The 227,717-nt window shown below is 52.7% G+C and overlaps 83 protein-coding genes across 83 annotated transcripts; 42 read left to right on the forward strand and 41 right to left on the reverse strand.

Moving 5' to 3' along the window:
* Window positions 1-3,591: 3,591 nt before the first annotated feature.
* Window positions 3,592-4,625, reverse strand: JN550_000742 (uncharacterized protein; the record flags this gene model as incomplete). The annotated part of the gene is made up of 4 exons (XM_049319270.1): window positions 3,592-3,844; window positions 3,899-4,180; window positions 4,256-4,468; window positions 4,525-4,625. The coding sequence occupies 4 exons, from the start codon at window positions 4,623-4,625 to the stop codon at window positions 3,592-3,594; spliced, it is 849 nt and encodes a 282-aa protein (XP_049176648.1).
* A 5,776-nt stretch (window positions 4,626-10,401) lies between these two features.
* Window positions 10,402-11,649, forward strand: JN550_000743 (uncharacterized protein; the record flags this gene model as incomplete). Its single annotated transcript, XM_049319281.1, has 4 exons — window positions 10,402-10,424; window positions 10,487-10,624; window positions 10,677-10,774; window positions 10,832-11,649. The coding sequence occupies 4 exons, from the start codon at window positions 10,402-10,404 to the stop codon at window positions 11,647-11,649; spliced, it is 1,077 nt and encodes a 358-aa protein (XP_049176649.1).
* A 485-nt stretch (window positions 11,650-12,134) lies between these two features.
* On the forward strand, window positions 12,135-13,602 carry JN550_000744 (uncharacterized protein; the record flags this gene model as incomplete). Its single annotated transcript, XM_049319292.1, has 3 exons — window positions 12,135-12,285; window positions 12,375-12,619; window positions 12,685-13,602. The coding sequence occupies 3 exons, from the start codon at window positions 12,135-12,137 to the stop codon at window positions 13,600-13,602; spliced, it is 1,314 nt and encodes a 437-aa protein (XP_049176650.1).
* A 21-nt stretch (window positions 13,603-13,623) lies between these two features.
* Window positions 13,624-14,080, reverse strand: JN550_000745 (uncharacterized protein; the record flags this gene model as incomplete). Its single annotated transcript, XM_049319303.1, has 2 exons — window positions 13,624-13,717; window positions 13,770-14,080. The coding sequence occupies 2 exons, from the start codon at window positions 14,078-14,080 to the stop codon at window positions 13,624-13,626; spliced, it is 405 nt and encodes a 134-aa protein (XP_049176651.1).
* A 1,397-nt stretch (window positions 14,081-15,477) lies between these two features.
* JN550_000746 (uncharacterized protein) lies at window positions 15,478-16,961 on the forward strand (the record flags this gene model as incomplete). The annotated part of the gene is made up of 2 exons (XM_049319315.1): window positions 15,478-15,815; window positions 15,869-16,961. The coding sequence occupies 2 exons, from the start codon at window positions 15,478-15,480 to the stop codon at window positions 16,959-16,961; spliced, it is 1,431 nt and encodes a 476-aa protein (XP_049176652.1).
* Window positions 16,962-25,059: 8,098 nt separating this feature from the next.
* JN550_000747 (uncharacterized protein) lies at window positions 25,060-26,366 on the reverse strand (the record flags this gene model as incomplete). The annotated part of the gene is made up of 4 exons (XM_049319326.1): window positions 25,060-25,418; window positions 25,660-25,825; window positions 25,885-26,103; window positions 26,169-26,366. The coding sequence occupies 4 exons, from the start codon at window positions 26,364-26,366 to the stop codon at window positions 25,060-25,062; spliced, it is 942 nt and encodes a 313-aa protein (XP_049176653.1).
* Window positions 26,367-27,571: 1,205 nt separating this feature from the next.
* JN550_000748 (uncharacterized protein) lies at window positions 27,572-30,297 on the forward strand (the record flags this gene model as incomplete). Its single annotated transcript, XM_049319337.1, has 3 exons — window positions 27,572-28,465; window positions 28,779-30,113; window positions 30,169-30,297. 3 exons carry the CDS (start codon window positions 27,572-27,574, stop codon window positions 30,295-30,297), a joined length of 2,358 nt encoding a protein of 785 aa, XP_049176654.1.
* Window positions 30,298-31,552: 1,255 nt separating this feature from the next.
* Window positions 31,553-32,342, forward strand: JN550_000749 (uncharacterized protein; the record flags this gene model as incomplete). The annotated part of the gene is made up of 2 exons (XM_049319348.1): window positions 31,553-31,903; window positions 32,091-32,342. 2 exons carry the CDS (start codon window positions 31,553-31,555, stop codon window positions 32,340-32,342), a joined length of 603 nt encoding a protein of 200 aa, XP_049176655.1.
* Window positions 32,343-33,017: 675 nt separating this feature from the next.
* On the reverse strand, window positions 33,018-34,064 carry JN550_000750 (uncharacterized protein; the record flags this gene model as incomplete). Its single annotated transcript, XM_049319358.1, has 1 exon — window positions 33,018-34,064. One exon carries the CDS (start codon window positions 34,062-34,064, stop codon window positions 33,018-33,020), a length of 1,047 nt encoding a protein of 348 aa, XP_049176656.1.
* Window positions 34,065-35,305: 1,241 nt separating this feature from the next.
* Window positions 35,306-37,991, reverse strand: JN550_000751 (uncharacterized protein; the record flags this gene model as incomplete). Its single annotated transcript, XM_049319369.1, has 4 exons — window positions 35,306-35,878; window positions 35,931-36,362; window positions 36,416-36,574; window positions 36,624-37,991. 4 exons carry the CDS (start codon window positions 37,989-37,991, stop codon window positions 35,306-35,308), a joined length of 2,532 nt encoding a protein of 843 aa, XP_049176657.1.
* Window positions 37,992-38,786: 795 nt separating this feature from the next.
* JN550_000752 (uncharacterized protein) lies at window positions 38,787-39,693 on the reverse strand (the record flags this gene model as incomplete). Its single annotated transcript, XM_049319380.1, has 2 exons — window positions 38,787-39,525; window positions 39,635-39,693. 2 exons carry the CDS (start codon window positions 39,691-39,693, stop codon window positions 38,787-38,789), a joined length of 798 nt encoding a protein of 265 aa, XP_049176658.1.
* A 474-nt stretch (window positions 39,694-40,167) lies between these two features.
* JN550_000753 (uncharacterized protein) lies at window positions 40,168-41,545 on the reverse strand (the record flags this gene model as incomplete). The annotated part of the gene is made up of 3 exons (XM_049319391.1): window positions 40,168-40,625; window positions 40,679-41,243; window positions 41,309-41,545. The coding sequence occupies 3 exons, from the start codon at window positions 41,543-41,545 to the stop codon at window positions 40,168-40,170; spliced, it is 1,260 nt and encodes a 419-aa protein (XP_049176659.1).
* An 860-nt stretch (window positions 41,546-42,405) lies between these two features.
* Window positions 42,406-44,463, forward strand: JN550_000754 (uncharacterized protein; the record flags this gene model as incomplete). Its single annotated transcript, XM_049319402.1, has 3 exons — window positions 42,406-42,480; window positions 42,540-43,151; window positions 43,207-44,463. The coding sequence occupies 3 exons, from the start codon at window positions 42,406-42,408 to the stop codon at window positions 44,461-44,463; spliced, it is 1,944 nt and encodes a 647-aa protein (XP_049176660.1).
* Window positions 44,464-45,167: 704 nt separating this feature from the next.
* Window positions 45,168-46,430, forward strand: JN550_000755 (uncharacterized protein; the record flags this gene model as incomplete). The annotated part of the gene is made up of 1 exon (XM_049319413.1): window positions 45,168-46,430. The coding sequence occupies one exon, from the start codon at window positions 45,168-45,170 to the stop codon at window positions 46,428-46,430; it is 1,263 nt and encodes a 420-aa protein (XP_049176661.1).
* An 826-nt stretch (window positions 46,431-47,256) lies between these two features.
* Window positions 47,257-50,333, forward strand: JN550_000756 (uncharacterized protein; the record flags this gene model as incomplete). The annotated part of the gene is made up of 2 exons (XM_049319425.1): window positions 47,257-47,782; window positions 47,842-50,333. The coding sequence occupies 2 exons, from the start codon at window positions 47,257-47,259 to the stop codon at window positions 50,331-50,333; spliced, it is 3,018 nt and encodes a 1,005-aa protein (XP_049176662.1).
* Window positions 50,334-50,890: 557 nt separating this feature from the next.
* On the reverse strand, window positions 50,891-52,468 carry JN550_000757 (uncharacterized protein; the record flags this gene model as incomplete). The annotated part of the gene is made up of 2 exons (XM_049319436.1): window positions 50,891-52,092; window positions 52,216-52,468. 2 exons carry the CDS (start codon window positions 52,466-52,468, stop codon window positions 50,891-50,893), a joined length of 1,455 nt encoding a protein of 484 aa, XP_049176663.1.
* Window positions 52,469-53,476: 1,008 nt separating this feature from the next.
* JN550_000758 (uncharacterized protein) lies at window positions 53,477-59,832 on the reverse strand (the record flags this gene model as incomplete). The annotated part of the gene is made up of 2 exons (XM_049319447.1): window positions 53,477-54,591; window positions 54,645-59,832. 2 exons carry the CDS (start codon window positions 59,830-59,832, stop codon window positions 53,477-53,479), a joined length of 6,303 nt encoding a protein of 2,100 aa, XP_049176664.1.
* A 2,903-nt stretch (window positions 59,833-62,735) lies between these two features.
* JN550_000759 (uncharacterized protein) lies at window positions 62,736-68,442 on the forward strand (the record flags this gene model as incomplete). Its single annotated transcript, XM_049319458.1, has 3 exons — window positions 62,736-63,255; window positions 63,314-68,277; window positions 68,332-68,442. The coding sequence occupies 3 exons, from the start codon at window positions 62,736-62,738 to the stop codon at window positions 68,440-68,442; spliced, it is 5,595 nt and encodes a 1,864-aa protein (XP_049176665.1).
* A 1,302-nt stretch (window positions 68,443-69,744) lies between these two features.
* Window positions 69,745-71,412, forward strand: JN550_000760 (uncharacterized protein; the record flags this gene model as incomplete). Its single annotated transcript, XM_049319469.1, has 3 exons — window positions 69,745-70,043; window positions 70,101-70,763; window positions 70,824-71,412. 3 exons carry the CDS (start codon window positions 69,745-69,747, stop codon window positions 71,410-71,412), a joined length of 1,551 nt encoding a protein of 516 aa, XP_049176666.1.
* A 402-nt stretch (window positions 71,413-71,814) lies between these two features.
* On the reverse strand, window positions 71,815-73,740 carry JN550_000761 (uncharacterized protein; the record flags this gene model as incomplete). Its single annotated transcript, XM_049319480.1, has 1 exon — window positions 71,815-73,740. One exon carries the CDS (start codon window positions 73,738-73,740, stop codon window positions 71,815-71,817), a length of 1,926 nt encoding a protein of 641 aa, XP_049176667.1.
* Window positions 73,741-73,858: 118 nt separating this feature from the next.
* On the reverse strand, window positions 73,859-74,560 carry JN550_000762 (uncharacterized protein; the record flags this gene model as incomplete). Its single annotated transcript, XM_049319491.1, has 1 exon — window positions 73,859-74,560. One exon carries the CDS (start codon window positions 74,558-74,560, stop codon window positions 73,859-73,861), a length of 702 nt encoding a protein of 233 aa, XP_049176668.1.
* Window positions 74,561-75,770: 1,210 nt separating this feature from the next.
* JN550_000763 (uncharacterized protein) lies at window positions 75,771-76,514 on the forward strand (the record flags this gene model as incomplete). The annotated part of the gene is made up of 2 exons (XM_049319502.1): window positions 75,771-75,950; window positions 76,017-76,514. 2 exons carry the CDS (start codon window positions 75,771-75,773, stop codon window positions 76,512-76,514), a joined length of 678 nt encoding a protein of 225 aa, XP_049176669.1.
* A 630-nt stretch (window positions 76,515-77,144) lies between these two features.
* On the forward strand, window positions 77,145-78,905 carry JN550_000764 (uncharacterized protein; the record flags this gene model as incomplete). Its single annotated transcript, XM_049319513.1, has 1 exon — window positions 77,145-78,905. The coding sequence occupies one exon, from the start codon at window positions 77,145-77,147 to the stop codon at window positions 78,903-78,905; it is 1,761 nt and encodes a 586-aa protein (XP_049176670.1).
* Window positions 78,906-79,214: 309 nt separating this feature from the next.
* Window positions 79,215-79,550, forward strand: JN550_000765 (uncharacterized protein; the record flags this gene model as incomplete). Its single annotated transcript, XM_049319524.1, has 1 exon — window positions 79,215-79,550. One exon carries the CDS (start codon window positions 79,215-79,217, stop codon window positions 79,548-79,550), a length of 336 nt encoding a protein of 111 aa, XP_049176671.1.
* A 701-nt stretch (window positions 79,551-80,251) lies between these two features.
* JN550_000766 (uncharacterized protein) lies at window positions 80,252-82,736 on the reverse strand (the record flags this gene model as incomplete). The annotated part of the gene is made up of 3 exons (XM_049319536.1): window positions 80,252-82,271; window positions 82,335-82,601; window positions 82,720-82,736. 3 exons carry the CDS (start codon window positions 82,734-82,736, stop codon window positions 80,252-80,254), a joined length of 2,304 nt encoding a protein of 767 aa, XP_049176672.1.
* A 1,072-nt stretch (window positions 82,737-83,808) lies between these two features.
* JN550_000767 (uncharacterized protein) lies at window positions 83,809-85,040 on the forward strand (the record flags this gene model as incomplete). Its single annotated transcript, XM_049319547.1, has 2 exons — window positions 83,809-84,341; window positions 84,404-85,040. The coding sequence occupies 2 exons, from the start codon at window positions 83,809-83,811 to the stop codon at window positions 85,038-85,040; spliced, it is 1,170 nt and encodes a 389-aa protein (XP_049176673.1).
* A 766-nt stretch (window positions 85,041-85,806) lies between these two features.
* JN550_000768 (uncharacterized protein) lies at window positions 85,807-88,224 on the forward strand (the record flags this gene model as incomplete). Its single annotated transcript, XM_049319558.1, has 4 exons — window positions 85,807-86,613; window positions 86,673-86,921; window positions 86,977-87,976; window positions 88,037-88,224. The coding sequence occupies 4 exons, from the start codon at window positions 85,807-85,809 to the stop codon at window positions 88,222-88,224; spliced, it is 2,244 nt and encodes a 747-aa protein (XP_049176674.1).
* Window positions 88,225-89,189: 965 nt separating this feature from the next.
* JN550_000769 (uncharacterized protein) lies at window positions 89,190-90,808 on the forward strand (the record flags this gene model as incomplete). The annotated part of the gene is made up of 3 exons (XM_049319569.1): window positions 89,190-89,643; window positions 89,720-90,233; window positions 90,325-90,808. The coding sequence occupies 3 exons, from the start codon at window positions 89,190-89,192 to the stop codon at window positions 90,806-90,808; spliced, it is 1,452 nt and encodes a 483-aa protein (XP_049176675.1).
* A 239-nt stretch (window positions 90,809-91,047) lies between these two features.
* On the forward strand, window positions 91,048-91,643 carry JN550_000770 (uncharacterized protein; the record flags this gene model as incomplete). The annotated part of the gene is made up of 2 exons (XM_049319580.1): window positions 91,048-91,149; window positions 91,212-91,643. 2 exons carry the CDS (start codon window positions 91,048-91,050, stop codon window positions 91,641-91,643), a joined length of 534 nt encoding a protein of 177 aa, XP_049176676.1.
* A 2,330-nt stretch (window positions 91,644-93,973) lies between these two features.
* Window positions 93,974-95,113, reverse strand: JN550_000771 (uncharacterized protein; the record flags this gene model as incomplete). Its single annotated transcript, XM_049319591.1, has 2 exons — window positions 93,974-94,659; window positions 94,768-95,113. 2 exons carry the CDS (start codon window positions 95,111-95,113, stop codon window positions 93,974-93,976), a joined length of 1,032 nt encoding a protein of 343 aa, XP_049176677.1.
* Window positions 95,114-96,522: 1,409 nt separating this feature from the next.
* JN550_000772 (uncharacterized protein) lies at window positions 96,523-97,802 on the reverse strand (the record flags this gene model as incomplete). The annotated part of the gene is made up of 4 exons (XM_049319602.1): window positions 96,523-96,935; window positions 96,987-97,282; window positions 97,334-97,552; window positions 97,729-97,802. 4 exons carry the CDS (start codon window positions 97,800-97,802, stop codon window positions 96,523-96,525), a joined length of 1,002 nt encoding a protein of 333 aa, XP_049176678.1.
* Window positions 97,803-99,473: 1,671 nt separating this feature from the next.
* Window positions 99,474-100,896, forward strand: JN550_000773 (uncharacterized protein; the record flags this gene model as incomplete). Its single annotated transcript, XM_049319613.1, has 2 exons — window positions 99,474-99,705; window positions 99,761-100,896. 2 exons carry the CDS (start codon window positions 99,474-99,476, stop codon window positions 100,894-100,896), a joined length of 1,368 nt encoding a protein of 455 aa, XP_049176679.1.
* A 649-nt stretch (window positions 100,897-101,545) lies between these two features.
* Window positions 101,546-102,264, reverse strand: JN550_000774 (uncharacterized protein; the record flags this gene model as incomplete). The annotated part of the gene is made up of 2 exons (XM_049319624.1): window positions 101,546-101,910; window positions 102,075-102,264. The coding sequence occupies 2 exons, from the start codon at window positions 102,262-102,264 to the stop codon at window positions 101,546-101,548; spliced, it is 555 nt and encodes a 184-aa protein (XP_049176680.1).
* Window positions 102,265-103,274: 1,010 nt separating this feature from the next.
* On the forward strand, window positions 103,275-104,111 carry JN550_000775 (uncharacterized protein; the record flags this gene model as incomplete). Its single annotated transcript, XM_049319635.1, has 1 exon — window positions 103,275-104,111. One exon carries the CDS (start codon window positions 103,275-103,277, stop codon window positions 104,109-104,111), a length of 837 nt encoding a protein of 278 aa, XP_049176681.1.
* Window positions 104,112-104,440: 329 nt separating this feature from the next.
* On the forward strand, window positions 104,441-105,019 carry JN550_000776 (uncharacterized protein; the record flags this gene model as incomplete). Its single annotated transcript, XM_049319647.1, has 1 exon — window positions 104,441-105,019. The coding sequence occupies one exon, from the start codon at window positions 104,441-104,443 to the stop codon at window positions 105,017-105,019; it is 579 nt and encodes a 192-aa protein (XP_049176682.1).
* A 111-nt stretch (window positions 105,020-105,130) lies between these two features.
* JN550_000777 (uncharacterized protein) lies at window positions 105,131-106,649 on the reverse strand (the record flags this gene model as incomplete). The annotated part of the gene is made up of 5 exons (XM_049319658.1): window positions 105,131-105,292; window positions 105,439-105,564; window positions 105,642-106,332; window positions 106,385-106,407; window positions 106,491-106,649. The coding sequence occupies 5 exons, from the start codon at window positions 106,647-106,649 to the stop codon at window positions 105,131-105,133; spliced, it is 1,161 nt and encodes a 386-aa protein (XP_049176683.1).
* A 1,038-nt stretch (window positions 106,650-107,687) lies between these two features.
* On the reverse strand, window positions 107,688-109,937 carry JN550_000778 (uncharacterized protein; the record flags this gene model as incomplete). Its single annotated transcript, XM_049319669.1, has 3 exons — window positions 107,688-108,190; window positions 108,343-109,445; window positions 109,495-109,937. The coding sequence occupies 3 exons, from the start codon at window positions 109,935-109,937 to the stop codon at window positions 107,688-107,690; spliced, it is 2,049 nt and encodes a 682-aa protein (XP_049176684.1).
* A 1,055-nt stretch (window positions 109,938-110,992) lies between these two features.
* On the forward strand, window positions 110,993-112,744 carry JN550_000779 (uncharacterized protein; the record flags this gene model as incomplete). Its single annotated transcript, XM_049319679.1, has 2 exons — window positions 110,993-111,822; window positions 111,886-112,744. 2 exons carry the CDS (start codon window positions 110,993-110,995, stop codon window positions 112,742-112,744), a joined length of 1,689 nt encoding a protein of 562 aa, XP_049176685.1.
* Window positions 112,745-113,009: 265 nt separating this feature from the next.
* Window positions 113,010-113,928, reverse strand: JN550_000780 (uncharacterized protein; the record flags this gene model as incomplete). The annotated part of the gene is made up of 2 exons (XM_049319690.1): window positions 113,010-113,735; window positions 113,794-113,928. 2 exons carry the CDS (start codon window positions 113,926-113,928, stop codon window positions 113,010-113,012), a joined length of 861 nt encoding a protein of 286 aa, XP_049176686.1.
* A 378-nt stretch (window positions 113,929-114,306) lies between these two features.
* Window positions 114,307-115,023, forward strand: JN550_000781 (uncharacterized protein; the record flags this gene model as incomplete). The annotated part of the gene is made up of 1 exon (XM_049319700.1): window positions 114,307-115,023. One exon carries the CDS (start codon window positions 114,307-114,309, stop codon window positions 115,021-115,023), a length of 717 nt encoding a protein of 238 aa, XP_049176687.1.
* A 414-nt stretch (window positions 115,024-115,437) lies between these two features.
* Window positions 115,438-116,112, reverse strand: JN550_000782 (uncharacterized protein; the record flags this gene model as incomplete). The annotated part of the gene is made up of 2 exons (XM_049319711.1): window positions 115,438-115,857; window positions 115,915-116,112. The coding sequence occupies 2 exons, from the start codon at window positions 116,110-116,112 to the stop codon at window positions 115,438-115,440; spliced, it is 618 nt and encodes a 205-aa protein (XP_049176688.1).
* Window positions 116,113-118,137: 2,025 nt separating this feature from the next.
* Window positions 118,138-119,582, forward strand: JN550_000783 (uncharacterized protein; the record flags this gene model as incomplete). Its single annotated transcript, XM_049319722.1, has 2 exons — window positions 118,138-118,140; window positions 118,191-119,582. The coding sequence occupies 2 exons, from the start codon at window positions 118,138-118,140 to the stop codon at window positions 119,580-119,582; spliced, it is 1,395 nt and encodes a 464-aa protein (XP_049176689.1).
* A 535-nt stretch (window positions 119,583-120,117) lies between these two features.
* JN550_000784 (uncharacterized protein) lies at window positions 120,118-121,029 on the reverse strand (the record flags this gene model as incomplete). The annotated part of the gene is made up of 3 exons (XM_049319733.1): window positions 120,118-120,781; window positions 120,826-120,866; window positions 120,928-121,029. The coding sequence occupies 3 exons, from the start codon at window positions 121,027-121,029 to the stop codon at window positions 120,118-120,120; spliced, it is 807 nt and encodes a 268-aa protein (XP_049176690.1).
* A 1,781-nt stretch (window positions 121,030-122,810) lies between these two features.
* On the forward strand, window positions 122,811-123,232 carry JN550_000785 (uncharacterized protein; the record flags this gene model as incomplete). Its single annotated transcript, XM_049319744.1, has 3 exons — window positions 122,811-122,909; window positions 122,973-123,055; window positions 123,130-123,232. 3 exons carry the CDS (start codon window positions 122,811-122,813, stop codon window positions 123,230-123,232), a joined length of 285 nt encoding a protein of 94 aa, XP_049176691.1.
* A 2,063-nt stretch (window positions 123,233-125,295) lies between these two features.
* On the forward strand, window positions 125,296-127,094 carry JN550_000786 (uncharacterized protein; the record flags this gene model as incomplete). The annotated part of the gene is made up of 5 exons (XM_049319756.1): window positions 125,296-125,446; window positions 125,499-125,575; window positions 125,637-125,902; window positions 125,956-126,864; window positions 126,953-127,094. The coding sequence occupies 5 exons, from the start codon at window positions 125,296-125,298 to the stop codon at window positions 127,092-127,094; spliced, it is 1,545 nt and encodes a 514-aa protein (XP_049176692.1).
* A 253-nt stretch (window positions 127,095-127,347) lies between these two features.
* Window positions 127,348-128,952, reverse strand: JN550_000787 (uncharacterized protein; the record flags this gene model as incomplete). Its single annotated transcript, XM_049319767.1, has 5 exons — window positions 127,348-127,381; window positions 127,433-127,661; window positions 127,734-128,128; window positions 128,186-128,216; window positions 128,334-128,952. 5 exons carry the CDS (start codon window positions 128,950-128,952, stop codon window positions 127,348-127,350), a joined length of 1,308 nt encoding a protein of 435 aa, XP_049176693.1.
* Window positions 128,953-129,371: 419 nt separating this feature from the next.
* JN550_000788 (uncharacterized protein) lies at window positions 129,372-130,436 on the reverse strand (the record flags this gene model as incomplete). Its single annotated transcript, XM_049319778.1, has 2 exons — window positions 129,372-130,019; window positions 130,083-130,436. 2 exons carry the CDS (start codon window positions 130,434-130,436, stop codon window positions 129,372-129,374), a joined length of 1,002 nt encoding a protein of 333 aa, XP_049176694.1.
* A 2,811-nt stretch (window positions 130,437-133,247) lies between these two features.
* JN550_000789 (uncharacterized protein) lies at window positions 133,248-134,109 on the forward strand (the record flags this gene model as incomplete). The annotated part of the gene is made up of 2 exons (XM_049319789.1): window positions 133,248-133,668; window positions 133,724-134,109. 2 exons carry the CDS (start codon window positions 133,248-133,250, stop codon window positions 134,107-134,109), a joined length of 807 nt encoding a protein of 268 aa, XP_049176695.1.
* A 1,911-nt stretch (window positions 134,110-136,020) lies between these two features.
* JN550_000790 (uncharacterized protein) lies at window positions 136,021-136,498 on the forward strand (the record flags this gene model as incomplete). Its single annotated transcript, XM_049319800.1, has 3 exons — window positions 136,021-136,039; window positions 136,089-136,160; window positions 136,296-136,498. 3 exons carry the CDS (start codon window positions 136,021-136,023, stop codon window positions 136,496-136,498), a joined length of 294 nt encoding a protein of 97 aa, XP_049176696.1.
* A 2,026-nt stretch (window positions 136,499-138,524) lies between these two features.
* JN550_000791 (uncharacterized protein) lies at window positions 138,525-140,680 on the forward strand (the record flags this gene model as incomplete). The annotated part of the gene is made up of 4 exons (XM_049319811.1): window positions 138,525-138,546; window positions 138,642-138,788; window positions 138,866-140,415; window positions 140,474-140,680. 4 exons carry the CDS (start codon window positions 138,525-138,527, stop codon window positions 140,678-140,680), a joined length of 1,926 nt encoding a protein of 641 aa, XP_049176697.1.
* An 836-nt stretch (window positions 140,681-141,516) lies between these two features.
* JN550_000792 (uncharacterized protein) lies at window positions 141,517-143,414 on the reverse strand (the record flags this gene model as incomplete). Its single annotated transcript, XM_049319822.1, has 6 exons — window positions 141,517-141,585; window positions 141,659-141,778; window positions 141,843-142,504; window positions 142,566-142,982; window positions 143,035-143,175; window positions 143,255-143,414. 6 exons carry the CDS (start codon window positions 143,412-143,414, stop codon window positions 141,517-141,519), a joined length of 1,569 nt encoding a protein of 522 aa, XP_049176698.1.
* Window positions 143,415-144,056: 642 nt separating this feature from the next.
* JN550_000793 (uncharacterized protein) lies at window positions 144,057-145,734 on the forward strand (the record flags this gene model as incomplete). Its single annotated transcript, XM_049319833.1, has 2 exons — window positions 144,057-145,456; window positions 145,509-145,734. 2 exons carry the CDS (start codon window positions 144,057-144,059, stop codon window positions 145,732-145,734), a joined length of 1,626 nt encoding a protein of 541 aa, XP_049176699.1.
* A 625-nt stretch (window positions 145,735-146,359) lies between these two features.
* JN550_000794 (uncharacterized protein) lies at window positions 146,360-148,041 on the forward strand (the record flags this gene model as incomplete). The annotated part of the gene is made up of 3 exons (XM_049319844.1): window positions 146,360-147,455; window positions 147,507-147,851; window positions 147,902-148,041. The coding sequence occupies 3 exons, from the start codon at window positions 146,360-146,362 to the stop codon at window positions 148,039-148,041; spliced, it is 1,581 nt and encodes a 526-aa protein (XP_049176700.1).
* Window positions 148,042-148,451: 410 nt separating this feature from the next.
* Window positions 148,452-149,216, reverse strand: JN550_000795 (uncharacterized protein; the record flags this gene model as incomplete). Its single annotated transcript, XM_049319855.1, has 2 exons — window positions 148,452-149,088; window positions 149,140-149,216. 2 exons carry the CDS (start codon window positions 149,214-149,216, stop codon window positions 148,452-148,454), a joined length of 714 nt encoding a protein of 237 aa, XP_049176701.1.
* A 748-nt stretch (window positions 149,217-149,964) lies between these two features.
* On the forward strand, window positions 149,965-151,042 carry JN550_000796 (uncharacterized protein; the record flags this gene model as incomplete). Its single annotated transcript, XM_049319868.1, has 2 exons — window positions 149,965-150,452; window positions 150,523-151,042. The coding sequence occupies 2 exons, from the start codon at window positions 149,965-149,967 to the stop codon at window positions 151,040-151,042; spliced, it is 1,008 nt and encodes a 335-aa protein (XP_049176702.1).
* A 468-nt stretch (window positions 151,043-151,510) lies between these two features.
* JN550_000797 (uncharacterized protein) lies at window positions 151,511-154,051 on the reverse strand (the record flags this gene model as incomplete). Its single annotated transcript, XM_049319879.1, has 1 exon — window positions 151,511-154,051. The coding sequence occupies one exon, from the start codon at window positions 154,049-154,051 to the stop codon at window positions 151,511-151,513; it is 2,541 nt and encodes an 846-aa protein (XP_049176703.1).
* A 1,571-nt stretch (window positions 154,052-155,622) lies between these two features.
* Window positions 155,623-156,804, reverse strand: JN550_000798 (uncharacterized protein; the record flags this gene model as incomplete). Its single annotated transcript, XM_049319890.1, has 1 exon — window positions 155,623-156,804. One exon carries the CDS (start codon window positions 156,802-156,804, stop codon window positions 155,623-155,625), a length of 1,182 nt encoding a protein of 393 aa, XP_049176704.1.
* Window positions 156,805-161,377: 4,573 nt separating this feature from the next.
* On the reverse strand, window positions 161,378-162,758 carry JN550_000799 (uncharacterized protein; the record flags this gene model as incomplete). The annotated part of the gene is made up of 3 exons (XM_049319901.1): window positions 161,378-161,526; window positions 161,578-162,509; window positions 162,562-162,758. 3 exons carry the CDS (start codon window positions 162,756-162,758, stop codon window positions 161,378-161,380), a joined length of 1,278 nt encoding a protein of 425 aa, XP_049176705.1.
* Window positions 162,759-163,198: 440 nt separating this feature from the next.
* JN550_000800 (uncharacterized protein) lies at window positions 163,199-163,714 on the forward strand (the record flags this gene model as incomplete). The annotated part of the gene is made up of 1 exon (XM_049319912.1): window positions 163,199-163,714. The coding sequence occupies one exon, from the start codon at window positions 163,199-163,201 to the stop codon at window positions 163,712-163,714; it is 516 nt and encodes a 171-aa protein (XP_049176706.1).
* Window positions 163,715-163,893: 179 nt separating this feature from the next.
* Window positions 163,894-165,549, reverse strand: JN550_000801 (uncharacterized protein; the record flags this gene model as incomplete). The annotated part of the gene is made up of 2 exons (XM_049319923.1): window positions 163,894-164,593; window positions 164,651-165,549. The coding sequence occupies 2 exons, from the start codon at window positions 165,547-165,549 to the stop codon at window positions 163,894-163,896; spliced, it is 1,599 nt and encodes a 532-aa protein (XP_049176707.1).
* A 1,794-nt stretch (window positions 165,550-167,343) lies between these two features.
* On the forward strand, window positions 167,344-169,323 carry JN550_000802 (uncharacterized protein; the record flags this gene model as incomplete). Its single annotated transcript, XM_049319934.1, has 4 exons — window positions 167,344-167,878; window positions 167,965-168,087; window positions 168,147-168,408; window positions 168,468-169,323. 4 exons carry the CDS (start codon window positions 167,344-167,346, stop codon window positions 169,321-169,323), a joined length of 1,776 nt encoding a protein of 591 aa, XP_049176708.1.
* A 1,648-nt stretch (window positions 169,324-170,971) lies between these two features.
* On the forward strand, window positions 170,972-172,756 carry JN550_000803 (uncharacterized protein; the record flags this gene model as incomplete). The annotated part of the gene is made up of 1 exon (XM_049319945.1): window positions 170,972-172,756. The coding sequence occupies one exon, from the start codon at window positions 170,972-170,974 to the stop codon at window positions 172,754-172,756; it is 1,785 nt and encodes a 594-aa protein (XP_049176709.1).
* Window positions 172,757-173,280: 524 nt separating this feature from the next.
* JN550_000804 (uncharacterized protein) lies at window positions 173,281-174,113 on the reverse strand (the record flags this gene model as incomplete). The annotated part of the gene is made up of 2 exons (XM_049319956.1): window positions 173,281-173,568; window positions 173,634-174,113. 2 exons carry the CDS (start codon window positions 174,111-174,113, stop codon window positions 173,281-173,283), a joined length of 768 nt encoding a protein of 255 aa, XP_049176710.1.
* Window positions 174,114-177,727: 3,614 nt separating this feature from the next.
* Window positions 177,728-181,954, forward strand: JN550_000805 (uncharacterized protein; the record flags this gene model as incomplete). The annotated part of the gene is made up of 7 exons (XM_049319966.1): window positions 177,728-179,661; window positions 179,710-179,900; window positions 179,946-180,023; window positions 180,484-180,890; window positions 180,940-181,438; window positions 181,493-181,563; window positions 181,619-181,954. The coding sequence occupies 7 exons, from the start codon at window positions 177,728-177,730 to the stop codon at window positions 181,952-181,954; spliced, it is 3,516 nt and encodes a 1,171-aa protein (XP_049176711.1).
* Window positions 181,955-183,254: 1,300 nt separating this feature from the next.
* On the forward strand, window positions 183,255-187,703 carry JN550_000806 (uncharacterized protein; the record flags this gene model as incomplete). The annotated part of the gene is made up of 9 exons (XM_049319978.1): window positions 183,255-185,359; window positions 185,407-185,597; window positions 185,645-185,722; window positions 185,782-185,867; window positions 185,919-185,971; window positions 186,022-186,126; window positions 186,177-186,642; window positions 186,695-187,288; window positions 187,344-187,703. The coding sequence occupies 9 exons, from the start codon at window positions 183,255-183,257 to the stop codon at window positions 187,701-187,703; spliced, it is 4,038 nt and encodes a 1,345-aa protein (XP_049176712.1).
* Window positions 187,704-188,702: 999 nt separating this feature from the next.
* Window positions 188,703-190,377, reverse strand: JN550_000807 (uncharacterized protein; the record flags this gene model as incomplete). The annotated part of the gene is made up of 2 exons (XM_049319989.1): window positions 188,703-189,825; window positions 189,881-190,377. 2 exons carry the CDS (start codon window positions 190,375-190,377, stop codon window positions 188,703-188,705), a joined length of 1,620 nt encoding a protein of 539 aa, XP_049176713.1.
* A 384-nt stretch (window positions 190,378-190,761) lies between these two features.
* On the reverse strand, window positions 190,762-191,340 carry JN550_000808 (uncharacterized protein; the record flags this gene model as incomplete). The annotated part of the gene is made up of 1 exon (XM_049320000.1): window positions 190,762-191,340. One exon carries the CDS (start codon window positions 191,338-191,340, stop codon window positions 190,762-190,764), a length of 579 nt encoding a protein of 192 aa, XP_049176714.1.
* A 659-nt stretch (window positions 191,341-191,999) lies between these two features.
* On the forward strand, window positions 192,000-192,809 carry JN550_000809 (uncharacterized protein; the record flags this gene model as incomplete). Its single annotated transcript, XM_049320011.1, has 1 exon — window positions 192,000-192,809. The coding sequence occupies one exon, from the start codon at window positions 192,000-192,002 to the stop codon at window positions 192,807-192,809; it is 810 nt and encodes a 269-aa protein (XP_049176715.1).
* Window positions 192,810-193,209: 400 nt separating this feature from the next.
* Window positions 193,210-194,761, reverse strand: JN550_000810 (uncharacterized protein; the record flags this gene model as incomplete). The annotated part of the gene is made up of 4 exons (XM_049320022.1): window positions 193,210-193,536; window positions 193,600-193,657; window positions 193,706-193,877; window positions 193,936-194,761. The coding sequence occupies 4 exons, from the start codon at window positions 194,759-194,761 to the stop codon at window positions 193,210-193,212; spliced, it is 1,383 nt and encodes a 460-aa protein (XP_049176716.1).
* A 1,006-nt stretch (window positions 194,762-195,767) lies between these two features.
* JN550_000811 (uncharacterized protein) lies at window positions 195,768-196,775 on the reverse strand (the record flags this gene model as incomplete). The annotated part of the gene is made up of 1 exon (XM_049320033.1): window positions 195,768-196,775. The coding sequence occupies one exon, from the start codon at window positions 196,773-196,775 to the stop codon at window positions 195,768-195,770; it is 1,008 nt and encodes a 335-aa protein (XP_049176717.1).
* An 848-nt stretch (window positions 196,776-197,623) lies between these two features.
* JN550_000812 (uncharacterized protein) lies at window positions 197,624-200,127 on the reverse strand (the record flags this gene model as incomplete). Its single annotated transcript, XM_049320044.1, has 4 exons — window positions 197,624-197,716; window positions 197,773-199,862; window positions 199,920-200,006; window positions 200,103-200,127. The coding sequence occupies 4 exons, from the start codon at window positions 200,125-200,127 to the stop codon at window positions 197,624-197,626; spliced, it is 2,295 nt and encodes a 764-aa protein (XP_049176718.1).
* A 683-nt stretch (window positions 200,128-200,810) lies between these two features.
* Window positions 200,811-201,518, forward strand: JN550_000813 (uncharacterized protein; the record flags this gene model as incomplete). The annotated part of the gene is made up of 1 exon (XM_049320055.1): window positions 200,811-201,518. One exon carries the CDS (start codon window positions 200,811-200,813, stop codon window positions 201,516-201,518), a length of 708 nt encoding a protein of 235 aa, XP_049176719.1.
* A 246-nt stretch (window positions 201,519-201,764) lies between these two features.
* JN550_000814 (uncharacterized protein) lies at window positions 201,765-203,132 on the reverse strand (the record flags this gene model as incomplete). The annotated part of the gene is made up of 4 exons (XM_049320066.1): window positions 201,765-202,508; window positions 202,588-202,651; window positions 202,726-202,872; window positions 202,933-203,132. 4 exons carry the CDS (start codon window positions 203,130-203,132, stop codon window positions 201,765-201,767), a joined length of 1,155 nt encoding a protein of 384 aa, XP_049176720.1.
* Window positions 203,133-204,044: 912 nt separating this feature from the next.
* On the forward strand, window positions 204,045-204,632 carry JN550_000815 (uncharacterized protein; the record flags this gene model as incomplete). Its single annotated transcript, XM_049320077.1, has 2 exons — window positions 204,045-204,338; window positions 204,399-204,632. The coding sequence occupies 2 exons, from the start codon at window positions 204,045-204,047 to the stop codon at window positions 204,630-204,632; spliced, it is 528 nt and encodes a 175-aa protein (XP_049176721.1).
* A 1,901-nt stretch (window positions 204,633-206,533) lies between these two features.
* On the forward strand, window positions 206,534-207,004 carry JN550_000816 (uncharacterized protein; the record flags this gene model as incomplete). Its single annotated transcript, XM_049320089.1, has 2 exons — window positions 206,534-206,714; window positions 206,793-207,004. 2 exons carry the CDS (start codon window positions 206,534-206,536, stop codon window positions 207,002-207,004), a joined length of 393 nt encoding a protein of 130 aa, XP_049176722.1.
* A 920-nt stretch (window positions 207,005-207,924) lies between these two features.
* Window positions 207,925-208,875, reverse strand: JN550_000817 (uncharacterized protein; the record flags this gene model as incomplete). The annotated part of the gene is made up of 1 exon (XM_049320100.1): window positions 207,925-208,875. One exon carries the CDS (start codon window positions 208,873-208,875, stop codon window positions 207,925-207,927), a length of 951 nt encoding a protein of 316 aa, XP_049176723.1.
* Window positions 208,876-210,082: 1,207 nt separating this feature from the next.
* JN550_000818 (uncharacterized protein) lies at window positions 210,083-210,883 on the forward strand (the record flags this gene model as incomplete). Its single annotated transcript, XM_049320111.1, has 1 exon — window positions 210,083-210,883. One exon carries the CDS (start codon window positions 210,083-210,085, stop codon window positions 210,881-210,883), a length of 801 nt encoding a protein of 266 aa, XP_049176724.1.
* A 649-nt stretch (window positions 210,884-211,532) lies between these two features.
* Window positions 211,533-213,159, reverse strand: JN550_000819 (uncharacterized protein; the record flags this gene model as incomplete). The annotated part of the gene is made up of 3 exons (XM_049320122.1): window positions 211,533-211,970; window positions 212,030-213,070; window positions 213,121-213,159. The coding sequence occupies 3 exons, from the start codon at window positions 213,157-213,159 to the stop codon at window positions 211,533-211,535; spliced, it is 1,518 nt and encodes a 505-aa protein (XP_049176725.1).
* A 561-nt stretch (window positions 213,160-213,720) lies between these two features.
* Window positions 213,721-215,830, forward strand: JN550_000820 (uncharacterized protein; the record flags this gene model as incomplete). Its single annotated transcript, XM_049320133.1, has 4 exons — window positions 213,721-214,061; window positions 214,114-214,591; window positions 214,646-215,366; window positions 215,412-215,830. The coding sequence occupies 4 exons, from the start codon at window positions 213,721-213,723 to the stop codon at window positions 215,828-215,830; spliced, it is 1,959 nt and encodes a 652-aa protein (XP_049176726.1).
* Window positions 215,831-216,167: 337 nt separating this feature from the next.
* On the reverse strand, window positions 216,168-217,324 carry JN550_000821 (uncharacterized protein; the record flags this gene model as incomplete). Its single annotated transcript, XM_049320144.1, has 3 exons — window positions 216,168-216,842; window positions 216,910-216,975; window positions 217,031-217,324. 3 exons carry the CDS (start codon window positions 217,322-217,324, stop codon window positions 216,168-216,170), a joined length of 1,035 nt encoding a protein of 344 aa, XP_049176727.1.
* Window positions 217,325-218,837: 1,513 nt separating this feature from the next.
* Window positions 218,838-220,543, reverse strand: JN550_000822 (uncharacterized protein; the record flags this gene model as incomplete). Its single annotated transcript, XM_049320155.1, has 2 exons — window positions 218,838-218,887; window positions 218,956-220,543. The coding sequence occupies 2 exons, from the start codon at window positions 220,541-220,543 to the stop codon at window positions 218,838-218,840; spliced, it is 1,638 nt and encodes a 545-aa protein (XP_049176728.1).
* Window positions 220,544-221,955: 1,412 nt separating this feature from the next.
* On the reverse strand, window positions 221,956-223,100 carry JN550_000823 (uncharacterized protein; the record flags this gene model as incomplete). Its single annotated transcript, XM_049320166.1, has 2 exons — window positions 221,956-222,711; window positions 222,765-223,100. The coding sequence occupies 2 exons, from the start codon at window positions 223,098-223,100 to the stop codon at window positions 221,956-221,958; spliced, it is 1,092 nt and encodes a 363-aa protein (XP_049176729.1).
* Window positions 223,101-224,305: 1,205 nt separating this feature from the next.
* On the reverse strand, window positions 224,306-224,836 carry JN550_000824 (uncharacterized protein; the record flags this gene model as incomplete). The annotated part of the gene is made up of 2 exons (XM_049320177.1): window positions 224,306-224,478; window positions 224,548-224,836. 2 exons carry the CDS (start codon window positions 224,834-224,836, stop codon window positions 224,306-224,308), a joined length of 462 nt encoding a protein of 153 aa, XP_049176730.1.
* Between the last annotated feature and the right edge of the window lie 2,881 nt (window positions 224,837-227,717).

Below are 227,717 nucleotides of genomic sequence, written 5' to 3' on the forward strand. Positions count from 1 at the left end.
CCCCCCCCCCTCTACCTAGAGTTATTTATGCTGTGCTATCGAACTGGACAATCAGAGAAATTGAAGTGCAATGGCGTCATATTTACGTAGCTAGGTGTGATCCAGTCGCAGGAATAGAGCAGACGGTCCACTGGGAATAAATCAATGACTTGCAACTATCATTCCAGCCACTTCACTTCAGGTTTATCGTTTACGGTTTTGTGACTTGATCTTGAACGGGGAAAGGTGCAGCGACGTCTTCAGAGACTCAACGGCATACGCCACACAAGTTTATGAGTCCAATATATTAGTGGCACATGCCTTGAGGCTCCCATAGGAAAGCTCGGAACGTATTGTTACATTACTAATAAGCGAGACGGTGGAGGTTCGGCCACCAGGCCAGTAGTCTGCCATCTTTGCGATGATCAAGCGTAGTTAGCACTCACGATCGGCTGGGCCCGGCATTGCAGTCTACTGCAACGAATCGGCCTAACTAATGAATGGCCTCTAGTCGCTGGCGTCGTCTAACGCCATCCGACTGGACGGGATCACATGTCAGATCCGCTTGAAGCGCTGATGCGGGTTGCCATTACTAGTGGTTCGTCGGAGCAGGTAGAGATGAGTCCAAATAGGACGGCTAGGGGAGCGGTCAAGACAACGCCTGCGTCAGATCCTAGCTGCATTGTTCACTCACTGAGGCAATAAAGGTGATAAATTGTTAATAAAACCAACTTTATGCACTCTCACGTCGCCCCAGACAGCACAACTTCTGGGAAGGCAAGACAACCCAGGGCATCCCAGTAAAGCCAACGAAGCTGCCGGATGAGGCAGAACCATGGAAGTCCATTGGCTGCTGTACCTAGGGTTCAGATGGGGTCCCCAGACTAAGTCCGTACAGTGCGACGATGCTGACACTACCCAGCACTATACCTCCTTAGTTCAGCTCAGTCAGCTATTGACTGCCTATTTCGAAAAGCCATTCAGCCGAAATAGTAAATAGTTGCATCAGTAGAGCCTATTCCAGCCTCGCAACACCATGCTTGAGCCCGGTTTGGTGATAGACGCAGGGAGGATGAGGGGGCGGCCCACATGTCGGCGAGATGGTGCAGCACGGTTGCCAGCCAACTAGTTCATGGGAATCTAATTTGTCCCATGGGATTTTTGGGTGGTGCTGTAAGTCGACACGGACGACTTGCCGCAAGGAGCAGGATCTTCTCGAACGCAGAACACTAAAATAGACTGCCGCGCTATCTGGCCCAGCTGGCTCAGCTGGACCATGCTAACTTATAAACTAGTGTGTGTACGTGTACTAAGTATCACCGCTCAACCATGCCGCCGGAACCGAGTGGGCCGCGCGACAAGATTGCACACGATCCGTTGGACGGGTGGCTTCACATTCCGAGGATTTGGTCGAGTGGGAACCAGAGCGTCGGTAACGTGCCATCGCGAGCGGCGAGTCGTGCCTGTTGCAGTCGGGTAGAGTTGAATGTTGAGTTTGGGGGATCCGCTGGTTTGAGCTTGACTTGAGGCATTATACCTTTTGTCGAGAGCAATTGACACAAGCACAAAGCGTATACTCCTTTTTGAGAGACCAATCGTCTAAGTGCGCTCTGATTCAGGGTTCCAAGACTGCCGCTCCCGCACTGACTCTTGCTTGATAGGCATGATCTCCCACGAAACGCCGTTATCATTGACTGACCAATGTTCAGTCCGGGCCGGATGGCCTCACAGTAGCGGCGTCGATCCTGATCTGCTTGATCTTCAATGAACTGCCGTAAGCCCCCACACACGTGATTATCGTTGCGACACCAGGGACCCTGAAGCCAGAGTTCCTGGTTGTGCTTTGACAGCTGTGTGCTACTTGCGTCTACCTGCCTCGACAGCCTGGCTCTCGAAGACAAACAACGGCGCCGTTGCCGAGGAAGAGCACAATTTACTACATCAATGCGTCCCAAGTTACTTCCCTCCCATTTGTTCAATAAGCTCTCAAGCATGACGCTTGGAATGTTGATCGCACTCCTCTTCGACGTACCGCCTGCGGTAGCTATATGGCGGTTTAAAGCGGCGCTTTATACCACTAGACAACCACAAGATAGCACTACAGCGGGATCGAAATGGCAGAACACAATGGTGATTACTACCAAGTAGTTGGGATGACCGACCTTGCGAACGCGCTTATAGTTTCTCATCATCGTATGCTCTGGGCCATGTTATAATGAGTCCCCATCAACCTATTTTCCCCCCGCGCCAGCGCTGCCCAATCACCGCACACGGATCTGCTTGCACCGTGCCTGGTGATTGTGCCAATCGGCACGCGCTCTCAGTATGCAAGCGGCTGACTCCACGGCCATGTCCTCAGAGACCAACGGCAGTTTGGAGACCAGGGAACCTGGATACTAGGAGGAACCGTCTTACCGGGCTGACAGGCTCTCTCCCACGGATCTGGTTGAGCAGAAAAGCTTGAAACCCTATAGGTGGGGGAGGGGGAGCACCGCGAATCTGACAGATCAGCCGGTTCCCAAGCCGCAGCATCGCGCCTGCAATGTGATTGTGTTACAGGCAAGATGCACCGCTACTGGCGGGGTCACGCCTAAGGGAGTGAGAAGCGAGGGATCCCGTGATAGGTCGCCAAAGCGTCACCACATATTTTCGGCGCCGACCGCTGTTGGAAGCGGCCGGGAGGGAGTTTTGGACCGCTTGCAGCAGCGGCGGGGGGTTCTAGATCAATATCTTGTTTGTCTTTTATGAAGAAGGGCTGTTGTTATTGGACCCAACTTCGTAGGTAGGGGCTATATTGGGCTTATGTCATGCGCGAATCTCACAGGACATGAGACATGATTGAACCAAACATTCGGAACGCCGGATATGAGGAGGGACTTTTGGCTCTCCAGAGGTTTCGGGGATTTTCTCACTAGTCTAATCGGCGCCGATCGTCGTGTCGTAGTCAACCAAGCGCTTGGGTCGGGGGTACATATCGAATCCGGCGGTCAGCACAGGGGCTGGGGGAGACGGCCGCCCTGTCATGCGGGCAGGTCTCAATCGGCTATGTGCTTTTTGACGTGGCGTACACGTTCCACGGTCTGTGGTGCGCAGATAACCAGTCAGCCGTGAGGATACAGTACTTTGTATGCAAGCTGCGTGCGGCGTGGCGCGATTCTGCCGCAACGCAACATGATGAAATTTGAAGGATGTGACGGAAGATGTACAGTCAGCCGACTAAAAAGAGGCTGCATCGTCGAAAGCTGATGCGCTCAGCTCCGCATATCGGCTTCGAGCTACCCAGCTTCGCCAATTGGCCCGACAGGATCGTGAGTGTATGCCGCGTCAACGTCCCGTATCGCCAATGTGCGGCCTGCTTAGGCTCAGAGAATGGTTTAGACAAAGATGCCATTGATCGTATCGAACGTCTTAGCCTCATAGCATGATCTATGGAACCAAACATGAACTCCTGCACAGCTTCGTAATGTCCAACGCGTGGGGGTATTGAAATGCGTATGCTAAAGGGACGCCAGATACAGGTCAGGATAGAATATAGCCTCCAATGCTCCAATGCTCCCAAAACACCTAACGCTATCATGCAGCCGCTGTTCTACTCCTCAAATGACTATGTTCTCAGCTCAACTCGAGCTGTTCAAACCGGCTTGAAATACCCCTTAGTAGCTCGGCGTCGGGTTCGGGCTGCACTTTCACGCGTGGCACTCGGGGGCAGCTTGCACACTTCTCGTGAGAGCATTGAGCGCACTCGGTCCCGTCCTCTGAGTTCGGAGGGAATTTTTCGTTGCATTCGTGACACGCGTGGAAGGACGACGATTTGGGGCCCGGTTCGTCCCCAGGATACCCGTAAGGGTACTTCTTCTTCTTGTTACTGTAACCACAAAATAAGCTTGCCTGTTCGTTCAATGTTTGGGGATAGACTCACGGTGACTTGGGACAATCGTCACATCGTGTATGGCCACAGGTGCCACAGATGCGATTATTCGGTGTAAACAGAGTAGCGCATTTGTGACAATTCCTCCGGACCCTCATGCGCGGAGGCTTGTGGACCAAAGCTTGCCCACCAGTCTTACTTGGGCGTGTGACGACGATCGGCTCTGCGAGACCGTAATGCGGGATGATGGGAGCGAATTCTTGGTGCTGCTGGGCTGCCGCCTCTCGCTTTTCCCGGTTGGCCTTCTTCTGAGACTCGGTCCGTTTGGGTGGGCTGCGTCCACATTTTGAGCAGTACATGTGATTGCAGTTGGAGCATTGGTTTCGAGTGCCGAAAGGGGTTTGACACCGGTGGCAGTCCCTGTGGATGCGTATGCGGACGGGCTTCTCTATCCGGTAAACTTCGCCTTCCGCCGAATGCCAGTCACCGGGCTCGATCTCCACCCCGTAGTTGGTGCCCAGTTTCCTGGCTCGTTCTTCATGAATCTGTGTCCTGGGAATCCGAGCCGCCCCGGGATATTGGGGTTCTGTCTTCGCTGGTGATTCCGAGGGAGACTCGATGCTTGGGCCATGTCAGTACGAACCGTGTCCAGCGCAATCCTGGTAAAAGTCGCTTACCTCGTAGCCATGATCTCTCCCCGTGTTGACCTGGAGCGCTGCGGCGTCGGGTTCCGTTTTGAGGAGGATTCACCGGCCGGTTTCTTCAAGATTGTCTTCATGCGTGAGAACAGTCCTTTCTTGTCTTTCCTCTCCTTCCTTTCCACATCACTGGATCGTCTCCCCACAGATGAGCTCATGCTGGTAGGCCTCCGGGCAACTTTACAGCTAAGACGGCCTAAGGGTTCGTGTTTGGTTCAGAAGTTGGTTCCCCCAAGCTGCGTATATCCGGATATTGGGGGCCGGTGGTTGGCCGAGTAGCCCTGTGTCCCCTCCCAGCGATGGCTATCCCAAATCGCACGCCGACCAATGCGAACGACCTCGTCCAAATAGCGAAAATTTGCTGTCCCGCAAGTCCAGAGAGTGCTGTGCGACAATATGCGCGGGATTCACAAGCCCAAAAGTCAATTCGCGACTTGGGTACTTTTCCAGCGCCACCGACGGGTTCCCGCTAAGCCAAGACACGGCGGGAGCTTCTTTTCAGGAGCTGTGGCAGCCGGAGCAAGGCCTCCTGGCCGTCTGGTGCGGACGCAGAGGTATGATGTAGATTAGAGTCTAGAGGTCCCAAGAATATGTTCCCTTGAGAGCACGACAACAAGAAACAGGAGGGGGAAAGTAAAGAACCGGCCAGCTGGGTGGGTGGACGGGGTGATGCAGTAGTATGTATCTAACTAAAGCTTGCGGCATCAAGACTCCCCTTCCACACACAGATTGACTGCCGCTTGAGGTCGCCTAGGTTACTTTGGGAAGCCCTTCCCTGCGACCCCCATGTCCCATGTTCTCCCAATGGCTCAGAAGGCAGGACGGCCAGGGCCCCGGCGACGGGTGGACGGGTGACGGGACCTTGACGACCTTGCCAACTTGCAGCCCCCCCAGCAAAAGTACCTTTGGTGGCTACTCTGGCTGTACGTACTGTCGCTGTAGAGGTGGCCGCTAGCGCAGCGCACACAGTGCTGCGAGTCAGTCGCCAGCGGGTCGTCCTAATCAGCCAGTCCGCCTTCAAATGCAACGGGGCGCTCTGGGGGCCGCGCTGCTGGGAACCAGAGTCTGGGGAGGCGGGCTGCGGAGTTGCGGTGTCTTGGGGGCGTCGAGTCAGGTCCCAACCCGACGGCACTGCGTATGACTGACTGACTGTCCTGTGTGTGGATGACAGTCATTGCGCAAGGCCATGCCCATGCGGGCCCCGTCCAACCGCCGCGCTCGTCGCGGCGGAAGCTGTCGCGAAGCGATGAAGCACTCTGCCCTGCGTTGCTGATGATGAGTGACTGGGTGCTTCGTTGTCCACAGGTTGCTTGGGTCCCAGGTCCTCTCAAACCATGGCTGCATCCAGATGCAGGAGAATTAATCAAGCTGGGCACTGTGCTCTTGACGCGCGATGACCCATGAATGGTACGATGCGGGCGGGTGAAATCCTGGCATTCGTCTGTCGTCCCCTGGTCGTGTCGCGACCAAATGGGAAGCGTCACCCGAGTTCTTTATCCCACTGATATCCAGCGAGCGCGAACCGTGGGGTCGGGACGGGGTTGATTGAGACTCCGGGCAAGATGGTGTCTTGCACCACCCTGTGTACGCATTCCTGACCACCTCTTCCGCCATTGCAAGCTTTATACTACAGCTGTCGCCTCTCAAAATAGACCGTGACCGACTATGATGAGGAATTCACTAAGAAGAATCAAACTCTGGCAGGGCCCGACGAGGTTGCCCCGTCGTCACCGACGTAATCGCGCCATGTCCAAGGTGCATGGCTGGGCAAGTTTGTGGCATGATACCGACTGGATGGTACGCTCATGAAACAACACATTACATCCACAAAAGCACCAAACAATTTCCGCTGGCAGTTGAGGTACTGCATCTTGGTAACTTCTCATTTAATATCGTCTAGACCAATCTTCTCAGTCGTCCGGATATTGCAGACTCCATCTGATGCCACTACCTGCGTCTACTATGTTACGCGCCAGGTACCGAGATAGCGCCCTTCGACGATGACACAAGCAAGTGCACTTACATTTACCGGGATACCGCAACTTCGCTTGCGTGCCGACCTAGGCCACCCGGGGGACTGGAGTCTAGAGCAAGGTATATTGGAAGCTGCATGCAGGAGAATATTGATGTCGTGGCTAGTACAGTACTGTAGAAGTCATGAGACGACACCTTGTTTTGGCTGGCTGTGAGCCACTTTTCCTCCCCCAAGTCTGGCCTTCCGTCTCTCTCTACCCGTCTCTCAGCCCACGACTATTCGCCAGCGAGCTCGGATGGGGTAAAACTCTTGTGGGCGGCGCATTACTTCTAGTTCCGGGCGGCAACGTTCTGTTGTTTCCCACTCACTATCGCAGTCCATCTATGCACTACGGGGATCAATACTCCTCTGGACAGATCGTTGATCACCAATGGCTTAAGGTTATGGGGTTTGCTCTTCGTGCCAGGCAAGGTTGTTCGGTGTCTGCCATTGTGCCCACAATTGATGTAACATTTGCTCCTTTCCCTTAAAAATGTCCCGTAGCGGCAGGCCAGGGACGCACGGTGACTCCGTGACTCTGGAATTACGGCGGGGGAATAACGGCCCCCTGCCAGGGAAACATGAGAGCCGAGACCACGAGGCGAGGGACGCAGGAACTCTGGCAAATGCAACAAGAGGCGGGAAAGTCCTCGTTTCCTGTTCGGCATATCTCGAGCTCACTTCTGCAGCAAAAGTTCTGAGGAATAACTTCCACGGCTACCCGACAGGCTGGGTCGTCGGAAAGCCACTTCAGCTGGGCTCCCGAATAGCTGGAACGCCTGATCCCTGCGAGTCAGCCTAGGCCCGTTGGTAAAGAAGATTAGCCGCCAATTGGCTGGGCGCAATTGGCGGTAGAGCCTTATTTTCTTTTTCTTCCAGAACTTCCTCGACCATGTTATGCAGCTAGGTACAAACCGCCCAATCGAAAGTTAGAAGCCTGAGAGATGGTTAAAAAGAAAGCAGTGCGCCTATAGGAAGACAGGCTTTTGCTTCTTTTCACGGGCCGGAAATTTATACGCGCGAGACGAAGTGTGATTCAGCCCACATGGCCCGGTAAACCCTACTGAGGCAAGCGTCGATTTCAGCTGCCCAAACGTTTGGATTGTCCCAGTCGAGTTGACTTCCACAGAAACTCACCGCTCCCGTGCTACCACACATAGTATGCACGTCCGAAGGGCACCTCGGAAGCAGCGCCGGGCTTGGTTTGTGATTGGAGTTCGACTCCTCTTGCTGATGCCGCTTCCCAACAAGGGAACGCGGGATGTGTATGCTGCAGGACTGTGGGGTGACAGTTTGGGTTCCAGAGCTCTTGGTAGGACAAGGTGCGGTTGCATGGAAGCGACATGACTTTCCCTTACCTTCATTGTGTCCATCGGTGCCAATCTGATCATGACGATAACTGGGTGGTCGAGCCACGACAGGGACTATGGACTGCAGGGCCAGCCGTCATGGGGCTCTGGCATGGTTCACTTATCGCAGAGACAGTTCTTTGCAAGTTCTAGAAATGCCCGGAACAAGGTTCGGCCAGCGCGGCTGCAAATCCAACTTCTTTGGGAGCAATTTGCGAAGCGATTTCCACGCGATCACACGGCATTTCTTTAGTGTGAGATCTTCCCGCTACCGCATGATCACGCAGTCTGATGGCTTGAGACCTCCTTCACTTTAAGCCACCCAATCATTGTTCAATCCGCTTTGCCGAACAGAGCTGGAGTGCCCATATTCTTCACGCTGGGGTACTCGACCTAGCGGCTCGAGGAGGATTCTCAGATCAGCGGGGAGCCTGCTCCATGGACCAGTTCACCAGCTCCGCTATTGGACCCGATACGATGGACAGTCGGTTTAAGCTATCTGCAAGGTGCCAAGAGACCGGCAGAGCGTTTGGTTGTGTTTCAACCATTTGGTTGGGAGCATTGCTGACAGTCCGACATGATAGACCTACTGTAGGCATCGATGTATAGCAGGAGGTTGGTCAGCACCTTCATTAGGCCATGACAACCGAAGAACCGGGCTAAGCCATCTGGCCATTATTGCAGTAGAATGATTTGACGTGCTTTTGGCAGCTGGAATCCTTGGGGCAGCGTAATTCCACTGTAGAAGTAGTTCTAGTGTTGAATCCATCCGACCGGTTTCGTGGGCGCAGCTCCTCGTTTGTCGACCTTATCGCTACCTTATTGCACCGCTAAATTCCCTGGACGGTGCCCAGAAACTTCGAGCTCCAGTACAATCATTCAACTTTGCACAAGTATTGATCGACGATAGTCCTCAAGGGCAAGGACTCTGGTGACGTGGCCTGAGAAAGGCAAATATCATCACATCATGATGAACAGGGATCGTGTCCTATCATTCCTCAGTTCAGTCCCAACAATGGCCGCATATCTGCAGTGTTGCTTGGCTATCAAGACAATGCAATGAAACCCACACTGATCCAGATGAGGGTGGTATCCCACAGTTATATGCTTAACCGAACTACGGTTGCCTTCCGTGTCTGAAAGCATCCAGATCGGTGCGCCTGCGTTTCAATCACTAATCAAAGGTTCTCTTGTAGAGCCCCGGTGGTTTCGGTTCTCTTGAACCACCGTTGGCACGTTACATGGTCGCATTGCAATCCTCTGGGTATTGAGGATCATCGTTGGCCTCCATGCCATGGATTTCACTCATGCGCCGCAAGCCGACATGGCACCGGTCCATTCGTCCCAGGAACGTAGACCCCTTGCCATTTCAACGACCAGAAATTGTCTACATCGGCATTTGCCACGCCACAAGGCATTGGATACACCAAGTGACTCAATCTCTTTCCGTGAGCGTGGATAAGTCTAAGCACCAGCCTCACGAAGGAGGGAGTGAAACACGCATGAAAGTCTCCCAGCACCGCTCATTATACTAGCTAGTATAGTAAAGTAACATCATCATAATACGTGGCAAATCCTGCCTCAAGTGATCATAAGACCAGAAATTGAAGGTTTATTATCGCAAAATGCTGAAATCCTAAAGATTGACTACGTAAGACTCGCTCACCTCACAAGCGCGTTTACCATCTCAAGCCTGGAGCGCTGAGCTCCTAGCCTTCTGGTTTCCCCATCACTTTAGGGCTGTAAATTTATAGTAACCCAAATCATCATTTAGACATCTTTCTCGACATCAGATAACAATATTTGATCCACAAGCGTTGCTTGTGCGCTGCATCAACTGCTATATCGGTCTCCATACAGTTTCCCGGACTTCCATTCCAGAAAGCCATATTTTGAGGAAGAGAGGAGAATTGTAGGTCTTTGGACTGAACTTTTAGCAGTCATTCTGGCTTCCGATCATGGCTCTAGCTTCGGCTAGGTTGACACTTGACATAGCCATTTGCAGTTCCGACGATCCCCCGCAGCGTCTCTTTGAGTATGCAACTCAGAGGATCCAACGAAATAACCTCAGTCCAAGAGATGACTGGAAAGAGACAATAAAAGGCAATTGGAAAGGGAAGAGCCGAGAAACCAAGACCGATGCCTGTTCCAACTCCGCCTCTGCCTTGCGCTGCGTTTAGTCGTTGGAAGTAGCGCGTTTCCGTCATTAGTCCCCACGGGGCGTTCCGCCCCGTTATAGCGTCAATAAACGGCTGAAGCCAGTCAGGCCATAATGACTCAACATCTCGTGCATTGCCTCCCAAACTGGATGTCTCCTTCGCTACCCGGGCGTCAGGGCTGAAACTCCTGACCGGGACCCAAGGCAGCTTTCTCGGCCAAGGCAACGACGCTTCAAGTCAAAAAGGTTATCGCGCCAAGATCAAACCCAACAAGGCATTACCACCAACACATCAAAGAAAGCACTCACTCGAAGGAAAGAAGTATTTCATCACCATGCCAAACATAGTCGTAATAGGGTGAGGAACCATCTCGGCGGCTGTCGGTTTTGCACATGATGATCTAGCTAATCGCGGTGCAGTGCTGGTGTGTCTGGGCTGACCTCTGCCTACCTGCTATCCAAAGACAAGGCGAACAAGGTTACAATCCTTGCAAAGCATATGCCTGGAGACTATGACATTGAGTATGCGTCTCCATTTGCCGGTGCCAACGTCGTGCCGTAAGCCTTGGCCCCTCAGCGTCTCCTGTGATAATGTGCTGATGTGCTGTAGGATGGCGTCAAAAGCGAACAGCCGCTGGGAAACACGGACATGGCCGGAGCTGAAAAGGCTCGCGGTCGAGGTCCCAGAAGCCGGTATTCATGAGATGAGTATGTTTCACACACAACCACGGGTGCGGTAGCAGGATCCATGCTTACCCCTTACAGAATCGCGAGTCTACCGTCGCAAGAAAGACCTCCAAGCTCTCAGAGAGCAGAAGCACGCCATAGACGGGCTTTTTCTTGAGAACCCCTGGTACAAGTCCCTCTTCGACGACTTCAGAGAGCTCTCGCGGGACGAGCTTCCCGAAGACGTGGCGTCGGGGTGTGAGTTTGGCTCAGTATGTATCAATACTGCGATATATCTGGCATGGCTCGTGGGCCAGTGCCTAGCTAACGGCGTAGTGCTCAAACGCGGTGTCGTGAAGCATGTATCAGAAGCCGCTAGCTGGAGCCACACGGGGAAGAAGGCGGATGTCGTTATCAACGCCACTGGGCTCATGGCCAGCAAGCTTGGCGGTGTCATGGATCAGAAGATGGTTCCGGTACGTGGCCAGCTGGTCGTCGTTAGGAACGAAATTCCCTACATGACGACCAGGTCAGGCACTGATGATGGAGAGGACGAACTGGTCTACACGATGATGCGAGCCGCGGGCGGTGGCACGATCTTGGGGGGCACCTATCAGAAGGGCCAATGGGAGAGCCAGCCCGACCCCAACGTGGCAATGCGAATCATGAAGAGGGCCGTGGCGGAGATGCCGGAGCTGACGCACGGCAAGGGAGTTGAAGGACTCGACATCATTCGGCACGCTGTAGGACTGCGTCCCTGGAGAGAAGGCGGAGTCAGGATCGAAAAGGAGAATATGGATGGCACGTGGGTTGTTCACAATTACGGCCACGCTGGCTGGGGCTACCAGGGAAGTTTCGGTTGTGCTGAAAGGGTCGTCGAGTTGGTCCACGAGATCCAGGCTCGTGCAAAGCTATAGTTCTTCGCAGTAGATGTAGGTGGAAGCTTACTCCATGACTCTAGACTACCACTTGCAGACCGACTTGCTACGGATCTGTATGTTTATGTGACTGGTCTTGGTCTCAGGTCTATGTGCCGTGCGTTTCTGTGCGGATCTGGACTCTTCGTGAGATTATTTTTGCCGGACATGGAGTAATTTCCAACTATTGACAGAGAAACAGTATAAGAAGTACAAGAATGAGGGAGAACGATTAGACACACGGCTTTCTCATTCATCACCAATCGACTACATACATAGGTACATAGGTGCGCTTCGTCAACCCAGCTGGCGGCAGCTGTGGTAGCTCCCCGGCCTGTCTTCCTCCAGGGGGGTTTAGCAGCGGGACCGTAATGCCTACCCAAGGCGCTAATGAACGTCCCCAAGCACCCAGAGCTTAAGCTTCCATCTGCCAAACGACGAGGACCTTGTCGCGACTGCGCGCGTCCACCCGCTAGAGAGGCACGATGGCAGACACCCAACCAGGTCTTCTTTCCCAGGCAATCGGCTTCGTATCCGACGTCGTGAACCGCCGACATGCGCTGTCCAAGCTTGTCCCCTTCGCCCTTTTCGGCATCGACGCCGTCCTTTGTGTCTTGATCATATGGAAGGTCCCATGTAAGCAAACAGTCGCACGCCAGCCGTCGCCCTGTGGCCCCGTGGCGCTGGATCGCTGGATCGCTGGACTGACTAAAGGATTATCACAGACACCGAGATCGACTGGAAGGCGTACATGGAGCAGATCTCGCAATATGTCGCCGGCGAACGAGACTATACCCTGATCAAAGGCGGCACCGGCCCCTTGGTGTACCCGGCATCGCATGTATACACCTACGCCGCCCTGTACTACCTCACCGATCGAGGAACGGATATCCTTCGGGCGCAGCAGATCTTTGCGCTGCTCTACCTGCTTGCGCTCGGGGTTGTGATGCTGTGCTACTGGCGAGCAAAGGTACGGACGCCCGAGAACCCCAAGCAACACGGCATGTCGTGAACACCCTCATGCTAACGAGCCAGGTCCCCCTGTACGTCTTCCCACTCCTGATCGCATCGAAAAGGCTCCACAGCATCTTTGTGCTCCGTTGTTTCAATGATTGCTTCGCCGCCTTGTTCCTCTGGATCACCATTCTCTGCTTCCAGCGCCGGTTCTGGACCGTCGGCGTTCTAGCCTACTCATGGGGCCTCGGCACCAAAATGTCGCTGCTACTTGTTCTGCCGGCAGTAGGTGTGATTCTATTCCTGGGCAGGGGTGTCACGGGTAGTATCACGCTGGCAACGATCATGCTGCAACATCAGATTGCGACTGCGAACCCGTTTCTCTTGCAGAATCCTATGGGGTACCTGTCCCGGGCTTTCGAGCTATCCAGACAGTTCCTCTTCAAGTGGACGGTCAACTGGCGTTTTGTTGGGGAAGAGACGTTCCTGAGTCGTCCCTTTGCACTAGGGTTGCTTGCGCTGCATGCCGCCGTTCTTTCCGCCTTTCTCGTCAAGAAATGGCTGAAGGCTTCGCCCAGGCCCATCTCCGCCATCATAATGCCCATCCTCAAGTTCACAACCCCTTTTACCCCGGCAGAAGAAGTGGCAGCGTCGTCAAGCGTCACCACCACATACGTCATGACCACCATCCTCTCGGCCAATGTGATTGGTCTGTTGTTTGCTCGCTCTCTCCATTACCAATTCTATGCCTACGTTGCATGGTCCACTCCCTACCTCCTATGGCGCAGTGGAGTCCACCCTATCATCCAGTATGGACTTTGGGCATTTCAAGAATGGGCGTGGAATGTCTTTCCCAGCACACCGATGAGCTCCGCTGTCGTAGTTGGCGTGCTCGCCGTCACTGTAGGCTTGTCCTGGATTGCGGCTGACAAGGAACCTGCACCTCAACCTACGGCTCCTGCTACGCAACGGGCACCTGAAGCAAAGAAGAAGGCGTGAGATCATTTCCCGTTGGACGAATCACTCTTCGTCCTCCGAGTCTGAGGGTGGCATCTTGCCCACGTTTGACTCGTCGTCATCATCATCGTCAGTGACTCTCACAAACTCCTTGGGCCTGAAAAGAGCTGTTAGTCCTGGGTTTCGGGCATCTCGATCGCATGGCTTACCAGTACTTCTGTTTTCGCCATTCTCTCTCATCGCGCACAACATTGACAATCTCCCCTTCGACTCTGCCCTTTACCTCTTTGATAGGGTACAGGTCGATCAGGGCATAACCGCCACGCTTGATCCAGATGGTGTTGCGGAATCTCTCTGCGAGCTCAACAATGACTGCGCGTTTGTCTGGCAAGGAGCAGCTATACAGGTTGTTGCCCTCGGCTTTGACCACGCGGGCAAGGGACTGGGACTCGTTCAACTCGTCAGGTGGGGTCATTGAGGATTCAGCCGCCGCAAGGACGTTGCGCTTCGGACGGCCCATCTTGGAAATACTAGTCACCGAAATCGATTGCACGTGCGGGAAACCAAAGTTCTCGTACACCTGGCAGCTAGCCTCTGAAGATGATGAATTGATGAAATTTAGACTGGTCGCGGAATTTTCGCACGAGAAGTTTCGCCGTGGTTATCCCGGTTCCTGCCCGAGATGTTGTCTGAGCAGCAGATTTGGAGAGGTAAATCGAGGAATAAATATTGGTTTGCAACCGCTTTTGTGCTTCTCGAGAAACAGAGGCTAGCCGTTCTGCAGTCTTGTGCCCGAGCCCAAAATGTGATCTCATCTCGTTTTGCGTTGGGCGAAGGCTCTGATACCCTATCAAGCTGCACTGTACCAGTCCGACATGATGTTGTAAAGTCTGACCAACACTGACGCAAGATTGATGAGCAATTATCTTTTATCTGCTGGTATATTGTTTTGACTGTTCTCAATTGTTGGTTTTTACATGGAATTATAAAATAATTAATAAAAAAAGGGAAAAAAAGAAAAAGACCGTAAAACCATGCACTGAACGCTTTTATTGCCTGGCTCCAAGCACTTGTGGCTCATAAGGCGTACACCGTTGGAATCCCAAAACGCTGACACGGAGGCAAGGCTTCAAAGCTGAGGAGATAGTCTACAACAGTACGGTCGACGACTGATACCCAAATTGGGTGGTATAGCTTATTGGTTGCACTAGCCCCATTTTCCGGGGTAGGTTGTGAGGTTAGACCGCTCCTGATACGTGGTGGCATTCATGAGACTAAACCTCGAGTGCTTACTTGCTCAATGGCCAACCATCTCGAAGGAAGGTTGATCTTCGGCCATGGCTACTCTGCGGAGTTGCTGTTGTTGGTTTAGCTGAGGTTCGCTCTGATAATCTCGCCACCTGCGCTCCCAGTAATTGATGCTTAGAGTCATGGCTTCTGAGTGTATCCGCGCCCAACCCTTACCTCGACTTGCGCTATAGTTCCCGGATATCGGAACTTGAAACTGCAGCCAACTTGTATGTCGAGCCTATGCAGCAGGCGGAGTCTCCGCCCGGCTGGCACTGGATGGACTACCCCCTCACCCGTCGCACTCAAATGTCTCAACTGCTCCGTCACCGAGGTGGGGAAGCGTCATTGTGTAGACAGCCCCAGATTGTTAATGCCAATTGGTAGACCGCCTATGTTAGCTGCTCAAGGATTACAAATTCTCCTCCGGTTCTCGATGTCATAGCATCGTGAACCGTGCTTGCCTGTCTGTCACACATGGCCTTTCTCTCGCTGTTTCTCGTAAGTCGAGGCGAGCTCCCGAAGTCCCTGCCCTATTGCTAGATCATGCGCATCTAGCTATTTATAAGCTCTGCTCTCTATTTCCAACCTTTTCTTAACGGGTCGCTCGTGACATTAAAACCGATCAAGATGGAAGCTGTCATGCTCAACTCTCTGGTGCGGGTAGAATCCCACCATAGTAAACTCCCGAATCCGCCTGAGCGAGTTGTTTCTCGTAACTATCCTGCCGTTCCCCAAGATGATCCCATCGAGCTTGCAGGCCTCTCCCGTCTCCCGGGCCGGGCCACCCCTGACCTCGAGATGAGCCGGCCTACCACCCCAGCCGCAGATGGGGACGCCGTTGAGGTCCTACCGAGCATATTCAGCCCTCAGAAAAACAAGTTTCGACTTGCCGCCTGCTGCTGTATGAACTTCCTGGGTGGCCTCAACGATTCTGCCGCCGGCGCTCTAATTCCCTATATGGAAACGTAAGCAACCTCCGTCGCGCAACGGATCGACCAGTAGAGCTTATGAAGCACAGGCATTACGACATCGGCTACGGCGTCGTCTCTCTCATCTTTGTCGGCGTTGCTCTGGGCTTCATCACGGCAGCACCGTGCATTGCCGGCCTGGAAGCTCGTCTGGGAAGAGCCAGATTGTTCGGACTGAGTATGCTGTTGTTCATCGCTGGGTACATACCCATCGTGTGCACGGCACCTATTCCTGTAGTCGTCATCTCCTTCTTCCTGGTCGGGTTCGGATTCGCCATCACTGTTGCCGTTGCCAATGTTTTCCTTGCCAATCTCAAGGAAGCGGCAACAGCGTTAGGGGCGGTCCATGGATCCTACGGCATCGGTGGCACCATCGGGCCGCTGATTGCGACGAGCATGGCCTCCACGGGCCATATCGTCTGGAGTCGGTACTACCTCATCACTATGGGAATCGCTGTCTTCAATCTGTTCTTTGCTACCTGGTCCTTCTGGAATTACGAGCAGGAGTCTCACAGCGAGGCGGCGCCTGTGGACAATGGTCAACCTAGAACACGGCAACGAAAAGCCATGCTCTCAACGTTCAGAAACCGAGTCGTACTTATTGGCGCTGTCTTCATATTTGCCTACCAAGGCGCAGAAGTATCCATCTCCGGCTGGGTTATTTCTTTCTTGATCAGTGCGAGAAATGGCGACCCATCTCAGGTCGGATATGTTACTTCAGGTTTCTGGGCTGGCATTACCCTAGGCCGGTTCTTTCTTTCCCCCCTCGGGTCAAAGATTGGAGAGAAACGATTCGTCTATGGAGTCGTGGTAGGATCCGGGATATTCGAGCTCCTCGTCTGGCTAGTGCCAAATATCGTCGGAAACGCAGTCGCGGTAGCCATCATTGGTCTCTTGCTAGGTCCAGTTTGGCCAGCGGCAGCAGTTGTATTTACGAGGAATCTGCCGAGGAAGGACCAATCCAGCGGCCTGGCGCTCATCAGTGCGTTTGGAAGCTCGGGAGGTGCAGTTGCTCCTTTTACAACAGGTATCCTCGCCCAGGTAGTGGGTACTTTTGTCCTACATCCCATCGTCATTGGCCTTTGTGCACTCATGGTCCTGTGCTGGTATTGTATCCCTACGCCTAGGAAGAGAACCGAGTAAAGTTTGTCCTGGACCGCAGTTCTTTATTTGCATCTGAAAAGGATCTCTTGGTATTACGCAATAGGTTTTCTGTTTGAGATGATATCCACACGGACCTGTTCATGGTGCAATGGGTTTATATCTGGTATCCGGTGCCAAGGTTATAACCAGGGGCTGTCGAAGTGACAATGGCTACTTAGGGGTATAGATGAACATCATAGATCCAGGGTTCGATAAACCTACCACTCATGTCAGATATCGGGGTTAATCGCCGATGATAAACTGGCTCGTTCCTAAACCCGTTGCCGCGTTAGAGTCAGCATAGTCAGCACTTGTTTAATGATACTCCTCTTGCTATGCCAGTCTGTAACACATAAATAGAATGAACCTTTTGAACAATTATCGATTTCATGAGTCAAATATGCTGGACAGGCTTTTCTGGTTATCCATTGCTGCTTTACTGAAGCTTGCGATCGTCGATTCAATGGCAGTCGATCCTGTCAAGCTCCATCCCTCGTCCTCCTGAATTATTGCTAGAGACAGCGAGTCCACTGTTCGGATTATTTCCGCTTCCAGGTGCGATTCATGTTGCAATATTCTGCACTGTGAAACTTAGCTATTTCCTCAGAATCAATGATATTATCGTGGCCAAGAGCTTAGTAGGCTGACCAATCGCTTAGTAGGTTGACCATTAACTATTCTGTAGAGCCGGGCTTGGCGACTTATAGACAGCCTTTGTCAGGAAACAGACGTTCTGGTGAACCTTCTGATTCAGGTGGGTAGCTACCTCGGGGTGCTGTAACTGTTTCCAGGGGAGTACTTCGATAGTCTATGTGTACCCGTTCAGCAATGTCTGAGTTCACGCTATAAGGCGCCCAGTAGGGATATCGACAGATGAAGATATGGCTCTAAACGTTGTATTTAGCAACACTCACAGCAAGCCTCGGCTCGTGAGTAAACATGAAGCTCGAAGCACCAATCGGCTCCAAGGGCTCTCGTAATAAGGTTTTGCATAAGGTTTCTACCTCCCTGGATCTCCCTCGCCGAAGATGGTCTAAGTACATGGCTTATCAAGCCTCGATGACGCATGGGATATGCCGATTTATAATATGGACTTCCCCGGACCGCCCTACTGGGCTGCATTTCTCAGCCCAGCTCAAGCTGCCCCAACAGCCCTCTTCCGAATCTACCATAGTAATGAGACCGAGTCAGTGGTACCCGATGTTGGGTAAACGAAGTCCCTGCATATCCAGGTGCTCGAAGGTTGAGGATCGGTAAGGCATAAACCTGGAGGGTTGCTATACTGCATGACAATCATTGAATATGATATCTAAACAGGCAGGCTCTCTTACTGGTACATTATGTGGCTCCACAGGCCGAGAGATATTCGGTGCAATTGAGAGCGATACCTTGAGAAACCGATTCGAATCATGAATTACAGTGAGGTAGCAGGGAGAGAGAAGCCCCGAAAGTCATGACTTCGGTCTCAGATGCCCTTCACACTTCCAAAAGCTGTAAGGCACGACGATACGGCAGGCTGGGAGAATCAATAGTGCTACTATTCAAGAGTGCTACTCTTGGAAAGGGTAAGGTCTAAGCTATCTTGAACATGAAGAATACAGGGGTCTCGAAGGGTCTACCGGATGACAACCTATGGCTGGCTTTCGGGACTGTGACAACAAGTCGGGAGGACCGCCCTGGAGCTCCCCGGGGTTGCCGTTGCATGTGGCTGTATATCGGGGCAATGATGCGGCGAGTTGCGTATGAATTCGGCCCCAGTTGCTGGGCTTGGGAGCGGATCTTGCTTCCGTAAGGCTGACGACAAAGGACCGTGGTAAACGCCCCCTTTGAAATCCGGGGTCGCGCAGGGAGAACCGCTGATGGTTGCCGGTTACTAGCACATCTTGCATCCACGTTGAACTCTACTTCAGCTAAGATGTGCATGGCCATTTTAAGCTGAACACCCTCTGGGATGGAGTGAAAGCAAGAGTCTTACGCGAAGGGTAGACTATCCTCAATGGTGACGGCTCGGTAAACTCTATAAACACACTTACGCCCGTTATCCCCCCAAAAAGAGTTCTTACTCTTATAGCCACTCTTTTTACCAGGTTTGCTATGAATTACCAGTAGCTAACGAATCTCCTCTCAACATCGTCTCAGAGGCTGAGACTCCTGCCTCGTTCCGAGGTATCAGTTCGAGGTGTCGTTCCGAGGCCACACTTACACCCTTCCAAAGTTCGACAACATCACAATTGTCGAACATGGCCGAGAACGTCTAGAACGTTGAGAACAGAGCTAGACCGGTATAATGCTTACCAGCTGGCTGAATGATTATCAGTCGTCATGCACTAGACGCATATATCACAGGAACACAAGCACCTTGTTGGAAAAAGGGTGATCCATTGACGGTTGCACAACGTATGTTACCGCTCCTTCGCAGCGTGGTCCCGAGAACATTGCGAGACATGACTTCACCTTCACTTTTGTGGCAAGGCATCGGATACAGGTCGGCCTCGGTCGCAGATCATTGGTTGCACCAACCGGCTATAAGACCCGTTACCACTGAAGTCTTGGGTCCTATATCATTTTGGTGAAGGGAAGCTGCAGTGACCGGTCCGGTCCACTGGATATTTTACCGCCGCCCGAAACACCACAGCACGTGTATCGGCCGAGAAGTCATTTCCGAATTTGGATCCGAATCTCCCTCCCGCGCCCCTTTTCCATTCGGGGACGCGGGCCAATGTTCCTTTTCACACAGATAAGTCAAAGTCGATCTAGTCCCCGTGAAGTGGCCATGATTGGTCTCATATATGAGCACGGTTCTTTTGCTATAGCGGTAGGATACTAGGGATCTACGGTCGTTAGCGTTGGCCAGGACTTGCGACGAAGCAGTCTAGCAAGTGATGATGCACCACGCCGTCTCGGTTGGCCCTGTGATCAGTTTGACGATTCTCGGGAATTTACCACACGCGAGTGAGACTCCCTGGCGTTCCCGGAAGCTCCATAGCCACGTGGGAAGTTTTGCTAGAGCCGCTCGAGACCGTTGCCGGCCCCGTTTTCGATGGTGATGTACATTGTGCTGATAGGACGATTACAGTTGGCTGGGATGCCATGCTCAGCTTGAGTCAGTCTTAGATTATCGCGCCGCCGGAACGGTCTTAGTGTCTGATCTTCAGTGATCAAAGTTCCTCGCAGCCCTGGTATTGGGTACTGAGCTGAAAGCAATGGCGGTGAGTCGTTGATTGGAGCTCGAGATGCGGTACGTACAATCTGACAACCGGACTTTGGCATGCGAATCGAGAGTTCATTGGCCTGCCTTAAGAGAGCACATAGCTCACTAAGCTGATCTGTGGGTGATAACCGCCTTATTACCGCGACCCTACTGCGTAACCTTGGTTAGTGAATGCTGCATCATTATCTGCAAGGCCCTCTGGGACATATGGGTGTTATCTATTGCCCGTACGAAGCTGTGGGTTGATCGCCTGGTTACTTTATTATGTCCGACATCATGGTCCGACTGTAGGGCTCAATCAAACCCTCAGACTTCACGGCAAATTTCCACGGTCTACCTGCTTGGGGGGCTGGGTAGCCACATGGCCTAGCCCCATGTCCTAGCATATTGCGATGTTGATCTTGGTTGGTCTTTGCAACGTGGCCAACAGGGATCACGCTCCGTTGGGCCGTTTTTGTCGTTCGTGACAGAGCCAACATGCGTCCAGCTCTAATTTACCACCAAATCATCGACTTGCGCGCGTAGTTTTAGCTTCCAACGGCATCTCGGTCGCGACCTAATATGATCCGAGCAACATGTCGTCGTATAGGATGAAACCAGTTACCCGGACTGCGCCCACGCAGAACAGCCGATTATTTAATTTATCAAGCTAACCGCCAAGTGTCTGGGCCCACTGGGCTGATACCTGACGCAGCGACCGATGTCTTTGGTACAGGTTAGAATTGCGCATTGAACGCGCTAAGTTAAGGCGTATTCGGGGCCAAAGTATTCAGTACTGCATACCAATATCGTGAGTATGCCCGAAACCCTGCACCTCAATTGTGGCGGGCGTCCTGAGCGGAAAGAAACAGCCAGGTGGACATCGTTTCATTCTAGAAGACTTCCTGTTTGGTCAGAGACCGAAATCTCTTACATCTGACCAGGAAGCCCTGGATTGAAAAGTCCCCATCCGCGACTCTTGGTGAGTCGGCAGCACGAGCTAGTCCGTGATCCTCGCTTGGATGCACGGTTTCAGAAGGCCCCGGCGGCCCTTCTAGAAGGCGAGCAGAACCAGAAGAAAGATAGGGGGAAACCGGGAGTGATCAGCGTCGCGCGATGACAGGCTTGTAATTTCTCGGTGTGGCTACGCGTGGCGGTCACGAGATGAATACTCCGTACAGAAGCTCGCAAAAAAGGGTCGGAAGCATCAGTCGTACGACAACTGTGGGACGTGGCCAAGTGGCTTACGGTATATAGAAATTCCCAAGGGATCCACCCACATGTGGCAGATTCTTCAACCAGTGAACAGAGATTGCTCAACCACTAATTACTAGTGATTGTGCTGGACTGCTAGGTACAGTAGTGTGCACACGTGAGAGATCGCCCAGCCTCTTGCGGCTGGTGAACTCCCCAATGTTACCCGATGCTTATGCTTTTGACACTGCGGAGAATGCATGGCAGGACAAGTGGTACTGTATCTAGACATTCAACCAGAGACGATCGCCAAACTCTAATCGTTGTTCTGCCGTTTTGGTCTCTAGCATGTATGATCTCTCTGACGAATCTTATACGCTTACGACGCACACTCTGTGATGGACTTGATAACCAGCACGCACCCAAGCTTGTTGGCAAAGTCAATTTGATTTGGTGAGCATCGGGTGCCAGGTTACCATAACCGCACTCCTTGCATCGACCTGTCAAGCGGCGCTGAGGGGTCAGTGGGACAAAATTTCCAAACACCTGGGTTAAACGGTTTTTGTTCTCTGTGGGTATCCGCTGCACAGCCGGTAAATGTCTCTGGCGAATTTTATTTGCGTGGCTGAAACCTCAGAAGATACAATATGGTTGTTAACTTTCGGTAGACCCATGGTCTTCCTTGCCAGGGGGTGCGTGAGTTCGTGACATCTTGTGATAAGCTACATGCGGGAAGGTGTCTCTCTCACGAGAGGAGCGGTGATGCTGCTCATGGCGCAATGTCTTTGTACCGTGTACTCCGTCGAGAGCCCGCTCATTGGTGTTGCGCCAGGAAGACGCTGCTGCCGATCCCTCGAAAAAAAATAGCCCGTAACTGGGGATGTGGCTTACTTCCCACGTGGCAGCCTTGGGACATGGATTAGTTCGCTGCCAAAATCCTTTCGCTATTTCCTAGGCAACCCACCAAAAATCGCACGACTTCTGAGGTTTCTAGTCGACTTACTCCTAGTATCATGCTAGTGTGACACGGTCTGCCGTACTATAAGTAGCCAATGCCGGCGGAACTGAATGAATGGGTCTAATGATGCGAGCCGACCGCCCGCCTGGTATTCCGATCCCGCGAGCTCCGAGTCAATCAGAGCTGGTGCGGTAAGGTGCAGATAGTAGGCAGCCTAAGCCGAGTAAAGCCTGTATGCTGTTGATCACTTATAGCTGAATGCATGGCGACCTCATAAAGAACCCCGAACTGGGTATTCAGGAAGACCGAACAAGCCTAGGGTATGCATCACTCGCTGCCGGAATAGAGCTTGGGTTCAGATCTGACTTTCGAGGCGCCCGGATCGGCAACAAGTGACAAACTTGGGTGATTTAGTCTGGTACCCACGCCTACTTGCAGAGTACCATGCTACGCTGATGACACCGCTTGCTAGGGACGTTGGAATTTTAGGTGGTTGGCAATTGACCAAGGAGAAGCTGACAGACAGACAGGCAGCTGCACTGCAGCCTGAACAACAAGACCTAGATGAGCCACGCCGCGTCACGCCTAGATATTGTTGTTTTACATAACCCACAGTAATGCCGGATCGTGCGAGATACTCTTTGACAATGGTCCCACGCTCTGCATATACATATGCGGCGCTGCAGACTAGGTGTCTAAAGACCTACGCAAGTAGACACGGTGTGTAAGTGACTAGTCCTCATCTTGTCTGGTAACCCGGCGACTAGAAACCATTGGGCATGTATTGTATGACTGTCTGAGAAGGCGAACACTGATGGCTCGCTTTGCTTTGCGGATGCCGTGTAAAGCATCAAGTTGCCAAGCCTACATGAAGACCCCGAGGTGCATCTGTAAGCATTCTCGGCGAAACACCCTGGATCTTACCACTGTAAGTATACATCTCCCGCTATTGATGCCACCTTGCATTGAAGGACCGGAAGGGTTCCGGGCGATACCTGTTGTTTGGTTACGTGGCAAGCACGGCAGACGAACGAAGACAGCTTTACACGTGTTGACAATCATGCGTTTAAGCCACCCAATGAATTGGCTGTGGTGATTGAGGTGAAACCGGCGCTGAAGCCAGACAGTTTGCATTTGGGGCTGAGATGAAAAGGAAGGCGGCGAGATGAGCAAGTTTCTTTCTGCATGTGAGATGCTGGGATCGTATCATAATGGAGATGCCCAGAAGAACCAGCCGGCCACGAGGAGACCCTGTCAGTTTCACTCAAATCCCGAAAAAGGGTCCGCCCGCCCGCCCGCCAGCCAGGACTGCCGCCGGGTCAGCGATCAGGAACCATGGCATGATATGTATCAGAAGGCATTGCCATCAGACTATCGGTGAACGATATTGAGCCAGCGTGTTCCTCTAAGCGACAAGTGCTTGCCATCTTTTTGGAAAGAAATCATCTGTACTTGTGTCAAGTTGAATATCTACTTCATTGGTCGGCTCTCGATCAGAGCTGCCCAGGTCCCCATCTGGAAAGTGGCCAAAGTTGACGTCGCTGGTAATTACGTACGTATCAGCGTATGATCCCGTCCACGAAACGTTAGGCGTCAAGAGAGTAGAGATCGCGAATCGTGACGCATTAGACAAAGCTCCCATCTTTCGGTTATCTGAGACATGGATGCAAGTACTCCATCGTAGTCCAGCCGTCCTGTTTGCTTTTTGCTGCGCCCCAATGCCTCTCGACGCTTTTGATACTCGAGCATTTCCAGAAGCGCTAGAAGCACTCGAAAGCCGCCGGAAGAGCCCCCCATAAAAATAAGCCGCCCCACCGTGCGGATAGCTTGAAACTGGGGAAGTTGGCGACGCTGACGCCGGCTTTAGGTGCCGTTGTCTTTTGAGTCAATTGCTCGCCGCGGAATTGGTTCGGGTTTCCCTGGGCGCAGTACGGCGCTTCTGGACAGGCATGACATAGTCCTTTGATCGAAGTATAGACACGGAACGATTTCCGTGAGAGGCTAGCAATAGTCCACGATACCATCTCGACCGCCTTTGACACACAGACTGTTCAAGTGCGGCCTAGGGGTTGACCTTTGGCCATGTGGCTTGAGGAGGCGTCACCGATCTTCAGCATAGTCGCTAGATTTAGAAAGGCCTACGAGCAGATGGAATTGTTGCCTCGGCGGTGGCAACGCTTCCTGCATCCGATTTTCCATCACATCAACATGTGGAGTGTGCACATACAACCCTCCCAAACAGGAACCCTTGAATTCGGCATTTGCAGTGCACCTACATCGATGTCGACAATGGCATGTTCTCCTGATATCTACTACAGTACGTAGCAACAGGGCCACTGATACCAACCGCGATGGAGCCGCATCAAAGGCCGTTCTCACCCGCTGTTGGTGCCGCGGCCGGGCGTGGTCAGGTTCATATCCCGCCTCCGAGGTGGGATCAGCAGTACTATGTAACTGAGAGACCATTCCCACGATTGGCCGTCAGCAAACCTTGCCTGGCACCGTTCGCATGGCACTTGCGCATGGGCGAGTTCTTACTGGGCCACACGTCTGCTCGCGGCAATACTAAATGCAGCAAACCCCAGCATGCTCAACCCATCATGCTGTGTCACAGCACCAGTATGCTGCTGCAGGCACATACCATAGTACAAGTTAGTTTCCTGTAGTTGCTGCGCTGCGGTGCCTCTCCGATAAAGAGCCCAGTCCCGCGCGCATCCGGACGCAGGCGGTGACGCGCACTCTTTCGCAATGATCTACTACCAGCCCCATGGCCAGTGATTGATCCCATCTTCACTCACTGACGTCTGCCGCTCAGCATGGGGCAGAGGCCAGACAGGGTCGGGAATAATGAGCCAATGCAATTTCGTCAGACGGGCAGCTGCGGCGTCGCCGTGAAGGGGAAGCCGGCTGGAGCCCTTTGCTTGTGCTAAACGAAAATGGTGGTGGACCTGGGCGAAAGGCCCCGTCGACAGACCCATGAGATGTGGACCCGAGGCCTGTGGATGCGGCGGACAACTAGTTGAGCCGGAGGCAGAGGGCCATGCCAGAAAGAGCCTGGGTTCTGTGGGAATGATCCCTGAAGCCACGCGCAGATCTGACGGCCTGGCGAATCGTGCTGACGGCGTGTGAGCATGGCAGTGGACATGGCATGACTAAAGGCTGAGGACCGCAGCGGCCGACCCATGCCTACGGTTACATCCAAGTGGGCGCCTTCGCCCTCTAGCACCATCGGTAGCAATGCATGGGAGCATGGGAAGCAGGGCTGGCTTTGCGCGAAGCGAATTCGATCCCTAGTTCGTAGGAGGGTGTCCCAACATCCATGTGGTCGCCATCCATCGTTGTTGCACCGTACTTACAGTGCAGAACTCCTATCGGCGCTTCGTGAGCCGTGTCCCCGTCCCGCACTGGGGCCATGTTCTCAGCCATTCTTGCTACCGAACTGCTGTGCAGTAGTTCCGTACGGTGCACAATGATCGCTCTCCTCAAGATGGCGGCTGACACATCATTCTGGCCGTCTGATAACTGACGAACAAACAGCGTTTGCTCCGACGGTCTTGCCTGTCCCGTCTGTTGCCGGCGACAGCGCAGTTGGCCTCTGATCCGGTCGGCGCGGAGAACGACAGACGTCCAAGCCAGTCCGCTATAGGAGGTTTCACGAATGTGGCATACATGTTTACGGGTTTCACAGCTGCCATGTAGTCCAAGTCTAGCTCCTGTGTGCCAGTGACACCGAGATGAGGTGCTGGAGGTGAGCACATGGGTACGCAGCTCTCGGGAGTCTGGACATCGGCCATTGGGCCCTGCGTGTTGGATAACATAAGCCTGTGTGAGATGACCCTGCACCCGCGTTACTATAAATTCTTACCCCCAATCGCACCATCGTCAATCGATTCAGCGCGGAGGTGACGGTCACGGCGACGAGCTTGGCTCCATATGTAGGCATTCCGCTGGGCCATCCGCCAACTGTCGGGTGAGATAGTTCGTCATGGAAGCCGAGAGGCGAACAGTGGAGGGGCGAAGACGGCTTTCTCGAGAACGGCAGAGGCTCGTCGCGATGAGCCATATATAGTTAGTTATGTAACTACCAGCCATGTCTCGAATGTGCGGGTGAGTTAACTGATGTTGGCTACGACCGCCCACTAGTGCTGCTGTTGATTAGTGATACTGTACGATCGCCTTGGGAGTGGAATGTCGGTCTTCCGTGGCGCGCACACATTCCTGGTGGCAGGCAGTTGGAACCTCGGGCAACCTTTGAACAAGCAGCAGCACTGGACAGGAGGCCGTTCCGTTGCCAGCCGGATCATGGCTTGTTAGGCATGTCTGTCCAGTGCGATGTATGGACCACAGTGCGACTGGTCAGGCAGTACCTTCAGTTGCTTTTCGGCCACCGTAAATTGCTCAGAGATTGGATCGATGGGAACGAGCATGGAGCACCGCGTGGATGAGTTATTAGCGTTGCATGCAGATTTTCTCCTCCCCAAGACACATGGCACTTTCACACACCACCCAACGTCTGCCGCACCACAACCGTCCGTCCCATATGTAATCCCCGTCGCATGTGTACTATGTAGAGGTCCTCCGAAAGCAGCCATGCACGGAAGAACGTGGCCTTGCCCTCCACGCCGACGCCCATGTATGTATATATGTATATGTGCATGTGTGTGTACGCCAGTGAGGTATTTGGTTTCTGTAACCGCCCGTGCGGCGCATTGCGCGTGTCTCTCGGCCTTTTTGCGTTTTACCAACGAACGAGTCTCTCGCGGCAGGCAGTTTGTTCGGCTGCAACCCAAGGGGGAGAGGGGGACGTGCTTGTCCTGCGTCCATCATCCCAAGGCCAGGTAACTAGCTAGACGCAGCCCGGGGCCTGTCTCTAGATGGATACCCTCCTCACCCCCCTCCCCACTGGAACACCATACCACAGTGGTACCCTGACCCCCCAAGACGGCATGGGCTGGTGCTCCCCCTGCAACCCTGTAGGCTTGTACATGGTGTCGCGCTGAGTACCGAGTACATGATCGCGTAATGCCTCCTGGCCGCCCAGGGGCCCCCCCGGCTTATAAGCCTGACTTCGATTCACTCCTCCTTCCTAACCACATGGCGACCCGCACCCATCAAATGTCCAGGACCCAGGCCCCAAAAAAAGCGACCCCCTCTTTTTTTTCTGCTTCCTTGCCGCAAGCCCTTTTCCTCTTTGAAAGTCCCTATTTGAATCAGGACTATGGGCCTGGGCTGGTTTGAACTGACAAATTCCTACTGAAACCCAGTTAGATGGCTGCTCAGCAAAACCAGCCGACGCCGACTCCGACTAGCACCAACACCAGCACCAGCACCAGCACCAGCACCAGCACCAGAACCAGTTCCAGAACCAGCACCAGCGCCAATACCAGCACCGCATTGTCCAACGCAAACAACGTGGGCTCGACGAGGAATAAAGCCGCGCCGTCCTCTCCTGGCCGACTAGGACCAGCTCCCGCCCAGCAGCAGCAGCAACAGCAGCCGCCCGTCAAAGCGACGCCTCCGCCTGCTGCCACCACTTTAACTACTGGTACTGCTACTCCTAATAATACTACCACCACTACCACCACCACCACTGGCGCGGCCAACAGAGGCTCTGGAATCATTGAAGCTTCCCCCGACGGGCCCATTGCTTCCCTGAACAACTTTCGTCAACACCACGCCACTGCATCCACCAGCAGCACCATCTCGTCGTCGCTGTCGTCGACCCGTTCCCAGAAGTCCGGAGGTTTATTTGCATTTGCCCGCTCCTTTTCCAACTCGTCGTCGTCGGCCTCGTCTTCGGCCTTTGCAGAGCCCACCGTCCGCCCCCGCAACTCGTCGACCGCCCTCGGACTCGGCCGCCAGAACCGCCTGTCCATTGCGCTAGATTCACCGTCCAGTGCTGGTGAATTGTCTCCCCGCTTTCGCCTTTCTCCCACCAACACCAGCTCGTCCGCGGCCACGACTCCAACCCTCCTCAGCCCTCACCTTGACCCAAAGCGATCCAGCCAGTCCTCGCTCCTGGGCGATCCCATCACCAGCCCCTACAGCGAGACAAACCCAAACACTCAACCGCCCATCCGCCTCCCTGTTGCGCACAACAAGATGCATCAGACGTCGTCGAGGTTGCTCCGTATGACGGACGACGACCGTCCGTTCACAAGGGTAAGTGCTTTTCTTTCCTACCTCGGGATCCCCTCTTTGCTTTTTTTTTTGTCTTTTCTATATGGGTCACGTAGGGTCACCTCATAGCAAGTGAGCAACTGTGATAGAGAGAGGGAAAAAGACAAAACACAAAAATTTCCCTGCCTGTCGTCACCGACGTCCACATCATGCTCTGCGGTTGACGGGTGCTTGTGTGGATGGTGGTGGTGGTGGTGGTGGTCTTCTCGTCTCCTACGTGATGACGTCCCTTCCTCCCCCCGTGTCTCGCTTTTCGGGAGACATCTGTTGCTCACAGTATCTTTCTTCTCTCTAGGACTTCAAGGACTTGTTTTCGACTCTCATCGTCAGTTTGCTGCCGCTTTCCGCACATCGCGTTCGCTTGACCAGAGTGGAACACACATTTCTGTCGGAAGATGCAATCAACAACCTTGGCTCGCTCAAGTTTTCGCAGTCCAACCGCATGCCGGACCCCAAGGACCCTTCCCGTATTGTAACAACCACTACGACTACCACTTTCTCCATGGCCAAGGATATGGCGAGGTCAATATGTCAGCGGTTTGTAGAAGCACGATTCATCGAGTCTGCCGATGGCAAGCTGCAGCAGGTTTACACCATGAAGGGCTCGGTCTGGCAACTAACATCCAAGGGTGTCGCTATTCTGGATCAGTTCTGCTCGCGCAATGGAATCCAACAGAGACAGATTGGTGATTTGGTGGCGACGGGTGTCAGCCAATTGGTCACTCTTGAGCGAGATGCCCAGTCGGATAAGATTGTTATGGACAGAGGAACGATGGAGGTGATTTTCAGAAGATTCTGCGGTCACAACGGCCTCAACCTGAAGTCCAGCGTCAGCACCGCAGACTCCGACTCTTTAAGTGACTACCGCGACGGCATGACGGGTGTCAAGATGGCAGTGGAGCGTAAGATCACGGGCAAGACGTACAAGGAGACTTTCACGGGCAAGGCTTGTTCCGACTGGTTGATGGACTGCGCCTCGACTGTAGACCGCCGAGAGACCTACGAGATGGCTTCCCTGTTTGTCGAATACGGACTGATGGAGTCGGTACAACAAGACCGAGGCTACATAGCCTCCTCTCCGTCTGCCGCTCTTTTCCAACCTACCAAGAACTCGATCTACCAGATGACGACTCGGGGCAGAGAGGTTTTCAACGGCGCCGGTGGCCGAGGCCGCACCTCGGAGAGCGAGAGCACCGTGTCATCTCGACCCGGTATCGCCCGAGACTCGAATACTCAACGATTAGACAAGATCCTTAACGATGCTGCCCTGAGGCTGCTGTTCCGCGAGAACTTGCGCGAGACTCACTGCGAAGAGAATCTTTCCTTCTACCTGGACGTGGATGAGTTCGTGCGAAGCTGCCGACAGGCTATCCGCTCCGCCCAGAAGAACCCGAATGCCACGTCGATGGACGGGATCAAGGAAATCATGGCTCAAGCCTACGGCATCTACAACGCCTTCCTCGCCCCCGGTTCTCCCTGCGAGCTGAACATTGATCATCAGCTCCGCAACAACCTGGCGACACGTATGACAAAGGCCGTCGGCCAGGATGTCGCCATGATCGACACGTTGCACGAAGTCACGGCACTTTTCGAGGATGCCCAGAACGCCGTTTTCAAGTTGATGGCCAGCGTAAGTGGTCGAAGACCGTTGATCCCTATGAAGTCGAAACTAACTGATCAAACAGGACTCGGTGCCGAAATTCCTGCGCAACCCTAAATACGAGAACACGCTGAAGAACTACGACTTTGACACGATTACACAGCCTGGTGGTCGCATCCCCGAGCGAAGCCAGAGCCGGTCCAACCGCAAGTGAAGATCTTGACCTTGGCACGGTGCAGCAGCATACTGCATTCAACGTATTCAGCTTGGTTCTTCGACTTTGAAATCGGTTGATTTAGCTATACCCCCAGACAGCCCGCCTGTCGGTCAATCAGCCGTTATTTGTGCATACGACATTGTTCTCTTGAGCGTGTTCATCTTCGATCAACTTAATACAATCTTTCCACGTTTTCGTTTTTGCACCACAGCCAAGAATTTCCCGGCTGCCTGGACATGGTGGCGTTGGAAGGATGATAAACCAGCATAGAAGTCACCACCCTGTCGGCGATTCGAATTGCAGAATTATCGATCGGCATGGGTGGAATATTTTCCTTTTAGTCTTATCGACGGAGTATTGTCGAGGGTTGGAGCCGGCATGTGTTTACCGACTGGACGGTTCACCGCTCTGCGATGGGGGAGGCCAACATATTGCCGGCACTGGATGAGCGGACTCGCAGGACGTGCCTCGTCGGAGCCGCTCCGTGTCCCACGCATTGGCTATCTGGGGACGTCGATCAACAAGCAATTATGAGAGATCTCGAGGCTGGAACATTTCGGCGACATTGTCAAGAAGCAGCTGTGTTAAGAATGGCCGGCTGTGGCATGAGCCAGCTCTTGCCGATCTTGGAGGAGGCATCATCAAGGAATGGCTACGGTAATTCCGGCACTGTATATACGATCTGCTTGGGTGACGGCTCCCGCCATCCGCCGTAACTTCGGAATGGAAAACAAAAACTTGCTCCAGAACTCTTGCTCGTGTTCGATTGGCCATGGTGAACGTAGGGATGCAGTTGAAGCGTGACTGTCTTGGATAGGTGAGACCCTCGGTGCACGATGTATGTTGGCCTGGAATGAATATGTCACCAGGACCAGCCCCCTTTCATTCCCAAAATAAAGCAAGCTATTCTCTCTGTGCCTGGGTTTGTTTGGTAAGCCTGGCTTTTATCGCGACATTCATTGGACCTGGAACGTTATTTGCTGTCTAATTGCAGATTCTTTCAAGTTAAGCACTTCCAAACATCCTCGATCCTCACCCGCACACCCGAATCTTTAAGAAGTACTGCTCGTCTCGAGTTGTAAATCTTCACTCCAATATATCCTCTCGGTGTTGTGTGGCTCCAGCTGTCTATTCGTCTCTCTTCCTGTCGCTCCTTACTTGACTTTAGTCACTCGTTATTATACCTGCTATTACAACCACTTCAGCGGGACCACCAAGGGAGAGCCCTCTGCAAGCTATTAACACAAACAAGATGCAGCCCAAGTCTCTTCTCTTCGGCTTCATTGCCGCTGCTTCAGCCCAATCTTCCTCCACGAGCATGGATATGGGGTCTGTTACCGTAATCGCGAGTCTGGCCACCACCTCGACCCTGTCCCCAATTCCGCCAGTCACCATCGCCCCCGTGAGTATCAGCACCAACCCAGCCGTCACCGCCAATGTCTCTTACACCTACTACAACACCACGGTCACTACCAAAGTCGTTGTCGCGGAGCTGACTACCATCTGTGCGACTGCTACCACTTATACCTTCAACGACTGCACGTACCCGGCCACCAAGGGCCAGACCATCACTGTGACCAATTGCCCGTGCACCATTACCAAGGTACGTTGCAGTTTCTGTCCGCTTATGAGCCATGTATCAACCCCCCAAGCCGCGAGGAACCTTATGGGCGCTCTGCAGTCTCACCCCTCCCTCGCCAGCAGCCCCATCGGCACCACAAGGCCAAATCGGCGTATGAAGGGAGAGCGGATGGCTCGGAGGAGAGTTTGGCTGACCTGATGGCAACCAGACATTCCCAACGCTGACCTCGTCGATCTGCCCTGGCTCGACCGGCCCAGCGGCACCCCCGACCAACAACAACGCTCCCGTCCCGCCGCCGCCCGTCAACGCCGACAGCGGCAGCTCCGGCACCACCTACAACAAGCCCATGACGCCCACCGCCTCCCCGACCGGCCCGGTCCAGGTCAACAGCGCCTCGGGCAACGCCGCGGCCGGCATGCTTGCCGCCATGGTCTTTGGGCTCATGGGACTCGCGTTCTAAGACCCTCCATGCCGCCCGCTGCCCTGGGCTTCAGTGGGACAGGGTGGGAAGACAACTGTGGGAGAATGTGCCCAGAACGATGCCGAGTCGACCCGCATATGCCATGAGGTTCTCACATACGAGGGGATATTGGGACATTATTGTTCGTCCGGGCCATTTTTTGATGATGCCTTCTAGCACAGACGAAGAAAAGGAGAAAATCACGAAGACAGACACGCGATTGCCAATGTATGACATGAACTACTAGGTTTCATTTTAATGACGGGGGACCCCAAGGTGGGCAACAAACGGGTATAGAATGGTTACGTATTTCTGGACTGGGGACAGGGAGATTTGTTTGATTCAAGTTCATAATGCTTTCTGATTTGGTTTGGATTCGTCCCCTATAGTAATTTGCAACTGTAACGATGAGCGGTGATCGTATGTCTTGAGATTGACAGCTCGTTATGCATTGTGATTCGCCCTGACCTCAGATACATCCCCCCTTTTCTCTGGGCATAGTTGAAATTAAAGTTAAATAAAAGAAAGACTGCAGAATCCCAATGAGCCACCCCCTTCTTCAATCGTGTTAGTCCATGTAACCTTACGCCTATGGTATGTTGTACCTCCATTTGTCGACGCCCAAACTCCGCTCCCGATGCATCCGGCAGTTCAACCCGCCATTGGGACTCCGCCCTATTGCAACTCCGCCACATGCGTCTCGCTCCCTCTCAATTCTGCAACGGGGCCACTGGGGCCCTGGCCCTGCTTCTCGTTCGGCCAGCCGCCTTGGCCGCCGTGTTGCCCGTTCCCGAGCTGACCCAGGGGCGGCAGCTGCGGACACTGGCTATAGTGTTTATGAGGATCATGCACGTATGGCTGATGTGCACCCCAGCCTCCGGTCAGTCCGTGGGGTTGCTGATACTGCCCGGACAACTGCCGCGTATGCACCGAATCATTCTCCAGCCCCGTCTCGCTCGCCGCCGCTCTCTGGTGTCCGTAGAAACCCTGCACTCGGCCGTGGCTCGGCCGCTGCTGGTGGTACGCCGTTCCTGGCTGGCCCTGCGGCGTGCTCGCGCCCGAGCTGCCGTAATACGAGGTCCTGCGCTCATCGTGCGTCGAGCTCGACCTCGCGCCACTCCCGGAGTGCGTGCTGGTCGTCCCCCCGCGGTACGCGCTCCCGGGACTGAGGCCTGCGCCCGGGCCCAGCGACGGCGCCGCGGCGCTGCTGGCCGTCTTGACCCGGCTCGCCAGGTGCTCCACCAGCACACCGTGGGCCTTGAGGATGGTCTTCTTGACGAAGCCGGCCATGAGGAAGTTGCAGCGGACCTCGACGTCCTCGCGGATGTACAGGCCCTGGCTGGGGGCGCCGAGGCCGAGCTCGACGGGCTGCTTGGGCTCGCCGGGCAGCGTGCCGCCCAGGCTCCAGCGCTCGCGGATGTGCGTGCCCATGGGCGCGTAGCAGTGCGTCTGCAGGCCGTCGGGCCGGTCCTGGAAGGCGGCCGTGTACGTCAGGTCGCTCTTGACGCCCGGCATGTAGCTGATCTTGTCCGTCATGCTCCACCAGGTGCAGGCCGCCTCCTCGGGCGGCGCGTGCGCCGGCGGCGGGATGGGATGCCGCTCGATGACCAGCGGGTTCAGGTCGATCATCTCGGCGTGGTTGTGCAGGAAGTCCAGCACGCCCTGCCGCGTGACGCCCGGGGGCAGCGGCGAGATGGTGGTGAATGTGGTGCGCTTGGACATGGCTGGCCTGTCTGTCTATCTTGTATATAAACGTGTGTATATTTTGTATGTAGCTTGGCCCACCCCGGTACCGCAAACCGGTACTACGAAGGGGGGGTTTGCGAGTTGAAGTGAAAGCGAAGATGCAGATGTGATCGTTGGGAATTTCAACCAGTCCAAGAAAAATTGCGGCAAGCCGGCAACGCTGTAGAATGAACAACAAGGCAAAACCTTGGCCGACCAGTGTGCGCGCTGGTGAAGAACGCCGGCGCCGTCTACGAAAGTCAGATAGCTGGGGACCAGTAAGCAGCCACACCCCGTCCTGCGTGTCTGCCGTCTCGAGCCAAGAGGAGGATCGTGGACTTTCGCGCTGGGTGCGCAGTTGATGGTAGCTATCCCAACGCGGCGGATAGTGTCAGAAAAGGGCCCCAGTAAAAATTGCCAGGTCCGGAAAATGAGGGCGTTGTTGAGATGTCGGGACGAGGTGAAACGGGTGATCGACCGGGGCCGAGCAGAGCTTAAGACGTGGGCTTGCAGGTGACGTCTGCGCGCCCAAGGTACACAATACTATGGTAACTAGGCTGCATCTACGTAGCTCGATCGCCGGGTGGAGCGGTGAAGGGCGTCAATCGCAGCCTATTGACAGTGGACGGCGCTACGTTCCCAAGGGCTCGTGGGGAACAAGGCGCGCTCGCTATGCGACTTGGGGTCGCACTCGGCATCATCGTGTTGTGTGTGTTATAATATACCGAAAGGCCGCTCAGGGACACAGGAGGTGAATTGTTGAGCACCCCCTGTCGCCCTGTGATGCAATCAGCTTGCGCCTGGCCAGGGGTTCGCAGCCCAATACAGCAGCATGCATCTCCTGTACGCGGATGCGTTTCTTCCCCAGGTGGCCGGCTGCATGCCCCTAGAAAAGCCTCGGCGTCCGGCGGCGCGTGGCTGTGAGCAATGTGGTTGCTAAGCATTTAGCGTCGAGTTCGAAAATAGTAACACAAGTGCCGATTGGCACTGATGGGACGTGGCAGCACCGGCATAAAACCGTTGTGTCGCCGCACGCAAATAACATCGACCTGGAGGAGCGGCTGCAGAAACGGTCTCGGATGACTTGATATCCGTGCCATTGCCGGCCTCTTGACCTGGATTGTATATTTAGTTGCGGTTCATTCCCGCCTCGCTGTAGTCCATATCTGCATAGCCGCACGCCCTAGCTATATTCATCATCCCCTAGCTCAGTGGTGCGTTCCATCCGGACCTCGAGGTTATATCTGGGTGCACCATTTCACGAGGAAGCCCGGCAACTCTACGGCAGCTGGGATCTCTTCCAGCGAAACATCCAGTTTCCACATCTTGCCCTCTAACCCACCATGAATAGCGTTACTCCTTCCGCCAATACCAGCTGGTATCAAGATCCCGAGAGACACGAGCCTCTCCCAGGCCATGATAGCCACAGCTCGACCCCAGACTCTTCCTCCAGCACCCAGCGCCACCATGCCGGAGCTGGCTGATTGAAGCCTCTGCTTGCCCATCTGGGAACTGTACTCGTCGTAAGCCATCGCAAAATTGACCGTATCAGTATGCGCGACAATATCGAGGCGGGCAGCAGCGATCAGCAGTGCCAAGTCTAGATCTGACAGGGCTGCCAAGAGATGAAGTTTGGAGTCCGGGGCATCAAGACCGGGCAAGGCTGGTGAGGATGAGATCTTCAGCCGGGGCGACGTGGCTGATAGTGCCGACAGAGGTAAGATGAATGTAGTGAGAAGACCAGCGACAGACTTCGTCGTGTAGAAGTGGTACTCCAGGTGGTCCTGGAAAGATGGCGCTTTATAGAGGGCCTACCCAGGGGTCAGCATAGGCGCAGAAAGGAGAACATAGACCGTGGCTTACCTCTACTTGTTGGTCCCAGTATGCGCGGAACTCGTCCAGGCCATCCAGACTTAAGTCGAATCCCTCTGTCTCCAAGTCCTCCTCATCCACTAGTAATCCCTGTTTGCAAATATCCCAATAAGCCAAGAGACTTTTGGGTAACGATAAGTGCACATAGCGATGACTGAATCGGCTCTTCACTCTCTTCTCCAGGCTTTCCACAACGTCCACCCGGGTAGTAAGGCCAAGCACGGCAATGGGTGCTTTTCGGGCCTGGGCAATGTCGAAAAGATTATATAGCAGGGTTTGACGAGCGTGTGTAGCAAACAGGTCGAACTCGTCTATCACAAAGACAACCGATTTTGAAGTCACGCCGTCATCGGCACCAGTGATTTCTGAAGGGTGGGAGAGCAGAGCCAGTAACGAAGCAAGAGTGTCGGCATAGTTGCTCGTCTGCAGGGAAGTGAGCAACCCGTGTTTCTGTGGAGTCGTTCCGAACGGCTTACCTTGTTCATGTCATCTTCGACCTCCATCTCTTTACCCAATTGCCGCCAGATCTCCTTGAGGGCAAGCTTATCGTCCGTGTGGATGAAGCCGTTGAGCCTGACAACGTGGAAGGAGTCGTGGTTCTCGGCAACTAGATCTCGAACAATACTTTCAACAAGCTATGTTCGATCAGTACTGGAAATCATGATTGCTGTTCAGATGGCTTACCAAGGTCTTGCCGCAACCTCTAGCTCCTATCACCATCATCGAATTTCCTTCACCAGCTAGCACGGTCTGTTCCACCAGCTGATAGGCCTTCTCATACGCCTCTTCTTGCCCCTTTAACTTGATACGCCGGTTGCCTGAACAGCGATCGATGAGAACGCGTTGCATCGTCTGTAGGTGCTGCTCAAAATTGGGAATATCAGGTAATTCTGCCGACTCTGACACCTGGTGTACTGCTGAGGAGCCGTTGGTCCCTGAGATCACGTCCTCTTGCAGGCAGTCCTTGCAAAACCAGTCGTCGTCGGGGATCACTGGGACATTGTAACACTTCTGATGTACAGCCTTGTCGCAGTTTTCGCAAAAAATTATTTCGTTTGGAGCCTCGGAGTCAGGTTTGCCGCATATCGCGCAAACTTCATCGTCTTCGCTTTCCTCGTCATCTTCACCCTCGGAGGCTTGAATCTCGGGCTCCCCACCCTTGGTAGGGGCGTCGGTCTGATTCAAGCGCCCACCTTTGGACTTTGATTTGACAGGTAGATCATCGAAGAACACTTCGGCTGCCGGCTTGTTGTCCTCGCTATTGAAAGCGACGCTTTTGCGAGGCCGCCCGCGTTTCTTGTGCCGAGGCGTCAAAATACCCTTTGGTGTTGGCGGTGGCTGTTTTGAGGTCGTGGTCTTTTGGCCCGATCTTGCACCTGGCCCAGCAAGTTGTTTTACCGCGGGTCGTCGGCCACGAGTTCTGGACGGAGTTCCTTGAGGAACCTCCTCCTCCGCTTCCTCCTCCTGCTCTGCTGTATCGTTGTCAGGGGCATGTCCACCTCGTGGCCTCCCCGTGCTCTTTCTTGCCGTGCCAGGCCCTTTCACTGGCCCATTGGCCTGTCTCGTGCTGCGCGATGCCTTATCCTGGGTGTTAGACTGCTCAGCTATTTCCGAGGGGATCTCGTGCTCGTCCCCAGAGCTAGGTACATCGTAGACATCGTTCTTCCGGGCTTGTCGTGGTGACTTTGCCGGCTTTTTCGGTTTTGTAATCGAAACTGCAGGCCGAGAGCCCTTCTGAAGAGTTGGCGCACCTCGTCCCTCGTCACTGGAACTGGGGATATCATCATATGCCGACGGGGTCTTCCCATTCTGCCGCTTCGCTTTGGCGGCGCCCTGGGCACTGGCCTTTCGCCCGAACCCGAACACGTTCCCTATGGCTGAAGTAAAGGCGGAAAAGCCGTTTGGGGGAGCGGGAGACGAGGTGGCGTCACCGTCCAGCCGTCGTTTCTTTGCTGAAGACGTCGTGGTAACATTCGGCTCTGGTGCAGTCGAATCCTGGTCAGACTGTGGTCGCGCCCGCTTTCGGCGGCCGAGGCCGGTTTCGGGTGCCATTGAAGAGACTCTTGGAAGCTCCGTGTTTGGAGTAGAAGACTATGCAGTTCTCGATGCCATGGTGAGCTTGATTGTGGTGGTTGTGCAGTCGTGCGAGACCGTGTTCTCCTGTAAAAGTCGAGGTTGCAGGTCGAAATAATTGGCTGGCTCGCAGTGGCCCCGAAACACCCCTGGCAGTCTGCTGTAGCAAGCGCGACGCGACTTTGGGGCAATTAACGCGGGGCGGTGGGTCTAGTACCTAAAGGAAAGGTATAATGTAGCGATGCCCTAGTCTTCACTTCTAGACATACTGTTTACTTTCAGTTACTTGCCTGCACACTGAACTTTGTGGAAGATCGCGATGTGCACCCATAGGCTGTTGGTCTTCTCGAAACCTGGAAAAAACTTGCTTGTCACCGTGAGAGTAGGTCATGCTGGTTCGAAAGACAGAATCAACCGCTTGGACGCCATATCAGCATTATCTTTGCGCTTTCTCTCACTGGGGAGACAACAACGATGGCCAGACCAATCATTGGAAAGCATTGGCTGCGCACTCACTCAACGGCAACTCGCCTGAAATGATAAGCAGCTGGCGTGACTCTCCAACATTATAAGTTTTAGGCCACTAACACAAACGAAATCATAGCTGTATCAAACCGTATACCTTCCTCATTCGCATAACAACCGTAAAGCCATCTTACTTTTTCACCTTGCCGAATCAGCCCGCTTTAATTATGCTTTACATATATTGATTGAAAACTTGGGGGTGGATGGATGATGACTGTCGAATTAACAAAAACCTCATTGCTTTGTCCTCTATTCGGTACCTTCATCCAATGGTGTCCACCGTCCAGCTTCCACGTCGTCCCTGATCCGTCTCCGCACGTCGGGGTCTACGGCGAACATGGGGGCCTTCTCCATCCAGGCCTCTTCCTCCGGCGTGTCGACGCGCCCCAGGAAGCCGTTCCGATATGGATAGCGCCCGAACCGGTCCAGCGGCGGCCGATGCACATCCAGCAGACAGGCGATCCAGAACGCGCCCTCGGCCGCGCCGCAGGGGCTGCTGGGCCCCTTCTCGGTCAACATCCTCGGGAACCCGTGGAGATCCCAGCGCTTCTCGGGCTGGTCGCGGTGCGGGTCCCGGGTCTCCAGGGTCTGCTCCACGAGCCGGCGCGTCTCCTCGGTGAAGGCGCCGGCCTCGTCCGGCGTCGCCTCGTGGTGGACGAGGGGCGCGCCGAACCACAGGCGCACGAAGATGAAGTAGTCGAGCGAGACCGAGTCCCTCCACCGGGCCCAGGCGGCCGGGTTCAGATGGGGCGGCAGCGCCTGCAGCTGCCTGGCGAACCGGAGGGCGATGTCGCCGAAGTAGTCGAAGGTCCAGCGGTTGTGGATGCCCTCCAGGAGGTCTCGCGGCGCCTGGTCCAACACGAGCTGGAGACCCAGGGCCTGGGACGGGAAGTCCGGATCCTCGGGCGGCGGCAGGAATTCCATCATGTCGGGCACCTGATCCAGCCCGTACTGGCTGAGCGCCTTCAGCACTGGCCACGCCTTTTCCCTGATGCCCCGTGATTCAGGATCTTGCGACTCTTGACTTCCACCAAACAAGACGATCGAGATTGCGTTGCCAAAGTCGAGAGATTCTGTTTTTTTTGAATGGAATCGACCGGTCTACCATGAACTTGAATAGCTCTGGTGTGAGGTGCTGCTTCAGGTCTCCGGCCATGGTAAATGCCGCGCATAGACTCTTAACGTACTGGGAGACACGAGGAGTTCGTCTTTCCCAACTACTCGAAATGGTGTTCGAACATGTTGATGGTGTGGTGACCGGTTGATTTGCCTGCTTACCTAGGTACATACGTCGAGCAGGGGAGCGGGGAGCCGCCGGCTCTATACCCCACTGGTGTTTCTGCTTACACCACAGATGTGGCTACCTGTTGGGCACAGATTATACCCAGGGCGTTTTCGTAAACATTGATAGTCGAGTTTCATGCGCCGTCCATGTCATTAACAGATATGTGTTAGAGGTACCAAGCCACCCCTTTGGCAGAGCTGTGAAGACTTTTGCTCACGTCGAAATTTCGTCACAATTCTATTCTACAGCTGTGCTACACCCAAACAAGATGGTTGTATAACGGCACTTTTTGCGCACAAACTCCAATGCGTAGACCCATCCAAGCTAAGGTAGTTGTACACTAATCTATACAGCAAATGCGTTCTCTGGGCTGGCAAAGAACTTCTTCGACTCGGCGCATCTCTCACTCTTGCATCCCGGGCATCTCAATCCCATTTGGTAGGAGCACGCAACACCACTCTGCAAATGTGACTTGGCCAGGTTTGCGAGTCCCTTGATGAAAATGGGGTTGCCGTTCAAACTCTCGACACGCTTGACCGTGTCGGCATGGCCGGATTCTCCAATGACTTCCCTGTCAAGCTCATAGAGAGTCTCGATGTGGTCTGACGTGAATGCAATGGGGATGAGGACGAGGTCCTTCTGACCCTTGGCAATGTAGTCCTCTACGGATGTCGAGGTCTGAGGCCCGAGCCAAGCCTTGGGGCCGACCTGGGATTGCCAGCATAATCTGTAGGGATTGGAGAAGCCGAGGCGTTGCATGACAGCGTATACGGTCGCCGCAACTTCGGCTGGGTAAGGGTCACCTGTGACACTGTTAGCTTGACTGGCAGTTTGCTCACGGAAAGGCGCAGCTTACCTCTATTCACGACATCCATGGGTAAGCTGTGGGCGGAGAACAGCAGGACGGCCTTGCTGCGTCGTTCCTCGGGGTACTCGAGAAGCTTCTGCTCGATGTTGGTCGCGAAGGCCTCGACAAGGCCCGGATGTACCGGCCATCTATCAATGACGCTCCACTGTATCGCGCCTGGGCCGGCTTTGCCTTCTAATCTTTGGCGCCACTTCCACAGCTCATTCAGACTGCTTCCCGTGGTGGAGCACGAGTACTGGGGGTATTGTGTGAATGCGACGGCCCTTCCTCCTTTACCGTTGCCGAAGCCATCGGCCAGAAGTCGGTTGTACATCTCCTCCGTCAGGGGGTTGGCATAACGGAAGGCGACATAGGGCTTGTGAGGGGCGGTCTCCGGGGAGATCTCGTCGAGGATCTTGCACATCTCTTCGTTCTGTAGTTCTGACCATTTCCGGATGGGAGACCCGCCTCCGATGGCGGCATACTGCTTCTGAATCTTGGGGGTTCTTCGTTGCGAGATGAATGGGCCTAGGTAGTTTTGCAATCGGCCAAGGGGTATCAGGTCGCCATCGGCCTGGAATAGTATCAGCTCATTGCAACTTTGGGAGCGTGCGGCAGTGTGTGGTGGGCGCTGCGTACAAACAGGCGGCTGAGGAAGTCTCCCACTTCGTCAGTAGTGGAGGGTCCGCCCATGTTCAGGAAGACCATGGCCGTCGGGCCCTTGGAGCCAGCGGCATTCTGGGTGACGGGCGGCACGGGCGTCGCGAAGCTTCGGGTCTGCAGTGCTGCGACCTTGGTTAGGTGCGAGGCCGAAGCAGCCGTGCACGATGCGCCGGCTCTCTGGGAGAGACGGCCGACAGAGTGCCGGAGCGACATTCTGGTCTGGAGGATACGAGGGCACCAGAATTCGAAGGGGCGAAGCGATCCGAGGTTGAGTAAAGAGCGAATTGAACCGTGGGTTCCGGATGCGCAAACGTGGACTTGTCGCGGTGTGGCCCAAGACAAGAAAGGGTAGACTGGTGGTCATCAATGATGGGTGCATTCAACAGAGCTCCAACTTGCCGATGGCCGCGCCCGTACCGATCCCCGAAAACTTGGGGCAGATCGGCCTCCCTAAGGTACATGGATAGGTAGTAGGTGGCCCAAGTCCCTCCTGTGGCAGGCGCGGCGATAGCCAATCATGTTCGAGCGTTTGTCAGAGGCTCAGTCTGATTCCCTCCATTCCATTGTCCGGAGCCTCTGTGCGGCAACGCAGAACGAGTCTGCATAGCTCAAATCCATGTTCTCCAAGCACATGCCTAGGTCGCTGTTGTCAGGCTTTCATATCCATTACCGTAAAAACAATCGCTGCAGCAACTCGGAGTCAGAAAGTTGAAACCGACAGTCCGCCTGCAAGGTTGTCTTGGTGCTAAACCAGGCACCGCCTTAGTAAGGACATAGCTTGAGCTAATAACTTAACTGCTGAAGCCAATAAAGCCAGGTGCTAGAAGCCAGCTCCGTCACCTGACTTCGCGTTTCGTGGTCCAGGGCATAGCTTCAGCTCGCCGCGGTTGCCTGGCGTTCCACCCTGGCATCTGATCCCACTCCAGCGTCGAGGCATTGGCGTCCCCAGGTCCGCCTGCTCAATTGCGTTTACAAAACCTCCTGGCGTCCCCCCAAACGTCTTTGTTTGCATCTCATGTGTTCTGCTACAATACCAGAAACACCAGCTTTCTAGAGACCGCATGAACGGCAGCATGGCTGAGCGCAACGATCACTACAAACGGGAGGAGGATGAGGAGGAAGAGGAAGAAGAGGAGCTTGATGAGAACGTGAGTCCAATTTCTTCCCTCGGCCTCTCCCATAATCGCCGCCGCTCACAGTCTCCTAGTATTACAAGGCGCAGAAGGATGCCCTGTTGTTCGCAATCAATGTCAGCCCATCAATGCTGAAGGACCCACCTCCGTCCGAGGACAAGAAGGCCATCAAGGACAATGCCGTGATAGCAGCCCTCAAGTCGGCCCACCAGGTCATGCAGCAGCGCATTATATCCAACGCAAAGGACATGATGGGCATCATCCTGTTTGGCACGGAGAAGACAAAGTATGTCGACTTTGACGGCAAACCTAGCAACCTGTCGTATCCCCATTGCTATGTCTACACCCCACTCGACGTACCTGCTGCCGAGGATGTAAAGCAGCTCAGGAGCTTTGTCCATGATGGAGATGATGAGGACCAGCTTCTCGTCCCATCACCCGACGGCGTGGATATCAAGGACCTCCTTTTCTGCGCAAACCAGATCTTTACCCAGAAAGCCCCCAATTTTGGGTCCCGAAGACTGTTCATCATCACCGACAACGACGACCCGCACCCGGGCGACAAGAGCGCCTCCGAGTCCGCTCGTACGCGAGCACAGGACTTGTACGATCTGGGCGTCAACATTGAGGTTTTCCCCATCACCCACGGCGAGGACAGCAAGTTCGACCTTACCAAATTCTACGATGTAGGTATATCAAGGTCACGCTATCATCTGTCCGCTGCTTACCTGAGGAATGCAGAATATTGTCTATCCAGACCCTACATCAGAGGCGCTGGACTCCGAGAGATTCAACACGTCAAAGTCGGGTGATCTCAATTCCCTAATAAAGAACATCACCTCTAAGCAGACCCCTAAAAGAGCCTACTTCTCTAACATGACATTCGAGCTGGGCCCCGGGCTCAACATCTCTGTCAAAGGGTATAATATTATTCAGAAGCAGTCACCCGCCAGAAGCTGCTATATCTGGCTTGATGGCGAGACAGCCCAGATGGCTGTCAGCGAGACAACCCGCATGGCTGAAGACACCACGAGAACCGTGTCGACAGGCGAGGTGAAGAAAGCCTACAAATTCGGGGGCGAATATGTCTACTTCAGCCCCGAGGAACAGAAGGAGGTGAAGCAGTTTGGCAGCTCTACCATACGGATTATTGGATTCAAGGATCGGTCCCTGCTGAAGTTTTGGATGTCTATGAAGAAGTCCGTCTTCATTTACCCCAGCGAAGAGGGCTATATCGGCTCAACACGTGTCTTTTCGGCTCTGTGGAAGAAACTTTTGAAGTCTGGCAAAATAGGTATCGCGTGGCATGTGTCAAGAACGAACGCCAACCCCGTTTTGGTTGCCGTCATACCTTCGCGGGCCCAGGATGACGAGGACTCTGGAACACCGTTCTTGCCTGCAGGACTGTGGCTCTATCCGATACCCTTCGCCGATGACGTCCGCCCGCCTCCGGGTGTCAAGGCTGTCCGCACAACCGATGAGCTGACCAACCAGATGAACAAAATTGTTCGCGTTCTGCAGCTCCCCAATGCTGCGTATGATCCTACAAAATATCCAAATCCGTCTTTGCAATGGCACTACAGGATCCTACAGGCCCTAGCGCTTGAGGAGGAGGTGCCAGATGAACCTGATGACAAGACAAAGCCAAAGACTAAGGCTATACACAAGCGTGTCGGAGGGCACATTGAGGATTGGTCAAACCTTGCAGACCAAGAACTCACAAAGTACGAGGAACAGCAGGGCATCAAACGCGAATTGGAACATGATGACGAACCTCGACCCGCAAAGAAAGCCAAGAAGACGATCAAGGCAGAAAACGGAGATGGTGGTTCGGTCATGAACGATGCCGCCTTGAAGAAGAAATTCAACTCTGGTGAACTGACCAAGCTGAAGGTTGTGGACCTCAAAGACATTCTTGCTGCGCATGGCCTTGATACGAAGGGCAAAAAGGCGGATCTCGTGGAGAGGTTAGAACAGTGGGTAGAGGACAACTTGTAACGATCGCTCCGAAGTCGTAAAAAGCAAAGGTGTATATTCCCGGGGCTAGGCGTCATGGACCTGTGTTTCCTGGACTGGAGTGTTGGTCGCATGGACTGGCCTTCTTCCCGATCTGAGCTAACTGATTCATGTGGGCAATCATGTTCTCAATGACTTTGTCTTGTCGATTGAGCTGGGGTTTTGCTCCTTGAGGGCTTCGCCGTGATCTGGGCACTCTGCTAAACTGAAGACCTAGCTTTTGAGTTCGCTGTTTGACAGCACGGGTCTCTTCAATCTCACTGTAACGCCTGAACCTGCGACCAGGGCAGCGAGTAACGTTGTGCGGCAACCCAATCAAGATCCGACAATGACCATTTGTTCCCTCACATTGTGCTTAGTACACAAGCAACCTTGGCGACCATGGATATACAAAGGCAGCGAAGCAAGACGACCAAACCGCTTTGTCCTTCCGCATAAATATTGTCCTGACCCCTGCCACTGCTGCATGTTCAGGACTCCGGAGCTCAGTATTTTGTGCCAGCATGTTGGAGACGTAAACGCACTATACATCGATTCTGGGCAATCTTCCATTCATATCTATACTATACTATACCATAACGTGTGAATCATCAGCAGGATCCGGCGCTCGGCTGGCTCGAGTCCTGGGCTTCGTTCTTTGAGCACGAACATACCAGCTCAACACTCACAGAACGGTAAGACCGACTATGCCGCATCCAACAAACCCACCGGACCCAACTCCAAAGCATTTTATCTACTTCCCATGCGGCCACCGGCTGATCCATGTCCCGGAATCCTCTAATCACACGACCGCCAAGCTCAAGAAAGGCACAACATGGACTAAGAACCCCGATGGAACACTCACCGGTAAATCAGCCCACCTATTCTGCCCGAATTGCAGCTCCTCCCTCAGCACCAAGGTCAACAGCCCCCCGTCATACACGCTGTCCTGCGGACATGCCGAGACCCACGACGACTGCCTACAGGTGTGGTGGGCGCTACAGGACGCTGGACTCGTAGCACCAACACAGTCTTACACCATGCGCAACACAGCATGCAGGGGCTGCGAGACGGATGCGAATCGCGTCGTGACTCCGCGGCTATTGGACTGGCTAAAGAAGGGGGACGAGTTTCACGATGGGCGAGATGCCAAGCAGGGTGGCCCGCAGCCCGTCTTCGCAGTCGAGCTCCCTGAGCTAGCACGCGTGCTCGTCTACGCGCAGCAGACCCGGGCCACGCAGCGCGAGATCTGGCCGCAACACCGCCGCTTCTGGGCCCAGGTCTGCACCCGGCACGTGGCACCCTCAATTCTCCTGCGCTTCCTGCCCATAGTCGCCCGCTTCTGGGGCATGGACACCATGCTGGACCTCGGAATGGCGGCCGGGTACGAGTACTACGGCAGCCTGCGGCGGCTGGTGGAGCCGGACACGGCCACGCGGTCCGCCGTGGCCGGGGCCGACGACGTGCTGCACCGCGTGCACCTCATCGAGACCCTGTGGGCCAAGCTGGATGGGGTGCTGCAGGACATGGAGATGCGGGCGGAGCCGTACAAGGGCGAGCGGGAGCGGAAGGGGCCCGCCCGCGCCGTCGCCGTCGCCCGCCGCTTCAATGCCCTATTCCTGGTCGACATCGACCTGCCGCGCCGCGACCCGGGCCCCATGCTCGAGGCCGGGCGCGCGCTCGAGAGCGCCGTGTGCCAGTCGTGGCACAGCCCGGCGGCGCGCGTCAACGCTGCCGAGGCCGAGCTCATCAAGGGCTGCACGCGGCTCGATCGGGCCATACGCGAGATCGAGCGCTGGGCCAAGACGGACGTCCCCTTCGGCGGGACCGACCTCGAGGCCGTCGTCCACTGCCTGGGCCGCGCGAGGGAGGAGGCCCTGCGCCTCTGGATCGGGAACACGGGCATCATCCTCGGGATGGTGGCCAAGTTCAAGACGGGGCAGAGGAAAGGGGCATCAGCGCAGAGTTGACTAGTCAGGGATGATCAATATAGAGCAGATGTTTATGGTACTTGTCCTGGTTTATTTTTATCTCTTCGTAGGTCTTCAGGCGTGATCGCATATTGACCGTGCAACAGCGTAGTGGCGTATCAGGCGATCGTTAGAACTCAACACAAAGAGCCTTACTGTGGAAAAGTAGAACTGTGAGGTGACCGAGTGCATATTTGGATCTCGTAACCCCTGTCAAACACCCGTGCGGGATTTGTCTGGGCGAGAGTCACTCCGGAAAACTTATGCTGTCATGAACCGGTGTTGCTGTTGCCACGATGGTGAGATAATGAGGGGAAATGGCCTCAATTACCGACGCAATCGAGGAAAATTCGGCATGGGTAGTATTACACCTGCAGAGCCTTGGTTCAAGAAGCTGTAGAAAACTAACCATAAGGGAGTCGGGTCTGATTTTGGCGCACACGTTATGTAGGTATCTTTATACAGTTACAAGGCGAGCCACAACGCGGCCAATCAACAATTGATATTGCTTTGGATCAATGAACACCACCCACCTGGAGTGACTAAGGTGCACACCCTGCAACTAACCCCGCAGTGCGCTAGACCTACCTAAGGCAACCTGGAATTAACAGTCCCAACTAATTACCTGTCTAAGTTCCACCCACCAGACAAGGGCCCAAAGGTAAGCTTCACTCACTGGTGACCATCAGGCGCGCGTTCGCAACCAATTTGCCTCCTCATCGCGGTGCGCGCGGTCTCGCCCACGCACGACGCCTGGATCTCGGCGACAGCAGGGCACCACGCGACATGGTGTCGCGGCGCATGGGCTTGATTGAAGCTGCCGACCATGGATGCGTTTCTGGGTGGGCTAGGCCTCGGCAGCCTGGGAGGCGACGCGCCGAGGACTGGTAATGGCTGCAACTCGATCGACGACCTGCAGCGCCAACTGCACAGCGCCTTCACGTCCAAGCGAGGCGACACTCGTGCCGAGCACATCTCTGCAACCTTCGAACTGCGCCAGAATGCGGTCCTGTACATCCAGGAGGAGCGCGAGAGCGCCGGCCCCGACGGCTTAGAGCCCTTGCAGGAACTCGCGACGCGGACCGTCAATGCCTCCGAGGCACTGCTCGACCAGCCGCAAGACAACCCAGCTCTGCAGAAGGCGGTGGCAAAACACATAGCGGGCGCTGTGGGAGTGGTTGATGAGAGCACCTGGAACGTACGGCAGGTCTCCAGGGCGACACAGGGTTGGACATTCACATATCTGTGCCGGCACTCATTACAGGCTTGGAATCGCCAGAATACCAAAACCCCAGCTCGCCTGCCCATCGGAATTTCCAGTGGCAATGATGGCCTGGATCCCGTGAATCTCTGTAGGTTCGCCCCCAGAGCTTAGGTCGCAGCCAATATCAAAATTGACATGAATGTCCAGCACGTCCGGCGTTTGATTGCCGCGGTACGCTCACCATTGCCTTCTCCAAGAACAGCAGAGCAATCGTGGTCAAGTATGAGCACACGCCGTTGCACAAGACCGTTTCGGATCTCATGGACCGTCTGGCCCCAACCCTTCCACCGCCTCCTGCGCCCAATCCCAACAATGGCAATGCCAACCGATCTACCAAGGCAAAGCGACCGCCGGTAGCAGAAGGCGAGGAGAGTGCTCGCAAGAAACGGAAGAGGAAGAAGGGCAAGGAAGGCGAAGATGGGACTGCGGACGACCCAGCGCAGCTTGCAGCCCCGGATCTCGTAGCTAGTGGCGTCCATGCGACTTCGATTCTCAACATACCGCCTGTTGAAGCAGCGAGACGAAGAGAGGTCGCTATCAACCTCCTGAGTGGCAGGAACATTGACCCTGTCACGCTGTCTGTCGACCAGTTCAGCATTTTTGCCAACCAAGCGCCGCATCTCCAGGAGCTATCGCTCGATATGCTGGCCAAATATGGAGCTGAACGCCTAAGGATTGTTCACCCCGATGAGAAGGACCAGCCATCAGCCTCCTCAACCCCTCAGCAGCAAAACACCCCCGCCGAAGCTGGAGAGGCGGCAACAGCGGTATCCACACCGACCACAGACACCCCCTCGAAGAAGAGGAGGCCGCGAAAAAGCAACCTGGAAACCCCTGCCTCGCAGTCTGGTGTGGAAGATGTCGTTCAAGCGGCGCCTGCGTCACTAGAGCTTGAGACAGGCACTGCCACGCAAGCTGCGGCAGCCTCAAGACAGAGGAAAACTCGAGGAGCGTGTAACACATGCCGACAGAATAAGCGCAAATGTACCAAGGAGCATCCGCAATGCTCAGTTTGCGCCGAAGCTGGCGATGCCTGCGTGTATCTCCCCCCGAAGCCTCGCAGGAAATCCGAGAAGTCGGCCGAAATTGTTGAAGCGGAGCCATCAGACATCCAGGAGGAGGAAGAGACGGTGCCAAGTGATCAAGCTCAATCTGCTCCTCAGGGTACACCCCAAGCCACACAAGTAACGACGATGGATGTTGACAATGATGAATTCATACCTGACCCAAACATCTTGTCGGGTCCCATGGATCACTCGATTCATCAGCAGCCAGCACCAACTTATTACCAACCTGAGGCTTCTACTGTAACATTTCCACAACCATCGCCTTCTCACACGACTACTCCGCAGCAAACTCCTGGCTTAACCTATTCTAAGGGCATCCAGCAACCTCAGCCGTCTCCTGATATCACATATACCAACACACCTGCTGTTGCGAGCCCGCCCAAAAGACAGGCGACACCCAGGAATCAAACCAGACGTAGCCTCCCCAGTGCGCAAAGTTCACAGGCCCAGGGACCTAGTGTATCCAGTGCAGCTCAGTCCCAGATAGCACAGACCTGGAGTAATATGCCCAATTCACCAGCGATCCCCCCGGCCAATGGCACAAACACACCAGCCTACTCTCAGCAGCAGGCGGCCAAGCGACCAAGATCTCGAAAATCGAGAAGTGAATCTATTGCGCCTGTGTTTGATGGCGTTCAGGCTGCTGCTGTCTTGTCGCAAACACATATTCCGGTGCCACAGCCTATTCAATCACCGGCTGTGAATAGGTCACCCCATCAGAACCCGGCCTCCACGGCAAATGCGCGTGCCAAGTCGAGGCAGGGACAGAGACCACAAACACATGCCCCTGTAACCCAGACGCCTGTTCCTCCACCCCAAATTCCGACGTCTCGTAACATTTCCACGAATCCGCCAAACAATGCGTCTTCGGCCCCGCCGTACGATCCGTTTGGCCGTTATAACACGGCTGGTAATGATCAGTATTCGCAAAGTGGAAGTGGTCAGTCATCTCGGATTGCTTATGATCCCCATTCATACCAGCAACCGGCGGCAAGTTCGTCTGATGCATACACAGCGCCGTCGTACGACTACTCACGCAGTAGCTCGACAAACCCCCTGAGTCAAGCGCTCCATGATACGTCGAGCTTCAGCAATGTCGGTACTAGCAATACGGCTCAGTGGACATCTTCGCAGGCTCGACAAACCCAATCACATACTGCGTCCAATAGGTCTACCACTCCTTATAATGCGCCGACAAACAACCAGACTTCGCCATCTCATTCGTATGGCACCCGCTCTGCCCAGCGCCAGACTGCAACACCAACTCCAAGTTACAACCAGTCTCATCAATCGCACCAACAGCACCAGCCGTCTCATTCATACAACTCATTCCCAGGGCAGCAGGGCACAAATCCGCAACAGAACCAAGCCTGGTACGGCTTCTCGGCCGATACTAGTTCCAACAACGCGAGCTACAGCAGCAATACCCGGAACACTGGCTACGGCAATGCGCAGCCATCTTCGAACAATGCCGACTACAACCAGACCCAGCGGCCCAATGCCCCCGGCTATCATGGGTATGGTGTGGGAGATGACCTCTACGAGATCCTCCGGTCAGGCAGCTCCCATTAGTCTCCTCAATTCGCACAAATGGAGCTCTCGAGCGACTTCCGCGCTGGTTGGAGGCGAAACTCAGGTGGTTGAACCATCGCATTGACCAACTCGTGAATGGACTTATACAGAAATTGAGGGCCAAATCTATGTCATCTCAAGGGGTGGAGATTTCCACAGGAGTTAAGGGGTTGGCAAGATGTGCTTAAAGCACGGAGTTTGCTTTGCTAGGTTACGATTGATACCATTGCACAGTGCTAGAGAACGGATCAAGCAGGGTCCCGGGTGTAATTATACCCAACCACAGTCCTGTTAATAAGACCATGGGCTGTGAGATCAATAAAGAGACCAATGAACACAAACAGGTGAATGCCAGCTTCAGTTTACTCGGTATCACTGCACGTGCCAGTCACTTCTGTTCCGAAAGGGTTTGGTTCATCTGGCTTAAGGCCTCCTCATTCTAAGTCTAGGATGCGTCTAGGACAGGCGTCCGTTAAGGTCTACCGGTATAACAAGTGGATCTTCCGCGTGGTCTCCCTTCTATCCTCAGAGCCATCTCAACTTCTCGTCTCGGTAAATCAAACCCGCGTATGCACCAGCCGTCCCTTGACCCAGACGCGCTTCGTATTCCGGTCGTCCCCGTTAAACACCCACTTGGCGACCTTCTCCTCCCACGTCTCCCAGCCGAAGACGTCCACGTTGCCATCATCCTCGCCGCCGTCTTCCAGCCCCTCATTCTCCTTGATGCCCGCCGACTCCTCCTCGACCAGTCCCAGGCCGATCAGCTGGGCGTCGAACTCCATGCCCACCTCGAAGGCGCCGACGCGGCGCTCCAGCCCGACGACCTCGGCGCCCCCGCGCGTCGCCAGGTACAGCACCTCCTCGACGCTGAGCTTGGCGCGCTCGCGGTCGGCGTCGGACACGCCGGGCTGCTGGTGCGGCATGGCGAGGTGGCGGCTGACGAGCAGGGCGAGGCGGGCGGCCTCGAGGACGCTGGGGCTGTAGCCGCCCGAGACGTCGGTGCCGAGCCCGACGCCGACGCCGCGGTCCAGCAGCCAGCGCACGCGCGCCTCGCCGCTGGTGATGGCGCTGTTGGAGCAGGGGCAGTGGCTGACCTTGCTGCCGCGGCGCGCCAGCAGGCCCGCCTCGGCCTCGCTCAGGTGCACCGCGTGCGCCAGGATGGTGCGCGGCGTCAGCAGGCCGAACCCGTCGTACACGGCCGCGTAGCCGTCGGCCTCGGGGAACAGGCTCGCCACCAGCTCTATTTCACGCACGTTCTCGCTCAGGTGCGTCTGCACTGGCAGGCCCGTCTCGGCGGCCAGGGCGCCGAGCTGGCGCAGGCTGTCGCGCGTGCAGCTGGGCGCGAAGCGCGGCGTCAGCACGGGCGAGACGAGGGCGTAGTCCGGGTCGATGGCGCGGATGTGGGCGATGCTCTCGCGCGTCAGGGCCAGCGAGGCGTCGGCGCTCTCGTCGACGTAGTCGGCCGGCGCCATGTCCGGGTTGTCCATGCAGACGCGGCCGACGAAGGCGCGCTGGCCCAGGGCGAGGCACAGGTCCGCGAGCAGGTTGGTCGCCGGCACGTCGATGGTGGCGTAGTAGGCGGCGGTGGTGGTGCCGTGGGAGAGCGTCTTGCGCACACAGCGCCCATAGACGCGGCGGGCCTTGGTGAGGTCCTTCAGCGACGCCTCCATGGGGAAGGTGTAAGTGTTGAGCCAGTCGAGCAGGGTCGACTTGCCAAAGATGCCGGCATTTGGGTACTGAGGCGCATGGATATGTGTGTCTGCCAAGCCTTGTCAGCCCATTCTGCTCTTGAGTGTACTTTCATATATTATGTCTTGTATGCGGACGAAGGTCAATCTCCAGCGCTGTGGCCGCAAGACGCGATCCAGGGGCTGCTCCTCACCTATGAAGCCGGGGAAGAAAAACTGTCCCTCCTTGGTCGAGTGTACGTCGACGTTGCTCGCATCCCAGCCCAGCTTCGAGTACAGCGTATCCAAGTTTTTCTCAACATCGTGCTCTGCTTCAACAGCAACAATTTTGCCGGACTTGTCCACACAAACGGCTGTATTATGTAGATACTCCAGCTCGTCCAGCTTCTTGCTGTGAATGAAGGAGCCCAAGAAGACCTGATTCCTCTCGTTCTTTGGTGGCGCCATGACCGCGCTATGTCGTCTTTCCAGCGATCCGCTTCTGAAGACCTGGCGTGGACCTGATAAAAAGGGGCTTGCCAAACGTCAAGACCGCTTCAGCCAGTGTAGAGCCGTCCTTCTGGCACAACCGTCGCTTTGATTCAAGGACGAGCCCGCAGACGCGCCCGTTGCTCAAAGACGTTTAAATCGCAGATGAAGAAGGAATGCTACGACTATCTGCCGCCAGTTCCGCTGTACTGAGTCGCAGCTTCAACCCCTTAGTTGGCTTCGCACCTCGGGCTTTTTGGCCCAGCTTCGCGGAGCCGATCTGGTCTCACTTATAAAGAATGTTCCACAGCGATCTCATACACCAGAAAAAAGCCTCGCTTCTCACGTTACCGTATCATCCAAGATCTCAGACATGCGTGGGGGTTGCACAGCAGCAACGTGTTTGCGGTTTAAATATCTCGGAGCAGGGCGAGTGGCGGGCGGACGTCCAATTGACACGCTCGCATGTGTACCTGCAGCTAAGAGCCCCGGCTTGCGGCTTGGGGCGGCGGCAGACCCGCACCAGCGAAGCGGTGGCCGCCGGAGCCCGCAGCATCTGGGCATCTAGACATCTGAGCTACCCGGCAGGCGGACACATCTAGTCACATAATTCAGCGCGTCCGAGTTGCCATCTGTCTATTGGTGTCTTGCACGTCCGTGATGACAAGTCTTGGCGCTCGATCGACTTTGCACATTCGGGTTGAAACAAGAGAATGCGGCGCCCAGTGAAAATTATCTCGTCATAGCTACGACCAATGTCTGCACTGCATGCTGAGGAACACTTCTTCTATGAGGGATATCAAATGTCTAATTCTTGCGAATGATCTCCGCCTGACCTTCGCTTCTCTAAGTGACTAAAATAGAAATTACGTGCATAACTCGTCCTAGAAACCTCCATAAACCTTGACTCGAAGCAATACTATACACACGAACTGTCTGCCTCATTACAAGCATACAAATGGATATCTTATCTAGTCTACCCCCACTCTAGTGCTGGCCGTTAACCTGCACCTCATCATGCCCGTTGACTCCATTAACGCCATTGGGCTGGGCATCGTCCTGGTACGACTCCCAGTTTTGAAGGATCGCCTTGATGTTGGGCGAGTTGGTCAGAGCATACACGTTCTCAAAGTACTCCTTGGTAAGCTCGAATGGCCGGGCTGTGACGTTCGGAATGTACTTTCCAATAAGCTTGGCAGGGTCGATACTGGTCTGCTTGATCTGGGTGTTGAGGAAGCTTCGGAAGGGCTTGACTCCAGAGCGCAAGAAGGTCGAGTGGAAGGGCACGTCAATGCCACGCAGCGGGATCGTTGCGAAGCCACGCTGAAGCTCCAGAGGCTTGGGCTTAGCATCAGTCTGCTGAGCACAACCCTTGATGATGTCAACCAGGTGCTTCTTGACGTCCTCAGCGCTGAGCTCGTTCTTCAATTGAACAATATCGACCTTCTGAGCCTTCAGGAAGTTGGTGACGCTGGTGAGGGTGTCAAGTGCGCGAAGGTCGCCGGCACACACGTACTGCATGTTGGCGATGTTGTAGTTGACAATCTCCAATAGCCAGCCGGTTTCCTCAGCAATGTTGCCCACGACGAACCGCAGAGCCTCCTCATTGAAGGTCTTGGAGATACGGCTGGGGTTGACAGCGCACATCGAGTAGTTCGAGCGTCCATCAGCATCACGCTCGACAGCGACTTGCATGGTCAAACCACGGTAGAAGACGACCGAGACAAGAGACTCGATAGGCATAACGTCGGCCAAGGCTGCCAGGGCAGAGTACTCTCCCAGCGAGTGACCAGCGAAAGTGCTGTCACGGGGAACGAGACCCTTCGCCCGCATATCCTCGAAGCTGGCCTTCTCCATCAAGGTCAGAGCGGGCTGGGTGAACTGAGTTGCGGACAGGAGACCCTGAGGCGATCGGTAGGTATACGAAGTGGTCTTCTCAGTGATGCCCTTGAAGATCTTCTCGGACTTAGTAGATCCGTCCTGGGCGACCGTCTCAAACTTCATGTCCATGTACTTTTGACGAATAGCCTTGCCCTTAGGACCACCGAAGTAAACAGTGAGCTCCTTGGGGTTGTTTCGCACAATATCAGTGATGGAAAAGCCTGAATAGGTTAGCAATTATCACAGTAAAAGTAGGAGATAGCGAGGTGCATACCATAGTTGTCAAGCAGGTACTTGTCGGCTCTGTCCCACACCTCCTTGGCGACGGGACTGCTGTCGTACAGATCCATACCCATACCCTGTTCCTGCGAACCCTGGCCGGTGAAGACATAGGCTGTGACAGGCTGCTCAATTTCGGCCTCACCAAGGAGTACCTTCTCCTCAGTTTCCTTGTTGCTGGCCTCAACCTTGATGATCTTGCGACCACCGATCATGGCAGTGTGCTGGAGCTTGACTTGGATGTCATCATTGGGCAGGACCATACCAGTCAGAGAAGCGTGGAAGCTACGGACACGACCGACATTGTTTTCGGCGGCCCAGGTCTCCACGAGACTTCGCACGGCGGCACTGGAGTACATGCCGTGAGTGATAGTGCCAGGCAGGTTGGCGTAGCTAGAGAACACTCTAGAAACGTGGATGGGGTTGTAGTCGCCTGAGACCTTGGCATAAGTCTCGTTGGAGGCAGGTGCCTTGAGCTGGAGAGGCGTCTTGCCACTGAGAGGGATAGGGTTCTCAAAAATGACAGGCTGCTCAATGGAGGATCCATGGCGTTCAAGGTAATCAACCACAGGGTTGCCGTGAGAATCGCCAGCCACGTACTCAACGCTGGCAACCTGATCAATCTGCTTGGTAGGTCGCTCCAGCAAGACTTGACCTCTGGTCTCGACGCTGCTGAAGACGTTCTTGTTCTTGAACTTGATAAGACTTTGGAGCCTGAACACCAAAGTCTTACCAACAAGATCCTCATCGCCCTCAAGCACGAACCATTCCTTCGACTTCAGAACAGCGACGTCCTTAGCGGTGGCAAGGTGCACCTGCATGGGGGTCTCAACCTTGCGCTGGAAGGTGTTTTCGAAGTCGGTGTAGACACCCCGGTACAAAAACTGGGAAGTAACCTCCATGACGGGCTTGCCGTCCCTGGTAATAGTACCGCAGACCTCAACCATCTTGCCAGAATCCTGGTTAATAACGGCGTTGATCTGTGCAGTTGTCTCGACTTGGTCGCCCTTCTTCAGTGGCTCTTCACCAGGGATCATGCGGAAACCGTTGGAAAGATGGACAAGCTTGAGAAGATCTCCATCAATCTTGCGAGGGAAGATAGGCTTGGTGATAGCCTTCCATCCAACTACGATGGCGAAGTCCATAGGCGCATAAACAGTCTTGCCGGGACGGTCGACGAAAGCCTCCCCAGTGTTGCCGACAGCATGGACAAAGTCGTTGATATCTTCGGCGGTGATGGTAGCTCTGCCTCCGTCGAACTTACCAGTGACAGGGGCATCAAGGTCAAGCTTCTCATCGCCGAACCACGCTCGCCAGTAAAACTCCTTGATACGATCGTTGCGGTCGTCCATGACCTCACGGATCGGTGCGTATCCAGCCTCAGGGTGGTATGTGAAACGCAGCGGCAGTGATACAGGCTTGTTAAGCGCCGTAGTGTCTTTGATCATGTTCACGACGATCTCCTTCTTGGCATCCAAAGTGATCTCAATGACGTCGACGTAGTGGTTGTGTCTTGGCTGCTCTTTCACAATGATCGAGGTCTTGGTAGGATCGTTGGGGTACTGGATCTCAACGAAAAGGCCACGGACAGGTGCGAAGATTCTTCTCATCGGATTGGTCTGGTACTTCTGGCCCTGGACTAGAACCTCTGACATGAAGAGAGCATATCGCCAGGATCGGTTCGGACCGGCCAACAAGGACAGCCATGCATCAATGGATGGCAACGCCACCGCTGGCGATGAAGACAGCCGGTACGTGTTCTTGTGATCATCGTATGACACAGTTAGGCCCTCGATATCGAGAGGAATCTCGGTGTCAACGAGCTTGCCACCGAAATACTCGATGGAAGGGATGGTTTCTGGCTTGCCCTGGTAGACATCCTTCAGCAGGCTTGAAATGTGACCCTTGTGGATGCCATCGAGGATGTCCTTGATAGGCTCGTCCACCTTGGTAGAGTACTTGGCGGCCATGGGACCCTGAAGAATGCAAGTTCTGCCGACATCTTGGCCAATGACGGCGTCGAGGTCCTCAGACTGCCACAGAGAGTCTTTCTTGAAGAAGAATTCAAAGTTGTCATCAAGGGCGGGGACGAAAGTCGTCGGTTTCTGGCCACGTCGTTGGCAGAGCATCAAGAAATGCTGGACATCCTGAGCATTGATGATTTGCGACTCAGCCTCTGGGTAACGAGCAAGGATCTTGTCAACAGCGGCAAAGGGCTCCTTAAGGTCCGAGTAGCTCTGGAGCATCGAAGGCTGATCGGCGGATGTGGTGAAACGGCTCTCCACACGGTGGATGAAATCACCGGTCAACTTCATGTACGATGGGTCGATCCATCGAGACTGGTGCTTGACATAGAGGAGCTCCACTAGTCTTCGGACGACTTCGGCGTAGGTCATGTCCTCAAGATCACAAGTCTCGCCAGCGGAGTTTCGGCCGAACCAGACTTTCTGGAAGTCGTCGTTGAGCTTCTTGATAATATAATCACGGTTCTTCTTGAGCTCTGCGACACGCTTCTCCTTGGGTAGAGAGAAGATCTTCTGATCCATCTCAGCCCAGAAGAGGACACCTCTGGTGGCCAGCTTGTGGATTGGCTCGCCCATCTCCGAGCGGACAGTAATCACACCTCCGGCTGCTCCCTTGTACGTCTTCTCCCATTGGTTGTCCTCCAAGCCTTCGGCATCCACGATTGCTTGCTTGGCGTTCTTGCTGGTATGCGCCTCCTTGGCAACCATCATGCGGCTACCGAACAAGCAGCCATCGTAGGGCATGGGCGGGTAACCGTAGTCTTTCGACCACTCACCAGTGAGGTATGGGTATGTGTCCTCAGAGCTGCCAAAACCACTTCCGGCAACCAAGATAATGTTGTCGTATCGACGGATACGGCCGTACATCTGGAGGATAGGCTGGTGGAAATCCTCGAACGAGTGATGACCGCCGCCTCGTCCACCGGTCCACTGCAGAATGATAGGGAAGGTTGGGTTTGCTTTGGCAATGTTGATAACTGCTTGGATAGCTTCCATGGAACCGGGCTTGAATGCAATGTGCTTCAAACCGAGAGTGTCGATGTACTCTTGGGCAACCTCCAGAGAGGGGACACCAGCGCCAATTGCCAGGCCCTCGATTGGGATACCCTCGGCACGAAGTCTGCCAATCAAGGGAATTTGCCATCCCATTGCACGAGGGTTGACATAGATCAGGTTGACGGTGATACCGCGTCCAGCGGGAATTGCCTTCTCGATCTTGGTCAAGGCTTCAGTCATGGTCTTGGCGTTGTAGTAACCGCCACCAGCCAGTTCAATGTGGTAGCCAGCATTCATGGTCGCAGCTACAAAGTCCCAAGGGACCGTGCAAGGAGTCATGCCGGCAACCATGACGGGTGGTATACCTAGCAGCCTGCTCATCTTGGTGTCGACGTAGGTCTCACCCTTGGAGGTTTTTACGAGCCTGGGGCCGTACTCCTTGACCCAGTCATTGGCGTATACAATCGCATGCTCCTCATCACGATCGAAAAGCTCAGGCTTGTAACCAACCTCCTGAATGGTTCCGTTGAGCGTGCCAGCCAAAATGACGCGCACACCGGTACCCTCCTTGTTACGGCTAGTTAGGATACCTAGACCGGAGATACCGCCCGGGCCGAAGTCCAGGATGTGTGTCGCTTGAGAGAAAATGGTTGCCTTCTCCCAGTTGACGGGGTCTCTGGTAATCATGCGGATCAAAGACGGCACGATGTCGCCCTTAACCTCGTCTCTAAGGTCCTTTCCAGAACATGTGTTAAATACGGCAATGCCGAGAGACTTGGCGTCGATCTTGATGTCCTTCAAATCCTCATCAATGAGCTTGGTAGCCTCGGTGAGGTACTGGCTGTGGAAGGGCGCGGTGATGGGCAGGAATCGGTTGACGAAGCGGACCTTGCGCTCGGTGTGGGGGATACGAGTTTGATCGAGACCGGTCGGTGCCTTGACTTTTCGGAGCTGCAAGTTGAGACCGTACAGCGAGATTGGCGGGCCAGTCACAACCATGTTGCGGGGGCTGTTTATCAGAGAAATCGAAATGTGGCGGTCTTCGGGAAGATACTGGTTGGTAGCATCAATGTGCTTCTGCACCTCGCTCTGGGGCAGGTCGCGGATGCTAAGCATAGGCGTCGGCTCACCCTCGCCATTGTCAATCGAGTCCTGCAGGACCTTGGGGGTCAGAGATGTCCTTGGGAACACCTGTTGACTGCGGGCACCAATCCAGAACAAGATGGTCAAGGCATCCTTGGCGCTCTTCTCAAAGGACTCCCAATCGCTCGCAGCGGCTGTGGCAGCAGCAACGACGATGCCTTGAGAGTGACCAGTCGCGCCGGAGAGGCGGTCCCGCAGGATGCCAGGGTGAAGCCCAAGTCCCTTGGCAAGGACCTGGTAGTGGCAGAGCTGGACCAAACCGATAAGAGGCAGACTGACAGGAGACGAGATCAAGTAGTCAGCATCCGGGGTCGAATCTGCGTTGTGAAGCCAGGTCATCACATCTAGGCCCTTAGCGTAGAGCTTCTCAGCTCGGGGGTCCAGGGACAAGGTCTGAAGCAGCTCGGCGGACGAGGCGACGAGTTCGCCCACGAACGAGGGGTAAGTCTCGTACACCTCTCTGAGCTCGTCAAAGTACTCGACAATGTTGCCTTGTCCACCGAAAATATTGAAAATCTTGGCGCTGCCCTCGTCGGCGGCTCGGAATAAAGCCGAATCGTGTGGTCTGATGGCGCGGTTTGCTGTTGAGCGTGCTGCATAGTAGCAACGCACTACAACAATCTGCTTCTCAATGATACCGGGGAGGGTCTTTGCCACAGCGTGGACGTCGTTGCCCCGGAGGAACATGCGCTCGAACTCATTGAGGACGAGCTTCAACACCTCTTCGTATGAGCCCTGCGAGTCGTCCTCGCCCTCTTCGACTTCGTGGGCCACAAAGCCCATGTATCTTGCAACCAGCTCAGGTATCGACGAGGGTTCGTCATCCTGGGCTAATTCGTCTGTAGCTGCTGGCAGACCAGCTGTGAAACGGCCCTTGAGCTCGGAGGCGTGGTAGTGGAGGCCCGTGGGCACCAGAAACGAGGTCTCTAGCGATCCATGGGAGAGGGTGAGCGGCCGGAGGGAGGAGGAGGTTCTAGGGGTAGAGACGCCCGTCTGCGGGCCAGTTCCCGTGCCGTACATGACGGTGATGTCTCCGTAGACTCAGCGAAGAGCTGGAGGCTGATGTGTGTGAGTGTGTGTGTGAGTGTGCGTGTAGATGTGTGTGGGCAAGGCGGCTGCGCTTGCACGGCTTGCACGGAGAGAGAGAACTGGAGAGAGGGCAGGAAAATGGGCAAGAGGAGGAATCGGAAGCGTCTGGAAGGGGGTTCGACGGGATGTAAAAACTGCACTTCAGGACCCCTAAGTCAGACGTCTGAGTTGCGCAGCAAATTGGCAGGAGCTCTCGCACTGCGCTTGCGTTCCTCAACGTGACTTTTACCCGGGCAAACGCATCCAGTGCCTGCAGGCAAGCAGGAGCTAGCTAGCTCGCCAAAATTTTTAGTCGTCTTGTTGGGGGATTTCTCTGCATGCACCAACGCGCGATCCACGACAGGGGTTATCCGCTGCAAGTACAGGTACTCTCTTCCCACCCCACGCTGCGGCCTCTTGGGCGGCGAGCGAGTGATTCCGCGAGTAATGCCTGCCTGGCCGCCGCGAAACGCACGGCGAAAGCAGAAACGGCGACAACTTGGTTGGTCTATCAATGCCCGGCCGAGCCATAAATGGGATCATACAAAGCGATAACGTCTTTTAGCTCCAACTCTCCCCGGCGTCTGGGCGACATATCTTGAGCCATGCTTCCAGACGACCACCAGACTATTCCAGAGGAGAGTGCTGCTTACCACGCGTGTCGAATACGTAGGTGCAGCCTTGAACCGTCTTGACGTTGGGTATTGCTCTTTAATCCATATTCCATTGGATCTGGGCTCGGAAATTTCTAGCGCATCTGGCGAAGACCCTGAGAAGCGGCACTTCTCTGTATCTTCCTACACCTGGGACCCAGAGCAAGTCAGGGGCTTGATAAGACGTGCGGATACGCTCCCTCAACCTTGCGGACCAGGCCAGAGAGCATTGCCACAACGTGCAATGCAGTGGTCACTATGCCCGTGGTGAGTATCCGTCGAGTATGCAACATAAACACCGACATCTGATTGAAAAAAAAAAGTATGTCATATGAAGTGAGCCATCTTGCCCGTGTCATCATACGCCTTCTGCGACTCTGTGAGAAAAGGTCGCGATATCTATTGCGCCAAGACCCCATGCTTCTTGTCTGCACTTCTCGTTGTAAACGATGAAGTTCCTCCCGAGCAGTGAGCGGCTTCATCGCGATGCCCGATGCACATTCGCAGCATATATTTTTACCCTAAGCAGAGCCATCATGCCTGATGATGTCTTTGCATTGGCAAGAAACCGCAGGGCCGGACAAGCGTGGAGTGAGGATCCTCCTGCCATCTGAGACCTGGAGGCCAACCGTGTGCACTGTCAAAGCTTGCCACAGCACCTACTGTCTCGAGACGAACACTCCTTGGAACTTAATCGATATCGAACCGTCGTCAGCCTCGAGTGACAGAATGCAGAATGTCTGTGGCGCTCATGGGGTCGGGAAGTTGTCGCGCCAGGAGGCACACACACACACACACACACACACCGCAACGCAACGCAGCCGCGAGAGGCATTTTTCCATTGCTCGCTGGAATCCAGCACCCAGCTCAAGTAACGGTACTTCAGCCTACCTACCCACTAACGGGTCAGCGGAAGGGACCCGCAGGGTTGGCCCAAGAAATTGGGGGATGGGGCAGCTTCTGCACAGAAACAGCTTCGGGCAGATTATTTTAGACATCCGTGCGCCGGTCGGCTTGGGGGCAGAACACAGACGAGCAGCTGCAGCCGTGACGCAATCAGGCTGGTCTGTTTGTATGTATGTCCATAGCAACCACGGCGGCTGATAAGATAAGTGCCGCCGAGCATTGTCTCACAAGTTGGCAAAGTCAATGGCGAGAAAGGTTATGAAGCTCTCGCCGCCACCTGCAGGACACAACCTAGAAATCCTTCAGCCTCTGGACGGCGGGCCTGGGAACGCTTTTACGAGCGAGGCCCCGAGGCTGATCCATCCCAACTGGCATGAGGCCGCGTCGAGGCGGATTCCACGCGTGAGATGAGATTGTGTGGGGAAGGGGTCCTCGAGGGCGCCATGCCGCAAGCGGCCTAGGCCGCGAATATGGTTGAGGAGTTTCTCGCACGACGTCGAGAGCCGGTGCCACCCATGGTGGCCCACGGTGGCTCATGGTGGGGGGGATTGGCAGGGAGTGGCAGCATGGCCCCATGGCGCGCAGGGCATGCTTGGGGCCTGCCAGCGTCCCTGACAGGCTAGAGCGCGCCTGGGCGGCCTGGTGGCCTGCAAGACCCGGGCTAGGGTGGCTGCAAGAACCTGCATGATGGCCTGGGTGGGTGCGAGACAAGCAGCGAGTGTTAACGAGCCTCGAGCCGGCCAATTTTCTTGCGGTTCAACATTTGGGAACTGAAAATCTTCCATAGCTGCGTCGAATCCCAGGTCCAAGGTCCAACTCCGTGGAAGCTGCATTCATCTCAAGCCAAACCTTCCTGAGGTCTGCCTTTGATCCATCTGTCAACAGTGAGGTGCTCTGGGGAAGGCATCGCTCTGTCTGTAATGTGAGTAGCAAGATGCAAGATACAAGAGACTCCCCCCCTACCCAGTCCTACCGCTCTGCCCTTCCACCCGTTCCGTCCCTGTCCTCTCCCCATACCACTTCCCCTTGCTACCTACCTACCACCGATTGCTCGGGCGTAAGCTGGCCATTGAGCTCTGGGCTAATCCTTCCGCCTATAGAATTTTTTTTCTTCGTTCACGGCGGTCACGACGAGACATCATTTCGACCTCCACGAGATCTGTCGCCCAGTCGTTTTTGTCCCACTAGAGAAGATACCCCCGTGGAGCGATTCACAAAGAGCATTCGCTCTCCCGTACGAAATCCTCGCCCTTTTCCTCCACCCTCCACAATCACTGCCTCGATCGTACGCCCACCATGCGTCCTGAAGTCGAGCAAGAGCTTGCCCACACTCTCCTCGTGGAGCTGCTCGCATACCAGTTCGCCTCCCCCGTGAGATGGATTGAAACACAAGATGTCTTCCTCGCCGAGAAGACGGCCGAGCGGATCGTGGAAATCGGTCCCGCAGACACACTGGGTGTGATGGCAAAGCGCACCCTGGCCTCCAAGTACGAAGCTTACGACGCCGCAAAATCCGTACAGCGCCAGATTCTTTGCTACAACAAGGACGCAAAAGAGATCTACTACGATGTAGATCCAGTCGAAGAAGAGCCAGAGCCTGCAGCTGCACCCGCTGAGAGCTCGAGCTCAGCTCCCGCCGCTGCTGCCGCGCCTGCTGCTGCTGCTGCTCCCGCGGCGCCCAGTGCTGGACCCGCTGCAGCAGTACCAGATGCGCCAGTTCAAGCTATGGACATCGTGAGGGCGTTGATTGCACAGAAGCTGAAGAAGCCTTTCCTGGAAATCCCCCTCAGCAAAGCCATCAAAGATTTGGTCGGAGGTGAGTAGACCTGCAGTCGGCTACAAAACTCGATCCTGGGAGCTAAACTATCAAATAGGCAAATCTACTCTCCAGAATGAGATTCTCGGTGACCTAGGAAAAGAGTTCGGCTCAACTCCTGAGAAGCCCGAGGACACGCCACTTGACGAGCTTGGTGCTGTCATGCAAGCCACATTCAACGGCCAGCTCGGAAAGCAGTCACAGGCCTTGATTGCGCGTTTGGTGTCTTCAAAGATGCCTGGTGGCTTCAACATCACAGCAGCCCGCAAATACCTCGAGACGAGGTGGGGTCTTGGTCCTGGCCGCCAGGATGGAGCACTTCTGCTGGCCATTACCATGGAACCACCTGCCAGACTGGGAGCTGAGAACGACGCCAAGGCCTTCCTTGATGACGTTTCCCAGAAGTATGCCACCAACGCCGGTATCAGCTTGTCCACTGCTGCAGCCGCTGGCCCAGCTGCTGGTGGCGGTGGTGGTATGATGATGGACCCTGCTGCCATTGATGCTCTGACCAAGGACCAACGTGCACTGTTCAAGCAGCAACTGGAGCTGCTCGCCAGATATCTCAAGATGGATCTTCGTGCTGGTGACAAGGCCGCCCAAGCTTCTCAGAAGTCACAAAACATCCTCCAAGCCCAACTGGACCTCTGGGCAGCCGAGCACGGCGACTTCTATGCCTCTGGCATTGAACCTGTTTTCAGCCCACTGAAGGCCCGAACATACGACTCGTCCTGGAATTGGGCACGACAAGACGCGCTCAGTATGTACTACGATGTCATTTTCGGAAGACTCCAGGTCGTCGATCGTGAGATTGTCAGCCAATGTATTCGAATCATGACCAAGTCGAACCCTCTGCTCCTGGAATTCATGCAGTACCACATTGACAACTGCCCGACCGAGCGGGGTGAGACATACAAGTTGGCAAAGGAGCTTGGTATGCAGTTGATCGAGAACTGCAAAGAAGTTCTCAACGTCGCACCAGCCTACAAGGACGTCGCCGTGCCCACTGGCCCTCACACTACCGTCGACAACCAGGGCAACATCAAGTACGAGGAAGCTCCCAGACAGAGCTGCCGTAAGCTTGAGCACTATGTCAAGCAAATGGCCGAGGGTGGTAAGATCACTGAGTATGGTAACCGTACCAAGGTGAACAACGATCTTGCCCGCCTCGTGAAGCTGATCCGGGCTCAACAAACCATGCCCAAGACTGCTCAGGCTGAGCTCAAGAACATCTCCCAGGGCGTCCGCCAGTCCTTGGCTATGAATGAGAACTCGATTCTTCCCAAGGAGAACGGCAAGTCCGGGTTGGTCAAGAAGAGTGCCTTGAAGTCGGGTTCTGTACCAGCCAAGCAAGGAAAGACCGAGGCCATGCCATTCTTGCACCTGAAGAGCTACGATGAACTTACCGGTTGGGCTTACGACAAGAAGCTCTCCAAGGTCTACCTTGACTGTTTGGAGGAGGCTGCTAGAGATGGTATCACCTACGAGGGCAAGTACGTACTGATGACTGGTGCTGGCGCTGGCTCGATCGGAGCCGAGGTCCTCCAGGGCCTGATCAGCGGTGGTGCCAAGGTCTTGGTTACGACCAGCCGTTTCTCTCGTGAGGTCACCGAGTACTACCAGGCAATGTATGCCAAGTACGGCGCCCGTGGGTCCCAGCTTGTGGTTGTTCCTTTCAACCAAGGTAGCAAGCAGGATGTCGAGGCTCTCGTCGACTACATCTACGATGCCAAGAAGGGTCTCGGCTGGGATCTCGACTATATTGTCCCCTTCGCCGCCATTTCTGAGCAAGGTCGCCAGATCGACGGCATTGACTCCAAGTCGGAGCTGGCCCATCGTATCATGTTGACCAACCTGCTCCGTCTTCTCGGCTGCGTGAAGACTCAGAAGTTCGAGCGTGGCTTCGAGACTCGTCCCGCCCAGGTCGTACTACCCCTTTCACCAAACCATGGTACTTTCGGTAGCGACGGTCTATACTCAGAGTCTAAGCTTGGTCTTGAGACCCTCTTCAACCGCTGGCGATCGGAGGACTGGGGCAACTACCTCACCATTTGCGGTGCCGTCATCGGATGGACTCGTGGTACTGGCCTCATGTCTGGAAACAACATCGTCGCCGAGAGCGTTGAGCAAGAAGGTGCTCGCACCTTCTCCCAGCAGGAGATGGCTTTCAACTTGCTTGGACTTATGTCGCCGGACATCGTCGATCTTTGCCAGAGCCAGCCCGTCTTTGCTGATCTCAACGGTGGTCTTCAGTTCATCAAGAAGCTCAACAAGTTGATGGGCAAGGAACGTGCGAACATCACCAACACCAGTGAGGTTCGTCGTGCTGTGACCAAGGAGACTGCGATCGAGAACAAGGTCGTCAACGGCGAGGAAACTGAGTCTCTGTACAAGAGGAAGCTGATCGAACCCCGTGCAAACATCAAGTTCGATTTCCCCACTCTCCCCAGCTGGAAACAAGAAATTGAGCCTCTTAACGACAACTTGAAGGGCATGGTAGACCTCGAGAAGGTGGTTGTTATCACTGGTTTCGCCGAGGTTGGCCCATGGGGTAACTCTCGAACCCGTTGGGAGATGGAGGCGCACGGTGAATTCTCGCTGGAAGGCTGCGTTGAGATGGCCTGGATCATGGGCCTTATCAAGAACCACAACGGACCCATTAAGGGACAGCCCTACTCCGGCTGGGTCGATGCCAAGTCTGGCGAGCCTGTCGACGACAAGGACATCAAGGCTAAGTATGAGAAGCACATTCTTGAACACTCTGGTATTCGCCTGATTGAGCCCGAGTTGTTCGATGGGTACGATCCCAACAACAAGCAACTGCTACACGAGGTTGTCATCGAGGAAGACCTCGAGCCTTTCGAGACCTCCAAGGAGACTGCCGAGGAATTCAAGCGTGAGCATGGTGACAAGGCTGAGATCTTCGAGATCCCTGACAGTGGCGAATACACCGTGCGCATGAGGAAGGGTGCATCGCTCTGGATCCCCAAGGCCCTCAGATTTGACCGTCTCGTTGCGGGTCAGATTCCTACCGGTTGGGGTGCCAAGAAATACGGTGTTCCTGAGGATATCATTTCCCAGGTTGATCCGGTCACCCTGTTCGTGTTGGTGTCTGTTGCTGAAGCCCTCCTTTCTTCTGGTATCACCGACCCTTACGAGTTTTACAAGTACGTTCACGTCTCGGAGGTCGGTAACTGTATCGGTTCCGGTATGGGTGGTGCAGGTGCTCTCCGTGGCATGCACCGTGATCGATTCTTGGACAAGCCGGTTCAGAACGATATCCTTCAAGAGTCTTTCATCAACACCATGGCTGCTTGGGTGAACATGCTGCTCCTCTCCTCTTCTGGCCCCATCAAGACGCCAGTCGGTGCTTGCGCCACAGCTGTTGAGTCGGTTGATATCGGTTACGAGACCATCATGGAGGGCAAGGCCCGTGTCTGCCTTGTCGGAGGTTTTGATGACTTCGGAGAGGAAGGCTCTTACGAGTTCGCCAACATGAAGGCCACTAGCAACGCAGTTGACGAGTTTGCCCACGGTCGCACACCCAAGGAGATGTCGCGACCCACCACCACCACTCGTAACGGTTTCATGGAGTCCCAGGGTTCTGGTATCCAGATCATCATGACAGCCAAGCTTGCCCTTGACATGGGTGTTCCCATCTACGGTATCCTGGCCCTCACTACCACGGCCAGTGACAAGATCGGCCGCTCGGTCCCTGCACCTGGCCAGGGTGTCTTGACCACTGCTCGTGAGACCCCTAGCAAGTTCCCCTCGCCGCTCCTCGACATGAAGTACCGCCGCCGCCAGATTGAGCTTCGCAAGAAGCAGATCAGGAACTGGAAGGAATCCGAGTTGGAGTACCTGTATGAGGAGATTAACGCCATGAAGGCCCAGGGCCAAGGCTTCGACGAGAAGGAATACACCCAGGACCGTGTGGCCCACGTCGAGAAGGAAGCCGAACGTCAAGAGAAGGAGGCTCTCCGAAGCTTCGGCAACAACTTCTGGAAGCAAGACACCTCGATCGCCCCTCTGCGTGGTGCCTTGGCCACATGGGGCCTCACCATTGACGACCTTGGCGTTGCCTCATTCCACGGTACATCCACGAAGGCCAACGACAAGAACGAATCATCCGTCATCTGCCAGCAACTGCGTCACCTCGGCCGCACGAAGGGTAATGCCGTTCTGGGTATCTTCCAGAAATACCTCACTGGCCACCCCAAGGGTGCTGCTGGTGCCTGGATGTTGAACGGCTGCCTGCAAGTCCTCAACACCGGTTTGGTCCCAGGCAACCGGAATGCAGACAACGTCGACTCGATCATGGAGCAATTCGACCTCATCGTCTACCCCAGCCGCAGCATCCAAACCGATGGTGTCAAGGCTTTCTCTGTCACCTCGTTCGGTTTCGGACAGAAGGGCGCTCAAGCTATTGGTATTCACCCGAAGTACCTGTACGCCACCCTTGATGAGGATACCTTCAACGCATACGCCGCGAAGGTCGCTTCCCGCCAGAAGAAGTCGTACCGCTACTTCCATAACGGTCTGATCAACAACGCCTTGTTCCAGGCCAAGCCCAGCTCGCCTTACACCGACGAGCAGCTGAGCTCAGTCTTGCTGAACCCGGAAGCCCGTGTATGTGAGGACAAGAAGTCAGCTGGTCTCACTTACCCTGCCGATTTCGCCAAGCGGGCTGCTGCCTCTCAAGCAGCTAAGGCCAAGAGCACCAAGGAGACAATCGAGGCTCTCGCACGCAGTCTGGAGACCACCAAGAACCACAAGGTCGGCGTCGACGTGGAGGACATTGCCGCCATCAACATCGAAAACGACAATTTCGTCGAGCGCAACTTTACCGAGCGTGAGATCACATACTGTCGTAAGATGCCCAGCCCTCAGAGCTCGTTTGCTGGTCGCTGGAGTGCGAAGGAAGCCGTCTTCAAGAGTCTCGGTGTTAAGAGCAGAGGCGGAGGTGCTGCGCTGAAGGACATCGAGGTCCTTCCTGATGAGCACGGTGCCCCAATTGTAACAGTAAGAAACCAAGCCGTCCTTTCTAGCATATCACTCTTTGCTAACGACATCTAGCTTCACGGTGACGCTGCCGATGCCGCAAAGCAGGCTGGTGTCAAGGAGATCAGTGTATCCATCTCACACTCAGAGGCGCAGTCGATCGCCATCGCTGTGTCGAGGTTCTAAACACCGCCAATGCATGTTTCCTGTATATAATAATGTTCAACAAGGGTGTCTTCCAGCGTGGATTCTATCCTGGTTCCGCTTCGGGTGTCTGATGCATTTCTAGCAAGATTTTGATAAATAGAGGGCGGTGGGAGCTGGTTCATTAGAGTTAGGACTGAAGATAGTTTACGGGCAAATGAGACAAGTGAGATAGTCACTTCTAGAACTGACGGCAAGCTGCCATTACCATTACATAGGGTGGCGCTGCCGCAATTCAGATTGTACGTCCCAAAGAAAATTCAATGAAGTCTCAGATGAGTGCATGGCTTTTATTAGAGAAAAAAAATTACCACACCAGATCTCCCTCGGTATGACTTTGAGCATGTGAAAGGGCAAGAAGACCCACTACCCGCTCGTATGACCCCTTTCGGCCATGGCTCCGCAGCCAGACCATGCTTGCAACGCCGACAAGCTTCGAATGGGGAATCATTTAAGCATAATTTGTGTGAATGGGATCGTCCCAGGACTTTTCGGCACGAACTGGTGGGTAGGTTCCCGAGCTTGAGATGCCGGTTGACGGTAACCCCTGCCCTCTTTTGATCTAGTAAAGATCGGACATATGCAGGTTGGGGTGCTGGCTTGACTTGATCGACGCCCAAGTAAACCTTACCCCGGGTCTCTCACTTGCCGCGTACCCAATCGACTGGGCCAGTAAGAGAAGTCATTTACTCAAGCCATTGCGCGAGTTAGGATGGGCCGTTTCGGAAGACCATTAGGCACCCAAGCTTCAATCTTCATCATCGGTAATTGGTAGTATATACTGTTATCAGAATGGGGGTGCGTATTGCACGAAATTTTGCTACGAAAGGGCATTCGAGGTATTCAACGTAGGAATCAACCTCAATAGTCAATTATCTCGGTCCTTCATCTGAAGAACCTTTGACAATGCCAACGCATAGTATGTCAGAGCCATAGTTCTCGGGTTGCATGGCCTCGATTCTCAAGGCTCACAAGGCACGTTGGTGTCCGTTTCACCGCCAAATCGTTGGTTCTAAGGCATGAGGCATCGGCGGCGTGCGACACATTGATGTCAAATGCTTTTCTCTTCTCACGGCACGATAGCCGAGATGTTGGGCGAGCCAAGACTTAACGGCTCACACGGCTCCACTACTACAGGGTAACTACAGGTTGACAATGACTGAAGGATCGAAGCATGGCTTGGCACATGGGCAAACAGGAGCACATAAACAACCCTCTCTGCAATTATTGAGCCCGGAAGTCATATCGATAGCTGTGAGCACATCAGGACCCGCGCCTCGGAAAATGGCAGGCGGAATAGTAACAACAGTGTTTAGTCCTAATCCAACATGCGTGGCCTCGTCCAACATCTGGCTTTCGACTGCGACTTGCATCACCTTGCCATACTCGAAGTCGCAAGAAGGCCCATGTACGTACACTTTACAGGGCGAGAGGCGGAAGACTTCGGCGACAGACGAGAATTGCTTCGCAACCTATCCATCTACAGTCGCATACAGTGATTGCCCAGAGAGCTATACGGTTGCCTCCGTCCAGACATACCGTAGTCAATTTTACAACGAAGTGTGGTCCTATTGCTGCCCAGAGTGAGTTGCTAGTCCATCCCAACGCATATGAATATGCGCTAACCACTACTGTCAAAGAGCATACTCTTACGAATGGGACTTCGATGCTATCACTACGCAATTCAACGATGAAAAGATCTCTGTGACATTGCGCGACCAGCCAGGGTGTAAAGCAACTTCAGTCGAGGTTCTTCGATCGCAGGTCGTGACCGTCACGGTTGCGACAGAGCCAGAGATTACCGTTGCCACCACGGACTGGGCAGAGGATGGGGTTCTCTTCGCCGAGGCGGTGACGATCAGGGGAATGGTATATTCAACACCGACGCAATCAACATGCTGGGGCAACAACTGCCCGCTTAGCTATGAACCCTCTCCGACCTTCCCCAGTACTATCACACCGACGCCTACTGTGCAGTTTACTGCACCAGCTGGGTGCCTGGATCCCGGCAATCTGTGGGTTGTGACGACGAGTTGCTACATAACATCGCCCCAGGTATACGGGCCCGCATCTACTCCGGATTGGCTGCAGTGCACTATAACCAACTTTGGAGCGCCCGCATGGTCGTCTGATTCGTGCTACCTGCCGGGATATCCGGCGCCCCAGACTGACGGCTCGTATTATGGAGGGTGTCCCGCCGGCTACACTGGAGTTGTCACCAATTCCGGTCCGGGATATAATTCGTACAGGCATAACGTCGGATACTTCGACATATCATACTACTCGACCACGTGCTGTCCTACGTAAGTCCTTCTCCGTACTTAAATAGAGCGCATGCTTCGACCTACTAATATGCGGACCAGGGAGTATGGTTTTGTCACAGCCCCATCGGATGCCGGTCGGACGATAACCACGACGCGCGACGGCAGGGCGTACGGGGTTTTCGTGTATCCCATGCCCGGCTGCTACGCGACTTCCGTCAAGGCGCTCTCCGGCAAGGAGCTGTCGATGCGGACAACGTCGAACAACATGGCCTGGGACAAGCGCCAGGAAGGCGGTGCGGAATTCCCCACGACCGCGACGTGGGACTACGAGCACGGGACGCTGTACGCGAGAATGGCGCAGGCTGGCTACACCGTCTTCATGGGCACGCACACGTGCTACGAGTCGTGCTCGACTTGGCTGACTTACTACTATCCCGACGGGACCGGCGGGCCCACACCCTCGACTGCGGTGACAACGACGACCGAGTCTGATCAGCAGAGTTCAAACACGGGCGCGCCAGACACTTCTGGCAGAGGTGAAGGGGGCAGTGGTTCACCAAGTCCCTCGGATACTTCGCCTACCGCAGACACCGGAAGCTCAGCCGCATCATCGAATGCTCGGCCAGGCTGGAAGCATCACGTTGCGATGTTGTTCATGGCAGCTATGCTTATAGCGATCTTGCATTGATTTCATTAGCGTGATAAGATACAATCATGGACCAATGAGACACGATGTCATGTTTCGAGAGCTTTCACGCAGCTTGACTATTCTCACGATCGACATAGCACAGTCTGAGTGGGATCCCAACATTCAAGCTTATGCTGCTGTCTTTTTAAATTGTAGTGAAACTCACAAAGTACAGTTTCGATATGCATTAATGGCTCATTCAAACTGCTTTTGTGCAATTGTATTCCTTTAGCAATAATCGGTGCTGATTCTGAATGAAGCTACCCATATATGATGTCTTAGACTCAGCAAACATCTGGGTTTCCCTTACTTTCCCTTATTTTCCCTGAGCCTCTCCGACTGTCATCCATATAGAAGACGTAGCCCATCACACAGCTCTCGCATACAGATTCTAACAGGTCATTATTGTAGTTCCCAAATTGCATCGAGTACAGCTCCTACTCTTCGAATAACATTGCTACCACCTAATTGCTGCCCGAATGTTCGTATTCTTTCATCCTGTGGCATGTTTATGAAACTCGCAATCCCGGAGTACTGGCCATTCCCATTGTCATGCGAATGTTGGGCTTTCAAAGTTGCTAGTATGATCTGTGCAGCAAAAGCGTTCAGACCAGCGCGACGCAATAGCATTTCAGCCGTTGTTTCATCTGCCATGACGGCGCCATTGACTTTGCTCTCTTCGGTGTAGTACTTGACGATAAAGTGGGCAAGCCACTGTGACAGTGTATCCTTACCCCCGCCAACGTAGTAGAGCTGCGTTTCGGTATTCAAACCAGCAACAAATCCTGACAACTCGGAGAATGCTGCCTGCTCTGCTGCGTTCATCACCCGTGCTGATTCGTCTAATCGGTTTGCCTCGGACACCAGTACGATCAACCGCTCATATCGCAGAGAGATTTTCTCAATCCTATGTCGGATCGCTGCTTTGCCCTTGTGCCCCGGAAGTGGCTGTTGGATGGCTTGGATCAAGGTTGTGGTCAAGATGCCAGTCGACGGCGAAACTATGATGTCTGCTTCTGCAGCGAGAGGCGAGACGATGGGCGATCTTAAGACAGAGTTGCGATCCCAACCAACCATATTCCACCGTTCAAAATCTCGCTCGACCATACTCAGACCAGGTAATAATTTCTCAATCTGGTCGACGACACCGCGGTCAAGATTCAGTGCTGTGATGATGGTCGCATATTGTTTTCCGTATTTGAGAACTGGTAAAGGGGCACTCTTCGCGGTTTCTAGAGGCGATACAGAAGGGTTTTGCTTCTCCCTAGGGTCTTTTGGTCTCGATGGCGCGTTTGCTACATGCCCAGGCTGCTCGAACCTCCGTGTGGCGCTATTACTTGAAAAGAAGGAACTTGTCTCATTCTTTCGTTTCCTATAATTACGAAGCCCCACAAAATTTGAAAGCAGGGTAGACGACACTTGAGGGTCGTCGACTCCTACCAATAAAGGCTTCGAGTTGTCTATGATTGGCCTAGTCTTAGTAGTCTCGACGAGATCTACAGGTGATAAAGGCGAAGATAGTTGTGGATCGTCTGAAACGGTTTCAAGCATGTCGAGCTTGCGTTTCCTCACAAGTGAGTGAATGACATGGTTTGAGTCGATGTGGATTTGGCATGTCTCCAGCTCCTCATCATCAGTACCTTCTAGAATCGACAAGCCTGGCTTCTTCCATACGTAACACTCACTGGTTGGGACACTTTGGGGCTCGGGATAATGGAGAGACAATTGAGGCTCGTTGTCATAGTCGATAGCCTCTGTAAGCGAGATGTGTCCAAGCTTTGAAGGGAAAGGATTCCACCACATCTGCCGGTCCTCTAGAGGATTTCTGTGCCATTCTGGCACACTTATACTGTCGCACTCCGCGTGGATAAATCGAAAATGGCTTTGAGAATCGTTGTCATTCTGATCCCACGTAAGTTCAGGTAGATTGAAGTCCATCACGGGCACCGAGACTCGAGCGATTGTTGCTGTTGGCTCTATACGTTCCTGCTCAATTGCCCTGTTTGTGTCTACGGCAGTTTGCTGCATGAAACTAGCAAGATCATCGCTGAACAACGCATCGATATTGTCCTGAGAAACAGGTTCCGCGCTGACTTCGTCTTGGAAATGACAGGTTTCCATTGCTGTCCGTTGTAGGTCTAGCGTTGGGCTAGATGATGGGGTCCCTACAAACTCCAACGGCATCAAAGGTTCCTCAACTCGTCGCTGGTCTGGCTTTGACAATGGAGTTTCAAACAGTGTCAAGTCCACTATCGGAGACAGTTCGGGCGTTTTGAAGTGCGGCGATGAACAGCCGTCTGAAAGTAAAGCGGCGTGAGCCTCATTCATGTCGGCTTCAAGTAGTGTGCTGGGGTCAGAGGATAACGGAACTTGACAGATGTCTGGCTGTGGGACGAATAAATCAAGTGTTTTCATCGGTGTGAGCGGAGGAGTCAGTCTCTCTACCTTATGCCCCTGTCGATGTTGCGTTAGTAGACAGACCCGCGTAACATTCAGAAGGATAGCAACATGCCCTCTGCGCTGCAATCTCGTCCAGGATCACTGCATTGGTCTCGGTATCCGTCCATGAACTCTGTATGGTCGACCTCAAACATTCCAGTGTTTCTTTGGAAATCGAAATTCGGTCCTTGCTGATAACTGCCAGCAAGTCTTCGCGATACAGATATGCAAATGTAGGGAATTCCAAGGATTCATCTTGAGACGAATCAAGGGGCTCCGCAGGCACGGCACCATCGGGAACCCACGCTTTCTGCGTTGTTTGGATTTGGTTTTCAAGTTTTCTGCAATCGAATTCGTGGTCCGTCCGCAACAGGGGTGGTTCTAGCTTCGGAGGACACCTTGATGGGGTGCTGGGTCTGCCTTGAAGATTAGATTCCTCAGCAACTCTGCCCATAGTCTGGTTGAGCAGCTGTGCTGCTGTCTTCGTCAAGGTGGGACGTTCATTGAAGTAGACAACAGGTATATTCAAAGGGTGTAAAGAGTCGTCGTCTGCCGAGAAATCATAGCTGTCGTGACTCGGTAACGTCAACAAGGATAACGGGTCGATCTCGAAGTCGGAAGACAGTCCGTTCCCCCGTGCATACTCGTGAGCTGGAAGCTCGCGATATCCCTGACAAGGGACAGGGACGCTTTTCTCCGTCTCAACCATGATGCATCTGTTACTGATGTCGATCGTAAACGTTGCTCGCTTAACATGCCGAAGAGCCCGAACTAGAATGCGAGGCTCGCGCCAGCTTCCCCCGGATCAGCGACATTGTGAGACAACGGCATTTCAGATTCTACTATTCTTCACCCAAAGGAGATTGGGTGCCTGGGGGTTTTTGCCCATACAGACGAATGCACAGACCTCACGTTAAAATCCCATCCTCTCGTGGTTGACTTGCGCTTTCCAGTCTCATCTGCAGCGCCCTTTCCATCATTCCACACCTGCGTGCGTAGTCGATAATGTGCATCGTGGTTTCCGAAACCAAGGGAAGTTGTAGCAATCCGGTATCATGCTTGAGCAATGCCCGCGCATCCCTCTGCTTCTGGCTGCTCTGAACAAGAAAGTGGCTACAGGCATTGCACCTGAGTGTCACTCTTCAGGGCAATAGACTACGATTGGACTCTGCAAGAGGCCTCAGTGCAAGGGTGCCGACTCTGTAGTTATCCAACTCCTGCGTGCCGTCTGCAAGCTACGCTCAATAAGTGTGTCATCTGGGCTATGGCCATGTCGGCAGAGGACAGCATCCGTCCTCGGTCACCTTAAGCCAAAGCTCAAAAGCATCCTTGGCCTGAGGGAGCTAATGCGCGGGATAGCATACTGTCTGCGCCAATCACAGCACGCGTGGAAGCGACATCGTTCATGGGTCTTTTCAGCTTATGTACCAGCCGGCCGCGTTTAGCGTAACCAGCTTGCAGATCTTGACCCTCACCGCAACCCTGGCTTTCTCTAAGGCTGAGGACTTGACAGGGATTGCACTAGGAGGTGGTGGCTCGCGAGATTGCGTGACTCTGTATTAAGTGCTTTTGGAGGGTGCTGGTGCCTGCAAGACCGATGTCGCGGTGTTGGGCTGAAAGGTCGCCAAGGCCAGCTGCTTTTTTAGCATACATCACGAAGGCGCAGCAAGCCATATGCGCACTAGATTGTCGTTGACCATATGTAAGTCGGTCGAATTTGGTGGCTTTTAGTTTACATTCCTACGCGTGATTGACTGACTGCTAGTTGCATTTAAAGTCAGGCTGCTGCATTCCTTTTTGCTAGTTCTGATCTCCCGAATCCTCTGCCTTCTCCATCCCTCGCCCACTCCTGGTTCTGGGAAAAGTTTCATTATCGCCTGTCACTAAGAGCAAGAAGACTGTAACTCTCATTGTCAATCATGGCTGCGAGTGGACTCATGGCCGTTGGGCCTGCGCCAACACCCAAATGGCTCATCTTTATTAAGGGTGCCATCATAATTCTCTCCGTGATCGTCCTTGCGTTGGCTGCATACGCCTTGTCACTTTACGGCCGCTATACGTATTACTCTGGTGGTGCGCCTGGATATTTGATTTTCTTGGTTAGTCCTTGCTGCAAGCTCCTTACCCCATGATCACAGCACAGTCTTTTTTTAACGATTCAACAGGTCATCAAGACTTGGATCATCTACGGCCTCGACATTGCCTTCCAACTCAGGGTCCAACACTTGTATTACCGCATCGGGTTTCTGATTGCCTACATCCTGAGCATTATATTCTGGCTCTCCGGTTGGGCTTGGGCTGCTTCGTGGGCTTCTGTTGCCTCAGCTTATTCCTTTGGGTACAACGACACCTTTGGCGGTGTGATGGGTGGTTGCGCTGGCCTGGGTGCCATCATATGGATTCTCGCCATTGTCAACCTGGTGTTCTTTATCCTTGCTTCTGTTCGTGAGACCTCTTCAACGGGTAACGTTGAGCTTGGCCATGCTCAGAAGCAGGATCAACAGCCCTACACTGGTCAGCCTGCGCAGCCTCAACAACAACAGTATGCCGGCCAACCTCAGCAGCCATATGCCGCTCAGCCTGGACAGCCTCAACAACAGCAACCGGCCTACGGCCAACCTCAGCAGCAAGGTTACCCACAACAGAACTATGCCACACAGTAAAGCTAATGTCTTTTCATGTAATTGAAGCCATACACAACTAGTTTTTGATCTTGCGATGCGAGTCGACGAAGGAGACAAAGTCGTTGGTGCTGAAATTGAGCAAGGACGACGACGGTTGGTCTATGGAGACTCCTCAGAAAGCACGTAGGTGGAGGTTAGAAAATAATAAATTGCGGCTTGGATAATCTGAGCCTTCGTTGTAATTGAAGCCATGATGACCACAACTTGGTATTTCGGGATACATATCATCTGGCATGAATACGCAGCTGCAGTAGATGTGCCATGAGAAACTTGAAAAAGGTACTTGCGTATAATCTGGAATCCCATACTCATAGTTTCGTGCTTACGTTATGATAAACTAGCAATTGCCGGAGTGAACATAGCGGGCGGGTGGTGTCTGTCGGAGTAATCGACGAGCGCTAACGGAGAACGGGGAGTGCTCGGTGGGCAGCATTGCTGGGTAGCATCGGCGTAGTTCGGTGTAACGTCCAAGGACCTATAGAAAGGGATGGTCACGATGATTGCCGAATTAGTTCGTACATCTTTAAGACCAACCCCTCATCGTACACGTTCACTTCATCTTGAAGCTCTTCACACTCAAATCTTTCTCTCACAATAAACCCATAAATCATGTTAGTCTCGTCGCCGTCCAACGGCACCATCAAGCTCGCAGACTATGTCTTTGCTCGACTACACCAATTAGGGGTACGGTCCGTGTTTGGTGTTCCGGGAGACTATAACCTGAAGCTACTCGACTTTGTCGAGCCTTCAGGTCTTCACTGGGTGGGCAACTGCAACGAGTTGAACGCAGCGTATGCCGCAGATGCATACGCTAGACTCCACGGGATTAGCGCTCTCGTGACCACCTTCGGTGTTGGAGAGCTGTCCGCCGTAAACGGCATCGCGGGGGCATTCGCAGAGAAAGCACCCATTGTACACATTGTTGGGACGCCGTCGCGGACCATTCAGGAGAACCGGGTGTTTATGCACCATGCGTTCCCGGATGCCGACTACCGGCGGTTTGCCGAGATGCACTCGCACGTCACGGCGGCGCAGACCAACTTGACGGATCCTCGTCTGGCACCGAACCAGGTCGATTGGATCATAGAGCAAGCGTTGCTGCATCAGCGGCCGGTTTATCTCGAGATACCGGACGATATGGTGAACACGTTGGTTTCGTCTTCCAACTTGCATGATAGGCCCTCACTCCAGCTGCCGGATCCCCCCGAAATTGAGGCAGAAGCCAGCGGCGTCCAATGCCTTCTCGACAGAGTATACTCGGCCAAACGCCCGCTGATTCTTGTCGACGGGGAGAGCAGGTCGCTCGGCATCCTGGAAGAGATCGATCAACTGATAAAGGCAACGCAATGGCCCACCTGGACGACGGTATTCGGAAAGGGCCTTGTCAATGAGGAGCTGCCAAACGTCTACGGAGTTGATGCAGGCAAGTTTGGCGCCGATGAGGCATTTGCATACCACCAGTCAGCAGACCTCATACTCCACCTGGGGCCGCACCTTAGCGATACCAACACCAACATCTTTACTACTATCCCACCCAAGACCATTGCGATAGTATTATCGCAAAACACCCTAACTGCCGGAGCAAATATTTACCGGGACATATTACCTGCTCGCTTCTTACAGAGACTACTTAAAGAGCTAAAGTCAGATCGTCTCGTCAAAGTGGATGGGCCTCCAAACACCATCCAGGCGCAACCGGAAGTGGTCGACAGCGACCCCTTGGTTCAGAAGCATTTCTACAGCATAATCAACCCGATCTTACGCAAAGGCGATGTTGTTCTCGCAGAGACGGGGACAGCCTCTTATGGTGGCAGGACGATGAAGCTACCACCCGGTTCGCGGTTCTTCACCGCAGTGACATGGCTGTCGATTGGATACATGCTGCCAGCAACCCTGGGGGCGGCCCTCGCCCAGCGAGATATGCTGAAAACCAGCTTGGAAAAGGGGGCCCAAGAAGCCAACCAGAAACGCCGTGCGATTCTGTTCATGGGAGACGGAAGTCTCCAGATGACGGCACAAGAGCTCAGCATCATCATCCAGGAGAAGCTGAACGTGACCATTTTCGTCATCAACAACAACGGCTACACCATCGAGCGGGTCATCCACGGCCGCAAGCAAGCGTACAACGGCATCGCCAAGTGGGACCATGCCTTTGCGCTCCGGCTATTCGGCATGGACGAGGAGACCGCGAGCAAGAGCTTCTTCCGGGCCAAGACGTGGGGGGAGCTCAAAACTGTGTTGGCTTCGCCGGACCTGAAAGAGGGCGAAGGCGTTAAGGTTGTCGAGGTGTTCATGGGCCAGGAGGACTGCACGGGCCCATTGCTAGATCTTCTCCAGCGTCAGGTCGCCCAGGAAGGAACTGCGCCATGAAATACCCTGCCCATTATAGCTTCCTCTGAATAGACTTTGAATATGCGTTTTCTGAGAGCTGCCGGTGTAAATTTTGAACTGCCTTGAGAAACCAATCTGCTCCTGACGATTCTTGGCTAGTTTTTGTTGAACTATATCTACCTCTGAGAAGGTTTCGAACACATTCGAGAAGGAAAAGGCTTCGAAAGCCAGATGACTTGGACCGAATTCCTCTGTAGAGTGCTTATCGATTTGGTCAACTGGATAGGAACAACATTTTCTCAAGTCTCAACATAAATTCTGTATACGAAATCGGGATCGACGGCAACGATGAACTTCGCCCAGACGAAAGCCAAGCTGATTGACATGGTGCAGTGCTTCCTGGATATCGCCGCAACCCTCCTCATCTTTCTATGGATACCACTAGGCTTACTCAACGCACGCACCCTGTGCAGGACTCTGGTCACGGAGAAGTGCAGTTTCAAATGGGAAAGGCGGGTGCTCATCTTCCTTCTGTTCACCCTCGCCGGACCCCTGGGCCTCCTCGCCTGGACTTTCATGGAGGCCTACCAGATATGGAGGTCGTACCAGAACCGCGTTGCTACCCGCAGAGCGGTGGCCCAGCCGCCGCCTTCGTACAAGGACGCGTTGCTGGCGGGAGCTTGATCGACTTTGGAACAACTTCGGTATCCAGCACTGTGCGCGCGTCGTATTGTGTCAGAAAGACGGACATCATCACGTTTGCGTTCTCAACTACGACGCGATCATCGTTGTCGCGGGTTGGCGCGAAGGCGTGTCCCTGGAAACGTTGCGGGATATGGGTTTAAACTCTTTTCTTTCTGAATCCTAGGCTGCATCCTGTGCGGCCATATCGTATACGCCAGTTTGTGGGATGGTTGGTAGAAGAGGATACTGGGGCACCGTACTTGGGCTGTAGTTGTATAGGAAGGACCACAAGAGTTCTCCTGCTCTCAATAATTATCGAATATGACACATTCTTCAACCATCGTGGATACATTTTCACAGCGCATTTTCTATGCAGGCGGTGGTGTCGAAGTTGAAAGACATCAGATGTGGAGAGTGCGTCCTCGGAACGAAGCAAATAACTTTTCTCTATTTCGCCGAATGAGAGTTGATATCATCGCTGAACCCATGCAATGGTCTTTCATTACCATGTGCCATGTATGCCCTTTACCTTGTCGCTCCTATGCCATGCATGCGTTTTCAATTGAGTGGTATCTACAACACAAAGGTTTCAATAAATTTCCTGTACGCCACCTTCTGCGGGATTGGATCAAGGATGCCGTCGTGGAATGTTGATACATCATCAAAGACTTCGGTTATACATCGCTGGTGACTATACGTGGCTATCGTTCAGTGACAGTCCACCGCCTCTTCTGCGAGCTGAAATCTCTTAGACGCTCGGCCTCATCAGGTGGTCGAGGGGTACCCCAAAGGCCAGACCCAGACGAGAAGCTCGGAATCGCATCCACATCGAAGCTATCGTGCTCTTCACTGTGCACTCGGGAAAGCTGTCCGTCTTTCTCCTCTGACACCTCCGCAACAGTCTCAGGCGGCTTCTGGGACTGCTGTTCGTGGCCGAAGTCTAGTGTCATGGGCAAGTCCGGGTCTCCAACTGGATCCTGGGCCTGTTGCTTCGGGGTCCATAGGCTGGCCGAGTTCTTCCGAGCTGAGGTACCGAAGCTGGTCACTCCACTGCCAACGGTGATCCCCCCTTTCACACCTCCGCTCGAGATGAGCGACGGAGATCTCAATGTCGAGGCAGTACCGCCCGAACTTCGTCTGAGACTACCCAAAGAGGCGTTCACTGAGTTGCTGCGATGGTCCCTAGGTTGACCGTAGTGAGCACCAAAATTGATGTCCTTAAGAGCCGAACTGAAGTGACCTGAGGCTCGGCCCCTCGTGTGGCTGCTCACGCTGGACGATCTACTAACCGACGCGGAGCCCCCGGACAGGTGTTCGGTATTGGCGAACATTGCAAGCTCGTAGAGCTCCGGAACTGTTGGCTTTATCCTAGTGAGTGCATCTTCTAGAGACGACACAGCCCGTTCACCTATAGCACTGTCGCCATGTTTCGAGATGGGCCGTCGTCTTGCCACCGTCAAGGATGCCATGGGCACATCTGCGAGCACCGGCTGATTTGTGATGCCACCAACCAGAGCATTACAACCGGCACCGTGAGAGACGAGGATGACAACATTCTCGATCTCGGTGTCGTCATGGACAGCATCTTCTCTAGCACCATCTGCACCATCTGCGCCATTCTCTGCACCTTTGGACGTTGTAGGCAGTTTAGTGACCATTTGCCCGGGATGATCAGCGGTCGAATACCACTCGATCAGCCGTGTCAACCCTTTTCGGAAACGTTGGTGCATGGCGGCCCATTCTTCAGGCAAAACGCCCCCATCGCCCCAGAACAATGGGTCGCGCGTTGAATCCCACTGATAGTCAATGTCGACGCACGCATCTCGTGCGTGTGCGACATAACCAATTGGAATCGGCTCAGAAGGCGAAATTGCGTACGCCGGAACCGGAGCAGTGTATCCTATAGGTAAGGCCGGTTCAGAGAGAGACATATTTCGAACTCCCTTGTTGTCTGACCCTGTGTTGACCGTGTTCCCAAGAAGAGATTCGCCTATCTTGGGAAGGCTGTCCAAGGCAGAACTCTGGGTCTGAGTCGGCGAACTCCAAAGCTGACTAGGCGTGCTGAGTGTGTTTCGAGCGGGGGAGTGGGAGTGGGAGTGGGAGTAGCTGATATGCATCTCCTTCCGAAAAAGTTCGGCCTTTGCTGTCGCGAGCATGAGGGCTGATTCTGGAGGTGGAGTAATGTGTTCGAAGTAATCGGGGGAGGCCCATTCTCCCAGGAAGGCGTCAAGGCGCAGTATGCTCTTCTGGATATAGCTGGAATCTTGCGGAGTGGTTATAGCAGGCACATCTGTCGTAATCGTCGGCCGGGTCGGTGTCGGGGCCGGGTTCGAGAACGAAGAGACCTGGCTCACCCGTGCGGTTTGCGTTCGAGAGACATGGCTGCCGTTTGGGATACTTGAAGGCGAAGGGTTGGAGGCCAGACCGGCGCTTATTGCCACAGACGTCTGTATGCAGCGGAGGAATGGCGAGCTATGCAGTATCACATTGTAACGGCGCTTTTTCCTGGGCGGCGACCCTTCGTGATGGGGTCCGTCAGCAGCAGCAGCGGCGACTGCACGGGCGGCTTCATCCTGCTCCTCTCTCTCCTGCAGGATGGAAGCGATGCGAGCACCCAGGCCTTTGCACTGTAGCCATCCACCGTAGGTCAAGGGAGGGTCGTAAGGTGTCGGGGAGGTAAGATGCCATTGCTTGTCGGCGGCGTCAAGGCGGTTACCATGCCTATTGCACGTTAGCTGGGGTCCTGTTGGACGAGCGAGGACTGACGCTACTGCGGGGACGTACCGCACGACGAATACATAAGCCGGAGGCTTGCCCATGGTTCTCACGGACGGGTTTCCCGATGCTGCAAAGTCTTCTGAGGTCTTGTTCACGGCAAACCACGGTGCGGGCTGGCCAGAACTCTTTGTAGGCCACCGAGGACCATTCCTCGAGGGAACAAGGGTAGGTCCCGGGGGCGACCTCGGGCCCTTAAAATGAGATGGCACGCGGTCAGGTTTGTTCCGGTCTCGTGACGGCTGAGCCGAAGCTTTCTCATTTCCACCCCATGGTCTAGAGCGGGCAAAAGTCTTCAAACGCTGAGAGAGAAGAAAGAGTCACACGTGGGAGCAGAAATATGCTTCAGTGTGGAGCCAGCGATCACCGTTTGCACATTGAAACAAGCACGCACGAACTATCACCGAGCATGTCGGAGGCGGGGCAGCGTTGCACTGGCAGGGAGAGCTCGCCGCGCCCATGATTGAATCATGCTGCACTAGGGCGTCATACCTTTTCCTGCCCTTGCAAACCGCGCCCCAGGGGCCCGGCTAGAGGAAGACCCTGGAAAAGACCCTTTGGCTCCGTGAATCGTCATGGATAGCTTGCCTCGACCTTGGGCCACCGGTCAAAGGAGAGAGACATTTTACGCGTCCTTCTGCGTCCGCGCCCGCAAAGCATGTGACGGCTTTTTCTGCTTAAGTAAGCAACCACAAATGCAAAGACTCTTTCTTCCTTTCTACTACTTTGGCTACTTCCTGCTCGACGAAGCACGTCGTGGCCACCAACAAGTCTCCGTCTCCGTCTCCGAGGAGGCAGAAGACAAACCTACAGGTAGGTCCTCAAGACAGAACAGAACGGAACGCCATTAGCAACAGGCTGCTACTTCTAGGCGGGAATGTGCCCGAGCCGACAGTCGCGTCGACAAGAGCAACACGGCGGGATTCTGATCAGCCCACATTTTAACCACTTCATCTGATAAACTCTCGCACACGCATGCAGTAGACCCGTAGCAAAAATTGACTCGAGTTAGAGGTACTGGCAAGGTCTGGGAGTATCTGCTTGCCATCGCAGTTTGCCCAATATGCCTAGGTAACTCCCTATAGCAACCGGCAGAGAACAATTAGATATATGAGCCGGGCAGAGCCTCGATAATACTATGGACGGATATTGCAGACCGGCACATCTGATAAAAGCTCAGCTGAATGCGACAGTAGCTCCAGCACCGTAGGTTGCCTACCGATGCAGAGTAGTGGGGGAGGGGTTCTGGAAGAGGGTCTTTCGGCGCTAGAGACAAAGAAGCTAAGCCGGCGTCGGTGAGCCGCACTGACCGAGCATCCCAGCAACCTGGCCCTTGGACGCCTGTCGCGAAAGGGAGTCCCGACGGGAGAGTCCCTGACAAATCATCCACGGGCGCAGTTGAGTGAGCAATTCCAGGGGCGTCATCGCTTCTCCGTCCTCTCTCCCCAAATGACTTTTGAGACCCGAACAACCGAACGCTAAGATGAAGCTGTCGGGTATGTTCCAATTGCCAGTGCTGCTGGCCGCGAGCCTGCTGGCCACCGTCTCCGCAGAGCATACCAACAACTGGGCCGTCCTGGTCGGGACGTCGCGGTTCTGGTTCAACTATCGCCATCTCTCCAATGTCCTCTCCATGTACCGCACCGTCAAGCGCCTGGGCATCCCCGACTCCCAGATCATTCTGATGCTGCCCGACGACATGGCCTGCAACCCGCGCAACGCATTCCCCGGCACCGTCTATAGTAATGCGGACCGGGCCGTCGACTTATACGGCGACAACATCGAGGTCGACTACCGGGGCTACGAGGTCACCGTCGAGAACTTCATCCGCCTGCTGACCGACCGGGTGGGAGATGAAATGCCCAGGAGCAAGCGGCTGTTAACGGACGACCGAAGCAATATCTTTGTCTACATGACGGGCCATGGCGGCAACGAGTTTCTCAAGTTCCAAGATGCCGAGGAGCTTGGAGCATTTGATCTGGCTGATGCCTTTGAGGAGATGTGGGAGAAGAGGAGGTGCGTATATCATGCGATGTCTGCAACCCACTTTCCAGTGCTAATCGAGCTATCTACCGCAGGTACCACGAGATCCTCTTCATGATTGACACGTGTCAAGCCAACACCATGTATACCAAGATCTACTCTCCGAACATTATTGCGACGGGATCGTCCGAGCTTGACCAGTCTTCTTACTCACACCACGCCGACAACGATGTCGGCGTAGCCGTTATCGATCGCTACACTTACTACAACCTGGAGTTCCTCGAATCCGAAGTCAAGGACTTGAGCAGCAAGAAGACGGTGGGAGAGCTGTTCGACAGCTATAGCTATGAGAAGATTCATTCCCACGCAGGCGTGCGATATGATCTTTTCCGCGGTGGAGCTGATGCAGCCCGCAGCCGGTTGCTGACGGACTTCTTCGGCAACGTCCAGAATGTCGAGGTTGACGGAGCAAAGAACGCCACCGTTGATGACGAGATGCTGGCGCTTAGTAGGACGATTGCACAGCTCAAGCAGATTGCGGAAGAGGAGGAGGCCGCCTCCAAGAACGCCAGCGAGGGGCCCAAGCCCGAGAGCAAATCATATAAAAACCTCCCATCGGCGAAGCCTCTGAACGACGACAACTGGTGGGTGAAGAAGCTGGTTGGTGTTACTGCTTTGGCTGGATGTACGGGCTTGTGGGCTCTCAGCTCGTACCTGGAGTCTTCAGCGTGAAGTCTGCTGTAATTATAGAAAATTAATTGACGAAGATATGAATTAGCGCAATGTGTCGGCGATATGCCACCCACAGAGGTTATATCCGAAGGAACTGTTTTACCCTTATGCCCCGTCTACAAAGCATTCTATTCCAACTCGCCATGGCGAACCATATGCATCATGTCTAGACTACACTCCAAGCCCGAGCTGAGGGAGCTGGCCTTGGCATCCATCACTGGGACCGAAATTCCAATCATGCGCTCAGGAAAGTACTAAACAGTCTTAAGCTCAAATTCAGACAGGATTTGTATGCATTTGCTTTGAACGTGGTGAGCGAGACACTGATGCCATTATGAAGCATGGATTGAGGCGGCAGCTGCCGCGGGCTGCCGCCAACTGTTCGCTGCTTCGCGCACTTCGTTTGCCAATTGTGAATCCAGTCGTCGATGGTTCGTTCACATTTCCCTGAGAGGACTGATGGACTATTTTTGAGTGGTGGTTGGTTCAAGAACCTCGAGATCTTTTAAGATGAATACTAACGTGCGTGCAGCGGAGTTCATCGGGTAAATGCGACAACTTAGTGGAATCCCAGGCTGTGCATTTCTACGACCAAAGAGATTGTCTATGCTGCAATGGCGATGCCGAAATAGCATCGATGATACCGCTATGAGGAGCCGCTTCAAAGAAGAATTTTCTCATCCCACTTCCCGTGAACGAGGGATATCTTGACCGGTGTACAATACTGCGCATCGTATTGTTCAAAGCTTAGGTGATCATCGTCGAGATGGCGTCTGAAGATGGAGGGGGCATTTTGCCGCTGGAGACTCTGAGCCTCCGCGCAGTCCCTCTGACGACCCATAACATTGCTTGGTCCCCCGACGCCGAACTCGCAATCGCGTCCGACGACTGTGTCTATCTTTACCTGCCCGAGTTTCCCTCAAAGGGGACATCGGCGACGCCAAACTCACTCGCGGATCTGGACACCCGGCGGCAATATCATGAGATTGGACTTCGTTTCCCGGTTGTCGAGCTGCGGAGACCCGTGCTCAATCGACCATTGTTCGATGAAGTCAAACAAGAATTCCCAGACTTCGAACCCGACTTTGGATCCGGACAGAGCGTGGTGGCCAATGTTGGGAACTCCCTGAACCATGTGGTCGCCATCGAATGGTCCCCTGGTGGGCTAGGGAGGATGAAGAGATCCGTCCTAGGCGTACTTACCGGCAGTGGCGCTCTGACCATCTACTGCGAGGGAATATCCAGCGTTGTAGGTGGTGTGAAAATCAAGGGTCGAAATATTCGGACGATTGGATCTTGGGTCGCCCCTTGGAGCGTCGGAGGCAACATGCTACTTCCACGGGCCAAGGGCCACGATTCTCCATACTCGAGGGAGTATGTGACTTCCTTCTCATGGGCGAGAGACCTCGATAGAAACGGTTCATTGCTGGCTTATATGAATGATGAGGACGAGATCGCCATCCTGGTCGTGCAATCGAAACATGCATCTTCGGGCGAAGACAACGATTCAGGCAAATGGAGAGTAGAAGAAGTAGCCAGGTTCAGTGGAGAAGGGCCCCATGGCAAAGGCGATGTAGGTACCACCCGATCCACCCGAGCCATTTGATATTTTAAGTCGCTTACATCCTTCAGCCATCGGATCCAGACTACTCGCCAACTGGCTCTTCCTTCGCTTTGAAATGGAGTCCCTGGCTGCAGCGTCCTGGCTCTCGAACTGCGATTCTTTCGTATGTCACCAGGAATCACGTCGGATTCCGGCAGGTTACTATCAAAGGAGGCTGGTACGATATGAAAACACCGGAGATAGAAGTACAGCCTGTAGATTGCACGGGTATCTGCTTGCATCTTGCCCCGGATGCATTCGTTGTCTGGGAAGACTTGGTAATTTTACAATGATCCTTATGGAGACGTGATAGCCAAGACTAATATTGAGTAGATATGGACGAAGGGTTCATCCAAAGAGTGCCGAGGCATCATCGCTACCCCCTTCGCAGTCGAGTCCTTCAACGTTGGATTTGATACCACTGCCGCACCTGAGACTACTGCAAAACACTCGACACTTGACTGCAATAGCACCTATCCGCCACAAGAGATGGCTGATCAGAACTTTAACCCGATCACTGGTCTGGTTATTCACCCACCTGATATCTCGAAGACCACAGACAGTCCCTACTTCTCACTTACCCGCTTATCTGCCACACCCACCAACACGGATTGGTATCAGACGAATCTTCCTCTGCCTCCAAACCCCGAGGATACTTCTGCAAAGCCCCAGCTGATCTTCCAGATATCGGAAATTCTTGAAGCCACGCAGCCCTTTTCGTTAGCATATCGCCATCACAACCAGGGCGGCTCAGCAGCGTCCGGATCCGATGCTGAAGGGAGTGAAGACGAAGAGAACGAAGAAGAAGAAGAAGACCCAGAAGATGAAGATGACGAAGATTTCGACTATGATTCCGAGGAAGAAGGAGAGGAGGGTAATGCCACACTTGTTCAGGAGCTGAATGATCCATTGGATGGAATGGAAAAGGTTCACGTGAATCGCATCCGCATTTGGGGCATGTCCTCAACCCCGGGAGGGGGAGTCACTGCTATATTCATCACAGTCAATAATGCTATCAAACCCGAGCGCCACACATTTGCCGGCTTGAGATGTAAGGTTCTCTTTGGCCGAAGCACAAACATCGTCGACGAGGCGTTCCTCTCTACCCGGAAGCTGTCAACCGAAGCTCGCGCTTTCGAATGGATGTATGGCGGTGGCCCGCGTGTGCCTGGCGTTGCTCAGCCGAACGAGGTGCCCGCTGAGGCCAGCTCAAAACACCAGAAGCTAAGGGACACGCTGCGGCCTGTCGCCGAAAAGCAGGTTTGCGTATTTTGCGGTGCGGCGCTGACAGTTCTCGGCAACGTTTCGAAATGTACAAAGGGTCACGTATTCGGTGAGCAAGACGGTTCACACATCCCAGTAAAATTACACGGTAACTAATCACACACAACAGAGAATTGTGCTGCAAGCGGTCTGCCCATACTGGCTCCAGGGGTTTCAAACACCTGCGGTATTTGTGGCTCCAAGTGTCTCAAGCCGGACGATCTTGTAGCCATGGCTGGTGACACTGCTGCATCTGCAGCAAGACAGATTTCGAGTGAGCTGTGCGGAGGGTGTGGAGGCAAGTTCTTGAGCCAATAGGTGGCAGGTTGGGGCTGAGTTGTAATGATGATAGCCGCTCAGGAGTTGCACATACTTCAGAAAAAGAATGAAGTCAATTAGAAAGATTTACTCTGCCTCGTGCAATATATTGTCAGATTTTGACTGTAACAAGTCTACTGTCAACTGAAGCAGCAATAGAAAGGCAGACTTAGCTATACTGGGACTACGTTGTTGCCCTCCGGAATAGAAGGGAAGGAATATGCAAAATTCAAACCCAACTTCGTTCTATAGTGAAAATACAGCCTCCTCCCAGCAACGCATGTACTTCCTTAAAGCCTCAGAACTCAATGGCTGGCCCTACAGCAGCTGGCGTCATGCAATGCTCGCAGTTCTAGTGGTATCCTGGAGAAGTCCTCCACATGCTGCGAATGAAGTTATCATCGTGGAAGTCGACCAGCACGGCCGCAGGGTTGTCAAGCTCAGCGGCGGGTAACTGACGCACTACTAGGCAGTACCATTCAGTCGAAGCAACGAATTCTGTAGACTCAGCACCAAAGTCTCCATTGCGAAGTGGAATCGGGGTATTTGTTGGCTCTCAAGATATTAAGCGTTCATTTTGGGTGATCCCAGTGTAGCCAATCGGCGTATGCTAAAGCGGCTGGGAATCGTCTCCACGCCTGCGCCGCAGGCTCGCAGTTTGTGTTCTCATGTCGCGGACAGTGCTATGGAAATGAAAATATGAGATGTTCGCCGACATGCATGCATCCTCCCCCTTACATGTGTCAAGGAAATTATTCATGGAAGCCAACCACCCCCATGCTTTGTCTTCCAGCCTTCCAGTCCAATCTCATCCACCGCATTCGACATCACCACCACCTACTGTCGCACTCCTATGCCATAGAGGTAGAGCTCCGACATAAGACGGCTAGGGATTTCCGGCAGCGTTGTGCTCTGTGCCATCACTAGGACAATATCTTCTTGTTCAACCCACAATCGCGGCAATCATGGACGTGAACGACGTTATTGAGACTTTGAAGCTAGCCTTTCCAAATGCGCAGTTGGTACTTCCCAACACTACTGCGTTCACCGCTCTCAACACATCGTATCTTTCCAGCGCACAGGCCGACCTTCAGCCAAGAGCGATCTTCTTACCCAGAGATAGGGATGATGTCGTCAAGTTTATACGCGTCGTCAAGCCCTATGCACTGCAGGGCGGCGTGAACTTGGCTGTGCGAGGAGCGGGTCAGCAGCCTGCGCTTGGATGCAACAACGTAGACAATGGCATCACTGTCGACTTGCGCAACCTGACCGGTATCCATCTCAAAGATGATGATGCAATTGTTTCAATCGGGGCAGGTGAGCGCTGGGGCGAGGTCTATTCTAAACTTCAGGAGAAAGGACTCGCCGTCACCGGTAGTCGCTCCAGTATGGGTGGCATTGGCGGGCTCTGTCTCTCTGGTAAGGATTCACAATATGCCTTCTTCCCCTTTACTTGTCAAATGCCGTGCCAGGTCCCTTGATTAAGCCTTATTAGGTGGCCTCTCCTTCTTCTCCACTCGAGAAGGGTTTATCACGGATAACGTAACAAATTTCGAGGTTGTGTTAGCATCTGGAGAAGTTATCAACGCTAATGCAAAGGAGAACACGGATCTGTTTGGCTCTCTCCGCGGTGGAGGGAATAACTTCGCTATCGTTACCAGGTACGACATGAGGACGTTTAAGCAGGGCAAGTTCTGGGGCGGTACCGTCTTCTACTTTCCCAACAGTTTCCCAAGCCAGGTGGAAGCCTATGTCAAGGAGCTCAAAGATTCGGAAGCGACCGACGAGACACACATCATGATTGGTGCCGGTTATAGTGCCGCATTCGCTCAGATCAGCGAAGTTATGTGTATGAACCAAGTGTATTATACCAAGGAAGTTGAAAACCCGCCAATCCTTGACCCTTACATTAGCATGCAGCCTCAGCTCGATCAGATGAGATCAGTTCGTATGCTGGATCTTGTGGACGCAGCAAAAGAACAGGCCGGCCATGGATCCTCGACCTCTAGGTGAGACAGTCGCGAATCTTATGCTATGCCCTGTATTATTTCTTCTTTCGCTTTTAAGCCTTGGGGACTAACTCATCAATTCTTCACATAGAATTTCTTACATCAACACTACCGTCAAGGCCGACGTTCACACATTGATGGCAGCATATGAAACCTATGTGAATGCACTCGGACCTCTTAAAGTCATCGAAGGCCTCACCACATCGTTCACACTCCAAGCCTATCCCAAGTCTCTCCTAGACAAGACAGCGTCTGCAGGCGGAAACTCGTTGGGGATCGATCCATTGGACGGACCACTCATGTCGATCTTGATATTGTCCTTCTGGCAGAACAAAGAAGACGACGAAAAGATACATTCGACATTCAAGGGTGTTATCGAAGCTGTTGACCAGGATGCAGCGGCGAGGGGGACAGCAGTCCCGTACAAGTACATGAATTACGCCGCGCCTTTCCAGAACCCTATTGATACATATGGCGAGGGGAATAAGGCCAAGCTACAGGAAACCAGTACGAAGTATGATCCTGAGGGTCTATTCCAGAAATGTGTTTTAGGAGGCTGGAAATTGTTCGACTGAAAGTGGACATAAGCTTGTTGAGTAGAAATGGCCTAATCTTCTTCACATTTAGAACTATGGCTTTAGCTTGGATAATCTACTCAGATCGATCTTCCCAAGTATTTTCCAACCAGTCCCATCGATGAGCGGGGTGTAGGGCAATCTAGTAGCAGTAGCCCAACTTTGGCTAAGCAAGATAAGCCACTATCTCGAAGTAGTCACCATCGGGGGAGGGGGGTCTCAGTGACCTGATGCTCTTCATGCCCCAGCTTACTGAGAAGCATCTCGAAGCCCAGGATCACGCCCAAGATATTAACGTAGGATTCAGTAAGCCTTCGGTTATGGGGGCCGGTCTACAAATGGTATGTTCCCATCGCCAGGTCCAATGCGTCCTTGCATTTACATCTCTGACACTCACCTTCAGCCCATCGTCGCAACCCAGAACTCTATCACACCAGCTGAAATTGCTTCGGCTATGTCATTCCTTGTTACCTTGCAATTACTTGGGCCTGCAATATTCCTGACACTGTTCAACATTGTCTTCGTTGAGGGGCTGACATCGCAACTTGCTGTATATGCGCCAGATGTCGATGCTTCTTCGGTCATCGCTTTAGGTGCTACTCGTTCCCGCCAGGTAGTACCTAGCGAAGACCTGCGCAGTGTTCTAGTCGCGTATTCCAACAGTTTAGACAACGTCTTTGCATTTGTTGCTGCTGCCGGGGCCATGGCCTTTGTCACTGCATTGGGTATTGGCTGGAAAGATATTCGCAGACAGAAAGATTCTGGGGCAGACCATCCCCCAGTTGGTGAAATTAAGGAGGATGAAGAGGCAAAACAAGTGTCCAAAGCCTTTTAACAGAACTGTCCACTGAGCACGTTAGTACTAAAACAAAAGCTGCCACCCTATTTGCTCGGCAAAGCTCTGTAAAGCAAAGACAAAAAACCAAATCAATATGGCTGGTTGCTATGAAACTCTGAAGCACATGAGTGGGCTTGTTTATCCATTGGGTTTGGGTATCGGTACAATCTTATCCTGATAGTTTCTGGAATACGTTCCTCCACATCGATTGTAAAGCTGTCCTCGAGTCGTATCTGCACTCCAGCATATGACTATAGCGAATCATTCTAGAGGGTACTTCAATGATGTTTACACCTAAGAAGCATTCTTCATGTAGCACATGTGAGCAATGCCTCTTGTCCGCTGTGCTTCGGTCTGTGGGAGCATGGTGAGCTCGGGCTAGTGAGACGTGGTATAGAATTGTGGCTGAGAAATTGTGGCTGTACTTTTTCGCGCTTTATTTATTTAATTTCCCTCTTTTCCGTAGAATTTAATACACCATCGCACTTTTTGCCTTCAATTTACGACTATTCGGTTTGGCGACCGTCGATTTATACGTCTATTTTAACCACTCGAACAATGTACGTTCGATTCATCGACACTGACGAGGAGAACTGCGTTGGCTGAGGTTGTGTTACTTGGGGAATATGGCCCAGGAGCACCACTCCAGTTCAATGGTGACGAAAGCGATGTCCAGAAATAGAGCTAGATCTAAATTGAGTTTTATGGGACCTTTGAGGCCGGATACTGCGCTGTCATGGTCGGTAGTCTTCACTAATAAGTTAATTTAAGAGCAAGAAAGAAACCTAGTGTGATCTCGACAACGGGGAGCGGTATGGATGGCTAGCATGGTACTTGCTTTTACTCACTTCTTCTCGAGGAAAGAGAAGAGGACAGAAGAACGGGGAGCAAGCAAGCGGCAGGCCAAGGAAGACGTCGGTAAGAGAATGACTGGAGACTGCTCCAGCCCATAGCGTCCTTCGTAGACATTGTAAAACTTTGCGAGTGCGGCAAGCCGTATTAACTCATTGGCGCATACTTTGTTTCTTGATGTAGAAAACATACGATTTCGCAAACTTTGGTAGTAACTGATTTCACAGTTCTACTGTTCCATAACATACCGTGCCGCCTGGAACCAGCACGGGCCGATTTGAAGCAGATTTGCTCCGCGGGGGTACTAAAACCTTTTTACAAGGGTGTGAACATACGAGGTTGTTGCCCCGGGCTCAGCCGCAATCCTTCCGCCCTGATGATGAGCATGTAGCGGTATACTTAGCACTGTGGTTCTAGACTGGTGGCCTATAGTCATCCGCACACAGCCATGGGGTCGAAGACTTGCTGCAGAACACCCTTGCAAAGGAACAGCTTTGCAAAGCATGTCAGCCAGGGCGTTTGGGAACAACTGCTTGATAGGGTTTATCGCGCCATCACGCACGCCCCAGTCAGCTAAAAGTCTCACACATACAAACCACAGAACAGTAGCGCTTTGTTTCAAGCTTCGCCGTTACGCGCCACCTATATCTCCATCTAACAACATCTACAAGACGGAGTTTGGCGGAGGCGTAGCTGGGAGATGGGCGGCTGTGCCGTGTCCTGCCAACGTTGATTATATCAACAAAAGCAAAAGCTCGCTGCACTTCATAACAGCTTCACCGCAGCACCGGGACTGGACTTTGTACAACCAGTTCCGAACAGAGACTGTTTTGCTGGAACCAGAGCCTTGAGGTTTTGTGTGTGCGAGTTCAAGGTCTAAGACAAAATTAACTATAAAGAATACTATTCAGCAAGTGACCTGGCTCAGCCGTCTTAGTCGTTTCACCGTGAACCGCCGGGTTCTTTCCCAAGTTCAAAGGTATTCTCTCGACACCTACACTGTACGCTACATAAATTGAGTAGTCCATGGCGATATGACAACACCACGCTGCACGAGACCAGATAGCGTGGTGTTGCTGTAAAGACCACGCAGCAAGGCACACATTACGAAGCTTGGGTGTGCAAAAGAAATGGTTTCTTTTCATAGTGCGGCCAATCTCTTGCGAGCCAAGAAAAGATATGTAACTCCATAACTATGCATACTCCTTTCAAATAATATCAAACGGCCCCCCACCTCTTCCTTCTATAAACCGGCTTTGCTTGCCAGCTCTATTCTCCAACCACGGCCTCTAACTTGATATGAGCGCCTCTATCGGTGTTTGTTCAGCTTTTCCACGCGACCTGTTGCTAAGCAGGTGGCAATAAAGCATCTATTGCTCTGCCCGGTGGACGCGGAGCCAGGCTCGGTGAAACACCAGCCCCTGGGGTTCAAACCACTGGACTTCCATGTCCGAATTGTTTCATCTCGTATTCCTTCAACCGAACACCTTGTTCATGGCCTGGTGGGCCAACTCGACACCGAGGAAGGTGGCGGCGTTGGCGGGCACGGCTCTCGCCAGCGCCGGACCGAAGCCGGGGAAGAAAGCCTTGAACCCTCCGCGGCCGTACAGCTCCCTGATGACGCCTCCAATGCTGGGGTTGCCCTCGGCGGTCTGCAGACGGCTCTTGACGGTGTCGACGGGGAACACGGGGATCCACATGGCGACACCGGCGGCACCGCCGGCGGCCGTGACGGCCAGCAGGCTCAGGTCGCCCTGGGGCTTGCCAGTCTTGTGGTCGACGGGCGTCAGGCGGCGCTTGATATACTCGTAGGCGGCGAAGTAGGCGGCGGAGCCGGGCCCGTCGCGGGCCAGGGTGGCGGCGGACCCGCGGAAGACGGAGCGCACGCCGCCTTCGCGGTACAGCTGGCGCACGACGTCCATGCCGCCCTTGTACTTGGGCTCCTCGCCGGGCTTGAGGCGCTGGCCCTGGACCTGCAGGATGACCTTGACGCGCTCGAACGGCGCCGTGATGGCCGTCATGGGGATGGCGCTGAAGAAGCCGGCGGCCGAGGTCTGGGCGATGGACAGCTGCGGCGCGCCGGTGGCCGGGTTCACGGCGACGGTCGAGGCCGAGCTGACGATCTGCTTGCCGAGGTCGTAGCCCCAGAAGGACACGGCGACTGTGTGTCGGAGATCCACGTCAGCATTTTGGACGCGGTCTTGGGGGCGCTAGGCGCGCGCATGAAATGGCGCAGGAGCAATGTCCCGGGGGAAGGAAGAGCACTTACACATGGGTGTGACACCAACCAAGGGCGCACTAACACCGGCGTACAGGCCTCTCCGCAGGCCATCGCGGGCGATGCTCTGGCGCACGCAGTCGATGGCGCTCTTGTAGACGCCGGACTCGGCCGTCTGCAGGCGGACCTTGACGAGGTCGAAGGGGTGGCCGACGATGACGGCGCAGATGCCACCAAAGCCGCCGGCCGCGAAGGATCGCAGCTGCGAGAGGCCGCTGCTGGCCGCCGCCTTGGCCTCGGCCTTGAGCTCGGCCTTGAGCTCCTCCTTGGACTCGGGCACGTGCGGCAGCTTGTCGGCCAGCTTGCCGGAGAGCGACTTCGGGTCCGATGTTGCCATGTTCGTTTCTGTGAGGTCGCTGTCGGAAGGCGGAGGGTTGGGGTTGGAGCGCAGCGAGGGCGAATTGGGCAAATGGAGGGAGGTGTAGCTCCTCTGAGCTGGCGGTAGACAAGATGGCTGGCCCTCTTGCTAAGTATGTCTCGACTATCGGTCGGCTTGTGATCGTGACCCGCTTTCGTGTCGGCCCCCGTGCAATTAATTGTATTATCGATTGCAGATTACGGGGCGCGCGCACTCCCTCTCTCCCTCTCCAGTTGGATAGCCCTGTCTGAGACTTGTCGCAACGGGAGTTTCTGATTTTATGAACGGCGATGGACAGCGTGCGCCTCGTCCGTTTGCTTTCCCGTCTGTCAGAAGCGGAAGTCCGAAAAGAGCACAGAATAAAATGTTTCCTGTGTTACTGATAAGCTCTTCAGAATTGCGGTGCGGCCACGGTTTTGGGGCCCGTTCGCTGGCGGAGCGCGCGACGTCAGTGCCTCGGCTTTTGGATTGCGACTCGCGGGTGGGTACCAAAGTACTTGTCGGCCGCAAGTCAGTGGGAAACTTAGTTGCTGGTTATGTCTTGCCACCTGTTCTGGCTCGGCGTCGCATCTAGCAAAGTCGAGTCTGCGGTAAGAAGTGACCAGTGCAAAGAAATCTCTATGCGACAAAATGATTGAAAAATGCGTGAAAATTCTAGCGGGAGAAAATGCCCCGGGTTAATGTGTTCATTGGCGGTCGGTACGTGTGTACCGCTGCCTCGGTCCAGGTACCTTCGGCTCAATGGCAATGGAATGGAGGGGTCCCCGTGGGGGAGTTCCATTACTAGCAGCGCACGGAGAATGGAGAACGGAGTGCGGTCCCAGCGCCGTCTACAGTACCACGTCAGATCGCCAGTGTGCCATGGCCTTTCGACATTGTGCCAATGACATCGAAGCACCAAGCAGTTGGTAACCAAATTCGCAAAGGTAGTTACCAGTCCTGCCGTGTCCCAGACGTCAAAGTATAATGTACCCCTGCTGCGGCGGCCCGGCCAATGACGACAATTTCGCCTACGACCCCAACTGCCATGCCGGGTGGATGGAAGTCGAGAACGGATCAAGCGGCGGTGAAATGACGATTATCTCGCATCGCCAAGCATCACTCGGATCTGCGAAATGGCAGCAAGATATCCATGAGCTATCACCATCCCCCAATGCTCGGCTCACGCATATGTACTCTCTGGGAAATAGGCATGTACAACATATCGTCATCTAGGGTATCATTCCTGTCACGTCACACCACACCACGCCTCTACTCTTTGCATAGCACTATACGAGGGAGTCCCAACGAGTGTGTTGATCCGTTCTCGCCAGCTTTCCAATGCTGGGCAGCCTTGTCCAATCACATTATCTGCTCAACGCGTCCACGCGCCCTCCCCAACTTCTCCCCTAATACAAAGCTGGGCTCCTTGGCGTCGGTGGCGCGCCCCTGCCCATGCCGCACCAGCATGAGTCCCCTTCTCGCTCCATCTGGATCGTAATGTCGATGCCTTTCTCAGCCAGGTAGTTCCTGACCCTGTCCTGGACGTCTTCCATGTCGGCGCCGCGGATAGCAGCCACGTGGATAACCCCTATCAGGTTGGCCCGCGCGTCCTCGCCCGTTCGATCATCAGCCCAGAACTTGGGTACCGCGTAGGATGCCACGCCGCGTACACCATTGATGCCTGTGAGGATGTTCCTGAGGTTGTATTCGGTGTCGTCGGGGTTGGTCAGGAGGAGACGGTGAGCTGATGACTTGACCAGAGGTATAGCCGTGAGCGCGATGAGATACGCAATCAAGAATGATGCCAATGGATCCCATCCTGACCAGGGGAAGATATACGTCAGTACGGTGGAGATAATAACGGACGCACTCCCCAGTGTGTCCGCCAAGACGTGTAGGTAGATTCCATGCAGGTTCTCGTTGTCACCATGGTGATGGTGATGGTGGTGCCCCCCTGCGCCGTGGTCATGACCACCGTGCGAGTGGTCGTGCGAGTGTCCTCCATGGCTATGCCCGTGATGGCTGTGCGTGCCGAAGGCGAACAATCCAAGTAGGTTGACAATCAGGCCCAAGGTGCTGACCACAAAGAGATCCAGCAGTCGCTTCGTCTCGCGGCCCTCCAACAGCCGTTCAAAGCCCTCAAACATGATCTCAACACTGATCAGACTGCGAAATAGTTAGCGTAGTTCTGACTCGGGATCCGTCTTAGAGACGTACATCAAGAATATCCCGTTGGCGAAGCCACTCAGTGTTTCAATCTTCCCAAAACCATAGGGAAACTTATCAGTCTTTGACCATTTACTCATGACGGCAGCGAAGAGCCCGACCGCCAATGCCACGCAGTCGAAGAACATGTGAATGGAGTCGGAAAGTAGCCCCAATGAGTCGGTCACGTAGCCGTAGAAGGCCTGGACGGCCATGAAGGAAAAGTTCAGCCTAGATTGCGTTAACAAAGACGCGAATCCTAGATCAAATATCTAAACCTACACCATGAAGTAGAAAATGCGCCGCGAGTCTTTCTCAGTCATTACAGAGTGTATTAAGGGCCAGCGTGACGTGTAGGGGAGAAGCAGTGCTGTCATCTTCGAGTATTGGCCGGATTGATTGTGCACATGCCCATGGCCATGATGATCGTGTCCATGATCGTGGTGCTCATGACCGTGGTGATCATGGCCGTGGTGGTCATGATGGTCGTGACTATGGTGATCGTGGTCGTGCTGGTGGGCGCCTCCGTCGTGTTTGTGGTCCGACTCGTGGTGGTGGTTGAAATAGGTGTCCGGCGAATGTTGGACAGGAGTCATAGGCGACATATCCTCGACAGGACTCAGCGTATCGCTCTCCTTCCTCGACAGGGGGGAGGGGCGGTTCTCTCTCCGCTGGACCTGTAGGTAGGTGTTCGTTCTGTAGTTTGAAATGTTTGCTTTTACGTGCTCGTGCTCTGGCGCTTCATGGTTGTAGCCGTGGCTGTGGCCGTGATCATGTTGCCCTAGGCTTTGGCTGTGGGAATGGGCGCTGCCAGATCGTCTCGAGGTATGCGGGAGCGAGTTTGAGTGCGCATGATGGTGGTGATGGTGGCTATGTGGCACTGGAGGGGTCGGCAGAGCGTACGAGGAGGCCATTTCTGCTTGATGGCAGGCACAGTAGGCTCGTCGGGGGCTGGGAGCTTCGTGAAGCTACTCCAATGCCCAGATCGTTCGCAAGGGCAAGATCCAGGGGGCTCTCGTCAAAACATGTGTCTTGGGTGAGCACAAGCTGTGGCCGGGTAGGGCGCCGCGTGGCAGTTGCACACGAGAAAAGAGTCGCACGAAACTGGAAGCCGTGAGACGTTGCTCTGCCTCTGCTCTTGTCTCTAGTTCTGCTTGCTTGACTCGCGGGCGCGTGGGCTTGAGTTGGTACCGCAAGAGCAAAGGGGGCGGCCCTTTCGGTGTGGGACAGAGCTAGCGGTGACGGGTAGACGATTTCCTCTTAGCCACTGTAGCGGCGGACGCCGGCCTGATCGATGAGACACCAGGAGCAAGAGCAAGAGCAAGAGCAGGAGCAAGGGCGCAGGCTAAGATGCGGATGGGCGCGGAGGCAGATCGTTCAAGAGGAGATGGGACGGAGAGGCGACGAGCGGTTCATTGTTGTCGTCGCTCTCGCCCATTTCGGCCATGTCTCTCCGCCTGGTTAATCTGCAGGCCGCGCTAAAGACGGGCCCTGGGGCCCTTGGCTGCTTGGGGCCTTGACCGGCCCCCCAGGCCCCCTGGCCACTGACCTCAGCGGGGGAATGCACGTTGCCAGCACCTGATTCGGCCTTGTCGTTGCAGACTAGTGGGCCGCCAATGCTGCAGGTCCCAGAACCCAAAAGGCGACCAGGGGCCAACCTCGATAATCTCAGCTAATGCCGCCCGCTGGATGCCGGCCGCGCAGTAACAGCACTAATCCGAGCCCGAAATCCCATCCCAGAACCCGATCAGCGTTGCCCCAGCCTAGTTTCTGATAGCTGGGAAGTGACATCCATCCTCCAACCACGTCGCCGTCCGGTCTCGAGTGCCTTCGTGAGAGAAGGCCGTGAACTCAACTCTGACGCAACATCAGACTGAAGCTCGTCCTCTCTACGCTCCAGAGCTCGCTGGGCGCATGAATTGAGGCCTTTTCCATGACCTTCGCTTATCGCCAATGTCCGAGCTAGCAGTGGATGCCACGTCGACGTGAATTCTGGTCGCCTTCCACTTTCGGCTTGAACGCCCCAAGACATTGATCGCCGAGGCTGGCCTAGTCGAGGTATACACCCCCAGCGCATCAGAAACACTGAGCTGTGCCCTAGCTCAGCTTTCTGGATCGCAAGTGTTCCCGCGCATCAGTTGGCACACCCTCCATGGCCCTTTTCACGGTTCTGCTCTCGGCTGTGGGGGCGGCCCTTCTCACCGGCATCATCGGTCTGGCCATGCTCCTACCGACGCGCTATGTGAAGCACTCACCCGCCTCGCCAGGCTCGGTCAGGGTACAGGTCCTGGTGCTTGGCGACATTGGCCGGAGCCCGCGTATGCAGTACCATGCATTGAGTATTGCCAAACATGGAGGAGCCGTAGATTTGATTGGCTATTACGGTACCTTCCTTCACTCAGCCTCCCCAATTTCGGTATACTAAATGATATACTCTAGAATCGCCGCCACATCCTGACCTGCTCAACAACAGCAGGGTCAAGATCCACCCACTGTCACCACCTCCCGCAGCTCTGCGGTCCAAGTCCCTCCCATTTCTCTTGGCTGGGCCCTTGAAGGTTCTCTGGCAGATCTGGACTCTCATCTGGGTGCTCGGCTATGACACGCAACCGGCAAGATGGATCCTCGTACAGAACCCACCTTCTATCCCAACTCTAGCCCTTGCGCTACTGATTTCAGTTTTGCGCAATACTCATCTAATGATCGACTGGCACAACTACGGCTGGACGATCCTGGCAGGCACGCGAGGCTCTGGCCATCCTTTTGTCAAAATTTCCAAAGCGTACGAGTCAATTCTGGGCCGGCTCGCCCCTACTGCCAACATTACCGTCACCCATGCGATGGCCAGACAGCTCAAAGAAGCACCGTACAGCATCAAAACACCCATCCTCACCCTGCATGACCGACCCGCAGCCATCTTCCAACCACTGAAAGGACCCGGAGACCGGAAGGCTTTTTTGGAACGACTTCCCGAGACTCGAGATTTCGCCAACAACATCCTTGCTGGGGAAACCAAACTCATCGTAAGCAGCACAAGCTGGACGCCCGACGAGGACTTTTCACTGCTGCTAGACGCCTTAGTCGATTATGCCAAGGACGCACCCTGCCCGATCGTTGCTATTATCACAGGCAAGGGCCCCCAGAAGGCCCATTACCAATCGAGAATTCGGGACTTGACTGAGGCCGGAAAGCTTCCCAATATAAGAATCTTGACCGCCTGGCTGACAATGGAGGACTATGCCACGCTCCTGAGCTGCGCAGACCTTGGCGTCTGTTTGCACATGTCTAGTTCAGGCGTCGATTTGCCGATGAAAGTGGTCGACATGTTCGGTTCAGGCCTGCCCGTGGCTGCGTATTCCGGATACCAAAGTTTCAGCGAGCTGGTCAAAGAGGGCCACAATGGCTGTGGTTTCGAAACAGCTGGCGAGCTTGCCGCTGTACTGATGCGACTATTCCAGGACAGCGGCGAGGATGAACTGCGATTTTTGCGCCAGGGTGCACAGAAAGAAGGCAGTCTACGATGGGATGAGGAGTGGGATCGCACTCTTGCTCGAGTATTCGGCGTCATTGAGTGAAGCCACACAATGTTTGACCCTGAACGCTAGGGACGAAGAAGCACCCAAGCGTCCTTGATACGGCCAAAGAGTTCGATCAATTTGAACGCCGTTCATTGAAGGAAAAATACCCTGTATCGTCCATGGCATGGCCACAAGCTGAGCAAGGACTTCAACGAGCGAGAATCATTGTCTCGTGACTGAGGTATCAGAGCGACCAATGTAGCTCCTACTACCCGTCACAGAGGGCCATCCCACTCGCAAAATCGTGTAGTGTGGAATAGCCCCTCCAAAACAAGGCAAGGAACATTTACGCAATGTAGGTGCAGTACAACATAAGCCATAGACTAAGCCATAAGGTGAAGTTTCAAATTGATCAGTGGAACCTATACTCCCTAGATGATGGTTTCCGAAAACGCCTGCAAAGTCAAGAGCTATAAAACAATGCAAGTGCTATATATGTACCCAAATGAGACTGAATCTCCGCTCAAGGTACGTCGTTCCACCTGCAGGCTCGATCTGGTACCAGGAAGGCCGAACCGTGACAGCGCCAAGTAATCGAATCCAGCTTCGAACCATTATGTCAGTGGAGGTAGAGAAACCTTGCCGTATTGGTGTGAGCTGCCTACTCGGGGGCCATCTTGTACCGCGCTTCGCGAGCCGCCCACGCCTAATCCTCGCCGAGGCTCTCGCGGACACACTTGCGCACGCGGCGGCGGAACTCCTTGCTCTCGCCGGCGCGGTCCTGGCGCAGCAGCTTGGCGGCGTCGAGGTTGGCAGGGCTCTCGTCATTGGGCTCGCTGAACAGGCTGATGACGGACAGCAGGATGGTCTCGGGGGTCTGGACGGGCGACCAGCGCTCCGCCGCCGTCTCGTACCCGTACTTGTCGTCCTCGGGCGGGTGCAGGATGCTAATGCACAGCTCGCCCGACGCGTAGATGTTGGGGTGGAACGGCACCGGCGCCTGGAACACCAGCTTCGGCGGCAGGTGCGGGTACTCGGGCGGGAACGTCAGGTGTGCCCGGAAGTAGGCGCCTGTTTTGCGAGATGGCCGGGGCCAATGGTCAGCTCAAGTCCTTGGCCGGTTTCCACGTAGTGTAATAGTCAGGCCGGCTGGTGGACTCGGGTTGCGTGGGTTGGGAGTGAGGGGGGTAGTTGGTAGAAGGTCGGCAGGGTGTAAGGGAGGAGGGGCAACATACCACCATAGTACTTGCAGTCGTCGTTGATCATGAGCACCACCTCCCAGACAAAGACGTTGTTCTCGTTCAGCAGACCGACCGAGATGCCCGGCAGGTCCTTGGCCGTGCTCATCTCCTTCAGCTGCCGCTGGAGCAGCCGCGCGGCGCCGGAGGTCTGGGCGGATGACGTCGGTTTCGGGTTGGAGGACATGGTGGTGATCTCGGGCTTTGCTCGTGAGATTCTATCCGGGGTGGAAGTTGCGGTCTCGGTGTGTCCTGTGACTCCTCCGTACGTGGCAGCGTGTGCTGTATGTCACCACATTTGGGAGCGGCAGGTCGTCGAAGTCGGGATGTCGAAAGACGGGATCGAGCTTCGAGGTGGAGGTTTGGCTGCCCAGGTGTAGCTTCACCTGCGGTTGCTGAACGCCGTCGAGGTGATGGCGGGGCTTGGCGGGGTATCAATCGCCAAGCCAGCGATGATTACAGGGGTGTGCACTGTAGTGTAACTAAACTGGCGAAGCACTTGGCCAGAACCCTGACTGCGCAGCTTATCCAGACAACGTTTGCAAGGGCGCTGTTGGAATATGAGAAGCTACTGGGTCTTCTAAACTCGCAGTCTCTCCCTGCTTCTTTGTCGCCCTTGGTCGAAGGAACTGAATCATACCATTCACATCTGGGCCTTGGTTTGAAGTCGATCAAACCTCGAGTTCGTGGCCTTATTTGGGAGTATAGCAGCTGGCTTCCAGATGCCGAAGCCGTACGTCCATGAACGTAGGTGACTCGCCAGAGCCCAGGTTGCTTTGGCATTGACGACCGCCCACATAGACATGGGTAAATGGTGACTGCGGCATTATAATAGTGGCTTAGCACATTTGCGACATGCTACAAGCCCCTGTTCTCCACCACAACTGAGGCAACCTGATGTTCCCCGTCTTGCCTCGTAACACATATTATATCGAACCATTCTACGAGCCCAGAAAGGATCATCACATTCTGAGTTCTTGTCATTTTCTTGAAAGAAGGCCGAGTCGTGAGTCTCTAGGCGCCCTGTAGGCTGATCGACCCAACCAGTCCTCATTTCATAGAAAAATCCGCCAAGCCCGCCAGTTCTAATAACACCCTGTCTGTCGTATTCCAGCTTGTGTGGCCTCCCCTTGCGCAAGCGCAACGCTCTTCTGCAACAGGCTACGATATCTCCACGATAGCGCAACTTCAGTTGTGATGGCATTGACATTATTCACCGTCTTTCCAGAACTGCCTCTCGAGCTCCGCAGAGAGATATGGCGCCGTACTCTGCCTGAGAGGGTTCCAACATTATACCCGTACTGGAACAGCTCTTGGGACGTCCGATACTTGAAAGAATCAGATGCTGGGTACCAACCCGACGTTGTTGGGCAGGACCTGATCATGGAATTTAACATCCGTGATCTCAGAGCGGCTCACGTCGAATTGCCGTCAGTCTACGTCAATCGAGAGGCTCGCGAGGTTGCTCTCGCTTGGGCCCGACAGCACGGCATTCGAATACAGAGCTACGGATATACGGGCCTACCTTTTTTCAGGCAGCCCTTTCAAGCTTCGTACGACGCGTTGTATGTTTCTGCAGATCAATGGCATGAATTCAAAGACGGGCCACGAGAACTTCTCTCTTATCCAGATATAGAGGACAGGGAAACTCAGGTCACCAATGCATCAGTGCGCCACATTGCTGTGCCAGAATCTTTACTTCACGCCGCCGATGTAGCAGGGCTCCTTGAAGATCTCGAGTTTTACCCAAACTTCAGTACTCTGTTTGTTATTCTAAATTCAGAACCGGATTTCGAGCCTACAGATGGCAATCTCCGAATGCAGCCGCAGTGGAAGCTTGAACAAACACGAGGAGGTTTCACTTGGGATCAAAGTCTTTGCGCTTTTACGCAGGAGCATGTTAAATGCATGGATCATCCACTTGAAGTGTCACTTGAAGGAATAAGACTGGCTTGTCGAGCACTCGCGATGGCCCTCATCAAATGCCCTCGCAGTTTCAAGATAAAGCCCGCTTTTGCAGTCAAGCATTTGTAAAAGGACCTTCGACAATGCTAATAAATAGTCTGCCTTGTACCGAACCCCAGTATAATGATGAACTTCACGTTGAAGCCTTTACGGAATCAGTCTCTTTCTGGGATTAACAGACCTTGTGCCCATATAAGCCGTCTTTGTCTACGGCGTACGATAAAGAAACATCCGCTTGAGAGACCTACTACGGTGGGAGTGGTCAAAGCACCCGGGTCACACCTATATAATAGTATAAATTCCCACTCTCACAAGTCTTTTCAGGTAATGGTTTTTGAAACTACTTCGACTTAGACACAAGAACAATTTTGCCCCATACACACATTTAATCCTCCACAATGCCACCCAAGCGCCGCAACGAAGATAACACCAGTGGACCTCCTCCAAAACGACACCGGTCGGGAAATGGCTCGGCTAGCAAATTAGGAAATTACAATGCTTCCGTCAAACGAGGAGATGCGAGCACCACCAAGAGCGGCATAGCCAAAAATGGTGACGACCTGGTCGCACAAGCCCGCACGTTTCGGGACACCGTTCAGACATTGAAGGAGCAAGGTGTCATTGAGTTCTCTTTCAAGTTCCGCAAGACAAAGAATGCCAAGGGCAAGGCCAAGCAAGAAAAAGCCGCAGAGAGCAAGGTTGTGAAGGAGAAGGAGCCGAAGGGACCCTACACGGGGCCGCCGAGAGATATGAATGTATTAAGCAACCTCAAGACAGGCCAGATGACAGCAGAGGAGCAGCAAATCTTCCGCAAACATCTCGACGGCCAGATGGAAGAGTATCATTCTTCTGCCCTACCGAACGAAGAGAAGACGGCTGCCAAGAAAGAAGGTCAAGATGGGGTGGATGAGGAAAAGGCGACAAATGTTACCCCTGAGAATGGAGAACAAGGTGACAATGCCACAAAACAGGCATAAGTAGATGCTATAGATATAGTGTGTGAGATAAAAAGGATGTTTCTTTGGCAGTTAAAATGAAACTATAGTTCAAAAATTAAGAGTCACACAGTGTACCTGGTAGTCGCTGGTCTATGCCATCTCGATCAAAGCTGACCCATCTGCCTTGAGCTGTCCCCAACCAATACGCTTATTGACTCCATCCCAAGCAGTGTAGTACTGTTTCAGCAGCGGAGATCCCACCAACCACGCACCGAAGTTGGAGAGAGGATTGTTGAACAACGCTTGGCAGATCTATCACAATTGATGGTCCGTGATTAGCGCGGTACATTAACAATACTCGGACAAACTCATTGATCCACAATACCAGTGAAAGTTAAAGAAACTACCAAATTCCAAGGCACGCTAATTTCAAATGGGAATATGAAACATATACTTACACCAGGCTGCCCAGGGTACTCTCCCAGGTTGAATGACGATTTCGGAATTGTCAACTTCAAAGCAGAGCCCGATGGTCCAAGGACAAAAGTCAGGTCTGGTGCAACTTGGTCAAGGACATCGCATTCCTATAGAGATCAAATGTTAGCATATCTTGGAACTTAATGCAATAACGTCAATCGCACAAGCCTCCGAAAGTACTTACAGCACCCCATGCTCCAGCCGAATCGATCTGGGTGATCTTGGACGATATCTGGGCATACAGTGCCTTGGCAACGGCATAGCTCGGGGTCTGCATGAATGCAGTACCGGTGTCGAGGATAGCTGAACCCTTGGCGGAAGTGCCCGTGAAGGCCTTGCCGTTAATCAGGATCGACGATTGGGCCAGCGTGAAGCCACCCCCGGAGAAGGCGGTGTAGTTGAGCTTTCCGACAAATTTCGTGTCGTCAATGCCACCCAGTGTCAGCTCTCCACCGTTGATGTCGCCGGGTGGCGTGTAGAAGGAGAAGACGGGTGCGTCCAGCTGTCCATCCGCGTACAGATTCCAATACCAAGCCTTTTCAGAACCGCTGCTGGGAGGGCCCATGCCCATTATACCGTCGATAGGCATGACATCAAGGGCAGCTGCGTACTTGTCGCAAAGAAGGAATTGCTGACTTGCAACGCTGAGGTCACCCAGTGCGACCTTGTCATGCACAACCAATCCACTGGCACCCTCTGGCACCGTGAAGGGTATGGAGTCCGCGCCTGTGGAGAACAAGGCTTGTCGGCGCGTGCCAGGCTTGTTTGAGAATGACTTAGACTTGGACGAGTCGAACAATTTCTTGTCCCCACATGTCGTGCAAGTACTTCTTGGTAGGAGTAAGTCGCCGGAACCAGTGTCCCAGAGGACGGTTCTATAAACCGGTCAATAAGAGTCGAGAGATGTGTGGATTCCACTGCACATACAGTTCCTGGGGCGGGGTGCCGACCTTCGGTAAATATTAGCGAGTGTCCTCCAGGTGAAAAATGAGGCAGTCCTTGCTGAAAGCCCAAAAAGGATCATCAGACTTACCGAGATTGTGCTGTACCACTGGTTATCTGTACGATTAAACCAGTCCGTAACGGGCACATTGGCTCCCGAAGCTCGGGGTTTCAACGGAATCTTCACAACGCCGGCCGAGACAGATGCGGCTGTAGCCGCAAGGGCGACGAGAGACAAAGCCTGCACCATAATCCTTCCGGATTCCGAATGGGACAACCCGGCCTGTGCTTGCCGTACGGTACCGATGGGTCAATCGGAGAACTTGCGTGAACTCTGAGCTTGGCCCTCTTGGCAGTGACAGCACAGCGTCTCCTTATACTTCGGGCGATCGAATGCTGGATCCCATCTCGATGAGCAAACGTCTGTACTTACATGTCGATATCAAAGGAAGGTGGCATCTGCCCCTCGTCCTGTCCGTTGACTGCTCTTTGGGGAAAGAAAGTCGTCAAGCGCTTAGAGTCAACTAGGGCAAGCGGCACAATACACTGAGCATAGCAGCCGAAGTGGTGCACACAGATTCGTTTTGAAATCGCTTACTCAAAGATGCCTCGCAATGTGAGTAGTACCGAACCCCTTCCCTGTTTGGAAATCCGGCATTCTGCCTGTTTCGGTGCATAGCCCCGCATGGTCAGGATGGTCAGTGAGGTGGCCCGGACGACCGTATTGAGCAGGTCAGTCTTTGGCTCCACGCGAAAATGTGGATGGTGCCCCTGTGCGGATCTCAAGATGCATATAGCCCGTAAAATAAGCTTTCTTAGTCTCAGAACCTAAAGGCTGCGTTAAATTCGGAAGCGGCATAGCTGAGTCATTCGGTTGGAGAAGAGTCGGCTTTTCAGTGCGTCATAATATGGACCGTCACGCCAGCCCACCCAACATTGTTTACCAGATTCTTATAAGAATCGAATGATGGGGGCAGTCAAATCGTTGACACGACGTGAAAAGCGAGAGAGAATCCACTCTGGGAACGGCTTGGTTGCCTAGAGGATAACAAGAACCTACTATTTTTGTGAGCTCTTCATTAGTTCTGGGGTGCTTCGTCCTATCATCTTGCTAACTGCTGCGATTATCTTGCAAAGAACGAATTGTGCCGTGAACACATTCTATGTCCCCAGTAATAGAGGCTCTATGAGGACAGTAATCTTAATCTAAGGACTCGATCGACTCTACCACCATAGAGAAGGCAGGCTTTCCGCGGGCCAGGCTGCTATCCTCTTCGTACCGCATCAATTAGTCGTCACTTTTGGGTTCTAATAAGTCAATAATGAGCTCGGGCTCATCCAGAAATGCCAGAGCATCCGCTCTGTTCCTCCTTCGTCTGTGTCGCAAATTTGTAGTCTCCCGAGGCTCAAGATCCTCACGGTCTGTGTCTGCGTCGCTGTCTCTCTCTGTGAAAGTCCGCTTGCTTATACCCACAGACGCCATACGCCGTGCTCTGGCTTGGCTTCGCTTGACCCATTCCTCACTGATCCTCTCAGCGTCTGCCTCGTTGCCCTCGTCTTCTGAGCTCCAATCCGAGAGGAATGTTGTAACGTCCAACGCAGACATCGTCTGCATCGTTTTTGGGTACAAATTGACGCTGCAGCTTTTCTGAGAAGCGTGTGACTCCGGATATTCAAAAGCGTAAGGTTTCAGCACATTCGGGTCATCAGATGCATAATCATCGCTATTGCATTCTTCTATAATGAAGCCGCTCCAAGTATCAGAGTCGTGAGACGAATCTTCTTTCCGACCTATATCGTCTTTTTGTAGTCAGTCTTTGATCAGGTGCAGACAGAATAGTAAACAACTGCTGTTCTTAGATGCGCACTTGAGTTGCATCTTGAGACAGCCATGATATTCTTGATGACCGCTGCAGTGCTACAGCTTGGAATTTTGAACTTACCGAGGGATTCTGGAGAGTCAAAACTCCCCTCTGAGCGGTGGGAGGATGGCCTTCCTCGTTTCTTGTTGTTATTTCTCGAGTCTATTGCACCCCACCAGAAAAGGGTTTCATATTCAACAGGTGGTGAAGGCGGGTCCTCAAGATACTGGACGTGGTTTGAGAGGAAGAGGCCCTTATCGCCTGCAGCATTGCATCCAGTCCACCAGCTATCACTTGTCATCTCTAGTATTGTCACTGGTTCGCCCTCACGAAGCACTATTTCACCAATTTCTTCTGGTGCATAACTTTGGATAGCTGTTGCATGCAATGTAGTGGGAATGTGTAGAGTTGAGGCACGTGCAGTAGGAATGTTACTTTGCGCCTCCTGGGACCCATCCAGGCTTTCTTCACGAGTGGAAGGCGTAAAATATGACGCATCTTGGGTGGCCAGGGAAACTGTATGCCTACGTCTCTCCAAGCCGGCTCGCATGAGATTCTGGACAGCGGACCGGCGAGTGCGGGCGGCAAAGTTCTTGCTACCCTCGTACTTGGCAGTCGGCTTGGTGCGCAGCTCGTCCATGGGGGGTGGCCCCCGGGGCTGTCGAACCGGATGCTGGCCAACACGCATTGTAAATGCGGTTTCAGCGGTGCCCTCGTCAAGAATTTCTGCTGCAGTGGGCTCTGAAATCCTTGAGCTGTTTCGCTTACTGCGCGTTGAGAGACTGCCGCGAGAATCATCGTCTTGATCGTAGGTCTTTGGCAGAGAAAATTTGGCAAATCTCTCTAAGTGGTTGGCTAAATGGGTTTCGAGCCCTTTGGCGAACGGAGGTTCTTGGAAGCATATAGGACAATACGGCCGTTCGTCGACGGAACCGACGAAAGACAAATTGACGAGACTGTCCATCTGCTTCTCCGTCAGTGAACCTATATGATCATCTAGAAGATGAGACTTCAGAGCGGGAGCAGTCGGGAACTGCAGAGAGTGCTCAAAACAGCGCCATGATTGTCGATGGAACGATGTTTCATGATCGACCCAAGCCGTTCTGCTAGGAAATAAGCAGTTGGACTCAGGGCAGTTTTCGTAGGTGCAGATGTAGGGCTGCAAATCGTGCAACAAGTGGGTTCTGACTCAACGTTAGCGGGATCCCGGACTGCCAGTTGTCGTTGAGTTACCTCCACGCGTTTCGTCTGCTATACTTTTGCTCACACAAGACAGAACAATACGGGCAGACGAAGTCACCAAGCATCGACACAGCGGGTGGGCCTGGAAGATCGACGTAGTGTCCATCTGAATCAAATGCAGTAGATGCCGCCGTAATAACAGTCCCTCTCTCCGTTTGATCTTCTATGGGCTCGTGATATGCAGTAGCTTCTGTATGTGAAAGCAATGCCGTAGGTTCTTTGACTTCCTCGATAACCAGTGTATTGACTCTGCTCTCTTTGCCTGCTAGCTGGGTCTTTCGAGACCTAGGTGGTGGTGCCACCTGGGGGCGAACATCGTTATCGTGAGGTTGATCTTGAATAGGCGCGACATGGCTAAGCTTGCTAGCATGCCGTGCCCAGTATTTGAATTGGCGTCTACGCCGAGTTATTGCAAAGGCAAGGCGCTGCTCCATGTGGTCTTTAGTATCGGGGGACTGACATCTATGCGCTCGAAGAAACATAAGTAACTCTTTGACATGTCTTCGATCAAAGATGGCGTATTGGTCAAAAAGATCGACACCTGTATCCGAATCCAGCTCGCGATGTAGGAATGGACGAAGAGACCCAGGTCGCGAATGGGGATTTCTAATTTTGAAACCAAGTTTGTACAAGTCGCGAAGGATAGCCTCCGTTCTTGATAATCGCATCGCGATTTCTCCTAGCGGCGGTTCTTCTCCTTCATCCTCTGAAGTGTCCGTTGCATCCGCTTCGCTCAAGTCTGATGAATCCGATTGGTCTTCAAAAGGGTGTCTTGTTCCAACAATCACAGCTGTCGACTCGACGATATGCGTCAAAAGTTGACCTAGCAGCTGAACTATGTTCTCATGAATTGTTTTTGAGTCCCTCAGCCGGTAATCTAAAGAGGCTGGTCCCCGGTGGAGACATCCAAGATTGCTGCACCACACTCGGAGTCGTCCTCGTAAAGCCTCGACTTTAGATGCTGCCAATGGCTCAAGCTCGAACTTGTCGCTCACTTTGATGTGACAATGCAGCTGCTCGACTGCGGAAAGGCAATCTTCCGCGATAGGACGTATTTGCGCCATAGTCATTACATTTTATGGCTCGGGCCAGAGAGAAGAAGAAATATAATTGGTGTTATGGAAGCACCAGCAGTCGAGTCATTAGTGGCACTATGATGTAGCTTTATGGGTGACAACCATGAGGCGGAAATGGTGTCTTCCGTGTCTGCCTTGCGAAAGAGACTGGCCTTACTTGTTGCAGGCCGCGCAGACTAGATTTGGTCAACCCCGCGCTTGATCCGGGGCTATTGGGCGTATGGCTGCATAGCTGCATCCTCTTCCTGCAAATCAAGTTGCGTTGTGGTGCGCCCACTGCATGTATTTGAAGCACGACATGGGTCTCAGCCTCACCGGCTGAGTGCCTCATAACCAGCACCAGTCCAGTGTTCCCTCCCCAACTGATAGAAACCGCCGAGAAACTGAGCAACTCATGACTGGTGACAGCTACGATGTCGGGGTTCGAGATTGCTGGCGTGGTCCTAGGAGCTATACCGCTGGTCATCTCTGCACTGGAGCATTACGAGTCGACTCTTGATCGACTAAAGGCCTTCAAGCATTACGGGGACCGGCTGGAGGTAACCAGAACTGAGTTGTTAATGGAACGGACGTGGTACGAGATGAGTCTCCGTATAGTACTTACAGACGTTGTCAGCGTGTCAGTACTTGAGGAAATGATGGCCTCACCCGCTAGCCCGCACTGGCAGAGTCCCAATCTCAAGGCGGACTTGATAACCAAACTTGGTGCAGCATACAGTATTTATATGGTGCTCGTGCAGAAGATCGAACAACAAACGAAGCAATTGGAGGAGGCACTGAAACTTGACCAGCAAAAATCAGTTTTTCAAATCAGAAGCCGTGTAAAATACACACTCAAGAGGAGCACTGTGAAGCTGTTGCTTGCGGGCCTTGCGGATTGCAATCAGCGATTGGAGAGATTCATCGGCCAGGTGGAGAGAGTCAATCAATCCGACAGTAGCCTCTCTATTAAAAAGTTGAAGCCGACGATGGAGGTCTCACTCCGAGAAATACAGGAGCATGCTGAGCAACTGCATCGCGTGCTATCAAGAGCGTGGGTCAGGTGCGCGCATCGAGCACACAGTACCAACTTGTTACTTGAGCACCGCATGCTTCGTCATCGCAAAGCCCGTCAAAGGAAGCTTCGTCGAGATCAAGACGAAACGACGAGATTCACAGTGTGTTTTGATGATCCACAAGTTGGCACTTGGCGAGCTGCTCAAGTCAAGGTTTTGGCAAAACCTCAACCTTCATCCCAAGAATTGTAAGCACACACTACCTCGCTCTAAATAATCAATGCACTCCTAGGACTAAGAACGAGAATTAGGGACAACGGCAAGGTCAGATTTAGCTTGCCGCCACCATCTGATGGATCTGTGATAAGAGGCTTGACTCTTGAACAGTCTCTCGCAGACCTTCAAATCGTCGAAGACCTCTGTCAAATGCTGCATACTGTCGCCGACGGCAAATGGGGCTACGAACTCTGCCTTGACTTACACGGAAAGCTTCTCAAGTATCATCGAACAGCTGAAGAATCAATAAAGCCCGCTGGGACCCAGGTCAGCCTCCACGAGCTACTCTCATCCTCGGCTGCACCGAAGCGACGATATTGGTCTGAAGAGGATCGGCGCATTCTTGCGGTTACGCTCGCTTCCTCTTATCTTCAGCTGCATCAAACGCCATGGATCGGTGAGCTGTGGAGCGATAACGATATCATATTCACAGAAATACAAGGCAAACATGATCACATAGATGTGCGGCACCCGTTCATTACAAAGACGCACTACACGACAGCGCCGGAGCCTGAGTCTCAGGCTTCCACGATCTACACTGTGGCACAACCAACGCATGATCCTCGGCTTAGAGATAACATTAATCTATTGGCTTTAGCTAAGTTGCTACTGACCATTCGACTGAATAGCTGCATTGACGACTTGTTGCAAGAGGACGATCTCGGGCCAGCTGCAAAACCAAACGAGGCAACGGATATACGGATTCTGCAACGGTGGATGATAGAGGAACAAGGAAACCTTTCTTTCCAATTGAAAGATGCAGTATCATACTGTATGAAGACATTCGCGGTTCCAGGTGCTGATCTAAGAAGCCCAGACGCGAGGCAGGAGGTACTGGAAAATGTAGTTGCGCCTCTAGTAGAAGAGCTCTTTGTTTGGCAGGAAGGCCTCTGATTATCGCCACCATGCAGTTCAATGTCGACCGCGATTACATGTTCAGACTTGCTTGTCATCACCGCTTTCGCCTGAGGTTTCACATAGTGACAACTCCAGGATGCGAACTTCGCCTAGTTGAAAAGTCACGTGTATAGCTCGAGACTTGGATGGCGTGCAACATTCATGGTATCAAAGGTCTGTCTTCAAATCTAGAAGTAACTGAAGTCCTCGACGATTCTCAGGTGGCCCAAGGTGCTGGCAGTGCAAGACTACGCGCTCAAACTCATTGCTTTCCGTAGTGTTGGGCCCACAGCTGATCCCAAGTCTGCTTGTTAACAGCGAATTCTCTCGCATAGTCCCTCTCCAGTTCATGAGCTCTCTTGCCAAGAAGCACCATGCTGTGCAAAGGTGCGCCCAGAGCCTCATCGCTGTCGCATAACTCCTTCAGAGTACCAGCAACGAACTTCTCGCTTCTGCCACCCACCCGCGCAGCACCAATAGCCAGACTATCTGGGCCATACACACCTTCTTTCTTCTCCTCCTCGATCTCAAGCATCTGCTGCGCGCACTGACTGACGGTCATGAAGCGTGGCGGCTCGTAAATGAGTCTCCCCCGTGCCATGTTCTCCAGGCTCTGCTCCTTGACTTTAATATCCAGTAACACCAGAGTGTGAAGTCCGATATCACGGTTCTCCTTGATGCGGTCATAGAAGCTGGCCGGCCGCCAGTTTTCCGTGAAGAAAACCATGCTGACTGTCTGGCCAAAATTATACAGCTGAAGACCCGTCGCGCCGATGCCAGACATGATAGAGGCATTGGGAATAGTGCTAACAGGAATTCCGAGCTCGCGCGCACGCAGGATCAGATCAGTGTGGGTTGTTGCGCCAAAGGGGTCGCCCACGACACAGAAAGCAACGTCAACGTTGGCTGCGTCCCGGAGGATCTCGTCGCTGTTGGACTCGACCATCTCACGGTCCGCGACTATTATCGAGCGACCATAGTAGGATTCCTACCGCAGACATTAGCGCCAGAGCTCCAAGAAAACAAGGGACGGTGCTGAATTGTACCAGGACGCTCTGGTCCACGAGCAAAATGCTTGTGTATGCCTCCAAGTAGACGCGCGAGGCTTTCTTCACAACCTCAAGACCTTTGACTGTGATGTCGGTCTCATCTGACAGGCCGAGGCCCACGAGGTACAGCATCGTAGCAAAATTGAGCACTTCGGAGCGAGCGCGGCGTCGCGATGCGTAGAAATGCGCCTGAGTCTTTACAAATTTTGGAGGGGCAGTGACTCGGCCGGCAAGGATGTTGGAGGGGTAGCTGGCTCATAGAGGGGTACTCAAGGTGAGGCGGCTTTTCCAGCAAATACAGGGGTACTGATCTATCGCCCCGTTTTCAAGTAGGCTCTGTCGGCTTATCGATAAAGCCCCAGCACATCGGATCCACGCGTGCTTCTGGAGAGCGCGACTCGACACTCAACTTCGACGTTGAAGCAGTGATTGCCCGTAGCCCGTCGTCGCACCATCGACCCGCAGCACAGCTCCAAAACATATGATACCAGGCCCCTGACATTACTCACGATGGCGTCCAAGAAAGGGTCCGCCTACGGCGACGGCAAGGCGTCCGACACGTCCTTTCGGAAGGACTGGGACCTGGACGAATACGCAGCGAAAGCCAAGGAGCGCGAAGCCGCCGAGAAAGAGGAGTCCAAGGCACGATATGAAGCCAAGATCGCGGGGAAGAAATACTATAAGCCGGCGACGGGCGACGAAGTCATGACATCGGCACGGTCGCGCGTCACCGACTTCTCGGCGCAGGTGGGCAAGATGCAGCTGGTGCCGGGCGGCTCAGGCGTGGGCAAGCGCGGCAAGGGCGCCGGCTTCTACTGCGAGGCCTGCGACCTCACATTCAAGGACAATCACCAGTGGCTCGAGCACATCAACTCGATACAGCATCTCCACGCCATCGGGGAGACAGGCGAGGTGCGGCAGGCGAGCGCCGCCGACGTGCACGAGCGCATCGAGAGGCTCTGGCAGATGAAGCAGGAGCAGAAGTTGGCCGCCACGACGAGTCTCAAGGACCGGATCGCGATACAAGAGGAGGAAGACGAGAAAGAGCGCGAGGCCAAGCGCCTCAAGCGGCGAGGAATTGCCGAGAAAAGACGCTTGGAGCTGGAGAAGTCCAAAGACGTCAAGATGGAGTACGGAGAGGACGTAAGGATCGAGGGCGAGCACGATGAAGATGACATGATGGCCATGATGGGGTTCGCAGGTGGCTTTGGATCGTCGAAGAAGTAACAGCGCCAATAGCAATGGAACGGATCAGTGGATTGGCATGACAGCTTTCACAGAGAAGGATTCATCGATTACCACTTGGGTATGTACATGCTGGTTTCTCCAAGAGATACTCGTGTTAATGTTGTCTAATGGCCAATCTTCTCACAGGCGACACGTACCAGACGACATACACACATGATTTTGGTAGCCCTCACCTGAAAACGACTTCAGTGTTCGCTGGTCGCTGCAATGGCAATGTTGACGAATGACCTGGAGTCTCAATTTCTGGCCCAGGTGATATTGACTGGTCATAACTTCATTATGTCAGAATCTAGGGATTATAATGTACACGGCAGGGAATCACGCTTCCGAGCCCTGGTCCCCGGGTAGGGATCTGGTCTAAATGCGTCACCCTCTCGAAATTCTACACGAGGCTCAGTGCTTTCCACGCCACTGCTGAACTTCGGAAGAGGTGATTTCGCGCAGCTTGTTCACATATGCGGCCTCGCCGGTCACCGTTCCCTTGGCAATCTCTGCAACGCGGCCAATAATCGTCTTGTCTGTGATGGCGTAGGTCGCAGTATCCATCTTGATACGAATGACTCCGATTCTGGGGTCATTCTCAGACCCGTCGTGGGTTCCATCTCCCAAGTCACCGAGCCATGCCTTCAAGCTGGGGCTGTAGTGCTTCTTGACAACGCTACGGTCTGTCTCGATGCTGGTTGTGCCTGCAATGGAAGCCCACTGGCCGGAGCTGTCCAGGAAAGAAATGTTGGCGTGCGGATCACTCTTGATCTCGTCCGTCTTGTTGGACTCTGTGTTGGTGAAGAAGAGCAGATCGGTACCACCATGCTCCTGCGAGGGGTTAGGTCAGCATACATACGAATGTTCTGGTGGCCATGAGCTTCATACCTTGGCTGCCACTGCCATACATCTGGACACCAGCTTTCCTGAGCTGTCGTCTCTGGTGGTCATCATGCCGAATTTGCATGAGTTTGTGAACTTGTCCAAAGCCTGGAACTTCTCCTCGACGGCAGGCTCGTCCTTGTTGGCGGCCTTGTAGGGGTCGGCGGGCTTGGAGCCGGTATCTGTGTTGCTGAAGGACGACATGATTTTTGAAGCGGCACTGAAGTGTCGAGTGGAGAGTGGAAGGTTTAGCTTGGGGAATGGTCTCGTCGCAAGTAGTCTGATGATGCGCGGAGTGTGATGGGTTTTGAATAGTGACAATCTCAGGCAAGAGTGAGTGCGAGGGGCTTGAAGCATCTTAAGTAGGACCAGGTAATCCCGATGTACGATCGTCACTCTTTTTTTCGCGTAAACAAATCACCACTGCTATGGGCACACGGCAAGGGCCCCTCAATTTACCCCTCGATCAGTGTTTCCCGCTGGGCGGCGTAGTACATCAGATTTCATCATAGACATTACAATGGAGTTTCACTGCATCGATATCATGACGTCAAAGTCTCTAGCGCGCGCTCACCCCCGATCTTGCCAACGGCCCAAGACATTTGGCCCGCAGGGAGGCGTCATAGTATATACAGAGAAATGTCCTATGCCGTGGCTATTCATTGGAGACAATCCTAGACCGCGTGGGTTGTCATATCTCTCAGTGCAGACATGTCAACTGCCTCTCAAGTCTCTCTGTGACTATCATAAATCTACGTACATACCTTTACAAGGGTCCAGGGTATTCAATAGGTTGCGACGTAGAAGCAACCTCCACCTGCAAACTCAAATATGAGAACAAATAACACAAGCCGGAAATACTTGAAGGAACTGCAATGATATCCTCTCAGGATCAGAAGTTGAAGAGTTATCACAATCACAGCTGAATGTTGCATGCTAGATGGTCTTTCAAGCCAAAGTCAAACTAGCGCGAATCCTCGAAAACCTGGGCTTGTCGTGTGTACTCCGAAGAATCGCGCCTGGAGCGAGGTCCAGAGCTGTCCACCTCCGAAGGCAATTGGTGTGTCAAATTGAATACCGGGGCTAGGATATCGACCCTTCAATATCCTCTCAGGTGCAGTTGGTTGGTTGGTAACGGGGGTGTACAGCACGAGCGGAGTGTACAGGGACTTTTGCGGCTAGGGACGGTACTTTGGTCTGACACCTATTCCCGCCGCAAAGTTACTAAGGATCACGGGGATGAGCACTATGAAAAGGCGATCTGTTGGTTATCTTGGGGATGCACTATCTTGATCATGTTGCATAGCCTGATAGGTTGATAGAGAGTCCTGGCGCAACTATCTGAGTACATGCCGGGGGTCATGTTTGTGATGCAAGCGTTTGCACTTGCCCGGTTGCCCAGTCGCCGGGAGTGCCTGGCCGCTTTGCCGCCTTCCACGGTCGCGTTTGACTTCCGACCATTGGATCCGCCAAGTGCCGCCATGCAGTGACTGAACGCATATTGAGAACTGATCTCCGACGAAACTGATTCCAACCCGCGTGGCAGAGCAGTCAGTGCTTTTGTCCAGCTTCTCATGAGAAGTGACCTGTAATTTCCCTGCGTTGTCATCCAGCAGTCGAATTCCAACCTCGTGTGCAGCCCAGAGACGGAGCGCTCCCACTGCACACTGCACGGGCCGGCGTTGGGGGCAGCAACGGGTCGACTTGCGACATTTCCACGCATCCCCAAAAAGCAAGTCTTCGATATCGGCGTTGGCGAGCGTCCACATCACCTGACCGCGCAATCGTCCCTTCCTGCTCTTTGTCCACCCAACGGGTTCCTGGCGTTTGCTGGTTGCCGGAATTGGAAAGTCTGTTGAGAGAGCCTCGTGGTCAGGTATCCTGCTGTAGGCATCCTCCCGAGGTCCCGATTGTCGCGTTTTCCACTCGCAGGTAGTTGCCTTCAGCTGCTGCGCTGCTGAGCGGTCGGCCTCGAGCCTCGAAGCCATCACAGCACACACCGGGTCAACAGTCACCTCAACTTCCACCATTCACCTTCAGGTACCGCAATCTTGCCCACATCGCCGCGACGGATACCACTCGACTTGTTCGATCATCGGTCTTTTGACTTTGGTAGTGTTCTGCACGCTGCCGGGTTTCCTGTCAAGGCACTCCCGCGTCAACCCTGGTCTTCCTATAACAGTCACCATTTCACCAAAGCATGACCAGCACTTAGCGATCGCGTTCATCATGGTAAGTCATAGGCATATCAACTTGTATCTCATCACTGACCATGTTGCCAGAATGATCCTGCTGCTTGGGAATGCCGTGATCATGCCGATCTGGCTGAAGAGTGGTACAACCACCCTCTTCGCACCAGGAATCGCGTGCTTGAGGACGAGAATCTCATGCTGAAGCGTCTCTTGAGAGAGCAAGGCATCGGCTGGCCTGGTTATCGTGGCTATTCAAAGCTAATACCGTCGAGCAGCAGCCCGCGCAACCCCGCGCTGCCCGGCCTGCCCGTCGAAATCATCCTCAAGGTCCTCTCCTACGCCATGACCAGCAGTTATCCCATCATTGACCCCCTTTGCAAATCGAAGAAGGAGAACCGCACGGCCATCGAGAACGGCAGGAGCAACCAAATTGCGATTCATTTCCTCGCTACTTGTAAGGCTTATCACACGGAGGGAACCAAGCACCTGTGGTCCAATAACAGATTCACATTCACGACCGTGCAGGCAGTGAAGATGTTCTCGGAGGTGGATTTGCGATATCGACAGTTGGTCCGAGAGGCCAACTTCCGCATCATCGCCAAGTTCTACGACGATGACAATCGCGTTCACAAGCTGTCCCGGGATCACCATCCCATGATGACCAAGCCCATCAGACTTCGCGTATCCAAGCGAGCCAGGGAGCCCACCCTCGCGCGTCGAGGGTTCCGTTCCTACGCCTGGTTCCAACTGGTTGACTTCTTGGAGGCTCTGCTACCGCCCCATGATCCCAATCATGACCTCAGCCAGCCGCGAACAAGGCTGTTGCCCAGCCTGGAGAACCTCCGCATTGATCTCGTCAACTTTGCGGAGGATATGTTCCAGTTTCCTCCTGCGCAGCTCCATGATATCGCCTCCCATCATCTGGGATGCTCCTTGAACCAGTTGATCGTCACAGGTCTGCCTCGCGACGACACAGGCTACCGCACCGGCAGCGAGCTCTCCGGACTTCTGAAGGACGATGGTCTTGTGATTGACCATGCTCCCACCTTTGTTGCGCTCCCGAGAAGCGGTCTTCGTGCTTTGTCTGGCAATCACTTCCACAGCAAAGTCATTAGAAGCATGCGCCCTCTTCGAGGCATCAAGCATCACCATCACGACGATCATCCTGGCTACTTTGATGAATTCCCCCCTGCTCCCTCCGATGCTGGGACTCCACCTTACTCAGAGTTTCACTCCTGCCGCACAATCTGGAAGAGAATCCCGAAACACATCGATCGTCCCCACGACTGCAACTGGGTCCTATTCGACCGTGTCAGCGGCTTGCGCTGGGATGACATTGAGGACGAGGCTACCATGTTTGATTGTTTTGATGAAGATGATGACGAGTTCGGTGGATACATGGTGTGTGAGAACTGTGGACAACAGCACCCTGGCGCCATCCCTCCGGAGGACCTCATGGACGAGCTCTACGATGATTATTGATTCCACGATGATGACGAAAAATGGTTCGCGTTGCAGCGTTTGTGAGGCCACGTTTGCTTTAGGGCTGAGGATTTGTGGCATTTACAGTGATTCAGGCGTTTGAGGGTAATACCAATCGGGACATGACGGATAAACAGAGGAAACAGACCAGGGCCTTCTCGCGAGGAGTATAGGTCTCTAGCAGAGAACTGGGCGATGTACGAAGCGTGTCGCTTTACTGTACATAGGTTTCGCCTGTATGTCTCATACTTTGTCGCCCGATATAGTGCAACACAAACATGAAGAAGTAGCCCAATACTGAATTGTTTTTTTGGACTTGATAGCATTCCATTGTTATCCCATTGACAACGACGCCGCAGGCCATGTATGCCAGCTGACCAGCAAAACGCCGTCAACCAAGCACCCAAGGTTTCGAGGACTGCCAGCAGGGGCAAGAAAGTAACTGCAAAGAGCATGTTCCAAAGACACATGCCTCCAAAACCTTACCTTTCACCGATCAGAGTTGACCTAGCATTTCCTATCATATCCTGTCCCTTCAACACTTATCCAAGCAGGCCGGGTTGTTCACAGCGTTCCCGTTGCTGTTCAGATATGACTTCAATGCACTTGTTTTGCATGCGCATTTGACAGCCTGAACGAAAGTCTCGGCATTGATCTTGGCCCCATCCCAGTTCGTGTGCGTGTTATCATTGGGGAAGTACGTCTTTGCCTTGGTGGCCCCCATGGCCTGCCATCGCGCAACGCTGTACCGCGTGTGGTCGATGTACTCGACGGCCGTCTGGGCCGCTACCTGCTTCGCGTAGTCGGCAAAGGGCCAGCTGCTCTGCAGCGTCGACCCGCTCCAGTAGTTGCGGTTGACCATGCCGCTGACCAGCGGCGTCGCGCCCTTGGCCCGCACGTCGGCAATCATCTTGCGCAGGTACCATCCGAACGAGTACACCGTTTCCTTGCTGCCGCTGGATGTGGTCACCACGACCGAGTTGTTGGCGATCCCCGGCAGCGTGGCCCGGTCGTCCTTGTCCGTCGTCGGATCTCCATCGTCGTTGTGGCCCATCTCGATCAGCACAAAGTCTCCTGCAGCCGTCGAGGAGAGAAGGGATGACCATAAGCCCTCATTGATGAAAGAACGCGTTGACCGGCCGTTTCGCGCCAGGTTCGAGACAGGGGTTGTCACGTACTGGGAGATATAGTATCCCCACCTGCAAGTCACTTGGTGTTAATAAATAATTAGGGAAAGGCTGACCCGGGCTTTTCAACATGCCCTTGAAGTGCTGACGTGCTAGCCTGTGAAGTATTAGTGCCCTGTGTCTACTATCCCTGAGGGAGAGTCTTTAGCGTTACACACATAGTTGGCGGTTGTGCTGTCCGAGCAAATGAGCAGTTTCGGCGCCGCAACTGCAGTGCCCGCAAGCAACGGCAAGACTGATAGCAATGCTCGCATGTTCATTCTGTCGATTTATGCAGCAAGTGATATCCCAATGCTGATGTTGGCTTCAATGCAACACACTCTCTCCTTCACCCTCAACGGCAGCCGTAGACATTTATATGGATTACCTGGCACCCGATACTCTTGAACAGGAATGAGCCTTGATACTACATGATACTACTATACAGTTGCTTTTGGGGACTATGCGCGACATCATTCGTGGATGGCACCCCCGTGAAGGTGTTGCCAAGTGTTGAAACCGTTGAAAATCCGGCGACGGGAAATCTTTTTGGGGTAGCAGCCCCCCTGCCGGCTCCAATCGCTCCGTGCTATACTAAGCACTCGGGTCCCAAGGCACCAAGCTGGAACCTTCGGCCGCTTTTGCCGGATGCGGATATAATCTCTCGGAGAAGAAAAGAAATCTACTATTCGGCTTTCTTACCGGCACGTTAGCCTTGGCTTACCTAGTCTTGCCATCTGAGAGCGGATATACATCTCATTCTCAGGGAGGGGTAACGCTCTCAACGAATAGTCCTACAAAGTCTTGGTGAGCTCTCAACTTAAATGTTTATAGCTGCCGTTGCATATTCGCCTTAAGTTCCTGCGAACTCTATGCCCATCAACCCACATTGCTCATCAGCTGGGCGCATCTCCCCAAGTACACGACTATTCCCTTCCATGATGGTACCTGCTTTTACGGTGCTTAACATTAACGGCCTAATTCAGTGCGGGAATAATGATTTCTCATCCTGGCGAAGTCGCCTCTTTTTTTTCGGACCAGTCACTACACAACTTACTACAATTACTGTAGGCCCGTTGCTCGTACAATTGTGCGCAAATTCCTCTCGTCGTCTTGGCAGAAAACAGACTGCTTTGAGCGGTTATGTGCTTTTGTCCTCAGATACAAAGGAGAAAGACAGTTTGCGGGCTATGTCGCGATCTTGGGGCTGTAACGACTGTAGACAGGCAAGCAACAAGAAGTGCTATCGCGTTTGCAATGATTGTCTATTGACATCATATCGTAGCGTTACGAGGTCTTGGGTGAACTTGGCAGAAAGATCAGCCAAAACCCACAGAATGTATCCATGAGGTATTGGCGTCTGCCAAGGCTTTTCACAGGAAGGTGGCGGGACTCATGACGCTAGGGACCAGAACACGAAAGTTTGCGGACATGGAAGTCGGTGAGCTCCCGAGCAACGGTATCACAAGCTTCGCGCATCATCGGCTGGCGGAAATGACGGACATCGGTCTGGCTAGTGTTGAGAGGCTCGGCAATTCATACTCTCGGTCGGGTCGCACCCAGAATCCCGGGACAGGATGGACTCCGTGGGGGATGCGACCACCGATTGGCGCTGTTGCAGTACAATATGGGCAAGGGTTTATAATACAAGGGAGCCACAGAATAAAGTTGATTGGTTTGCCCTTTCTGGTGATGCAGGAACCTTAGATCGGTTATGCAGCGTCATTTGGCCTGAGCTTAAAGAAATGAGAGATCCACAATCCAGACATGCGACGGCTTGGCGAGGTGACATTTTAATACCCCTGCCGCCGTACCAAGACCACGATTTTCTCCAAGTTGCGTCTAATGCGACGATGACAAACATGATTGAAGGCTTACGGATCATGCCATACAAGCTGAATTAGGCAAGCCTCTGCGGGGGTAGTCGCCGATCCTAAGAGTATAAAGCAGACCTGGAGTCCAGAGCCTCAAGTCCAAGACATCTCCTTGCGCCGATACCGTGTTCAACGTCTCTCAAGGGAAAGCCATCTAAATACCCAATCAGCCATATACACTTTATACAATGCAGTTCTCAATCGCTCTGGTATTGCTCCCCGTATTGGCGTTGGCCAAGCCGGTCGTGGAGGATCGTCAGGTTAAGAAGTGCTGCTATGTGTGGGAGGTATGTGTTTAACCGCCGATCTACTTGACAGCACCATCGAATTTGGGCTAACAAATCTTGCAGGGCCAACCCCAGGCTTACTACGAGGTTACTACTGATGGAGACTACCTCGACGAGTCTAAAATGTGCTTCATGTACTACATCCGGTATGTCGCAACCCGGGATCATATAACGCCTCAATGACAACTTTCCGATCGTGACTAACATATTGCACGAACAGCGACACGTCTGACCCCGATAACTGTGATGCGGCATCACGTAAGGCAACCAGTGGCTACTGCGTGGACGACACTGCATTCCCTGTTGTAGAGTGCAGATCTTAGTCAGATCAAGCTTAGTTATTAATTTACGTTTTACGAACACTTTCATGCCGGGGAGCCTCCCGCTTAGGTGGCCAGAAAGCACAATGGTCGGAGTCATTGTCCAACAAACCCTGTGACATGTCTTGGCCATTCAAGTAATGAGGCCTGTGCATATGGGCGCCGTCAGCCCCAAAAATGGTGTGGTGATATATGATTAGAAAACATTCTCCCCAACATTTTCTCGAGCTGCTTCTTAGACGGGCTGCTTCCGTATTCCAATGGTTGCGGCAGGCGTCGTGAGCGGATCAGACAGCTGCTCGAAGCAAGCTAACAGAAAATTAGATGAGGAATGGACCATGATTCGAGATAACGGGACCTATTTCAGTACGCTAGGTGGCAGCAAAGTTTGGTCTTTGTGTAACATAATCCCGATGTTTTGGCTGGTTCTAATTAGCTGGTCGTTGTCAACGTCATGTATCATGCCAAGTCTCAATGACGAGCAACTAACAAAAGCAGAACATCGAAGCTTCTCTCACTAATGCGTGGATAATTTTGGTACGAGTATAGATGTAGTCTATAGAGGTTATATTGTGATCAAAGGGTTTCTATAAAATAACACCAATAAGAGCTTTATGTTTGGCACGGAGACATAGTCTGTTAGATATGTCCAGAGGATAACCAAGGCCATTCTAAGGTTTGGAAGTAGGGAGCTGTTTGATTTGCCCTCTTGGTCACACACTTACCTTTTTCACTAAAATGTAAAGGAAGAACCGGCGTGTTGCATGAACTCCTCCTGCGTTTACCGATATAATCTGGTCACTCAAAGGTGGAGTAGCTGAGCGGATGCTGGATAGGTAAGAATTAGCTGATTGGTAGGAAACTAGCCAATCACCAATAAGGGCAATACCAGGGACACTGCCATTTAGGACAGCCAATATTTATACAAATACAGACGATTATTATTGATATATTTGCGCCCACTGGCAAAGTGGTGCCGAACCCTGATTGACTTATCACACTGCGTAATAGTTTGCACCTCACGGCATAGAAATTGACACTATTTGGGACCGAACTTAACGTCACGATTACGGTCAAAGGATGCTGGTATTGAAGACCAGGGTATCATGACATTCTCACATCTATCAACCGAAAGCAAGATACCCATATCTGGCAAGTCCGTAATATCCTACTTACAGGCTAACGAAGACGCGACAGTGATCAAATAGACAAGAACTAGAAATATGCAGCTGCGATGTGTAGTGCGCGCCGTAGAGGACTATACTTGAGCAGTATACGCATAGTGATCTGCTTGGAGTTGGTATTCAGGCCCGCCCGTCCTCGACCGCTAGCCATTTTGCTCTATGGCTCGTGGTTTAATCATGATTAGAAACTTGTACTGCGTGGTGGTTTTCTTGAAATATAGGCTAACAAGCGCAATGCTGAACTTTGGCTGTGCATGCCAATCATCGAAAGGGATGGTAGCGCCCACGCGTTGAGCACACGTCAGATGCTAGTGCGATATGATGCCCCTCTGCTTTACGAGTCACTTCTGCACCGTGTTGCAATAGTGTAATAACGAGATGCTTATCATGAACCATGCCAGGTGTACGTAAAGTTTTCGACGGCCAGCTCCGGACCCCCCAGAATAGCGGAGTAGATTACCGGCCACAGCCAACGAGACGGCCGTGATCTGTTCTGGAATCCTTCTAACACCGCGCTCGAGTCCACTACGCAGGCAGTTCCGGCGAATGAGATCGCCAAGATAAACAAGCTTTGAGGCGACGCCACCCTACCTTCCCAATCTAGCCGGGATTGGCCCCCGGGAACGGCTAGTCCAGCGGCCTGTGGGCTCAGTGGGCGGGCTCTATCGGTATCGCAACACGGGGACAACGGGAAAATGGGGCGGTCTATCAGAGATTTTGGTCTCTTTAAATTCGGCATTCGGTCGTGTCACGCGTTATCGCCCTGGGGGAGGCTCTCTTTGTGCAGTGGTGTGCCCTTCACTCGCTTCGTCCACATCCACCTTGCAAGCTCGCAAAGCCAGGACAGGTGTGTTACTACCCAGCATGGCCAACGCGCACACCATGGACGAAGAGAAAAGCGTCGCCTACGACTCGTCGCAGGTCGCCGCGGATGGCTCGGTCGATGAGATCCCCGCTTATCTGCGCAAGACGTCTAGCAAGGGCATCTTTGGCAAGCTGCGTAGCTACGAGGAGGCCCTTGATCGGAAACTGGGTACGTACAAGTTAACCAGTTATATGATGTGGGTTACCTAATGCACTCCTAGGAGTCGAGGCCCATGGCATTGCGCGAAAGCTGCCGGAGGACAGAGATCCGAGCTACGCAAAATGGTCGAACCAGCTTGTAGGTCTCCAGGAGTAACTTTCTCGGCTGCCGTGGGATTGCGAATCCTAATGCGACTTAGGTCATGTTTGCCCTCTGGGCAAGTGGCACAATGAATTTGAGCTGCTTCGCGACAGGCTTCTTGGGGTGGGAGCTAGGCCTCGACCTTCGCCAATCTATCCTGATCGTTGTCTTTTCGACCTTGATCGGTAGTTCTGTCACTGGCTGGTGTGCAACCATGGGTGCCCCCACAGGGCTTCGCCAGATCTCCATCTCACGTTACTCGCTTGGGTGGTGGCCTTCGAAAGCCATGGCGGCCCTCAATGTTGTTGAGCAGATTGGCTGGAGGTACGTCTATGCTTGCACTAGACTTGTTGTGCACCACTTACAACCTGAAACAGTTCCGTGGGCTCTATTACGGGTGGTGTTGCCCTCAGTGCGGTCAGCGACGGCAAGGTCGGAAGTGCACTAGGCGTCGTCATCTGTGCCGTCGTCGGGCTGGTCATCTCCTTCTTCGGCCTGAAGGTTGTTTTTCACTACGAGAAATTCGCATGGCTCGTTTTTATCGTGATCTTCGTGGTCATGTACGGCGAAACAGCTAGGTTTGGTGATCTCGAGACGCCCACTAAATTCGAAGGCTCGACCTACTCCGGCATGCTTCTTACCCTCTTCGGAGTTGTGTACGGATCTTCCTCCTCGTGGGCTAGTGTTGTCAGTGATTACTACGTCGAGTATCCTGTCAATACCTCGAAGGTCAAAGTGTTCCTTCTGACCACCATGGGTATTTGTATTCCCACATGCATCGGCATGGTTCTTGGCTGCGTTGTCTCTAGCGCTTTGAACAACAACGAAGCCTGGTCCGCGGAGTACGAGGAAGGCATCGGGTTTCTAGTCCAGACCATGATCTACCCCCGTGGCTTCGCAAAGTTCATCCTGTTTATTCTCGTTCTATCTGGAATCGGCATGAACTGCATTGCCATTTACTCGGCAGGACTATCCATACAACAGTTCGCTCGACCACTAGCTGTGGTGCCCCGCTTCATTTGGACGTTGCTTTGCTTTGTGGCAGTGATTCTGCTCGGCTTGGCTGGCAGGGATCAGCTTCTTACCTATCTTGAGAACTTCCTCTCATTGCTAGGATACTTCACCACATCCTTCTTCGTCATTATCTTTATTGAGCATTACTGGTTCCGGAAAGGCAGTTATGCAAACTATAATCTAGAGTGCTGGAACAACCCGAAGGAACTTCCTGTAGGATATGCTGGGGGCTTCGCTTTCGCCTCCGGAATTATTGGAGCAATTCTTGGCATGTGAGTACAGTATTCAAGAGCACCTACACTTGTTTTGTCCTACCTATTACAATTGACTCGCCAAGAAGAATCTCTAACAAAAATGCAGGTCCACAACTTGGTATGTCGGCGTCATTGCGATCAAGATTGGTGAATCTGGTGGTGATGTTGGAAATCAGCTAGCTTTCCTCTTCGCCATCATTACATACATCCCCGCCCGTTATTTGGAACTTAAGTTTGTAGGAAGGTAGATGGTTATCAAAGTATTTGTTTGGCTAGATCATACACCTTATGCTCTAAGATTAGACCGCAACCTATGTTGAGAAAGAAAGGGATAGAACTTGGGATAACAGTAATGTTCTCTATGAAAATTTGCTCTTGATTGAAGTTGCCTACATCTGTCGAATTCGACAAGGTGTATTTTAGACAAAATTTTAACTTCAACCTGTGTTCGTTGGCTTTACGTGGCAAAAAATGGTTGAATATCGCATAATAGTCGTCCATCTAGTGGAATGGTTTCCTGCCATAGACTGCATACCTGTGATTAAAGTCAGATCCGCGTTCAAATAGTTTAGAATACCAAACATACCAGGGGGTGTATCCTCGAATGTCTCCAGTCTTCACTTCGTCTCTCGTGGCACCAATGAAACTCTCAATATCCTCCGCTGCCATTCCTGCACTTCGCAGCATTTTATAGCTGACACCACGGAGCCCGGATAGATAATTGGCCGACATCCACCGTCCTACACGTTTCTGCTTCCGGTCTCTTGGCCAGGCAGTGCAAGGCACTTTGAATTTCTCTTCCCGCACTTCTGAAACTAATACCAAGGTCAGCTGAGGGTTGTCCATATCAAAGTAAATTTGGCAGCGCCATGAAAACTACCACTTACAGCCGGCCTCAGTAATCCATGTTTGGTAATTCTTAGCTTTATGAAGATCTATGCCGTTCATCGAGGCGCCAATGGCGCTGTATTCAAACCACCTCTTTAAATAGGAAGTCGCTACCCTATCGTCTTTCTCTGGGCCTTCTTCACTGAGTAAGTCCATATCGGCATCCTGTATCTCCAGCCAACCACCTGGGTTGAGATACTGAAACGCTTGCTGAATAAGACGTTTTGGGTCCTTGATGGCGGTGACAATCATGCGGATATGGATATAATCAAACTTGTAGGTCCACAGCCAGTCTTCCTCACAATCCATCTTTTCAAACAAGCAGTTTGGAACATCCGGAACAGGCTGGATCTTGCTAAGGTCGGTTCCAACTACAAAAGACGTCGGATTGGCCCTGGTGCTAGATTAGTGTCTAAATTCTTATTAGTCTCGCTATAGTCCTGGGACGTACCTAGCATATTCTAGTGCCCAAATACCGGTACCTGCAGTGCCAATCAATTACCATCTGCGTCTTTAAAACAAAATGTGGCTGCAGGAGAAGACTTGGAAACGACGAAGAGCAAAGACTCTCCCATCAACTGCTATCCGTTGCATCATACCTGTAGCCACATCAAGCACGAGACGAGGTGCACGAGGCAGTGGTGCTAATACCAGGCGTCCGTCCCACAACAAGGTCATCATGGCGTGTTGAAAGTCCAGTCGATCCTGCTCTGCCGGGTCATTTGGCAATAGGTAGCTACTCACGCCGTCTTTGTAGCTGTGGTAGGTCCGTCCAGACTCGCCCAGAATTGCACCCTCTTCGATTACGGACGCCCCCGAGCTTACACGGTCCAACTCCTCATCATAGAATTGTGGAACAAAGTGATTCAGCGTCTGCGCGCTCCATTGAGCCTGGGAAACCTGTCCGGGCGTGGTGGCTGATGCTGTCGCAGCAGACACTGCATCATCGCTGTCAAGAGGTTGCAATGGATATGAAGATTTAGATTGTACAACTCTAGCAGAGTTCGAGGCCTGTGGTTGTTGGTTGAGCAAATCTTCTGTCATGAATTGATTTGCGGGAAATTGCGCGAAATGTGATATGGCCTCCGAGGAAAGCTGTGTCGACTCCAATGTTGCTTCAACATGGGATTGCGACACATGGTCCTGCAAGCTAGACCCGCTAAGGTCAGTCATTGTTGCAGGCTCTTCAGGTTCCAGTTTGATGTTTTGCTGGGACATGTTTATGACATGCTTTAGTAGCTGGCAATAGATTTGAAGTAGAACTGGGAGTGAACTGGTTTCAGAGAGAAGAAGCCCCCAATATTTTAGGCGGGGCTTTACCTCGACTCGCGATAGGCGAATAGTCGGTGGGAAGTCTCCACCTAACTGGGCACCCCTGCTCCAGCCTACTGGAGGAGAACCGACAGCGAGAGGATTCGTTGATGGCGGAGCTGACATATAGTGGAATGATCAAGTTGGTTGATGACAAAAATGACTCGCCGAGACGGTGGCATATATTGGTCGCCAACGTCTGCAGAAGCAAGCTGTGAGTATGATCTAGCAGTGTCCGAAACAATTTCACATATTTGGATGACCAAGAAAGTTCTAGCTACGCCAAGGACTTGGAAAATTGCCCAACACCTCCTATCTAAATCCATTTATTTCTCGCTCTTCGCATCTCGCTTCGCATCTTTCACAGACTTCCACTCCATGCTTAGTGCGGCCAACATACCCAAACAGACCACAGCCACACATGCCCAGAATGTGGTTGTGATCGCAGAGTTATAGATGTGTACCACCTGTTCCCTCTCAGATATGGGTACGGTCTGGAGCAAGTTTGTCGCCCCCTGATTAACAATCTCGTTCACCTCAATGCCGGGAACGTCGGATAAACCATTTCGGAGGAGGTTTGTGAAAATGTTTTGCGATATGGAGATGAAAAGAGCGGCTCCAATGCTTATTGCGAACCCGACAGCTGCCATTGCAGCAGGAATGTCCTCCGCCGCAAGCACCGTCTGGGGAGCCGACCATGGCTGAGGAAACGCCAATCCGATACCGAAACTAAACATGGCTTGCCATCCAATCCATGCCGCACGCCCGGTGGTTGGCGTAAAAGTTGTTAGAAACCCGAACCCAATGGCCATCATCGTGGATCCAAGAAGCATAAGTGGTGTGTAATACCCAACAAAGGAGACGATAAAGCCAGAGCTTATGGCCGCAACTGAGAGCCCAATGACCGACGGGAGAAGCATTAGCCCGGATTGAGCTGCTGAGGCGCCCTTGATTGCTTGGAACCAAATAGGCAACTGTCGATCTTGACTTTAGTTACCACTAATCGCGAACTAACGCATTCAGTGGGAGCAACGTACCAAGTAATCCATAACAGCGAAGGCTGAGGACGTGCAGAAGGCGTAGACAAGGCACAGTCCCGCAGTCCTGTTGAGTATTACAGAGCTGGGAATAGTGGCGCGGCCCTTCCGAAGTACTTCGATAGCAAGAAAAAAGGCAAAGCTGACACCAGCGGCTACCAGAAGGGCAATCACTCTTCCACTATTCCAACTATACGTCGTTCCACCCCATTGAAGGGCTAGTAGAAAGCACACAATGCTTCCGGTGAATATGAGGAGGTTGGCAATGTTCAGTCGTTGGAGATTAGCTATCAGAGACCCTTCTGGAATTCTCTGATTTTCCGGATTCTTGAATAGAATGATTATAGTTGCCATTGTGAACCCACCGACTGGCAAATTAGGCCAGAAACTGCGGTGTGCCGAACATTGTCAGAAAACGTCTCGTCGCAAAAGAAATCGAAGTACGCACCACCATCTCCAGTTGGCATATGTAGTTAGTGCACCCCCAATAACCGGTGCTACGATCATTGCTATGCACTCTAGACCGCCAACGGTGCTGTTGCATATGGGCCTCCAGCGAAGCGGAACTAAATGGGAAATTGCGCTAGTAGATTTGAAATTATGCCGCTGATACTTTTAGACGTATGGAAAGGACGTGACATACATGAGAACCCCAGTCAGTATTCCAGAAGCACCACAGCCTGCGACGGCCCGCCCGATAATAAACACAACTGAACTTGGTGCCGCTGCAGAGATAATGGATCCGACTTCAAGAATGCCTACCGCTAAGACAAAAACCCACTTCACCCGAAATTGTTCGTAAACCTTCCCGAAGAAAATCTGGGTAGAACAAGTGGTGAGTCGATCTGAATCGTATCAGTATGAAGCCTCAATGAAAACGGAAAATGTGCCTTTCAGCAAAAGATCGCGACTTGCATGCAGATCCATACCATCCAATGTCGGTTAACGTTTGGAAATCATTTGTGATAGTAGGAATTGCTGTGCCGACAATGGTATTGTCCTGGAGGCCAGTGGAATTAGTGTGCGTCCTGCAAACTGGCGACGGGATATACCTGCCAGACCCAGTATAAAAATCGCGAGCCCCATTGCGACGAAAATGGGGATCAATTGCCACAGTCCAAGATATTTTGGTTCCTCTCCGTCATCGTGGGCGGCTGTAGTTGGACTGAACGCCATCTCTGCCGTTGCTGTGTTAGTGGTAACATTGCCAATACCTCTCTCGTCTAGCACCCCAAGATGCCCGGCGTCACTTGCATCAGATACTGCAGACGAACGCATTTTAGCCAGGGCAATAGCTGCGTAATGAAGCACCTTTAGACACGATTTCAGTTCGATGAAAAGGACGAAGGCGTGAAGACACAGAAGAATGCGACAAGCGAAATTAAGCAGTGACCCCAGTGAGTAACCGCCCGGCGAATGACTGCCAGGTGAGCGGTTGGTCAGGCACATACCACCCCAAGTTGCTGGCTTGCTGTAAACAGTAGGCGACAAACCCAAATTGCCAAGGTCTGTCAGGTATCCAGGTCCTGATAACGCTCTGAAAGGTGGGGTAAAATTCAAGGATTGGAAAGCTCAAGCTCATATTCCCGTTCTGAGGCCGTGAGCAACCCCTACGAAAGCTCCAGTCTTCATTACTGCATCACGGGTGATTGGTCTTTGCCTTGCCCAATTTCATTTTGCTACCTGCACCGCGGTGGCGCAAATGTGGTGCCCAGTTGAGGACTAACTCGTGGTGGGCTTCGACTTTCGCTCCTTTTCATTGGTGGAGACCTAAAGACTAGCACCAATATGTGAATGCAGGCTGTAGGTCAACCTTCTCCCAAACTGACTCAACCCTCGTTTAACACACGTTCAGAAGACTAAACCTAGCCGTATAATAGAAAACGCACTTGACTACAAATCCAACCATCGGTAGGCCTCTCTTGCCCAAGCGCCTCCGGCCTGAGCTTCGAGCACTCTAGATTGCCTCCACATCAACTGGGCCCGATGTCAACGATGAACATGGCGTTTGAAAAGTGCATAAAACATGCCCAGAGGGGTGGTGGCAGAATTATCGTTTTCAACGGCTTTCCTGGAAGTGGCAAATTTACGATAGTGTCAAGCGTGAAAAGCCGCTTTCCACAAGGCACAGTCCGTCTCGGGGAAAATTACCTTCACATTGACCCAGCAGAAGCCCTCTACCGTGACAGGACTCCAGAACACTACGACCTACGCCAGCGGATCCGAGAACCTGTCTTCAATGATATACGAACGCTGGCACAAGGAGGAAGCACGGTTTTCATGACGGCATATCTAGCAGAACAAAATGCAGACACACGTATCTTCCAGGAGCATATTGCCATAATAAGGAATACTGACATACCCCTCATCTGGGTTACCCTGGAGTGCGAGCGGTCAATATTAGAGCAGCGTGTTATTAGCATCGAACGTAAGATGGGACAAAGGACTAATCTGACGGATGCGAGCGTTCTTCGTAAGCTCGTCAAAGACCACCAACTCTCATATCCATGGATGCATAAAAGAATTGCCAACGCTTATTGTCAAAACGTTGAATGTGAGTGGCACGCTGGAGGCGGTTGACCATATTATGGACATGCTAGAATCGTATCAGAACTCTTCGACGCAAAAGAAAGTCACACTGAGAGATGAGGGCGAGCTAGAGCACAAATAAATAGTCCCATCCGAAGGGTTTTAGCCATGCACTGAGCAGTTATATTAATGTAGCTTACTACAAATTGTTGAGCTTTCGCGCACGAGATGCCGCTATAACAGCTCCGTATCTCCCTCGCTTCGACAATCCCCAACCAGATTTCTCGAAATATAGGCTTTGAAGACTAGTGCCAAGCTTGCCAAGGTGTACGTGAAATGGACGGTGACTCCGGACCTTGATGCAACCGTGAAGTGGGTCGCATTTGATCGGACCCCCGATCGGCCAGCTAGGAAGCGGGGCCGCACTTTGTCGGCCTAGATACGCTTGGTTGTTCGAGTATTACTGTACAGCACTTTACCACTGAGATTGAGAATCTCTCATACATCCGCCACCATCCCATGTTGTTTCTGCGTCGTTCAGTAGCAAGCTAAGTAGCACCCTCCGCTACACGTGTCTAGTTAGAGCAGCTCAGCAGAACCGGTGTCCCGCTCCGAAGTCTACTAGCTACATCAACCATGGACCAACTCCCACAAGACTTACTCTCTGTGACTGGGAAATCTACCAGACATATTAATATTCTACTCATCAATCCTAATTCCACCGGGTACATGACTGAAGCCTGTCTCCGCTGTGTACAACCTACACTACCAGGACACGTCACCGTCGACGGCTTCACATGTCCGAAGCCCGGGCCAAGTGCAATCGAGGGCAAGGTGGATGCTGTGCTATCTGCAGCAGACTGCTTCCGGGCGCTGGCACCGCTTTTGCGAGAACCGGGGCGATTTGATGGATTGCTCGTCGCCTGCTTCTCTGCGCACCCACTCATTGCCATGCTGCGTGAGGAGTACCCACAGCCGACGATTGGGATCATGGAGGCGGCCCTCTATGCAAGCCGCATGTGTGGCCACAAGCTAGGTATCGTCACTACAAGTGAAAGTACGTTTGTGCCTGGCAATTTGACGATGTGTTATCGTTGACCCCCTGCGAATAGGATCGAGCGCGCTACATACACAGTCCATCAGCGATTACGGACTCGAAGCTTACTCTGCTGGCTGTGAAACCGGCCATGTTTCAGTACTAGAGCTGGAGTCCAAGCCTCAGGAAGAGGTGTACGCCAATCTGGTGGCTGCAGCCAACAGGCTCGTAGAGAAAGGGGCCGACTGTATCTGCTTGGGCTGTGCCGGGATGACTGGGATGCATGAAGCCGTGAGCGACGCCGTTGGTATGGCGGAGGGGAAGACGATGGTCATAGATGGAGTTGCTTTGGGAGTACAGTTTCTCGTCGCCTTGGCACAAGAGAGTCTTAGCACGGCAAAAGGGGGTGCCTTTCGTAGCTCAGCAGCCGGACGGGAGAGAAGAGGCCAGGATTGGCTATAAGTGGAAAGGAGATAACCAAACCCGAGACAAGTCAAGCCGACATATCGCAAATTTGACCCGATTGATTCTTAGACCAACAACGCGAAATAATGCATGATAAAAAGGGAGGGGGGGGGAGAGACGAGGGGAGGTGGGTGAGGGATTGCAAATAATGAAGCCTGTTTCGTGGCCGACAATCTCTCAAGAGTGTGGTACTTCTTGCCTTTGGACCTTTTGCCCTCGTCATCCATCTTCTTCGAGCTTCTGTTCCCTTCTTTGTCTTCGCCCTTCTCCTTTCTACTCCTGTTCTTTTTGCGTAGGCTACCGGAACTAGAGTCATCGCGAGATCTGTCTGATGACTCGGAAGAACTAGCAGAGGAGCTCGAACATATCTCAGACCCAAACTCAGAATCAGAGTCCAAAAGTTCGCGTAGTGCTTATCGTAGAAGATTTCTAACAACTGATTCCCCATGAAGGAGGATGATACGACCTTTGCCTGTTTTTGAATCAACTCCTGAACCTGGGTTGATGTCAGCTTGAAATTACATTTTCCCCTGACTATGCCAAATCTACTACTTCGTTTGGCCGCCGCAATGGTACACCCGAATTTGGTTGCATGGCTCTACAAAAGCACGAATCATCTCCTTGTGACCGTGGAGGAGAATTATATCATTCCAGCCGTCTTCATTCTGGATGCCTTGCACTGAACTCAATTCGAGAGCCACTTTGTTGATGAAGATTTGGCTCAGCGTGCCCAAGGTGGATGCAGACTTACTCCGTCTACGATTACGCCGCGCAAAGCCATGGACTATACCCGGCAATAGAAGTATGTGGCCATTGTCTTTGATATCTGTGACAAGGTTCGGAATGAGGGACTGCGAGGTAGTGGCGTAGACTCGTGGATAATTTTCTGTCATCTCCTGCATATCAGCGCTTTCTGATGTTGCCAGAACTGCAAGTCATCTACGTCGTTCCAGCATCGGCGAGTTGAATCACTGGCGATTCGTCAAATAGCTCGCAGGCGCCCAGTAAAAATCGGGTCTGGGACGGACCTCATCGCCGGTACAGGCACTGGGAAAAATGCGACGCAAAGAGCGGGCTGCCAGTGATATCCGGTAACGCCTTTCACATCAGTGGCTGCTTTGCAAGTCCCTGCTCATCCCAGATTCCTAGCGAGCCGAATATATCAACGGATCAGAAATCCAAACCCTGCCGAATTAGGCGCAGCACTGCTGCTTCTGAAATGTATGGATCAAGGATGCACTCGACATACTCTGGCCAGCTATCTGTCCATTGCAAATCCACAAAGCATGCGGCATACTCCCAATAGCTTGGATACCACGCTGCATCTTCCCAGTCTACCACGGCGGAGACTTCTAGCCGTCGACGCCCATCTTGGCTTGCTGAGACCTCTACCACGAGAATATTTATACGCTGTAAGTCTGCATGTGTGAAAACGCATGGGTGGTTTGTTAAGGCCCTTGGTAGATTCCGAGCAAAAAACTCTGACGTCCATGCTCGTCTGACACTGCCCTCCCAATTCTTGTGCGATCGTCGGGCAAGGGCCATGCTGAGGTCTTCTTCCACACCGAATGGCCCTGTGATTTTCGGATCGGCTTCTATCCACTTGAAAAATCGATGTTCCAAAGGACCTCCAGTAACGCCACCGAATCCACCGGGTGATGGAATAGACCGTAGCTGGTCCCATATTCCTCTGAGTTGCTTCGCTACATCTAGCATCTCCTTGTCACTCATACTAGGCAACAGCTCGCTGAGCTGTCTCCCTGGCTTCAGCTCCATGATAAGGTAGAGCTTCCCGTTTTCTTGGTACATAGCATGGAGTCGTGGAGCCAGGACACCAGGGTATTTCTCGAGAGAGAGTAACGCATGACCTTCGTTTTCTGTCACACAGGTCCCATATTTGACCACGAAATGGCCGTTGACGACGACCGTACGTCTGTACTTCGGGCCATGAATACAGGGAAGAACCTCCGTCGCAGCCTCAATCGCTGCCGTTGTCGGCAATGGAGCTGGCAACTTTTCGAGGTCGCAGAAGTATGGAATTGTTGTAGGTTTGGTGAACGCAGCCATGATATTCGTGCGCGGTAACTAACAGAAAACTATGCGATGAGGGGTTGGTGTCAGGCAACGCGTGAATAGCCAATGTGTTGGGTGTACGAAGGTTGTAGAATCTAAGGTCTTGGCAGCAGACCCAACACTGTTGGTTGTGGATGTTCCAGGTGTCGTTGACGGGCTACGGCCTGGTTTCAGTACGGAATGGGGAGCAGAAGAGTTGAATGAGGTGGTGAAGGAGATTGCCTCCTCGCCATCCAACTCCGACTACGACGACGATGCGACGGATGCGGAAGGCAAATCAAACAAGGAATGGAGCGATGGTGACAGGGAGTGATCTCTATTCAGTCATATTGAGATGATGCATGCATATGTAGAGTAGGCTACGGGGGTCAATATTCGTTCAAGGCACATTCGCATATAGTGGCAACAAGATGAGAGGCCTTCATTGAGCATAATTTATTGCCAGTCAATTCGGGGCGTTCGCAGGCCTCCGATCTCATGGGAGAGGAGGCTGAATGATTGAGGCTCGGCCGTTGGTGCGAAGCGCTGGCTTCCAAGGGTGATTAGGGGCCGAAGATGAGCACAGTCCAGGAAAGTCTCATAGTTCAAACACGAGCCCCTTTTGCGGGAACAACCGCTAAGGTCTCCAGTTTCCCACGTGGCGCCCGGAGGCTTGCGCCCGAGAAGCCCGCTAATATGAGGCGCGGACCTGAATCCGAAGGCGTCGAATGTGTGGGCTTCGCGACAGTTGTTTAGGTTGCGGACTCAAGAGGGAGAGTGGAATATACTAGAGGCATGCACTGTGCCCAGTCTTGCCAGTATATGGAGTATTACGTCGACAGACGGGCCGGTGGTGTCCATGACTCCTGGCACGTGATACGATCGCCCCCCAAGACGCCTGTCAGCATTACGAGACAGCCATTCGCTGGTACCGTTGCAGATCAGTGCAGATGCCCATGTACCTATAAATACGACACGACATAGTGGTGGTTTCAACACCTGGGCAGACGGGGCTATAGTGACAAGCTGCATTTTGATACCTGCGGGAAATTGTCCATTGCGATCGGCATGCGGGAGGAGGCTCAATGCTGCTCCAAAGCCGAGAATGGTGACGGGCCACGGAGTACGGGATGCAGAATCGTGAGTGAGCACGATATATGGAGTACCCCGTAAGTTGGTGGAAGTTCGGCAAGTGCGGGGTCCGGGACAGACATTTATCGCCCTCCAATGTTGTCGGTCTCGGTCACGCTTGGATGATGGACGGGATGGGATGGGCGGCCGAATCAATGCCTCAGAAATGCCCCTCGGTTCAGCCCTGGCTCAACCGTGCTGTCGGGAGCTGACAGCCCTGAACCAAGACGGTGCCGATTAGCAAGGCACGCCCGCCTGCTCGCCTGCCCGCCCGGTGTCTAATACGAACTTGGCTGGCTGAGTGTACCCAAGATACCCTGCCTAGTTAACTACCTGTTGGCACCATTGGGTGCTTACCCCCTCAAAATACAGCAAAACAGCGTCTAAAGATGTGTTGGTGTGTGCTGCGCTGGTCAGAACCTTGGATGTATTTGGAGGACAGACTATACAAACACGCACACTCGAGTCTTGTTTTTAGCGAGTGTGCGAGTAGGTACGTCCAATGTATCCCATGCAGCCCGGTCAGCGTGACTTGTTCACAAGCGTCTGTCGCATCGAGGGAGGAGTGATTAATAAGGAGAAAGGCCCCAGCAGGCCCAGTAAGAGAGAAGACCAGGCCCGACTGGAGCTAAGCCCCCTCCTTTTCCCACTTGGCTTGGGTCCCAGTCCCTTATCCCCTCCCCTTATCCTTCCCAACTTCCCCCCTTATCCGAGTTTCAATCGCCGTGAGGCCCCCCGTAGGACAACCTAGGACAACCACCCCCAAACAAGAAAAGCGCGACGCCCAACCAACTTCACTGCCCCAAATCCCAAATCCGGGCCTGAACATCTAGTGCTGGGGCTGGACTTGCTTGGCTAGACTGGACCCTTAGGCTGCTTGCTCCCCCGAACGATCGCTGCCCGCGCCCGCGCCCGCGCCCACGCCCACCTGTGCCACCACAATCCTGTCTGTCGGACGGCTTGTGTAGAAAGCAATCTACTTCCCTACAGTCCCATCATTGCCTCACTGAAACGTGTCGATCCTCGCACAGCTGAAGCTCTGCGTTGCCGCCGCATCTTTTTTTGTTTTTCCCCCCTTGCATCCGCACGATACGTTCGCTTCCTGGCCTGACAGACAGACCATCGTCGTTCCCGTCCCCTCTGACAGCGCCGCCCGACACCCCGCAACCGAATAGCCTCATCCCGCCGACGACCAGCGACTCCCACCGCTCACCGCAGCATTCGCGACCATGTCGTGGAAACTCACCAAGAGTAAGTAACCGCCTTCCCTCTATATGCCAAAATGCGAGCCCGTCGGTGCGTCTTGGCTGTGCCCTGCTTGTCCTGACAGACACACTCCTCTCCAGAGCTGAAGGAAACCCACCTGGGACCGCCTTCCATCTTCTCCTCCTCGAGATCGCCCTCGACCTCCACCATCACAGATAAAGATGAGAAGCTGGCATCAGCACCGCCAACGAGCTCGTCTACGCCAGCCCCTCCGGACAATGCTATTGGTATGTACAACCCAAGTTCCGATCAAGATGCCTCGTGGCTAGCGTGTCTGTGTGTGTGCTGAACGCCCTCCCCGTAGCCGCCTCGGAAGCAATGGTACAACAGCCCGTTACGAAGCCGCCCAAGCCTGGTATCCTCGTCGTGACCCTACACGAAGGCCAGAACTTCGCCCTTCCCGAACAGCACCGCCAGTCCTTTGCCGCGCAGGGCCACCAGGGTTCGGTCTCGTCGAGTGGTGCCCTCAGTGGATCGGTGCGCCCTGGCTCGCGAGGCACCCCCGGCTCCTTCATGAACGGCAGGCCACAGACGTCGGGAGGTGGCTTTTCCGGCATTCCCTCCAACCACGGCAGAATCTCTAGCAAATACCTGCCCTATGCGCTGCTGGATTTCGACAAGGTTCAGGTCTTTGTCAACTCGGTGTCGGGGAACCCGGAAAACCCTCTGTGGGCTGGTGACAACACCCAGTACAAGTTCGATGTGTCCCGCGTGACCGAGCTCAACGTGCATCTGTACATGCGCAACCCCAATGCCCCGCCAGGATCCGGCCGCAGCCAAGACATCTTCCTGGGAGTCGTCCGTATCAACCCGCGCTTCGAGGAGAAGCACTCGTTCGTGGAGGACCCCAAGGCCAGCAAGAAGGACCGCGAGAAGGCGGCGGCAGAGTTTGCGAGCCGGGAGCGCTCGTTGGGACACTCGGGCATCCAGTGGGCTGATGTTCAGTACGGCTCGGGCAAGCTGAAGATTGGCGTCGAGTACGTCGAGAACCGTGCGGGCAAGTTGCAGATCGACGACTTTGAGCTGCTGAAGGTTGTGGGCAAGGGCAGTTTTGGCAAGGTCATGCAGGTTCGCAAGAAGGATACCAACCGTATCTACGCGCTGAAGACGATCCGCAAAGCCCACATCATTTCGCGGTCCGAGGTTGCCCACACCCTAGCAGAGCGATCAGTCCTGGCTCAGATCAACAACCCCTTTATTGTGCCGCTCAAGTTCACCTTCCAGTCGCCCGAAAAATTGTACTTCGTCTTGGCCTTCGTCAATGGCGGAGAGCTTTTCCACCACCTGCAAAAGGAGCAACGTTTCGACGTGAACCGGGCGCGGTTCTACACAGCCGAGCTTCTCTGTGCTCTGGAATGCTTACACGGCTTCAATGTCATCTACCGAGATCTCAAGCCCGAGAACATCTTGCTCGACTACCAAGGTCACATCGCCCTCTGCGATTTTGGCCTGTGCAAGCTCGACATGAAGGACGAAGACCGCACAAATACTTTCTGTGGTACTCCCGAGTACTTGGCGCCTGAGCTTCTGATGGGCCAGGGTTACAACAAGACTGTCGACTGGTGGACTCTAGGAGTCCTATTGTACGAGATGCTTACAGGTTTACCGCCCTTCTACGACGAGAATACCAACGAAATGTACCGCAAGATCCTCTCCGAGCCCCTGCACTTCCCCGGACCCGAGGTCGTCCCTCCTGCCGCCAAGGATCTCCTGACCAAGCTTCTCAACCGCAACCCAGACGAGAGACTGGGCGCTGGTGGCAGTGCCGAGATCAAGGCGCATCCTTTCTTCCATGCCATTGACTGGCGCAAGCTTCTTCAGCGCAAATACGAGCCCACGTTCAAACCCAGTGTGGTATGTGACTTTCCTGTCAAAAGTTCCTCTTTTATTCCATGACTAACCGATTTCATAGACTGATGCGCTTGATACTGCCAACTTCGACCCCGAATTCACATCTGAAGCGCCGCAGGACTCGTATGTTGAGGGGCCTGTGCTATCGCAGACAATGCAAAATCAGTTTGCTGGGTTCAGTTACAACCGGCCGATTGCGGGCCTGGGCGATGCTGGTGGTAGTGTGAAGGATCCCAGTTTTGTGGGCAGCATCCAGGACCGACGATAGATAGTCGCGGGTTTGACCTGGACGAATACGGTAGACTTGGTTTGGTCTGTACATGTTGGCTTTCTGCGGAGTGCAGATCGGCAGCATTAGAATCAGTCTTGTGGCTGCAGCAATTACACCATCTCAGCGAAACGGGTGGGAGAAGCCCTTTCCCCTCTGCTTTGGAACATGGCAAAACCCCAAGATATGAAGGGACTCCTCGCATGGATTTGGCATCACTTTGGCGTGCGAGGGGTCGTTTCGATGTCCCCCGTGGACTCCTTAAAGTGGCACGTGGGCAGAGGAGCCAACATTCCGGCTCGGTGATGCCAGGGGATAGAATTCATCAATTAGACAAAAAGATGATTTCGTGACTCAAGACCGCAGGCGATATGATATGTATTCTGACCAGCCGCAGTCGGTGTTTTGAAGCAAAAAATTGCGTCAAGTTGTCGCCCTATGCTATTTGACTGCTGAAGATATCTGCAAGATGCATTGATTGTAGGAAAGCCCCCAATCGAATCACATGTGTGAGACTGTCTCTTTTCGCAAGTTCCTGCCGGGTGACTACGGTTGCATCTAAACCGGCACACTTGAAGTGCGAAACAACTGCTAGAGGACCAGTCGTTTAAATTAGACGAATCATGCTCATCGGCTGATGGTGATGGGGTTGATGGCTACACCATGATCTTGCCAGAACATGATATGTGCGTTGCTACAAAGCTGCGAGATTAACATTGCTGCCTTCTCAGACCGAAGCCAGTCATGATACCTACGTTGCCACAACACTTCCGAGCCAGATATCTGATATATGTATGGTAATCAGTAGTTTAAACCCATTTAACAAAACATGCATTTTACACCGCACCCCAGGACTTCTTAATAACGCCGGCAAGGCGCTTGATCCCGAGTTCCATGTCTTCCTTCTGTGGGTGCGGCCAGCGGTGGTCAGCGTGGGGTCTTCTCATCTGACCAAGGACGAAAGACATCGTAACTTACCGTCGTCATTGCAAACGTCAACCGGAAGTGCGATGTGTCCGGGTCGGCGCCTCGTGCGGATGTGCTCGTCTTGTCTGGCCCCTGCCAAGGGTGGTAATATGAGCCAGGTGTTAGAAGAACCTGGAGCTGGTCAGCCTCAAATGCGTCGAATATGCTAGTGAGAACGCATCACCAAAATACTTACCAGCTCCTCGGCAAACTGTACCCACAGCTTGCTCGCGAATGCTTGCTCCGGGTCGGACTCGGCGCCCCCGCGCTTCAGAGCCTGGTACTGTGGGTTCTGCGAGAAGTAGAACTTGGTCCAGATGAACATGCCGCCCGTCGGCGTGACAAAGCTGAAGACTGGAATCCTTGCGGAGCCCTCGGCAGCTCTCACAGCGGCCACGAGACCCTGGGCCCGCAGGTCGGGGAACTCGGACGCGGGCACGAGGTCAAGGTTGTCCCGGATCGCGGCAACCATGCAGTCGCGGCGGCGCTGGTACTCGAGGCGCAGGCTCTGGAGCCAGCTGACGTAGCCGTCGGTGGTCCAGCGCTCGAGCAGCGCTAGCACCACGGCCTGCGACAGGCCCGAGGGATCCTGGGTCTCGACCTCGGTGGCGCGCAGCAGGCGCTCGGTGAAGCGCGGGTTGGCGACGAAGTAGCCGAGCCGCAGGCCCGGGGCCAGCGTCTTGCTGAAGGACTCGAGGCGGATGACGCGGCCCTGCCGGTCGAAGCGCAGGAAGGACGGCACCAGTGACGACACGAAGTCGTCGTTGGGGAGGAGCCGGTAGGGCTCGGACTCCGCCGTACTGGAGAGGTCCGGGTACTGGATGAAGTAGTAGGGGTCGTCCTCGACGATGATTATGTCTGCGCTTGCGTTAGCATGGGACTAATGCTTCAATACTCCTGGAGCCTTCAGACCACCTACCGTATTTTACACAAATATCGTATATGCGACACCGCCTCTCTGTTCCCATGGTCACACCTGTCGGGTTCGAGCCCACACTTACCAGGTAAAGTACGTGCGGTCTTTTTGTGCCCGGATGTACGTGTTCCCAGGTCGCGAGTGCCTCCTCCAGGGCTGTATCTAAAATGCCTTCTTCATCCATGGCAATGGGTGCGGCTAGGTTCCCATTGGGGATCCATAGTGCTTGAGAGGACGGATAGGTATAGCTCTCGCAGAGGATATAGTCGCCCTTCTCGCACAAGAGTCCTACCACCTTGCTCCAGGCATTAGTGTTGCCAGGGTGGAGTAGGATCTCATAGTCCTTGTAGGCTGGTTTGTGGATTTTCCGTGTAAAGTCAAGACACCATTTTCTAAGCTCGCCGTTTCCAGTACAGTTTCCTGGTCCATTATTAGATGACTGACGTCCGCCGCCAGCAAGGTAAGAACTCACCATACTGCAGGAACGCCGACAATAGCTGCGAGGATGCGCCTTTATTATCAAGCTTAATGGTAGATTGGCTATCTGAGCCGCCGGGATCCGATACAGTAAAAGATGCATCATGGATAGGGAATAGTGATGGGTGTGGTAAACCTTTAGGCCGGTCAGTTTAGAATATAACCAACAAGAATCCCTGTTGGAGCGAGACCTGATCGTGGCCTGATATACGTACCTCCTGCCAGACTAATCATCCCATCATATCCCATAAACTTGATTATATCCTTCAGCGGACTTGGGTGCCGTGACCGCGACAACACATTGAGGTGGTGTGTCAGATCTATGGCATCAGGCAGTTCCTGGTCTGCCTCGCAACCTATTGCAGCATTACCCATGCTTCCGCGTGATTTCTTGTCCTAACCGGATGCTCTGGCTAGTTTCGCAAAGCTGCGGTTGAGCGCTCAGAACCTTTTCAACAAAGCCAATGGGTCAGTCTTAGAACATGTCGCTTACTTTTCTTCTACCAAGATAGACAACGCAGCCATCGCCGTTACCGCATATCACCGGGCCGGCCATTTGGACTATTATGTCGCTTTCGGACCCTGCCGACGCCTACGGGCGTTCTTGAAATACCGATTGAATGGAGGTTCAGGGGTCCAGGCTGTCGGCCGACGATCGGTCAATTATGGGGCTTCTGGTGCTGCGTCGGCGTCGGGCAGGACCCGACAGACGTGACCATCCACGATGCTTCTGAGGTCGAATCGGATCAAAATCTCGCTGCGTGGCATACTGAAATCGATGATAAATCACATAAGCTGGAATTGGCTTGGGCTCCCATCTTGCGACTCCGTTGGCATAGAGTTTGCCTTGCGACCAATTGCATGACAGAACGCCCCTAACGCCCCAAAAACTTAGGTCTATAGCCATTGCAAATCACGGGCTGCCAATACTTGTTACCCCGGCCACTGTGACGCTACATCTGCGTGCTTCGAATTATTTCGTCGAAAAAGCCACTGACCCACAGTACGACCAGTACAATGGGCAACACAATATCATATACCATTAAGGAGCACGAGCTCGATCTTGGTGGGAAAGGCTCAGTCAAAGGACTTCAGTACGACGAAAAGTCCCGTCGATATGCTGGAGTTCCTTATGCGCTACCGCCGACCGGCGAGCACAGATGGCGGAAGCCTCGGCCGCTCCCTGCAAACCATCGACTTGTAAGCCCGAACGGCGAGGCGTTTGATGCTACCAAGTTCAAACCTGTCTGTCCACAGGAAGCTTACCACGCTGGAGCGGAGAGCAGCGACGATGTAGCGTTCTCTGAGGATTGCCTGGTCATGAATATTTGGACACCCGTTCCAAAGCCTGGTGAGCCCCGCGACAAGAAATACCCTGTGGCTCTGTGGCTTCACGGGGGCTGGTTCCAAATGGGAGATCCATCGCAGGATGCCACCATGGACCCGACGGAAATGATATCTACTGGAGGGGTAAATGCGATCGTGGTTGCCATTGGCTACCGACTCAATGTTTTTGGCTTTCTTGCGGCCCAGGAACTGCTAGATGAGAGCGATGGGGAGTCGGCCGGCAACTTTGGCCTCTGGGACCAAAGACTGGCAATGGAGTGGGTCAAAGAGAACATCAGCGCGTTTGGCGGCGACCCTAACAACATCACCCTCGGAGGCCGCAGCGCGGGCTCGTACGGTGTAGAAGCTCAGGTCCTTCATGATTTCCGGTCCAACGCACCGCACCCCGGTGGAGAGTTATTTCAGAGGTTCTACATGATATCAAACGCCATTCCGGCCCAGCCAAAGACCGTATCCGACACCCAGGAGCAGTTTGACGAGCTATGCCAACATTTTGGGATTGAAAAAGCGGAATCAGGGGCCGAGAAAATGGCCAAACTGCGAGCTATCTCCTGGAAAGACTTGTTGTTAGCAATCAAGAAACTCAACAATCACACCTTTCGGCCAGTGACTGACGAGCTTTTTATTCATTCCGGAATGACTGAGTATCTGTCCGACGGCCGTTTCGCAGCAGATTTCACGAAACGTAAATTGCGAATCCTGATTGGCGAAGTGTTGAACGAAGAGACACTTTACGCGACATATCATGCGCCAGAAGAAGCGAATGTAGATGCTTTGCGTCTGCAGGTCGGCAACTACTACGCTCCCGAAACCACAGACCGGATATTGAAGCAGTATTCGCTGCCCGAAACAGACGATCTCTCCGAATGGCGGATGTTGTTCGGAAGAATTATTGCAGATGGTCAAGTTCGTGCCCCCTCGAGACTTCTTGTGCATAATCTTTTGAGCCATGGAGTCTCTCTCCGGGATATATGGCGGTACCGTGTCGCCAAGAGGCTCTCCTTCATTACAGAGAAAGTGGCACCAGTTTCTTTTGGAGTCGCCCACGCCATGGACAAGCCATGGTGGAAGTATGTCTTCAAACCCTGCTGACACCAATATACTTATACTAATCACTCGCAGTTTCTCAATTGTGCACGGCCCGACTGCTGAAGAAAGGGTGCTGATGCAGGAGTGGATTGACATGCTTAGGGCTTTCGTACATGATGACCAGGCGTACGATCTTGGAACAAGAGCAATAGATGAGATGAAAGTGGTCACTTCGGAGAATGTCATCGAGGTGCAAAAAGACAAAAGATGGCCCCAGCTGGTACGGCTAGGTGAGGTGTTTGCTGGAAACACCGAGTAGCATTCAAGTACATATCACATTGGGAGGGTGTCTCTTCTTGCGATGAAGATGTTAACACTTTGAGCGCTACAAATTGCCAGTCTGGGAAGCATTGATTGATCTTGTAATAACGATCTTGCGTGTTTGAGAACCTTCGAATTGGTTTCATGGCAATTGTGGGCCAAAGGTTCCGGTATACAACTCTGCTGCCTTCGGGTTTGGTCTTCCGACACGGGGACAAAACATACCCCGAATTTCTGACAGTCCAATCTGCCATCACAAAAAGTCAGCCATCTAGACTTTATCACTTGGCATGGGCTATTTGTACCAGACCAGCTGTTTCCCTTGACGCTAATTTAATGTCTGATTAAACAAGCGTTGATCGGCGTCTATCTCCCTATCTCTGAATGCATCGGTCGGTAGTCCGGTCCGGGGCCGACCAGGGTATCGGCGGTGCGGCTGAGATCCGGCCGGATTGGCTATTGCACCTGCCGATGCAACACTTATACGCACTGGTAGGCCACGATCGGCGCACATGAGTAACTCGAGTAATCTGCTGGCGTCAGCATTCTCGACGACATTGTACTATCTGTATTGCTTCCCTTAGACTTTAGTTTTGCTCTGAGTTCTTCCCTTCTGCCACAGTATGGACTCTGCCGCGACTGAGGCCCGCAGCGCGCCTGCGGAACAGGTTGCAAATGATAATGAGAAGCACCACTCTGACGAGAAGGTCATGCCTGAGAAGCACCAAACACCCGACGACCTGGCCATCGACACCGTCGAAGCCGTCTACGAGTATTCCGATGCGTACAACAGGAAACTACTGTGGAAGATCGACTTGTGGCTGCTGCCCGTCATGTGGATCTGCTACGGGACTCAGCAGGCAGATAAGACATCGCTGAGCGTGCAGGCGATCTTCGGGATCCGGGAAGACACTGGCCTTGTGGGAGAGCAGTTCAACTGGCTGAGCACTATTTTCTACCTCTCGTACATGCTCTGCGAGTTCCCAGCCAACTGGCTAATGCAGAAGTGTAACACGGCCAAGTTCCTCTCAATCGTCATGTTCCTATGGGGAGTTATAGTCCTGTGCATTGCCTTCGCTCAGAATTTTACCCATCTCATGATCCTACGACTTTTCCAGGGAGCCCTGGAGTGCACTATATCCCCGACGTTCCTATACCTGACAGGTAGCTGGTACTCTTCGCAGGAGCACACTCTGCGGTCACTCATCTGGGGCACCTCAAACGCCGGCATGAATATCATCACTGGTCTCATCAACTACGGCATCGGGTCCCACGCCAAAAGCCACCCAGGAGGCTTGGCTCCGTGGAAGGGCATCTCGTTCTTTCTCGGCGCTCTGACTATCTTCGACGCCGTTCTTGTGTACTTCATCCTGGGGACACCGCGCGAGGTCCGCTGGCTGAACGAAGATGAGAAGCGCGCGGCGATTGCGCGAGTGGTGGCCAATCAGACGGGTTCCGACCGGAACAAGCACTCAGAGTTCAAGTGGGAGCAGGTCTGGAGCACCTTCCGTGATCCTCAGACATATTTCTTCTTCTTCGTGACTATCATCAGCACGCTACCGAACGGGGCGAACACAACCTTCTCAAAGTTGATATGGAAGTCATTCGGATTTTCCGACCTAGACACCCTCCTGAAGGGGTCGACTCCATACTATGCAGTTAGTATCTGCTGGTTTCTCATCGTAGGATACGTGACGTTGAAGAAGCCGAATCTCCGATGTAAGTTGTCTCCCATCCCTTATCCGGCGTGAGATATTCTAATTCGCGCAGTTCTCTTTATGATGCTTTCGCTACTACCTGCTTTTACCGGCATGATGGCGCTAGCACTGCTTCCCTCGACGGGCATGCTGTGGACTAGATGGGGCATGTACATTATGCAAGTATTCGGAACCCTGCCTGGCTTGATGATCTGGACTTTCCTGCCATCGAACGTCGCTGGAAGAACCAAAAAGACCGTAATGGCCACGGTTCTATTCGTAGGGTACTGCATTGGCAATGCTGTTGGCGCTCAGATGTTCATTGCATCGGATGCTCCAAAGTACATCAAGGGCATCACTGCTTGCGGCATACTCTACTGGGTTGAGTTTACCTCGATGGGATGCTGGAGATACTACTGTGAGTTGAACGAAGAGGAAGAAAGTTATGCGGGGCTAACAATAGAACAGATATCTGGGAGAACAAAAGACGGGCCAAGATCCTTGCCGAACAAGGTATTTCGGAGGAGGAGAGCGAGCGCATAGGTCGTCTCAATGCCGAGGCGGACATGACTGATAGGGAAAACATCCACTTCAAATATCGGTACTAGGAGGCACAAGCATGATACAGATATCTACCGCGGTTGTAAATATGACTTATAACAAGACAAAAAGTCTTGCAGACAGCAAAATTTCCCAGAGTCCGTTATATGCGTAAATAGGTGTTCAGTCGCTATACAACTCCCATCATTCATCCAAGAGTATCGAGGCATTGTAGATGAGCGCTAAGAAATTTGGAGAAAAAAAAAAAAGGATTGTCTGCGTTAGTCCCGTATCCTCCTTTTCGCGACACTTCACAGTCACACTGGTTACGAATAGTCCTGTTCCCGTTATCATATGATAAATGAGTGATATTCCTACTAATCCATTTAAAAGCAAACACAATCCGTAGCAATCAACCCCTAACGTCACTGATATCAACCCGAACGCCCCTGACTCCCGACGCTATACCCGCAACAAGTTAAATGAAGGTGACGATAGGAGGCCAAGCTACAGCCTCACGCGAGATGACGAAGTTGCCACTACCCGCGATTGTCTGTTCCCTGGTGTACGGCTGGACCACTGTAGGAATGTTGCGCTGCTGGAACCACGACTGCATTGACCGCAACAGATCGGGATCCAATACGGTGTTGACAAGGAGATAGCCCTGGGGCCCTTGCATGTTGGCATCATTGTACTTGCTCGTCATAGCCTCCTTGAAGCCATCAATGACATCCTCCCCAGTGTTGATGAGCTGCCCATTCTCTTCGCGGGCAGGAGGGATGTGCGCCATGATCCACTTGCCCTGGTCGTAGACGGCCATGACGGAGCAGAATGACAAGCCGGCGGTCTCGATCACCTTGCCAGGTCCCCAGTTGCCCGACTTGATTCTATCGAATGGGATCTTGACGCGTGCCTCCAGACTGCTGACATGGGGTTCCCCATCCTCATCAATAGAGCGTTTGCAGTTGGCGCCGACAGGGCACTTGCCACTCTTCACGTTAGGGCCTGGGCAAGTGGTGCACTGGGTCGTGCCGCTACAGGTGAGCGCGCGAGCAACGACATCTCCAAACTCAGTGGAGGCATCGCGGGCTTTCACCACAGAGCTTAGACCCTTGCTATGGTAATGTAAGTTGGCAGGCGCGTGAGAAATCATACAACCGACTTACGCTGCATCGGGCAGGACAAGGCCTTGCGCAAGTCCGATCAGAGAAGCGACCAAAAACGGGACCTGTGAGTAACGCATCCTGTTCAACGTGTTGTGAAAAGATATATAGTATTCGTCAGCTCAAGCAGCGGCTAAAGGCAAAGTTTGTAAGAAAAGAGACTGTAAGAAGCAGATAAGCAGAAAGCTGGAGTGTTTGTCTGTGTTGATCAATGGCAGAACTAAGAAGAGCGGTGGCAGCTTTAATACTCATTGCAATCGAAACGGGTTCTCAATTATTGTAATTGTGTTTGGTGACTATCGGCGAACAAGTGCATGCGATTGAGGATTCTCAGTAAGTGCACAAGCCACCCACTCCCCAATCCTTCCTATTCCAGTAGAAGAGCAATCTTGAGTGCGTATTCCGCAGTATACTATTTCATTAGTGTTCTTATTCTTGCGTCTATACTGAGCCGCCACCGAGTGCAAAGCCAGCCAAGCCGCTCAGCCCTACGAGTTGTTTCCGCCTTACAGGCACGGCATCTGGGACAGGGGGCGGATTTCAATCTGGGCGAATCAGAGCGCAGTGGCTACTGCACGAGTGCCGTAAATAGTGTGGGGGCGGCGTCTCCAGGCTGCACTTCTTCCATAGGGAATAAGACTAGTCAGAGGGGCGGCTCACATCAGCTTATGAAAGCTGCAATCCCTCACAAATTAGCTAGCCGCCTGGGTGGTCACTCCAATAGTCACTTCGGGACATCGGATCACAGGCCTTGCACTTGTCTAGCAAAAGCGAAAGCTTGCTCGCTGAATATTCGTCACACGGACGCGAAAGTCACAGCCTGCCACTATGGACGTCCAACAATTCGCGTCTCAGCTGTCCGATCCGTCATGGGAAGACCCTCAATGGCACAAACAACATACTATTGACATCCAGCTTGACGACTCCGATGATGAACCTGGACAGATGAATGATAGGGCAAAGGCACTAGACGATGCCGCCAGCGAACTGAACTCCCTCTGCGCCAGTAATGCACCCCTCGGAGACGTTCAAGACTTCCTGGCCAAATGGGAGCATCCACCCTCGAGTGGCCAAATACAGCCCAATGCCCTGGCCTGGTTTGACAACTCGAATGCAGTACGGTGGGGATGCGCAAACAGTAGCCCTGACGTGGTGCGACTTCTACTGGAAAAGGGGCTCAACCCAACCGCTATGGCTGTGTCGTTCGCCATTCCACAATTGAGACTATCCAAAGATAGGACTATACTTCAGCTCCTCGTTGATTATGGCTGGGACGTGAATGAGCCTTTGAACGACAAAACACCACCATTTATGAGGTTAGCCTTTCTTCTCTCCGTCTCCCCAGAGCCTATGCTTGGCTCATATACACTGACTATATTGTAATAGCTTGCTGCTAGATGACCCAGATCTTGTTCAGTGGTGTTTGTCTTTGGGCGCAAATCCAAACCTTTCAAGCCCGTCCGGGAATACCATTATGCAACGAGCTGCAAGCTACGGCTCCGTGGCTACGATGAGGCTCTTGATTGACCATGGCGGGGACGTCACACAGGGAGCGCTCGTGGCTCACGCGTCCTCTTTTCACAATGATGGTGTCGCGGGCCGCCTCGAAGTTGCCCAGCTACTTTTAGACAATGGCGCTCCTGTTGATGCTTACTATGGCGACAACGTGAGCGATGCAGCGAAATCGTATGATGCTATGCTGGCTGGCAGGCAGAACGCACTCCACTTCGCCATCGGGGGCGGAAAGCGAGATATGGCGGAGTTGTTGATTCGCAGCGGCGCTGACAAGCATCTAGAAACTAGTTCCCCGATGAAGACAAACGGAGAGGTTGTCTCACCCATAGAATTGGCAAGGATTTCCGGACAAGAAGATATCATAGAATTATTACAAAGCACCGAGACTTGAATCGACAACCAAGTCAAGCTCGAAACATCGTTTACTTTTCCCTTTCGTCCGTCGTGGCGGACATGACAAAGCCTACGCTATCAAGCAATTCTTCAGATTAACTTGACCTAGTCAAGCAGGTCCTGATACAATCTGCTTTGTCGGCTCCATACTGGGCAATGATAATTCATGAACACGACTCTGTTCGTGGCCGGGACAGTATGATTCCTGCACTCGATAAGTTGGCCAGAGAGCCCATGGCCGCTTTAGCCATCTTCCTGCAGTACCTTTAGTTTGCTCTCTTGAAATTGGCACAATGAACCTTCACATATCTGCTTGCGAACATCTTGAAATAATCCCATTTGTTCCACTAGCATCAAGGCTGATCATCGTAGTCTATTTGGTTCGCCTTCCACACCTCCCGAACCTACACCGGCGAGGCTTTTGTCATGAACACCAGAAATCAGAGGCAGCTTAATCGTCCACGTTTTACTCTTCGTCTTCCTCAGCAGCCTCGGCTTCCTCGGTGGCTTCCTCGGCCTCCTCAGTTGCCTCCGTCTCCTCTGCAACTTCTGCCTCCCCATTCACTGCGCCACCCTCCTGCTCTATTTTCAACCACTCCTCCCACTCGGGGAATAAATCATCATCCTCCACCGGCACACCGATAATCTTGGCCACCCGGCCCTTCTTGTTCTTCTCCAGATTTACCTTCCACCCTTGCACACAGTCCGGTGCCGAGCTCGGCTTATACGTTTGTGCTGTAAAAGCCGCCTCTGTGTAACGGTTGGTCTTGGTCATGAGCTGGATGGCACCTTCGACATCGCCGATGCTCCACTTGGCCAAGTGTGCCAAGTTGTTGACACCAGCTTCCTCGGCCATCTCAGCCAATTTAGCCAGGCCATCACGGTTGCAAGTGCTGGTGTAGATCAGGAGCAAGTTGCCGAGATCCTTGCCGTTCACGAAGCACTCAGTGGCCAGCGGGATATTCCAGTTGGTCAAAGCAGCGTCACCAACGGCCTTCCACTTGTGCTCGACGTCCGCATCCCTTGCCAACTCCAAAGCAATGTCAAGGTGGTGAAGGGCAAGCGCTAGATCGAACTTGTGCTCAGGGTCAGTGGCGACTTCCAACGCAAGCTCCTTGTGGCCCTGGCCTTCGAGGAACCTCGCAATCTTGTTCATCTGGTCCTCGGGAATGCTGGGTAGCAGCTCGGCAGCTGACTCCATGTCCTCCCGGAGCACCAGCGTCTGATACTCCAGAACGGGTAGTGATAAGGCGAATGACGTAACGTTAACATCCTTGTCGGCCAGGTAAATTCTCGAATCGCGCTGAATATATCCGAGAATGTACATCGAAGTGTCAAAATGTGATACGGTATACGTTTGGTCACCAACCAAGTAGTTCAGGCGGTTGGTGCTGTTGGTGTAGACGAATACATCACCAACCCACTCTCCGGTACGGACGGACTCGGCGATATCAGTGATGACCTCGAAGGCTGCCTCAACGCCATCCTCGTCAACCTGGCCGGCTTGCACCGCCTCGACGAAGTTTTCCCTTGAGAACCGTAGGACGTAGAAGGTATCTTCGCAGGCGAGAGCAACCAACTCGCCACTGTCAGACCAGTAGACCTGCTTTGGTTCCACTTCAATACGCCTGACCAAGCTGCCGGAAGCCCAATCGTAGAAGCTCACACCACCAGCTCCCTTGACACCAAGCAAGACACCACCAGTCAGACCATCAGCCTGGAAGGGGATGTCGAGGCCACCGGACTTCTCGACAAAGTTCTTGTAGACCTTGACACTGGTACCCGACTCGCGGATAGCGAAGTCGTTGCTGTTGTCTTTGGAGGCCCAGACGAAGTCCAAAGCCGAGCCGAAGGCTTTGTTGCGCCAGGCTAGAGCAGTGTAGATGATATATTCGTTGTCTCCACAGACGGCGACGAAGCGGCCGTTGGGGGAGTGGACCAGTGTCTGGGGGAAGACCTCGCAGGTGCCGAGCTCCTTGGTGGGCAGAGTGATGGGGGTGTTGTCCTTGATGGAATCATCGCCGCCCCTGATGACCGAGGACAGTACCTCGTTGTGCTTGGCCCAAATGAGCTTGCCAGAACCGTCCATGGAGACGGAAGGCTCCTCCCGACCCAGCTTCACCACAACGGCACCATCATCGAAACCGACGGCGACGCCCTGCTTGCCCTTCTGATAGGAAACACACCAGGCGCGCTCGAGGCCGTAGTTGAGAGATTGTTCGAACCGGTACGTGTTTGCGTTCCAGATTCTGAGAGTGCCGTCCTCGGAACCAGAGATGATGATGGGCAGCTCGGGGTGGTAGACGGCGAACGAGGTGTTGTTGGTGTGCCCTTCAAGGGTAGCAATCAGCGACTTGGTCGTGTAGTCCCAGACCTTGATGGTACGGTCGTCGGAACATGTCAGAAGATGCGGACGGTCCGAGTGGGGGTAGTAGTCGACATAGTTGACACCCTTGGTGTCGTGGGCCTCGATGGTGAAGTTGGCGGTGGACGATCCTAGGGACCAGACCTTGACGGTCCTATCCAAACAGGCGGAGGCGAATGTGTTGGTGTCCTTGGGGTTGATGCTCAAGCCCATGACATAGTGCGAGTGGCCCTCGAAAGTTCTGATGCACTTCCAGCCCATGTCCCAGTTCCAGCACTTGATGGTCATGTCATCGGACGCCGTCAAGCAGAAGGGCTGTGTGGGATGGACGGCGATGGCGCGGATGTAGTCCGGGTGGGCCTCGAAGCTGGTGATCTTCTCGGATGTGTTGTAGTTGTAGACGCGGAGCTGGAAGTCGTCGGAGCCGCAGATGAACCAGTTCTTCCTGGCAATGAAGCGACCGGCGCGCACAGGGACGTCGGTGACCTCGAAGCTCTTGACGATCTGCTGCGTCTCATAGCTCCAGATGTGGACATGGCCCGAGTAGAGGGTGGTCAGGATCCAGGGCTCGGTGGGGTGGAAGTCGCAGCCCTTGACGCGCTCGCTGCGAGCGAACAGCTGCCGCTTGACGTCCAGCTTCATGATGGCGGTTTACGTGCTGCGTGTGTATACGTGGTGAGATGTCGAGGATATGCGCAAAGGGCTGATGCACATCGAGCAATCGAATCGAGACCGCCCAGGCCCCCAGCGAGGTGTTGATGCTGGCGAGAGAGGTGGATGGGATGGTCGGAGCTCGGAAAGACGCAGAGTCAGGTGTCGAGGGGATCGTTGGCTTTCTCCTGTCGCCGTCTTGCTGTCTTGTCTGGTCTGGTCTGACTGACTGACTTGACTGTCCTGTCTCGCAATGGGGCCAAGTTGGATGTCGAACTGGACACGACTACGGACAAGCTCCAGCCCCACATTTTCCCACAGCCTCACCCCGTCCAGGGGCACGGCGGCCACGGTGAGCACGGCCAAAATTCAATTGCGGTGTTGGTGGGGGGCGCACGGGCCATGGCTCGCCCCTTTTCAGCCTTTCCAGCGTGCCCTCTGTGAGGCAGTCGACGTAACTGGCATGCAATACAGCACTTCGTCCCGGTTTATCTTAGTCTCCTCGTTGTTTTGGATCGTCATAGACGATACGAGCTGAGATGTGAAGTGGGTGCCCGGAGCAGGTGCACCAACGTCTGAAACCACGCGCTTACACGTTTGACACATCTGTCCATGTTGGCAGTCAGCCAGTCACCCAGGCTTAACAAACATTCTGGCCAACCTGCACCTGCGTCAGTTGTCATTACATTGGTGCTTCGTATGGTGAGAGCCCGCCTCAAATAAGCTATAATCGTTTACCTCGGAACTCTCCCTCTTGTAGCCTTCTCGGAGTCTAAGGGTGCCCAAGCAAGGCTGAAGTGTAGCACGCGAATGAGAGCGAATGACAAGACACGCCCTCTTTATTCACTTTTGTGCGGCCACATTCTAAGCAATAATCTACAAGGGGTTGCGGAATAGTACAATACTCGTATATTTGAGTTAAATGTACAGCGTACAACCTGCTGGAAAGGTCACAGGATTATCATTTGTTTGGATCGTCCTACTAGTATGCGTCGTTTGGTCGACTTGAGCTGGTACAAGTATGGACCAGATGAACGATTGTCCTCAGAGAAGTATGCCGCGAGTATCCAAACTTAAATATTCAGAGCGCTGAGCATGGCCAAACAAAACACCCACTTCATTCACTTGGCAAAACCTCCCTCACAACCTAGGTGCACTTTGAGCCCGAACTCTTCAACCCACCACAGTTCCGGCCTACTCATTAACCTGGCCAAGGTCCAGAGATGGAGAGCATCACAACATAATCACATATGTCTGAGTAAGGCAGTATCATGTCTGATGATCATTTCTCAATTTTGGGAGGTGGAGCCCATGGTCTATCTATGGGGGAACCTCATGTCCATATGCGTCAATCGCATCAAGTGCAGTGGCTGGACTTTGCCTTGGCCACTAGAAATGCAAGCCCAAATTCCTTGTTCCGGTATCATACACGAACGCCGGTATTCCATGCCATAAAACTCCCTGAACGACCTGGCGCTTCCATAAATGCAAATCGTCTCTCATGGTGGTTCGTCTCAAGTCAGGACAGAAGCTGCTCTTCAGTCCTAGAGACGAGCAGGGATTCAATCCAAGCTATCGGCCTGAACCTTCTTCACAAGCTCAACCACGTGAGGGTAGAGCTTCTCGGAAGGTTGAAGACCACAGACCTGGCTCACCACCTGCTCGGGCGTCTGCTCGGCCATGATCTTGCCAAGCTCCTTGCTCTCGTCATCACCATCCACATTCTGGAAGCGGAAGGCCATCTCGGCGGCGAACAGCAGCGCGTCGATGCTGTGGCCCTTCTCGGCAAGCTCGGCGGCAGGCGAGATGAATCGCTCCTTGCGGCTGAGCTTTCGCAGAGGGGCACGGCCGACACGCTCAACAGCGTCAGCCAGGTGGGGGTTGCTGATACGGGTGATGATCTTCTGCTTGTAAGCCTCCTGCTCCTCGACAGAGATGCCGTGCTTCTCGACGATGAGCTTGCTAGTCTCTGCGAGGGCGGCAGCAACCTCTGCCTTGATCTCCTTGTCACGAAGCGCATCATCGACGGTCTGCTTCTTGCGGTTGTAGCCGTGGTAGGCGGCAGTGGCGTGGCCAGTGTTGACAGTGAACAGCTTTCGCTCGATGTAGGGAAGAAGGTTGTCGACCCACTTGATACCGTCGATGGTGGGGATCTGACCATACTGCTCGAAGGGGGTCTTGTCAACAACCCACTCGTAGAACTTCTCAAGCTTGACGTCAAGGCCAGCGTCGGCATCTTGCGCGGGGACAATGCGGTCAATGGCAGAGTTGGCGTATGCGGCTCTCAAATGGTGGTCGTCAAGGCGGTGCGAGGGGGTGTTCTTGGGGTCCTTGATGTGCTGCGCCAACGTGTCGGTGGCGCCGATGGCGTTCTCGCAAGCAATGACGGCCAGAGGGGCCAGGTCGTGCGAGCGCTTGTCGACACCCTTGGCGATGACGGGGGCGATGAACTTGAGGATGTTGGGACCAACGGAGCAGGTGACGACGTCGGCGGTGGAAATCTCGTTGACGAGCTCCTCCTCGTTGTACTTGGAGTTGATGGCGCGGTAGTTGGTGATTGTCTTGACATCAGTGCCCTCAGCACCAACCTCGATCACCTTGTACGACTTGGTGTCGTTGATAGCGTTGACAAGGCTGTCGACGACATCGGCGAAGATGACATCGTAGCCCGACTCGTGGAGGAAGCAGGCAACGAAGCCACGGCCGATGTTGCCCGAACCGAAGTGAACAGCTTTCTTGCCCATGGTGAAGGTGTGGGGTTGTGTGATGTGTATGAGTGAGTGAGGTGTTGATGTGTGATGGATGGATCAATCAAGACGAGTGATCACAGGCGGTCCTGATTTATAGGAGCACCGATGTGGTATGAAGGTGGGTGGGCTCTTAGGTGAATGTGTAGAAAAGATGCGGAAGAAAAGATCGTGAAGTTGAGGAACGATTCACTACTTTATAAGAAACGAGGTGAGGAAAGCAGCAGCCACAATGGTCTGACGACAATTGTGGAGGAGGGGTCGAGGGGGACAGGCACGATCGATTGGGGTGAATGAAGCCCGTTTGCTGGTTGGTTGCAGAGTGGCCTGTAGTTGCTGTAATGCACCATAGGATCCCCCTGCCCTATGACATGCAAGAGCCCGGATGAGGTGAGAGTGGAAACGGTTCGCTCACACAGCCCACTTGTTTTTGGAACTTGGCGTCATAAACGGAACGGGGTAGCCTGGCTTGCCTGAGTCCCCAGGTCCCTGCTCAAGTCGCGCGATAATGCAGGCCAATCAGCGAGAACGTGACGGCGGCCTAGGCAGGTGTGGTGGGGTTCGCTCGGAATGTGATTCAGTCACTCAGTCACGATGTTTGCTGCAGTAGGGCCCCAGGACAGACAGGGCTGGGGAGGTGGGAAGTGCTTTCGGACGTTGTTACGGCGACCGAGTTCTGATTCAGATACTCCAGTCCTGTGCATTCTAAAAGGAAAAGAGAGTTTGCTGCGTTGAGACCTTAGAACTCACTTGTTGAGTCTTGCTGGCTGCTGGGCGCGTCCGTGTGCCGGCTTTCCTTTTTCTGCAATTGCGTTGCCTCTACTCCGTAGGCACAGAACAGACTGGAAGCCACGATAATGATCGAAGGCCCCGCCATCGTGGGTGGGGCTCTTTCACAGCACCTGCGATGCTCCGTATTGGTAGGAAGTTGGGTAGGTTCTCCCCACGGGCCTGGCCGCATTGGAAAACGGACCACTTGTCCCTCTTCCTCAGTTCACGTTGCAGCAGGATCCCTCGCCATTCCCTACCGCGTTAGGTGCCTTAGTCCCGTCCCAGACCACAGATGAAGGAGCATCGTCATCGCTCTTATGCAATCCTGCTACGGCGGCTCAACATGCGCCATGCCTATGGCCATCCCTAGCCATAGCCTGCTTGTCGGGCAGCGCTCACTCCTACCCGGGCGGCAGAGGCCCGGCCCCCTCGGGCAGCTCAAGCAACTCCAGTCGCTGGCGCTTTTCCGCGGTTCGAGAGAAAGGACTCGAGTTTCTCGTACCCCAGTAAACCTTTCAAGCGATGCGGCCGGGGAAAGCAAAGTATCAATGTGCACCACAGGGGGCAACTTGCATACACCTTGACATTTGGCCGACGAGGTCTCCTGCGCACTCCATGGGGATCCAGGGATCACGCACCCTGCGCTAACCTCCCTTCCCCCATATTCCTGCCCATGGGCCGCGATCCACTACTGTGCGTTGCTTAGACTGGGGCACATCTTTGGTCCATTGCATCAGCCATGCAGCAATTGATGACAAGAAGACTGGATCAACCTCCCCGCGCCAAATTAGCGGAGGGAAACGGACGACGAATGCAGTTTACTGTGTACGATGTCTGTCTCTATCGTTCCAGCTTTGGTCGTCCATATGCTGTAACTCGGGGTCATATTGTGTGCGACGTGCGGTGCGTGTGTTCAGAACTTGCAGGAAAAGCCCAGCCCGATGGCGCAGTCGGTGCCAACAGCCACCGCGGCTTGGCAGTCGCGGATGTCCTTCCTGGTATTTTACGGACTCCCAAGGTCAGAAACGCTGACTGCACTGTGGCACGTATGCAACCAGAGTACCGCGTATGCCCAATCGGCTTCCTCCATTAAATGGGCAAATCTTGAACAGCATTTGCAAAGTGCGTTGTCAAACCTTGTGTAGCTGTGTGCCTGACAATCACCAACTTTCCAGGACAATAATTGATCAGGATGCCGTTTAGCCCTGGTTCCCGAACGGCGCCAGTCGACCGTCCCTTGCCCCTCTATTTCCTACCGTTTCAACCCCTCATGACCCTGGTCGATGACCTCACAAGCCAGTATCACCTTACCGTAAGACCCTGTCGATGCTCCCGATCCCCCTCGATTGCCAAACCTCCCAAAGCCACCCGCAAAGCCCCCGAAAATCCTGTTGGCACGGCGTTCAAGCCTGTTGCTCGCGTTCTTTATTAAATACACAGGCCAGCGGCTATTATAATACCACACGTTGACAGCTGGCGCCAACGTAAGGAGACGCGATTACCAATGTCCCTACCCTCCCCGGCCATCCGTTATGGTCAACTGTTGGATATTCGCATACTCCGACTAGGGACGCGCAGCCACTGACGATTGATATCTTCCAGTCCGGCCGTGGCACCTTTCGTAAATAGATTACTGCGCACATTGCGATTCGTCAACTCACGACACCATACCAGTGGACCTGACGGTTGAAGCGAACCAAGCCGAGATAGATCTAGACACTTTTTCTGCGTATCAAATCTGGAAATTCACGATAAGTCCCTTGATCAGAGTCTACGCTATACCAATTTCATATGACCAAACCGGATCATTCGCGTCTTCAGTTTATCCATTATCCGTTCCTACCCGCCCGACGATCCTCGTCTCGAGAGCAAGAACCATCAGCCAACACCTTGCGAGGCTACTACCACACGCTCCTGCAGACCCGTAATTTTATACCCCAAGCACACCTTCGTACATGTTATAGACTACAGATTTCCCCTTATACCATTTGAGCGGGCTTGATCATCCCTGCAGAATCGATGCGTCTACTGCCAATCCCGCCTCGCGAGGTTTGGCCGGACGACCGGCAATGTTGACGAGGAGCTTGTTGCAAAGCGTTATGACTTTTTGTTATCTATCATTGCTGGGTGCCTTAGGCTGGATTCAACTCTTCCCGTTCCAATCTTATACCGAGCCACTCCACTTCTTTTGGCACCTTTCCGGTTGCTCCACCCACACGGTCCTCACCAGCACAGAGGTCACACGGAACCCATTTCGCAATTGTCCTTTGCCCAAAGATCCGCTCGTTACGGGCTAGGCGGTATGGATTTGATTCTAAGATTCACGCTTCTGACTCATTCCAGTGTTGTCCAACAAGCACTGTGTGTTAATAGCACGAGGCTTATAATCCAGCCCGATCAGTGTTCAGTGTGTAGATCTGACAACTCGAATCTCGTGCCACCAGATCTTCGGCTAAGCCCCGTCGCTCCGATGTATTCTGGGTAGGCGATGCACAAGTGGAGCCTGGCACCGTCAACTTCGGCTCTCTCGGGCCGCCGTAAAAGGCTGTCACCTAATTCACTAGCAGGCAGAGCTGTCCCGCAGTCATTACATGGATGAAAGCCCGAATACAACCCATAAACTCAAAACAATGAGACAGATATATCCACGTTGTATACCTCAGTTCAGAAAAGAAAAATCGCTCATATTGACGGAAGGAGAACCTTGAGGTGCGCCGTTACAGAACGGCGCACCGGTCTAAATGCCCGGAGTTCTGCAGGCTGAGTGGGGCCGATTCGTCCCGAGCGCTTAATATTGCCTTTGCGAAAAAGCCAGGGCCTATCACATAAGAGATCAGCGTGGTCTAGACTTTGTCATCTTCGCAGAGGAGGCCTCTGTCGGCGGAATGCACTGCTACTGCGAACCGAGTTTTCGTGTATCATGTTAAACGCGCCAGCATCTTCACATGCATAATTGCCGCATCCATAACACCCTGAGACGGAGATATTCGCGTGTACTTTCTCCGTTCCATCGTCGTTTCGCACTATCCAGAAATTATCTTTAATATGTTATAATAACTGTGACATGTGATGCTCTGCAACGTGTTCCGCTCTCTAGGGTGATCGCGTCTTCGTCTTCTCACTGCCAGGCGTAAGCTAGCCAAGGTTAATTCCTTTCCAATAATAGCTGCATGATGCAGCTCTCTGCATATCGTCCTTGTTTGCTAAAAGTTTAATGGTAAGTCGACATTCTATTGAAAGTCTGCACTGTCTTGTAGGATATGCGACACCAACGGAAACGCTAGGTAACTTGAGCCATTTGGAAGGCCGAGGTCGTCTCTCAGCCAATCACGTTAAACGGCCTTTGTCACTGAGACAATATCAGATTTAGAGAACATAGGAGCTGTGCCTATCGAGAAGTAGTCCGATAATGTCCATGCTTCCTTCCAGGTGCAGTGGCCGTCACATCATCTCGCTTCTAACCCTGTGAAAGTCCTTTCTCACAATCTCAAATCTTCGCATCGACACAATTGGGATCGATTTACTCGTATCACTGGCTATGAGGAATCGGTGGCGCGGCTGATGAAGTTACCATCTTCATGGGCGCTCATTGCGTGGCACCCATATGCAAAGAGGGCTTGGTCAACGATTCGTCCTCCATCATGGTAGAGGCGAAGACTAATGCGACCTTGATCCTGTCATATTGTGTTGATCGGTATGTATAGAAACTTTCTACCGTACTTCTATTTCCCCTTGGAGGCCCAAGGAGACGGTATATCTCTACCTTTATTAATGCATGTGTCTCTACCTAAGTCACCCATTATGCCTTGGTGATCATTTTCTTGCCTGTCAGCGCGAACCTCAGAGCTAAGAGACAACAAGCTGTAGCCATAATGACAGAGCCGGCATAAAGCTGAATTCCCAGGTAACTCCCCGTCGAATTCAGGATTGCTCCGCCGATAGGTGTACCTATAAGCGATCCCAATGCATTCAGCACGGATGACATACCAAGCCTCGTACCGAGACGACTCAAGTCTTTAGTAAAGCTTGTGAGTACGATGGGAGGTAATGCTATGATGCCCCCGGAGAAGAATCCAAAGAATGCTGCAAAGGTAATGTTACCCCATCCCGTCTTAGTTGTTATCCACCCAAAGACGGTAATGCCAGTGCATACGATACTGCAAAGTAGTGTGTGGACAGGCCCAATCTTATTTGCGATAAGTGACGGTGCAAGGCGTCCTAGTATCGAGCACGCGTTCATGATGGCTACCAGATACAGCGCAATTGTTTGACCCTCAAGCCCATGTACCAAAGCATATGGCTGCATATAAAACACTGGTGTGAAGAATGCTATGTTGCTTGTGCACAACGCGGCACAGTAGAAGATATACGGTCGCTCCCTAAATGCTGGTAGGTCAAGGAGCGTTCGGATCTCCTCTGACGGCTTCTCGCGACGGCGAAGAATTGCGATGGCGATTGACAAAGTCAGAAGAGAGATCAGGCCCTCAACACGTATTGTCCAGCCGAACCCGATCTTGGGTTGAAGTTGATTGAAGACGATGGAGTAGAAAACGCCACCGCAACTTGATCCGGACACCACTAGCCCCATGGCAAGTGCCTTGCGGCGATGGAAATATTGGGGGATGATGGCAATAGAAGGGATATAGAGGAGTCCTGTCCCCAGCCCAATGCAAATGGCCTGCGCAAGCACAAGCTGCCAATACTGTGTGCACAAACTCGTCATCATCATCCCAAAGACCACCAGTACGCTGCCAGAAACCAGTAACGACCGCAGATGGCCTTTGTCATATAACGGACCCGAGATGACGCCAACAAACAGAAGCAGGAAAGACTGGATTGAGCCGATCCACGAAATAGCAGATGGAGACATGTCGCGAAGAGGTCCATCCTGGTAATAAGTCTGGTAGACACCAAACGTGTTCAACATGCCCCTAGGATGCGAATCAGTGAACAGTCCAGACGACACAGAAAGAGATGGCTCACCATGTATTCCAGTAAAGGCAGAACGAACCCAGGACTTGTAGCCATGCGTGCAGGCCCCCATCCGGCAGTGTATCATCGTCTTTGGTAACATCCGCCCCAACGTGCGACTCAGTCTTCTGAACTTCGGAAAGAATGCCGTCATTCAAATCCACGACCTTAACAGCTGCTGGCGCTTCGTCATGACTCCTGTCGGACATTATCTGCTGTCCTCGCTAATCGACCTTAACCCAACCAGTAAGTGCGACAAGTTGTGCTTCAGCCTGGAAAGGCTGGGAAAGAATGCCAATTTAACATTTCCAATTGACCGGTCACGCAAGAACAGAAGGTATCCATTACTAATTGGATGCCCCGAGCAAATATTCTTACCCACCTGCAGTTTAAGGACTTTGAGCTGTGGAGATGCGGAGCTCCCACCGGGATCGTCTGCCGAGACGGAATAGGACTAGTCCACCCATTCAACCCCGGACAGAAACTATGCCCGGGGTATTTCCCCTGCCCCAAGCCTTGCTTCGGCGAGTGCCGACCTCGGACGCCGGCTGAGTCAACTTGTTACTTCGGAGGGTTCTTATAGCTCGCCGTATATTACGAGGCGATCTACAACGGCACTTCACGGGCTCTTGCGCAAGCTGGTAGGATAATGACAGCCACTTTGATCCGGCCGCGGCAGGCATCCGACATCCCTGCACTGGTTGAGGCTTTGCAAGACGTTTACAACAGCGATGGGTACCCAGTAGAAGGCACCTCGACAGCTTTAACCTTCCTATCGCCACCGGGACTCCTGGAAGCATGGGTGGCTGTTCAAGAGGGAGTGGTGGTAGGACATATCGTTGTCATAGCTGGGGAGAAGGGCAATCAAGCACCGGTTCAGGCATGGACGGAATTCGGCGAGGGCGGGAAGGTCGAACAGACAGTTGTGGTAGCGCGATTCTTTGTTCGAGAACTCGCGAGGGGAACAGGCCTCGGACGCGGCCTAGTGGATGCTACTTGTGCTTGGGCTAAAGAGAACGACATGCGCATTGTCATGAACGTGCTCAGTCACAATGTCGGTGCCATGAAGCTATACGAGAAAGCTGGTTTTAGGATAATAGGGAAAGGGATCCATGTCAATCCTCAGGGTCAGAGGTTTCCACAGTACTTCTATGTCTATGGCTGAGCTAGAGCACTCCCTACGGCAGTTACAATTCCTTCTTGCCAAACTCCCTAATATATCGTCCCAAGTGGTTGAACACCGATAGGCTATGTTATGCTCGCTAATGCCGAAACAGAACAACGTGCCATGCGTATATCATTGATACCACCTTCTAGCGTGTTCTAATATGAAACTGTCAAAGCTCATGGTATCTGGTCGCCCACCCTGCTCAACAACGGTTGCTGCTCATGAGCCTCAGCGCTCCCATCAAGCAGCACATCACCATACGGCATACTCTTCCACTCTCCGTCCTTGACGCGTCCCACGAGCCAAGAACCCACCTTCTTGGCCTCTTGGAAAAACAGCACGTTGTCCTCAAAACTTCTATTGCCGCTTTCCGGTAAGAGAAAGTAAGTGGAGATTCCCGCCGCCGCATTGGTAGCCGCGAACACGAGGAAAATTAGGTAGGTCAGGTTGTTGAACATGATTGGTGTTAAGAAAGTGATGGCGAAGTTGGCGAGTCCCCATATGACGACACTAATCGCAGCCGCCTGCGCACGAGCTGTTGTCGGGAAAATCTCGGTGGGTATAAGCCATACGGTCGCTAGCCATCCAATACCAAAGGCACCCGTAGCAACAAATAGAGACATAATGCCAGGTATGGCCATTGCAGTCTGATCGAGGCCGAGCGAGTCTGCGTGCATCGCAAGGCCGCCGAAAATGGCAAGCAGGAGGAAGCAGACGGTGAGAACCACAGAGCCCCAAAGCATGAGCACACGGCGGCCCATGGCATCAATGAGTATCCAGGCAATGGTCATTAGCACGAAATAAGAGAGATAATTGGCCATGGTAAGGTTCTCGGCAGTGACTATGTCGAATCCAAGTAGAGAGAAGATCTGGGGTCTGTGGATAGGACTTTAGCATGCTACACCAAAGAAAGGAGAACAGGAAAAAGCTAACCCGTAAACCGAAACAGCACCATAACCAGTCAGTGCTTGGTTGAATTGGACCAAACAAGTGATGAAGGTAGGGTGGAACTGATCGTGGCTTGGAGTAAGCATATCCCAATAGCTTACGCTGTGGCTGACTTCTTCTTCGTGAATCCGCTTCAGATCCTCGAACTGCCTGTGTCCATCGCCTGCTTCGCCATCCCCAAGCTCGCCATATATATCCTCGAGCGCTTTTCTTGCGTCGTCGTCTCTGCCGTTAGAGATGAACCACCTGGGGCTTTCGGGCAGGGTTTCAATACAGGCGAGGAGTGCCACTGGGTATACCTGCATCACAATGATGGGGATACGCCAGGCCCATTCGCTAGACTTGCCCAGGGCGCGTGTTACACCTAAGTTGATCCCAAACGCCATGTTCAACCCAAAGATGTTCATCTGGAACTCTTGCGCAAGCGCCTTGCCGCGAGCCTCATCCCTTGCCAGCTCGGAGCTGTAAATAGGAATCACAGCATCGACGCCACCTACTCCAAGTCCCATGACAATACGGCCTGCGAACATGGTGTACAGAGCGCCTGGCCTTCCCCAGAGCCCCGAGACGAACATGATAAGATTTCCTAGAGAAGCCGTCGCTAAGCAGGCGAATATGGACTTCTTCCGGCCATAACGATCTGCTACCATTGAAAATAGCACAGCTCCCACGGCGCAGCCCAGGTAGTAGATACCCACAATCCAACCGATGATTGGGCTGTCGCCAGAGATGCCCATTGTGTAGAGATAGTCGAAGTTGGTGTTGATCAGGGACATCATCCCCTGATCATATCCATACAACGCAATGGCTGTTGAGGAGAACATCACCACTTGGGCACGCTTGTTGTGCCATAATGATAGCACCTTGTCCTTGGTCGACGGCATTGTGAAGCAGCCGGAGGGTCGCTGTACTCTAATCAAAAGAGATGTGGATATTGGATGAAGTGAAGGTCGTTAGCATAGTGTCACCGTGCAAAGCCTGACCGGGAGAATTGATATGATTCTTCAGCGGAAAGGATAGAAAGCTCCCTACTTGCACATATGACATTGGGGGGAAAGCTTTTGCACTTTAGACTTACAAAAAGTTGGTGCATACTATGATGCTCACGTGGGTCCTGTTATGACGGCATTTGGCGGGGCGGCTTGCTAGATTCGATTAGCGCGACATCAACTGGCTGAGGGTTATACGTGCGGGAACTGCCACTACATGCCTCTTGTAAGAAACAAGCCATGGGAACAATTATTCAACAGACGTCAGGATGTATCATAAATTTAAAGGAGAGGATATGAGCTGGTACTGCAAGATACAGAGATATACAGCCTTGTACTCGACATGGTCAGAATCCGAAGCCGAAGGAACACGTCGGCTTCTCCAATGTTGAACGACATAACCTGAATGACGATATCTGAAGATCTGAAGACACAAATGTAGTATTCGCGTCTCTAACATATACAGTACTCCTTCCCGCTTACATCTAGAAACTAAGCCAAGCTCGGAATAGACACGTTACGAGGTGTGAAAGGTCTATCGTAAAAAGTCTAGATGATGTGATTGGTACATCCGCCAGAAGCACCTTGTTGCACATATATCATACAAACCTGTGTTATTGAGTCTGCCAGATCTTAGATATCATTTTACTACAAATCGTCGTGGTAGAGTCATGGTGAGGCATGCTACGACAGGCATACGGAGGCTCTCCTGTGTCCTCCACAATGAGAGTCGGGTCAGGGTTTCCTCACTTATTTACAGGTCTTGCTAGACTCAAGTCCGAAAATTCTCATCTAGACTCAAATGTTCAACGGAAGCACCAAATGGCCACTGTTCTTGCTCGTGGGACGCCGCCCAATGATTGCGCTGGACACTAAGAGGCTGTCCTAATAAACATTCCTATCCTGACTCGGAACCTGGAGTCGGCTTCTGAAGGCGGGGAAAAGGTGGCATGTTCGCATACCCTACCAAGTCAGGTATAGAGTTTGAGGAGCTTATCATTGTTGATGTAACCACTCCACCCAGAGATCTGCCAGGCTTCCCGTAACGTGGTGCTCTAGGACCTGCATATGCAGGCACGGGTGGGATTGTCCACTTAGGAAGGGTTCTAATTTTGGCATACGTGTTGCTCCCGCGTAGATATAAAAACCGTCGATATTCATTGAACTAATTGTGTCACACACCAACATTGCGAAGTCATTGTGGGGCAGGCCTTGCAAGAAAGGTAATTGCAAATAAACATAGTTGCAACCATAAGACAATCCGGGGGTTGTACACCGCAAACCAATCATTGAGCAGATTACGTTCGCAGCCATCATAACGGGCTCGTTGATTCCGGGTCAGCTGGAGTTCTGACTTTGAGGCTCCTTGTGGAAACTTGGTCCCAGGCGTGGATTTAGGCTGTGAAGCGTGACGATAGCAGGAGCGTCGCTGATTGGCTTGCCATGTGAAGATGCCAAGTTCATCTTTGAACTCATTTGCCTAAACACAACGAACCTATATACGTTACGATAAGATCTCCAAATAATGCAAGCATGGTCTAGGCCTGGTAGAGGCTGGCGACAACCTGGTCTTCGGATAGTATTAATACTGACAGAGGTTGAAATTGTTCGTGGAGCTCTACCTGGACATTGCGTGATTATGCAAGTTCCACACCGATTCGCATCACATTTCAGACACGCAGCTTCACGATGCATCGGTTAGGATGGATCATAGCGCTCTTCAGCGTGTTAGCCGCTCAGGCTCTGTCAGCACCAAACTGCCCCATCTATGGTGCTGAGTTTCCAAAGCCGCCACAACTGGCTGAGAATCCGATATGGAAAGCGGCAATGCAAAATCTCTCAACAGTATTTGATGGTGTAGAGGCAGACGCCAAGAATTACTCGTTCTCAGTTCAGATCTTTTCAACCAATCCAGGTCCTCCAATCCTCTTTGAGAGGTTTCATACAGCCCAAAATTTGCCAAGCAATACTACCGGTGTCAAAAAGGTCGACGCTCACACCGTCTATCGCATTGGAAGTGTAACGAAGATCTTTACGGCTTTGGCTTTCCTCGCTGAGGCGGGAGACAAGTACTTCAGCCACCCGATCACAGATTTTGTGCCTGAGCTGGCGGCCATCAACGCCAAGAGGGCCAATGCCCCGGTCGATGAGTTGAGGACCGTGGACTGGGAGGATATCAATATCCAATCACTGTTATCACAGATGTCTGGTATCGAGCGTGATTGTGAGTTGTACTTCAGCCGTAATGAAGGGGATATTGCGCATATGAAACAAATGCACATGGATATAGGTTGACCAGTCTTCTCGCAGACTTGATCTTAGGGGAGATTGTAGGAGCAATCAACCTTACAGATGTTGTGAACTTGGGATTTCCTCCACTGGCGCCTGAGCAAATTCCGGAGTGCGGAGGAAGGTCCTTGTGTAACCGCACCCGTTAGTCTAGTTCCACAGTGTCATTCGTTTGAGATCAGTCAATACTGACTAGTGCCTAGAATTTTTCGCGGGACTCGAGAACACCTATCCGTCTTACGCCCCATGGAAGACACCAGCGTATTCAAACATAGCTTTTCAGCTTCTTTCATATGCATTGGAGAATATCACGGGCCGGTCTTTCATTTCATCCCTTAATCAGACAGTCTTGCGACCCCTAGACCTCAGAGACACTTACTACTACACGGCCAATGAAACGGTGGGCATCATCCCGAGGGCAGTCAATGACACGAAATGGAATGTATATATTGGCGACGAGAGTCCGTAAGTAATCCCTTCGCGGTCTTTCTAGTGTTCCGGAACGCTAGTTAATTGTGACATAGATCCGGAAACATGTTTGCCTCAGCTGGTGATTTGTCGAAGCTTGGCATCGCAGTCCTCAACTCATCTCTGATTAAACCCGTTCTTACCCGGCGTTGGCTCAAACCAGTCTCATTCACGGCTGATCATGTGGCTGCCGTCGGTATGCCATGGGGACTAAGGCGTCTTCAGCTGAGCGACTCTAATCCCCACAGGACTGTGACCGCCTTTACGAAAGCCGGCGGTGTGGGGGACTATTCGTCGATCTTATCGATAATCCCCGAGTTCGACGTTGGTATAACGGTCATGATAGCTGGCCCAGACACGGCAGGGATTGTATGGTCCGTCGCGGATTACCTCGGGCAGGTTTTACTGCCGACTCTAGATGCAGTGACTAAGGACGATGCTAATGCGAGATTTGGTGGGACCTATCGGTGGATTGGAACTAAGAACTTCACCTCCTCGCTCACGCTGGCCACTGACCCTGACAAACCAGGCCTGGGTGCCTCAGCGTGGGTGAGCAACAACACTGACATGATTCCCGTGGCCCTGTCGCTGCAGTCGGGGCTGTCAGTTGCTTCAGACCCAGCATCGAATTCCACCAAACAGCCCTCGGTTCGTCTTTACTACACCGGGTTGGACTCGGTCGCCGCCAATGGCAATAAGCTGCAGTCATTTAAAGCCGTTTTCGAATCGACGGGTGGGGCGGCGAATCCAGGGAGGGGCTTCTCGACAGACTGTGGCGTTTGGATTGACTATACTGGAGTCACGTATGCAGGAATGCCACTGGACGAGTTCATCTTTGAGCTCGATGGGGACAGCAAAGTGCTCAGTGTAACGAACTTGGCGCTGAATTCCACGCTTAAGAAAGTGAAATAAGGCTTTCAGTACATAGGCGCTCCGGTGTGCGTACGCATATCTGGAATATAATTGCAATGCCCCTTTCTTACCCATGGTCTCCAGCAGACACAGTGGCTTAGTCATGTTGGTGTTGTAGGGTTGACCTGGTTCCAGACCAGGAGCGGCTACTTTAACCACTGTTTTCTTTCTCACTTTCTGCATGATCGTCGGCGTCGTCTGATCCTGAAATCCGTAGAGATTGTCGTATACTACTGGGCGCCAGGACGCGCACCCTGTTTTCACGTGGACTCGAAAGTGATACCCCAAGGTGGAGAGCACGCTGGAGAACGTGTCTCAATGCCAATCGCCCGCAACTTTCGGTGCCCAGGCGGAAGAAATGCGCGTATCCCCTGCTCCCTGCGCTGAGCCATCCACAAATGCCCCACAAACAGTGAGGGTTAGCGCGGAGCGCAGGCTTAGCGAGCCCCATCACACCGGCAATTCTGCGGCCATTTCGTATTCTTCATGAGGTCACGATCTTCCGGCAGCGAGAGCCACATGGGGGGAAACGTCGATTGGGCTCCGCCTGTGTCTGAATCAGCAGCAGGTTCGATTTCTCAGCAGTGGAGATGGCCATCAAAAATTTGATATAGAATCTGAGAAGCCGACGGCAGTGGAGTACCGGCAAAACAGAAGACTCCAAGAGCACAGACATCCATCCAAAGTTCAGCCTCTGCGCACTTTTAGTGTGCTGAGGCAGGGGTCTCCGGGCCTGGCGACAAGGTCAGCCCCAACACTGCATCAGCCGACATGTCGTGCGTAGCGCCGCCCTTATGCCTCCTACGTAACGGGGAATAAATCGACAACAAGGCGGAGGATTGCGGGCGGTCAAGGGGCCATCGAATCACCAAACGCCGTCACATAAGCTCATCATTTAAACGTTGGATCTAGCATCTCCACTGCCAGCGCGAAAAAAAATGGAGTCGCCGACCTGTCCACGCGATGATTTGCAAAGCCTGGCTCGGCTAGAAACATCGGGTCTGCCTCCGATCCAAGATGGAGGTCTTGTTGGGCATGCTAATTTTTTCCCTGCTTCACGGCTGCTTCGGGAGGCCTTTGTCCTGCTCAATCCATTCCGACGGCCGCACAGGTTCGCAAGTTTGTCTTTGCACCAAGTCTTTAAGGGCTTCGTTCTGGGTTCAGACGTCCGAGTTTACACTTTCGCGAAGCTCGTTTGAGGCGTACGGCCCGTTAAACTAGCTACCAGCCTGTGGGCCTGCTTGGACCGACTCCAGGGCTTGACCAGAGAGGATCGTCGCGCGGAAATTCGACTACCAAGTTACATCAATCAATCTCTTGCCGGGTCTCAATGGTTTAACCTGGAAGTTAGCACTTGCAACCTCCACGAGTCGAGTTCGCTGAAAGCTCTGCACCAGTCTCTCACCCCCTAACCTGTGACAACTGCTCAAGCCTGCCGCCTCGAGGACCGTAATAGCCTCTTTTCTGTTACGTGCCTGCCTGCGCCCATCGCCAGCGGCACCCCTTCCCAGATCTTCCAGCCCGCCACCTCCTGGTGTGGAAAATGAAAGTCTGCAATCAGCCACGTTACGCCACGAGTACATACGGTTAGAATGCAGACATCCAGCCGCTTCTTAACCACTGCGAGCACCAGGAGTCAAAGGAGAGGATGGCTCCTGAGATCCAATATCATGGATTCATCCAACCGAGGAATGAGACGCCACCGTCAAATGCCACATTGTCGGACAATGAGATCCTGGCCCTCGAGGCAGTTTCACTGTCTTTCGCAACCATCAGTGTCTTCGCGGCGTTCGTGGCATTCTACTGGTTCGTGAGGATGAGGAGGAGTTTCAGACAAGATCTCATAATGCTGCTCATTCAGAGCGACATGATGAAGGCATTTTGGCTTATGCTATGTCCCATCGTCTATTTTATCTCAGGGCCTGACGGGCCCATCAACACAGGCAGCGGCTTCTGCCAACTGAGCGGCTTTCTCCTCACTGCGGCTGTGGAAGCCTCGGACATTGCAGTACTCATGATTGCACTTCACTCAGCATTGTACATCCTCAGACCGCAGAGATCTGGAGGAGACAATGGCCTTTATCCGTATCGCCGATACGCCTACGGCATCTGGCTTGTTGTACCTATCATCCTCTCAGCACTCGTCCCACTCACTGGAGCCCGCTTCGAGAACATTGGGCCGTTCTGCTATCTACCCACTCGGCCATTATGGTATCGAGCATACCTCAACTGGATTCCGCGATACATAATCTTCGGCGTCATTTTCCTGGTCTATGCTTTCCTTTACATACACGTGGCGTGGAGATTTCGGCGGCTGAGAAAAGATCAGAGGCGAGTCAGCATGCTCGGTAGCATTTCCCCTGCAAAAGGTCAAAGACAGAAGCCCAAATTTAGTCAGGATCTGCCTCCTACGCCACAGCTTGCATATAACGGTCTTCTGGACTCATCACCCCGACGGACAATGGATGGTGGACACCGAGGTAGACAACCCTCAATCACATCGGATGTCAGCTTTCTGAAGCTGGACGATGGTAGCTCTGTACCCCTCGCCGGAACTCCAGAGCCTCCCATGAAGCCGGCTGATGCTACCGCTGGGAACTGGACCGATCCAAGCTACGACATATCATCGCGGATCCCTCAACAATCAGACAGGCCAGAATCAACCCTTGCGTCGCCCACAGATGGCTCTTTCGCGTTGAATACACCCGAAGTACTTCCAACACCAACTAGACCGGACTTTTCACAATCTACACGGCGAACAGCTGGTCCTTCACATTCTACTGATCACTCCATCAGGCGTGCGGTATTGAAGCCTTTCGGCAGACGGCCGGCGTCCTTGGATCGCGGGACCACCGTGCATTCGCATCCTACGGTTTTGGGAATCCTGCATCGAAGGCCAGCCCCATCCGTGGCCGGTTCAACCTCATCATCACCTTCATTGTCACTCAGCCAGTCTGTGACCGAGGATGCTCTCCGCAGATCTCGGGCCAAGATGAACCGACAACTGCGGCTTCTATTTATTTACCCATTGATATACATCCTCGCCTGGATAGCACCCTTTGCATCCCACGTCTATAAACAGAGAACCCTCGACGACGCCTCGCAACCATATCCCTTGTTCATTGCCAGTGTTGCTAGTCTTTGTATAGGGGCTGCTGTGGATTGCTCCTTCTTCAGTGCGTGGGAGAAACCGTGGCGGCACCTGAAAGGAGGTTTTTGGGAAGGCCTGGCGAAAAGGGTCAAGCTAGGACATCATGTCCGTGCTGGCGGCCGAACTAGAGAAGAGGAGCTACGGGATGCGACTACAGCGCTTGACAGAAGAAATCGCGAGAACGCAGATCGAGAAGCGGCAGCAGCCTTGACCAGGGCTAGACCTGTGCGACAGCCCAGAGAATGGTGGGATGTCGAAGAAGAAGATGAGTCTACGGAATAATATTAGACGCGAAGAAAAGATACATGGGAACTACAGGGATATTATGCTAGAGCCCCGGACGGCTGCATCATCTTGGGCATTACTGGCGCTGGAGGGTTATGTTATTTCACGGCAAGACGGAGCATCATGAAGCATTGGGTGGCGTCACAGGTTATGACTATATATGCTCAGACATAAGGTATATAAAACTGAGCGGTTTAATCAACGAAATTCTTTGAAATCCTTGATTCAGCTTTACCTGCCGCGCTGTTGTAAACTGTGGCTGGTCTGAGTTGTGCAGACTGGAAACGTCACGCCGTCCATAGCTAACTACGACCTCCTCGACGGCTCTTGAGCAGCAAAATCAACGCCGGCACCGCAAAGGGTAAATGGACCGAAACTCCTTTCTAGTTATTCATCCTTACGCTAATTTTATCTGATTTCTCCTGGGTATATCCAAGCGAAACACCAGGCCGTTAGCCCATCGGTATGTACAACACCATGCGTCCCGTAAAAAGCAGATCCATCCAATACCCTGATTCCGCTTACTCTCGCAGGAATTTCAAAAAGGCTTGTGCAATAAGCACGCCATCATGCTCGTTTCCAACCCGAGACATAGCGTCTTTGTAGACACCGTCCGCAATGATGCCGCCCTCGTGCCGCATTCCCAGGATCTCCGTAACCATGGGCTCTGTAAACTCGGGATGTCCTTGCACCGCAATCAGTCGCTTCGGTATGTAGTAACCTTGAACGGCGCAAACATCGGTGTGCGCCAGCGGTATCGTGCCGGGCGGGTAGCTGTGGACTTCGTCTCGGTGCATCTGTTGAATTCTCTGCAAGACCGCAGGTTCGTTAGCTGATGCTACCAAACGGCGCATATCGTGTTGTATATACTGACCAGAGTATCCTTTCCAAAGATCTTCTTTCCCTCCTCTGTGAGCGCCATTTCGACCACGCTGAGCTCCCAGCCCCGGACGCTGCGACCGACCTCGTTGCCCATGGCGCGGGCAACGATCTGGTGGCCGAAGCACACGCCGATGATGCGCACGCGGCCGCCCTCGAGCAGGCGCTTCGTGTACTGCACGAGGCGCAGGATCCACTCGTCGCTCTCGAAGCTGTTGTGCTTGGACCCGCTGATCAGCACGGCGTCGAGGGTCTCTGGGTCCGGGTACGAGTCCAGGTCGTTGACAATGTCGTGCGCCGAGAGGTCGAGCTGCGACTCGAGGCTCTGGGGCGGCGACAGCGAGCCGCACGCCCGTCGGAACAGGTCCGTGAAGACGCCGCCGTAGCCGCCGTACTTGGCCCGGACGCCGGGCACGGGCGTGTCGGCCTCGAGGATGGCCAGGCGGATCGGCGGCGGGGTTGGTTGGGAGCCCATGATGTGGCAAGTAAAGACGAAATATATCCAATAAAACAGAGAGTCCAAAGGGGACAGCTGTTCCTACCCAGAAGCAAAGAAAGCAGGAAAGATATAGCGAAGTTACAAGTGCAATGGACAAAGAGATGATGCGCAACGTCAGGTACGAAAGACATGGGAAGCCAAAACTATGGTAGGGGAATCGGACTAGCGCGGGTCCGGCATCGCAGCACCCCACGATTCCGGTTTGAGTAGTAACTCCCTGCTCCCTTGAATCGTCTGGACACGCGCGCAACGGTCTGGGGCACTAGGCCGCCCCCTCTGGACCCCAAGACGAATCGGCTTCCAACATCGTTTCAACCTCCTCCAAATGGCAAAGTTGTTCCAGCAGTCTCTGGTCAATTCGGGGACCGCGGGGTCGCGATGCGATGCGACGCATATGCACATGCAAATGCACGTGCCCGTTGATAGGCGGGCGGTTCTAATCGCCGATAGGGGAGCCAGGTCGTCGTCATTGATAGGCAGAATTTACTGGGCGGTGAAAGGCGTTCAACCTGGCATGGGATAGGACAGTATGTAAGTCAGAAACGTAAGTTGACTGATATTAACCGGCCTAGGTAGTTTCTGTCTAGGTGCAATTCCATTGGCAGGCGCCCCAAGTACCAGCACCGCCGGACTGTATTTATTTTCATGTGCTCGACTCAATTGGACGTCTCAAAATTGATTGCCTAGTGTCGCGCACCCAGCATGGAAGTGAGGCGACGATGCCGAGTCATGCTACTGATAACCATCGGCCCGACGCAACCGAGGAGTCGGTTAGTGCCCGAAGCTCAAGCATGCCAGATGTCCGAGTCTGATTATAGTGATACATTCAGCTCCAGACTAATGTTGCCGCAACTGCGCACTTCAGCAGCACTAGCTGACGGCTTGGTCTTCGTTAGCTGTAGGATTTTCTTCGTAATCTCAAATTGGCGATGGAGATTCCTTATGGTATCCTGTCGCCCTCCTCAGGCCGGCTATGTACCCCGCTACACTATTTCTCGTGCGCCTTGTCACTAAGAACCATCGTAGCATCTTCGAATCCTGGCGGTCCATATGGGCGAAGACCTCAACCTCTTCTAGATCGTAGCGAACAGTGAGCCGCCACTGAGCATCAACGACCTAGCTGCCAAGATCGGTGTCGCGCCAGTGTCCCCGGTGAACCTAGTACCTTTGATATCAGCCGCTTACGCCAACTGCCCCGGTCGGTCAAATAAAGTAGGTTGAATCGGGATACTGTTACTGCTCATGTACAAACTGAGGCCTTGTCACGGCCGGGTCTTACGGCGGAACATTCCGTTGCTTTGACAAATGTGGCCTCGTCTTCCATCTACCGGATTTCCTCGCTGAAAACAAGCACCAAGACGCGAGTGACACGGTGTGAGCAGCATTCCAAAAAAAGCTTTGAGCACCAGTCTTCCAGCTTTACAGTGGCTGCCAACGTACCCAGAGCGCCTAGGCTCTCTCCGACGGTCTATGGCCGGCCAGGGTGCTCTGTACAGTGGTTCTCGTCGTCCCCCTTCCGAAAGCGGCTAAGTGATTTCTCCGGATTTCTTATTCTAATTCGCACCAGAGGCGGGCTTGGACATTCACGTGTTGCTATGAAATGAACCTACCTTAACTTGTAGCAAGCGTATCCTTTGAGACATACCTGAAGCGTTGGAAGACTTGCCGCCTCCCTGCTAGAGTGAGAAACTACCCCATATCTTCTTCGAGCCTGACCTACCAAAGATGCCAAGCGTAACATCATGCATGACAGGTGTTCTGAGGAGTATTCGGAGTTCTTGAAGTATTCCACTGCCAGGTCTAGGGCTGAACACACAAAACAGAAGAGTACGATGATTGTCCCCACCAAAGGCATTCCATGGAAGGCTGCCACTATCGATGGGACCATAATATTATCCCTCGACTGAGCGAATACTTATGGCGTGTATCATGACTGTTCATGCTCTTAAGTTTGTCAGATAACTTTCAAATGAAACGCCGCTAGAGTACATAGTGCATCCAGGTGTGTATCTCACTGCATGTCATGTTCTTCAAGAGCCAGTTGCGTAAATAAAATCTGTGTCGACGTTGGAAATACGGCTTAGGGACAGACCATGAGACAGACAAATAGCATAATATTGTTTCAGGCTTTTTTGCCAATGCCTGAATTGAAAGTCAATGCACAGGGATCCCAAGTTTGGCCCACTGTTGTTCATCCACGCTTCAACATTAGTTTCGAGCACGCAACATTTCACGCCGACTATACTGAGGTAGAGTCCTCATTCCAAGCGGAGACCGCGCAACATAGCTCTACAGACGTTTGCCCATCTGCTTAGAACACAAAACGTGAGTGACTCGGCTCCCAGCCGGGAATGCCCTGGGTTATGCACCTTGAGGTCAATTTTGCATCACTCATAGTTCATAGACAGACTGAGTGATGTTATGAACCCGGCTCAACTACGTAGGGCAAATTTGAGGCTGGCCACCCAGAGCCACCACATAAAATGATGCGCATCCTATGTCCTGCCAACAACAGGTGAAATTGACATCATGGGAACCTCTCCGTTGATATTACACCGTTGCTGCTCAATGGTAATCCTATGGAACTGGTAACCGATGGAATGCCTTAACAGGCCAGGAGGAACTTTTCATTGATGTGCAATATCTGTCCGGTAGCTCGGATAGTTCACTGCTTATTAGGATGTCGCATGCCACCACCGGGGCCATTCCATCAAGTCCTTTATCTCTACTCAGCGACTTGAGTTTATCCCTTGGAATCCCATTTCTCCAGGTTCAATCAAGTCAGCCAATAAATGATCAGACAACTTAACCCGTGACATACCACTTCTCGCGGTTGCCAAATTCTAAATGTGAGAAGTTCCAGTTCCTTCCTCACCTCTGCCTTACTTGGTATCTACAAGTACCAAGGTCACCTGAAGAAACATTGATACAAGCTAACTTTAACTGCATGGTCCCAGTCTCACCTGAGAGACCAACCCAACTTTGCCTAATCCCACCTGCGCCTCTTCTCCTCCATCTCTTCCTAATTTCATCCGCCCCTCGAATACCTGCCCAACACCATCATAGCACTGAGTTCATTCTTGGTCGTGACCCAAGGTTAAGGTGTTCTTCTCATCTCAACATACCTATCAGGCCCGAGGCTGTCGCTTTGCACCAGCGTACGACATACACTCGATCCTGAAGTATCAAATCGGGTATCTCAATTTCTTAGGGATCATTCCCATCCCGCTGCCTCCATCGGGGTTCCTCACTCATGGTGGTAGATCGGATTTGATGAAGCCTCGCCTGACAGACAAGCACTTGCGCCAACTGCGAATGCAGCAGCCAATGCTAATTTCAAACCCGTTTCTGCGTTGGTGCACTCGCCAATTTAGTCTTCTCTCAACCAACCCGATCAGACGTCACCGGTTACAAGAACACCTGTAGCTACCGCCCACCAGCGGAGCTCGACTGAGGTACCTGCCACGATACACACCGCTGATCAGCCGGTCCTTCACAAAACTGGCAACTCTCAGTTGATCAAAGCCCAATCTTCACATCTTCACCCAACGTCACCTGAACTGGACCCGAAAGCGTCGTCGTTCTCACTCATGATAAATGTTGATGGGCCCTCAGCGGATCAGAACCAATCTGAATTTCTTCTATGTGATCTCAGTGACAAGAAAGAAGTTGCGGCAAACAGATATTGCCACCCAGACCGCAACATTTCTGTGCCTCGTACCGGAGGCTCGGTTGAGCCCGAGTCGCAAGTCGCTCAACAGAACTACTCATCTAAAAAGGTTGACAGAGCGACGGGCGACATGGATTTGAACCAAGTTCACTCGGACGATTTGTGCTCTGGGGCATCCAATTACAGCAATAACAGTGCGACACTTCATAGTGGAGATGCTTTCCTTATTCCACGAACTGGCATCGAAGTGACCAAACAACATCATAACCATATCATGCATGGTTCACATACAAGTAACATCTCCGGTGCTAATCTAATAAGCGCGTCGGTTATACCGACACTTCAGAAACCAATCGACAATGTATCCTTCTTTACCCAATCAGCCACAAACCCTTATAAGAACCATATCGCACGTCGAGATGATGATGCAGACGACGAATCATTATTTGTCCCATCTCAACGAAGTACTCCAAAGCCTCCCCAAAGTGACTATCATAAGTTGAAATACGAAAAGGTACCTGATACGGCCACGGACAAGCAGGTCCCGCATCTAGCGACTTCAGTAAAAAGCGGCGCTGCATCCAGAATACCACCTGGTAATGATGACCAGTTACATAACGTATGCACTGAATTCTACAATGACCGCAGTGATGAATCTCAATTGAGACATCCGACTTCTGGCCATGCCGTCCCGTCCAGCACAGGACGCACCCAGAGAGAGCCGCAACTATTAGACCAGCCGATGGAGGATGCCGCTTCGTCGACTATATCCTGCGAATCGCTAAGAGAAGCTTTGAAGGACCTGAAACATCAAAAGGCTATACTGGAGGATGACGCAATCATGCATCCTAATGATGCTGACATAAAACAGAATATACTGGATATCGACGTGTTAATTGAGGAAATCACCGTTCAGGTCCGTGAGGCAATGCTATCTCAACGCTCACAGAGTGCGGATCAAACGCATAAATACTCACAAGCTGAGAAGAGAAAGAGATCAGACGACATGAAAATGGGATCCAAAAAACAGAAGGTCGATATACAGGGGCAGAAGGCTCCAGACGATGACATGAAGATGAAGTCAAGGGTTCAGATCAAAGACCACCACGACTTTTGGCAAGAGTACTCCAAGAAGCAAAAGAGCGACATCAATAAGATCTATAGGATCCTAGCACGTGAACCCAAAAATTATCCTAGAATCTCGCAGCAAAAAGAGACATTGGAGGAAGTTGACAGCCAGACAGTGTTTGGAACGCAGCAGAAACCGGAACCTAATGCTGCCCTCTCCAGGTTGATGAGCTACAGTGATCCTATGCAGGCGCGCATAATTCAAAGTGACCATCCTGATATGAGGGACATCAAGGCTACCAACAAGAAAGAACAATTAAAGCAGCAACGAAAGAACGTACCGGAAGGTTGTGACATGAACAAATTCTGGGACGACCGGCGTCTTCTAGAGAATGCTATAGACACTTTCGGTTACAAGAAATGCAAGCCATCCAACGGTATGTGGCGTCTCGAAGGAATTATCACACCTCTGCATGACTACCAGATCCTCGGTGATTCTTGGATGATCATTAAAGAGCTCAGCAGAGACAGAGGTGGAATCCTCGCGGATCAGATGGGGTTAGGCAAGACAATCCAGTGCCTTGCCACTGCCATGGTCAACAGACCAATAACAAAACAATCTCAAGACAGACCGAAGGCAACTCTTATTGTTGTCCCAGCCACCATACGCCAGCAATGGATGCAAGCTATCGAGGATCATGTAGATTCGAACGTCATGAAAGGCTGCCTACCCTACAAATCTGGCATAGGCATGAATGTAGATGCACTAGAATGCATGGCCTTTGTGTAAGTCGCTGAATCTTATGTGAACTTTATCGCTAACTATGGATATAGCATAGCCACATATGATGACATAAGGGCGTCGTATTACCCGTCAAATATCCTCAAGAAGATTGAGCTTGGGGATTATACTGATGAGGAAAAAGACACGCTAAAGAAGACGCATCTCGGGCCTTTACATAGGATGCGATTCCATCGAGTCATCTTGGACGAGGCACACAATATCAAGGGCGACAAGACTCAAGGTAAGCTATCCACAAAGCCTGATGCTCAAATGCTAACATTGTCAGGTGCATCTGCCTGCGGTGCTTTGATGTCAACTTATAGATGGTGTGTTACAGGAACCCCCCTCATTAACGACCCTATTGGTAAGTCAGATTAGGGGCTTTTCACTATTAAACTCCATTTGCTGTGGTGGCTGACATGTACAGAGCTGTGGTCATATTTCAACTTTCTAAAAGTCCCCTGGCTGCCCTCCAAGGCAAACTTCTTAAAACTCCTGAGAGGGCGAGAAATTGTGAGGCTGTCCTCATTCCTGATGTTCCAATGTATAGAAAAACTGACAATATAAGCCGGAAAACGGGGATCAACTTACACGAATGATCAATCATATGATTCTAGCCCGGTAAGACACTCACGGTTGACAGTCAAGTGGCTTCAAGACTGACAGGCCGTAGAAAATCAAATGACATTTTTATGGGCCGGCCTCTGTATTCGATCCCTAAATGCCACGTCGAAACTATAAGAGTTGACCTGTTCGAGGAAGAATCGATATTTTACAAGTGAGTATATTTCCAATCGAAATTGAGCGCAAATATTGATATTTAGATGTCGTCAATGATTTTGTAGACCGCACCAACGAGCTGCTTCAAAAACATGAGGAAAACGGAACGACGCCTCCGAAGGAACTCAACCATGCGCACCTAACGTTATGCTTGCGACTTCGACAGGCAGCTACGCACTTATTCCTCTTGGAGCCTGTCATAAAGAGGATCATGAGACGAGAAGATATCGAACGCATACAGGCCGAACTCCAGGCAATCAACGAGAAAACTCTGCTCTGTAAACAGATCGAAAGTTCCATTCCGACAGCCATGGACGAGGCTACATTTGGAGCCAGTAAATACGACCATGCGTTTGACGTGTCATCTGGGATGGAATTGGCTTTACTATGGCACAGTGAAGGAGTCTGTAAAGGCTGCCTCACTGAACTTAAAAATGCCCAAATATACTCTGTAAGTAACGAATAGATGGTCGTTGTTTAATTCTGCTGACATCCTCCAGTGCGGTCATAAGCTATGCGGCTCGTGTGTCGGCATCATGATAGTCAAAGCCAGTCAGTTGCGGTGCGCAAAGCCGCGGTGCATTGAATGCAATCAAGAATTGGAAGGGGGAAGACCTGATGTTACAAAGATCGACGAGGACGAAGACGGCCTGAGTGTTGATGATGAAAGTGACTATGGTTCCTCGAACGGAAACGAGTACACTTCTGCTCATGCTGAAGAGGATGCAGATTATCGAAGATTCAAGGAGGTTCAGGCGACGGTCAACTCATCTCGAACAAAATCGCCTAAAGGGAAGGACGGCAAACCTCTCAACTTCCAACCTCGTGGCGAAGCTTTCATGACATCTTTGCTCACCGAATGCGACAAAAGATATTCCGCAAACAACCCAGTCATCCCCAGTTCCAAAATTGGCAAAGCCATAGAAGTGGTGAAATGCTGGCAAAGAGAAAGTCCCTCTGACAAAATCATCATCTTTCAACAGTTCTTGGGAGGAATTGGTATAACAGGACGAATGCTTCAGCATGAGAAAATCGACTTCGTGTACCTTACAGGTGGCTTGAGCGCCGCCAAACGCGACAAGGCCATCGAAGCGTTCAAGAACAGCTCCAAAATCAAAGTCATGGTAGGTAGCGTTGGTTGGCAAATTTTAGCAACGTTGCAGTTACTAACTTGTCAAGGTGGCATCACTCAAATGTGGTGGCGTTGGTTTGAATCTGACCTGTGCCAACCGCGTCATTCTCGTTGAGCCGTGGTTCAACCACCACATGGAGCTCCAGGCATTCGCAAGAGTCTTTCGTTTGGGACAGATGAAGCCATGCTACTTCGTCAATCTCATTGCCACTGGCACTTTGGACGAGAAAATCTTCGAGAAGCAGAACAAGAAGCTCAAAGACATCGAGGAATGCTTCGGTGCAGCGTTTAGAGGTAAAGGAAAACTTAGACTGGGCGACGTCATGGGTCTCCTCGGCACAACATCGAACGATGTGGATAACAACGCTGCCCAAAACGCGTAGTAGCCCGACATATGCCAGCGCATCGTTCCTGGAGGCTATCCAGGCTATCCAGTCACTGGTTCGGACTTGGCTGAGGGTGCAAATGTTGGGATGCTTTCGCTTAGCATCTGTCATGCTTGCGTTCTGGCATGCAGACTAATCGCGCTGCGTTTTGTTTTTTCTGCCTCCGAATTCCGTGCGGGAAACCCATTCGGCCATCGCACAATTTCTTCTAACGAGTGGCATTGCGACTCATAATGAAGCCTGCAATACACACATTGCAATGCATTAGCTAACAATGGGAGAATGAATGCCAGGCAGACAAGCCGGTAGCTTAGCTATATCAAAGACCGATCATTACACAAGAATGAGACAAAAAAGCTTGTTCGTAGTCAATAGAACATGAAAATCCCCAGCTGTGGTATTGCCCTAGTAATCTAGCATGGCGAGTGTGCAAGCTACGCTTTCCAGCATTAAAAAGCATCTAGTAACGTCTCTAGCCGAATACATAGGTAGAATTATAACTGGAGATTGACTACCTGGAAGATGAATGACACCATAATAGCACTGCCTCAACCAACCTGTGGTGCTGTGACATATTTTGCTTGCGTGCCCAAAAAGAGATGATTCCGTGTTACATCGTAATGGGGGCTACAGCAGTTCTTTCTTAGACTACATGAACTATTTTCAAGCCAATCATGAACCATAGGTCTATCGTGACATATTGTTGACAGTCATTGTGCGTAGTTCAAACTAGAATTGTATTGGATCGAGTAGCGAGCGTCTGGATTATTGCTAAGTCTGACCTTCAATCCAATATGCCATCATACGGTGTCAACTGATAGCCGTGGCCGTAAGTAGTAAGGAAAAGGAGATTAAAGAATGGATTAATTGGGACAGCTTCAAATTTGACATATTTTGGTCCCCTTCCACATACTCAGCTTGTACCTGTGCAGGCAGTCTTCTAGATTCCTGCCCAATGACTACATCGGGACAACCAACTTGAATCCGGAAGTGAATCACGCTCCGCCTTGCTTCTTCTACGGCAGGTGCAGATGCAACTCTCTCCGCAGCCAAGCTTGAAAGTAACCCTCAAGTTCACAACAAAATTCCTCTGGGCTCTACCAAGATCACACGCCAACATACTTCTGCTTGTGATCCAGCACCCAAGCTGTTAAATTCTCTTCTCATTACAGTGTCTCCAATCAGGAACGGATTTCACTGCCCAAAATAACTCACTTGAGTTTCATCTCGTCGAGAAGCCCTCTATTTCCTCACAATTTTCCGATTCCAGCGTACCCGCGGCCTATCCCATCCCATCATGAATTTGATGGATGGGACGGCACCTACCCCAGAAGCAACTGCTTCTCCTACGAGTGCGACAGGAGCTGATGCTACAATGGCGCCTTCACAATTACTAATCGCCGATTCAAGTACCCTTGAGCACACTCGTGAAAAGTCAGCTCCTCAATACCAGCCAGTGTCCAGCGCTGAGGAAAACGTGAGTACTTCTGCTGCATCAGGTGCTGAGGTCCATACCTCTCCCACGGGTGCTTCACTGCCGCAGAGTGACCTGAATGCAGAAAAAATGCGGCTAGAAAATTCCGAGCAACATCATTCACCGACACCAGGCCCAGAGGGTCAAGCTCACATTATGGGAAATCCAACTCTTTTGACTACTACATCCGACCACATCACACCAAGCCCCACAGCAAGAAATGTGATGGCGCAGGGAGACGAGGATTCAAACCAGACGAAAAGGCCGTCTGACATAACTGACACCGCACGTTCTAGAGCTGCGAATGCCACTTCAGCCTCTGTATCGGAAGTCGTGCAGCACGTCGCTGCAGCCCAGGAACAGCCATCAATCATCAAGAAGGAAAAGTCTCCCAGCAGTACAAGGAGACCATATGTTTATACCGATGCAGTAATCGACCCTCTGAGTGACGACGAAGATAACAAGGATTTACAATCTGAAGATGAGAATCTCGACCAGAAGCCTAATGATATAGAGCACTTGGGGTCAAAGCGACCCTCACATGTTGCCCGCGATCCATTCTCTTCGTACCCTAATTCGGACGATGACTTTATTGACCTCACGGGTAATGTTGATAAGACAACATGTACATGGACCGCCAAGTCTGAACCCAAATTGAATCAAGACGATGCGAGCCAGCCGATGGATCTTGATGCCGATGGAAGCGAAGTCGCGTATACTTACTCTCCCCGCCACGTTGATGGCATGGATTCGGACAGTGACAGCGGACTGTTTGTTGAAGAGGATGACTCCGGTGACTACTCTCCCGGCAGTGATGATGACTTTACGTCAGGAAAAAGACGTAACTCCAACGTTCAGGACACCACATACTTCGAGCAGGCGGTAGACATTGGCATGCATGAGCAAGTCGAGTACGACATGGCCATGGACGAACTCAGGGAGATGATTACCAAATGTGATGAGCTTCAAGAGAAGCAGGCGTCAGGACAGATGACAGCTCATGAGCGAGTTCGGCTTCGTATACTGGAAGGCAAAATCCAGGCAGAGAAGGTCAGACTAAAAGTCTCCGACAGCCATGATGTAGCACTTGGTACTGGACCGGCCGACCATATGTGCCGTGATGGCATCGCAACTGAGCCAACCGCGAAGCCAAGAAAGAAATTGGGACCCAGGGCGAAAACAGCGAAAGAATATTTTGCTAAGCACGGCAGTGGCTTCGACATTTGTGGAGGCTTCAAGAAGCGAAAGCCCTCAGATGACGCTGCTCATACGCGTTCCAGCAAGAAGGCCAAGAAGACAACAAAATCAGCAAAAGTGACCAAGAAAGCCTCGCCTGATTTGGAAGACCCACGAGCGAAATTCTTTCATAGTCTTTGCTTCAATAACCCCATCGAAGCTCGCTTGAAATTCGGCGATGTGAAAGAGACAAATGTGACGGCCAAAACAAAAATAGACCAACTCAATCAGCTTACAGGTGGCGCTACATCTGATTCTGCAAGAACCGCCGCCGACAGACGCACTCTCAAATTCGCATCAGAAGCATTTGGCTACAACATGTGCAAAGCTAATAATGGAGAATGGGAGGTCAATGGCATGCAAGCCCTACTAAAGAACCACCAGATCATTGGCTCTGCCTGGATGCTGAGAAGGGAGTTTAACGAGAACGCTCCTTTTGGTGGCCTGGTGGCTGATGAGATGGGCATGGGAAAGACAGTGGAAATGCTGGCATGCATTGTCAACAACCAGCCTTCAGAGAATGATTTGCAAAGGTGGAGTAAAACTACTTTGATTGTAGTACCATCGAGTCTTTTGTCTCAATGGAAGGCCGAAATCCAGAAACATATCAAAGCTACGCATTCGCAAGAGGTCTTGGTCTACAAGATGAGCATGGGCCTCCCGAAAAGCGCACTGACAGCTGTTGACATTATGTAAGTGCTCCACACTGACGTTTGGCTTAGTTTAACCGATGATATAGCTTAACAACATACCATGAGATTCTGGCCGAGTATCCTTCAGCACAGTATCTGAAGGATCTCCGTGAGGAAGGCTATAAAGGCGAGGAATACGAAGAGAAATTCAAGGCTAAACTTGGACCGTTGTTCAAGATTGACTTCTGGAGAGTAGTCCTAGATGAAGCGCATGCCATCAAGAACAAGAATTCTCAGAGTTAGTGAGCATATGAAACTTTAAGAATAACTGCTGATATGATATAGCTTCCTTGGCTTGTTGCGATCTTCCGGGGCGTCTTCGATGGGCGATGTCTGGAACCCCGCTGCAAAACTCCCTTGACGGTAAGAATTACTAGAACACAATTTGGTTGACAAAGGTTCGCTAATATGGTTGCAAATAGAGTTCTACCCATATCTGAAGTTTGTCAAGGCGGGATTTGTCAGTGACTTCCCTGAATTCCAGAAAAAATATAGTAACACCAAAGATGTCAGTTGAGCGACGCTACTACGTATGTAGTATCATTACTGACGGCACTAGGATGCTGCAACGAAGCGCCTACAGGAAATGGTGTCAGAGATCATGCTACACCGGTAGGGTATCTATCAATTATTGATTTCGGAAACTATTAACATTTCCCCAGTACATCCTCCGACAAGTTTATGGGGAAGCCGCTCTTCGTAATTCCAACACCGCACTCTGAGGATAAAACAATCAGATTGACCAACGAAGAGCGAGTCATATACAGGTACTTATTTGAATGAGATTTGGCTCTGGAATGATAGTTAACAGTTCAAGGGTTGTACAAAGCCGCTTCATCAAGAAGCTCAACGAGTACCTGAGCAAATCCCGCCGGCGAGGGTTGGATAAAGACGAAACTAAAAAAGCGAAGGATGTAAAACTTTACTTGCTCTACCTTCTTAGACTACGTCAAGCCACGGCTCATCCGTTTTTGCTCGAGACAGTCATGAAGCGAGACCTTCATCCAGGAGACCTAGTCCAGATCAAAACCAAGCTTGCCGAAATTGGTGGACGTCAACCGGTGTACGAGCAGATAAAAGCCTGGTGTACAAATGTCACCAACGAGCTCGACCAACTCAACGCAAACAGCGGTACGAAAGAATTTGGTACGACAGAATTTGGCACTAGCAAGTTCGGCTATAATTTGAATATGAACAAGCAGATCGACATGGCATTCCAGAGTCGTCTGGAACATATTTGCAGAATATGTTTTCAAACACCCCAAGCACCAAAACGTTCAGACGTAAGTGCTCCCAAACTTGGTATTGTGTGCGTGGTTACTGATTGGTTGATAGTGTGATCATCTCTTTTGCGCCGAATGCATCGCGGAACATGTTGCTACCACATTTCAGGACAAAGAAGGGAATACCAAATGCCCAGAGTGCGATAGACTTCTGACTGGTCTTACAGAGGCAGCTGAGGACGAGATAATCACAGAACTTGGGACGCCTGAGATGAATGAAGGCACTCAATCCGTGGTCAATGCCATGGATCGCAATCTGTACGAAATGTTTGAAGCTGTCGAAGCCCCGGCAACCATCAGGGGCCGCGACCAAAGAAAGCTTGGAAATGACGTCTTTGACTGCCAGCCAAAAGCCAAAAAGTCGACGACAAAATTTATCCGGGAATGCGACAAGAAGTATCCTGGTGAGCCTATGGTTCCCAGCTCCAAAGCTACCGCAGTCAAGGACACCACTATTAGATGGCTCAAAGAAGCTGAGGACGACAAGATCATCATCTTTACACAGTGGAAGCCTATGGGAATGATCATAGGCCGCATGCTTCAAGATGAAGGCATACCATTCCTCTATTTCTTCGGCGACATGTCTAAAAGGCAGAAGGAAGCTGCAATCAAAGGATTTCATGACAAGCCGGAAGTCAAAGTTATGGTACGTAATATAAGAGGACATAGAGCCAAAAGTTCGGAGCTGATTCCATTTCCAGGTTGCTTCACTGAAATGTGGAGGAGTAGGCCTGAATTTGACCTGTGCCAACCGCGTGATTCTCATTGACCTTTGGTGGAATCACTCGATCGAGATGCAGGCGTTCGGACGAGTGTTCCGAATTAGTCAGAAGAAAGAGACTTACTTCCAGCGAATTATGACCAAAGACACAATTGACCAGAGACTGAACGAGCTTCAACAGAAGAAGTTGGAGCAGATTGACAAAGCCATGCAAGCCGGGAAGACTCTCAACGACAAAGTCTCTATTGAGGAGCTTGCAAGTCTGTTCGGCGACGTCGAACAGGATTCGGAGGGAATGCTACGAATCATTGCTCCTGAAGACGATGACGATGACTTCTAAAGGGTAAATATCACAATATATCAGCCTGGGGTCATTTCGACGTAGCCCGAGATACTGGGTCGTCTCAGGCAGAAGGGAAACCGGGCCACACGATTTCAGGAGGCGAGAGAGAAAAGAGAAAACATGAAAAAAGAAATTTGCGGCATCGTCTTCTGGGACGGTTATGGTCTGCATAAGGTCTTCAAAGGCCCTAGATCTGTCCCTTCAATTGGGGCAGATACGTCTGGGACACCTAACTTCGGGGCGATGATGGATCATCACAAAGACCGTACATGAGATAAAGTGCCACAGAAGCACCATCCAGAGATTGCTATCATGGTATTTTGAGACAAACAAGTTACTAGGCAGAACACAGAGAAATTTGTGCTTTATGAACAATAAACTAATGAAACCTGGCGGCTACCACTACCATAAGTCGTGTGACGTATGGACTGTGCAATGCTATAACTTCCAGTGCTGAATCGCATCGAGTAGTATTCCCGGCTTGAATAAAATTTGGCTGGGAAACTCCGTGCTCTTGAAACGTAATGCCTCGTCTCTATGGCTGTTGTGTCAAATCACGAGTTGGACTCCGAATGCACCCATCTAAGGCAAATATCGCACCGGGACATCAAGTGTTTGGTTTGATGATCAAGGCTATATACCATCTGTGTTGGGACAGGGCTGTGAGGAAGCTGAAATTTCTTGGGATGAGAATGTGGTACCACGAGCTGTCTCATCAGAAGATCTGGAGAGGAGGCGTGGCCACAGTGGCCCCCAGGCGCCACGACGACAACATCTATCACTGAGTGTATGCATCACAAGACTAGCATACTAGGCGCTCTAATAGCTATGACATATCAATGACGAAACACCATCGAGGGCAATGTCATGAGGATCTGGTGTATTCGTAGGGCAAACCTGGAGCCAAAGACTGCCACGAAGTCCGGGCAACAGCTATGAACGAACCTCGAAGCTAGAACCTCAACTACGTCCCGCCCTGTTTGCAACAGTACCAGCCTATTCTTCCGCGAGAGCCTCATATCGGCTACCCCTTGCTGTAAGGTAGTCATGCTGCGCACCCTGATCGGGGGACTTCTCATCCTTTTGCTCACTCAGGATGTCTTCAATGGCCCACGAGATCCGCTCGGCGCCTATCCGGGCACCCACCAGGTTCGGGGCACCCGGCCCTAGTTGGAGGCCCCCCAGTCTGCCAGCGAGGAAAAGCGGCACCTCGTCACTCCATTGCATGTCTTCCGTAATGCACGGAAGGCCACCGCAGTTTGAGACCGGGTACTGAGCCTGCAGGGATTGGATATAAGGGAGTGTTTCAAAGTTGCTCTGTACGCCGGTAGCGAAATAGATATGGTCGATGGGCGGCAGCTTCTGGGGATGACCTCCGGAGAGTTCTATGTCCCAAGTCTGGCTTTTCTCGTCCCAGGCCTTGGTTTTGATGGTAGTGTGAAGCGACAGTATGACTTTGCCCTTATTGATGTGCTGATCAAGAATCTTTTTGTACGGAGGAGTAATGCTACCTCCGTTCCTTGCTGCCTTGATTTTTTCCCAGCGCTCCGAGTCTGAGTCTGCAGTCCAGAATGCAGCCTGCTCGAAATTGCGAAACTTCCCGACCCATTCCAAACCGACGTCGAAAGGCTTGACTTTCAGAGGGCCGCGCATGATGAGCCATACACGAGTGACACCTCTTCGCAGCGCCAGATCAGCCAGTTGTGCCGATGTCAACCCCCCACCCACAACCACTATATTCGTTGTTCTCTTGGCTTCGATCTTGGCTTGTATTTGCTGAGATGGGAACTCCTTGATTTTCATAGCATGGGTCATCGCTATGGGGTTGTCCACACCAGGCGTCGCAGGGATCGTTGCCTCATTTGCTGGGCCAACAGCAAGAACAGCTGTCCGGGAGAAGTAGACTTGGTTGTCGGTTTGGACTCGAAATACTTTGTCAGTTTCGCAGACTGCATCGTAGTAGTCGAAGGTGATGTCCACAACCTTTCCTTGTCGGACGATATCGTCGCGGAGATGGTAGCGATCAATGATGCATCCACAATGCGAAGCAAAGAGGGGCGTCGAGGGCACAAAATAGTCGTTGCGGTCGCGCTCGTCGATGGTAGGCTGGCCCCCAGGCCTACTTCAGTTAGTCACACTGCTCTGACAGCGGTAGACAGTGCTTCCAGACTTACTCTCGACGACCCCTCTCCCTCATCTTGCGCTGATGCTTGCTCAGCTCCTTGCCAACGCATCCTCGGATCTCCCTCAGCTCGCGCTCTCTGCCGTTCATATGTGTGTACGATAGGAGACCGTCGCGTTCAGCCGGGTCAAAGTGGAAGAACATGGGGCTGCGTAGGTGCGAGATGTCAAATGTCTTGAACAGAGTGTCCCATCTAGCCATCCACTTATCCGCAGTGGCATCAAGAACCACAATATCCGGCAAGTTGCCCTTGGCCCTTCTCGAGCACGAGTCCGCAGGTGTAACATCACCAGTCTTCCGAGCCTTGTAGCTCATCTTCCCCTTGCCCCTTTGCATCCAATGCCATATTTTTCTGTTATGCTCATCGTCGGTGAAACTGGCCGCGGGCATGTGCTCACTGAGTCGGCTGGCAACTGCAAGTCCACAAGGCCCTGCTCCAACGATCAGCACATCGTGAAGATGCGTTGCCGAGTCCAGATCGCTAGCCATTGTGGGTAGCCGCGTCAATCCTGATTATGTCAAGGCAGCTTGGTCGTGTGGGAGCGGTAAAATCTGAGTATTCGAGAGCATATGAATGGAAACAAGGAAATTAATTCATGAGTACCGAGGTCGTGGCTTTGTGAGAGGTCGCGTGGCCGAGGACCCTGATGGTCCTCTTTGCCTCCCATGACCATCAAGGTGTCCGTTTCCTAACGCGTCAAACAAGACCCTGCATACGTCACTCGATCAGGGACCCACGAGTTCTGAATAATGGAATACCAAGAGTCTTACTAGATGCTTCGCATTCTGTTTGGACCGTGTCCGGGGGCCACTTCAGCGAGAATGGTCAGCAAAAGCTGGTTGCGGAGTGGGCCCTCCAGATTGGTGATAGCCTCACTCAAAGTGCTCAGCAACATGGTGTGCAACAGCGGCTTCGTCGCCCTCGAAAGTACCGCAAACTGGACAAGTCGCAGTCGCCGACGAAACATCAGCAATCCCACCACTCCCGGTTGCGGGAGCACTTGGCTGATCATCAGGCACGTCCTCGTCGAGCGGCCGTGACTTGCGACCTTTGCCCTTCCGCTTCGGCGCCACAATGTAGGCACCCAGGTCGATCTGCTCCTGGGGAGCCTCGAGCGGCTCATCGGAGCGAATATCACGGTACCGTGGACGCCGGCCCGAGTGCCGCGGAGGAGGCAGCGCGTCAAAGGCTGGCGGCGGCTGGTTGCTATCGCCGGCACCGGGCGCCGAAGCGCCACTCGTGCCTTCCCTGGACCCAGCAGCACCGGAATCCATCCGTTGCACCCGGCCGATGCGCCCGTCCGCCAAGCGGACCTTGATACCGCGGTGGTGGTCACCACGTGTGAGTACGTCTTTCACGATGCCTTGCACCTCGCGACCTGTGGGCTGATCCGCCTTGAGAACGATGCTGATAGCGGCCCCCGGAATGACCTGGCGTATGTTGGGGACCATTATGGCGATGTCTTGGAGCTTTGCTCCTAGTTGTATTTCAATTACTCAACAGACCGTTGCGGTGGTCGGAATTCCGCTGGAGTGAAAAAGGCTGCTGGGCCGTGCCACAGGTGGAGGGCGCTGGAATTGACACATTTGCCGGTGCCCAGTGCAGGTTGACAAGCCCTACAGCCTCCAGTGGGGTGTCTGCCGGTCCCGCAACTGTAAATCAACATCGACAACTGTCGCATAGTACTCTGTACTTTGTCTTTCTCGTCGGTCGATTGAGATTGCACAGAATATCAGCTCGGCATGCGCCGAAAGATGCTCTTTGATAACAAGCACCCCAAATTGGCTCGCCGGATTCCACCTGGCCATGCAAGGAAGCAGACGTGACGCCGACCCCGATTGGGCTATTTTCTCACCAGCCGCTCAGCACGTCTTGCTCATTGGTGAGTCCGGCGCTCGCCTGTCTCTGGTGACATGATGCGGTTGGCCGAGACAAGCTATAGGTCGGCCTGATAACTATGCGTGAGATGTGCTGACAGAATTTGCCAACACCCCCTGCGCTCCCTGCTCATAACCAAATGGATCTGTCCCTTGTAGCACCGCGAGTACAAATAACACCAAGTGCCAATCGTGGGGTGAATTCTTCCGATTAGAGGCCCAATGCCGCCGCCATGACTATCGAGAGCCATCTCCCATCCCGCTACGAGATCCGTACTCTTGGCCCGGAGCATGCAGAATGGGCCAAAGCAATTGTCTCTCACAGTAACCTGTTCGCGTCCCCGGTATGGTCTCAGATCTATCGTCAGGACGCGACCCAGCGCTGCTACGACTTGTTCCGGACTGCCGACTACCTGGTCGATCACCAGATTGACTCCGGCCTGTCTCTCGGGATTTTTGACAAGGAATACAAGTTCAAACAGCCGGCTTCGGCGGCGACTGGAGGGAAGTTGTACTGGAAGCTTGATGACGCGTCAGCCGGGGGCAAAGAGCTCCTGGAGCAGATGGACTTCCCACTCGTCTCAGTCGCCTTGGCCTACGATAGCATCAACGCGCTAGACTTGGAGAAGCTGACGCCTATGATTGCTGCGCTGCCCCCACTCCTCATCGCGTTCAAACTCCTCGAGGAACGCGATGAACGGGAGCCGAGCAGCTGGAAGGCGACGGGCCCGGCGCAGGTATTGTTTCGCAATGCAACGGCCACCAAAGTAGGGGAGGAAGGGCACGGGTTCATGAAGCTTCTCGCGCGCTACATGATGCGAAAGTCGGCTGCAGAGGGGTGGAAGGGCATCCAGATTGAGTGCGCCCACGATGCGGTGACGCACGTCTGGAGCAAACCCCCATCGCCGTTCAAGGGAGAGGCGGTGTCGAGGTTCAACTGTGATACATATGAGCACAAAGATGAGGAAGGCAGAACAACATTCCCGTTCCAACCGGCCACCCAGGAGCTTGTGAAGGTGTATGTACACTTGACGCCATCGTAATGCATGGATTTTGGTATAGTTCTCATGCGCAATTGACGAAGTCAAGACCTGATTGCACACCTGATTACGCGTGTTGAGGTTTCCAACAAATCTTGGGCTATGACGAAATCATTCAGTTACAGAAAGCCTTTTTCGTCAACTAGAAGCCGAATTTCCAGTCCCTAGCGACTCAGGACGACGCTCAAAAGGGCACGTAACAATGCCCGATGGATAAAAAGCCGGCGCCTGAGGAATTCGAGTCTCAGCTGAGTTTAGGCAAACGCATAGATCCAGAGGAAGGTCAATTAAGACCCATATGCATTAATCATTACAACCCTATATATCTACAAGAACACGTAACTTTTCCCAACACTGCTCTGTGCACTTTTCCTCTCATTAGGATTCCAAAAAGGCCTCCGATCTACCACGGAGTAACGGTGCTAGTCGCCTGAGGGACAGTGCAAGTAGATTTCAGGGCAGCAATGCCCTCGGTCGAGTTGGAGGCAACACAGTCGGTACCAAGCCCGCCCTTGATACCATCGCACAGAATGACGGCATCGCCGCAGGGCGAGGTGACGTTGAAGTTGCGGAACTGGATGTTGTCGCACACGGCGTTGGGGTTGCTCGAGCACGTCAGCTTGGCGACAGCTGTGCCGTACTTGCCCGACGTGTAGCCCGAGAAGTTCTCGAAGAGGACGTTGGTGATGTTCATCTGGCTGGGGTAGGCAGCGCAAGTGCTGGCGTTGATCTGTATCCGAATGTTAGTCAAAATGGCGAATGTGAACGAACGCTTCAGACAGGGAGAACTAACGTTGAAGTAGCAAGAGTCAAGGAAGGCCGAGTACTCGTTGTTCGCCTGCCAGAAGTTCCTGTGGCAAGGTTAGCGGTTGCAAATCATGAAGGGCCAGCGACTATACCTGAAGGTAACGTTGTCAACGAATCCGTAGCCAACATCCGGACCAGCCCAGGTCTTTATGCGAGCACCGTGCTGGCCGTTAAGCAACCACACGTTTTCAATTACAACATCCTGGATGTAGCTGTACTCTCCCTTGTACTGACCGACGGAACCCATTGACTGGCCGTGGGTACCTAGAAGTTATCAGCATGTTGTGTCTTGATATCTTGTGAAGTGCTTTATCCAGCTTACCGTTGCAATACATGGTGTCGACGTGGACGTTAGTGGCATTGGACTTGGGCGAAAAGCAGTCATCGCCAATGTTGACCCAGACCTTCTCGACTGTCAAGTCCACGACGTTCAGAGAGTCGAAAAAGTCCGTGTTCTTGGGCAGCGAAGAGGCATTGTTCGACTCGGCGGTGACGATGACGTTCTTGAACGAGACACCCTGGGAGGTGACGACGAAGTTGGTCCAGCAAGGCGAGTCCTTCTCGTGAATACCCTCCATCTGGAAGTTGGTCGCGTTCTCAGCGTAGAACAGGATGGGTCGCAGGTATTCATTGTCTGGGTCCAAGATCTCGAGACCGGCAAACTCGTTCCACCAGCGCTGGCCGTTGCCGTTCAGGATGCCCTCACCGTGGATCTTGATGTCCTTGCCTCCCCATTTCCAGAACATGAGCGAGTTCTGGAACGGGTGTGCAAAGGCGTTCGCCTGCCAGTAGGGGGTGTCGTTGGTGAACTTGACCTCGCCGTCCCAGTGGACCTGAACGTCGTCCAGGAAGGTCAAGTCAAGCGGCTTGCCGATGATGTACAGCTTGTCCTTAGGCAGGTACAGGGTGCCACCGTGGTTTGCCTTTTGCAGTCCCTCGAGAAACTCGTCAGCGACATCATCTGTCTCGTTCTTCGAGTCCCTGATGGTGACAATTCGTCTCTTGCCACCGCAGCCTGTTGACCGCTTGTAAGGGTGTTTGGCACGGAACTCGTCAACGTTCCTGGGGACGCCAGCCGGGAGCTCGCCAAAGCTTGCAACGGCTCCAGCAACGGCCGACAAGGCAATGAAAAGAGAAGATGACCGCATTATGACTGACTTTGCAGGTTATGGAGTAATGCCTGAGCAGTCCGGTTGTAAGTCAGATCTTCCTGGTGAAGGCGAACGGGATATAGCTGGACTTTTTATGTCCCCTCTACAGCGTCGTAACCACAATCTCGAGGCCCTGCATCTTCTCCAAACCCGGTAACACGGACAGGGGTAAGCACGAACGAGAGCCCCAACATCTTCGTCTATGTCGAGTGTGTGGCGTAGTCCTGGAGAGTAGAACGATGATCTGATGAAGTGCTCTTCCACCTATCACAAGAGCGTGCAACTCAGTGCCGACTCCCGATAGACTGAATGTCGGGGTTCAGTTCCCTGGCGCTCGTTCGCTCACTGCACGTGGAGACGCTGCTTAGATCCAAAATTTGTATATGAGCTCTCTTGGCGGGTGACGGTGATTGATGGAATAAGAGGGAAACATGTCCGTCGTCAGATTCTCCACACTGGGGTAGCAGGGCTCTCCACAGAATACCCCAAACTTCTCCGCACGGCTGCTAGAGCCGTAATTGCCCTACCAGGCTGCCAGGCCTGCGAGAATGTCGTGGAAAGCAAGCTTTCTTGGATTGGATGCTTGGATAAATGAACTAGCTTGGCACGGATCGTCTAGAATTGTTTGTATATTATCAGCGAATAGAGAATAACTCCGTAACATCTTGGCAGCTGGAAAACCGCGGACCAGAATGTCACTGCTATACTACAGCTGAAGGCGAACCATTGTCATTGGGTTATTAGCAAATCTACCCATGAATTCCCATGACCAACTTGCGTATCTGTGCTGCGTTTGTTGGCTTAGAAGTCTAAGCGTGCCTGACTACAGATTTATAATGCTCCGTAATTGTGTCAAACAAGCAACATCGGCGCTCTTCCAACCCAATGGTCTGGGTGCTCATCGACTCTTACTTTGAACAACGAAGAAGGAAGACATTTGATTATTCTTTGTGTATAACGACACTGTGCTCCGCTGCACTTACACTTCAGTTCACCATGCGACTTACAGCTTACTATCAACCCATACGGGCTTCCTCCGCTCCACAAAGCTCTTGACGCCCTCCCGCATGTTCTCGCCCTTTTCCATGCGGCCGTACCAGCCGTGAATCAGCATGTTGGTGCCGACCTCGGGCCCAACACCCTCCCAGCCAAGCTTGAGCCCCTCCCTGCTGACGACCACGGCGTCAGGGCTGTTGCCCGCTATGCGCGCGGCCCACTCGAGCGCCTTGGCCAGGACGCGGGTCCGGCCCAGGCCATCGGCGGCGGCGCCCTCCGCGTCGCCCGCGGGCACGACCTCGTTGACGAGCCCCCAGCGCCGCATCTCCTCGGCGCCGTATTTCTTGCCCCCGAGGGCCATCTCGGCGGCGCGCTGGCGGCCGACGCTGCGCACGAGGCGCGGCAGCGCTCCCGCCAGCGCGATGACGCCGATGGTGACCTCGGGCAGCCCGAAGACGGCGTCCTCCGACGCCAGCACCATGTCGCAGTTGATGGCCATCTCCATGCCGCCGCCGAGGCACAGGCCGTTAACGGCGGCCAGGATCGGCTTCTGGCCGCCGCGGTTGGACATGCCGCCGAAGCCGCCGCGCGGGAAGCGCGACGCCGGCATGTCGCGGGCGCCGGCACGCTGCTCTGACTCTGACGTGCTCCCGTCCGGCGTCGTCGAGGTCTGCGACGGCGCGCCGCTTACGGACTTCTGGGGGCCGGAGGTCCCGGCGCTGTTTAGCCCGTCCCACTCTTTCAGATCGGCGCCGGCGCAGAAAGCGCGGCCTGTGCCCGTGATAACAGCGACACGCAAGGCCGGTTCGTCATCGAACCAGTCCCAGAGGCGGCCGAGGGCAAAGTGCTGAGGCCGTGGAATGGCATTGAGGGAATCCGGGCGGTTAAGCGTCACGAGCAGGACGTGTGGTATGGGAAAGGAGACTTTTGCGTTGGGCACCTCCGGGGGACTGGTGTTCAGACGTGGTGGGGTGGGAACTCCTGGGGGGAGGTCGGCTGCCTTGGGCACAGACATTGCTGACAAGGCACTCTTTGGGATTAAGGCAAAAGCTGATATAGGCCGACGAGGGTTGTGAGAGGCCGTCGCTTTGATCAGCTTGCTGGCTGTCAATGTCGTCACTGGTTGTGGTCGCGGGAGCAGCGACTTCTGACACTGCTTATGAAAGGAGTGGCTCCAAGGTGATGCTGGGTAAAGAGCCTCGGGTAGTGTTTCCGGACAAAGAGGGACGTTGGATGAATATTGACAAACAGAGTACGTCAGACCGAACAAAATGTTGATATCGGAATAAAGTTGAATGGACCTGCGTCGTATCACAGCCCGTAACGCGGGGCCCCAGTAAATTGGCCTCGGTTCATCAAGCCAGACCCACATCTACCCCAGACGGCCCGGCCCCGCAAACCCTCGCCGCCCGCCACGAGTTACAGACTAGAGGCGTCTGCGTGGTAACTGTATATATAAACTTAATACCGGACGTTTATCGGCTTCCTAGATCCGACCGAGCAGCACCACGTGATAGCTGGTGGATGGGTATGTAAAGGGATCATGTAAATGCTATGGGAACAAGTACTCTGATCTGCCACAGGTGCCTGGAGTTGGATGCTAAGGAACAATTACATCAAAGGGCATTGGAAACACAGAAAGAGCCCAGACTCCTCTATTTGGCAGGGAGGCATAGAAATTATGTACATTTATGTATACATTCTGACCATAGTGAGGGTAGCCAAGTCGAGCCGAGCTTTGCATCCGACTTTTGCATCGAGGATAGTTGTGATCAACTTCTCTAAATATTTTTGCTCATAGGGTGAGCCCAAGATTTACCCCCGGTCCAACACCGATCAAGTCCTTCTGCCAGCGTCAACAGCTTACGCAGATAGGCCTCGCTTTTCACTCTCAGTGTAGAAAATTACCATGCGCCATAACTTCTTAACTAAAGCCTCCGCCTCATCATCCAGAGCCTGTGGGCGGTGTTAGTTTCAAGTTTTGCAAAGAAACCAGACGGGGTTCAACATACCTCAGCCAATGTGTCCACCAACTCGGCTGGCTTGCCATGCTTTCTGAGATGCTCCTCCACAACCTCGATCAAAAGTTCCTCTTGCACACCGAGATATTCAACCAACTTCTTCTCGACGAATGGCCGCAGTTTGTCACGAATAACACCTTCGTCCAAGAAGTCCCACTTGACATCCCACTCCCAAAGGCCGTCCTTTTCGTTGGGGATCTCCTGGGCAAGAGCACGCACGGCTTGCTCGCGCTCCTCGGTTGACATACCCGCGGCATCAGCTGGCTCGAACTTGATCGGGATGATCGTCCGCTTCTTGTTGTCCTCTTCTTCATCCTCCAACAGGCCTTCCACCTCAGCGACCGTCTTTCGCTGAGGAGCGGCACGTTGGGCCTGGGCACGTTGAGCGGCTGCTCCAAGCGACAACTTGAAGGGTTGCGGTGCCGAAACGCCGGGTCTGCTTGTTTGCCGCTCAATTTCGCGGGCCTGCTCGTTGAGGAATGAGTCGGCCATGCCTCTTGCTTGCTCTCGCTCAGCCTCCTCGTGCAGTCGATCCTGGGTTTCCGCGGCGCGGTCGGCATCATCAGCGGCCACTTCTCGGGCACGGAAGGCAGTCCTGTTTCGGATCCACGCACTTCTGTCGTTATAATACTCCTCCTTCTTCCGCGCAGCCTCAGCCTCGTCGTCAAAGTGCTTAAGCCGATGCAGCGTCTCCTCTCTCCTCTTGGCGAGCTCAACGTCGTCCGTCTCGTCACGATCCTTCTCTCTCTCTAGAGCAGCAGCTCGAGACCTCTCTCTGTTGAGCCACCTACGCTCAGCATCCAAGTACAGCTTCTCGGTCTCTGCCTCCTGCTTCGCAACACGCCTGCGTTCCAGCTCATCGTCACTCGCGTCGGTCTCCTCATCTTCGCGGTTAATGCTAAGGCCACCATTCGTGATGCCGCCGTTGACAAAGTTGACAGATCTGTTGTAGTCTTTGCCGAGGTCGGATTTCTGTCCCTTAGGGCCTGACGGGGCATTGGGCACACCGCGCGGTCCCAGAGGAGTGGTGTTGGCGCCTACTCCAGTAGGTGGAGGCGACGCTAGCCTTGAAGGTCTGTTGCCTGCTGCGCGTTGCCGCTCCATGGCCTCCAACTCCTCCTCCCTCTTCAACCGCTCCAGGTCTCGCTTGATGCTCCGTTCCCTGAAGGCTGCAATCTCTGCTGCGACGGTCTCACGCATCTCAGCGGGAATGTCGGCCAGCTCATCCTCCTGGGCCAGGGGGATGTTGACCACCTCGACGTTTTCTCCATTCTGGCCAGAGCCATCGCCCATGGCTACATCGCCATCCGCGTCTGCTCCTGATTTCACGGGAGGATAGAAGAAGTTGCGAACAGTCTGCTTCAACGCACCTATGGCCGCACTGAGTCTGTCCTCGGCTTCCGACTCATTCGTCCGACCTTCTCTGTAGGATTCGAGGTAGTTCATGGAGTTCTCGTCCAGCTTGAACAGCAGCGTAGTCTTGTCAAACCCTTCGTAGCTATCGTCGGCGTCGGGGGGCGCTTCTGCAGGGGCCTGTTTCTTGGTGGGTATTTGTATCTCCCTCAGAAGTTCCGAGGCTACCCACAATGATTCAGCATCTTCGAACTGGGCGAAGCCGAAGGATGCCTCCTTGCCGGCCGCATCGGCCGCTCTCTCCCACTTGCGCAGGTTGCCAACAATATTCAGAATTTCCTCGATGCCCTTGTTGCCGCCAATGCCATCCATACTACCTTGCACGAACATGGTGCGAACGATCTCCTCCTTTGTCGGCGGCACCAAAGCTTGCATGTTGTCGCGGATAGCCTGTCGGGTCTGGTCCATGCCGCGTTCCACGCCTAGACCTGGACGGGGACCGGCGGACTTGGGAGTCTCGCTGTCGCTGCGGCTAGGGAAACCCGTAGCGGCTGGCTTGGGCGGGAGGGTGCCGAGTCGGATGACAGGGGCATTGAAGTTTATATTGGGCATGTTCGGGGGAGCTTGAAAGTTTGAAGGCAAGCCGCTGGGTCGATTAGCTTGATTGATATTCGGCTGCTGAACGCCAGGCGGCGCCATTCCCGGGGCAGACATGCCTGGAGGAGGTCCTGCGTTTGGCGTATTAGTTCCCAACTGCCTTGGCCGTGGTGGCGCGCACAACTTACCAAGACCCGGAGGGGTGGACATGCCCGGAGGCGGGCCATTTGCTCCAGGGTATGAGTTGTACGTGGGAGGAGGCCCAAAGCCGGGCACTGGAAGAGAGGTAAAGGGTCAGCGACGGTTGCAGGACGTGGATATGGGGGGCGGCGCATGGACGAGGCTGCGCGCATGGCAATGGCTGAACTCACCTCCTCCGTACGGGTTGTACGCCATGGTCGGCTGCGTTCGTTGCGTCGATGGCGAGGCCGAGGCGACGTAGAAGTCCGTGTACCTGCTCGCGCGCGTGTGCTGGTCGAAATTCGCGGTCCTGGTCCGCCCTTCGATGTGCGTAGCGATGATGCTTGGTGTGGAAGACGTCGTCGTTCTGGCAGGATGCAGTTCTGCAAAGCTCCAAATTAGCTTTGGAGGCCGAAGGCGCCCTATCCACTGCCAGCCTAGCGCCTGGCAGGCCTGTTCCCGCAGAAAGGTGAGCTAAGATGGGCGCTGCACGGCAGCACAGGCGAACAGGCACAGGCCTGACAGGGGACGCAGGGACGCTGAAGGGTTGGCAGATCTGGTAGAGTGCTCCAATGCACTGGGCTGACTGGCCAGGGGGCCCGTCGCGGGTGGGGCGCCACTCCCTGCCCTCCAATGAGCCCCCTGTCGGTCTGGGCGAGGTCGCCTTAGCGTACCTTGACACGGAGCTCAAGATTCTCCTCCGCCGACGAAATTCAGTCCTCCGGCTCGGGCAAGGTTGAACGGACTACGGTGCAGGAGGGAGCTCATTGTGCTAGAAGGGAGAGTTGCGCTCTGTGTACATCGCCTCCGCTTCCAATTCGTCTGGAGCTGGCCAGTCCGGGCAATCCAACATGTGAGAAAACCCGGGGAACACCTCACCGACACCATCGATAGCTAACATGGCCTGGTCCCAAAGGGCGAACGAAATAACTCGAGTCGCCCACGCGGCGATGCGATCCGCACAAGCCTTCAGGACGATACCCTCGCGATCATATTCTCTCCTTGCCGCACAGAGACAACCGTCTCCGTCTGCACTCCTCGCTCCCCTACGAGGACTCAGCCTCAATGCCTCGCAGCGCCGCTCCCAAGCCGACTGGGCCTCGCCCTCGCGCCGCGGCAAGACTGAACACGCCATCGACGCCAAAATCAGAAAGCCGCCGCGAAATCGGGACGGCACCCGGACGGCATCGATCCTGGACCGCCTTGACGCAGACGACACCGGCCTTCCCCAGCGCAACATATTCGACGCCGTAGATGACTTCGACTACACTCAGGACTTCCAGAGGGGCGAGCTGGACAAGAAGCGTCGTGGTGACACCGACAGCCTGACCGATATCGTCGCCAACTACCCGTCCATCCGCTGCGTGCCCCGCACTGGACGTACCATCCAGGTGTCCAAGGGCGCCGACGTTGCCCGCTCCTTCAAGCTGCTCAACATGCAGTGCACCGCCAACCGCGTCCGCCAGGATTTCAGCCGACAAAAATTCCACGAGCGTGGCGGTCTGAAGAGGAAGAGGCTCGCCAGCGAGAGGTGGCGAAGAAGGTTCAAGAAAGGTTTCCAGGCCACGTGTAAGAGAGTCGACGAACTGAGGCGCCAGGGGTGGTAAGGAGTCTACAACACCACAGGGTGAACGGCATTCCACGGACAGGAAGTATACCGCCAGAGGAGACGGAAATTTGAGCAGCAAACACCGTGTACATTTATCAAGAAGTTCAATGCACAGCGCCCAGAGACGGCAGCACATAGAATTCATCTGTAAGATCAAGTGTACATATCATATCCAAACATGATAAGCGACTCCATCTCCTTTTGCGAAACTCAGGCAGTCTGCTAGATCTCTACGCCGATGTGATCAGACATACACATAGCAGAAAGCCCCGTCGATCCCACCCATGGTGTCCAACGCATCACCCAGCCGGACACTTTCCCCGAGCACCCCTAGGTCCAACACGTCATCTGCCGTTCCATTGCGGCTAGGCGGGCTGTTTCCAGGCGTGATGGTGCCGCCCACATCTCTCAGCCTCCTCTCCAGCCCTTCATCTCCCTCCCCGAGCATCTGCCAGATCCAGTATACCCGGTCGATCATGCCATGATGCAGGTAGAAGACCGGATCTCCGGGCGCCACGAAAAAGTCACCCCCGGGGTCGCCGCCGATGGTGAAGTGGCCAGCCGTGTGGACGCCCCACTCGCCGAGCTCCGCGCGCCCGTTCATGACTGTCTGAAACGTGAGTACATCAGGGCTGTCCTCAATCAGCCGCTCTGTGTAGTTGACCGCTGTCTCGCGCGCGGCGTGGACGTTGACATCGCGCCGCAGGCAGCGCGGGTTGTAGCCCAGCCCGTCGGCCTGCGGGTTGGCCGGCACGTCTGGCAGCCCCGCGAATACGGGGCCCAGGTTAACGCTCATGTTGGCAAATGGCCCCGTGGTCACGCAACCGCCGCCCTCGGCTGGCGGGATCACGTTGTAAGGTGGTGGATAGAGCGGCAGCTGTAGCCCGGGGTACGGCGAGAAGATCCCGTTGCCGGACAGGCTGGTTGCGCTTCCGTCGAAGATGGGCGAATCCAGGGGAGAAGAGGCATAGCGGCCCCAGTTCCAGTACTAGCCAAACATCAGATACAATATCTGGGAAGTTAGATTATAGATAGGTCGCCCACAGGTTGAAAGCCTCGGTACCCACACTCATCTCTGAGCGCTTTCTCGTACAACCAAACAAAGTACCGATGCCAAGTAAGGAAGTTTGCCTATCTGTGGGTCAGAATTTCCTTGTGCCATGGAAAAAAAGAATACTCGGTTTCCCACTGTAGCGTGAATAGACCCGGACATCTGGATGTGCACCGCTACGAAATCGTCGAATCTACTCCGTGCACCCGGAACGGCACCGGGATCTGATCTCGGCGGCAGTGACTGCAGACATAGAACAGCGTCGATGTACTCTGAGCGCTCGCCATTGCTGAGGTCGCCCCTGCGATCTCCTCGTCAGCAAAGGCAGTCTCTGCATATCTCAGAGCCCATGAATAATCACCATTCATAACGCCTCGCGGCCGTCTCGAGGTTGCATCCGCCCGGTGCCGGGTGTTCCTGAAGATAATGAGCCAAGTTAGACAAGCCTTGCTCAGCCAGACGGTCTACCACGTCTTTGTGATAGTTTTGTGTGCCTTTCTTGCTCGAGGCAAAACCAAAGAGTATTAGAATAGTCACGAGAGGACGTAGCAAGCTCTGCATTTTGCCTCGTGCTGTCCAGGAGCCTCTAGAGTCGGCTTTTCTCGTCATCTGTTCTGGGAAATTTTATCTTGCGCATTTCCCGTCCAAACGTATTAGTTCAAGGTCGTCCACAATGTTCCGACGGTGAACTTCCAGGAGGCACGCGCGGAAGGACGGGCGGGAGTGCCCAGCATGGCGACATCGTCATTGGCTCGGTAAGAGACATGGCGGGCCAGGCTCTCCTAACGTCGTATTGGAGGCGCCGGTACAATTGGTCTAGATTCAGGGCCTCTTCTAATTCACCAGATCTATTCGAGACTATCAGACGTCTTATCGTGCCGAGACAGGGCGATGATTGAACTGCGTTCAAGAGGATTGCGGATGTGGGACCCTATCGGAAAATTACCATCAAAGCCAACTGAAATAAGATGTGTGCAACTATCACGGCGATAGAGAGCGAATGACTGTTTGTATAGGGAAGTACGGGGATGCTTTCTCCTGCCTGAATAGGCCCATTCGGTTGAACCCAATTGGTGCCAACTGTTGGCTGGTACTCCATGACTGGATCTGTAGGCTGTAGAAACTATAACGACCAACGTCCTGCGCATTTTTCCCTACAAGGAATAAGTCATTCGCATCACAAAGCCCTCGCAGAAATCCCTGGATGCTAAGTGCGTTGTTACGTCCATTGTATTACTTTCCAAGGGTCTGGTCGTGGCCTGGTCAGCTGGGAGATGGAACCGACTTCGCCATTCACTAAAGCCCCCCCACTTAATTCGCCGCCATCCCGGATGGGCAAAGGCGTTCGTACACCCGTAAAACACCCTCCGAGCTTGGGTCGGCGCAGGTGACACAATGGCTCACCCAACACCGTAGTGGCCACCTCTTTACGATGCCATTTGAGCACTCTGTCCTTGCCGAGATTTTGTGATAATGGCAGCGCCGTTCCTGGCGTCCAATCGACGCGGGGACGCCTGGTTCTTTGTGGGCCTTGCTTCATCCTTCCCCAATATCACAGATCCAGCCGAGGGCACCGTCGCCGATATGCGGTTCTGCGGCCAGGACCTCGCACCCAGCTGCAAGGTCTTCCAAGTCCCGCGAGCGGACAGCTCCCAGGCGTCTGAGGTCGACCAGGTCGAGATCGTCGAAGCAACGCTTGCTGCAAGGGATCTTAAAGACCAGGTCCTCGTGTTCCGATACAAGGACAAGTTTCATGCCGTAAATAACGTGAGTTTATCCGAAGTTTTATTAAGACTTGATGGATACCGTTAACGAGTACGGTTCTAGCAATGCCCTCATTCGTCATATCCACTGTCCAACGGCACGCCATTTGACATTGAGGACTTTGGGGTCGTTCTGAGCGCGGGAATCACGTGCCCGAAGCATGGGTGGTCTTTCGACTTGTTCTCGGGGAACGCGGACCGTGGGACTTACAAGTTGAGCTTATGGGAAATTCAAGTACGACCTGCAAGGGAAGATGAGCAGGAGGTTTGGGTCAGAAGGAAGCAGCGGATAGGATAAAAAAACCGCGAATGTATGGGCGTGCAATGCATCCTGGCCGCGGTAAACTATTGATAGAAAAGGTATGATGCAGTGCAAGTACATGGCCCCGTCGAAAATGGCAACCAACAACAGAACTTGTGGTATGCTTATAATCAATGTGAATCGTCAGCTAGGGAATGGGAGAGGGGACTTCGGGAGGGTTGGGGATCTCAGCCAACCAAGGTCTATGAAGCAGCCTTAGGAGTTGGAAGTATGCCTCGTGAACAGAGCCGAGCCCCTGGATTGATACTAGGGTATGAGATGCTTATATTACATAGCAAGATCCTACGCAATACGAGACTGCGAGATGTTGGGTGATAATGGCAGTTCGCAAGTGGACTGGTCCAACTTGCAGCGACCGTCCAGCCGGCTAATCTTTGACGTTACTATCTGCGGGATCCGGACTCCCTGATATGAGTACTGGCACGACCCGCATGCTACTTCAATACTGGTGCTACGATTCATATCATCTTGTTGTCCTAATAAAATCACTCTGCAAAGCAAATGCATAAGTAGATTATGCATCTAAGGGAGTGGAGCAGATTCTCCCACCACCCCATCAACGCGGTGGCCCCGCGGCGATGGTATTGCACCAATCGACCTACAACTCTATCGGCCAGATAGTCCTGAACTTTTGTGGATTAATGAGCTGCACCAGCTTTCAGCATCTTTTCTCTCTTGAATGAAACACAACCCGACTCAGCTGCCGCTACGAAAACCGGTTTGGCACAACTCAGACATAACGTTCACACACGGTCTGCATATTCCCGGCCTAACCGACTCTCTATGCCGACGTTCAGGGACCTTTAGAGCGCGTTCTGACAGGTATTCGGCCTGTTGTGCATCATATCTGCATTTCCTTTTGTCGGCTTCCCCATACCCAGTAAATCTTGGGTCATCTATTATGCTGATAAGAACGAATGGCTATCGAAGCTTTCTGGACGCAAATTAAGCCCCAAACAGGCAGGATATACCGGGTCTCTTTTACGAATTACAGTTGGTGTTTGCTGTTTACATCCAGTCACGCGTGATGCCACCTTGGTCCTGAATGGAGCCGTGGTGTGCCGAGGTACTATGTTAGCATATCGTGATGGGCGCTCAATGGGACCGCAGTGGGTCATGCTAAGCGCCATCACGCTATGTCTCGTGCTTGGTAGATGATAATAATTACGAATCTGTGATGAATGGGGGCTTGATTACGGATCCTCACAACCGATCATTCATAAGAAGCATTGAATGCATCATACCCCGAATTAGATATGACACACCACTGACTAGCTTAGGATACTATACAATCCTAGAGTGTTTCTCATCAGGGAAATATATAAGTCGTGTCACAATGAAGACTGTAAGGCTTCTAGGGTAGATGCAGCTAAGGGACTGATACAACTAGTATGCTGATTTACGTGGGGAGGTAGATCAAGTTATATTTCGCTGAGCTTGCCGACGTTACCCATTTTGGCATTTCTACGATCATTCCGCCAGCTATTGGCCATTAGCTAAACAGCACAGACGAGTTTACCGCGGCTGTCCTCGGGGTGGTGGGGGCATTGGACCAAGGACCGAATACTTGGCCAGGGGAGACAATATCCGAAAGTGCGGGGCGCGTCTCGGAGCTTGGAATATGCATTAATCCAGGGGAGCTGCATATAATCTATCATTCTAACCAATGTGTTGTTTCGTACTTCAAATCTGAATTTTTTTTAAGTTTTGAATTGTCTAGTCCGGTGCTACTCGTATCTATCCTACTTTGCCAACGGCAGCATCCACCCCGTACCATGGCCCCCTTCACCATTAACAATGACGAATTCAGCCATCTCAGAGGCGCTGTAGTTATTGTCACCGGTGGATCGTCTGGGATCGGTCTCGCTTGCGTTAAAATGCTACTTAACCAAGGTGCCCACGTTGTGATAGGTGAAATTCGGGCACCTCCTCCTGAGGTCCTAGCAGGCGGTGTGGTTTTCGTGTCGGTTGATGTGACCTCTTGGCGGGATCTCAAGATCATGTTCGAAACTACTTGGGATACGTTTGGTCGCGTTGATCACGTCTTTGCAAATGCAGGTATGAACCTGGAAATGGGAGATGGACTCATAGAGAAGATACGTGAGAAGTCTATGCAAATACTGACAACCTTCACAGGTATCGAAGGACGTGAAAACTACGTTGGTGATCAACATGAAAATGAACTTGATCTCAAAGAGCCCAACCATCTGACTGTGCAGATTAATTTAATTGGCATACTTAATACAACACATCTTGCCATTCATTATATCAGGAAAAGCCATAATGGCGGGAGTATTGTTATGACTGCTTCCGCATCTTGTACGATCCATGAAATGCTCCAGACCTAAAACAGGAACTAATAGTACTTTACCAAGCATTCCAGCGATATAGTGCTGTGGATTACAGTAGGTGAACCCCAACGTAACCTGCCTGAGCAAGGTCTCTAACATGTCAAAGCCACAGCGAAGCACGGGGTTCTCGGTAAATCATCACCGATGTTATTTCCAGAGATTCACTAATATGTGCAGGTTTCATGCGTGGACTTGCAAGCCATCTGCATCCGAACGTGCCCATAAGGGTCAATTCGATAGCCCCAAGTTGGACAGAGACAGGACTGGTACCAGCCGACGTGTGTAAAGCAGCTGGGGTTCCCGTGCAGTCAGCAGATGTCGTCGCACGATCAGTACTTGTCTTAATGGCGGACCAAAAACGTAATCAGCAGGTGATATACTCTGTTTCCGGTATATACACGGAGATTGAGAATGATCTACTGAAGGCTGCGGATAGTATTAGGCCAAAGGAAACTTCAGAAGACGAAGATTTTCATCTGCTCATGAAACATCTAGCCATGGCCTAGCAGGGTGCGGGATACGTTTTCACTTTAAAACGCCACATAAGCAGCTTGGATTTGCATCAAGAGCTATTATTATCTCAGGTGAACCCAATCCTAGGTTCATGCTTAGACTGACTGACAAGTGGTTTGTGAAAGGTGTAGCGCTTGGCGTTTGTGAATCAGTCTGACAATGTGTAAGTCTGGGCGCCTTTGCTCGGGAGGGAATGATCATTTCCTCCAAAGGGCAGGGGTCACTCCGGCCAGTTGGAGCTAACAGCCTATCCGACGCACAGATCACTCCCTATGTTGCGAATGCCACGAATTATTACGTGGATTATATAAAGCCCTCCTCTCTTTAGACGCCTTAAATAAACTACTTGTGCTAACATGTAGATTGACTTTTAATCAATTTGTCAACTGTAGGAGATGGTGTTTTTAATCCACATATGCAGCCTTGTTTTCCTCAACCCACGTGGAAAAATTGGTAGGCTGCCGACCAGTATACTTTTGGATGTTTCCAATCGCCTCCTCGTAAATAGGACCCACGTAACCTGTGGCACTTATGCCTCCTTCGGCTCTGGCCTTGAGATCTCTGACTAGAGACTTGGCCCCCGGCTCCGGCGCGCCGATCTCCTCAATGTAGAAACGTACGCCTTGCTCGTCGTCTAGTTCCACGATCTCAAACTCCTTCCCGATGGCCTTGCCGACGATCTCTGCGGCGTCACGTTGTGACATGGCGTGGGGTCCTAGTAGTTTTACAACATTTCGTCCAGCCTTTGTTTCAAGATGTTGAGGTCCCTCAACAAGAAGAGCCCCACACACCCTACCGATGTCTCCAGGAGAGATGAAGTCAAACAAAGCTGCCGAATAGATAAGTTCGAATTTGCCTTTACGGATTGAAGCCTTCCAGCCCAATGTATTGGTGTTGAAATAGCCAGGTCGGACCATAATGTAGTTTTCGGAATCGAATGCTTCTCTTATGGCGATTTCGACCCGAGCATGTTGCCAAGCGATGAAGTCTTTCTGGGGAATGCTGTGCAGGTCTCCCACAACGCTGGAGCTGCTGAGAAAAACGACAAAGTCCACACCGCCGGCCTTGAGCGCTTCAATGCTGGGATTCATCGGTGCCCCAAAGATCAGGTAAAGAAATGCCCGCTTCGCTTTAGTCTTGCGCACAACAGCAAGTACGGTTTCGGGTTTTGTGAGATCGGCATATACCCTCTCGAAGCCTGCCTCTTTCTCCTGCTGGGAAGTGAAACCGGGAATTTCCTTCTGCACGTCCCGCATTGCAAGGAACACTTTCATACCCTTTGCTTGCGCGAATTGTGCAGCAGCAGAAGCGACATGGCCTGTCGGGCCAAATACGATGGTGTTGATTGAGGTCATTGTGAAGGTGGCGGTTTACTTTCGATATGCAAACAACGCGAATTGAGTTTGACAGATTTGACAGCTTGTGATGTATAATGGAAGAGTTTATATTTATAAAGAAACGGTGTGGCCATACGATTCTTGCGATTTCGCCAGAATGTAACACGAATGTCAATTGGTTCGGCCTTTAGTTCGTATACCCGACACACTTTGGTTGACCCTCCTTCGGACTACGTAGCGCCCCGGTTTTTCCGGATCGTGATGAATGGTGCTAAATGCTGACAATTGTCTCACACATTTGTAAGCGCCAAAAGGCGAGAAGCGAAAACGCCACAGTGTCTGATATCTTGTTTCTCTTTTGCTTTATTCTCGTTTGAATTAAATTTTGCATTGTAGTAGTACGGATCCGATGCTTTCCATATCTGGATATTGTGCTCGCCTCCAGACCGTCCTCGTTGGCATCAACGTAAGCCCAAATAAGCTTTCTCAGTGACGGTTTGTCATTGCCAGCGACCGCGGTAGAACGCAGATCATACGTCTAGCTTCAAGGGTCATCGAGCAGACTCGGAAAGAGCTCATTGCCTGAAGTAAATCAGAGCTCCTTTCAATCGGCAATGTAGATATAGTCGGTGAAGCTTAAACGGGTCAGCTTTACTCGGCAACGCGCTCAACTTCTGTTTACAGTGAAAAGTATAAGGTACCTGCACAGCCTCTAGTTATCAAAATACTGATTACCCTTGAGTCTCGCTAGATCTTACTAGACTTGTTTGGTGTTTGATTCGTCATACGCAAGAAAGTCCTTTCATGTACACGTTATGGAGTTCCAGTATTGAGCGCAGCACGCACGTGTATAGCAAATGGCAATGTGCCTTGGTTGTTCTTTCTAAACACAGACTATACATAACCTTTACCATGCCCGAAATTATCAATGCAACTGTGATCACTGCTATTCTTCCTTGCATTACTGGAGTCTCCAGATGAGGGAGATGTGTCGAAGGTCCCATTGGCCACTGCAGGATGTGCGCCAAAGGCACGTGCACGTCACACGGATATTTGGGCCACCTCTCTGAGACTATAATCCACGCATCTATTTCTGTAGACATGATGCAGCGCCATGGAAACCTCTGATGATCTTTTTCTATCGTTACCATCGGGTTGCCGAATCTGTTACCGGGTGTTCGGTAAACTGTCATATCCAGCCATAAGTATTACCCCGGGTTACGGCATGGCTATGACACAGAAGAGCGGGGATCTTGTCCGATTGCTGAGTCCACCGGACAGCCCTCATTACGTTATTCGCTACGACCCTCGCGACACTGGTCTCTCATCCTCGTTTCCCAGGCCGACTGATGGGTCGTTGGTATACACGCTTGATGACTTGGTCGACGACGTCCTAGGCCTTGTCGCCCACCTCAAGCTCAACCGTGTTCACATAGTTGGGTCGAGCATGGGTGGGCCTATCGCTTGGTTGACTGCTAGCCGTCTACCCGACGTCGTCCGGAGCCTAGCACTCGTTGTCACAAGTCCGACTGGGCGAATACAAAATGGCACAGATAACTTGCCACCAGTGTATGTTGAGGGGTCATACTTGGTCAGCGAGGCATTTGATATTCCCGATGACTTGGATGATGATGAGGGCTGGATCAATTCATACACACGACTTCACCTCGCACTAGCGACCCGGCCCCCCACAGACGAAGAGAGGGCCGAAGCGAGACACGAGTCAGAGGTCACATATCGCCGGGAGAAGGAAAGCGGGACGATTTGGACCAAATGGAACCACTCTGACGCGGCAAGTGTGAGATGGCCGTGCGAGGCATTAAAGGGCATTAATTGCCCAACGGTTGTTACTCACGCAGCCAAGGACCAAATATTCCCGCTGGCACACGCGGAAGCCCTGAGGGACGATGTGAAAGGGGCAACGCTGGTGGTTATTGAGGACTGCGGGCACGAACTGCCTCATCGTGTTCGCGGCCAGCTCTCAGAAGTAATTCTTGCGAACATCAGGAAGGGAGAGAACCTATGACTACCTGCAGCGCAATTGGGACAGGGTGCTTCTGCCCTCATCCGAGACAAGGTCGATCAAGTATGCGATGTGAGAAGAGACTTCTAAGGGGTTGGTCGAAGCTACATTATATGGATACCGCCATTGATACAAGACCATTGTAATATTTGGTAAGGAGTGTGGGAGCGATACCGTGATGTTTTATTCAATAGTTTTCTTAGCACTCGGAAGTTTGCCCACATTTTCGAAGAGCAATGCTCTGTAAGGCGCAGAGAACTCAGGTTCGATACCTTCTTTCTGGATGCTTTACATATGCAGGTTATACACTTCAGTTAAGGCCGTAGGTTTTACGTTGCAAAGGGGCAGAAACATCAGAACGGTCATCAACATTTGCAGCTACTACAAAATGTAGCCTCATTTGCGCACTAAAGATTGGTTAAGCAAGTTTTATTAACAATAGATGTTCGATCTTGACCGACGAGGCCGAGTATAACAAGAAGCCTAGAACGAAATCCGCTATTGCTTTTGTCGGGGATCAGGTAGACAGCATTTATTCCGGCACTGCAGACCTTCTGCCACGGTTATTGACACAGCCTGACGGTCCTGATACCGGTGCTGTACAAGATTATTTGAGTAGAGGGCTCAGGAGCTTTTCGCAATAGAATCGGCATCACACTGATTCCATACCTGTATCCTCATTTCCATCTGTCGAAGCCTTCTTGACCTTGACGCTTCTCCATTCCATTCCCAGCGAACCTAGAAAGCCTACACCTGCCAGAGCCCCTGCTAGGCACCAAATTGATCTCATTGAATTGTTATATTTGTCAAACACAACGTATAACATATCGGGTGGAACTGAACTGCGGAGGGAAGTTGCTCCCCCGTTACCAAGAGTGGATGCATCCAAGTTTGGAATGAGTCCTCCCAGTTCACGCACAAGCTGTGTCTGGAGCAATGTTTGAGATATTGTAACAAAGATTGTTCCTCCCAGAAAATTGACAAAGTTGAGCAACGACAAACCAATCGCTACATCGTTTTCTGACAAAACAGCTTGAGCTGCGACAATAGGCTGCTGGAGTCCGAGACCGAGCCCAACTCCAGTGATGATCTATATTCGGATCAGCGACGTATTTAGAGAGAAGGTAATTTGGTAGTGAACAGCCTTACCTGAAATCCGATCCAAGTGCCTGGGCCCGTATCAGGCCCCCACAATGTAATCAATGAGCAGCCAATGATCAAGATCCCACTTCCAATGACAATGGGTGGCGTATAGTACCCAATAATGCTGGTCATAATGCCACACCCTACGATGGCAAAAACAATACTCAAAAGGAGTGGAAGCAGAGACAGCCCCGAGCTTTGGGGTGATTTGCCTTGTATAACTTGAAACCAAATAGGCAAATAGAATGTTAGTATCACGAGCGCTGATCCCAGTCCTAGGCACGCAAAGCTTCCGAAGAGGATGGTGCGATTCAGGAATATTCGCGGCGGCACTGTCGCCTTCTCTTTGCGCCAGGCCTGCGATGCAATAAAGGTGAGTCCGAAGACGCCGAAGATGACGAATAGGGCAACAATGCGTCTATCACCCCACGCATATCTCATGCCACCCCATTGTAGAGCGAACAGCAAAGATATTATAGATGGAGATACTAGGAAAGATCCTAGAGGATCCAACTGTTTTATTTTCTTGAGCCAAGAGTCCGCTCGCTTGTCAGGTGGCGGCGTTCTTGGAGCCAAGAAGACGAGCAAGACTAGCGAGAGGCCACCGGCTGGAACATTGATCCAGAAGCACCAGCGCCATGTGATCGAAGTCAGATATCCGCCGAGTACTGGCCCAATGGCGGACGAGATCCCGAATACGGATCCAAGAGCGCCGAGATACTTTGGTCGTGAACTCAGAGGGACAAGATAGGTAATCAGCAGGAAGGACCCAGGTCCAATGCCTGCACCCCCAATCCCACTGATGACTCGACCGACGATCAGTGCATTTGAGGACGGTGCAGTGGCGCAAACGATGGAACCGATTTCGAAAATAGCCACATGCAAGAGCAGCACCCATTTCGTGGGGTAGTACTTGAGAACAAGGCCAAATGGCAGTTGTAGAACGCAAAGAGGCAGTAAAAACCCAGCCTCGTACCACGCTATGTCGCCAAAGCTTTTGAATTCTTGTGAAATAGCCGGTATTGCGGTGCCGATTATGGTCCGTTCCTGGTGCGAATCTTAGGTCGTGACATGCAGGAGAACAACGAACTACCCACCAGTGCCACTAGGAAAAAGGCCAACCAGACCGCAGCCATGGCTGGCAAGACAACCTTTTGAGGCGGATACTTCCTATCATTTTGGCATGGCCCAGACTTCGGCTTTTCGCTCATATTCATAGGAATAATATTCAGATGAGAATAGTATTCGAGGTGTTGTCAGGCTAAGATAGACCTCTCTATAAGTGTGTGCTAATATTTGCCTCGCACGAATACTGCAACAGGCGATATAATAGCCAGAAAAAAAGTTCTCACAGAAGCTTGGAGTCTGTGACTTGATTAAATACTTGGACACCTTCTGCGTACCGTGCCCAATTTCTTCCATGTCATCATGATTAGATGGTCAACAAGACAAGGTGGTTCAGTAAGGACAATCGAACCTGTTTGGCTAGTGCTGATTGGCTCGCTTTCTCCTCGGGGCCCACCCCGAGTTTTAGGTCTCTAATACTCCCGAACTTGCTTCGGGCCACCACCGAACTTCATCCCATCTACCTATCACGAGCTAATCTCCCTAAGTCGCCCGAGTATCGAATTGGCAAATTGGCACATCGTGCACTGACGTCGACAAAGCAAAGACCTCTCTAGAACCGCTAGTCATCGATGCGGAGTCAAGCTTGTGAGCCATGTGCAAAGCGCAAAGTGCGCTGCGACAGAGAGGATCCATGCTCCAATTGCAAGCGCCGAAAGCAGGATCGTTGCAGCTACCCGGAACCCTCGCCAGTCGACAGGATCAGAAAGCTTGAGGATCTTGTGAGATCTCTCGGTGGCAATCCCGACGAAGATGTCGCCCCTGGTGGTCGTCCGTTTGGCGTCACATCCCCGAACTCTGTAACGGTAACCACATCGCCCTTCGGAAGCCAACGACCTACTAGCTCAAGTAATGGAAGAAGCAAAGATCCTGTCATTCTAGAAGAAGATGGACAACAACATTACCTTGAGTCGTAAGTCCATTGTATCAAATCTCATGACAGCATGGACTAACGAACACCCAAGTCGCGTGTGGCTTACTCATGGCCATCTCCAAGGCGGTACTCGCATCGCGAACGCAAAACATCCTCTGTTCCTACGGAACGCTATTCCCGCCTTCCAAAATATCATTCGCGGCAGAGACTCGCCTATTTCTGTTTCGAGTGAGTTGCGAGAACATGCACAGATACTTTGGACTTTCTTCAAGCAGAGGGTCCACCCTTTTATCAGGATTTCGTTCACGTGGGAGCTAGAGCGTCTCGAGTCTATCGTGACACTTTCTCCGGACTCAACACAAATCGATATTGCTCAAAACGCGCTCATATATTCCATCTATTTGGCTAGTATCACCAGCCTCACTGAGTCTGATTGCAGAACGAATTTTGGCCTGTCAAAGCCCTTAATGTTGGCAAAGTACCAGGCTCTATGTGAGGAAAGCCTGGCAGGTACGGACATTTTGTGTATGAAAAATACCATGGCTCTAAAGGCGATGGCGGTTTATCTCGTAAGACATCTCCCTGAAGACACTAGAAATTAAGTTGGCTCACGTGTTACTCAGATGGCAAGCCTGGATCGTCTAAGCACCCAAAGTCTATGGACCTTAATGGGACTCGCCATCCGTAATGGCGAGAAACTAGGCATCCATCGAGATGGGACCTTGTTGGGGATGTCTCCTTTTGAAACCGAGGAACGCCGACGCCTTTGGTGGCACCTGCAGTATCTTGATCTCATCTTAGCGATAAGGTTAGGAGTTACGCCCTCAACATTAAAGGCAGAATGGGATGCTAGGCTGCCTCTGAACATAGAGGACGGCGACTTCACTCCGGAGATGAAGACTTTTCCAGAAGAACGAAAAGGCCTAACAAGCATGTCGTATTGCCTCTTCACTTATTACATCCTAGACGAGCAGCGGCAGTATCATGCGGATAAGGGACGTTTTGAGTTATCTTGGTCGACAAATCAGTCAGTGCCCATGCAGATCAAGGAAGCCTTTATTGATCGGTTGGAGGACGGTTTGAACAAACGATTCCTGCAATACTGCGACCCGATTAAGCCTCTTCACATCTTGATACAATTAATGTCGCGCGCACTTGTTTGTGTTTTCCGCCATCGAATTTTGTTGACGACTGGCGAATATTCAGATCGGATGAACCAAGGGAACCGCGGCTCATTGTTGGCGTTGTCCATGCAGCTGTTGGAATACGCCATTGTTATGCATTCACATCGACTTCTTAGGGACTTTGATTGGTTTACTACAAATGGCTTCCCCTGGCCTGCTTGTAAGTATTCACTATTTTGTTATGGCGCGAAGCTCACGCGTGTAGTTATGGTGGTGCTTGTTGAGGCATCGCAGGAAACCAACATCGATGCATGTCAGCGTATTTGGGCTCTACTTTCAGACCTGTATGCGGCCAATGCCTCTCTTCTTGAGCTCACAGAGGATCGACGAAGACTACATGCGGCCGAACTAATAGTAGCAGCTTGGAAAACATGTATGAGCAAAGGAACAGTAAGCCGGTCCACACCTACGCCTTCTATGGTATCAAGCCTAGAAAAACGACTGTCAGAGTGTATGGAAGACGTGCCGCAGGCATCATCTGAAACCGAGGCGAATGGAGGTATACATCGAGGTGTTAGAGAGTTGGAAATTCCCGAGAGCTTCTTAAGTGAACAAGAGGCGAAGAACTTGCTTGACCTAGATTTGCGAGACATTGATTGGTCGTTTTGGAACAGTATCGACTAGTCTAACCTTGCCTTCACTCTTCTTCGTACCAAACTCAAACTCCCACGGCAGAAACCAATCCATCAGATTTGATTTCAGCGCTTTTTACCCTGATAGTCCCCAATGAGTAGCTAGCCTCTTATTTTCAGAAAGACATTGTGGAGGTCGCCGAAAGTAGTAGGTCTGGTGTGAAACATTCGATCAGCTAATCCCTCATTAACCCTGGAGCGCTGTCACCCTTATATGTCCCTGGATTCTAGATTCATTGATTACTCTGAAATGGTCTTGCTGATTCTGAAGTCTGCCGCCAAACTTTGAATGAGGGGACCAGTGCATCAATCTCCACCCTCATTGAACTCTAGAAGCCGGGAAACGAAACTGGATCTTCAGCCGGTCGGAGCTCGGTTCCGCCATCGTTCGGCAGCCCGCCCAGGAATTTGGTATGGAGCGTATATAGCTCTGGGTCTGCTTCAAATTCGGAGGCCTGGCTTATGACATCTTCCAAATCTTGCTCAACGTCGAAATATTTCCCCCTGAGTATATTCTTCGCAATACCAGTGGCTAAGGCGACACTAGCCATACCAGTCAGGTATGGCGAGTCCTTGAAGTGATCAAGGGCACCAATCATCACCTGTTGCAACTCGGGAAAATCACGCAAGGCTTCTCGCGCCGATTCTGACTTTTGGTCAGCAGTCTCACCCTTCTGTGAAATTCGAGGCCCGTTATGCTTACCGGCGGAGGCCATGTTGGATGGAATTGCTCCAGGATGCAGAGCATAGATGTGAATGTCGTCAAAACCAGCGATACTCAGCTCCGCCTGCATGCATCCAGTCATTCTTATCATTGCGGCCTTGCTGATTGAGTAGTGCCCATTGAATGGCATATCCGACGAGCCAGCACGCGAGGCAATATTAATGATACAGCCACTGCGTCGCTCCATGAAATCGGGGAGTAAAAGTCGACTCAGAAAATACGGCCCATGAAGATTGACTGACATTGCCCTAAGAAAATTCTTGGGGTCATGCGCGTGAAACTGAGGCATTGACGACAAATTAGCAAATTGGATGTGAGGCGATTCATCTACAGAGTCGTAGACTTACAGGTCCCAAGCTATCAACACCTGCATTATTTACTAGGATATCTACCTTGCCAATTGTTCGATTCACCTAGATTTTGCCGATGGTCAGGTTTCGGCCGTCTGCGTTCTAGGCATGAACTAACCTCGTTCAAGAGGCTCTCACAGCCCTCTAATTCTGAGACGTCGCACTTCAGGGACGTAACTGAGCTTGCTCCCAATTCTTGACATTTTGATAGAAATGAGGCTGGTGGCTCTGTTCTATTGTACACTAGCACGAGTCTTGCTCCGGCAACAGCAAAGCACAGCGAAAGGGCCTGGCCGATCGTTCCCACAGATCCGGTGATAAGAGCGATCTTGTTTTCAAGAGAGTTTCTAAATTTTGAGGGTGCAATGAAAGGGTAAACCTCGTTGTGAAGCCGGGGACTGTATGGTGTCATTTTGGAACAGCAGCTGGCTAACCAGACAATCAACTGACACGACAAGAGGTCACTGGATCAAAGATGCATTCGTGCATGGAATGGCGTTCTACTGCGAACAACTCCTCCCTCAATATTCCAGTCATTTGCGACGGAGTCGCATTGTATTTAAATACATGTCTCAGCAACCGTGACTATTGTCAAAACCTAAAGTGGAGGTTGTATCGATTTCGGACTTTTGGGTGCTACGAAACTCCGCTTACAAATGTTCCTAGAGCTTGAATCTCGGCAGTTTCAGACTCTAGTACATAGCACGGCAACTAAAGTGCCAGCCGTGAAGATACATCATGTCTCATACTATGCTGCTTTCAAGCAAACCTCCTACAGCGAGTACTTGAATGCGCTAAGTATCATTAGCTCCGCCTTGGTGGACCGTGACAATAGTGTGCAACTACAGTACTGTAATCCTTTTATAATATAAGTACAAAAGTGGTAGTCGTTGCGCAAATATCTTATTGCCACTTTTGTGCCATTGACACCATTGAGGAATGCCTCTTGCTTGTGTAAAACCGAGCATACGGTCCTCAATGATTCTTCGCTGGTCCGCTTTCCAGATACTAGCGAAGTCCCGTGCTTGTTACTCTCCAGAACCCCACCCCTCTCAGGGGCGGCAATCTTGAACGAGCACCATAGCTCACTAGTCGTCCGACTATGTTGACACTGAGCTCCAATTTTGGTGGCATCTGACTCGTCGCCTACCCTCCTACCATCCTACCCATCTACCCGCAATTAGCCCAACACTATTACAGCATCCACAGACAACGTTTGCGAAGTCCACCGCCAACTAGTGCAGAAAAATCTTCGACAATGCCCCACCACCTACGGATCTCACGATGCAGCCCATTTCTACCGACGCTTTCTTGCCATGAGTCACATTAACCAACACGCTTTCAACAACCAATCACAAGATTGGCTCTTCGGTCCTTTGGCCCAATGGCAAGGCGTCTGACTACGATTGAAACAACTTCATCCAATCAGGAGATTCTGGGTTCGACCCCCAGGAGGACCTTCACTTTTGCTATTCCTTCGTCTTCTCTCTTGCTTGCTGTAAAACTGCCTCTTTCTTTTGGTGATCCCGCGTCCCTTGTCGTTCTCTTGTGAAAGCTTCTAAATACCTACCCCTTTGTTTGCCCGAGCAAGACATGCAGGAACCAATAGTCTGACACGAGCAGCGTCCAATACCACCAGGTGGTAATAGCAGAGATGCACATTAATTACGACACCGGGAGAGAACTCAATTTGTACAAGGGGGCTGATGGAGCACCGTTTGAGGTTCTGAACAATGAGCTAATAGTGGAGCCAACGCCTGACTTGAATTAAGCATAATGATGCATGCCTCAATCAATATATGAGGAAGACATCACCCGCAGTCGGCGGTACTGTGAGCCTCGCTTACGTTACCACCCACCCCGTCTTTTGGGACGACTCCTGCAGCACCTCCTACCAGAATCTCATTGGCGTTTTGTTTTGCTGGTCATAGTTGAGCTTTATGGTGCTCGTCTTTGGGGGGCGTGATTTCGAATACTGTGTTAGGTTAGTTTAGTCGGACTCATTCACTATTTATCAAAGACAGAAAAGAGGAGATCACATACAATCGACCTGAGCTGTGGCAAACTTGCGCGCCGAGGTCTTCTTCTGGAAGAGTATGTCCAGCTCTGCAAAGCTACGGTTCTTCGTCTCGGGGAGACAGAAGAAAATCCACACTGCCCAAATGGAGCAAAGCCCAAAGTAGAATAAACCACTTTTGGCGCCCCAGCCCCAGGCGTCACTGGTCGAGTTCAACATGCGCGGGTTCAGTTGCCCTATGATAATCTGGCCCGTGACATAGACAGCGCGACCCAGGACGATTGTTTGAGCGCGGACTCGGTTAGATGATGTTTCAGCAACAATAACGTAAGTGGTAGGGCCGAGCGATACTTTGAAAATGATCTGGACAACGATCATGACGATGGCAACTGCAAGAGCTACGTTCGACGCTCCAGGAACGAAACCCAAAATGCCGATAATAAGCATGGCAAGCCCGATACTTGTAGATCCCCAGAAGAAGAAAAAGCGTCGGCCAATCTTACCCATCAGGGTGATAGCGATAGCCGTGGCAAAGATATTAACGGACTGAATTCCCATGTTGTAATTGAAGGACTGGACTGTAGGCATACCGGCCGACTTCAAAAAGACAGCAGCGTATGCGGTCACCGACTGGCCGTTGAGGATCTGAATGACCCAAGCCATGCAGACGATTCCAGTACGGCGTAAGTTAGTGCCGCGGAAACAGTCCCGGTAGCTTGAGTTCGCTGCCTCGATCTTTTCCATCTCATTGGTGTGCTTCATCAATGCAAGCGACTGGGCCATAGTATGCTCGGTATAGAAGTCCTTGCGGGCGAGACGACGCAGAGCCTTCTCGGCTTCGTCGATACGTCCTCGGCGGACTAGGTACCAAGGACTCTCAGGGGCTAGGAATCCCACAATAAACAGAGGAACGATCCAGACCCATTGTAGGGCGTAGGGAATCTTCCATCCAAGGTCTCCCGGAATGTTCAAAGAGCCTCGGAGAACACCGGCAGCCAAGAACGAGCCGGCGCCCCAGCACATGGACACCCATGCCGTAAGATAACCGCGCATGGCTGCAGGGCAGATTTCAGCGGCATAAGCAGTCGTCAGAGTCTGGAAGACGCCCCACGGGATGCCACATAGAATATTGGCTGCAAACAACATTTGCACATTGACGGCGAAAAAGAGGGCGAAAATAGTGCCACCCATCAGCACCATAGTGGCCAAGTATACCCTGCGAGACCCAAATCGGGATTGCAAGTAGCCGTTCAATAAGAGACCGATGATACTGCCAATATTGTTGCCGTTGCTGATAGCTGACTGCCACGATGCAGGCACATGCTGTTTGCCGTTGGTATCTGGCCAGCCAAAGTGGGCCAGGTAGGCATCTTGCGCGAAGAAATTGTTGATCAGGCCAACATCCATACCCTCCATAATCAAGGCCATACTGAGAAGGCCACTATAGATTACGGCGGGCCAGTACCGCGAAAAAAGCTCCTTGCGGGGAATCTTGGCTTCTTCGTCACTGGCAGCGACGGCAGACTCAATGAGGTCGACTTGGGAGTTGTGTACTTCATATTCAGTGTGGTCGATGGACCCCGGTTTGTGGCCGGCCTCCTCGTTGAGCGCCATGTTGGCGCTTAGAATGCAATGAAGTCCTCTGGTTCTTGGGATGATAGGCGATGTCGGGGAGGGAACACAGAACACAACTGAGATAAGGGAGCTGGGAAGGGTATATGTCCCAAGGTAAGAAAACTATGCCAAGAGGACTCGCTCAACTTAACACCGAGTTCTGGCACCATATGCGCTCCCGAGGCCGTGGCTGTCGGGTCATGGTCCGAACAGCCTTACCTCCCCCGCATTCCCCCATGGAGTTTACCCCAGTGTTGGATCGTGTCCCCGGACTCCAAGCCAATGCCAAGTAACGAGACTTCGCTAAACACGCAGAATGGTCCGGATCCTGACTAGTAACGCCACTAAACCTGGTCAGCTGAACTTGAAGGTGTGCACTTGGGTTCATGACAAGGAATTGGACTGGCTCTGTGCCAAGGGTTTCACTCTCCCGGAAAAATCGCGTAGAAATTGCTCGTGCTTGAACCGCATTTGCACCGAAACTGGCCCTTTGAATCCTAGCCTACACCAATATCTATGGAAATCACCCAGAGGATGGCAAGTATACGTGTCACAGACTCTCATAAGCCATGGTGCTATACGGCTATGTCAGTTACTTTCCGGTGTAATATGACGCCCAGTCACCAAATCTCGTCGACGCAACCTCTCAACTTCTTGCACTTTGTACCGAGAACCGTGTTAGCTTGTTACTTTTTACGATTAAGCAGAGTTGTTCCTTGCAACTCAATCCAGCTCGTGAGGTCAATGCACCGTGCTTATGGTCCCCCATGTTTTGCTGCCAAGACTGCTTCACTCCATCCAGACTAATGTGATCCTAGCCGCCTGGCTGGAGCCAATCAAGTGACAAGTCACAGGCTGCGATACTTCAAGCTCCCATACGTGCAATCGAGTGGCAGATTTGTGTCCGCTGGGCTTCTAGTCGGTGTATTCAACTTTAGAGGCAGGCGAATGACAAGAGGATTCCTAGCAATTCCGCTCCGTAGATCGAGGCTTGGTGCTTTGGACCTTGTGCTCTGTAGACTACTGCATCAGTAGACTTCCTCACGAATTATCCAAACATCAACGTCTGGTAAGGCAAATAGACTAGTCAAAGTCAGTGCTGTTTGGCATCCTACGGATGGCCCTTGTCAGTGTTCATTGCCGCTGGAAATCCCAGCCCAAGGTACCTCAATGCATGGGTATCTTAGAAGACCACAAATACGATTGTATTACACCTAAGGAAAGTAATTATTTTTTGCTTATTCTATATCCTTTTCAACCTGGAATCAACGATTTACCCTGCAAGTCTTACGCGCATTCGCATATTCTTATTAAACAACAACACCCATCCCGGCTGAGCGAAAAATGATGAGTCAACCCCGAGCAGAGCCTGTTTTTGTCGATTACACTATGAGAAGCAGCATCGAATTCACTCATTGATCGCGGCCGCGCCTTGCCAGCAGGTCATTGACCTGAATCAGTCCTGGTGCTGCGATGGTGTTCGCAGGCACATCATCAGCATCCTCGAAGTTGGAAGAGTTGGTTAGAGCGGCAATGCTAAGGCCCTCCATAATGTTCTCCGAAAATGGGAAGAGGGCATCGAAAGTGATGACGCTCCCATCGTAGTTGACATTGCTGATAGGCTCAGTAATGGGGACCTGCTGGCCAACTAGATATGTGATGAACAGGTCGCCATTAGAGGTACCGTTCTGGGCATACCCGGTACCACTCAGATCCGCCGAGAAAGTGAGTGTCATGTCTCTTGCCTCGGGTGTGGTCACCACGTTGAGGGGAGTGAAGATGGGGATCGGAATATCAGATACGTTGAAGGGGCATGAGACGACAAACTGTTGCAGAGCCGAGAAGGCAAAAGGACCCGTGCTGGTCGTTAGGAACGGCCTCTCTGATGGCTTTCGGTCCAACAGGAAGCGGTAGAAACCATTCTGCTCTCCTTCTTGACCAATTACGGATGCGATCGCCCTGATCACGTCGCCGGCATCATTGTTCTCAGCAAACGACTTCTCGGCATCCGCAAGCGTGCCTAGCACTACGGCTGTGAAAGTCTCGGCCAAGGAGAGTGCTGATTCCAGGTCGCTAGAAGGAAATGTGTATGTGCAAGGCTCAGGCACCAGGGTGGCGTTGAAGTGTTCCAAGGTCTGGATAGCAGTAATGGCATGAAGTTCTTCTTGCTGAAATGATTGTTAGTGAAGTTGGGGTAGATAGGACATGGGCAGGTACTTACAGCTTTAACTGTCTTCAGAATTTCAAGCAAGGAATCAGTGTCCTTCAACCCCGGTGCTCTTTCATAGCCAGGGACATTGTTCGTAATATTCTCAATGAGAGACGAGAAAAATGCGACTTCGAAGTTCTCATTGAAAGCAATGAGCTGAAAGTTGGCGATTCCAGCATCGCTTAACGTTGGCGGAGGTGGTTCGTTCGAAAGAAGACCATCCGCCTTTGTCTCAATATCTAGAAGCTGCTGGGAGTTGGGATCAGGAAAGCCATCGCGAGATGGGATGACGAAGGCAGATGTGAGGCAGAGGAAGCCTAATGTGTGAACCAGAGTTGCAGAAACCATTGTAATGCTTTGCGCAGTTATCTATCAGAAAATCCTCAGATGCTGTTATGTAAGGCAATTGGAGACAATAGAATGGATCTAGGTAAAATGATTAAAAAAGTTGGATGATATGAGATACAACAAAAGATACAGGTCTATCCAACACTTTTATATGTCGACATGCTAGATAGAGGTCTCATGGCTATGCAGTTGTCCAGCAGTTCATCAGGGCGGTTATTAAGTTGAAACTAATGCGGCCTTGACAAGAGGCTGGACCAGACCAAGGTTTGTGGCTTCCAACGGTCCGGCTAAGCCTTGCGTGAAAACGTTAATCTCCATCCGGCGGTGCCGCTTCTCCGTGGCCCGGAATTTTCTGCCATTGTGGGCATCAGTCGTGGTACGGACGGGCAATGATGGTCTCAATCGTTGCGAAGCCATAACACTCCTGAGAAGTAAGTGTCTAGGACTCGACAGGATTGATAAACAGTGACTGCAAGTTCTTGAGTGCTCAGTCGGTAGCCCAAAATTACCAGTCCGTTTGCCTGACCGATCCAGTATCAAGTTTGTGTCTGTATAAGAGGATATGTCACATCTCAGCCCGAACATCTGAATGCAGTGCAACACTTACATCTGTCATCTTCAACGTTGCATCGACTGTCGGCCCCGAACCTAGTTACTAAAGCCATCCGGAATAGGACTCTCCGACCGGTAGACTAGATGCTCTAGTGCTCACCAGGTAGTCGGCCAACTCTAATTGCGATGAAAATAGAAAGCCGAATGCCTAGTTCCCGTGGTTTGCATGCTTAGCACCGAGCCACAGCCAGTACGAAGACACCACAGTCGGACGGCGGTAATGATTACTTAGACCGGCCATGTACTTTGCAACCCATGGCGGCCGGTAGAGAGATACTTGCGCGCACCTCAGTCAGGTTGATACTCAATGGTGATACACTAGTCAGGCACTCCTTGTACTTTTCTTGCTCGTGACCACAGCTTCACTCGGCGTTCGGGAACTCTCCCTCCGGATGACCATTCTGTGCGCATTGCCCGCAGGGAACTCCGGCTCAATATTTCTGTTTACTGTGACTATGGCGCCGCTCAGTAATATTATAATTATGTGTGTGTGAAAATAAGCTATTTTTTTGTTACTATGAAAGCGTCAAAGTACTCTCTGCTATCTGCCTCTGGACACTGCAGCAAAGAGGACGACCGGAGTGCCCAATATCCTATGACGCGTCAGAGCCCACCTCAACACCAGTTGTGCATTTCATGATAGATGTCCCTGCTTCTACGGTGAATTGGTATAAGCAACGGTATGAATAAGCATTATCCAGCTCACAGTGGCCCTGAGTCTGGCCCTGAGAATCGATCATATCGTAGCTGGTATCCTTCGATATGTCTGAAGCCTTATCAGTACGCTTGGGGTCAAGCTCAAGAGATTTCATGGAGGCAGTGATGCAGGACTTACTGAAATATCCAGTTCTGGGGGTATTGAACTCGAGAAAGTCCGGCTGAGGCTCGTTGCCAGCTAAATGGCACCCTGTCTGCCTGCCACTGACATCCTCCTTGAATACGAAGGACTGGCCAGCAGCAACCTCATCACAGCTGGGGTTGCTAGTACGTAGAAACTTGCATTCATCAGGGCCACCTTGAGATCCGAAGAGGCGGGTGTAGTAGATCCAATAGTCCGCGTTTGCGTGTGAAACGATGGCAAGAATGAAGACAATGATCGCTATGCGGCTCAATGGCGCGAGCATTGTGGGGTTTCTAGCTACGGTTTATGCTTCTGTGAGAGCTGCTGTTGAATGAGAACGCAGAAAATCCAACGGAATAAGTACTTCGACTCGTACAGTGAATCATGATATCGGCTGCGTGTCCAGATAATAATCTCATGATTAACCAGCGCATCGCTAATTATCGGGGAATGAATGTTCTTCTCTATTTCAAGTGACTCCCTAGACATGTTGAGATGACCATGACTAACCGAGATTTCTCCTCCGGACAACTTCTGGACGCCCCGTGTTGATTGATCTGGTCACGCCCACCTGCGTGGCGTCATCGCCTTGTTGCTGGAGAAGATGGACCACCTCCTTATCCTGCAGGTCTGATGACTGCTCGAGAATGGGCCATGTCTCCTCACAGACGATTTGTGATACCACCTGCCAGAAATTGCCTTGCATCGAGAACTTGGTTCGCCGCAGGAAGAGCGCAGTGATCGCGACGACGCAGAACAATTCCACAACAACGATACACGCAACAGCATTGAGTCCGTTGAACCTGACGGGGACCCTGACCGGAACCGCCGATAGGGTGGTGACTTCCTGCCTAGCATCGGATAACGAAAGCGCATCGTAGTAGCTGTTTTGCGCCAAGATAGTTAAGATAGCTGATAACGCCCGTGCAGGCCGACCTGTCTCTTGCAGCGTTTGTTGAAATAGAGAAGAGTACTGTGGATGCATAGGCTTATGCACTTGGAAGCCACTGACAGAGGCCAGAGTGCTGTTGTCCTCTATTGTGTGACAACCTGCGCACATTGGAATTGAAACGTTGCCTTGCCGATACGCCGAAGACGCCAATCTTACGAGATCGAGGAGCTGCATGGTATATAAAGGCTCATTTGTTGCCAAGCTCTTGGTCAGATTGAGTCTCTTCATTCTCATTATCCCCCGGTCATCAAAGCCAATCTCTTCCTGGAGAGCATCTAATCTCTTGCGGACTTGGATGGTATCCCACATTTTGGTGTCCAAGTTGAAAGACATTGCAGGTTCGGTAAGCATATTAGGCGAGGTCAGATGTACTTCGGAGAACTCCACGACAAAAGACGAGAAGCATAAGCTCGCCGTCACTGTGCCGTTTTTCCCAATGTCGTAAGTAGTCCATTCACCCTCGCCACGCGGGTTTGTCAGGGTAATTGATTCGTTTGATTCGAAATAATTGCTGTATCTGTCGTTATTGGCGGCGCCTGTGAAGTTGAATATCAGAAAAGATTTATCTACTGAGTATTGCGATGCCAAGTTGAATAGTGGTGCGTCAAACGCAGTGTTATTAAGCGGCAAGTCCAAGTGGCATGCAAATGTAGTCTCGTTATCCCTGCCCTCGCGGCTGCGAATGTAGGTTGAACAACTAAAGAAAGAGCTCGAGCAATTCTTTTTCGAATGGATGATATCTTCTTCACATTTGTCGGTTCTGCGCGGAAGATCGTGATCCTTGGGAAGATCAGACAGGTCAAGTTGACCCGCCAATGCGTTCCGCATCCGGTATGCTGATTTAAAAGGGGGACGTAGACACGCCACTCGGGAGTCGAATATCGTCGTGTACCCAATATAATCTCTGAGGGCAATACGATCACTCGAGTTAAGGAAGGGTATAAATGCCCGTTGAATGACGCCAGTCTCACTCACACCATTCTTATCCGGAAGTTGAAACTCAGAACCAATCTCGCCGAACGGGGAGAAAAATTGGGGCCGAGAGGTGTAGTCAGATTGTGATGCCTGAGCCATAGGCGGGTCCAGAAGACCTCCATCCGGCTTCTTGCGTGAACCCTCCAAAGCTTCCTTCCCAGTGTATCCTATCTCTGGCCCTAAGGTAATGTTTTGAATGATAGGCACCTTTTGAACCAGCGTTGCATCGCCAAGGTCAAGCACGAGAATCGTGGAGGCCCACTGAATGGCCATAAAAAACAAGGTCATGAGACCAAAAAGGATGATTGGCATGCTGAGCCAGCGCCTCTTCGGTCTCTCCCCAAACATAATTAGGTTCATGAGGTCTGCAGGGCTCGCTGTGACACTTCGCAAAATCGAGTAGGGTGCGATCTGCCAGAGGGTGACTTCCGCTCTCTCAAACAGGATCGCGGCAACGAAGCCGGTGCAGATGCTCACTTGCAGCCCAACTGCTGCACGGATGACCTGTGTAGTGAAGGTAATTGCAGGTGTGGCCCAGTCGTGGAGCATGATGGTTCGCCATAAATCGGGGGCATTTTTCCCCTCCAAGGATTTGTCTCCAGTCCACAAAAACACAAGGAAACCCAGCGCGGCGACAGTTACTATGAACGAAAGGCATAGCGTCAGGGACCCGATGGTTCCAATGGCTTTCCACCAGGGTCGAGGGCGACGCGGGAGTGGGTAGGTATCCGAGGACCGGGAGCCGATATATTCCGTTGTAGACTCTGCGCAGTCCGTTTTTGGGTATACGTTCTCGGAAGGTGAAAAGGTGAAAGCTGTTGAGGGCGTAAGGAGGCTCAACAGTCTGGATGAATCCATCACGCGCTCAGAATTTGTAAGACAGTAGGCAAATTGTTCAAGTGATGTCTAAAGACCAGAGTGACAGCATCTAATTCCTCGACTACCACGGTGCTATATAACTATGCTTCTTGTGCGGAACGGGACCAGCGTACCCCAGCCTACCAGCCAGCTGCAACAGCGGTGGTGCAGCCTTGTCCTAGCCGAGGCGTGATCACAGCCCCATTCCGCGCATCTTCGCCTGCACAGACGCTGGTCTTGCTGAACGTTCCTATACCATCTTGCAGAGTCACATGCAGCCAGCCAGTGAAAGTTGTGGACTCGCAAGTGGGAACATAGCCCTGATGCAACGCTGCACCAACAACAATCCGTAAATAGATTGGGCTTTGCAGGTTGTCGG

The sequence above is a fragment of the Neoarthrinium moseri genome (assembly GCF_022829205.1).
Source record: "Neoarthrinium moseri strain CBS 164.80 chromosome Unknown scaffold2_Wmoseri_CBS_16480, whole genome shotgun sequence".
Taxonomy (NCBI): Eukaryota; Fungi; Ascomycota; class Sordariomycetes; order Amphisphaeriales; family Apiosporaceae; genus Neoarthrinium; species Neoarthrinium moseri.